Source organism: Solea solea, chromosome 12, assembly GCF_958295425.1.
Source record: "Solea solea chromosome 12, fSolSol10.1, whole genome shotgun sequence".
In the NCBI taxonomy this organism is placed as follows: domain Eukaryota; kingdom Metazoa; phylum Chordata; class Actinopteri; order Pleuronectiformes; family Soleidae; genus Solea; species Solea solea.
Window position 1 is genome coordinate 8,005,126 of NC_081145.1, and position 288,358 is coordinate 8,293,483.

The 288,358-nt window shown below is 39.4% G+C and overlaps 1 protein-coding gene across 4 annotated transcripts; it reads right to left on the reverse strand.

Moving 5' to 3' along the window:
• Nucleotides 1–10,853: 10,853 nt before the first annotated feature.
• LOC131470470 (leucine-rich repeat-containing protein 4C-like) lies at nt 10,854–159,882 on the reverse strand. 4 transcript variants are annotated; one of them, XM_058646313.1, is made up of 5 exons: nt 159,113–159,882; nt 101,974–102,045; nt 64,963–65,100; nt 27,827–27,901; nt 10,854–13,042 (listed from the first exon to the last, which is right to left on the reverse strand). In XM_058646313.1, exon 5 carries the CDS (start codon nt 12,989–12,991, stop codon nt 11,045–11,047), a length of 1,947 nt encoding a protein of 648 aa, XP_058502296.1. In that variant the 5' UTR covers nt 12,992–13,042; nt 27,827–27,901; nt 64,963–65,100; nt 101,974–102,045; nt 159,113–159,882; the 3' UTR covers nt 10,854–11,044. The 4 variants fall into 4 exon arrangements, with proteins under 4 accessions (XP_058502296.1, XP_058502295.1, XP_058502298.1 ...); XM_058646312.1 differs by lacking the exon at nt 159,113–159,882 and adding an exon at nt 153,811–154,014; XM_058646315.1 differs by lacking the exons at nt 64,963–65,100; nt 101,974–102,045; nt 159,113–159,882 and adding exons at nt 54,218–54,362; nt 58,090–59,671.
• Nucleotides 159,883–288,358: the final 128,476 nt, after the last annotated feature.

Consider the following 288,358-nt stretch of genomic DNA (forward strand, 5'->3'; position numbering starts at 1 on the left):
CTAATTAAACTGATTCCCACAGACAATGCTCTCACTATAGGTTTCCAGGATGTGTCATGAGAATGCTGTTTGTTAAATAAATGTTAAATACATACAAGGTGGTGTATGTATATCTGCATGGTTTTATTCCCTGGGTATGTCACAGTAAAAGATGCCAGTTTGACTTGCATCACATCATTCACAGTAAAGTAAAGTAAAATGACAACATTTATTCAGTACACAGGTAATATGGGAGAGTGTAAAGATCCAAATTCCAATTTCCTGATGACTGACACATAAGTAATTGCTTCCTCAGTGGGATCACATCGATTTTAAATGCTACACCCCTGACACGCAGCTGTGTATTTCCCTACCACCCAAAGATTTCAGCCATAAGTGGTTCACATCATTGATCATAGCCATTTGTAAATGCCACTGAAGACCTCTCAGGTATAAATCACAGTTGTTTTCCTTCATAAGGTATACAAATAAAGTCACTGTCCATCAACGTCTCATGCTTATTAGAGTATTGATTTTGCCCACAACCCACCAAAAACTTTACTTTCTCATTTCCTTCCCATTTTCACACCCAATGAGAAGTGTGGTAAAGATTTGTGATATATCACAGTGTTAGGGTTATACAAAACAAATACAAGCTGCTTAAAGCTCCATCATTTCTGAACATGTTGGACCTGCACAGCTGCTCCTTGGCTCAGATTCGCTCAGTGTTCCTCTCCAAATCCACTCTTCCACATCTTGAGAAAAGCCCAATGGGGACAAAAAAAACTGATACAACAATCTGTACAGGAACTTTGTTTTCGCTCATATAATTTTTTACTAGTACCCTTTAACTACATCTAATTAGCATTTACTTTTTTTTAACCTATATTTCACGTGACTTTGCTTGACATTGCAGCAATTTTATGTATAATGCAGCGAGAGCAGTAAAAGGTTGAGAAAGCCGTATCTTCTACAGAAAGCAGCTTTGTGCTTACATGGCAAGTTTTGGCACGCTAAAGAGGGTCAGTCAGTGCATCCTGTTCTCACCAGGTTCTACAGATACAAACACAAAACACTGTAACAGCAGACATCCCCTACAGTGATCGCCCACACAGAACTAACTATTATTGCTGTTTCTTTTGTGTGTGCATTTGTGCAAAAGTGTGCGTAAAACGAAAGAAACGGAGGAAGTTGGTGTCAGAGTTAATGTGGCTGCTTAGACACATTTACTGTATAAACAGCTGGATGTGTACTTTGCTGTATTATAGGTCAATTAATACACGTGAGCACGGCATGAAAAGTTTCTCTTCTATTCTAATAGAAAACTACAAAGTATAGTTTTCAATCCTACATGGTCACAGCCTCAGTCTCATGTTATACTACAAACGCCTTAAATATTCTTTGTTTCAAACATCTCAGAAGTTCTTCACCAATGCAAACCACTAGCACACATGAGGGTTTCAACTAACTATTGAACCTTTAATTTTAAGACTTTAATCATGCTTTTTACTTCTGTTCTTGCTTTGTTATTTGTAACAAACCTGCGACATGTTCTATTTCCAAGAGTCTTCGTTTATATAAGCAATGCAGAATTCTGCAATCAATCTTCCTTTAGCCTTTCGCATGAGGATGACATTAAACTTCCAACTGGTATGTCAATGATTTCACCTTAACAGCGTCAGCACAGAGCAAGCTGTGCCCCAGTCATTAGGGCACAAGCTGTGTCTTAATCATTAGGGTAAGAAGCTGCGCCCCAATCCTCAGGGAATGAGCTCTGCCCTAATCAAGGACACACGTGCAAGCTATGCCCAGCACACAGCACCAACACCAACACCATTTCATTTGTCATGGTCAGTATTATTTTCCCCCTGAAACAGTTCCTGAAGATGAGGAGACAAGCTTTGGGAAACCAACAAATCTACTGTCATAGCACAAGAAAAGTCAGAGCCAGAAAATGGGCTTTTGGGGTTTCCTAAAGGAGGCAGTTAGAATTAAACCTCCCGACAGCCACCCAGCGATCCTAACAAAATGATTGACAACCTAAAGAACTGGACCCAAAGTCAAAGGTTAAACAGAAGTCACTAGATGGGGAGGGAGGTGGGGGGTGGGGCTTAGAAGCTCTTGATTAGCAAGGAAACCTAGATTCAGGATCGTTTTCCATAAAAGTCAGTACATCAATTTTAAACTAATGAGTTGTGTGACAATTAGGCCTAGCCCACACATAGGTGAGTATATTTTTAATTAATGTGCATTTTGGCCTTTCCAACACACAAACTGTGAGTTAGGCCTCTGAAAATGCACGTTTTGGGAAAACAATGTCGAAACATATTTGAACAAAATTTGACATGTGTATGCAGGACTTAAATTTAACAAAGGAAGTCCCGTTTAACAAGTTAAGATCTCAGCAACATCTTAGCTGATCAGGATGATTTTTATTACGTTTATGCAAAATGGAAATATCTTTAAGCAGTTAGAGTTCTATACAGATATATCTATACAGAAAGTGGAGAGTGTGGTGAATTAACTGTGTGTTTTCTTTTAAATAAGCAATGTCGATTGGCCAACAATGGCTTCACAGTTACACCTTGCTTGCCATGCTTTTGAAACCACTTAACTGTGGGTGTTTGTTTCCATGTGGACCATGTGTGGACAAAAGTGTTTTTAAACAAGACATATCCTGCTTTCTTAAGTATTATCTACTGTTATAAAGATGTTCTGTATGTGTAAAAGTTCTGTTAGGTGGGAAAAAAAAAGTACAAAGTTTTCAAAGTTCTTCCAGAAATGGGTTGGTCAGCTTTCAGACTGTAACTCCAGTGACATTGTGACATCACAATGTCACTGAGTGATGAAAACACAGATAAGAACATTGTCCCCTCGACTAGGCACGACTCCAGACACTCCCCAGACTGAGTGGATTCTGGCTCAGAAGAGTTTGGATAGTGTGGTAATGTGTAATGTCGAGGACATGCTGTGTTAGGGTCTCTTTTTAATCACTGCCAAATTACAATGACAATGACGTGACGACACAGTGGTTAAAATATATGTTTAACAGTATTCCATACAATACAACTCCAAACTGTTTATGTGTTCATGGCACTTCCAGAACAGCTTCATAAACACCTTAAAGTTGAATTAATTTTAACCTGATATTTTAGGAATTATGACAAATATGAATCTCAAAACACTAAGAAGTTGTTGGCGATGGAGGTGGGTTACTGATTCACACTGTATCATATGTTTCTGCCACTTTTGGGGCCTGGTGCTACTTGCTTAAGCCTGGGCCTGACTATCTGCTGCCACTGGCAGTAGGGTGTTTTATAATCGATTTGTCTGCTCTACCAAAGCAAGCTTAAAGTATCCTGCTGTTAATCTCCTTTAGTCACGATCGAAAATGAATGGAGTCCATTGTTGATGTAGTTTACAAGTCTCCACTACAAACATGAGCCAGTTATTAACATACCGTCTGGATGCGCTCAGCTGTAGGAGAGAGGTGGTGTGCGTCCAGCTACATCAGTGCTTCTGCCATAAGAAAATAAAGACGGTCCATGTCTCAGCGTGGTCGTTATCACCATTGTATTAGCTCCTGGCTAGGCTGCCCGACATGTTTACCTCAAGGAATTGAGGCAGTGTTCGTCGGACTCAGCACCGCTTCTGCCTTCTTCCGTTCCTCCACGCTGTATAAAATGAGCACACTCATTGTTACTATTGCAATTGTGTCCAACCAGCCCTGTCGGATTCCTGTTAAGGTGAGTACAGTCCGTGTCTCGCCATTGTTGTTGTCAAAAAAAGAGCCGGGCGAATATCTGAATCCATTTACCATCATTTATGATGTTCCTGCTACACGTTACAAGTGGTTGACCAATCACAGCAGACTAGGTTTTCATGTGGGAGGTCACCGAAATTGCGAAAAAACAGAATGTTTTCTGGTAATTCAAACCTGTAAACCTTTGTTTACAGGTTGCTATTTTAAAAATAAAAATGTACAATATGCGTATAATATGTCCTCTTTAAAACCTCAGTTTAATAACCATAACTGAGAAGCCTTTGTTAGCCAATCAGAAGAGAGATGGACAAAATGTTGCTGCTTGTGTTTTGTAGGCAAATGACAACAATAAAAAAACATGATGCCATTGCACAAATCGCTTCATATAAACAATGCAGTGTACAATGCAATCCTTTTTTTTAATAATAATACTCAATTTATGCCTTGATTCTCCATTCACTATTCACAAAGAGTCCACCAACCTTTGCCATATTACTCGTACTATCATAACCTACATCACAGTCAGATACATTAAAGAGCATCATGACAAACGAGATGATTTACCTGCTTTTCAATGATAGCCTTGTGTGTAGTTGTTTGATATGATGCCACACCTCCTGTCTCAGTCTCACTGCAGTGCTGGATCCCTCTGTGCCAGGAAATATAGCTTGCTGCAGGCATCCAGCTTCCAGCCTCCACTGCAGTTTTCATCCCTCTCTGCCCATATCTTATGATGTCAACCTGGAAATAGAGAGTAAGGGGCCGTCTTTCCATTTAAACAATGAGTATTAACACAACATGTGGAGTTTTCCTCCCATATCCTAACTCAGTGGCATAGATTTAATTCACAGTGCCCTTTGATTATCTCTAAAGTATCTATAAACCTCTTCTCTTTCTTGATGTACTAGCATATCAAGTACAAGGACATCCACTGACCTCAAGTGTCACATTCCTCTGACATCTGGCAGGTTGTGAAGATAAAATAAATTAAAATTAAATTAAATTAAATACAAGAGCTCTGCCAAGGCTTAAACACTTTGTCACCTTCTGGCACCTTCAATTTTTTCATTTTGATCAACTGGATCCAGAAGACTTTTTGGTATAGAGCTGCTTATAGCTATTCCCATTTTACATCAACATAACAAAATCCATCCTGATCAGTTAAGAAGTTTCAATGAGTTTTGACGGAGATATGCAAATATTTTTATTTTGGCCAATATAATAATCTCCTTAAGGACAATTCAAAAACCAAATTCCCAGAGATACTGTGTGGATAAGTACACATGGTGGGAATATGAGCAGTAAAACAGTTTATTAAACAGCTGCTATTTGCAGGAGTCCTCATTTCAAGGAGGAAGGAGGGCAACTTAGTAGTCACCAAGGTGCAGATAGTGTTGTACTAAAAATAAAATTAGGGAAATGAAAGATCTAGAGCTGGAATGTTATGGTTATGTTTTCATCGACATGGGTTTATCTGTTACTTTGTCCATCTTTCAGCAACTTTCTGTCTACAGTTTCCAACGGATCAATGAGAATTGTTTGTCACAGATATGATGATCACCCAAGTATTTTTGGTCAGGATTCTACCCACTGATCACGTCACGTAAAATAATCTTACAGTCAGAGACTAAACTACTCCTACACACAGATTTATATCTGATACTTCTGTATAATATACACACAAGCACACTACTAGCATACCAAACAGTGCACTGGCATTAAGCACCCATTAATTTACTTGAGCCTCAGGAGTGGAATAAATAAGAAAATGAGGAGTTTAATGGTGCATTAGTGAGGAGCCAGTGGAACAAGCCGCGGGCTGTGTTTTCACTAGGCAACTATTAAAAATATAAAATATAATGCCAACCTGTCATACGCTTAAAAGAGGAGACCAGTTTGTGTTATACATTGTGATGTAATGTTTCTGCAAGGAGTAAAACTGCATTGTGTAGCTTCTTTATTGACTGACTGGGAGACACAACAAAGGCGTGGAGGTTAGATGAGCTAATCTTTCAATGGAAATAAGAATTGTAAAAAAAGCAGAGTGTAAACAACTCTCCTATCATGCAAGGTCAACATGTTGTTACTTATGGAGTCATGCTGCTCACAAATAAACTGACACACAAACAAATAGACTTGGTGAAGACCATACACTAACGTTTCCCTTTGCTGTGGGGAACTCAGCGGCTCTAGCAGAGGTTTGCACTCGCTGAGCATTTTCTCCGATTTCAACTTTTTTCAAGCTGAAAATTCTTCACACAGTGGTGAAAACGTTATTCGTCTACATCACAAAAAGCTTTACTTTTATAATGAATACACGGCTTGCCAGTGCAGCAGCTTTACTCTGTGATTGATTATCATCTAACTATCTAATCAAAGCCTCTCCATGGAGGAAAAACTTTGCTCCAGTCTGCCTATTTTTTTTTCTTTTTCACATATTAATTATCTAATGAAATAAAATGGGAAAAAATGCTATTATATGGAAGGTGCTTTGTCTGTGATTGGATGATTACATTTTAAGGTACCAGAAATCCATATATGGTATGTAACATTGTGTATATCAGTAAAAATCAGCTTTACCATCGAGTGTATTTGGTGTGACTACATGACAGCTATATTTATTAGCATGGATGACTGTATTTAGGAGGAATAAGTACAAGGTAAACCAGTGTTTAGTCACTTTAGGGGATAGAACAATTAGACAATGATTTATAGTGTTCAGCAAATACAAAAATCCCCTTGGTAAACTTTCTATGATGTTATAAATGTGTTTTTGTGGCATACAGAGACAAAGTGAAGTGGATTTCTAAACTCAAGTGCGGTGACATGCTGTTCCTTAGTATTGCCCTATGGAAGATATGGCCTAATTAATGTGGGTGCACATGTTTACTGTTGTCTTGTCCTTTGTGAAATGACTTGATCACATGATGATCACAATGTCTTTGTTATTTGGCTAATTACCGAGTGGGGAACAGTAGGTCATGAATGCTGATGATTTAATGACTGGATTGTAGTTGATAATACAGACCATAAAAGAGTACGAATAAAGGTCCATGGCTGCCTTTTATTGTCTGCTGAATTTGTCAGGGGAGGAAGTTGGCCCCATGGCATTATCCGAGCTATTTGTGTCACTTCATTACTTATTCTTAATTTATTTCTTCATGCCTACTTAATTTTAAAAATTAATGAAGACTCGTCCTCTCACAGTAATAGTTTTGGTGTTAAATAAAGCACACGTGTGCTCACTGTGTCTATTATTTCAATTGAAATGGCATAAAGTACAGGTTAAGTGTTTTATGTAAAAGAAATAATTTGCCACAGAGTATAACACTGTAACACATTTGCAGAAAACCTCACATTGAATATATATGTGTGAGTATGTCGTGTCTTTTCTATAATATTATACATTCATGGCCTTGTGTATGTTCCTGCAAAAATTGTAAAAAGGTAATTCCCTGTAGTTTTGTGGCCTCCAGTTTTCTAATACTATAGCCATATATTCATAAAATGAACAGGATCTACATGAGGATGAAATTTAACCTTCACTAATATTTATATTTCCCTAAACGTGATGATCCATGCCACAATATTCTGTATGAAACAATGAGGTTTAAAACTTGGCTCTGCGGATAATTAATGTGTAAATGTTTGTTAATGTTAATAAACTAGGTCTGAGATTCAAATACTACATTAATAGGAGTCCTCATGTGGATGAGAGATGAAAACAAGAATCAGACGATACAGAAAAAACAACAATATTTTTATTTTAACCATATTTTGTGTATGAACTACAAACTCTGGTCTCTATAATCGATCCCCACATCTTTTTAAAGGTCATGAAAGAACGCTTGCATGAAAATTAATATCTTACTCTTTTACAGCATGTTTCTCCTTTTCACTTTTAGAACAGTTTGGCACATGTAAAATCAAAATTTAAAAACTTCTGTTTTTTGTTTTGTTTTATTGTTAAAATGTTTTTTGCTTTTTTTTTAATATATATATATAAATCTACCACTAGAACAGCATTCCCTCTCAGAAAAAGAATAAATAAATAAAAGGGAAACAAAAAAGATTTTGACCAAAAATATTTAGATATCTTACATACATGAGACAGCTCGACTAAAATGGAACTAATTTACCATTTAAATTTTCAGACAATTTACCTCCAACTAAAAAAAAAGAGAGAAAAAAAAAGGAAGATGGTTACACTCTCTTATGTTGACTGAGTTAAATTGTGATCCACGTCCCATCACTGTAGGAACTCAAACACAGACTAAATGACACACATCCAGGTTTTATGGTTTACAAAAGTGTCAGACTCCACTGAAGTGCATTTGGATAAATAGTGTCCTGGTGGCAAAAATGATGATCTCATCGGTCCAGACTACAATCACCCGGGGACCTTGTATTACTCATATCCTCCACATCTGTGCACATTCAATGTTAATAAATTAAATTAAATAAAATGTTTTATATTTAAAATCACTGGGCAAATCCAGCTCCAGAATGAATTATATTGAAGCGTACAGTGGCTTTCCATACAGCGTAAATAGAATAGCTCTCCACATTGTTCCCCAAAGGTTAATATATGTCCCACTGATAATTTCCACTATGTAATTATTAAACTGGAAGATGGAGGGAAATGTACTGGAATAAAATAAATGATAAAAGAATGCAGTTTCCTAATATGCACTGGGCAAGAATACTGTAGGTAATTTGCTTAACATATTGCAGACATGGATTATTAACATAGGTAACCTAGGCAATTATTGTATCACAGGAAGATATTACTAGTCCTGTGGGAGTACAGCTTTAGATCATTATCTCCTTTATTTTTTATATTTGAAACCCTTAACATGCAGGGGTTCTTATTCTCACTGATATTCTCATGTTTTTTTTTTCCCCTTTATGTTTTATATTTTGAGCAGATGGCACTCACCTCATGTCAGCTTGAAAGGTGGTTATAAATGGTACATTTGCAGGTATTTTGTATTGATTTGTGAACATGTGTATCAACTAAAGCTGTACTTGAGGAAGTTTTGAGGTGTAGACCTCATGGGATATTTTCCACCTATGATCTTGTGGCATGGAAACAGTGTTCCTAAGCCATATTTTGGTGAAAATATGAATGTGAAACAAAAGCTGAGTTTCCTCCAGGTGGTACGGTGCAGTTCAGCTCGCTACAGTTTCAGTTTGGAAAGGTAAAATAAGATCTGGATTGCATTAATATTGTGGGAAAGAATGGGACATGTGCTGCGATATTAATCACTAAAAAAGAAGCACAAATGACAGACAATGGTTTTGTCTTTTTTCCCTATTTCATTCCCACTGTCACCAGCATCTGACAATTTTCAGTTGACTAATCAATGGACTACAGTGTGTCTAGCTCCACTCGTTAGGTGCTGGATGGTACACATCTGTTATTGTGATACCCTTCACAACTTTTGACAATCACAATGCAAATAATTGCATTACCTACTGAACTGAACAGAGCTTTACCTTCTGTAGGAAATGGGACTGAACTGAACATACAAATAACAGTGGAGAACAGTGGAGATGATCACCCAGGCTCATTTTTAGGTGAAAGAACAAGCCACAGTCTGTACCTGCAGTTCATATGAGGTGAATCCCCTCAATGTTATTCCTTCCATGAACACAATATATTGTAAAAGAAAAGAATCTGACCTTTTGTATATCTTACTCTCAGGGGAGTGAAAGCTGCTCTAATTGGCTCAAAGAAAACCTGTGGAACCTGACAAATGTCTGCTTATAACCTCTGCCTTTCTGGCACCTATGGGTCCATTAACGGTGAGGACTTTGAAATGGTTTCCAGGGTATCGGCACCTTCAAAGCTGCATCCATCCAAAGCCCATGTGCACATCAATTAAAATGGAAATTGGAGGGGGAGAGACAGATGCAACCCAAACATCTGGTTGATGCCCGATCCCACACATTCACCCCAAAGCCTCTTGCAGCACAAGGCCAACAGCTCAGGGCCAAGTCCTAATGTTGGCAGGGGCATGGTGTGAATCTGGGACTGCCATGTGGAAATATGGCACACAGATGACAGGCGGTGTGCTCAGACAGCTGTATAAAGGGTTTACGCTCTTCCTTCAGCTCATCAGTCTGCTTCTGACAGCATTTTATCCTGTAGTACTGCAGATGAGGGGAGTAGGTGGCTTCAAAGCAATCATCTTCACATGCAGCAGTACAAAGTGCTGCAAGTTAAAGGTGAGGTCATTATACACTGCAAAACCTTTAACAGCTGTAGACCATCACCAGAAGTTGAGATCGTCTACATCTTTCCCCAACTCTGATCTTTTCATCTGTATTGGTATTTTCAAAAACAATTATGTTGATTCTAAAGTTAATGCTGCTTCTCTATAACAATCTTCAGTGAAGAAAATGTATTTTTGAGACAATTAACCTTTCCTGTCTCTCGTGGGATTTGAGTCCAATTATAGTTTGCATATAAATTAGGCACAAAAAGACAAACATGTGTTTCTTTCATCATTAATCTATAGAATTTAATTGAATAAAAATGCACTTCTAATGGTGAGCCTTAACTTGTACAACAGCACGCAGTACATATTTCACTCATTAAAGAGTCTACTGATGACAGATCAGAGTGCCTCATGTGTAAGAGATGTAATTAAACAGTGAAGTCTGATCAAATTCCATCTTTGACAATTCTACCAATCATTGTAAAATAATGAACACGTGTTTAATTCATTCCACTTACAGATGGTCACAAAGATTTCATCGTTCAATCCACAGCTGGAGAAAATCACTAATGTGCTCTAGATTCCTTTCATACATGGGGAAAACGAGGCTACTATCTCATCTGATCCAAAGTCTGCAGTCTACCAAATAAAAGCAACAAGAGATTTCCATTGACAGATGACTTCAAACAGATTTATGAAAACATATTAGTAAACCAATCCTGTGGAATTAGAGGGAGGAAACAAACAAAAACAAAATAAAATGTGAATTTAGTGCTGAAAAAATAATTGCAGAATACAATTTTCTTGATTTAACCACAATATTTTTTTTTCTTAAATAAATAACTTCTGTTTTTGTAAAGACACTTTTTGAAACAGTAGACATACCCTAATTTCCAAAGTCATTTAATTAACATCACCAGTCACTTGATTTGCCAAACATGAGTCTTTTTCTCCATATTTGGGTCATAATCATCACAACCACTTATGAGTTACTGTCCTGTCAGTAGTGTTTTATGCAATTCCATCAGTTTCATAATGACTGCATTTGAAAAGAAAGAAAAAAAAGAAAGAAAACATATTAGATTTGGGTCTCTTGTACATTGTCTTTTGAGCTGGCCCGGATTAACAAAGGTTCGTGCGCTGAGCTGTGTATGGAGTTGATAGTAGAGGCATGGTTGTATGCAGTCTTGTAGGTGTTATAGTGGTTGAGGTGCTCGTGCTCAAGAGGAGGCAGAGTCAGGTGGCCCTCCATGCCTGGGCCTCCTGTAACACAGTCCTCATCCACATTGATGATCTCAATAGTGCGCGTGGGGGCGTGGTGATTCTGCTGGTGGTGCTGTTTGCGCATCTTGTAGAAGATAATCAGCATGACAGCTGCCATTAGTGTGATTGCAACAAAGCAGCCAATGATGATCTTGGTTGTCTTCATCACCTCATCCAAGCCGTTAAGTGAACCCTCCCCACCCAGCTCCGTGACAGGGATTGTGTAAGTCTTCTCCGTGGCACGGGTGGAGAGTGGGGTCCGAAATGTGGTGGTTGTTGTAGAGGTGGCTGAAACAGACTCCCACATACCAGCAGAGGGGGTGGGGCCCACCTTCTGCTGCACGATAGTGGTGAAGCCTTCATTGTGTGGCGTTTCTATGGTCTCCACTGTTACTGTGGTGAAGTAGCTGAAGCTGCTGTTCTCCGTGGAGGACACGTTGAGCGTGGCAGATGCTGTCGTGTTACCCGCCGAATTACTGACCATACATGTGTATGTGCCCGTGTCCTGCATGGTAACGTTAGTGAAGTTCAGCGTTCCATCATTCAGCACTGAGAGTCTGACCTTGTACGCACCATGCGTCATGATGGAACCATTGGGTGTAATCCAGCTCACAGAGGTCAAAGAACTGGCTTTGCATTTCAACTCTGCAGAGCTTCCCTCTGTCACATTTAGGTCTGCAGGAGGCTCCACAATAACCGGAGCATAACAGTGAAAGTAGTTCTGGTCCAACTCGCCAATGTATCGCCCTTTGTGGTGGGTAGGTGAGCTACAGCGTGCGCAGCAGCTAGTGTTTGCAGGTACCATCTCCTTAAGCCACCAGCTTAGCCAGAGAATGTCACAGTTACAATTCCACGGGTTGTGGTGCAAGTGCACCCTCTCCAGGTGATGTAAAGGAGTGAAGAGATCGTGGGGCAAGAGGGTGAGGTTGTTGTGGGCCAGATTGAGCTCCACCAGTGACTGCAGGTCATCGAAAGAGTTTCTTTCGATGGTCTGGATCTGTGCATGCATCATCCATAGCTTTTGTAAGTGGATGAGCCCTTTAAAAGAGCCGGGCCGGATGACAGATAGCTGGTTCCCTGACATCTCCAGTTCATCCAGCTTCACCAGGGGAATAAGGTTGGGAATTTCCTTCAGATTGCACATCCCGAGATTTAAGTAGCGCAGATTGCTCAGCCCTTCAAAGGCGCCCTCAGAAATATAGGAGAGCCTTTTAAGCTCCCCAAGGTCCAACCGGCGTAATGATGGCACTCTGTTGAAAGCATAGGAGGGAATACTCTCTATGGGGTTATTCCTCAGCCAAAGCTCCTTTAGTTTGGACAGGTACTCAAATGCCCCGTTTGGGATGGTGGTGAGGCGGTTATCAAAAAGCTCCAAGGTATTGAGACTGGCCAGTCCATTGAAGGCCCCCAGTTCAATTTTCCGTATGTGGTTTTTGCTCAGCTGCAGGATCTCCAGATGTCTTAGATGCTTGAAGCTGTCCACCTTTATGACCTGAATGAGATTTTCCTGCAGATTCAGGTAGCGTGTATTAGTAGAGATGCCATCAGGGACGTCCCGCAGGCCTCGGCGAGTGCAGATGACTTTGCTGAACTGGTTACTACAGGAGCAGGCGGAGGGGCACGTCTGAGCACGTACCAGCCCTGCCACCACGAGCAGCTGGAGGGCCAGAAGCAGCACAAGCAAAGGGTCGGACAAGGCCCGGTTCCACCTAGGACCTCGCATCATCTGCTGCTGCTGAGAGGAGGTCATATTGTTTAACATTCATAATTCGTTGACGGGTCTCCCACTCTTTGGAAAGAGGATTTGGGCCAACTGAAATGAAATGGGAGAAAGAAGAGAAAGAAAATACATGAGACGGTCCAATGTATGATCAAATACTCAGGGATACACAGTGCAACACAATTCATTTGCAAAATAGTATACCAATGTACACCAAATTGCATTCTTTAGATTTAATACACACACTCTAATACACAAACACCTATACACACAAATGTGCATCTTGATTGGGTGCCTTATATCCCATTCCGTTTCTGGGTGCACTGTCCTTGCACTCGCAATCCCACTCACATAAAACAAAATCACAATGAAGCTGCCAACTTCTGTGGTGTACTTCTGCAGGAGGAGGAAGGGAGGGAGGGAAGAAACGCGGCAGTGACTGCTGTGTCTTGTGATTTATATTTGAAACTGGGGGGGGCATTAATAATAATATGGAAGCTCACCGTGATGCTACCACCAGTCTTAAGATGGAGTCAAGATATCTGGAAATGTCTGATAACAACTCACTGTTCCTCAAAGGCATGTGTGTGCAGCTGGAATGTCAGAAAAGGAAGGGAAAATACGACAGGGGAATTTGTTTGTGCAACTCGTGTTAATTTAGAAATAAAGAATCACAAGGATGTAACATGTTGCTGCTCTTTCCACTGCAATCCATTTCACATACTTCTTATTGAGGTATTTTAAGGGAAGGGAATTACTATTTGAATGTACTGTATCATTGTGTACATATTTTCTTTTTCTTTTTTTATCACTGGCACAGAAAACTGGCTGATTTTATTTTATTGTTTTTGTTTTGTTGTTTTTCAAGGTGAAATACAGGACAGGAGTCAATAAACCTCTTGATCTGAGCTGTTTTGAATGTGTTGGGAAACTGGAACACACTCATACCAATGTGAACATGGAGAAAGTAGATAACTTCAGGCAGAGAGAGCCGGATTTACAACTTTATTGGAGATGAACACTGATCTACTGAGCCACATGTGTTGTTTACCTACAAAAAGATACAGTAAATCCCCAACATGTCATGAAGGTAAATGGCTGTCGCAGAAGTTTTAATCTATAAAGAGATTACTTCTAAAGTCTCTGCTAAACATGGCTGTGAAGGGGGGGTAAACAGCTTAGTCACTTTTCACTCACTGACACTTTGAGATTAGAACACAGATTCACAAACTTTTGCTAAATCGGATTTAAAAGGAAAAAGTCAAAGTTGAATTACTGCAAATGAAATACCCATATACATTAGAATCACTGGTACTGGAGCATGTAACCACTGCTCCTGTGGTTTTTACATGACTCAACTCTAACTGACCACACTAACAACTGACTTTAAGATACTGTGGATATAATGTATTAGTGTGGACTAATGATACTTAATGTACAAGCTTAGTGTACTTCAAGTACACTAGTGTATTTGAGCTTTTAAGGTTTATATCATGAGCTGGATCAGCACTACAGAGGCTGTCATATTGGACCACTATGTTTTACATGCAACTTCACTAATACATGTTGCTTAATTTTACACACTGCACCTTTAAGTTCCAGCTTAAAGTGCTGCTTTTAAGTTTATAATGATTCCCTCCTGATGCTTCCTTTTTTTGTTAAGTAAATTCTTTGCATGCAGTGAGTGTGTAGAAGGATTTTGTTTACTTTTTGTGCTGAACAAACAAAAGAAGATATTAAATATTAATTCTGAGGAAAAGTAGCAGTGTCGGGAGAAACAAACTCATACAAGTTTGCCGATGTGCTGTAGATAAGCTTCTTCTTTTTTTTGTCTTTTATGCTTGATTTGATTTCTTTTGTTGCCTTTTCATCTCTCATAATTTACTCAATCTTAAAAACAAACATAATTCACTGTGCTGGTCAAAGGTTATCAGCATCAGCAGCCATCGACGACATTTGCGGTAAACTGATGAATTACATTTCACTGAAGCATAATCATTATGTACCTAAAACTAGATCTTAAAGTGCTTGAGAAATACAGATCACATGAACTACCAAACAAAACAACAATGGAACCGCAGTTGAACGTCACAAGCTGCAGTCTCACTTAGTCACATGTGCCATGTGACAGCACTAACATGGCAGCTGATTTCCGAGCATAATCAAGGCTTCGTGAATGAGGCTGTGGGATTATGGCATTTTCTGCTTCCATGCAATATGTTAATCTGAAAGGGAAAGCTCTTCACTTATGAATGTCAGGCTATTATCGTAACTACTGATTAATTGCTTGATTAATGACTCCATTAATTCTTCAATTATGAAATTCAAAATCCAAGCAGCCAAAGCCTGAGGGAGGAGAAATAAATTGTTTTCAAGCAGGGGACCAGACGCATGTGACAGGGATCGAACACGCGGCTGAAAATCACATTTGAAATACATGCTGTTATTTGTTAGGTATTAAAACTGTTGTATGGTTTTAATCTAAGGATACAAGTTTTATCTCTCCATATTCCACAAACCCTGTCAGACATAAGTTCTAATAACAACACTCACAATTTTCAGAAATATTTATGTTGCACATTTATTTTTCCGACAAAGCTGTTTCAGTTTGACGCTCCAACAACAACACGATCAACAGAAATATGCGTCAGACTTTAAATTTGTGAATAACACTGTCTTGAATGAGGAATCCTTCTGTCTTATTGTGCTATTTACTCTTTCTTCTTCTCAACAAACCAAAACCTTGGAAAGACGTAAACAATGAATCAGAAGAGCTGATTCCAAACTGTGGAGGCAGAAAAGATTAAGTTGATTTACAAAGCAAAACAATACATCCTGACACTGACAATGAAAGCAAGGATATTGGATTTATGTGGTGCAGTGAAGGAATTAGATCAAAAGAGATAAGGAAAAATGAGATTATGGAAAGAATGCAATTTTAAAAATAAAGAAAGAAATTTTGTACTGTCATAGTTTGTCCTCAGCTGTGAGCTGCCTCTTTGTCTGGCAGAGAAAACTAAAACATGAGTCAGATTAGTGGGACTATGAGACAAACGAGCAGCAAGAGCTGCAACATTTCTGAATTAATGTTGACTTTATGAATGGCCATACGAGGGAATACTGAATAACATCCAACACCTTAGATATTAGCAAACTCTATGTATAAATACATAAAGATAAGTAAGTAATTAAATAGGATTTATGTGAAGGCAATTCTTTTGTACTGATTCAAGTGTTATCAAAGCCCCTCCATAAACAAACAAACAAAAAAATTATGTAATATGATAAATTCATATTCCTTGACCCTTGGCAACTTTTACAAACATTTGGTTATTGCTGTAACATATAAATGGGAGCTTAATAAAGTAAAATAAATATCATTTTATGAGCTAGTTTAAGTGAGACTAATGCCAGTAGGTGGGTCATTTCATTATATTTATTTAAAAGCACAGGCACATAATAGAAATCCTATTTTTTTATTGTAATATAGTTTGTTATCTTTAAAAGTGTAACAGTGATAGGGTTACAATATGAATTTAGTGAAGGGGGCTGTGAAGAACATGTAGCACCATAATCCTTACAACAGGGTGCAGTTGCATCGACTTCTTTTCTTTTCTCTTTTTTTCTCTCCACTCCTTTTCCCACAAACCGTCCCCAAGGATCCGCCATCAGATCACTTAAAGGAAACCAATGGAAATTAATATTGGCAGCCACAGAAACAAAAGACCAATCTATTTGCATGACACAGCAAATCAATACTCATGCGACATAAATACAGCAGCTGTCTTGCTGATGCTGTTCACATCTCCACACAGTCGCACACACACACACACACACACACAGTATAGTGACCAGACTTATCTGCATGTGACAACTCACACCGAAGCTTTTTTGACTGTCATTGTCAAAAACTCTCTTGCAGCGACACAATGTTGGATTTCAAAGTTCAAATAATCTCTCTGCGATTATTCTGATGGTACATGGAATTACAACAGGGTGAATGGCACCTCTGTCAAAGCCTGAGCAGGTCCGCATCGCATGCAGAGCCACGATGTGACGTGGTTTTGGGTCTGTGCCACAAAAAGCACATTGTGCTTATATGGCATACGACCACCCCCATCCCCCTCCCTCGAATGAGGAAGCAAACAAAGTACCAACGTTATCCAGGTGGAACTATTCCTGTACCTGGTCTGAATGACAGAAAGAGGTCTCTCATTTGCCAATCAGGTAAAACGTAAATGTTTCAGATTCTAGTATTACAGTGTATAAGCAACACATTTACATTTACTCATGATAGACAGGACATGAAGCTTGTTTATAGTATGTCTCTAGTTGAAAGTTTCCACACTCATGAGCACTGTAATCCTTGTACGGTTGTATCATATTTTTTTGCATTCTAAATTAGCCAAAAAAAGCAGAGTGAATTATTCAGCGGGACTACAGAAAATTCTAGTGGGGCTAAAGTCCCCTAAAATAGGTCTGGTGTAGCTGCTTCGGATTTCCTTCTGCTCCCTTTCCTCAGTCAGCAAACATGTCCTGTCTCAAGCGTTCACAAACACATTCAGAGCCTCACTTGAAATGTGAGGAGAGTTAAGAAGGGGACTCGCCCGGAGCTGTCTTCGCTCGGTTCATGCTTGAGTGCTCGCTGATTATTAACTTTTTAGTGAAGAGTGACCGACAGAGGTTTTGGCTTTCTGCACGCCATGTAGGGAGGATGACGAGAGATTGGACAGTTGTAGCCACAGAGGAAGGTTGGCATGTATATAGGCTATTCTTGAGAGGGAGACAAAAGGAAGACAGACAGAGAGACAGAGACAGGGAGAGGAGGGGGTGAGAGAAAGATTAATGAGATATGAATCAAATCAGGTCACTTCTACGTAATGCCAGCAATCTTGCAACAGCTCCAAATATAAACCAGAATCCTTTATGGATTGCAGTGTGGGAGGGAAACCCACCGCATGCATCTCAAGCCTTCTCCTCACTCCCTTTTCTGTAACCTCACAGCACAATGCACCATGATTAATGCAATGCATAGATTACATGAAGGTAAGTCTGTTATATGTATATATATGTATTCAGGAATAATTTTTTGCCACATAATCATAATTTGCACTGAGTTTTCCAAAGCAGAATTTCACTGAGGTAAAGATGGGGCACTTCAGCCAGTGGAGCTGCTGTTTGTCTGACAGTTGTTTTAATATTTTAACACTGGAAACACTGTGTCACTAACTATAACTCAGCAACAGTCTGTTATATCTATAAACACTTTTACATAATATACCTAATATATATAAAAATCACTGGACTTGCATTTTTGCAGATATTCATAATATTCTATATTTCTTTTTCATTAATTCATTTTTGTGCACATAATTCCAAGTCTGACACCCACAGTATTGAGTATTTAAAGCATGTATTTGAATTGACCTCATGTGTCTCCAGGCAACAGCAGAATATTTAATTAGTGGGATTTCAGTAATGCACAGTGGGATTTGGGGGCTTTCTTATTGAAAAGGCATACATTAAGCTCTTTCCATACACAGCCTGTTCATGGATTTGTTTTATCTGTAGATCGACTTCTAACAAACAAGCACATGTGCTTTTAGCAAGCTGAAATAAGACAGCAACCTTCAGATGATCACCGGATGCACCAATCCGACAACTGTGTCTGTTAACCATAAACACGGTGTTTCATTTGACACATCAAATGTGATCATGTGAGAGCTTTAGCGGATGTTTATGCCGTTTACAGGGGAAAAACAAGTAAACATTTCTGGCACCGTGCACTATATGTTACTGCTTTTCAAATCGATAAGGGCAATGTGTGAACCTGCTGGGACCATCCTTAATCACTATTTTCTGCAGGTGTAAGCTGTATGACCACTGCAAAATGTAAATGAGTTTATGTATTAACTTGCAGTCAGATGTCATCTTTCCCCCTCTTATTTTGCACTTGTTGGTGTGCATCTGATTATTCCCTGACTGGCTTTTTTGATCCCCTGTAAATTATTCCATGACATTTCGAGCATGTTTTTAAAACACTTAATATTCAGTTCATGAGGAACAGTACTCTGAAATCGCATCGTGCGTGTGAATTCTGATTAGCAGCCAATGTATAATACAGAGGGAGAACACAATCATACTGTATCTGTTTTTTTTGTTGTTTTTTTCAGTGTTTCTAGATCTAACCAGCCAAGTGAAACAGACAAGCTTGGAACTGGAGCTAACTAGCTAAGTGTGACAAACTGACAGCTGCTTCCCTGCCCACGGTCTGATTTCCTTACACTCACAGCTTGTCTATCTCATCCATAACAAGCTGGTGGAAATAAATTAATTCATCAAACAAACAGGGATTTAATAAGCAACTAGAGAGAGAGTGCAGTTAGAAAGGACAAACCTCTGCTGAGTTAGCACACTTTCTCTTCTTGTAAGGTTAATGATAGTTTTAAAAAGGGCCCCTACAACAGTAACTTTCATCAACGGCCATGTGTACTTACTAAAATGAGAACCCTAACTGAGAGGGAGTTTGTAGCCTAGTTACTACATAATTAAGAAAAACAAAATGTCACAGGTACAATAAAAGTAGATAATTAGCAAATACCAATTAAACCCTGGACTGGGTAAGGTGCTATTTTCTTTACACTCACAGCTTTATACTTTAATGTGTAAATAATTGAATTTAATGAATGCAATTATTTATCAAGGACATTAAGTGGACAAAAAAAGGGTTCTAAAAGTCACAGAGAAACATTAAACGTTAAATGTAAATAAGTATTCTTTGACAATGTAAATATTTCAATGTTTGAATGGCGAGCAACTGTCTTTTAATTTCAGTTGTACGAGTTTCCTTCCGGCAAACCATTATCTTTAAACTCAGCACAAACCGAATCACTTCTGAACAACGGAGGCCAAACATTAAAGAGCCCAAAGAACATTAACGCAACACTAAGCAAAGCTTGTAAGTGGAGGTGGACTTTTCAGAAAGTGTTTACAGAAGCCTTGTTGATAGTGTCTTAACTTTTAATATGTGCACATGGTATGGCCATCTGGTAGCTAGGAATACAAACAGAATGTCCAGAATGATAAACATGGACAGAAAAAAAAATACTGGGAGAGGGAAGAAGCAGCTGGGGCGTCTAGAGTTTATAAAACACACAAAAAACATATAAAACAAAACAAAAAGCCAAGCAAATTGTGTGTCGTCCTCTTTTGTAACAATTTCTATAGCACATTTCTTACACAAGGGCAACTCAACGTGCTTTACATAAAAACTAAATATCATTTATAATTACAGATCTGCTCCAGCAGCCAAAGAAACATGCACTATAGGAGTCTTTCAGACCAAATGTAATAGCCATGTTAAATGATTGAAAACCACACTCTGAACCCGCCGCCATTATCTGTATTTTTACGATTTTAACGATGTGTTTTTTTTAATTAGCTTCTGAAACCACCGACAAATTTCCACATGTGTGGACAATAGAAGATTATTCACCGCACGAGTCTCTAACTGAAGCTTTATTATCTGTCGTTTTGTCAGCATGTGGGTTAAGTTTAGATCGTGAACAATAACAACAAAAGGACGACCTGGAAATTAGCAAAGTCACTGCCTCTGCATGCTTTTATACAAACAGCGAGTGATGAATGGATTCGTTTTTGGCGACAATGCCTTGTGAGTCAACATTCTGGTATCTGTTAAAAAAAAAACCCCACAAAGAGTGATGAGTCATCAGAGTGTGACGTGGATAATTGAATCATTAATGCTGGACATCACTCATTATTCAGACACACAGTCTTCTCAGTCGTCACATGAGGGACCCCACACGAGCACACAAGTGTATAGTGTTTGGCAGTAATAGTCATATATTACATATTATAACAGTAAGAATAAATGTAAGGTATTATAATTTACAAAATGCAAATAAATAAAATGACTACTACTAAGTGACTGCATTACTAGATCACAATCTATTGACCTTAAGAGACCCATGTCTCCAAAGTCTAATATATGGCCCACACCATGTATTCGGAGGACATTTTTGCTGCAGTTCCAGGGTTTCACCACTTCACCGCAGTGATGCTGCAGCCACTAAAAAAAACAGCAAATTTGCATTGCTCCACTGAATGAAAGAACACACACACACACACACACACAAGTTCACTGACAGTGTTAGGGAATATTGATGGTGTCAGTTTGGAAGATTCTAGTTTGGCAGTAAGAAACAATGTTTTTAAGAGTAATTTATGCAGGATTTGTCTGTTGGTTCTTGTTAGATATCTGCTGAGCATATAGAGCGAGCCGAGTGGCGAGTCAAACGCACAACTTGTTTTTTTTTCTTCTTCTCTCGGCGGTTAGGATCTCAAGCTCAAATCAAGGAAAGATATGCCTCCTCACGGACTCATATTCATGCTGCAGCAGTCTCGACTCCAGCTGTCAACAGGAGTCACGGCCATGAGATGTGTAATGGTGATTATTAATATTACAGAGAGAAACATAATTAAAACTAGTCACAAGGGTGATTAATAACATGTTTTTTTTTTTATAGTCATCATTCAAATGGTAAAGCTAAGGTAAATTACACATATGAATCATGACTGGTCATATGTAACGGGAAATATTTGAAGTATGGTCCTGATGAAGTTCCAAATATCTGTAAATACATACAAATAAAAAGTCTTTGAAAGTGGGTTTTGTCACTTTCATCAATATTGTTAAAAATGTTTGAATTGTTCAAAATCAATCCCTTCAAAGGTATCAGCTGCATCCTTGTTCGTTTAATAGAACCTTGCAAAAAAATAAAATAATACTAAGATTTGCAAATCAACAGGTTTTTATGCTAGATGTACTTTTCAGTGTTTCAGCACCACACATTTTGGCCCGTAGTTTGACATGCTTGACATAATCTGGCCCTTGGGGACTGCCGCTTTGCAGGCTTATCAGTTTATGATGACATGTACGTGCGGCGAGTCACGGCAGCTCACATAGGAAGGAATATGCAGAAGTTGGGAGAGACAGATTTGTCTCCTTTGAGAGGCTGCCATGTTTGCAGCTCTTAAAACTGAGCATTTCAGTTTTTATTAAGATATATTTACAAAAGTAATAGGGTAATACAACGAGCAATGCAACTTTTCTTACAAAGTAATACAATAATATTAGTAAAGCTGTATTATGTGACGCACAATCGTATTCCACTTTGGTGAATATGTGAGTTTGAGCACTTTCAGCGTGGCCATTTTCACATACTGTGTCTGTGACGGTGTTTGTGTTCCACAGTGAGTGTGAGTGTGTTGGCGGTGAAAAGCTTGTGGGTGACAAGAGGTATTGATAAAATCATTCCTCACCCTGAGAACATTTTGAAGTGGATGTGGGCCGAAAATGGCTGCTAACGTGCTCTTCAAGGATGCAGAATGAAAGGGTGTCTTTATATTGTACGGCCGCTGTCAGTCTATGGCGTGTGAGTGAGGTCAAGGTTAACGTGCGTCACTATGATCCACACAGAGGTTGTTCAGAGGCCGTGAACCCAGATGTCCAGGCAGCACAGTCTCCCATGTAATTCAGTTTCAGCTCAACAGAGCGTGTGAGATAAGATGAAAACAAGGAGCTCACTGGTTATATCTTACAAACCAGGGGGGGGGGGGGAGGCCTCAGTGAAATTATACCAAAATTAAGTGTCAATAAGATTGAACGTGTGAATTAACTTTTAATCCTTTTGAATGGACACAATCAAGAAGGAAACTAATGACCGATTTACAAAATCAATAGCTGTGGTTTTGTGCTAAGAGCTGCGTTGCATCACCACGATGTGCCACTGACTTTAAAGAGCAAAGCTAGTTGTCATAGCTACCCTGACTCATCTGTTCTCCATCTGTGAACATGTATGACAAATTTTAAGATTTGTTCATTGTGGTTCAGGGACACGTGCTTGTATCGTCACGGTGATTGATGTGTTTGGAATGCCAGCGTCAACATCAGCGGAACTGAAGGTCGACTCTACGGGACATTGACAAAGAGAACGTGACAGGAAGAAAAGCAACGCGTTGAGAAGTGAAATTACAGTTATTCCCCAAGAGGTTTTGAAACTTATCACACAAAAAAACATCTTTATTCACCTCAACATCAGTCTATTTTAATGATTTAAGAAATACGATAAGATTAAAATGTATTTTAATCTTCGGTATTTTGGGTTTAGAGCTCTGTGGTTTTTTGTATTTGTTGTATGATACTTGTAAGATCAAAGTCTATTGATCATTATTATTATCACATCACTATCACAGATTTAGTTTTGCTTGTAAAGGAAAGTTGAACAAACAAAGTTACAGTAATTGTAAAACAAAAATTGAAAACAATTCCTGGCAATTTTATGTTGTGTCCCACAGTGTGTTTGCACAGTACCTAGACATAATAGTATTTATATATATGTATATATATATATATATATATATATATATATATATATATATATATATATATATATATATATATATACATATATATATATATATATATATGTATATATATATATATATATATTGGTATAGAAGATTATATTGTGAATTATGTCATTTTTGAATTATTGCCCACAGCTGTAGAAGAATAAGGACTTTTTATAAAACTGCTCCTGTAAGTGTAAGAGTTAAAGCCTGAGTTTCATTCACAACAACTTTGTTGTTTTTTTTTACATGATTCAGCCAAGGATAAACATACATCTCGTCTGTTTATCCTTGGGTTTTTTTCGACACACGCACCCACTGTTTTATGACCTGGTTATGTGGCCTAATTAGGGTTAGGGTTATAGGCAGTACCAGGTTATGATGAAGCTAACCATCAGGCAGGACGGTATACAAAGCAGCACTGTGAGCAGAGTGAACACACAGCAGCACACAGGTGCTTCAATGGAGCTGTTTTGCACGATTGCATTGATTCGTCGTCGCGTTATATCTCAAGATGGGATGTGACAGTCATCGCAGTGTCAGGAGTTTCAAGGATAAAGCGGCGCAGGGAAAAACAGCAACGTTTTGAAAGAGGCAGATTGACCTCAAAGAGCCGCAGTGGCATGTGCAGCTTAATTAACATGTGTGTCATGCTGCCTGTGGCTGCATGGATTTAATGACCTGAAGGAACTATGTCCTATGAAAGGAAAGGATCTTTATTGTCGTTATACAACAGTAATTACAAGGTTAGGTGCATGTGTGAGTATAATTTATGATACAATAATACCAGGTTGAGAAGAAATGAAAGCTGTTGTATTGTTTTTTGTTATCTTTCATAACAAGTCAGATTGGGATAGGTATTAAAATAGTATAACACTGTGATCACTAGATCACGAGAGAGTGTGAGTTTTGCTGCTGGAGCATAATATTTCAATGATCCTTCTGGTGGAGCTTGCCCTGAGCAGCACCTTGTGGTTATATTTGGTTCAATTTTTAATTTTCTGCACCTGACATACAACTGTGGTAATTAACATGAATTAACAGTGGACTAATTAAAGGGGTTTTTGCCTTTAAAAAGAACCTAGAGTGACAATTATCTTAAATAACATCACTTTCTGCAGCTAAGGAATACATACATTGTTTTTTGGTTTCCCTTCCTATATAATCCATCTTATTATTTCCTAATTAAATGATACTAAAATTAAAGTGGGATTATTATCTGCAAAGAGATGTGATTATTCTGCTGCCTTTCTTTCAACAACACATGTCAATAACACACATAGTTGTAAGAGGAAATTTGTTTTCAAAGGAAAAAGCTTAGAAAAACATGCAAATGTATTCAACCGCACAATTTCAGCATTATTTCTAAGAAGAAACCCAATCTCCAATCCCACTGGGGCAGATATGAAGGGTAGAAAAAAAATAAGAGAAACACCACATTAAAAGGAGCTTTGAAGTAAGTGAATCACAAAAGCAACTGTTCGTGCGAGTCATATCGAATAAGTTGAATGGCATTAGGCCTTTAAAGAGCTCTGACAATCATCATTTTTATATGTGGATTTTCAAAGCAGCAGAACAGAACAAACAAAGAGAGTCACCGCAGTATTTGCTGCTGCTGCATTAAAAAAAATATATATAACTATTATTATTGTAGTGGGGATAAAAAAATGCCACATTTATGACAACACATCTCTTTGGGCTGAACGATTTAGGTAAAGTATCTAACTGCGATTACTGCAAACAAATATTGCCCCTGTGAGTTGAGTTGCTATATATAAGCAATAAAAAGTCAAACTTTAGTTCAGAAACTGTTGTGTAGATTTAAACCAAGGTGGTGTTTTACTCTACATGAGATAATAACCATGTGGTAAAAGTTTTAAAAACAATAAAACTCAGGCCTTGGTTCCTTTGCTCCTTATGGTTACTAATAATGAACTCTGATTTTAAATGTGACAAGCAAATTGGCTCTGCTACAAAAACAGCTTTGTTTTCCCAATTAAAACAGAATAGCCAAGGTCAAAACCATTCCGTCGAGGCACAACTTTTTTATTACAACATGAGCTGGATTATTGTAAGGCTCTGTGTGTTGGGGTTCGCCAAGTTTCCATTGCTCAGCTTCAGCTTGTCCAAAATGCTGCTGCTCACCTCAGACATGAGCATACAGTATATCCCCCAGTCTTTGCTTTGCTCCACTGGCTACAATTTGTGTGTCTCACAAGCCATTTTAAGATAATATAATTTGCATATAACTGTATTCAGGATCTTACACTTCCTTGTGAACTCTAAAGTACGCTGATCATCTGCTCTTGGTCGTCCAGAAAACAAGGCTGAAGCTCAGGGGGATAGGGTCTTCAACTTGTTCCAGACTGTGGAACAAGTTGCTTCCTGTATTTGTGTATTTAATGCCGTACAACAACTGTGTTGTTTTAAATGTGCTTTAAAATAAGTTGGTTTGAAAAATATTAACAGTGACAATTGCTCTAAGGGAAGCTAAGCTTTCTCAAATATCTATTGCGTTTCAAAACTAAACGTGCACTAGAACGCGACTAGAACGTGTCACCAGTTTGTTCAGAACCAGCTGTTTATCACAGATGACAGACCGCCTTATTTCAGATTCCCATAAAAACCACTTGAAGCTCAGCTTCAACTATTCTCTATGGGATGGCACAGAATAGGTTGTTTTCACTGTGATGGGCTTGATGGCGATTGGACAAATGTGGTAAAAAAATCGCTTCCAGGGAAGCTCCGCTTCCACGACAGTGGATGGAGGGTGAGCGAGTGTGGATGCTGGGCATCTGCGTGATGATTGGAGGAATTGTCTGAAAGGCAAAACCAGTTTAGATTGACAATATTCCAGAAACATACACGACAGCGGATCCTTTTCTGCATCAGACCTGTGTGGATACCTGGTCGTTGTGGGTTACTTGCGCAGCGATATAGACCATTTTCTTTTGTACATATAAAATAAAAACAATAATATAGCATTTCAGTTTTACATATTTGTCACGTTTCCTTGTTCTAGTTGTTCATTTGAGGAATGTATGTAAGGATTTATTTATAAATAACTGCGTCTGAAATGAGCTTAAAGAACAGCAACCACCACTGAATATTAACCACTATAGACAGCATTTTTTAATTGGTATAGAACATCGAACTGCGGCCTTTGTGTTTCATCAGTGCATCTGTAATTGCAATTTTGATTTGAAAACAATTCATTGTTTAGCCCTGTCATACACATATAGAGGAAAAGTGCTTACAAGTAAAGCTCCCTGACACTGCAGCGGTCGGTCACACCAAAAAAGTTAATCAGACTTGCGGTGGAGGGTTACACGCATGAGTAGCAACGGGCCTGTTCACACCAGCGGCATAATTATGTGACCAGTGACCCACTTTGAAAAAAATAAAAAATAAAAAATGAAAGAAAGAAAGAAGTAGCCTGACAGCCTGACACAAAGGGGAAATGTCATGGGGAAGGAGACATTTTACAATGTGAGCGAAGTTAGCCACGGAGAAACACTGCTGAGATTCATGAAAGTTATTACTTATTTTTCCACTTCACTGACTTTATAATTGTTCCTTCTTCTATTTTTTAACCCATTTTCTCCATAAACTTTTTCAAGTGTCAAAAGTAGATGCATGGCATGTCTCATTCTGGGCTGTGCTGTGATTGGGTTAAGGAGATTAAGACTGAATTTCTCCCTGTCCATTTCTATCAATCACACATAAATTCACCTATTTTCACAAATTCACCTAAATCCTCTGTGGCACAGCTGATATTAATTCATTGATATGCTATTTTTATATATACTGTATATCTATATATATATATATATATATATCTATATGTATATATATATATATATATATATACATATATATATACATATATATGTATATATATATATATATATACATATATATGTATATATATATATATATATACATATATATGTATATATATATATATATATACACATATATATATAAACACCCCATAAAACATCTGACATGAAATATTTGGGAAGCAACTTGTGGCACAGTTGATATTCATTCATTGATAGTTTATTTTTTTGTGAAACATATGTCTTATTTTCAAAGTCCAGTGCACTCTGCATTGCTAATAATACATATGAATGTTATATGGGGTGTGCATATACATGTATATATACACACACATATATATATATGTGTGTGTATATGTATATGTATATATGTATATCTATATATATGTATATATGTATATATATATATATATATATATATATATATATATATATATATATATATATATATATATATATATATATATATATATATATGTACATAGTACATACCCCATAAAACGTCTGACGTGAAATATTTGGGAAGCAACTCTGCATGTGTCCTAATCAGGAAGGAAGGTGATTAGATGCAGGGTTACATTTGTGTCTTATTTTCAGTTCTTACCTGCCAATTCAATTACAGTTCCACGGGGTTCTGGTCATCCGCATGTTAACTTGCAAATCTGCCACAGCCCTGGCCCTGAAAAGACATGTGAAAAACCTTGTGTATAATAATTATAATAATAATAAAACATTTATAGTGGCACAGTTTGTAGGCCACTTCCTGGCTCTCTAAAAAGTAAAGTCCATGAATAATGCATTGTTTTGGAAAGATTATGATGCATCTACTCATCTTCTAAAATGCAGTTTCAAACCTCCAGGACAGAGAACATCTTATTCAAGATTCTCTTTACTGTTTCTAAATAATCATTGAGTCATCCTGTTAGTTTTCAGCCTCTTCCTTGGCACTCTGCTGATGCCGATATTTCAGGGCTTTTGAGAACCTCTATCGAACGAGAGGGGCTTTACTGTTTCCCACTCCTAGTCGGAGGGGCTCGTTCCTCAGGGACAAGGGGGGCAATCAGAGCTACAAAGCCTCACAGACACGCGCACATGCATAGCCTGTACACACAGACACATGTGCATACAACACAGGGTGGTGGACCCTGCTGAATAAATTATGGGGGACAAAAGCAAACAGAAATAAGCTCTCCATTTGGCCTGCCACCCATTAGTGCAGTGCAGGAACTGGGAGTGCAAATAAGTGTGTATTTGTTCCACTGGAGCATCATAGTGTGGACCCATCCTGAGCCCAGACTTTGTTTTAGGATAACACTTTTGCTGTCTCTGTCTCCATATTAAGGTCACATTACACCCACATGACCAGAGGCTAATGGCTGTAAACAGTGCAATCATATCTCTGCTTGCCTAATTTGCATGCGATAACAAAAAGAGCAGAGGGGGGAAATAGAAAGAACAGGTTTAAATGACAGTTCCGTTTGAGGCAGCCAGTTGGGGTCAAAGGAGAAGTCAATTCTCTCATCGGTCGAGACAAGTACATGTAAAGTGGCGGGATAGAAATATTTTCCAGTCGTGTCTGAAATCCATGCCTCTCACTCCACTGACCTAATGCATACGACTGGTGAAGGTGAACAGAAGGTGCAATGCATAACTAAGATTTGCAAAAGTTGCCAAATGCCCTGAGACACCAAAGAAGAGAAGAAGAGGGTGCAATGTATTACTCTGCATCACATTTCGCAGAATATTCATAATGCTAATGCATTACTGAAGAGAGAGAAATAGGTAACTAATACAATACAAAGTAAGTTCACTATGTTTTTTTTCTTTACATATTGGATACTTAAAATACTAATAATACAAGTTTCACCCAAAACAAACTCCCATGGCCACGTTTATATAATTACAGTGAGAGAACATATCGCCCAGTGCAACAGTGTGCCTCACTGAGGATTTTCTTTTACTGTTTTCTTTTTAGTGTTTGTCAGAGGAATACGCTATTGTTATATCAGTCTTTGTGGAAACATTTGTTTTAAGGATTAAGTTGTTTTATGTCTTGCTCTCCTCAATGGAATTAGATGAAGTAAGACAAATGTAGACTGACTGATCCTCTAAGTCTAAAGTCTACATCTGTAAGTGTCTCTCCCATAGTACACTTGAGTATATCATGTAATCACCATTTTACAGTAAATTATCAGCAGTTTTTTTTTTATTATTATTATTCAATTGTGCAGCCAAAGCTAAACATTTTGATCTGGCAACACAACCATAACATACTGTTAGAGATGAACCGCAAATTTGGCCATGTGAGTACACGGGGGAACAGCACCTATTAAATGCTGGAAAGTCTTTTTGCACAAAAGCGAAACTTGGCTGCATACAGCGCAGATTAGGAACTCCCCGCGACATTCACTTCACACCAAGCGTCTTCTACACAAAGAGGTTGAGACGGACCACCGAGTGAAAACAATGGAAAGTGCGCTCTTAAGAGTCCGTCTACATGTTTTACTAAGATCGACTCGGATTCCCAAGCGCTTCATCGCGACTGTACTCGATCCTCATCATAAAGATCATTACATGGACGTGAGGATAAAGCTGCGTGGACAGAAATGATCCAGGCTGCATTGGATATGGAGAGCCCACTAGGAGACGGAGAAGCGCAGGGGCAATGTGCAGAAAAAAAGGCTTGTCTGTCTGCACCAGATGAGAGGCATGCACCCTCATTGTCTGATATGTTCAATGAGATCCTCCTAAATATTCTTTAGGATTCTTAATTGATTTATTCTTTGAAGCATGGATATTAATCTATACATCCATATATCTATTGCCTTGACTTTAGTGAGGTAAGTACACAAAGTCCCAGCCAGTACAACACAATTAGATAAAAAAAAAAAAAACAGAATTGGCATAATAATTTCTTTCTGTGTTTTGGTTCGGTTTTCGGCCACATACTTCCTGATTTTTGGTTTCCGGTTTTAGCCAACAAGGCAGTTATCTACTCCCTTTTGGAAACTCAACATAACAAATCACACCCACAAAGTCTACATGATAGTGATGATGGATCTGATATCTTTGCAGGTACAATCATAATCATTGTTTTTAGTATAAATAACATCAATATCACCACCCTGCGAACACACACACACGCACGCACGCACGCACGCACGCACGCACGCACGCACACACCACCAAACCACCTGGCTCTTCCTTTTTATTTATACTAAAAATGTGCTATAAAAGCTAGTGATAAAAACATTTTGCTCATGTGCAACCAGAATATTTATACCTAACCAAGCAAAACAAAAAAGACACTCTGATACTGTTTGCATTGCTTCAACAAGCGTGTGACCTAGAGCAGTCATGGCCACTGTCATTCATTTTTGAAAAGTCACACTCAATCCAGACACTATCATCACTGTGGGCCAAACTAGTGTGGAATTATTGAAACACACACTTAAACCGCCAACCTCTAGCTTCTGCAGGTGAAATAAATGGGGGAAAAAAACAACAACCTGAAAATGATATACATGTAGTTTCACACCACAACAAGTGCATTCTTGTATTGTGTACAGACCTCAGGGCAACATCTATTATTTCATCACATAATCAACACCACGCAGTCAGTTCAATGGACTAAGTCGTACCTCCGGATCAAAGATCTACGAAACCATTTTGTTTCAGTTCCATCTTTATCCCCTTGAACTCACAGAGAAAAAAAGTCCCTTTCTGAGAGAGTAGTGGTCCAACAAATCAAGAGTATATGTCAATGCGTTCTGCTCCAGATCGCGGCATATTTTGACCTGCGGGTCACACTACATCACCACCTGGAAATGACCAGAGATGCACGTCAGGCTGAATCAATTGGATGCACAGCCAGTCCTTCAATCTTGGCGGGGGTGGTCAGTGTGGTTTGCAGTGAGGTGAGTACAGGCTCCCAAAGGAGCAGTAAGTGCTGAAATCAGCTCAGCTGCGCCTGCCATTTGTCATTATCTAATAGTAAATCCATCTGTGTAGAAGGCCTTCGCCAGGCCAAATCACTGAGTGACCAGACAGTCAGCAACGAGGGGAAGAGGCATGTAGACAGACAGATGGATAGAAAGATAGACAGAGAGCGATAGGTAGACAGGCAGACAGGGAGAGAGACAGACAGATCGAGAGGTAGATGGATAGATAGAAGGACGGACAGACAGATACAGAGAGACCGTATGAGTAAAGAAAAGACGTAAATATCACATAAATACCTCACTAAGAACAGAGGGTAAATAAGTAAACAAAAAGCTGCAACAGCATTTTAACTGTGTCATGTTGTGGCCTGTTTATTTCTTCTTTATGGGAACGGAATATTTGTTACACAGTGGGAGCATTATGTTTTTCAAATGGCTGGTTATGGCTCTTGGTGGGGTAAATGCATCAGCACAAAATGTGCTGTTAAGAGCATAGTATTTTAAAAGATGCAATATGTATGACTGCATCGGAGCGGATGATCCGCTGTAGTGACCCCTAAAGGGAGAAGCCAAAATAAGGTAGTGATATCGGACACAAAAAAAGATAAAAGCAGAGAGATCATGTTGAGAAATAAATAAATACAATTAAATACATGTTTTAAATCCACATTTCCCATTAAGAAAAATCTCAGGAAGACAAGATAAAACACAATGGCATACTTTCAGTAGGCATTAAGAGGGAATACAATTAACGGGAACAAAGGATGCAATTTTGTAATTCTCTCAATTACATGATCTGTGAATTAATTAAATTTGGATGTCGCTACTTAAATATGATTTTAATTAACACACATCTCAGCTATATGTGCACCATTTGTCAGCTGACAATATCAGAGCTTACAGGCTTTTCTGGCATATTCTGAGTATGTTTCACAAGAACGCTTGTGTCTGCATAATAAATCGACTGTCAATAATCACAGCCCCACCGACAACCAGACTGTTGAAATATAGACTGAAATGAAGGCATATGTGTCGCTTTGCAAAAAATAATTGACAGATTTCCTTTCCTTTTGTTTTTTTTTTGCATTTGGACATTTGGCATAGGATGAGATCTGTTTATTTGAAGAGAATGGCTTCTTCGGATTGTTCTTTTTTTAGACTGACACCAAACATGACTGTCTACAGGTTCCACTGAAATGAAATGGCCGTAGGTCTGAAGGATAACAGCGAAACATAATGGAACCACATACCACAGCATGTAGCACCATGGCCAACATGTTTTCATTGCCATGTACAATATTAGTTGTCAACATATGACATTATTTGCTCCAAAGAAATGTGCTTACAGACCCTGGTGTACTCTGCTGTACCAGAGGGATGATGCAGACAAACTCGCTGCAGAGTGGAACTCGAGATAAAGCACTCAGTGAGCAGACACCTCTGCCAAGTCTGCTCATCCCCATTGCAACCAAATTATACAGTAGCATAGACCAATAGATTAAATGTTTTTTTTGTTTTTTTTCAAAGCAGCACTGACATTTTTAGCAGAATTATTAACCAAAATGTCAGAAATTCCCCTATCTCACTTTTTTGTTTTTTTTCATTTTGTATCTCCAGAATATTTAAACAAAATCCTTCCAAAAAAACATAGCAATAAACACAACCTCATTGGCTGAGGCAATTGGTGCAATCCAGAGATTTTAAAGAGGGTGGGAAAGAAAAAAAGAAAGAAAAAAAGAAAGAAGAAGAGAAAAGGTATATGACCGTAATATAAAGGTTTCACTGGGATTTTTAGATTAGCTTTGATTAATTATACGCTTGACAAGGAATCTTCCTTCGAATCATCTGTTTGTGAAAGGGATTCACAGTCACCATTTTGCCAGCATACACACCAGCTGTCAGTTCTTCATGATGTGTGAGGTAATTGGTTTGGCCCCATCAAAAAATGTTACAGACTTTGAAGGCCTTATGATCTGTTTACGTGAAGACCCTGCTGCTGGGGGAAAGAGAACAACACACGGACTTGGAGAGGAAGTAAGATTGGCACAAAGAAGGAAATATTCAACTGAATCGCTGGAAATTGTTAATATTGCCCGTATGAAATCTCTCTGAAGTATCTGGCTCTCAAACGACAGGCTTGTTATGAGAATGGATGACATGCTAACAAGGTGAAACAAGAGGAACAGCATACTTAGCCAATTAGCATAATAATGCAAACCAATTGACATAGAAGCAAACTATGTTGCTTTTACAATACTTCATAATTAACAAGTGGAAACACAACAGGATGAAAAAAGAGTAATTATGTGAGGAAAGAGCAACACATGAAATATAAATATAAGATATATTAACGAGATATAAAACCAAACCTTGAAGTGAGGGAGAGGGGTTAAATCGGTGAACAAAGGATCAAGCGGTGCCATAGAAATCATGAGGAGATTGAGTGTTAAATCTGGGGAAAAAAAAGGTATTTCATAGACAAACTATGTCAGGAAAAAGGAGACTTCTCTTCAATTATAATTCATACCATTTCTCAGTATGACGGACATCACGGTGAGTCACTGTGTGTGTCAGTCTCCAGAGTCTTTGAGCTGAAGTCACCAGGGTGCAGCACCGTCAAAGGAAGAACCGCTGACTGACTCACCCTAATATTCTCCCATCACATTTCATGACTTACAGCTCAGAGGCAGCGAGGTGGGTCTCCTTCCATCCAAAGCTCAAAAGAACAGGCTGGCAAACTGACAGGGAGATGTCTGATTTCCCTTCTTCTTTTAACTTACTCATTGTGGGCTTTTATCGGGAATTAAGGGCTTCAGGACATGTCTGACACAGGAACTGACGTCTTAGTACAACACAAAGCTGTGTTACGAAGAACATGCATCTACCTATGTGATTGAAATAATAAAAAATCTGCGTCATCTAGTCAGTAGATAGTTGTTTCAGCCCAAGCATTGATAATTATGTTGATTAAACATCTTTATTGGTATCTTTTGTTGACATTTAATACCAGAAAGAAGAAAGAATGAAAGAGAGCCCTGCTCTCCCTTGTATTAAATTACAGAGGCCTTGACACACCAGAAAGGATATAAACATCCTTTCACAAATCTCTTCACTTTCCTATTCTCTGCTATTTCCTCCGTCTTCTTGTTAATGCTTTGGGTTCATGTAGGCGAAGCTGATCATTTGAGTATAAACAATATGACAATTGTTGCACTATTTTTGTATTTGTAATTTCCCCATTTCTTACTTTTTATTACATTATAAAACAACTAGAGGCAAATAAGTCCTTGTATGTGTATATGTACTTGGCAAATAAGGCAGATTCTGATTCTGATTTAAAATGTCAAATCCAAGTCTGTCTGCAAAACCACTTGCCTTAAGTACATAAGAAAACCAGAAGGAAATATATATCTATATTTTGAAGCGATTATACCCTTATGAATACTACATACTTACGGATAGTATATTCAATGTCTGGCCTTCCAAATGTTACACACTGGACCTTTAGCCATTCATAGTCTGTAGTGGATAAGTTAGGGTTGATGTTGTTGACCCCCCTCAACCGTATGTGTAGCGCCAATGTTAGATTTAAGCTGTGGGGATTTATGTTGCACATCAATCCTGTAATCCTACAAACTTTTCCTCCAGTGTCAACATCCACTTTAAATGTGTCTCATACGTATTCATAATGCATTTTTTTTATTTAGTCTTACAACTTACTCAAGTGGTCATGTTTTGGATTCAGTATGCAGAGGCAAAATAAACAAGTAAGTCTTCTTTTTACATGATTTTTTTGTATAATAATCCTGCTGAATAAATATGGCCAGTGTGTCCACTTGTACACAGGCCATATTAAATCCTAATGGACATTCTGCAATGTGAATTATTTAAACATTTGTGCTCGCTAAAGAAGCAACCCCATTGAATTCAGTGATGCCATGCCCTTTTACTCTTCTGCCAAAATAAAAATCTCATAATCAGGTAAGATCCTGAATAGTATGTGTATTCACAAGGGACAGACTTTATTTGTTCCCATGACCTTCGTCTCTGTCCTGTTATCCTGGGACAAACCTAACATCACATTTTCCCTTTGTCAAGTTATTTGCAATAGCATCGCATGACATCCTCTAGAGACAGCTGCAGGGCATTAGACTGTAGTGTTTGTCTTTAATGTGTTCATCTGAGTCTACACCACTCTCTACTGGCAGTATACCAGCGTATAAACCAGCAGTTAGAGAAATCGAGGCTTAGTTGCTTGCATGTCAGTTCCCACATACACTGACACAATTCTTCAACCGGTTCTCTGAAAATCTTTGAGGACACATTTCACTGTGATGTGCAAAATCACACAAAAGACGTCTGCAGCTGCAGCTATCAACCATGCAAGTGAGTGAGCATATATGACTTGTAGCTACTTTATTCCCTGTTGGACTCAACACTGGGGGATCTTAAGCGGATTTACAGTGAGATATCAGCGCTAAGCAGAGCTTTCATTGCAGGTATCTGGAGTTGGGAGTTGATAAGTGGAGTTAACAAAAGGACTGCTGACATGTAACCACAGAGGAGGGAGGTAATGTGACGGCCAGATTATAACACTGAACGGTATCATGCTAATCATAGGCTCTAATGGATATACCAAAATGATGTGAGCATCTTCATTTTTCATGTGTTAATATCCGTCTGTCTACAGCAAAGTAACAAATCTGTTGTAAAACTGTTTGGATGTCTATGACATTTGGAGATGGACAATGTTAATATCACATGTCTGCACAGATTGTAATGCTAATTAGACAAAATGATAAGTCTGAATTTATAATGAAGTATTTGTGTTGACAAGTGCCAAGTGGACAGTCAAACACCGAAATATACACAAGAGACATCCTTTCTTCCGTGCTGCTTTTTGCATGAACGCACAGGGAGAAGAATCACATAGCAGGAAGTGCTCGTCATGCACAATCAGGCATGATTCTCACTCCTGACGAGGCCATCGCTCTCACAGTGAACAATCTCGCACCAGACTAGCCTTTAGCTTCAGCGCCTGGCAGCTGCTATGCCCCGCCAATCACGCTTTTTTTTTTATCCCATGTCCAAATACAGAGTTGTGACAGGACTTGCAGGTGGTGGTGGTGAAAAGTCATTTAACAGTTCAGTCACAATTCAATATTTTTTATATTGGAACTGAATTATGGAGGGTGGTGGTTCAAATCTAGCCCAACAAAATGAGACAACCAATCAAGAAAGTGACGCGTTTATGCCACGTGACACTTTGATTAAAGTTGTTCTCAGCTATTGCTATATTAATATCATGTTGTATGTTGCATGTTATGTAAAAAAGTAAAGTCAGACAAGATACATGTCAGAAAATGTCTTCAGCACTGAAAAGCATGTCTTCAATGCCAAGAAATTCTGTTGGACCAGGTATGTGCAAGAGACTGGAAAGTTTAGTTGTAGTTAGCATAGCTACAAAACATCCTAACCACGTGCTAATGTTATTACTAGGGGTGTCACAATTCTCAATTCTTCAATGTACCACACTAAGGCTTTATTGTGAAATTTTAATTATTTATTAACAATATGGATTAGGCAAATTGGACACTCTAGATTGACCATAGGTATGAGAGTGAGAGTGGATGGTTGTTTGTCTCTGTATGTGACCCTGTGATGGACTGGTGATCTGTCCAGGGTTTACCCCAGCTGAGATTGGCACAGCACTCCCCCACCACGACCCTCATGTGGACAATAAAGTGGTAGAAAATGGATGGATTAATAATATTAATATAACAATAACCAGTAAATGCTTAAATCCAGGGTTTTCCGCCACAAAATCACGTTGCATGTCTGATGCTACCTAGCCTGTGTTGCCTGTGTTCACAGAGTTGTTTTCGTAGTTACATCTATGTCCTTATGATGCACGTGGAGATGTCCTGTGCTGTGCTACACACGCATAACATAGATTACATGGTCAATCATGCAGTTGCCATGGTTACTATGAGTTGGCAACAGCTAATTTGGTTAATCTCCATTTGAAAGGCTAGTTAGCCCTTTCACCTCACCCAACTCCTCTACCGCAATAAAGATTGGGGATATGCAAATGGAGGGTTAGGGCTAAAGGTGAAAAGGTGAAAAAAGATGGAATATTTTTTGATTAAACTAATGTCTTGATAATAAATTGTATGGGCAAAATACCAAACTGGTTTGATCTGTAACTGGAAACGATGCTGTTTGTTCACTGCACTGTACTTAACTGTGAATACACAGTTATAAATGAATCTTGTAAATATTGTTTCACATTCCTGCATGCAACATGAACATGCTGTGGTCATCTCTGTCAATAGCACATGTGGAAAGCGTGCATGTGGCAGTGAAAAAAGATTGCGTTAAAGAGGGGAGACAGACAGATAACTACATGGAAAGTGAACAGTGCTCTTGGGAGAGCGCTCTTTTTCTCTCAGAGGGGAGAGAGGGGCTGTCTGAAGAGGTTATTTATTTTTCATCTGGAGATGGAAACTTAAGAGCAGTGCAGAGAGCCCCAGTGGAATTACTGACTGGAGATGTACCCTCCTGGGGCAGCTGTCTCTCTCTTCTCCCTCTTTCTCCCCTTTCTGTTCTCTTTCCATCTCCCATCTTTCTGATCTTCGCCAGAGAGCTGCCACCATCTCTTGGGGAGAAGGGGGAAGAGGAAAAGAAAAAGATGAGCTGCTCATTCCCGATGCCATCTTTGCCTATACCTCACAGTCAAACTCTATCCATCCCATACTCTTGTGGTCTGCAGTGCTCTGCTTGGCTTCGCTCATCCATTTCTGCACCACATAAGCTGAGCCAAGTCGATCTTCAGACTCCTCCCAGGCTCGTCTGTCTCTATGTGGGAAGCATATAGCTTCTTATCCCAGCCCTCCTTATTAACAGCATTCCCATCACACTCCAGTCATTAAAAGAGCCACTTGTCCTCCCCCATCCCCTCCGGTGTTTTCCTTTCATCATTCAATTTCTCTGTTCCAATGAACCAGTCGTATTGGCTGACACCTTTACTCCACCAGGACCAGAGTGAATTATTGTGAGGCAGAGAAGTGGGGCTACATAAGCTTTGTAAAGCTGCCTCTCTGTGGTATGTTCCAGGCATTCTGCTGTTGTCATGGGAGCCTATGAAAGGCTGCTTTTCTACTTCCTATTTCTCTTAATGAACACAGGTGTCAAAAGCATCCTTACATTCAGGTCAGTTGGGAGGTTCCCCATCGTTGCAAAAAGTCAAGATACTAAAAATAAGAGTGCTGCAAAAGTATGCAAGGGAGCTTATACTTTCCGCCCAATGTGAGGCAATCTCTTCCCCTCTCTAGCATCTGGGGAGGGACCCAGGCCTTGTATCAGTGCAGGTTTTCACATAATTAAGATGACATTGTTGCTACGGTAAAGTGTTCCTCAGCAGCAGAGGTCCTGTTTCGAAATTCTCAGCTGACGATAGCATGGTACCCTAAAGATTTGCCATTTCCACATGAAATCTCATCCACACGCTGGCTGCCATGGCACAGCACAAACCCTCTGTGCAACTATCTCATTTTATAGGTTGAATAAAAACAGGCTGAGGGAGGATGAAATGTCACGTTTTTACCTGTGACTTTGGGGGAAGAGAGAAAGGATGTAAAAAAAAGAGCATGTCTCTATACAAACCCCACTCTACTCTTGCAAGACCATTATACGTTTCCTTATAATGGTCTTCTTGCAAGAGTAGAGAGGGGTTTGTATAGAGACATGCTCGTCATTATTCCTCAACTAGAAACAGGTCTATAGCCTCTGCTAATCTCCCTCACAACGGTAACAAGAAAATGGACTTTGCTTTCACTGCCTCTCAAAGCCACAAGCTAACAATGGGTATAGGAGAAATCAAATTTGCACCCCCATGCGATAACCTCCTTATTTTCGTCCTCTTCCCTTTGCCTGCCCCTCTCTTCATCTCTCTCCCTCCCGCCCTTCTATCTTCACTCCATCCCCCTCATAGTTAACTACATTGGTTCAAGAGGGAGAAAATGCTGAGGATGCAGAACGAAGAAGAAACGAGCATCAATTAGACTCTAAAGTGCACTTTATTTTTTTTTTGTCACCACCACCCTAAAATAAATTACACTATATATAAATAAAAAAGGAGGAATGGAAACAGCAAACGCAATGAACTTTAATTACCAAAGCAGGACCTCATCACTCGATCACTTTTGATCTGCATATGCAAATGTCACAAAATAACGTTTTTTAAGATGGCCACATTTTAAAATGTGAAGATTCCTGGGGGCCAAAAGTCCCTTGAGACCTTTTTAAAAGTTACATATGCACTGTTTTATAATAATTGTATTTTCATTGTCACAATTATGTAACCAAATCTTAGCCATGCAGGAGTGAACACATTTAAAAAAAAAATCTGCCTTTACCGTCTGTCTGCTATGACTGGGTTGCAAACCCTGGACTCTTGTTTCAACCCCTTACCAGCTGAGCTAATGGGGACGACTCGTGACCAGAGCATATTTTCTGTCCCAGTTCGTCCCTGGCCATAAATAATACATTATAAAACTAAAGATGTACAAAATCTTTGGACTTTGGACATGCCTGGTTTACTCAGTTACATATCATAATATTGTTCCCATACTACTCGTGTCCATATATGGACATGGACTGGGATTGGTCTACAGTCTAATCCTTCTTTTATAATCCTAGCCCTACCCTTTACACCCCAAGAAAATGAGATGTCCCTACAAGTGGTTGTCACTGTCTTTTAGATAAAATGTATCATTCTAAAGAATGATTTTTGTGTGTTTTGTACACTTTATTTCCACACTTTAAGGGTTATGGGTGGGTGATAATCATTAGTAGCCCTTTGACATTAATGATAGAGTAAAGTTTTAGCAGTGGTGCTCAAAAATGTACTAGCAGCTGTGCACATTTTTTTTCTTTTTTTAATTATTAATATATCTGGATTCTTTTATTTTTTTCATCAACCTCATTTTCATGCACTATATTAGGCCAGTGGGGCATATTTTACTGCTGAATATTTTATCTTATACAAAATACTCAATATAAATATCTTCTGTGTGGTCAGATGCCTTTATACAATAATGCAACACAACATGAAAACATGCAGTATAAACTTTAGAACACAAACTTGCCAGTGAAATGCATTCTGGGAACTGATTTTTATCTAAATTTCTGAAGCGGGGTCCTGAAAAATATGGAAAATCTCGGTAGCAAAAAGGTCCCTCAAAGACAACGAGTGCATTGCAATCCCTATTCACATGAACAAGTGGTCGGTTGAAAAAAGAAATGGGATTAGGCCTTAATGAATCTACACTGCCTTTAAATATCCACATCAAACATGGAAGTAATCACACCTATTTAAAGTGCTATACAAACATTTATACAACATTAAATGAGATAATAAAAAAAAGAAAAACATGGTCACATCTGTTGAAAGTCCTTATTGCTGCGTTTTTTTTGTTTTTTTTCCCCTCATTCTCTTATGTTCTTTCATCCAGCTTAGATAGGGTACACTGTGTATGGAGCAGAACAGATCAAACTGCTTTGATAATTCAGCTGAGGACACTGCAGACACAGTGGGAACCAAATTAAACATGATAACTAAGACTTTGTTTCCCCCCATGTGGATTGGATAGATGGGGTAACACGTCTGTCTGAGTGCGAGCAAGACACCGAGAGTGGAGAGAAAGAGCGACACAGCAGCTGTGATTCCCCTCCATTTGTTTTTTGGGAGAGCTGCCAGGTCAGATGGTATGGCACGATGCGACCTGTGTAAAATGTTACTACCATTTGCCAGTGTTTTATCTATCTATTTTACGCGCACATTGTAAATTCTGGCCTGCAGTGAAAAGTGTGTGGGGGATCTGGATAGAATGCCAATAGCAACCTTTCATTAAAGCGACGCATCTTCCTTGCTGCAGCAAATTGTCAATATAAAGTTGAGGAATGAAAATGGCTGGAGGCATTTTATGACAATAAAAGACAGCGTGTGACTGGACAAATTGTATGAAAAAAAAACCTTAAAAACACTTATTGTTACATCTTTATGCTGCCTTTCTCAAGACCTATTGTCTGGTATCAACACACTTCCTCGGAATATCATCACACAAATCTATCATTTTGTTTCTTTTATTTTATTGCGTGGCTGATCCGAAAAACGCATGCATACACGGATTATGTATGCATGCAGCGATCCAGGATTCCAGATAGCACTGATAAAAGATATTTGGCCACATCAGCGTGGGGCACTTGGGGATATCAAGGACATCAAGCAAAATAAGAGCCAGACAGTGAGATGAGGAGATAAAACAGGCCATTACTCCCATGCTACAGGGAAGAGATAAGCCTGGAATGTTCTTGTTTACATATACTGTATACTTACCTCATGTGTGGATAATATAGATTTTTATGTTCTAATCAAAATTAACACCAGGCTCTACATTGCATATATTTCAATGCAATTGGGTAATCAACACCTTTGCATAGAGATTAAACCATAACTGCTCCATGACATTTATTTTTATGCTACATGGTCACTCAGGTGGACGAGACAGTTATTTCTTCCTCTAAAGATGGTTTCTACAAGAGTGATGTTTACGACGACTGAATGGTGAAACTTAATTAGGTCAGATTTGAAGGGAATGTGAGTCATCCATAAAAATAGCCATGGATGTTTTTTTTATAACCATGTAGAGGAAAGCTTGTCATTCTATTTGATGAATGTTACTTCCCCCAAATTCTGAAAAGCAAGTTTCAACTGTATGAGGGCAAAAAATGAACTCCCACACTTCTTCCCTTGATACCTGAATGATGCACTGATCTTTTATTCACGCAGCTTGAAATACAGTACAATAAAACATTCAGTGGTGAAGGAGGAGGCCGTGTTTGATAGCTGGGGGTGGAAGGTAGAAGTGGGTGAACAGCGAACTCAATAGCGGTCCCATCTCGTACCAAAAGTCATCATTAGTCATGAAGAGGATTTTATTCCTCTAAGCTTAGCATTGTTTTAGTGACAACCAGGTTGTCTTTTAGTACGTGCACTTGCGCTTCAAATGTATTGTTTTATTCACCTTTACTTCCAATTCAGTTTTTCTTCTCGTTGTATTTCTTTGTTATCGTAGAACTGTAGTCAGTAGGAAATCCCATCCATATATAATATACATCAGCTACTGAAATAGAAAGAGCCAGATGGGATAAATGGCTCAGCACCATGGAAACCCAAACAGTTACTTACATTTATCAATGTATGTGGCGCTAACTAGAGTTAGTGTTTCTCCTGCATTCGTTCAGTAGCAGTGCTAGATTATTGTAGCACCACTGCTATATTATCCCATGATGCTCCATATCAATGTGCCAGTAACCAAAATCACTCATATCATGCACAAGTGTGCACCAAAAGCTGCAAATTAAAATACAAGACACATAATTTAATAATCTACAATAATTATTTTGGTTATTTAATTGAAAACTATTTTGACTTGAAGGAACATGGACCATGTCATTGTGGCACAACATCACATGGTGTTGAGTATATTCCTATCATCATCCAGTTACTTGGTATTAGCTATGTTTTCATGGACAGAAGTAATCGGACTAAAGCTGACTGAGAGGGCCCTATAAGCCGATCGTCATTCGGATCAGTGTCACGTGTCTGGTCCACATAAACGTGACACATTTTGATATGGTTATTACAAGAGGAGGAGGAAAATGGGACGGAGAGTGCAACGTTTGTTTCCTATGGAAACAGAAGTGGAGCTTTCCAACGCTTGATGCATGTGTACACACACCACAATGACATCATTTAATTTCACGTACATGTAAACAAAGGAATTGTAAATTCCAACAAACCTTTTCACAATGAAGACATTTTGCACATTGAATGAGGTAGCTCCTGGTAAAATAATGTGTAATATGTGGTTCAATTAAAATTTTGATTGGTTGTTAAAAGAAATGATTTAGTTTGCACAAGAAGCCGAGCAATACGGAGCCAGTTATATCACCTTAAAATTTGCATTTTTACCGCCAAATCCCAAAGCCACTGAAGACAATTTCAATGAGCAGGAAATGAATCAACCAATGCAGGCCTCCTCTTGCACATTCTTACACACACACACCCTACCTCTGATTTCCTTGTCGAAATAGGCCTGTTACACAATTGAATTGAATTGAATTACGGTGAATCATTATTCGCTGGTGTAGTCTCTTGGTGGTTTACATAATCGGGATTTAATAATAGAATGAATGCGCAAATGCTCTCCCACCATACTACTGGTTCTCCCTGTCCATGAGAGGGTGCTCAGGTTTGCAGCTCTATTTTGAGATTGAGTCAGGCAGAGAGCCACAGACACACACAGAGACAGAGAGTGTGTGTGAGGGAGAAATTAAATGAACCGAAGAAGTACATCTCCCTTGCCACATGCCTGCCGTTTACCCTGCAGAGGCACAAGTGTCCTGGCCTCTGCGGGTTTATAGATGCAGGAATGTCTCCAGTGCTTGTGCATTTAATGTGACATGGATCAAAACAGCAGCGTGCACACAGCTTTGTTTCAGATTTGTTCACAGGACGGGCTGCTGCTTGAGTTTGAACTTGAACACATATCCCATTACAAATGACTCGGTCTTACAAGCTGTACATGGCACTTAAATCTAAGTCTGCGCCAGATCATCATCATACCGTGACTTAAATCCATTTTCAACCTCACCCAAGAGACACAACCTCACATGCAGTAACGATGACATGTTGAGAAATGGACAGGAAGACGCTGCAGATTCCAGTGATCTGGAATAATTTATATTGTGTGTTTCAAATGTAGCACTCTTTAGCGCTGACAAATTGCTGGCCAACAAACTACAGAGCTTCAGCTGGTAGACGAACAAAAGCCTGACTGAGCGACACAGCTGGAGATCCTGTCCGTGTGTGTGTGTGTGTGTGTTGTGTGTAAGTGAAGGAGAGAGAGGGAGACGGAGAGACAGTCCATGTTAGCAGTCAGATCACATCACAGTTTGCAACCACATTGATTAAGAGAGTCTCCATGCAGACTAATTTGGACATGGAGCAGACTAAACGATTACTGGCAACCACTGATTCCATGCAAGAACACTATGAGACTTAAAATGTACCATGGTACTCATGGTATTTTTCTTTCCCACCATTTTTTTTATTTGTTCAACTTTAACATCATTTATTCTGCATGTTCACGCACTGGTGAATAATATATGCACCACGCATGTGCAATTATTTATACATGGACATGTGTAATCTGTTCTTTTATGGGTGTGTGTGTCATTATGTTGTATGTGGTGCATTGTGAGTGGGGGTGCTTTATTTATCCCTCTTTTCGAGGATGCAGTCCTTTGAGAGACTGCAAAGCAAATTCTATTGTAAACCCAGAGCTAGTGAGGGACTCCGAGAGCCAAAGCCATCCATCAGAGCAGGACATATCCCCCCCATATGCAAACAAATGAATTAGAGCACTCGCCTCCCACTAGGCTCAAAACACAGCAGCGGCAAAACTGCAAGGGTGCAGGGACGTCAGGGGAGGTGAGGGAACGCCACATAATAAGATGAAGATTAGAAAACCCTTTTGTGGCACCAAAGAGAAAGGACAGGCAAGTACATGGAGAAATGGGGAATAAGGTCAATTGAATTGGTTCTGTGAAAACGCGTGGAGGCCAAGACACAGAGTTGAAACTCTTCACCTCTCCTGAAGTGTTCAATGCTGAAGTAAGACAGTGCGGCTGTAAGATCTGCCATTATCCTTTAAAGGGTCAGTAATCACTGGAAGTGTGTGGACGGAAGAAGCCAACTGCCCACAGCGGTGGCATTTCTTTGTGGCACTCTGATGCCATCATGCTCAATGATTAACACAGAAGAGTTTAATGTAGGAAGAGGGGGACAGATACATGGGAGAGAAGGATGAGTAAAAGAGAGGAGAACATGGAGGACATTGAGTCCACTCTTTACCTCTGCACGTCAAAGCATGTTCACCACCGTTTAGCAGTCTGCTAATTAATCACTCACTGTAAAACCATGTGTGTGTGTGTGTGTGTGTGTGTGTGATTGGTGGTTGTGGAAGCTTCGTCTGTCTTGGAAAACTGGTAAACAGTGGGAATATAATAGGCAGACTGTTGCTGCAGTGTTCCTGTCCGTGGCTACATTTTTGAGCAATCACGCTTTGACATTTAAGGTTTGCAGGTAGTTTTAAGATACTGTTGCTTCCCCCGAGCTCGGAGAAATACAGCGCGGATGTCACTTTCAGTTAAATTGTGTTTCTGCCTCACTCCTGCACACTCCTGCTGCCCAACTGTGACTTTCGTCAGCCTCAAAAATCAGAGCAACGGACAATGGATGGTGTATAAATCTATAATCTTGTAGGTGAAAAGGGTACAGTATTCATTACGCTGATAATGAGTGGTTAAATCTCCGTGATTGGAGATGGATTGACTGCATTGCCACCGGGGCGAGCATCATGTCTGCCGCCATTCTGGCTAATTATGACATGGCGGCACTGGCAGCAGGGCTGGGCTGGGTTAGCATTTGACACAGAACACCAGCCAAGCCTGCTAGCTCAAATACAGCCATCAGTGCTAATCTCCCGCTATCTGCTAACAATAGCGCTGATGTGTTCACTTTCTGGAGGAGCGTTTGCTCAGCCAAAGCCTGCCTTGTTTGTGTGACCTCCAACAGCCTGCCATCTTTAGCTTCGCCACTACTGTCAGAACAGCATAGAGCCGAAATCAGCCAAGATATTACTGGCCCCCTAGATGGGCGGTGTGATTGAAGGCGCATGGGGGCAGGTTACCAGATGCAGCCTCACGCAGGAAGGGACATTTGTGGACCCCTTACTTTGCAAACCGAACACCGAACGTAGGGAAAGAGAACATTGCAGTAAAGAGGAGATACAAGAGGGAGATAAAGGCTGGAGAGGATAAGAGAGAAGAAAAGACTGAGTGAGTGAAGGTCAAGCGAGTGTCAAATTATTCACAAATACCATCAAAAAAAGAGATTCATGTAAACTGCTCATATCGTGACAACCGTCTGGAAACTGTATGACGTCGTTTCGGCATTGCTTACATAGAATTCAGCAGTTTCTTCATTGCTGATGTATTATACTTTGCATTGGGAAAATTTAGTCTTTTTCGTTTCTTTATTGTAAATCTCTTGATTTTAAGTGCAAATTTGGCAATAGAAAACCTGTATTTCTTGTTTGTGTAAAATACATTGAGCATTACATAAAAACCGTATCCAAATCTAACAGTCAAAAGGCTTTGAAGACGGTTGATATCTTCTCTTATTTTAATATTTTAATGTAACCCCCCTGCATTTCTGTTCTTTTTATTTTCATTTCTTAGCATAGGTATGTGTTCTACGCTACCTCTGGTTTGTTGTTCATGACTACATTTAAAAAAAAATTAAAAAAAAGAGTGAGTGAGTGAGTGAGTGAGTGAGTGAAGAGACCTTGGTGATGAGACAAAAATAATGTGAAAAGTATAAAAAAAAATTATGTGAATAAGCAAAAATGTGTATGTGCACTTGATAAGCAAAAATGGGTATGTGCACTTGAAGGCTAATGTGACATGTATTGCTTCGTAAAATTAATAAATTGGTTTGACTGTCTGCAGTTTAAAGCTTTTCCGATACTCGTCCTTATTGACATTCCCTAATAGTATGATAAATGTACACGTGTTTATAACAGCCCACTTTTTGTTAAAGATGATCTCAGTCGTACACTCCAATATCGTGTAATGGCATCATACATATGTGGCGTGGCACATTTTCTAAGGTTTTTAAATCATGTAAGAGCCCCTGGGCGTCGAGCTTAAAACATTGAAAATTACCCTGGACCTCAGCTGCACTAAGAAAAGGGAGGGCCCTTCCCCAAGCTATGTCAAAACATAATCCTCCATTTTACCACACTCCCCTAAGCTTTCCTCATTTTTCCCGCCTGTATTTTCCTCTTCCTTGCACCATGAGGTTATTTAAATAAATAAATGCATCTAGCCTTCTAGAAACAGCAACAAACTGTCAGAAGGATATTTTACTGCTAAGTCCAGGAAGAGGAACATTATTATGCCAAACACTTTCTTGATTAGGTTGTGGGGCGGGGGAGAAGGTTTCCAAATCGCGCTAAACTGAATGACAGCCAAAGACACAGTTAAAGTACGAGTGACTGCAATGTCACACACGGCAGCAGGTTAGTAGGCGTGTGGCAATCTGAGTTCACGAGCAGGTCTAACACACCAAAAGCCACAGTGACCTGCAGTCAACATGCCGGACATTTGGAGCGCACAGCAGTTTTATTGGCCTGTTACCCATTTTCAAGGTTACGGAGGTTTTTAACTAAATGGGTAATACATTTCAGAATCAAATAAAAATAAATAGCAATGTGGAAGCTATATCCATGCACCGATTTAGTGCCAAAATGAAACATGTTGACCTCGATCTGCAAAAATGAATTTGGGTGCATTGCTCCCTTAAATTAATTTCAAGAAACCTTCCTTCAGAAAAAAAAAATAGAAGGAACAAATCTATTTTCCTTTATGCCTGAACATCGACTCAGTGGTCAGATGTTCTGGTTGATTTATTTAGTGATTAGAATCATGATGTGATGTTGACATAATATTTATATCCCACATCCTGATCCCTGAATGATTGCTGTTATACAACAAGCCTGTAGTGCGGTGCAACTTTTAAAGTAATCTTTCACTTTTATCCCTCTCTTACTTCATGTTCCTCATCATATTGTTATTACAGTGACAATGAAGGCCTGGTACGCCTGCCACCAGCTAGAATACCTCCTCGTTAACTTTTTCTCAATAAAGTATAACCTGAAAAAACTAAATCTGAATCCTGACTACACACACATATATATATCCAGTTCTTGTTAGCATGTTCCTTTATTGCGCCATCCTTTGATGTTAGAACAAATGCGAACATAAGTGACAGAACAGACAGACAGAAGATTTGTTCTCCTATTTCACCACCATGAAAACTAGATCCCCCCCTTAGTCACTGAATCTCGTTTCCCCTTATGACGATGATGAAATCCACTATTGTCAAGTTAAATTAAAGGATGAAGGATCCTGAGGAAAAAGAAAAATCCTCTATGTGCCCCCTGTTAACTCAGTTTTCTATTTGCATTTTTGACATTTATCGGCGTGCCTCCTGCACTTGCCGTATAATTTATATGACTTTTACAGCTCATTTACGGATAGATAGCTGCCATTCTTAACTGGCCTTAATGAATGCCTCATCATTGGACAAAAGTTACTGTGCTGGATCTGACGTTCTGCCAGAAACTCCGCAGAGGCACTTTCATTCTTCATTAACATCGAATATGTGTTTGGGAGACAGAGGCAGAGTGTAACGCCCCCCCATTAGTGCATGCACTGTAAAACTCGACGGAAACACATGCTTACACTAATGTTCATCTTTTAAAATTGAACACCAAATTGAAACGAAAAGATCAATTCCAATAAGAGTCACGTCAAAAGTGCAAAACAAGGTGAAGTTTGTGTTTCATTGTCCTCGGTCACCACTGCGATAAGGAAATGGTGAGGCAGCGGTTCAGGACTTATACATCCCCCAATCAGAATGTACCTTTTCATTTGTCCTTTAAAAAGCCCTTGTCCTGTCTTATCAGTCATCCAGGCATGTTCATTGTGATCTTGTCCTGACTACAATGGGAAGAACTTGTTCTTTCCCTGCCTCCTCACTGAAGTGTTTTTCTTTTTTTTTTCCCCCTTCTTAGCCGTAAGGGACACCTCACATTCATTTGACCTCTTTTAACTACAAAATGCCACATTACGATTCAAGTATCGCAAAAAAGAAATAACACAGCAGAATTGTGCCTCAGAGCAAAAAAAAAAATAAAGAAAAAAAAAGTGCAATGGTGATGGTCAGGACATGGAAGGGTAATCGTAGAATGAAGAAACACCTTAAGCTAAAGATTTTGACTCTTTCTTTATGCTCTGATTAGTGTTACGTAACTGCCAAGTACACTGGTGGACGAATGAAGAGGAAGGATTGTGTGCCAGTGACTGCAGGGGATCCACCTGTTCCATCACTGTTCAATCTGCACTAAAATACACACAGGCACACCAATGATTGATCACATTTGATACCAATATCCAGGAAATGCCATTTTTGACACCCAGGGGTATATTTTTTGTGAAGATTAGAGCAAAACAAACAGTAAAATCAATGACAAGGCTATTTTTAAGTTGTCTGACATACAGAATAATGCATTACTGTTTATTTTCTGTAATTATCTTGACCATATTTCCTTTTGCTGGTCAAAGAGTTCGTTTCTCAGCTTCTCGCTAACGCTGTCTTTACATAACATCAGACAGCACTGTTGTTTCCAGTGCAAATTAGTGTCTGATCCGCTACTAAGTTTGAGGATTAATAAGTCAATCTGGATCAATGTGATAATCTACTTTTTGACAACCCTAATGCACACATCTCCCAAAAGGCTTTGTGATCCTCGGGAGAAACGGCTAATTCTGAAATTGCTTGTGAAACAAATTATTCAACGTTGACCACCTGGTTTCAGGTCTGTTTCTCTGTTTCCTTTTCAGCACATGTGCGACACAAAAGGAGGCCGCCTACCCTTCAACACAGCGCAGCACTTGTGTGCCGATCACATGCAGATTTAAATCAACACACCTTTTCATATCAGTGGCATTAATTATAGAAAACTATAATATAGAATCGAGGTCTGTCAGTGCTGCACCCACTTTTCAGGAACTCAGGAGAGTGAATAGCAGAGAAGCTGTACGCACAGCGATCAACCTTTGTTCTCTGCACCCACGCGCGCGCCCTCATCACCATGCAAACTGTATTGATCACGCACACACTCATAAACCTCTGCACCGTGCAGTCCCAGGGAGAGAGAGAGAGAGAAGCCGATCCTCAAACCTCATGAATATTACAATGAGCTGGATCTGGGTCATTAATATGACACAGTCATTACACGGGAGCCCAATTAGCAGTCAACATAGAGCCCGGAATGTTCCTCTGTTACTATACATAATCACTATACTGTATCACTGCAACTAACTCCAGAGCAAGGGGGGATCAAACAACACGATCACACGGAGAAATCAAGGACTCTTCCAGAGATAGGAGGTCACAGCTGCTGGAGAACACAGTTTTAGAAATACTACAAGAACACCTGATTTTCCATATGTACAATAATTGGCTGTATACAAACAAAGTATTTTGGAAAAGGCTGGAAAAAGTTAAGAAAAGTTCAAATGTATTTCTTCTCCCTACTCAATTAAAATTTCGAGAGATCCAGATAGCCAAGGTCCAGACCATCATAATGTCTATCAAGTGTTCTCCAATATACTGGCTATTTAATGATGTGCATCAGTGTCTGTGTGTAGCCACTCACTGATTTTCAAATCAAATTTAGTATGTTTCTTAACACTTTCCTTTTTGAACTCGTTATTTCAATTTCCTCTCAACTCTAATGAACGTCTCTGATTGCGTTGTAGTTTTTTTAATCACTGTTTTCCATTAACATTTAATGTTTTCTCTTACATTGTAACCTTAATGTTGATCACTTGTAAGTCACTGCGGCATATATACTTCGGCAAATGACTCAATTAAAAATTGTTAAATGTACATTGAAACAATATTTTGAAGCTTTGTCAGTTTTAATTAAAGAAAAAAATGATTGTGTAATGACAGGTGAAAATTAAAATACATAAATATATGTATATATATACTGCACATTATGCCCATCTATTAGCCATTATTACAGCCTCAAGGGAAAACCACATGCATACACAAATAGATTATTTTCAGGTTGCTTCATGTATCCATTGTGGCCCTTTTTGTGGGTGTATCCACATGACACCGGGATAAAAATATCATCTAAATTTGGGGGTGTACTTTCAGTGACACTCGGGCCAAATAGGTCAAACTGGTCTTTGTACACTCTGAAATAAGCTTTGAACCGCCATGATCCAGACAGAGCTCCTGAATCAGTTAGTGAAGTGTAGGTTGCACCCAGACAGCGCAAAGAGTTTTCTTTTCTTTTTTTGTATCAAACAGCAAAGCAGCACTGGTAATATACATTTTTGGTTTTGACTTTTTAGTTTCAGTTTAATGCATTTATTAATTTGGTTCGGCAACATCAGCAGCTCCATTGTTCGGTTACTTAACGACGGGCATGACTGAAGCACAAGTCATGTGTTTTGCATGTGAACAGCCTCTTACTATGAGCTGAGTAACCTTTTAAACACTGGCATTAAAACGTCACAAGATAATCACCATTAACTTCAAAATAAAGGTATTTTCCACATTGTCCCCAGCAAGTTTGGGAACTAGAGGGAAAATTGGACTACACACTGTGACATCTGCTCAGGATTAATTCTTGTTTGGTATACAGGGGAGATTGCCCATTAACAAGGCATGCATGAGCTCCGCGCAATCCATCCAGACCTTTTTCTGCAGCTCTAAGCAAAGTGTGCTTTTCAAAGCGCCGAGCATTTCTTTCCTCTCTCATGCATGCAGTATAGAGGAGGGACTGACAGCCCCTGTCAGGAGGCCCTGACCTGAGCAGTGAAACAGACGGGTACCTCCGCAGACTCCATAGAGAAAACTTGGATTAAATCAAGTGTAAATCTATCCTTGTCAGATCAAAACTATCATAGTAGGGCAGCCTTGCCTACATGCAGGTGCCGGGATGATAGACACATTAAGGTCAGAGACTAACAGGAGTGAGTAGTGACAGGAATACACAAGGATAGCAATACTCAAATCCATGAATGCCTATAATCAGTGTATTCTTTATTTTTAAGATTTTATTATAAGAGGAACATATTTTCGGTGTAGGTGGGTATCCGCGTGTGTCTTTAGAGGTGTGAAAATCTGCGGTCCTGGACACAAGGGGCTTTTCTTTTTTATCCCCATAATCATCAAAGATGAAATGTCTGTAGGGCTCAGCAGCATGTGTGACTGCTGTAGCTGGGGTGTGACCACACTGTGCTGTATTGTGGGGCTTTGACTTATGACCAGACCCCTGCTGCAAAGCTGAGCGGAGCTACCATCCGATTGCCAGTCTGATTGGGTTTTCAAGTTTAAAAAAACAGATCTGGGAGACAGACTTCAATGCTTGCCCAAGATGTTCAGATCCACAAGTGCGCACACACACACACACACACACACAAAGAGACACACAGCATAATAACAGTAGTTTACCCTTGTGGATGTTAGTGCACTGAATGCATTACTTTTTATATTAGAGCTTTGAGATGCATTCTCGGAGGGCAGCTGAATTTTTCATTTCCTTTTTTTTTTTCTTTTTTGCCTGATTTGATTCATGCACTTTGCAATGCCACAGATTTTTCTGTATTTGTCTGCCCTTTACTCAAACCCACTTCCAGGTTTCACTCTGATAATTTCACCCGAGGAAACAAACCGCGCTGACAATTAAGTGGGTCCCAGTGAAATGCTATTTTTCCATTTTGTAGAAGAGCGAGGTACAGCATCCTCTCCACAGGGAGAATCCAACAGGTCAAATCTAGTACAGCTACAAGGCATGTTATGTATTTATTTGCAAAACAGCAAATATAGCATAGGCTTTTTAGACCTTATTGAATTTTCTTTTTTTCTTTTACATGATCCAGCGATTTTTGCACAACAATGCTTGATTTAACTAAAAAAAAAATTAACAATCCTGTTTGTCTCAGGAGCTGCAGCGACATTGACTCATTTATAGTTGACGTGACACAGGCTGCAATACGTACATATTAATGAACCTATAGATAGGAAAAAGCCTTTCAGACTAATGATGCACAGGCTGCTTTAAAAATAGACCAGAGCATTCAATTCGGATTCTTACTGGTTGTGTCACTGAAGGCTGGTGTCCATTGACAACCTATATTTTAGCAGCTCATAAGGTGCCAGACAATGTGCTCGTCATAGCTCTGTTGCTATGCGACTAGTAAAAACCATTATGAGGGGCATCTTTCCAGTTCAAATGTTTTTTTATTTTTTATTCTTTAGTGTGTGGAGCACAGAACTCCCAGCATGCCTAGCTCAATTTAAATTCCACTGTCAACAACAGATTGAGAAGACACCACTTGGGAGGGAAGTCTCCTTTTCTGCCCTAACTTAAGCTTTCTCCGCTTTAAGCTGGAGGAAGAAAAATGCAGGGGGCAAGAAGAGATAGCCCTCTACCCGTTCCTTGCCTATTTAACTTTTTAATTTAGCAGCAGGAATTAATGTGGTGGCCAGGGCCAGTATCACTTTAAACAGACATTTGCCAGGTTCCCCAAAGGCAGAGCAAATGACTCTTCTGTGGTGGATATATCTCATTTCTGTTTTGTGTGCATGTGTGTGTGTCTCTCTGTGTACGCGGTAGAATGTGTGTCTGTGCGTATTTGAGCCGTACTCGCGCCAGCTGTTATAATTGGAAGCGTCACATCAGTCCTGTACCTCAGGTGCTGTCACAGTCATTTTAGCAACATGTGACACCCTGGTGAGGTCAAGGAATGAGAGAGTGGCAGCGGAGAGGAAGGTGAGGATTGCTATGTCAAAGAGACACCATCATCGCGACTGGCAAGGTGGGAGATGTAAGGCAAGCGGCGAGTAATGTGGTGCAGTTGGAATTCAGGTCAGCACGCAGAGCTGAAATCTTATGAAGCAAGCAAGGCAACAGAGTGATGAAGTTGGAAGAATTTTTTTTTGTTAGTGTACAGTATGTATGTCCTCTATCTGCTGGTCCCATCTTAATAAAGAGGCCAAAAAAATACATGGATTGTCATTTAAACTTTACTAAAACAACATGGAGGCCATTATCACAGCAATATACAGGGGGTAAAGAGTTGGGAGGCAGTAGATGGCAGTCGTGTCCCATTTTGTGAGACTTAGCAGCAAAGAAAGTATTTCAAGCTGTCGTGTTTCAAAATAGCAAAAACACAAGCGGACACTCTTCTTTATTCCATTTAATCCACTCCTGCTCTCATGATATGAGTGGCAGTGGCGAAAGAGAGAGAGATAGGAAAGAACGAGCAATACTCACTGGCCTCTAGAATGACAGAATGGCACTTTTATGATGTCTCCAAGATTATTCCCTGAGACGGATGGGCCGAGCTGTAATACCGATTGATTAATCCATCGACTGATGGAATGTGCTGCAGTCGTCCCCCTGCTCAGCTGTTCCTTCCCTGGACAGAACATTCAGACAGGCATGTTCTAAGAGAGGATGACTAACGAGGGCTGCTACTGCAAAAACATGTCTGTGTGTGTGTGTGTGTGTGTGGGGTGCCCCAACTGCTTGCTTGTGTCTGCTTGATTGAGATTATACTGCAGGCTCAGACGAACATCCACACCGGAATAGGCAACTGAAAACTACTTCACAAAGGCTAAATAAGGATGCTATTGTCATAATGCAGAGTGCAATGAGAAATTGTTTGTTTTTTCCTTTTTTACAGCCAACCAATCTGACCACAGCACACTTCAAAGCATCACATGCATCATTCACCAGCAAGGGCACAATTTAAAAGAATGGGAGGCGGATTTTGATCACGTTCAGTGATGCAGGCTGATGGCACAGTGTCAGGGGCCACGCAGTGACTCTGTTACACTGTGACTTACCAACATGTTTTCTTAAAAAGCATCTTCAAAACATCAAAGCCTCTATGATTACACTTATTACCATCACATCACCACGCCAAAGATTGTTTCAGTTAATGCTACTCAGATTAGATTTACTCAGATACTGTTATTTAAAAACAGACTTGTGACACTTTTTTATATAGATTATATATTATGTGGCCATGTGACATGTTTAAGAAGATGCATATCAGTATCCATGAAGCTTTTTGCCTATGACATCATCTACAATAGAGCAGAGTGCTATTCCCAAGAACTAAATATCACCCACAAATTCACTGATAGCTTCCATTCTTTTAAATTACCCTATGGGGAGTCAGAAAAGGACATTTTATCTTGTCTGACTTATTCTCTGCTTTAATACTAAGTGGTCTCTCAAATATGACATTTTCTGCTCTTGATGATGATGCATGAAAAAAGATATTAGTGCACATGAATGCCAGTTCAGAGGGCAACCGTGTTCAGATGCAAGACCTCTCTGGGTAAAAACGTGAACTGACAAATCTGATCTGCAATCAATCAGATTTCGTCAGATTTGAACAATGTGACTGGTAATCTGATCGGAGCCTCTGCAAACATGCATGATTTATCCCGACATCCCTCATGGATTAACATAGACATCATCAGCCATGGAGTACTGTGCACAAACCTCTACCTGTCTTGACCTCAAAATCCAAACACTTCCAAACTCAGTTTCTCCACTGAGACAAACATTTGCATTTTCACTAACTGGGTCAAACTATTAAAAAAAAAGTCGGATTTTGCATAAACAAGAAATGAACGTTGCCAAACAAGTGGGTGGAGAACAATATTGACAGTGCTTAAACCTTGACTGACCCACAAATATTCATTCATGTGGATGAAATAGCCTCGTACTAAGGACACAGTCATGTAAGCAACCATTAACCTTTGCTAATTACACTAGATGTATGTGCCACAGGCTGCTCCTTGGAGTGAAATGGTACACGTCAAGTGTTTAAATTTGGATTTGTGAACAAATTTACAGTACTTAGCACAGTTAATGCAAACATAGTGCACACTGGATTTTGTCACTGTAATCCATTATGGGGGTGCAGCCAATCCGACTTTTACCTCCAGCATTATGCCTCCTAGTTTCTATTATGGCGACCATTTCAGACTCCCCCATTGCACAGCTGGTCTCCAATACAAAAGGCTAGGGAGTAGATAACAGATCACTGTAATTGTTCCCTTTCTTATTGAATGAAACCTCCTGAGAGATTTTAAACCCTGAGAAGATGGAAAAATGTAGGGGTAGCTCCATTATTGATACAAGTCCCCAGCAGTGAAAGGAATGAATGCTAATGGTGTCCTAAGCCGGGCTTTACAGAGATTAATCCGATTTGAGAAATGAACATTTTATTATGTGGCACGTAGTGCTGGCCCTGATCTGAACTGAGTCACAGGCTGAGGAGGAAGAAATGACAAAGGGAGTTTTGGGAAGGGGACACAGGTTTACAGCCGCTTCTCAAGACCCTGGCACCTCATTGCAGCGGTGCCCTTTTCCAACTGACAAGTTCATTAATGTTCTGACATGGCTGCTTGGAATGATTTTGAAAAGATAAGTCAAACAATAATGGCTGCAGAAAATGGACACACAACAGACGTCTACAGTGGCAAGATTATCAGATGAACGTCTACATCGGTTCCTCTGCTGCACCTGCTCCATTGCTATTTCCCACTGCTTTGAAGGACTAATAGGGAGACACTGGGGATACAGCTGTTGCCACTCTAGCATATAGTGAAAAATAAACAAACACTGATTCACTGGACTCCCCTGCTGAATCTGTCGATTTTGAAGTCATTTACACCTTTATGGTAGGATCTTTATAGCCAACAACACCACAAAACTACAGCCCAACACCCGTCTCCAAAACCTCTGCAGGGAAGTGAGGGTTTGAGAAGTGATAAACTGGTGGGAGGCATTGTCTCCATACTTATTACTATGAATCACACTGTGCCTGTTGCCAACAAACAACTGCAATCTTGGAAATATGTAGGAAGGATTTATCATGTTAGAGGCACTGACGGGGCCAAAAACATAAAATCTGCAGTCAAATTTGTCTCCCCAAGGTGATGTCACTCCATCATTTGGATGGCTTTTCTTTCATTGGGTGAATAATGTTGGCCATGTTTCTCACTTTCACAGGTGAGGGGTGCAATGCATTCTTTTTTTTTTTTTTTAGCGTGACAGCCACCTCTATTTACGCTTTTACTAATAACACTAGTTTATCAGCAACATGACACATGATAGACATCTATATTTTAAGCTCAGCCACAAACAAGTCCAAAGAATGGTCAGGATAGATAGATAGATAGATAGATAGATAGATAGATAGATAGATAGATAGAACTGTAATCTGTCTTGTAATTTCCAATACTACAGATAAACTCAAATATATCATCTGTTGCTTCAGACTCAGAGATTATTAAATGCAGCAGTTGAAAGATCAGGTTATGCACCATTACCTTCTACAATACACGCCTTTTACAGCTGAGCATGCAGAGGCAGAGGAAGGATTTGAAATTTCAGCACCATGTAAGAAGGACAGCTCCCTCTTAGGCAACCACAGAAGCAGTGAACAAGCGCCTTCTGTGTTCGGAGGTGAAGAAAGGAAACAGAGCTATGTCTGATACTCGGGCAACAGCAATTCAGTAACCTTTGGGTTTTAAATGAATAATGAGTGTTAAATAGATTCTGTCAAATGTTCTCAAATGTTACAATAGCACAAAGACGCACGTGGGGAATTCACATGTCAGATTTGCAGATAGAGAATGGTAGGGCGCATGCATGCAGATGAAGGGGATGGACTGCAGTTGCCCTGAAGCATTTTTCAGTTTGAAGCCGTTGACTTGTCTTGCTCTGGAAATACAAGCTTTAGTGGTTTGTTTTTTGCTTTTTCTTTTTTCCTCCACTCTTCGTGACATGCTCGCGCATTCAACTTCAAGGGCGCGCGGATAAATGCAAGCAGAGTAGAGCGACGCGAGCGCGCATCCTTACACCTATCTTCCAAAATCAGCGCATGATTAGACATCGTTTTAGTTCGAGGGCGCAGTATCAGCGACGATAAAGCAGTGGGGATGCACTGCGCTCTGATTTAGCTTCTATCGAGTGCAGTCCTCGCAAGAGACGGGAGGGGAAATTGGCACATTTTGGGATTCAACAGGGAGCGGTGGCTGAATGGTGGATTTAGGTTGTTATAGAGATGAGTGAGGCCATCACTAACATGTATATATTGAAGCCACAGACACTCAACTCACCTGCTCACACATTGAGACGCTGAGATCTGCAGAACTGGTCCCTCGATCTCCCACTCCCTCCCCAAAAAAAACTGCATCGACAAAACATCCGCAATACTCAGGCGATTTTGCAGAATCCGTGGTGATACTTTCTTGTCAGAAACATGGTTTCCCCACTTTCAGAAACGACGTGCTACATGTAATCCACACATCAGTCCGGGTGCCATTAACTCTCGCAGTGGTGATGATAAAGCATCCGGTTATTCCTCTTTTTTTGTTCGTTAGGACGCACAGAGCACAGAGGCACCCACAAGTGCGAGTGTTGAAATGATACCCTCTATGCAAACGGATGCCCCGCTGTGGTCCAAGGTTTTCTCCTAATGGTCAGTGGGAGAGCAAGGTGCAGTTATTCTGATTCCCCTTTCTCTCTGATCTAAATCAAACGATTAAAAAGCATGCAAATACAGCATCGTGCAGTCATTTTTTTCCCAGGCGCATAGATCCGGGAAAGCTCGTCATTACACTGAATAAAGAATATGAAGTTAATTTGATGTCTCGTTTTCAAATGAAACTTTTTCGTGAAGACTTGTTAGTCATCAGCTCTGCTGAATCTGATTAGATTTCACCTCACAACCCAGTGCGGATTCCAAGATGCTTATTTGTCTTTTCCCTCCTGGTTCTGTTGATGACAGAAGTCCCGCAGCTCAGAGGCTGAAAAAGCATTCTGTGGGAAATGGATAAAGTTGCGAAGATTGTATATTATCTCTCTGTTCAGGTTGCTCCGTTCTCCATTTTCGGGAGGATTTTTCTTTTCCTCTGAGATGGAACATCTAACGGGAATTTTCTTCTTTTTAAAAAAAAAAATCCAGCAGATATCCACGGAAAGGCGACACAATCAGATCACAGCTTCAAATCGTGAAGTCCTCACTAAAAATATCTATGCTTGCATGTTTTCCGCGCCGAACCTTGATCTCACCCCGTCTGAGCCGGTGTTACTCTTCACCAAAGGCAGTCATCACTTCTGCGCCCTGGGTCCATGTCTGCGTCCATTTCAGCATCTCGTCTGTCCATTAAAGTGGTGCATATACGAGGGTAAGACATTTGCTTATGGGATGTTATCCACACACTGCTCTGTCGTCCAAAAGCCCTGTATTCTTTTCTTCTATGTGGTTTAAGCCGTTTCAAATGTGATCCTCACAAATGACTCCGCTCCAATACGCGCACGCATGCAGGACGCATCCATCGGTTGCGCTTTACAGCACCTCAGTGCGCTACGTAAACTCGCGGCGCTGCAGGGACGGACACTATAGATTGATAAATCCACGAGGAGGGGGGGCATCATGTAGGTCCACTCCCACTGACAAGCTGTGCTCTCCAGTGAGACTAACCCGCCAGTCACTGTTGCTGCTGCTGCTGGTGGGACTGGTGGTGCGTGCCGTCAGCCGCATGCAGGACTGAAGTAGTGAGGACAGGATATATTATTATTAAACATTTTTTTAACCTTATTATCGTTCTCTTTGAACTTCAGCTGTGGCTTTAGAAAAAAAAAATATCTTCACTCCCCCACTTCAGGGAGCCCACCCTGAAGACTGGCTTTAATTAATTGATTCTTTATCTCCGTCCTTCCATTTGTGCGTATGTGTGTGCGCGCAACGGGAAAAAGAGGGAGAAATGAGTGAGAGGAGTGCAGATGGACAGGAGAGATACAGAGAGAGAGAGAATGATTCTTCCCATGTGCCTCTTGCAAATGGGACACGACTGCCACCTACTGACTCCCCACTCTTTACCCCCTGTATATTGCTGTGATAGTGGCCTATTGCTACTGTGATGTTGTTTTAGTAAAGTTTTTATGCCAATCCACATATTTGTTTGGCCTCTTTATTAAGATGGGACCAGCAGGTAGAGGACATACATACAGTACACTAAAACAAACAGAGACAAATGTCTATATTTTTTGTGACCTCTCAATGTAGCAACATTTTTTGAAGAAATACATGGTGTATTATACCAGGCTCATTTCAGCCCTTGGACTTGTATTTCATTATATGTCATATGATCCCATACTATCAGGACTGGACTGTGTGTGACAGTCCATGACTTTCTCCCCAAATATGATGTTCTCTGAGATTGTTGTCATGCTGAAAAATGAACAAATCAGGTGCTTTCCAGAAGGCATGGCAGTGATTCCTTTATAACAGCTTGAATGCCACATCATGTGTATCCAGTAGGTGTGCTGGTTTCCCTAGAATAGTGGCCTTAAATGATGATTTTATGATGTCAGATTCTGTGATCTTTGGTATTTTAAATGCAGCGACGTGATGCAAAGTTGCTCATGCATGTCTTGGACAAATCTGGTGTAAGAGACATTTTTACAGCAGCTAGGTTTAAGTCTTGCTTTTTCAAGTGTAACAGAAGGACACAAAAAATACTTTCACCTGTAGACACATTTCTTAATTGGAAAAAAAAAAGTCTGTTATTGTAATGCTGGATACATAGTTCCTCTATTGTCTGGTAGTATTCTATTAAAGAGATGGATACATAATCATTACATTGCTGAAACAAGAGTTTTGCACAGAAACTGACAGAACACTTTAGACCCATTTGCCTCTGTTATGAATATTACAGCTGACACAAGAAGCGTTGTGTCATTCTCAGAAAGGCTGTCACTTGTAAAGTGTTTGTGCACGGCATATTATCTAATCTAGTCATATACATGCTTAAAAAAAAAAGAAGAAAAAAAAAAGGATGGATTTGCAGATGAGAGTGTGCCTCAGCTGGGATGAGAGTGTGCATTCACAGACCATGTGTTATAGGAGATTTGTGAAAACATTTGAATGCCAGACCAGGGATCTGTCCATCTATAGCTGTCAACACCTGATCTCATTTCCCTCAGTGCTGAAGGCGTTGCATCATTCATCTGTCTTCATAACTGTCCACCTGCCTGTCTGTGGGTCTGGCATATGGAAGTGAAGCGCACCACCCTCTTGCTTTTCAGCTGAAGGAGATATCATTAAATAACTCCCTGCTTTTTGACTCCATTCTTCTCACATTTCCCTGTGCTCCCACCAAGTGAATGAATGAAAGGTAATAATGTGCAAGCCAGCTCTGTACCCTGAGATATGTCAGGTTGTGTGCGTTAAATCTTTACTTCCATGTCACCCATGTGATGTCATTATTGAGTGCTGTCTTCCATAATTTGTGACAAGCTATTGTATGACAACCATGTGTTATGGTATTGATTTAAAATATCCATAGTTTCATCAGTTGGGAGTCAGGTGACCACTCCTGACTATACTTAAGATCTTATTTGCTGTGATAAAAACCCTTCACTCCAGCCCATAGCTTTTATCTTGATTTACATCACTTTTGGGACCACACAGTCTTTAAAGTGAAGTTTTAGGATGGTACAATGTTATCACTGGAACCCATTACCTAAAGCACTACATGGTAACATGACTGTGTTAATTGTAAAATATGTTATTCAACGTCTTTTTGGCTGATGTAACCCGTGAACGTTACGTCTCACAAGAGAACGAGACTGAAACATCACATTATATATGACTGTGTCCTTAGAGAATGTCCAGGGAGTGTTGTGCTGCCATTGTAAACAATGTGACCTTGTTCACTGAAAGGGCAACACACATACAAGATTCAAGGGGGCAGTTATTCCTGAAGGGGCAATGGCAAGTAAAAAAAAAAAAAAAAAAAACCTTATGGAATGCTCGAGTATAGATTATTGGTTATGCTTTCAGTGGCCTCATAAAAAATAGAAATAAAGGTTCCTTGACATCAACAAAGTGAATCACAGACGCTGTGGGACAGGCTATAAACTTGCAGTCATACATACATGTATATATATATATATATATATATATGCAATTCATAGTGGGCTCAAAGCACAGACTGTATCGCTTTCTTTCTCTGAGAGTAGTTTGATGTTCGCTTGAATAAAACATGCGTCAGACTGCAATTAGAACATGTCATAATCATAAAGGGTATAAGCTTTACAAAAGTGTTGTCTCATAATCTTGACTTGTTATATCTCAATGCTAAGTCTACATGTTGAATATCAAATAGTCTAAGCATTTAAAGACTGTATTTTTACACTTTTGCCATGAATCTGTTTTTCCGTTTTATTTATCTCCACAAATCACCAATAATATAAATTATGATAGTAATGCAAGGTGACGTGAAATATAAAATGGAATATAACCTATCTATTTTGAGACTTCCATTGTTATTTTTAAATACATAACTACAAAATACAAAAATATAACAAACAAGCAAAACAGTTATTAGACTCTTACGCCTGATGTTCGGCCTTATTGAACTGTTCAGAGAACAGGTCGTGTGGCAACTTCAGCAGCTTCTTTTAACAGAGGCTCTGAACACATTAATAATGTGTGTTATTTATTTTGGGATGTGGCATTCATTATTCATGATGTTGTTTCGGAGGGTATGAGACGCCACTACTGATACTCCTGCAGGGCTCAGAGACAATGAAATAATGTAGTTAAGGTTCTCGAGAGGTAGGAAGCAAATCTGTGGGGCCTGCACATGTTTTAACCAACGCTTGTTTGCACTCAACTCCATCAGTCTTTGTACCACCTCAGGTTGTGAATCTTATGGTTTGTGTTTCTCTGAAATAATTCCAAGCATGATTGGGATTATAACACTCGCTTAGCTGCTTCAAATGCATAATATACAGTATTAGACACACTTAGTCAATCCAAACACATTGATGAGCATTATATATTCTTTCACAGCCATTCTTTCATCGTCTTTCAATAATGTCCTTCGACAATTGTTGCTTTTATGATGCTTTTCAATTTAGTTGTTTTTTAAATCAATGTACACTTATATGTGTGCTTTGAGGATTTTAACAAGTGTTTAAGTGTGTATTTTAAGTGGCCGTGCCATTGTACTTCAAAGATTTTTCAGAAAATGTCCCAATCATTTTTCTCTCGTCTATCCGTCTCTCTTTTGATGTCCTTTACAGCTGCTCATCCCATTGACCTTTAAATTTGGCATCGCAATTTCTGACGACCTTGTAAAGTGAAGTGCCAAGTGTTTTGGATGAGGAACGCTCGAGAAAATCGACAGAGATTCTGCCATTCTACTTACAAATGCAGAAATTGTGCATGAGCAGTTTGTCAAGTAAATCAAAGGACATCCACACAGTGATTCCTGGTTTTAATGATGGGGGGGAGCGGCGGAGGGCTGTGGAGGGCTGTGGAGGTTTGGGCCAGTGTCTCAACAACCATGCATCCACCATAAATAAATAGAGAAAAACAGCACTTTCTTGGGTGCTTAGAAATACACCTGCCATGTAATAAACAATACACATTACTTAATGTCACAGTTTGATCAGTAGGTTTTGATTAATGGGTTATTAGGCTTTAAGTGATCTAATAGATGGAAGATGTACAGTCTCTGATGTACAAATCATTTTAGAAGAAGACTGAGATCAATCAAAAAAAAGAAGTTAAATCATTTGGCCACAAACCCAAAGATGTGCCAGAAGCTCCACATCACTTAAATTCCTTCGGAATAGAAACATCATCTCTTGCTATTTACTAAAATATTGAGTACTTGACGGATTATCATGCAGAGGCTGGAACTATATCCCCACCATTTTTTACTCCGGGAAACAAGCTTGAATTTATTAGTCATTAGAAGTTTCGTTAATCATTCAGTAGACTTTTTATATCCTCCGTAGAAAAGTTTTAATGTGTGCTTCCTGAAAATTCATATACTTTTTTTTATCTGCTGTTCATCCATCTATTGCAGTGTAAAATACCAGATGTAAAGTATTTTATAAATGTTTTTTTTTTTTTTTTTTAACGGATAGCTCTCTTTCATCACAGCGACACAACCATTTTTTTTTTTTTTTTTTTTAGAAATTCTAACCTCAATAGTGCGTTCTCTGCAGAAATGCATTGCCACAGTGAAGTCAGATGTTTCAAGTCAAGCATGAGCGGCTGTTTTCTCTGCAGGTGAACAGAAGCCCACAGAGTTTATGCCATGCATGACAAACCACCATGGGTATGTACGCCTTCCACACGGAATTGTGATGTGCGGAGCTTGAAATGGGTGAGTACCTGTTTAGTGTTGAGCATGCATTGTTAAATGTGTAATCATTATGACTCAAGCATATCATTTTAAATCTGTCAGTGGAGAGGAGAATGCAAGTTTCATTTTTAAAAGCACAGTGTGTCATTTTCTGCAGCTGGGATTCAGCCTCTGAATCAAAACAGTTACGAAAGACTTCGTTTTGTGACGTCAGGAAGCTGCTGTCTCGTGTCATTCCCCTCTGCGTTTGCGCTTCATGGCTTTAGTGGCAAAACACGCAGCACGAGGAAATGAGTAGTCATGACCCATTAGTAACAAAGAAACACAATAACACCCCAGGTAACGATTAGAGCCACATATTTCCTTCCTCACGCTGACAATTTATGAGGGTTTTGCACCAAACGTTTTAGTAGAGACAGCAAATGGCCACTAAAACAGTCCGTTACAATGTTTTAATGCAGGAATGTTACATATTACATCTTTATAATAGTAAGAGTACAATATGCTTTGCAGGTGTGCAATTCCACCCAAAAAAGGCCACTCTGAGCCACAGTCATGCAACTGAATGTGATCTCAGTGTGTCTGTCCCTGATGCTTTCAACAAACATGAAAGGCTTATTAGGTCTACTACTGAGAAAATATTGACTCAGAATTAGAAGACAAATCTTTAATCGTGATATTAACCATGTAATCCTCTAGCATTGCAGATTTAGACATGGGGCAACCTCACTTTTAGCCCGTTTATTTCTTGAAATAAAAAAAAGGAAAAGGAAAAGGAAAGAAAAGAAAAGAAAAAGGAAAGAAAAGCAAACAATGGTCTACCTATTCACGTGTGAGGCTCGGAGCAGATTTGCAGCATCTGGATGTGACTGCTGATCCTCTCTCTGTCTAATCCTCAGTGTGGTTGTCTCTCTGCTCAGATACACGGAGGATCAAGTGGGCCATCCATTCACATCCTGCCTGCCATGGGGTAGATAAACAGAGGTAAACATAACATGGTCACAAAATCAATAAGAACCATCACAAGGGACTGCACAATTCATTGGCTGTGTCTCTTATTAGTTAGTTGACAAAAAATACACAGTTCACATTAAGCGGGATGGACGTTGATGAGCTCTTAAAGTCAATGCATTTTCAGGCTGCTTTGACAAAAAATGATGAAATGTCAGATAGTATGAGACTCATAATGGCACTTTTCCACTATACAATCATAGCATGACTCGGCTTGGTTTGACTCTACTTGTTCCGGTATCATTTTCCATTACTATAGTACCTCCTCAATATGGGCGGAGCCATCATAGCATGGCTGCATGAAACTGCCGTGACTTTGTTTTATACGCGATACAAACACACAAACTAGTGACTTGTAAAGCAGTTTTTCAGTGTACTGAATCATTAGACTCAGTTAATTAAAAAGATTCGTTCACAGAATCGTTCAGTCCGTCCTGCATGACCGGAACACAGACTCCGTCTGACACAGTCACTGAGCTAATATAGGGCAGAAGGGGTTGTGATGTGGCTCGCTGCTCGCGATTGCTGGCTTTCGTCAGTGCGGTCGCTAAATTCACCAGACTCCAGGTACTATCCTTAATGAAAAAGCAAAAAAAATCAACTAGTAGATTCAAGCCGCACCGAGCCAAGACGTGCTGGGACCGTGTAGCGGAAAAGCGCCTTAAGTTATGTACAAAAACAAGCTTTTTCGCTGTGGCTTTGCTTTGGTGGTGTGATGCAAACATGAATGCACTCCTTCAGGTACCAGCACATGGCGGATTGTGGGGCAAGTTCTTAAATGGCATCTGCTTTGAAAGAGATGGCTGTCAATGGTTATCAGGACGACCAGCTGAAATCATAAATGTCACTTCCTCTAATCTTCCTAGAGAAGAAAACGCAACATTAAAGCGGGATAAAAAGTCCAGTCAGACCTCCGTTTGGCCACTACGAGGGTATCACCTTGAAAGGTTGGGAATAATTGAACACCATGAAGTTCACTCCTGATTACCTTAATCATCTCTCTCCTGGAAAGGTCATTTTACAGTCTGGTTAACTACAGACAATAAGAATCAATGACTGGTAAATGATGACATTCTGCTTGAGCTGCTTGTGGTAATGTCTAATGGGCAAGCTAACACTATTTTAAAGAGATTAGCAAGATGAGGGATATAATACGGAGCCAGATGTGACATTGCATGAAAAACTGTAACAATTAAACACAGCGAATAACTAGAGAGTAATTCACCACCTCTCCTCTCACCATGGTTACTAAGCGGTCACCTCATGATTACTTTTTAACCTTTTTAACCGTTTTAATAAATCTGCCAAATCATGTGGTACCTACTGAGTAATTCCAGCCAACCTTCACCTGTAATATATTTGGTTTGGAGTTAGACGACTGCTGTCATATAAAACCCTTCTAGCTTTGAGATTTTATGCTGGAATAGCTAAAGTAAAAAAAAAAAAAAAGTATTTCAATGTGTGAAAACAACTAACAATAGGGTCATAAAAAAGACAACTTCCCACTTTCATACAAACATGATTTAATACTGTGAATATCCCAACACTGACTATAATATATTACATGTTTTTTTTAGTGATGGGAAGTCCAGCTCTTTTCAAAGATTATGTTCTTCGGCTCCCAAATGGCTTTTTACTTCTCACTCAATACAGAACCTGAACCTAACCTAACAACCAACCTCACCTTCCACTGAGCTTTGCAGTCTCAAATGTCTTTGAAATGCAGCCAGATGCTATTTCTTTTTCTCGGTTTTCGCTCATTTCTTCAATTTCTCCCCAACAAGCTTATATTTAAATCTAGATCCCCTCTTTCTGTGTTGCTCTGTGTGTAACCTGGCCTGTACCACTACACTGGCTGTCTTCAGGGCGTCTGCCACCTTTCCTTATGGGCTATTGGAGCCGGCTCGTTTGTGAACGACAAATCACTTATGTTTTTGTCTTATTTCATCATATAAGATACACTTAAACCCAGTATGGTAAACACTTTGTTGCATTTGTTGGTCCTTGTTTTTCACACATACACATGCATGCAGACACACAAAACAATTGTGTCTAAACATTACAATAAAAATTAAATTTCAATGATCCGTTATTGCTCTGTCATCTAAACAGACATAAGCCTTTTCCTCTGAGTAATCATTATTTCTGTAAGTAAATATTCCTGATGATGAACTGGAGCAAGTAGTCAACAGGCGTGTCATTTGGTGGGTATTTTGTATGGAGTTATTCACTCGTGGAATGTGAGGACAGACCAAAGCAAAACTTTAAGCTTGTTTGAATCACCTGGAACTTTGTGGGGGATGAATTGCAGTCGACTCTTTTGCAATGTTCACTTCAAATTAAACTTGCATTCAGAAACAAAGCAACACATGCTTTCAAAATACAAAAGGCTTCATTGTTACTGAGCACTGGAATACTCCGTCAGTGCCATATACCGTATAAACACCTCGCTGATGCAGTTATACACACAAAAACTGTGTGAAATACACTATTATGGCGCTGGGTACATAATTAGTGAATTATGGTAATTTGCCTATACAAAAAAGCACACAGGAAAGAAAGAGAACACAACAATAAAAGGGGAAGACAGACACAGAAATCAGCCGACAAACATTTGAATTTCCTCTGTGGCTTCATTTTTGCTTAATTATCAGACTCAGGACTCTAAACAACAAAACCACAGACTGGAGGGAAGTTCCTGTTCTCTATTTAATCGGAGTGGAGGAGCTCTGACTGACTCTGTGTGGATAGCTATTGTGTCAAAGCCCATGGACACCAGTGATAAGCTTTTTCCTCCAATCTCTGCCAGCAACTTAAGCCTTGCCCCTTTGCAATAAACCTTTCCAGGGTCATGAACGGTTGGCATGCACAGGAGTATCTGCCCTAACCAAGTTTTAAAATGGTGCCTGCTGATAATGTTGTGGGAGCCAATTTCTACCTGAGCTACCAGCAAATCAAGTGTTACTCCTACAGTATAGTAATTATCAATAATAGGGGTAATTATCTTAACGGACATACAGAACATTAGCAAAACGCTGCCAAAGTCCGTAACTCGAGAAATGTTCTCCTATCTATACTATGTAGCACCTAATATGTAATATTGTATTATAATAAGAAGTAACCTCTTTAATTATGGTCAGACATTTTAAATGCAAGGCTTTTACACTGTTGTATATGAAGCATAGTATTGTTATATTCATTGCAGTCACATGTATTATGCGTTTTATTGACTTTCACATACTACAAATGTGGCCTTTATTGCTCAAATCAGCCCAGATTAAAATTTCATTTAGAGGATCTTACATAATCGTAGGTAACAATAAATTATGGACAGAGCCAAAAAGATACTTAAAACGGAAGAAATTTACAATTTAATATTCTCATTCAGAAAATGTTCCCTGGGATAAAGAACACACTACATCCAGTGCCATATACACACACGCAGACATGCACGCAGCAACGCAATATAAAGAATGACACACATCAGTGAGCTACAATACTATGGTAGCCTGTGAGGTGAGCTACAGCAAACACAAACTAAATCTAGACAAAACAAATGGTCTGTTGCACAATAACCACTCACAGTTTATCACATGGAGGGGGAGGTCAGCGCAAAGCAGGGTCTGGAGTGTGTAACATTTATGGCTCGTTTCCACTAGCCTGACTCTTCTCGCCTCGGCACGGCACGGCTATTTTGCTTTTCCAAATGGACAAATCAGTCAGAGAATGCATTTTGCATTTGAAGAGGAAGCTTCCTATGCAAATGAAGAAGAAATGGCTCCGTCCACATGCACAAAACATGTATACACCACCAGAGAAGAAGGAGGAAAAGGCAGAAAGGGTGAAGTGAGCTTTTGAGGAGTGTTTAAATCATTACTGGTATTCTCTTAAAAGGAAGGGGTAAGCAGAGGAGCCCCTTTGTGTGTTGCAACCAGTAGTCTCACCATTAGCTAATTCTTACACACTGGACCTTTGAACACAATGCAAAATCAATGCACAGTGTAAAACCAGGAAGTGGGTGTGTACCTGCCACCTGCTACATTTCAGTAATAAGTTACAGTCAACAGCAAAAACACCAAACTGCAGCCATAACAACCCTATAGGGAAGATAGAGGGAATTACTTGTTTGGGTTTTTTTGGATTTCAACACGAGTGATTTTATATTTCTGCCACTTCCAATAAAGACACAGCTGGCATCTTACTACCACTGCCTATAGAAAGTCCTCAACGTCATCCCCATATTGAAGTGTGGAGATAGTGGCGGCACTCACACAAACTAAAAACAAAACAGGAATCAATGTTTAAGATCAAGGTTTATACATCCCCGAGAATACGTTGACAGAGTGGTGAACAATTCATCTCTTTTCTCTGAGGGTTATTGTTTTTTCTCATTTCAAGCTTGTAGCACTTTGGCCAGGATTCCCAACAAACAGTCTGGGTATTTTGACATTAAGTGTTATGGGTATTTTGCTCTCCATAACTGAGTGTAGTCATGGCCTCGGCTCTCTTGATCATTAAATATTAGTGTGAGCAAACTGTGCTTTTCAAACAGAAACCCTGCAAACCACAAAGCAAAAGGTATTTGTTTACCATTCAAAAGAGAAGGAGACAACGTTGTCTTTTTTTTTGCTCTGCTTGTGAGAAACAGTTGAGCACCTCATGAATTATTCACAAATGAACATTTTAAGCAGCATTAACTTATAGTTTGAAGTATATAGGATATAACTTGGTTCGTATACAAGCATGACTCTGCCGGAGAGCAAGCAGCTGAGATGAAAACATATCTTAACACTTGTGCAATTTCATCTTCTAACTGTTGACACTTGCAACATCGGCATTTTTGCCTCAACATTAATACATCATCAGTTTGAACAAACTGAATGTGTTTGTGTATCATGCACACAACAAGCACATTTACATATGTTAATGCTCTGGAACACAGGCTGCAAAAATGTGCACACCAGTGAAAGAGTCACTATCAAAGAAAGTCTTTGTAAAGTGCATTTTCAGCAATCGCCGTGCACCACTTGATATTCAGAGGTCCTAAAAAAAGCTCAACAGTCATTTGGACTATGTGTCACAACACTGATTGCTTACATTTCCCTCAGCTGACTGATGGGCAGAACGCTCCCACTAAAGTATCAGATAAATCATGTAAAAGCCACAAGAACTGTAAACATGTATGCCATCCATGCTGTCAACACTTTTACTATTCTTCTTTGCCCCGCCATATTAAACAGGTGCAGTCTTATGTTGACTTAAGCTGCAGAAAAAAATAAATGTGCAAAGAAGGTAGGTGCATCTCGCATTGTATAGAGCCAACATATGTGGTCCATGAGACAAGAAACACCTTCAATGTGTATGCCAAAAGCTATAGTGCATTTCAATTACTCCATTTAGCGCTAAGGACACATTGACATGCACATGTGATTACATTTGACACAGAACACCCACACACACCTAAAAATATTCCACTAAAGTGAAGGTGGGTATACTGTATACGTACGTGTATAATAAAACGGTGGCTGGAGATGAACAAAAAAAAGACAATATCAATATTGTGAGATACGGAGGCCAAGAGGGGACATCTGCATGAGGTGACTTCCTCCCCACAGATGTCACCTCCCGTGCGACATAGTAAGGAGACACAAACATCACAACTAATAGACTCTAATAATGTGTCTTGCATATGAGGGTGTGTACATTAGCACTAAATATCCACTAGAGATTAAAAACTCGGAATGCTGTCATAATTGAATGTGTGGCCAGTATTTTTATTATTATTATTTTTTTTTTTTATCAGTGTTACTATGACCCTTGATAAAAAAAAAAAATGCCCCTGATTTTTGCCTATATTACTATTTACAATTGTACAAAATGCACATAGTGCAAGGTCATATGTTGTTTTTCCTCACAATTCAGTGGGATCAAAATAATTAAATGCCGTGACAAATGCATGAGAGGGCATATTAATAAACACAGACATGGCTGACAGTAGGTGAGTCAAACAAAGCTCTCCCCCTGACTCTCTGTGATTCTTTCTCACTACCAAACACACATATACACACTCTCACACACACACATGCTTCAGTAAGCATTGTATACTTAAGACAGCAGATTTGTTTTAATACGAGCTGCTGTCCCGTAGCCACAGCTGCAGCCATGCAGGGCTTTTATATAAAGTGAAGCCTGAACTCAGATTTGACAAGTCACAAGCTGAATCACTTTGCTACAGAATCCCCGTGGCTCTCTCCTCGCCAAATTCCAGCAGCCTTCATAACAATATACAGCCTCAGTAATCACCCCTGTGCAAGGGCAATGCGTTGGCTGTGGTTCAGTGAATGCGTGCAAGTCAGAGTTGTGCATTAAGGTACAGAAGCACATATGCCTGTGTTTTCATATTTCCAAATATTTCAGTATATCATTGTATTTTTATTTTTATTGTATGGATCTTACAATTCTTCTGGTTGAACATGTCATGTGACCCAAGCTGGGTACTCACAGACTACAATCAGAAACAGACTGATGTGACACGTGATGGAGGGGGTTAACCACTTTCTTACAGGGAGGCGGGTATAGTATTACATTCAAATCTAAATTATATGATAATAAACAAACATGTTCATCTCATCAGTTTGAGTAAAACATTTAATCTAAATCCATATGTTCATGTGCCCCCAGGTGAACGCCAACATATGGCTGAATTACGTGCTACATTACTCCTTAATTTCTCCCTTTCTACCCTTTGTGGCTCTGTCTCTACACCCAACGCGGAAAGCCTTTGAAAATATCAAGATGTGGGACTGATGCACCTCAGTGCTCCTTCCCTTCTCTTTCCTCCTCTCTGCGGAGCCTTTGCTCACACACAAAACCCCCAAGAGAGACACGCCACCGATGATAATGGCAAACCAGCAGTTTAGACACTTATTCATATCCCCAACAACAGAGTTGGTGAGCCGATAATTACTACATGGTGTGTGTGCAAACACTCCCTAGACATCGTCCTGAGGGGCCAGAGCCGTGTTTGTAACAGTTAGCACAAATCGATACCAACAAATGGCAGCTTGCAGATCTCACATAATTAAGGGAAGACACCGGGAGGAGGCGAAAGCTCAACACGCCCAGACAGACAGATCAACATTCTACCCCTCTGTCTTCCTCTTACCATTATTCACCACAACTTGTTCATTCTTGTTTACTTGCCAACTACTCTCATCCACAGTGTGGACGGCCTGAGAATTGGAGGGGATTCAAAGGTATGGAGTCTGGGCATCATGTGACTAATTTTGTTCACACTGCCATGTTTGTTGGAAAGGCTTCTGCAAAAATGAACGGCGCCAATATCAGTTTCAAGCCATTTTAGTTTACGGCACACTAAATCTCGGGCTATATATATCTATGTATTGCAAAACTTGACAAACTGAATATAACTGACCCTTATAGGTAAAATATGGAAACAACCGGAGCTGACAACATTCAAAACCTGCAGTATCCTGAAATCAGCTTCCTGAGAACTTATCCCAGAGTCCCTAAAGCTTACAAGGGCTTGGAAGAACCTAAATAGACACAATCTGGATTCAAATGACAAATATTCAACTTAAAAATCATTGCTGTGCTTACTTGTATGTTAACTGCAAAGTTTGTTTGAAATTCACAATAAAGCACGTAAAATAAACCACATATATAACAAAGTAGGTAAGCTGGATTCTGTGCCTGATATGAAGGTGCTAAGGAATTTTAATGACTCTGGCGTTACGACCCCGGGGTTTTTACCTTCGCTCTCCTTGCTCGTGTGTGAGTGTGTGTTGGGCTGAATGCTTGATTAAATGCTGTGTGTGTCTAAGTGGATCCTGTGAGCGGATTGGCCCTTCACAGGGGCTCCAGTATAAGAGGCTGGATGAGCCACTCACAACCAGACCTCCATCAGACGACTCATTGTTTTCACCAAACCTTTTAAATAGCATCATTATGGTTGCCCGTGGTTTATCAGGAGTTGGGAAAAGGGTCACTTTGTTCATGTTATTTGCAGGTTGTAAGTGATTGTCGGTATACAGACTCAAATAAATCCATGTCACCACATTTGTATTTTTTCCACTTTGTCTCCCGGACTAATTTATACTGTCACATAAGATAAAGTAGACTCACAAGAGCAGACGTGTTGGAGGCAAAGAAAACAAATCCCAAATTACACTTTTTTTCCTTTGTTTGGTTTGATTTTAAGTATAATTGCGATGCAAGTAAATTCATTTCTGGGGCTGGAAATGTGCCTGTATATTAAGAGGAACAAGACAATGCTGATGTGATTTCATGTTCTCAGATAACTTTGATTATATCCACACATCACTGCCTTTGTATCTCTAGACTCTGAAGACGTGACCACTATACATGTATCGTTTAGTGATGTTTTATACAAGATATAGTCAAGACAATACACTCTTACAAGATCACAGCCAGAGTTAAATCAAGATAACACTTTTTAGGGACTGAGACCAAGTTGGATCTGTGTTTAAAATCTGATAGAGATGATTGTTTTTTTTACTGTATATTAATGTTGTTTCATGTCCTGAGAGGAAACGTGATACAGACTGACGCACGTACATAAATACATACAAATGGATGTGGGTGATGATACAATGCAGGGAAATGGTGGTTGTTGTTTGGAGGTCCAGTAACCTGTTCCCTAAAGCAACCGTGTTTGTCATCTAGTGGCCTTTTGAAAATCCCCCCTATTCCAAACACTTGGTAGCAGAATGATATTTCTGTCTTGGGTATTTAATTTTAATCAGGATCGAGCACTTGTTCTCCTTATCTTCTGCTGCTGCTTATTTTACTTGCTTTACTCCTTTAACTGGATGTGATTATCTGTTTGTTCTTAGTGCTTCGAGCCATTAGCAAATAAATTCATTTTTGTAGTTCCACGTGTGCGTCTGCGCCTTTAAATTCAAATTTTATGCTGACTGGACAGAACCATAACTTCACGGAAAATAATTAGCTCCCGCTCAAACTCTAAATATGTTGTGACTAATTAAATGCTCTTATGTCTGGTAAATTAAGCTTTGGGGAAATTAATTTAAAAAAATATATATATATATGTAACTAGTTATAAATTAGATTGATAAATGCAATATACTGACATACATATACTGAAATGGGAAAATATGCACATCTCTGTTAATCTTCTTCTCAGGATAAAATAATGAGTTTTCATAGAATTTGGTAACTTTTAACATTAATATTTGAGAGTGACAAATCGCTTCTTTGTTAACTACAGGAAAAGCAATTTGTTTTGATGTGCATTTGTAGACAAAACTGTACAGCAAATGCAAATTTGTTCCGTTTCATGTCTAATCTGGGGCTTTTGATGAGCACAGTGCTTTACATACACTGTAGCTGTCCTTGCGCAGAGAGCAGAGACTGTGGAAAAGGCTCTGATATGCAAATTCAGATTCATATATGATGTCATCTGGTGACTTGATGTCACTTTCTACAATTGTGACTTTAAACATGAAACACCAGTAACTAAACAGCTTTAATCAATGTGGAGGAAAGCAGGATAAAAACGGGCAATTTCTCCGAATATAGGTGAACAAATGTCTTGGCGTAATGTATGTTATGATTTAGCAAATGAACATTCCAATGAAACTAGAATGAATTGCATGTCAAAGCAATCCATCTGAAAACAAAGCAGTTCCACACCATTTAAGCTCTAACTATTGACACATATTAAATGGGCCTTTTAAAATTCCTATCGTAAAGACTTGCTGTATATATGCTGTGATTCAAGTTTTATTTCAAGGTTTATATTGTATAACTGCACAATTGTTTGAACCCACAAAGAAGCAGCTGCTGCCCATCTGCCTTTGCCTTGTTTCTTTTTTTTTTTTTTCCATTTGTTACTTCGTTTTTGAAAGAAAAGACGTGATACAAAAGGGAAACTTGGGTAAATCAACTTCTGAAGTGTGTGCGATACTTAAATTCACGTTTTATGTTTTGTTGTATATTGTCTTCAACTGATGTTTGCACATAGAAAAGAGTTTAATAGGCAACTGTGGTCTTGGTTAATGTTTGGTCATACAGTCAGGATGATTACATGGTAGGTTTACTTCACCACTGTATTACCTAACGTTGTTGGCGGTTTTTGCTGTGTGAGATTCCCTTGCTGCGGAGATATATTTAACAATCCGTTATCAACAACATGTGTTAATTGAGATGACACAGCACTGATTTATATGATGCAGTTTGACTTGGAGAATCGAAGCTAACATAGGTCAATGCATTATGAAAATGATAGCATTTGTGTTTGTGTTTAAAGCAAACAAACAAAGAAAATAACTCTCTCGGACGCCGTGGAGAAGGGACATAAATCTCTCTTCACAAAAGAATGCAAGAGAGGCAAGCTTGGCTTGCATTCACAACACTTTCATCTCCCATTATTATATTGCCCTTTTGGGTAAACGACCTTCATGTTTCAAATGTGACAACCGGGTTTTCAGCTAATGCATGGACTGCTCTCTTTCATTATTACCTCAATTCTCATTCAGAGGATGCTCCCTGATATTCTCACAGTAAAAAAAAAAAGCAGACCAGTTGAGAATAGTTTGGTCTTCGTGGTTCACAATTAACTCTGTTGTCTTTCATCATATACAAATGGCAAATTGTTTGTTTTTATATAGTGCTTTTTCTAGCCTTGATGACCCATTTAAAGCTGCAGTTTTGCCATTCAGCCAGTCGCACTGGGAGTCAAACCCACAACCTTCCAGTTGAAAGATGACTCACGCTACCACTGATCCACCCCTAACAATTGTCGTCTCTCATCATAGGAAATAAGAGGAAAATAAATTAATACAATTTTTATATACAGGTAAATGCAATTAGAAGGAAACAAAAGTTTCACAGAGCCTGCAAACATAAAGTTATCATTTAAACAGTTCTCTAGCAAACAGAAATAGAGAAACTGCTGTTAGACATCACCTTTCTGATGCAGATGTGTCCTTGACATGGAAACTTCTTATTTAAAGTAACCCAGAATGGGGTGGGACTGTGAAATTTCCCATGCAAATGATTGGTATATTCCTTCTCGCTGCATCCAGTGCCATCTGTTTCAATGATTACTTTTAAATACAAGTTGAGTGAGTGCCTGAGATGAACTTGTGCTTTAATGTGGGCAGAATATGAGGAATATGAGGCAGTTTGTGTGTAAATCACGAAGCTGCCGTGGTTGACGAGGGAAGCCGACACAGAACCGGCAGAGATCTAGGAGATGATATTTCATCAGATTTAATATGGAAATGGGAATTTAATTAATATGCCAACGAGGACTGAATTTGCTACATGTTCGTGAAAGCAGTAGTTTTTTTTTTAATTTAAAGCATATCAAAAACATATTGATCAGGTCACCTTGTGAGGAAGCAAAGAGTAAAGAGAGCTTTAAGAGAGCTTCAACAGCTGGAAGAAAAATGTGATGAAATTATTTGTTTTTAAATTCAAATCACACTTTAAGGGCATCACACAATTTGCTTTGAGTGTATTATGAAGGCTCCAGTTTGGGACAGTAATGTTTATGTTTTACGTCAACAAATTACACACATTGTGTCATTAGAACATCCATGTAATACTATAAAATTACAGCTATTATCATATCAACATTCACTCATTTCTGTATTTATGCACAGCTCTCTAATTAACATTTTGTTCAGTGTGCACTGTATTTAATTACTTTGATCTCTGTTTTCATCCATTAAATGACCTTTTGTGAAACCATAATTACTGAAGACAATTCAGTACATTCCATACATTGTATAGTGCTTCAATGATACACATTGCAATCCTTGTATTCAAAATCTAAAGTCTCTCAGTGACATAAACATTGAAACACTTTGCTCCATACTTTTGGGAAGCAACTTGGCAGCAATTACAGCCTCAAATCTTCTTGTACGATACAAAAAGCTTTTCACACCTGGATCTGGGGATTATCCACGATTCGTCTCTGCAGATCCGGTCATGCTTTGTGAGGTAGGGTGAGGACAGCTGGTGCACAGCCACTTTCAGCTCTCCCCAGAGATGTTTGACTGAGCTCAGTCAGGACTTTGCCTGGGCCAATCAAGGACATCCAATGTTGTCTCTTAGCCACTTGGCTGTTAGCTTAAGGTCACTGCATTGTGGGAATGTGAAAACTCAGTCCAGCCTGAGGTCCTGGGTTCTCTGACAGAGCTTTGATTTGATCCATATATTTCTCTCATTAGTACCCCACATGACTGTGTTGTTGGAATGGTATATGGTTACGTCCACGCATGACTCTTACGTTACATACATGGGATTTTTGGTAGAGTGCGTGGGCTAACTAGCTCTTCAAACTGAGAATTTTCACACTTAAAAATGACAATTCTGAGATATTTCTCAGTGTAAGAAATACAAATAAACTAATTGTACCGTCATCAAACTAACATTGGTTAGCATGATGTGTAGCTATGCTAACCACAAAAAAACTATGGAGTCAAATCTCCGGCTAAAACATGCTACTGATACTGAGACTACTGATAATGTATCACACTCTTGAGAGGGTATCCTATTTCATAGGTATAGATTTTAACCACTACACCTTACATCTCACTTCCAAGGGCCAAGGGGTCAGGGAAGAGGTAATGGTAAAATAAGAAATGGTATTGAGCCTCAGAACTGAGGCCAATCAATCACTAAGGGTCCAACCATGGTTTCATCAGACCAACGAATCTTGTTTCTCACAGTCAGAGAGTCTTGTAGGTGCAACCATTTGTCTTAAAGTGAGGTTTCCATGCAGGCATTCTGCCATGTAGTCCAGATCGGCTGAGTGCTGCAGTGATGGATGTCCATCTGGAAGCTTCTACTGTCCCCACACAGGATCTCTGGGTCCCAGCCAAAGTGACTGTTTTTGGTCACCTCTCCCAATCAAGCACCTTCTACCTCGGCTTCTCAGTTTAGCCAGGCAGCCAGCTGTAAGAAGAGACCAAGTGGCTCCATCTGTCTTAATTTAAGAATTATAGACGCCATTGTGTTCTTGGGAATGTTCACTACAGCAGCCACTGCTGTAACCTTCTTCAGACCTGTGCTTTCATGCAATCCTGTGCATGAGCTTTGCAGGCAGTTTATTAACCTTGTAATATGTTTTTTTTTGGTATTCATTATTGTTTTTAAGAACTTATGTAGACAACTATGCCGTTATGAAAGTTTTACACCCTTCACCCTTCCTCAATATTATTTAAAAAAAACAAAAACCAAATGTCACTCAGATCTTTAGCTATTTATTTCAATAGTGTATATATTCTTAAATATTGTTTTTCACAAAGGAATCTATTCAAAAATTAGATTTAACTAGGATTTTTTCAGTAAAGTCTTTAAAACGTGTGAAATGTATAAGCTTAGTATACATGTCCATGGCTCAGAATCAACCGTTTAGAATTGGAACTCATTGCAGTTAGGGTTCAGTTTAGTATTGACCTTACTTATAAATTGTCATTGGCTTTGACTACTGCAGAGTCTTGACAGTGGAAATAAACAATGCATTTGAAATTAAATTGAACATAATAAAATAATAATTGTATAAAAATAATTGCTTCAATACAAAGTCTCTTTCCATACCGGAAATATTCTTCAGTGCCTTAATCTTTGAGGATGTCTGAGGATGGTTTGTATTCAGCTAACTTTGAGAAAAAAAGTAAAGCTGAAAGTATTTCAGCACTGGGAGAAATTTAGGAATTCAGAAACAAATTAGAAAGTATCACTGTCCATGAATGTTGATCAATGAACATGTTTGCAAGTGCCTATTTCCCCATTCTCTCCATTACATTGCCTGCAGGTTTGGACCTTAGGATATTCACTTCACTGTGGGATGAAGTCCAAATCGAAATGGCAATTCAAATGGGACAGTCCAAATGAATGGCACAAGTTTCAGTGGCTGCAGCCGTTTAAAGCACTTGCTGTTGGCATTTTGCATTACATTCAATTTTCTTTAACCCTTTTAAACTTATCTGAGAAGTACTTCCAGTAACTTTAGCCTGTGCTATAAGAGCTATAACAGGACAGCAATGTCCTATTATTGCTCGGTGAACAGCATTTCTTTTGTCTTTGTTGTATTATGGGTTAGAAAGTTAACCCTGACCTTATAAACAGTGAGAGACAGCTGTGATTGATACAGTATTTGCATGTGATTTGTTGTTTTTTTTTTCTCATGTTACAACTATGTAGTTATTCTGCAATAGATTAATGGGGGTATTTTGTATCTTAATAATGGGCTAATCAGTCATACAGACCCAGTTGCCTGGTGGAAAACTCAGACCACCCGATCTGGCATTATCAAACATGCCCTATATCATAAATCTCTTTCCTTCCCCACTCTAATGCTTGGTTTAAACTTAAGCTTTGTCATCTTGACATTGGATTTTTCCACATGATTGGCTGGATAGATATTTTATGTAAAATATGTACAACTTCAACCTTTAACATTTGAAGTGGTTATTGCAATCTTAATGCAAAACAATGTGGAGCTTGGTTGCCAAAGTTTCCAGTGTAACACTGTGTTCATGCAAACACGTATACACACATACATAACTGAATACCAAAAAAAACCCAAAAACAACTATTTACAAAATGTACACAAGCAAACTACACATCACAGTTCTTCATAAACTCATAAGAACACAATCAATCCACCTTCCTTCAAAGTAACCAAAACCTGGGGCTCACAGCAGCCCCTTCAAACAAATAACCACTCCCACTAGGCTTAAACTAAATGAAAAACACAATTTGGCATGTTTTAAGCAATCTACACTATCAACAGGTGACACATAACTTCTAAAACAGATGACATATGACTTCTAAAGCCTGCAAAACTTTGACAGGACGACACTTTGACAGCAGGTGAGTGAAATGGCTCGTGTGATTTAGTTGTGGTACATGTTCAGTGACAAACAAGGAGAGAAAGAGAGGGAGAAGGGAAAACTGTGGGGTGTCTGTGTGTCCGCATTTTATCCCCAGCTGTGTGTGTGTATGTGTACTGCCCGCAGACATAAACTTTGAATTTTCGCAAAAAAAAACATGTGGAGATTAAAAGGAGTCACAGCAGCAGAGAATTACCACATGATGAGAGGAGACAGCAAGACAACAATGACAGACTGTAAAAAGGACAACTTATGTGAGAGAAAGGGAGAAAGCATTCGCCCTCCATGCTTCCCTGTCCAGGAGAAAAATGATCCACACCTGCAAATCTTTTTCAACTTCTTCTCCAACTCTTTATTTCAACATCTCCACTGCAGACTACTTTCATTTCACCTCTGGTCGAGGCATTTTTGCTTTTGATGTTCGGTAATGTCCAGCATTTCCCACCCGTATCTGTTTGAGTAACTCTGCTGGCAACCTGTGTGTCGAAGTGCGATGAGCTGCATTATTAATTGGATGGTGGTGGTTGGTGCAAGAGGCCAAAACACTGAATCAAAGCATGAACCGTCAGTGGCCCACAAATCAAAATCAAATGGCTGCACCATACCGGTGAAGCCAGTATTTAAATGTCACATGTGTATGACTGGACATAACACATTTATTTCATATAGTCCCTTCAACACAACAATTCAGTACAATCACCACAAATAGACATACTGGACAGTAAGTTCCCCTCCAACTGTCAAACTTTGTTTTTCCAGAGAAAGCATATATTTACATTTTATTTGCATGTATGCCAAGATCCCAAAATATGGAACACATTTATGGAAATTAATATATATATATATATTATTTTTTTAACAAACATATTTGTTAAAAAAAAAAAAAAAAAAGTAAGTTAATACTATATTGGCGGTGTTTTTCGGTCAACAGCCATGGGTATCGCAACAGTTAGTGTAATTCAGTTTTTATTTTCCCATTGTGTCTACTGTGCTCAAGGAGGTTTGTCTGCTGGCTGCAACTGTGTTATTAAGTTACCTGTTCTCTTTCTGATGCTCTTGGCTTGTTCCTGGTCCGGCATAGGTAGTCCTGGTAATCACTGTAAAAACATCCTAGAGCTGTTCTTTAGGATAATCATGCCCACAGACAAGACTAGATTTGATTAGAGTAACACCGGTGTGCACCGAGCATACAGACATGTCCATCTTGACATTGACTGCATGTTTTTTAGTTGTTTTTTTTTTGGATGCAGCTTAAATGAGAAGGACATTCATGGGGATACATGGTTTTATTTCAAATATTTAAAGACTGTGTATGGGGGAATACAAATGTGGAGACTAAATACTGAAACACAAACTGAAATATTTAAAGGTTTTTACTGGCAATAATGACCATCATTTGGCACACCGCTGGAATCGACTGTAAGTACTTCCTATCATTATTCTGTGTGACTATATGATCAGTGGAAGGGAGCAAGAGCAACTGTGGCATATCAGCAGCATCAGGCCAGCAGTGGAACCCTATAGTCTGATTGCTTGATGTATTTCATTATTCATATAAAGGTTTATTCTTGTATTTCAAGATCGATTTTACCTAATCTCTTTTATTCCTCCGAATATTGTGTCTCGATTGCATCTATGGTGTGTTTAAAGACAGGTTCTAAGAGTTTGGACAACCCACACAAGACCCGACAATGTTGTTAATCACAAATTAACCTAAGACATTGTTTATTTCGTGGTCCGCATCCACCACACTTGCCAATTTAACACAGGACTTATATTGTGGACAGACTGTGACACACTTCTCCAAAGGGCAACTACTCTATGACTTTGATTTATCAGTTTCACTGGAGTGATGTCACATGTTCTTGTTTTTTTCTCATACAGAGTGCAAGCCGAACAGATGGTATCTGGGAGTAACATATTCTCATTAGGAGGTCCAGAATCTGCATATCTGAAAGGGGAAATGAGAGAAAGGGGGTTTAAATCCTCTGAGTTTTGGCACAGATCATCTCTCTGACCTTCTGTCCAGTCTGCTGGCCGACGGGCAGCAGCAAAAGGATGGAGCAGGGAGGGGAAACTGACATCTTCTCCATGGCAAAGAACCCCAGCCAGTAATCACTGATATGTTGCCTTCACCTTTTATAGGACTTTTGTGAGGCGAGACAAATCAATAAATGCCAGTACGCTCCAAAAACATAAATGAAGGTTGACTCTTTATTCTCACGGCATCCAGAATGATCACAATGACATTCTTGTCTGTGTTGCTATGTGTTTATGCTCTGAAGGGTGGATAAAGGAGGGCACTGCTCTGCATAATTGTCTTCACTAAATCATGCTAAGTAAAGGAAAACATCCTTTGTGAGTTCATTAGCATTACACAATACATTAGATTTCAAAACACATTTTAATACAGCTACCAGTATGAATTTATCTATCTATTTATCTACGACTAACACAATCCAGTATCTCAGTTAGATTAAACAGTGTTTCAAGATTCCTACTTCTTTTATACTTACAGTATTTCCCCTTAACTCAGCATTGTTTGCATCTGGAATTCTGCCTTTTTTTTATTGGGTGTGCTGTGTTCCTTGTCCTTGAAGTGTCAAATATGAAAGACAGTGGTTTGCTCTGATCACTAACTCATGCCTTACATCAAGTTACATTGGTTTAGCGATGACAAGTCGCAACGATAACCGAGTGTTTGCTCTTACTGCATCATGAACATCAAGGTCATGACTTTACATAGGAGTTTGCATCCCACATCAAGTGCTCTGTCACCTGCTTTGGCTGACCTTTTCAGTGGACTCACTAATACATGACGCGTTAATGCATGTTGCTATCAGAGGTTAGCAGAGCAGCGTCTGCCATGGCTGACTGCAAGAGTCGCTTGCTTGTGATGTCCTCTGTGTCTGCCATTGTTGGCTGCACACACAAAAAAAAACCTTGTCCAAGAGCTTTGTTTGGGCAGTGTTTTGTTTGAGTTAAGTGTGTAAAAGTTAGGCTGACACAAAGTGAAGCAACAGACCCACAATGCAGTTTGGCCACACTTGAAACTGCTCCATTCAAAATTATCCCGTTGACACCTCTGCCAGGTGCATATGTGCAGGCTATGTCATGAACAGAAATTCAAGCATGAAATGGTTTTGCTGACTTCATCAGTTGAGAGGCAGCACCTCTTGTTCAAGTGTAAGGTCGCTGGCCATGAAATTCTGCATTGTTTCCCCTCGTGATATTTAGAAAACTGGAGAGAGACAGAGATTAAGCTCAATGCAGCAGATGAGGACAGAGTTGAAAGGCTAAGAAAAGTCATTCACACTTCTGAAGTGGAAGTTTCCTCCAAAGGCTGTTTAAGGTCATGTTTAAGGATTTCTGTGAAGAGCATAAACATCCTGAAATAGCACAGAGAGGAGATTCTCCTCATTTGCTCCGGAAAGAGTCAGCTGGGGTGAATCAGGCATTGATTAGGATGCCTTCCAGGCACTTCTCAATGGAGGCATTCCAGCAGAGCCCAACTGGCTTGGAAATGCCTCTGGCTTGCCTTTGAGTCGGTGGTGGATGTGACCGCAGGGTAGAGGATTTTTAGTTCACCGTCACCTACACACACCGTGTTTCGTAAATGGATATATGAAGGAACACGTTTGATCCATGGACTTTGAAACATAATAGATCTATTAGCTAACATATCTGATAACTGCTACTCCTATAGTTCTCAATGCCTCGAGTCCGAAGAAGTCAGCCAAGAGTTTTAGCTCATTGGATTAGTTGCAGAAAACTGCAGATGATACATTATGGCCAATGTGTCTGCAGAAAAGGTTGTTGATTTGTTGTCTTTGCATGAAACGTCTACCTTTCAATCATGGATTGTATAATCCACTCAGTTATTAGTTACATGAATCAAAGCTTTGATAGATTTTTTTAAATTATCTTTATACTGATACTTTTAATAAGAAAAGATCTGTGCGTTTCAAATGGCGTAACCTTCCATGCATTATTTATAATGGTATAGGTGTTAAGCAATCCATCCAGAGAGGGCAGCACAGGGTTGAAAGTATCAGACAACAACAAACAGCAGCAGCTATGGAGGAGGTTGAGATGTGTCTTTTAAGAAAGAGGCAGATGGCAGATGTGTTCATTGTTGCTGAGTTTCTTACCAACCTTGCAGTCTCTTTTCAAAAAGTTTTGCCTTTGCTGGTATATCTTTCTTGTGTCCTATGCCAGTTTCACTTGAACTACTGGCTATTGTTGGCTACTATTGAACTATTGTCCCCATGATTACCAGTGGTACTGCTCTGTTTCAAAGAGAATGGGCTATAGAGGGAAGTTTCCATTTGTTTCCACACCAATATTGAACAATAAGCAATTACAGGACTCGGGAAAGGCTGTCTGCCTTCTGCTATCACTGCACCCATCAGACTATGACAATAGAATCAATGGACTTGTGTCATTATGTTGTATTTTTTGTGTTAACTTTATGCATTTGTGTGACCAGTTCTTGTGATGGCGATGCAAAAAAAGAATTTGAAAACAAATATCCTTTAGGAAAGAAAATAAGATCTCTCTCTCTCTCTCCATCATAAATATTTCTGAGAGTAACCGTCTATGAAATGAATATTATATGATAAAGCAGCATCATTCACATAGTGCATCCACTCATATCACAGCCTTACTCACCCAAACATCCTTGATACAAATAAAAAAAGGAAACAAATAAAAAATCTGTTCCCTGGGCTCTTTTCTTCTGTGGTTCCACAGCATCTGGAAAGAGGTGCTAAAGTGACTTAATGCACCAGGATCTGCCACTGGGAAAGTGGTCTTGCAAAGGCCATGTAGTTGAGTCGGACTCATTCTGTGTCTCGCACAACAGCCACAACAGCAGCTTCACACCTCAGGCTTGCTCAGACAGAAGTCGGTGCCAACAACCATGCACAGTACAAACAACCATGCTGACTATAAAACATAGAATCTATGAATGTGAAATTGAAGGGAGTCATTTCTAACCTTTTTAAGTAATGGACATACACAAAGTATTGTCTTTAATCTCTGAAGGTAAATACAAATAGAAATGTATATTTGCGATTCAACATGCTATGTAATCAAAGGTATGTGTGCATTTTCTTTTAAATATGATGTGCTCAAACAACGTAGTAATGTTGTCATATGTTTCTTGCTTTTTTGGACAATTTTATTAGTTATTTCACTTGAATTTCAAGTAATAGAACTATCATTCTTAATCCACTTTCCTACCAGTCTTAGAATAAAATTAAAACACCTCCTACTTATTTAAAAACAACAAATAAAAGAAAATGTGCCTCAGGTTGTCTTTCAGGCGATGAGTGACCATGTCTCCCTTTTAGATAAGCTGTCACCAACAATTTAATCATTTCAAAACCCTGTGGCAATCGATAAAATACAATAAACTTTTTGTCTCAAGACACAAAAGGAAGATGACATAACAACAGCGTTCTTCAATAGTTTTTGTCCAAATTCACAAGCACACCTTTGTGAGCAGCACAGAGAAGGTCTTCATCAACACCTCATCCCTGGCGTTACACCGCATAGGTCTACTGACGGTAATGATAGTTGTTTCATTGATTGTATAATCCTAATTTAAAATAAAACTTAATCTAAATCCAATATGTGTTTACTTGGTTCTCTTTCAGTTGTGTTTTTTTTCTTCTATTCTCTGCTGCAAAAAGGTGTTTACCAAAACCTTAAAATAGGCTTTTACATAACCCCTGTTTTTTTCAGCCTTGCCGGTTTACAGGTTTTAAATTCAAAGAGTTCTAAATTCATTTATCTATGACTAACACGTTCTTAAAACCTGTAGGAATAAGAGTTTTGTCTGACAACAAAAAACAAGAAGGCTAAAAAAATGGGGGGGGGAGGAGATAAGGAATAGGGCACAAATCTCTATCCATTATCTATTATGTTTTTAATAATCATGAGGCCACGCAATGTGGTACACACAATGTTTTTTGGTTTTTGTATTAGAGATGTGTACATGTCGTGCATGCAGTCTCTGTAGCTCAACTCCTAAATGAATGCCTTTTCGAGAATGTCTGAAAATCCCCAGCATTTTAGATGAAAGGGAAATACGTCAAGAGAGGCTGAGAGATGTCGCATCTGCCCTAATTGCATATTTTTTATGGCTCTGATCTACACTTCAGTGGTTTGTGTACTTGTGTTTATGACATTTTTTTTTTCTCTCTCCCTTCCCTCCATGGATGGCATATGATAAAACATTCTGAGAAAGGGTTGTTTTAATGGAAAAGTTTCATCCTTGGTTTATGAAATGACTCTTGCTTTTTCCAATCCAAAGCTGAGTCAATCAGTGCATCCTCTGTTGGATGACAGGAGGACGACCATGAATTATAAAGTTGCCTTAAATCTCTGCATCTTGCGGCGCTGCCAGAGAGCAGTAGTGTGCTAGCCAGAGTGAAAGTCAAATTCATTTTCTGTAGAAACATTTAAAGTGTTGCATTGAAATTTCAAAGTGTCGTAATTAAGATATTTTACTTTATTAATCCCTCACAGGCCATACTATAAATATGAAAAATGGATGAAATGGCTAATAGATTTTAATGTAATGGCTGCAGGGAGTCCGGGGCAAATCTGCTTTTTTGTCCTTAGTGCTTTCTTTTTCCCTTGCTCCCCATATTTCAGGCCTAATTCTCTGCCAATTCTGATGCCAATCTTTGTTGTTGAGAGGAAATTATAAGTACCATAACTGTGCAGCTGTCCAGAGCCAGAGGTTGTTAACCAGTAGCTAATTTTAATCATACTCTCTTTACTGTCTAAGGCCATATGTGGACTCCATGGGTTACTCTACTTCCATGGCTGGGGGCGAGGTTCCGACAACCTAATCCTAAAACTTAATTCTTGCATAGACTCAGCAGTAGCAGGCTTAACTATTTATTATTTATTTCAATTTCTTCGGCGGATAGAAGATGGCTGGTGCTTTTGCTGAACACGACCTGTTAAGTTATCATTTATTTATTTCCTTGTCAGTTCATTGCTGGTTCACTCAGATATTTTGACAGCCACCTAATTTTGGAGTGTGACAACTTTAATTTAGACACGTATGGCACAAAAAGTGGAGCAATTTCACTATTTCAACATATGTAATTGGGATGTGTCAGCGTCATAAACAAATTTGAGTTCTCAGGCAGTAATATACACAGCATGCAGTTTTGGAAATGAGAAAGTGTGACGACGTTGAGATTTCTTAAACTGTTTGTGCAAAATATTGCTATGGTAAGAGCAGCTTTTGTCCCAGCCTTCCATTTCTCCTCTGTTATTCCACACTTGCATGTTTTAATGACATGGTTTTTATAGCTAGACACAGCATGAAACTACACAACACAGCAGGAGTCTCTTTCAAACCCAGCATGGCCAAAAGCTGCATCTGACCTGTGTGAAGTGCTCTTTTCTTCCCCAATATGAGGTGGGGTCTGTTTATACCATGCAATGTTCTTTATAGCATGTTTTTCTCGGACAATTTTACATCAGGTCGAGAAAAATGTGTCTTTTTCATGAGCATGTGCGTCATTTAGGAGAAGAAAAAAAAATCTCCCTCTTTGGCTGGTGTGCAAGATACAAAGTGGAGTACTTGTCATGGACACCTTGAAGATGTATGATGAGACTATGGACGGCGTCCAATGAAGTAACGCATAATGCATAATGACTCCCTGTGTGAGCAGGGACATGGCCTGCGTGCTGTATTCCTCATTTTTCCTACTCATCACTGAGTCATACATGCAATAACTTAATTCTCTTTCAATTTGTTGGAGTTGAACAACCTTATGTTCAACTTTGAAAAACACACCCAGAAGAGGCCAGAATGGTAATGCATTAGGTTTTTTTTGTTGTTTTTTTGGACAGTAAATGGGTTGAGATCTTGATAAAAAGAAAATCTAAAGTTTGAAGTTTCATGTGAACCTATTACAGGCCTCCTGGAAGATAATGCTAAGCAGTTTGTCTTATATCCATAGTGGCTCTACGTTGCTACTGTATGTTGTTTACCTTCTATACTAATAGGAAGAAATATGACTGCTCAAAAAATAATGTAGACGCTGTGCTTTTCTGTCCTTCTTTTGCTTAACAACAATGATTTTCAGCTAAAATATCAGTATCTTCCAAGAAACTTTGATTAATGCATCTTGGATGTATTCTTTTTTTTCTTTTTCTTTTTCTTTTTAAATTTAATGTGCCTTAATGTCTCATTGGCATCTCTACTTTACTTTAAAGTGATATTTTTTGGCAATGTTGGAGTGGAATGTTTTCCACAATTTCCAAGTACATCTTTTTCTTCCCCCTCATCTTTAGTGGATCCAGTCTTGAATAATGCATATCACTACATAAAAGTATCTTCATTAGAGTGTATCTTAAATGAGGTATGGTGCGGCATCCTGAAAGTTTCTGGAAGCTCCCCCATCTTTTCATTCCATATTAAATACACAGGGTCGCCAAACTGTTATGGATCAAGTTCAGAAATAAGCAGAGCAGAGGAGAGACATTTTTATTTTTAATGCAGTCTCAACCCAAGACCCATATTTAAAATCCAAACCATTTCTCCTCCTGTTTTCTTTTGTCTTTGCCTCGTTGATCTTTCATGGATGTAGGATGTCACCACGGGGAACAGGAGGCATTTTGGTTTAATTGTGTGTGATTGGCAGTGTTTATTTTCTCCTGTCAGTCTAGATTTGGATTTGAGGCCCATAGAAAGTAACTTTAAATAACCTAAGAATTGCATAAATACTGCATGGCTTACATCTATTTATGTATACTTATAAGTACTGTGTATATGTGTAGGGGAATATTCACAACAACATCACAAGGGGACAAAGAGTCTGTTCAAAACTGTGTTCAAGTAACCTCTAAGGATGCATTGTAAATAACCATATTGTGTATGCTAAGCTGCATAAATGATCAAAATGAACATTAACCACACAAACATTCACTCTTAATTACCATCTAATGAATGGTTTACAAAATCATTAGCTGTCTGTCCCTGGAGGCATTTTCCCTTGGTCAAATGAGAAACGGTTTCATGCAAAACTTGATAGTATTTTTCCAAGAGCATAATGTAAGCCGGACATTTCCAATTTACTGTAAATGTAAAAGGAACAAAAAAAACAAAACACATACAAGTGGAAGTGTGCTGTTGTGCAGTGTGGTCATCTGCATTTAGACTGCATAAGGAGACAAGGGTGAGTAATCATTTGTTCAAGGATGAGCACACAGGAGTCTTGTAAGTGAAGGGGAAAGAAAAGGAAATGTTACATGAAACCACCTCTTCTAAGAACAACTAAAATCCATCTCATCCCCTGATAGGCTACACTCAGATCTATTAACACAATCAGTGCGAACGAGCTGAAACATAATTTAGGAAAAATGATGGAGATCTGGATAAATTCAATTAGACTCCAAACTGATAATCGCAATGCTGAGACCAGAGCACATTTTATGTCCTCTTAAGCTGTTAAATAAAGTGGACACCTCTGAAAAGAGCACCATAAGGCTTCAATTCTGCACAGTATTCTCCATGGCTTTTGTGTCTCACTCCTGGACATGTGCCTGTATCATTTTACATTACAGCATTGTAACAATTTGGTAACAGTATAATGTAATATAATGACAATACCGTCTCAAGTAAAAGCTTGCGTATCAGTGGTGGAACTTGGAGGAAAATCTGGTGTCACTTCGAGAGCTCAATATTTTCTCAGGTGGTTCTTGGTGTAACATTTTGAGAACCACTGCTTTAGGACATAATGAAGGACGAATATCAATTTCATTACATCGTATTTGTCACTGTCGATCATGAACATCATGCAATGGAAATCATTCTCATATTACCTGGTGTTACTGTAATATATCTCCTTATTGGGTGATGACACTCTCCATAAAGCAAGGCCCTTGCCTAAAGTCCAAAGGACTATAGTAAGGCTACAGAAACCAGTGATTTGCACTGATACAACCACACATATTGGGTAATATAACCATTTTTTTGCCGGTAAATCCTACACACTGGGCCTTTAAAGGGAATGGGAGATGGATCTGCTTCTTTAATTGCTACTCCCAAAAGATAGCTATGATTAATTAAGAAAGTAACTTATTCAACGTATGGGTCTGGTGCAGCAATATTTTTTCTGCTTTTAAACTAGCAGTTTATTGGATTTGGATGTGTGCTAAATGTGCTATGAGTGTTGGACCATAAAAACTAAACTCAGTGGTCAGCACTTATTGAGATTCCAGACAGTAGTCATCATCATTTTCATTTCATCCATAAAAGCAGATTTTTGCATCATATGATTGGAAGCAGAAAGCAGTGCACTTGCCATATTCTCTGCACTAACGACAAGACAATTAAACAAAGGAGTTGACAATGAATATAGTCAGCAGGTCTTTCACCAATTCAGTTATAAATTGACATTAAGATTATAAAAATAATGTGTGAAAAGTCTATTTTATGTCCTTTTATGTTGTGATTCCCACACAGAAATGACAAAAAAAGGTAAATGCTTGACTGTCTGAATCACAATTGATTTGTACTACTCACACAATGTAAGGGTGTATAGACTCTGCCCATGGCTTTTACCAGCTGAGTTTGTCATAATCTACAGCGAGCCAAGGCGACAACATGCCGATACATGTATCACAACTCACTATACACGGTATACATGCTGTCCAGATAGTTAGTTCTAGACAAATAACAACATAACAAAGGCCAGAGTGTCCGGCACTCAACACCATGGAAATGTGCTCTTTTGCATGTTTAAGGTCTCCAGCATCAACAGGAAACAAACACTCAAATGAAACCTGTGCTCGCCTCAAATGTCAGAGCATGTCAATCCGACAGAGTCCCTTTGAAATGTCTAGTGACATTTACGGACAACAGAAAAAAGCAAAATAAAGTGCATTAGACTTCTGTCATGCTAACAAATAAGGAAGACGTCGTGCCGATGGTTTCTCTAGAGTAAAATATTAAAATAGCTAATCTACAACAAGAGGCAAAATGAGTCGCATCATAAACAAACTCATGATGTGCTGCCCATTGCTTTTTCACATTTTACAGCGGATCTTCCAACTGTGATTGAAACCTGTAATCATTTACAGATATGCAGTTCCAATAGAGATAAGTGCCACTGTGAGAAGGACCGTCACCATAGTAATTTGAGCAAACAAGCAATTTGAGCAAAGATGGTGGTAACTTAATAGAGGGACTGCTCAGATTGTGGATGATAACAACCTCGGCTGTTTTCTTTCTGTCATTTTATCATTTCAAAAAACAAATATGCAAAGATCAACATTTGTGACACGCAAATGCAAGCTTTCTCCGGGTATAAAAGGATTCTCACCCACTTTTCAAATAGCACCTGTTTTGTTTTAGTTTTTTTCTTTTTCTTAAGAAATAAACTAAAAATGTGTACGACGCACATACTAGGTGGATTTAAAACACTTTAAATAAACTAAGGCACTGAAAGGAAGTGTGGATTTTAATTATTTTCCTCTAAGAAGAAACAGTCTCAGACGGTGACTGATAACATTAGAGATTAATACATTTTGCACACCGAGGTGTCAACTGTAGCGCAGGTGAGAGCCGTGGAGATCAGTGGATTTCATTTTGGAAGAAAAAAAAATTCCGAAACACAGTTAACCTTGGTAACAGGAAATATACAGCTTAAAAGTGTGTCGTACACAGATCCACCCCGACGCGTACCTCTGAAGCATTATAATTCCAAATCTAGGATTTATAGATCATATTCAGATGAGTCTCTGACTTCATTTAAATAGTTGGGGTTGGGGATATGGTGGCCCAATAAATCTTCAATTCCATTACTGCTGTGTGAATAAAGAAAGAATAGTGTTTCCTACACTTGAGGTGTTAAAAATGGTTACAGACATGAAGCAGAAATGAAGAACACTGTACATCATGTTCCCGCATGTGTTCCTGTATGTGAAAAGGATTAAGGTGCACACCTGGATGCTGAGTACAACTCTGAAATCACTCTTTTGCCATTTTTTTTTTTTATTTATTTATTTTTTAATGCAAACATTTCTGCTGAGGCCAAGTGAGCCCAGCAAACATAACACAGCTCCTAGTCATGTAGAATAAAGCCAATAAACTGTCTTTCATGTTCAACATCGGCACTCCATGTTCATTGTCGTGCTTAACCAGTACACAGGTCACTGTTTCATCCTACAACAAACCAGGAAGGAGCTTTTTATAAATGTTCTGTATGCTGCCTTGGCAGTGTTTTCGTCTGAACACCTGGGTCCTTCTGATCACAGCCGGGCCTTTGATCTGGGCTCCCGAGAGTGTTTCTTTTCCAGTAGATTCATGGATTAGCATCAAAATAAGAAAGATGTTTAGACAGCCAAGTAAGAAGACAGAAAGAGGGAGAAGCAGGAATCAAAACAGCTCTTAAAATGCTTCTCTAAATCCATCAATATGTACTGGATGGACAGATCTCAGGGTAGAATGCTATCGAGACATCATTCACAAGTGCAACCTTCTGCTAAAAGCAGGGTGACAACTTTTGTAAGTTACATATTATGATGGGTCACAGTTTGAAGACAGTATGTGCAACAATTTACTGACAAAAATGAGGAAAAAGTTGTAACTTTGAATCAATTGATGACCCTTTTTTTGACATGATGATGATATAGTCTGGTTTAATTCAGCTGCTATGCCGTTACTTCCTCACACTCTCGTAAAAGACTCTTGTAACACTCTCTTTACGCACATGCAACTTGTGCGAGACTAAGCTCGCAAGACTTTAATCTCTGAGTCCGTATGATTTAGCTGAAGCACTTGGGAAAATATTATTTTTATTGCTTCATACATTGGGTTTTAAATGTTGTGTCCAACCTTGGCTAAATATACACAGGTTAGCCGTTTTGAAATGATTCATGGGTCATAAAATGACAATTAAAAAAAAGTACACTGTACTCTGTGGTCTATATATGAAGGCACGTTTTGATTATTCTAATTTGTAACAGAAAATGAATCAATGATTAAGTATTACATCAAATCACAACAATTCCCCACTCTTTGACTCACACTTTTAAGGACACTACTGTTTAAACCCCCTGAGTGGACACAAGCATGAGCCCACAGTGTCATCATCCCCAACGGACTACTCAATCTACAGCATAAGAAGAATTTTCAAATTCATACAAAGCTTTGAAGTGGCGAAAACGCACTTTTCAGTCCTTACTACAGCAACAACTATAACCAGTGCATTCAAATACTAAAAAAGCCCTGCTGTGTTGATAACATGACCCACATGAGACAACCGTATAGGGCCATCAGCACGTTTGGCATCCAGTGAATAAAATACATTAAGTAACATGACAAAACAGAAAGATTTCCCCCAGATTCCAGACGGTCGGGGGACAATCCTCTCAAAACTGACACCATATAAGCCCTGAGCAGGGCCCTTGAAGTACAGCAGGGGTTCCAGAAAAGCAATTTCCCCCTTGACATCACTGTGTGTACACACTGCTCTGTTGTGAACAGTGCACTGTGGCTGCTGAAATAACCTTATAAATAGCAACTTTTAGCATGCTTGCAGACTTTGAGGATGACATATATGGCAAACATATGAACATACGGAATAAATAAATCTTCCGTCACACACACAATCCTCCAATCATTCATACTTTACATTCCAATGTGCAATTTATTGGACATGGTCATGGTTGAAGTTAAGGCTTCATGCTCAGATAAGAACCAATCAGACCTCAATCAGACTCCCCCAAGGCCTGGATGATCTAATGCTGACATGGGGGAGTAAATCACACCTAAGACAGAGCAGCAGCACAAAAATCCTCAGTGCTGCAGTCTTTAAGCAGTGTGATAAAAAGCTAAATTGAGCAATGGCATTACATTAAGACTTGGGCTGGATTTAATTTGTGTTTAACTCAATGTCTCTATCATCCGTGACCATCTAAACCACGTGTCCAACAGAATTTCTCAAGCACGCTCACACCGCTCAACAACGACTAATCACTCAAATGAGTTACACATTAGCTGAGACATTATTACAGGGATTTTAAGATAACGTAGAATGCTATCGAGACATAATTTATTCAAGTTTTGGTTTATTATTTAATTATTTCTTCTCCACGTTTCTGCTGTAGTCAATTTTGATATCACCATGGTTGGTGTGCTTTTGTAAAAACATTATTCTTGTGTTATCCATCTGCTGTCAGTGTGGCAATGCAAGGGGAACCAGAACTCTAATTACATTCAAAGCCAGCTTATACCTTTTTTTGTCTTAAAAAAAAAAAACGTATGATGCAGAGAAGAGAAGTACTTAATTGTGGCCACGTCACTATTGTTGTTTGTTTTGTGTCCCTCTGACTTCAGCTGTAAGCCTGATCCTGCAGCTTGAGAAGCTCTCATTTCTGTCTGCCTATTGTAACACACACACACACACACACACACACACACACACACACACACACACACACACACACACAGCAGTGAAATGTATGGTGAGAAATCCAGAAAGACCAAATCTGCAGCTCGGCTTTAGTGAGATAAAAGATATTGTACAAATTTTCCAACAAAGCAAGTAATCAAAGCCCCCGTCACTCACTTCTTGTTAAACCAATGCTACCTCACACTGCTGCCCCTGGCAAAGCTTTGTCGCCTTCACCCCAGCCTCATCCTTTCAAAATCAAAACTTGAAAAGTTGATAATGTTATTGAATGTCTTCTCTCTTGTATGAGGGGGTTCCTGCATTTTAGTCTAGCATGCATCTAAAGAGCAAAAGCAATCAGCCCCAAGTCTGACTGGATTTCCATTTGTTGCGATAAACTGTTTAATTACGACGGGATAGTCCCTAACTGAACATGACATCCTTATAGAATATAATAATAAATAATAAATATAGAATGCATTGCAAAAGAGGGGATTCAAGGCCATGTTTCTTTATTAATGAATAATCTCAGTGTGCAGCACTGGCTTCACTGTGTTGAATACATACCCTTTTTGAATTAATTGGCAGACTAGGCTGTTTTTCCCTGGTATGATGACACTATTTACAAAGCTGACACAACCATCGGCCTACACAAGCCAGATCGGGGGGTTTATGGTTCCAAACTCTATAGTTGAGTCCAAAAATCTAGTCTGAATTGGGACCTTTGTCGGTGAAGTTTTCCCTGTGTACTTTGGCTTCACACCACAGTCCAAAAACATGCTAATTGGGGGTTAGGTTAATTGGAAAGTCCAAATTATTTGTGTGATTGGGATTGTAAATGTGTTTTGTCTTTGTATTTTGGCCCTGTGATAGGCTGGCCATGTTGTTCTGAGTCAACCCTGCGTCTCGCCCAATGTCAGCTGGGAACTACTCCAACTACCTTCTCTCAAGTGGTGCATAGATAATAGATGGATTTAAAAGAGTTTAATCCAGCATAATAAATAACATGGGACACAGTGTCCCCTTCATTTCAATGTTGTATGGGTTTCAAATAAAATCCTTGCACAATCTGAAGAAATAAACACATTCAGAGAAAACAAATCAATGGGAGCAATAGAGGAAGATTGAGACAAATAGCAGGTTAATGCTCTCTGTGTTTGTTGCTGTTTCACTGCACATTGTCCTCATTCTATGTTATATACGCATTAATGAGGGTATTTGTTGGAGAAAGCATTCTACATTGATTGATACTGCATTGGGACTTAGTGGCGCTAGAAAAAGGATTGCTTATCCTGCCAGTAATAATAACTTTCCTGATCAGAGGGGGAGACAAACGTATTATCAAATGTATGGATGGACCAGGGAGGATTGTGTACACATGGATTCACAACTGCAGATTAGAACAGAACAGTGCAGGACAGATTAGGAGCTCTTCAGTCAACAACATACAAGTTCAACTCTCACTTGTGAACAAGTGGAAGGAAGCTTACTGGTACTTGCAATGTGTTCATGTAAACGACTTCACTGGTATTGTTTAGCCAAAATATAAAATTCTAATATAATAATATAATTCATCTGGTGTTAAGTAGTATTCTGCACATTTATATTATGAGACGGATTCCCTGCCCCCCTGTCATGGCGGCACCAGATACTGAGTCGGAATCCACAGATAGGTCGTAAGAATATTCCCCAGCCTTTTTACATAAGGTTTATTAAATAGAATATGCATGAAATGAAGTTCAAAATAATTTGATGGATTACAGAAATTGCAGCAAAAAATATACAACCATACACACAAATGTGCTATTATATGTATTTATATACTTAATTTGGGTTTCTATAGTCATCTTTAAAAAGTGGGTTCCATTTAAAAATGTTTTGGAAACACTGGGTTACACTGAGTGACATGTGACAACGGCTTCAAAACCCACACTTCCAATAGCAAAAGTGACTTTTTCTTTTTTGCTCTTTCCTTCATTGCCAAAAAAACATAACTTTTACAAGCAAACGTGAATATGCAAAACAATATCTTAAATGAGGACGAAAGGGGAAGAAAAAGATGAAATAAATACATACATAAATAAAATATGAATAATGTGCACATGGGTAAAAATTTGAATTAAATGAGTACAACAAACGTGGCACATATTGTTTACCATTGGCTAACAAAGGATGACAGGACAAGTGTTTGATAATTAGCTATTTAATATTGTGTTCACATAGGGGCCTCATGTTAGCTGTTCAGAATCCTACGCCTGGTGGTCAGAGCCAGTCTACACAACAAAGTTGTCTTACTATGTCCAATACACATAGTACTGAGCTCAGTAATAGGTCTGTCCTCAATATTTTTATGAAAGAAAATATGTGGAAATATGGGAAATATAATAACATTCCTTAACATTTGACACTCATAGAGCATATGGATAAGTAATAGCAATGATCCTATATGTAATTAATTACATATATTTTTCCTTGAGGTCTTGCACCAGAACCCAACTATTTCTTTCCGAGTCCAGCAAACTGATATGTTGATGATTCTATGATGATTTCAATATTTCAAACAGCACATTGAAGGTAATAATTCATTCAGTAAAGTAACAGTTTGTCAGGTTCTAACATTGTCAGCCGAGTCATAACAAACATATTGGACCCAAGGAGGTATGATGAACTTATGACCCTGTTCTCTAATAATGTCTTGTGTCAGTTTGCAAACCTAGTCCTCCATAGAAATCCTAGTCCAGGTGGCCAGTCCTTTTCCTTGGCCTCAATCAGTCTGGTGAATTTTATTTTCCCCCAGCAGGAAACCGTCAGTGACTCCAGCACAGGTGAAGCAGCAATTAGCGCCAGTCTCTTCATATTGCTTCAGCTGCTAAGAGCAATTGACTGAAAAGAAGTAAGTACACATACTCACTTATTCATTTATTTTGACAGAAAGCCAAGAAACACGTGTATTGGGAATATCTTCTACCACGTTATCCTCAACATGAGGGTTGCGGGGGGTCACTGGTGCCAATCCGAGCTGACATAGGGTGAATGGTGAGGTACACCCTGGACAGGTCACCAGTCCATCACAGGGCCACATATAGAGACAAACAACCATCCATTCTCACACTCAAACCTAGTGTCCAATTTTCCTAATCTATTGGGAATATTACTATTACTATAACAAAATGATCAAATTTAATGGAGGTTGGCCCATAGAATGCCAATCCCCGCATATAGAAGAAATGTGTCCATTAAATAAACATCAAGGAGCCAAGAAGAAGATAATTCATTAGATGTTTGTGCTCTTTTTTGTGGACAGTTTGTAAAAGACAAAGAGCACTGCAGGACAAAGACAAGAGCCATGGGTTTCATAATGTAAATGAGCTTCAATTAGTCTTTTTTTTTTACACTACGTTACCTTCGATTTACAGTGTTTTCTTCTTTTTTTTGAACCCTTGAAAAAGACTACTCCATTTGATAATTGATTCAGGAAGGAAACAAATGTGGCATCTGCAAATGCACAAATGAATATGTCGCGGAAATGTATTGAGGCTTGTTTTGTATATTTTCCCGTCATGAGGAAATTGAGTAAAGTTTTACTAAATTATGCAGAGAGTGATATCATCCATCCATTATCTACCACATTATCCTCCACCAGAGGGTCACGGGGGGTGCCGTGCCAATCTCAGCTGACATAGTGCGATAGGCGGGGTACACCCTGGACAGTTTGCCAGTCTCTCACATTCACACCTATGGTCAATTTAGAGTGACCAATTTAATCCCAGATCCTCTCTAATCCCAGAGAGTGATATCATTTTAGGAAATTTAAGATATTTTAGTATTTTGGGGTTAGTATGACTCAGACCTGTCCAGGGTGTACCTCACCTATCATCCTATGTCAGTTGAGATTGGTACAGTGTCCCCTGACCCTCATGTGGAGGATAAAGCAATAGAAGTTGTATGGATGGATGACTCATATAACAGACACTTGTGGCATTTGTGAGTGCAATGCTTGCCACATATGCCTTAAATTCAAGACTGTATAAAAAGTTCAGACAAATTTCAGCAGGGACATATAGTGGGGAGTACCAGCTCAACACCTTTTACTTAAACATTAGAACTGCAATGCAGACTGAACGGAACTAAGGCAGCAAAGCACCAATTGATCCATCTTCTAATTATTACCTTAAGATGTTCTGTGTGCAGCATCATACCAGCATCAAATCAAATCTAATTAACACTGCTGGCCCCCTCCAGAAAACTGCATTACAGAGGGATTACATAGCTATCTGTGCTGGTCTGATTAATGGCCGCTGTAATTAATGCTGAAGGGGTCTGTCCGAGTGCCTCACTGTGGAGGAGCGTGCAGCAGTGAGCCAGCTGTGATTGTGCACTCATACAAGCGCACACACACTCATCGAACACCTGGATCCATGCATATGTTGTACACAATCTGAGGCTAGATTTGGAACGTTTTGCGCATCTGATACATATGGGCAGGGAAATTGAATTACGATATGCAAAAGTCTGTTCAAAATCTGCAGATTGGAAATATGGTAAAAGGTGTGATCTGTTAAACAAAAGGTTGTGAACACAACAGCTGACCCCATTTGGGCGGGAACATACTTTTCACCTTCCCTCTCTCCAGAGAGCTGCGGCACATGTACTGTATGTATGTATGTGACGGGCGAGTTTCCATTCATAGTAAATGAGGGTCTGCATCAGCATGCATGTATATACAGTATATATATATATGATGAGTATGCACTCATTTGTTAGTTCTTGCATTCTTTGAGCAGTCGATTGTTCATGCAGCAGACCTCACATGAACTCAATTTATTTATTTTTTGAATTAAGTTTAAATTCAACATGTAGGCTATAGCTTGAAAACAAATGAAAGACCATTGCCACACGACTCAATTTCAGTTACTCTCATCATAATCAAAACGTCAATTGCAACAAATTGAAATTTCCTGCGCTGCAGTGAGTGCAGCGCAGGAAACAGGGAGCGTCCCAGCAAACACTTTTGAACCTTTCAAATGCTGATCTTGAAAGGTGGAGGCTGGGGTGGTGTCAGCAAAGCTTTTGCAGCATCAGCAGTGTGAGGCAGCATTGGCGTAGCAAGAAATGAGTGGGACTGTGGAAAAGTGGCTGTGTTTGGAGCATCACTTCACTTAAAAATGCTTGAATAGTTAAGTATTATCAGTGGGGTGAATCCTCCATGACCCTAACCATGTCCATGAATACAGACTATAACCATCCGGCCAGAGTTACATGGCTCGACAGGTTAGACCAAAAATTGCCTTTGCACACCAATCAATCTTGAAACTAAACATGGAACTTTAAGGAGCCTTAAAATCCATCTTCCGCTTATCTTATATTGTGTATTTATGTGTGGTTATTGGATGATTGCTATGTTTCATGTCTGTAGTTTTCTCTGTCCTGACATGTTCTGACAATAAAGTATTATCGTATCATATCTTTAGATCTCCACAGGGTATGCACTTCCAGGACACATGCAGGCAAAAAACGTTTTTGGCACTGCATTATTTTATTTTTTTGATTTTTTGATTCATTCTGGCCCACATTTCATTGAATGTAGGGAGCTGAGAGATCCTTGCATTATACACTCATACAACCTGCACACAATCATAGAGACAGAGTGGTGGAGGCCCACAGAGTGAAAACGTTTTTAAATGTTGAACAACAGGCACAGAACGGAGATAAAGAGGGTTAGAGGTCCATAACCCATTCAGGAGCATGCCGAGTGACATCCTGTTTCTTAAGATGGTTTGGGTTATACACTCTTACCCAGCCAATTACCCCAATACCTAGCTACTGCACGCAGACTAATTGGAATTTATATCTCTGAAGTGCTTTGAATAATTCTGTCAGACATAGTCACGTGTTGTACAGTACCAGATTTGACCTCATTTACCAAGATTGAATTTGGGAAAATAAAAAAATCAGGAATGTTTTTTTTAAAACTGTTACATTACCCTCCTAATGTGACAACTCTACCGACATAAATTATGTATACTCTGGAATCTAATTAAACATGTGGCTCATACTGTCACAGTTCAGGAAACAGGAAAATCCTCAACCGACACTGCTGGAGACCTCTCAAGCAGACATACTGTAATGTATAATTGAAGTATACCAATCCAAATAATTCATAGCGCAATCTACTTGAAGCATCTGATTTCGGAGATAACAATCCACATCATCGTCTGCACAAAATCATTACAGATGGTTGAAGGCCTTAAACTTAATCTCCAAGATACGACATGCAAATTTCAAGACTTTCCTTTGCCTCCGTCGGTGTGCATCAATCAGTCTATTTCAACATCAAATGTTCTCTATCGTGCCATGTTATCTCACATTTCAAAGGCTGTGGCTGATATGGCATGACTCCAGACTGATAAGAGCACAAACACCTGCTTGCTCTGCAGGCATGCTGCGTGGAGAGAGAGGGCCTTTTATATTGGCTTCGGATTGCTCTGCTGATACACAAGGTTTAATCTCTCTGTTTTGCACCTGTTTTTTTTCCCAAATCCTTTCCATGTTTTTTCCCCTCATGCTGATGAATAGTAATTTTCCATATCATTGTAGCAAGGACTATAAAAAAAACTTTGCAAAGACACAAACATTCAAATTGGTTTCAATTTATCTTGTTTTCATACACCCGTTTGTCCTTTCATTTTTTCTAATGCTCATGCATCTTTTTTTTTGGAATGATTCTGTGCCCACATGTGCGCACGTTTATAAATGCCTGACTTCTAAAGTTGAACAAACTACTTTTGCATTTTTGTTCTGTAGGTTAACCACCACAACAAAGAAATACACAATTCATGAGGTGCAAGTCTTTAGTTCTCAGTATTCTCTGAAGGCCATTTGTAGGGAAGGTGAAATGACTCATGAATGATGCATACAAAATGTTCCCAAAATAAATGTCAATCCAAGCTGTAGATGTCTATTTCAAGTGTGGGATTAAAATAGATGACAGCATTAGTTCCATCACTTGAAGAAAGAATGTATTCATTGGTTTTCATTCTGTGGCAAAGGAGAATTTTATGAATATATAATGTTTGGCAAACATGAAAATATCCAACCACGGGCTGAGTACAAGGCAAATTAAAATATGACTGATTAAAGAGTTAGTGTTAGAAGAGTTGGTGTTAGATGTGCACGTGCGACGTCTGATCAAGGGAATAATAGAATAAACTCCACTTGCTTGGCCACCTCCTGAAAAACTTCCACACTTTTGTAAAGTCAAAAGAAACCGCAGCCATGCTGGGAACTCATTCAAACAGTAGATATATCTTCACAATTCCCCACAAATGCATGTTTTTATTCAATGTACTGTCTGTACAAACTGGCCCCAAACTTACAATATTTGTGGTGCTGTGTTTTGGCAATAGAATGCACTGTCACAAAATAATGCCACTGCCCCCGGGCAAAATAAGCAAAAATAAACTTTAGCTGAATCAACTCACTCTTCAAGATGTCAGAGGTTGGTCGTTGTCATCGATCGCCCAGTCAATCATAGTGGAGTTCCATCTTCATCACTGAAAAAAAAACAAAAAAACTCACATTAAGATCTGTTTGTCATAGTACATTACATGCTATAGTTAAATCACATTCATAAACATGTCGAAATTAATGAAGACCCAGTATATGTGAGATATCTGTTGTGTGCAGTCAATAGTTGTTACAATAGGAAGCAAGAAAACTGAAAACTCAATGTGCCGTATTCCTGTCATGAGAGAGCAGTACACACATTAAAATAAATCAAAACAGACCCACTGCACACCCTTTGGTCTCTGCATTTCATTGTCCTCATCACTGACACTGCTTGATGAAATCATTCTGTGCCGTTGTGACACATTTTGATTTGTGCAGTCATGTGAGGTGAATGTTGTCTTGTATGTTGTTTTTTTTCTTATGATAATCATGATTACAGAAAAAAAAAAAAAAAAAGAATGAAAAATCTGAATTTACTGTTCATGGCTGGATGTTTACGTCTAATCATTCCATGTCAGAGATTCCATTTATACAAAGCTTTATTTTTTCCATCATCACACATTCATGTCTACCTCATTTACAGAGATACAACGAAAACTACTTGTGGCCTAATTGGTTTCGTACAATTGGAATGAGATGGACATTAGGCACACTGTGGCCACATTATGTCTAGATGCAGTCGCAGCGGTGATGGTTTTGTTGTTGGTGTGGCAGGAAATTGGCAGTAATAAGGATGTTTAAAGACATGCAGTGAAGACATCCCAAGCCTTTGATACCAGCCAATAGATTTTTCAGGTTTTTTTTCACTCAATTACCACCACCAGTTGCCAATGTGCCGCCATTATTAAGGCTGTCTAGTCTTTTTAGTGTTCGTCACTGCAGGAATACAAATGAACTGGACTCTGCAGTGATGTTATCACAAGGGAAACCAGCTCTGTGTGATGACTGAATAAACTGAACTTTATTAAATGCCCACCAACTACTCATGCATTGAAATCATCACACATGCCTGAGCACGCAGTAGCTCCAACATTCCTCCCACACAATCTCTATCTGTATGTGATATGCCCACAAAAAGGTGACACAATTAAACATACACAGACACAATTAATGTAAAAAGATTTCCTGCTAAAGCAAGCGAAGGCTTAATGATGAGACAGCGTCGGGCAGGCGGCGAATCTGTTCAGTTTGACACATGTTTTATTATTCCTGCATTATGCAACCGTTGCTAAATGTCATGTAAATGCTTCAATGAATTTCAATTTACCATCAAGCCACTAAGCCCCAATTTGTACTTCAAGCTGATAAAGTTAAACTGAGGGATGAGTAGAGGAGAAAAGCGTGTGCATGGGACACTTCCCCGTGAGTAGCATTATCCACCTTGAATACAAAACGTCACTAGTAGTCGGGGGAGAGACATTTGTCAGCTGCATAAAGACTCAGAGTAATTAATGTAGAATATTGGGTTAGCTTTGCTGAACAAGTACAAGTAATGAAGTGTCAAAGTCTGCGTTAATTAAACATTAAAATATTCAGTTCAGTAGGAAAAAAAAAAGATCTGCTTCTCCAAGTGTTGGCGCTGACAATCTTATACAGTATAGGCTGTCATTATTCCATTTGCTTTTAAGCATCTTTATATTATTGAATGATGGTAAGTGTGAGCAGGCTACACAATATAAACTAAACTAACTAAACTATCACAAAATAGACACACACACAGAAATCCTGAGATGTAGATTCAGTATACTTTTTTCTGCTTTTGCTAAATTGCTTTCCACACTAAATTCACAAACTGTGCCATATTTAATCCATCCTTACATCTTCTACTGCTTTATCCTCCACATGAGGGTGGTGTGGGGCGCTGGTCACAGGTCACCAGTCCATCACAGGGCCACATAGAGACAAACAACCATTCACTCACACACTCGATTTAGAGTGTGTAATTTGGCTAATCCCCAAATATGCATGTTTTTGCACTGTGGAAAAGAAAACCGGAGAACCCAGAAAAAACCCACACACACCACATTTAATATACAATTAAATAAAAAAGGTGCCATTCATCACTAAAACTTCCATCAATAATCAGGACATCAACTTGGCTGACACTCAGTATTTTTGGAGAGCTACACCCAAACTCAACCATAGTTATATGCCAAACCTTAAAATGTATTGATTTTTGTTGTGGGCACCTTTGCCTCGAGAATGGCAGTCGATGCCCCTCACAATTCTTTTTAACGGTTGTTAAATCATTACGCTTGGGTGCCAGCATTTTGACTTTGCTAGCCTTTTTATTATTTTAAGCTCTATGAAAAATAGGATATAGCAGTCATACACTTCATGTGGAATATGGATTAGTTTGTCCGGCTGTAAATAATCATTATTTACGTGATAACACCTTCATTGACACCTTGTGGGATTGAAATCCTAATTCAAAAAACACGCTTGTTAATTATACTTGTTAAAACAATGTCCGTCTTCCCTATGAGTCAAGTATAACAATTCCAGCTTAAGTTGTGTGTTACTATGTCGTCATCCATCCAATCTATCACATAAATACATGTATGACACTTGATTTTGACTGATATGGCAGACATCTGCAAATTCACTTCAATTATCACATAGGGAGCATGGTGTTTGAGCCAATTTTCTGACAATAGAATCCCCCCCCCACACCCCCCTTTTAACCACAACACCATTACCTCTGTTGGCCCTCGGGTCTAAATTAGACAATGACATTTGAAAGCGAGTCTTACAATGTTGCAGCGCCCTTTAAATGAACGGAGGCAAGGTCCATTTTTCCTTGAACTCAAATCATTTGAATGCAGGAACCATGTTGTTATTTCAAACCTTTTCACTTGACACCGGCAGAGGGTTTTGTAAAGCCAAGAGGAAATAATTGTCTGCAGCAAGGCAGTAATCAAACCATGTATGAAAGGTCCCCATGAAGGCTGTTATTGTATGATGATGACTTCCACTGAGAGCTTTATCTATAGATGCATGTTGCTTTCCAGGAGATTACCAGCATAGTCAGCTGTGAAAAGCCACTGTGGGATTAGGCACTCCAAATGCTGTATACATAATTGTCATAAAATATTAGCAACTGTTGACTATGTTATCCTCTTCAGTTATACCTCTGGTGCTGGAAAAAACACTTAGGTAGCTGTTGATTCACTTGATTCAATAAGTCCCATTTCAAAGAAACTGATTTAAAGTAAATCATTGTCTATTAAAATCTGTAATAAATTATGCATGGTTGGGGGGGAAGCACTTGTCTACACCTCCCAAGTGCAGTAATGATTTTATTTGTGCTAATGGGTTATCAAGCATGTTTTATAAGGGTCACTGCAACACAACTCTCCTCTGGCTGAATTAGGTCAGCTCTGCCACACGAGAATTAATCGTAGACCTGATCTTTCAGACATGAGGACAAAAACAAAAATAGCTGTTGCTCATGTCTGTTACTGTAAAAAAAAAAGTGTTTAGAGGGGCTGTATGTATAAAATGTATTTGTTAAAAGACAATGATATGCCTAGTGAGATTTAAACATGTTAAAGGAATACTTCACCAATTTGCATTTAGCTTTGTATTACTAGTATTTTTGAAAAATTGTCATTTCCAACCTCAGTAACACATTCCACACATGGACAGACACTTCGTGACCTAATGAAAATCAAGTTACAAAATTTCAGTGTCCTTCAGTTATAATATTTACTGCATGGTTATCCATATTTACCTCACATTTTACATTTTTTTCTCTTCAGAATATAAACAGTGTCCGCTAACAGTAACGCTCACAGGACCTGGTGTCACTGGTGGGCATGTAACAAAGAAAATAATGAAGATATTTCTCAACTGAGGTTGGGACACAGCACAATTTTTTAAAAATACGACCCCCATTCTAGTAATAAAAAGCAAAATGCAAATCGGTGAAGTATTCCTTTAAGTGATAGTGTGGACTGTGTTATTTGTGCTAACCTGGGTCTTAGGTGTAGTGGCAAAGGCTCACCACTTGCCCAATAAGTACATGAAAGTGTCATTGTAATGCACTTTAGTCTTTAGACTTTAATCTCAAAGTTGGATTAACACACACTGATAAGGGCATTGGAGGTCCAATCACTACGGTCAGTGCAACTGTTTCAAAGTGTGTACCCCCATGCTTTGACTCGGAAAGAAAGACAAAGCTGGTAAACAGAAGTAGAAGAGAACAGCTAAGAAAAACATGGCCGGTACAATTTTTTTGGACAGACTAAGAGACTGTGTTGCCCACAGCATTGAATACTTAAAACAAGCTAAAACAGGAGCATACTGCCACAGTGTAGTGAAGAGCGACATAAGTAATTAACTCCGTTCACTGCTCATACTTGTATGTTAAGAAAAGGACAGTAGACCAATTAAACGGCGTGGTGAAGCTACAACCACATTGTACATGCAATATACTGTGTTTACCTCTCACAAAATAAAAGGTAGTCATTTCAATCAAATAGCACATCAAACGAAGTTTGACGAGTTGCAAAAGCACATCATGTCATTCATTGCGTATGTATGAAAAAGTGGAGGAATCCTAGCAGAAATAAAGAACAGAAAGAGCTAACGCCGGTGTCACTGAAGTATTTTTAGAGACATTGTGCACATGAACATCCATCACTGATTCTCACTCTCGGAGAGGTGGTGGTGCTATGTATGGCAAGAAACAGGCAAGTGGTGAGAACGGAGACAGTGACACAAAAAAGCAGGTTCTTTCTGTCAAAGGAAGCATGTGCTCTTCCCAAAAAGAGTTTCATCTCATATGCATGCGTAAATCTCATCACCCTCCTACCCCTCTCTTGGTGGGAAAAGCTGTTCAGTAAGACAGCTGAGATAAATCAGTTGTGTGGGGCCCTGATGTAGCCTGTGTGGGCTGGGACAGAGATGAAGCCACTGCGAGCGGCCTCTGGGTTTAATGATGTGCAGTGAGCTAGTGGAGGCGTGTAAATCTGCAGCTGGCATCTCATTCTCTGCAACCTCAATTTCTCTCCAACCTCCGAGATATCTCTGTCAAAGTCACCTACGTGGACCGGTGTCAGACTGAAGTGCACCGAGCGCCACAGTGGGTTAAGGAGACACAGTAACACATTCCAGTGTCCTTCAGTTATAATATTTACTGCATGGTTATCCATATTTACCTCACATTTCTTTCTCTTCAAAATGTAACTTGAAGTGATTTTTCTTTTTTCAAAATGTTGCAAATCTGTTTCTTCTTATTCTTATTTTTGCTTCAACAGTTAGGCAGATAAATTATGTCATAATCCAGGTGATGGAGGATGTGGAGTTTCCAATGTGATGTTGTGACATCGCTCCACAAGAAGAGGTTTCTTTGCAAACTTGAACAATGAAAACAGTCGTGCTACATGTTTAGAAAAGAGGCCTCAAAACATGTGAAAGAAAGTGTGAATTCTTTACTTCACAGTTGCCATTTCTTTCCACATACTCTCCACCACTTCTTAACATCTGAGAATCTTTGCATGTGCTTAACTCCGTCTTGAAGTCAGAACACCCCTGTAAAATGTTTCCCCGGCCGTAAAATGGCAAGATAACACACTCACGTCAATTAAAACAAATGATGAAAATGACGATGTAGACAATCGTGTAATGTAATCGGGACTGTCGTCCCCAAAGCCTCAAATCATATTGCAGTCATTAATCAAACTAAGAGGTCACATCTTTTCCAATAAACGCCATGTTTTTTTGTGATTGTTTATTGGAGCATCTGCAAAATGTTGCAACCCCGTGATCGCGCGGGGAAATGCCAATATTCCACTGCTGCAATCAACTAGGAGATTTGTTCATAGATTGAAAAAAGTAATTACAGGATTGATGCAATTAATCTGTCAATACGAGAACATAAAACAATACATGGGGTTACTGGGGTGAAAATAAGAAATGAAATAGGTTTATTTTCCTTAATTCAGCAGTTGAGGAGTCCAACACTGCAGCTAAAATAATAGTATGTAAAGACTCTGAGTGAGATCAGACCCATAAATGCAGTCATTTATTACTGCTTTATAACTCAGCTGTAACTGCTTAAGTCAGCGAGCCAAGCATGGACTGACTGAAAGGCCGAGAATCATTATGGACATATTGACAGTCTAGTGACAGTCTGACATACTGACTGATAGATTTACTCTCATTCCATATCTCTGCTCTGGGTTTCACTGGACTTGTGTCCTTGGACAGCCTCGCAAACACTGTGAGAGCTTTTCAAACTTCACACCATTTGAGAATTTCAAACTTTACTAAGACGGCATGCTCGTTTTTTTTTTTTTTTAGATATTTACACCATTTGTTGTAGTTGTCAACACAATCTGTCAGAGTTGGAACACAACCATTACATTTCGCGTCGTAAACAAGGCGGTTGTCATTAGATTAACAGACAGCCGCAGTCGTTTCTCCTTTCAAATTTGTGAAATTACACACCTGACATACAACATTTCTTGTGCAAATGATGATATTTCTGTCTCGGTTGCAAATGCCTCGTTGCAATAACAAATAGGAGGAGATCAGTATTCATCAAATTTAGGCAACACATACAGTTTTATTGTGTTTAGCTGTGATGTACAAGCCTATTTTAAAAATTGTTTTGGAATGAAAGATGGGAAACTTCCATTCTCCCATGTGAGTGCTCACTTAATGACAAAATAATAAGAAAAGTCAATACTTACAAACATGAGGACTAAATATCACACTGTGGACCAAAATATATTACCAGATAATGCTACTCTATGCTCGATGTCCCCACACAACATTGCAGAAGAAGAAAAAAAAAAAAAACATGGTTCCATAGATTTATTTAAGTCTGTGTGAACAAAATACAGTAAATTGAAATAGACATTAAGAATTATTTGTTCTACTTAGAGAACATGGCAGCACATATTTGTGTAATATCCGTGACCTTACGCTTTTGTACAGAGTCTGCCGAGGATCCAAGGACTGCGACTGTGATTTAGATGCCTAAGATTTTATGCTCTACCTCCAGGGAGCATGTGAGTGTGGTCTGCACTGCACCTGATGATTAGTGGAGCAGGGCTGTTTGGACTGATTTCCTTATGCTTATGTTTCCATAGCTCTTGCATGTGGTTATTCCGAGTTATCCTTTTCCGTTCTGTCTTTGTGTGTTCCAAATTTGTCAGATATACCTTTAACATATAATTGTGGTACAGCACACTCTGTGTTTCATATTTTTCATTTTTTTTTTATTTAATCCTTTTATTGGAGGCGATATCCTCTGGAAGAATTCAAAGCCCCAATAAACTACAGCGCTACTGGGAACAAAAGAGTTTATTTGCAAAAGTTTATGGGTTCTCTTTTTTAATAGACATTGTGGGCTTGGCTTTTCAGTACCTGTTCTCCTGAGGGCAGCTACCAGAATGAGCTCAACTCTCCACAGACTTCACCTCCAGACAAGAGGGTAAGAGCTTCATTCAACTCCAATGGATAAGCCTGTCTGTAATTGAATTGGTTTCCACGCCACACTGGAGGATGAGGCTGTTACGGGATTATTTATTATTTTTGAGCATAACCCAGACAATTTACCACCAAGTACAATGTTTGTTTTCCTGTAGGGTTTTTTGATTGCCAGGATGAACAAGGCAGCAGGATAATGGTCTTTCTTTTTTTCTTTTTTTTATTAGGGTATGTCACGTGACGTTTTTGTTAAAGCAATGTGCCACTTTTGGATGATTTTATTGATTATGAACAGAAACAATGTTAACATAATTTGGAAGGCACAGTTTGATGGGAAGTTTCTTCTCTCCACTGATTCCTCATGTTTGCTCATTGTGTGAACTGTTGGGTTTCTCTGTACAGTGCCTTGAGATACTGTATGTTGTGATTTGGCGCTTTACAGATACAATTAAATTGAATTGAAATTACATTATATTAATGACATCATCAATCTCTGTTTATTCTGGATATACAGTACATTCTAGACATGCATTTAAAATGTGTGATAAGGCCTGTAACAGCACAATCAGATTAATTTAAGCCATGTGAGGAAAAGTGTGAGGGAAAGAAGAAGACTAAATTGCATTTCAATTTTCTTAAAATTTGTGTCATTAAATAACATATTACAGAATGGTTTAGGAGAGAGAAGGGATAGTTAATATATTGGACAAAGGATGTTGAAGATGGAGCTGTGAGACGGGAGAAACCGCAGAGAAGATTTACGGGTGTGAAGGAGGACATGAGGACAGTTGGTGGACACAAGGAGGATAAGATGGAGGCAGATGATCCTCTGTGGTAACTCTGAACAAGCCAATTTCATCATTGTGCTGCAAGGTAATCTTTGACTTTTCCTCCAATCAAAAGATTTGTACTGTTAATCCGGTCAGGTTTGAGTTTAGTTGCAGGTCTGGGTGTTAAATGTGTTTGTCCACATATGAATCCAGTGAGACTCAATTACTTCCACGCAGTGCATGCTGGGGTGGACAGCGGCGCCTACCACAAACACAGAAGAAGAGAGTAAATGAAGAAAAATGATGGACGTTTGGAATCTCTGGGATTATTGTCTCTGAGAATAGAAAAGCATCTGCCATAAGCAACAAGGCTTTTTCTCCTTAACATTTAAAAGTCTGATCCATGCATCTCACACTGCGAAATAAATTGAGGGAATGAGAGAGAAATGATTCAATGAAAATGTAATGCATTGGCCTGTATATCTATTAAATTCAGTTTCCAAAGCTTCCTGTGTTGTATACGCTCCAACACTAAGCAGATTTGCAGAGAGCCACAAAGAAAGAGCAACATGAACATATTGTACTGACTGAACACTAATTCCATTAGATTTAATTTATTGAGTCACATGTAATTGTTGTTGGATGCAAACGGCAAGGCCAAATTAAAGCTCCGCTTTTGCCATCAATAGTTGTCTAACCACAGAAGGAACTCTAAACAAAACATAAGGAAACAAAAAAACAAAACAGTTCTCCTCAGCGTCCCTTTTTTCTTGGATCAACTGTTTGGACTCAAATTCAGCTATCAATCAGTACGCCTCTTGTTTACTTTGTAATGTTTACGTAAATAACAGACAGATTGTAATTAGAAAACATGACAGAAAAGCACTGACGAGACGGAGAAAGAGAAAAGGGAAGAACAAATGATTTGTGACACAAATGGGATTAATGCAAAGAGCTGGGAGAAAAAAAAAAGAAAGTGAAGTAATTGACTGAAAGACAAATGACAAGGGAGAATGAGGATTATTAACGGGGTGTTATGAATGCAAACATTTTCGCTGTCACATCTCTTTCCCCCCTAAGAATAAAGATGTTGATCTAGACTGTTGAAGGCAGGAAAATGCAATTACCCCCAAAAGCGTGATGTGAATATGCAGTTTAGAACCCCAGTACAAACGTATTGTTGCACATTGACCACATACTTTTTAAACTAATACTCACATTTATTTAGTAGTATTTCTCTTGCGGGCAAATAAGGCTGCAAAGACCGACATGGAAAAAAAGGGTCTATTGTCCATGTAGAGTGCGTATAATAAAACTTCATGAACAAATGCCACATGGTTGGTGAAGTGGTTAACACTCTTGCTGACCCGGGTTCACAACCTTGTCAGAACAAGGGCCTTTGTGCATAGATGTTCTCCGTGTGTGTGTGTGTGTGTGTGGGGGGTTTTTCCCACAGTCCAAAAACACACAGATTTGGGGATTAGGCAAATTGGACTATCTAAATTGACCGTAGATGTGAGAGTGAATTGTTTGTCTCTGTGCAGCCCTGTGATGGACTGGCGACCTGTCCAGGATGTATCCAGTCTTTCACACTATGTCAGTGCGCTTTGGCACCAGCGGCCCTCATGTGGAGGATAAAGTGGTATAGAAGATGGATGGATTCAAATACCATTTTTTACCTGACCATTTTTCAAAATCAGAGGTGAAGAACTGGTCATCACTTTTACAAGCTGCAGCAACATCTCAAAATATTGTAGTTACAAAATGTGTATGGTGTCAGCAATGATGTGGTGCATTGAACTTCCCTGGCTAAATCTTTTAAGCGGGTCACAACACTTGTATGTGACATTTATAGTTGATATAGTAACAAACTGAAAAGGGATTAAGGCCTCCTTTCATGCCAATGTAAATAAGTGATACATTGTAATATATCAAGGGGCTACACCAGGGGTTTGCAATCTCTAGTATCAGAAAAGCAATGTTTCCATAATTAATCTGGAGTTGAGAAACCTGTTTGACCCCTAAAATGAAGATAATGTCATGTATAAAGTTTTTTATATATAGATATAATCACTAAAGTTTGTTGCATTTGTGAAATTTAAGAACTACAAACAAAAAACACTGTTGACACCTATTTTGAAATAAAACACAGATTATGTACACCTATTTATATTATATTTTATAAAACAATGTATTTGGATTTGATGTAGCTCCTGTTTGACAAAACCTGCTGGTATAAGTATGCATGGTGTAATTGTTGGGAATGACTTTGCATATTTCAAACACAGGTCTGTTGAGTGTGGGGAGGTTTTTAAATATCACATTTCATGTAGACATAGGACGGGACACATATTTTTAGTTGACCAAATATTAAAACACTTATTTATCATCTTGATCTCAAAAATTGAAATAAAACAATGTTTGTTCTAAAGGGAGACATGCAGCTCAATGCATGAATTGAGGACTCTCTCTGAAATTATTATACTTAATTAATATACTATTGTTTACTTTTTGATAAGGTTAAATAAAAAGATCAGTACGCATAATGCAACTTTTTGTTTGTTCCCAGTTTCACAAATCAATACTGGAGGATGACCCTGAATCTATCACACCACCTATTTATCACTAATACCTTATAATTCACCTAACAGACACTTAAGGATGAACAATTTTTATCAGCAACATTTACAGTCTGGGGTGACAAACCTCTCAAGTTGTGGACTTACTTCAATACAATTTAGTTAATCTTGCTGAAACCTAACTGAGACTTAAATGACATATCAGGCTGTGCTTCTCAAGAACAAATAGCTTTGGAGAAATATTTCAAAGAGAAAATGGCTTCCTCCTGCTGCCTTCTGTTCACTGAAAAAGATGCATAAACATGGAAACAGGTGACAAGCCACGTATCCATGAGGAAAAGAGGTTATGCCTGCAGTTTTTACCTATGCAAGCTTATCACAATTCACACAGCAGCATTGGCAGACATCAGACACTCACTGCTGCTGCTGTGTCTGATCACTGAGGTACTGTGTGCAGCCTACCTCTAGTAAAGTCAAGTTCATTGCATGCGGCTGAACAGTCTTGAAAATGCAGTATGATCTGTAAAAGATGCAGTTGTCATGATGGGGAGTCATTATGTTTGCAAGGATAGAGCACCAGTGCATAATGGTTGTCACCTTTGGTATGCATTGCTTTCCAGATATTCATGGATTTGTTGGTGGAAGCATTTTGAAGCAGGCGCACATTTGTCTTTGATACATGGGTTCTATTTTTCTTCCAGTTCAAATCTTGAATGAATAAATTCAAATTTTGCAAAATAAAAACAAAACAAAACACAAGGTGTAATTCATTCTCACTGAATGTAGAGAGATTAAAGGAGTGTGGTGCATTTTGAGTAAATGTAGCTATTTTAGTTCACAATTTAAGTTTATGGTCCCAAATATGATTGCAAGCAGCAAAGTTTCAAGTGACATAAGTTAAATCTTTTCATACAAACTTTTTGCCTTTGATTTATTTTTTTTATATATATATATTGTGACAGGTGCACTGGTTCATAACATTGCCACTCTGAAACTAGTGACATGGAGCCTCAGTAGAAGTGTTGTTATAGAATTTAAAGCCTCTTTCACACAACAATTAGCAGGTATACCTAAGATTTAACCTGGGAGAACCCGTTCAAATAGGCTATAAACACAATTCCCATTGCCAGTAATTGGTCTGTTGATCTCTAGTGTTTTTTTTCACCTATGTGTAAATTGTGACGTTACAATTGTGCCAGAAACAGAACAATACAATTATCAATAAAACTCTGTGACAATGTGATGTTTTACTTCTGTCCGTAATTGAAACTTTACGATAAGTGAATGATATTTAAGCCGTTGTAAAATGAAGAAAAATAAAATCCCAGACTTTACATTCCCACTGATGCGGCTTGGCACAGAAGCTGATAAAAAACCTGTTTATTCCTGAATGAGGGAATGGACTATGAGGAGTTCTTACAAAATAGTTGGCTATTTCCTTCAACGTCTCTGGTTGGAGAAGTGGACGTCGATTTGTGGACACTGGCCACAGTTTGGCTGTGAAGCAATATTAAGCAAACACTTGGAAATGTTTGAGATAGAAGAGGGAAGTAAATGGAGCCACAGTAACTACAATTAGAAATCATCTGTGTTTTTCTTTTTGTAAAATAATGTTGTGAAACACTGCTGTGCACTTCGCACAGTTTCAAAACATTGCGGGCGCAGAGATTATGCCTAATTTTGCTAATCACAGGATGTGATCACAAGAGGTTTCACCGCACTGACAGCGATAAAGAGGGGTACAGAGCGAGGCGGTCTTTGATGACACATGCTTTGGCAATCACAGGCAGTGAGCAAAGGCTCATTGCCACTGCTGACATGGTATACACCTGCGTCACTCTCCGTAATTACACAAGAGCTAAGCTGAGGGAGCAAAGAAAAAAATGGTATCATAAAACTGACATTAATAACAATGTCAGCATTTCTGTCCGAGGCAAAGAAAAAACACAGATTGTATATACTGTACATACTCAGAGCAGGTGTTTGTAGCTTTGAGTGAGACACTGCTTTAACGCTCACCACTCAAGTGAAATGTGTGAGGCATGACACATCTTGTTTTCAATTTATTGTATTTCTTAAAAAGGAAACAAGTGCTTTAAAGTCTAATTGTCATTAATTAGAACCTGCATCAAGTCAGACAATGAGAAAATATGAAATATCCTATGATTATCAGTGGTTTCAGGCAAAAACACACAATGAGTAAAAATATGTGGCTAAAGTGTGTGTTCTGTGTAATTAATGAGGAAGGAGGAATAAATGATGTGTTAATATTGTAGGAGGGTGACCAGAACCTCCAAGGACAATCCTGAGAGTTGGTGATTTGTCTTGGGCTGAGAGGTTTTGCCCTTTCAGAAAAGGCACTAGTGCCAATCTGTATTTTCTATCTTTCATTAACCCACAATGCACATGTTTTGGGTTTCTTTATCAGTTAAATGTAGGTTCTTGTGTTTTCTTGGGTGGTTGTTTGAGTTGGATTCTTAAGAATTTACAAAAGATAAAAGCACAGCTGGGGTTAGCCCCAAGCTACCAACTTCTAAGCCTTAATCTATCTCCAATCTATCTATCTCTACTTTCTGAAATTATCAGCGGTTGCAGTTCTGATTGTGTAACATTCAGAGTTATCAAAATACCAAATGTATCCAATGAGATGGACCTCCTTTTTTTTGCAAGGAAAGAAAATGTGGAAAATACAGAAATAAGGAAATAAAGTGCATCTATGTGTCAGCGATGTCTTTGCCAAACAAACAGTAAAGATGTAGGGGCAATACAATGTTGGGAGCTAAAAAAACAAGAGTGAGGAAAGAATGAGCTGGCACCATGAGTCAGGACAAAAGAAGCACAAAACAAGTGCTGTAGGCTGGTGGTACAGACAGGAAGAACTTGAGCTGAAAAAGCCATTATTTTTGGTTGTGCATGATGAGTTGATCTTGCACAGCCATGGCCACCGAGGGGAGAGACAGACCGTATTGTAACGAATGTGACCAAAAGTTTTGGAATGGCACCAGGAATACATTAAACTTTAAGAGGCAACAGACAACTTTTTTGTCCCTAGTGGTTCCTTTTTGGTCACCGTCTGAAGAGGCTGCAGTATCAATGTAGCGGTGAGGACACAAGTACTTTTCGTCAGTGTCACTGTTGTGCTCAGAACCCCTGCTTGAAACACACACACACACGCGCACACACACACACACACACACACACACACACACACACACACACACACACACACACACACACACACACACACACACACACACACACACACACACACACACACACACACACACACACACACACACACACACACACACACACACACACACACACACACACACACACACACACACACACACACACACTCCTTTGTGTTTCAAATTGAGCCAAAATATTAAGATTATGAAATCAAAGATAGGGGACACATATAAACATACATACTTGTCTTTTAAGTCTCATAATAACTTGTGAAATATTAAGCCAAAAAGTTGCCAGTTTAAGCTTTAATTATAAGACTTAAACAGTAGAAAGAAGAGATACACTTGTATGAAAACAGATGACAAACACACATCATGCTCTACCTTCAACACAGCAAATAAAATGGAGAATGGGTGCATGTAGAAAATGAAATTAATCACTTTTTTATATATTTATTTTTCTGTATCTTGCCTCTAAATCCTCCTGTTGTTTGGAGCTGTGGAGCAGAAAAGTGTTGTGCGACAGTTGCTGGTGTAAGGAGTAGGTTACACTCATACATTTCTCTATGCATTTATATATATATTCCTCTATGACCCAGGCCAGGATCACTCATAACAACCTGAATTCCCCCTCGAGTGAAAAAAAAGAACGCTCCTACTATGTCTCTGCTCCGATCCTTATCTAATAGGAAGGGACATATTGGCGTTTGGGAGCTGTGGGGCGTAGCAAAGCTGCATCAGGGGAATGGACTGAAGCCCTGAAGTATGGGCTGTTTCACTGGGCTGCAAGTTTTTTTTCTGTAGTTGTGGATTTGCCCTTGCTGTCCAGCAGAGACAGTCATTGGTGGGAGCACCACCGAGGTAAAATCTGATCAAAATAAAGCAAAAATGATGTCAATTTGTTTATATTTAACTGCATGTATTAAATCTGTTTCCAAAACAAGAGCAAATTTGTGCATAACATCTCCAACACCTATTATTATTTAAGAAATATAGAATCACAACATTCATTTTATGCAAGTATGATTGAAAACATATACTCCAAGTCACAACTCTTAAAAAGGTATGGTATATAAAATGTATTTTTATTTGTGAAGTTGCATGTTACATATCCCTCACCTCGTCCTTCCCTTTCAAGTGTGTTGGAGAAACTATGTAGCCATCAGTTAGCATCAAAACTCAAAAGATGTTTGCTTTGTCTATTGTCAAAAATGGTTGTGACCATTCACTTGACCCTGCAACCAACTCATTCAGGTAAAAATGTTTTCACCAACATTTTTACAAAGTGAACCTTCAACTAAAAGGAAGGAAAAAAAAAACAAAATGGGGTCACCAAATTTGATTTGGATTTGAGTCCAGAGCCAGTCTCTGGGAATGACTGATATGCATTTGAATGTAGCAACCAGCAACCACCAGATATTATGAAACATGTAAATGTACACCTGCTTTCAAATCTTGAGATCCTTTGTCCAATGAAAGGAAGTGTGTGTGTGTGTGTGCTGCTCATATAATAACGTACCAATGACCCTCGAGTCAAAACATAAACATGTTGACAGACATTGCAGATGGCCTCTACTCAGTCTCTGACAATGGTTGCAGTGAATGAAGTGGGCAGTCTGGTGCTCACTTAAGCATTCAGCCATCACTGCTGGCTGGATTGACAGTCTGTGGCCAGTGATGAACAGCTCTCACTTAATGCCATTCTCTCCAAGCGCCCGAAGAGAAGATGGTCTGTCATTCACTGCCTCCATCAAAAGGAATTTGTCAGCTTCTATTTTCCTTTTATAAGTGCAGACCAATATACAAATCTGAGAGGGTCGAACCCACTGCCCCCTTCCAACTGTGCACGTACCACATCAGACAACAGACTCTTTTAATATTAATGTGTGGAAAACTATTTCTCCACCAAATGATGAGAATGTGTCTGTTGAATATATACTATGAGGTTACAAAAAAAACAAACAACATCAATATGAGAGAATCATTGGATGGGTTGAAAAAGAGACATACCAAACACCTCAAACCACTGAATTGTCACAAAAAGTCTGAAATTGTCTGTTGCGCACATGTGATTTGCTGGCATTCTACCCAAAACAATCTGACAACGAATCAGTCAAAACAAGTCTGGTAATACTTTTCAAAAAGTAAGTGATCATAGAAGGCAACACGATGTATGTTGACAGGATTCCATTAAACTCTACGCCGACTATAATAGATACAGTTCAGTTTTCTGGGCAGATATTTAACCATTGTCACTTCTGAATGGTTTTTGCAGCGCTACACCACACTGCCGACATCAGAGTGGTCTGAACACACTTCATGCTGGAGACAGGTGCTGCTTCAGCCCTACAGGGTGTCTGTAGAGATTAGGTGAGAATATCTTAAGCCTTCCTTATGCAGCATGTAATGTTGGTGAGCAATAATGGCAGCGAGCGATAAATATGCAAGACACTGATGCGGCAAAGAGCATAAAGACGGATTCTGCTGTGCTCTGGGATTTTCATGTGCGCGTATGAGTGCATCACGATGCAGGGTGCAAGAGAAGGGAAGGTGATATGCTGTGAACAAAAACAAACTCTGACCAGAATAAAATAGGTTTATGCATAAGGTTGGATGTGCTTTCCTTAGAAACTTTATTTTATTTTCCCAGTCTGTCTATGCACGTTCAGTGTATTTTTTTTTGTTTTTTTAATCAAAATAATTTCAAGCTTTTTTGTTTGCGAGACAAAGTGCACAAGCCTCAATAATTAAAATTTCCTCTAGTAGATTTTATGTTGCACCAATTGCCGCTTCAAGGCAGGAAAGGTAGTTCAATTTTGATGTGCAATCATCCTTAACAAAACTTGATTAACAGCAGCAGGTATACAAAGTCAGTGCTCTTATTTTCCTGTTGTTGGGCTAAAATGTGCTCCCACCGGCCTCCTCTTTAGGTATTCTGTGTGCCTAATAAAGTGTCGATTGAGGGCCTCTGCTGCCGGAGACCTTCTGCTTCAAGGTTTCATGTACATTATAAGCATACCTTGGTTTACGCGGTTGTTGTCTCCTCTGACCTCTGGCATCACTAAAACATTTTTGCTTGGACTTCCTCTCCGTTTTCACTCTTCTCTATAAACCCTAGAGAGGATCGTGGATGAAACCATCAGAAGTTTCTAAAATACTCCCTATACAACCCTTCTGGCAGCAACAACCGTGCCACATTCAAGTCATCCCCCCCCCCCCCAACTCTGTATCCATGCACTGTAACATGATACAAAAGGGGTCAAATCAAACACAAAACACAGAAAGTGTTGACACTGTAGACAAATAACCCACCGCCAACCTCTAACCTGCTTAAATAATCTCCAGGCCGCGCTGATTGGCCTCAGCTGTGGCAGAGCAACACAGGTGCACCCAATAGCTCCTGATTAGCCAAGAGACCTGTGACCTAGATTCTTGATCTCAGTTCACACAAGTAAGCTCAGGATGTGATTTGAAATGTGAAACAAAGAGTATTTTTTCAGCAGACTGATGTTACACAAAAAAAAGTCACAACATTCTGCATAAAGAATTAGGTCTTTGAAAACAATGAAATGCCAGAGCACTGCAGTGTTTTTCTAATGGAATCTGCGTGTTCTAATGTACAGCAGACACACCTTTATTTCTTCTTTTTTTTCTCTCAGTAAAACTGATGATACATCTCTCTAAAGACAGACCTTTTCCCCTATATACATTACAGAAAAGGGAAAAAAAAGAAGCAGCTTTATGCATCCATAATATGGGACCATTTTGTCTCCTGCTCCATTTCCTTCATGACAAATTAAATGCAATGTGTCTGGCAAAAAAGATGAATAAATTAGCAGATTTACAACACAAAATGCAAGTGACAGGCAACTACAGGACTGACAGCAACAATGATAGACATGAAGGAAGAGTACTTTCGCATACTGTTGCTTCCAGGCATTGGATAAGGGAGTGGAACTGAGAGACATGATGTATTCAGAGTGCAAACACCACCTGCTGAAAACTATTTGTGTGCTGCCATTTTCACTCAGGCCTTGCCAATCTCAACAAAAATCCCAATACAAACAACAACAAAAAAAAGTATAACTCATATGTGCAGGTGCACTCAAAGATGGTTCTTCCAACAATTCCAAAATACAATGAAGTGCAATGAAAAACTAATGCTCTATAAGTTACAGCTGAGCTCATCCAAATTATACAATGACATACTTTGGTATGTGCCAGTGTGCAGCAGATGGAGGAAAAAAGGCGAGAGAGAGAAGCTATATGCGCTAACTGCTGTAAATGAAATACACAGACATCCAAACGCTGCACGTATCACTTTATTCCCCCATTTTAAAAACCAGGTTACCAGAACAGCAGGGAATTAGAACAAATTCAAGAGGGTATATCAGTATAGATATACACAGCTGGACTTACTTATCATTGTAACCTGTCATTTTCAAACATAAACTAATGTTTTACACAAATGGACACAAATCACTGTCAAATGAGGTCACGCAATGCTGAGTATAACTCAACAACACTCCTGCACTGCACAGACGGAGGCAGCAGCAACATTATACCAGTCAAACATAATGGCTGCAAAAGAGGTCGGCGAATGACTGAAAATACAAAGAAGCTCTTAAGAAAAGTTTCAGAAGTGAATACGACAGCTCAAAAACATGGTTTGAAATGTGTCTTGCCCCCATCCGCCTGTGTGCTGCAGGTTTATGCACACAAACGTTCTGATACTGCCGCTTGACAGAGCCTGTTTTCACCCAGACGCAGCATACAAATGATGTTACATCATTACAAGAGAAGAAGAATGATAACATCACCATTTTAAGTCCCCAAAAGCTATGCAACACAGCTTTAACTTATGTTGAAAATGGAAAAAACAGAAGATGACGAGAACTGCCTTTGTGTTTTAATTTCTTATTTCCATTCAGATAATATATTACGACTTCAGTGACACCTGGAAAACACCCAACTTATATTGATAACTACAGTAAGATTAGTCCACATCACATGGCACACACAATATGTTTGTGCACTGCCTGAAAATGCTGCATAGAATGACTAAAAGGAACAGTGTATGCAAGAATGAGTGACATCTAATGGTGAGTGAGCAGAGGCGTATTCTCAAGCTACAAAGAAAAAACAAAACATACACTTGGCGATTGCTGTAAGAAATTATGTACTGTGTTGTATTTACATTTCAATACTAAACGTGCGCTAGGATGTGATAAAAACGTGTCGACAGATCACCTTACGTGATTTTTGTATTCCCATAGCAGCCTCCGCATTCAAGTCCGGCCTCAACTGCTCTCTATGGGACAGCAGAGAATACGTTTTTTCACTGCGGTGAGCTTGACGGTGATTGGACAAATGTGGCAAAAACATCACTTCCAGGGAAGCTCAGCTTCTACAACAGTAAATGGGGGGTGGGCGGACGCGGACGCGGACGTGGACGCTGGGCTTCTGCATGATGATTAGAGGAACTGTCTGAAAGGCAGAAGCAGTTTTTGATTGACAGTGTTGCAGAACCAAGCACAACAGCAGAGCCTTTTCTGCTGCAGTCCTGTAGATTTTGCGAGGGCCATCTGTATTCAAATAGTTTCCCATTGTGTGTATTTGCTCGGCGATATAGCCCATTTCTGTTTGTACATATACACTGTAAAAAAAAACACTATAATAGCATTTCGGTTTTGCATAATTATCACGTTTCCTTGTTGTAGTTGTTCATTTACAGAATGTATGTAAGAATGTATGTACAAATACCTGGGCCTGAAATGAGCTTCGCCTGTTTCAAAATCCAGCAACCACCGCTGACTTGTACAAACATACCTGTATAGTATAACACCGCAACACAGCCATAACAAAATATAAGAAAAAGTGAGTGATTATTACTTTGTACTATAAGAATATTTAACATAACATCATGATAACAATTACAGCTTCCAATTGTTTAAATAGGCTCTTGGCACAACAAAGATACATACAACCATCAATGGTGTCATGTTCTACAGAATTCCTACAGGATCTCATCCCTTTCAAAAAATAGACAAGTTATAAATTGTAAGTTGTAACTTGTCATTTATCAGCTCTTTCTGTTAAATTACGGTGAAAAGCCTGGATTTCACAGAAATGTGTGTGTCAATGCACATATGTATATGAAACATCTGCTGCCTAAAGTTATGTTTTGGTCTTGGACGTAGCTAGCTTGTAGTTAGCTGCCGGCTGGCTAGCGCGTTGACAAGTAAACATGGTGTGCTAAAAACATTCCTTGTAAGACTTGTATGCACATAGACCTTCTCGCGTGTACAGGCTAGGTTTAAGTAAGAGTGAATAGCTGGCAACTGGATATCTGGCCACTCGCTAATATCATCTACCCAATCTTTTATGGAAGCTGGGTCGGGCAGGCTATCGCCGTCAGCTAGTACTCATTTATTTAGGTATTGTTTGCAGTCCTTAATTGGCAACGAAAGACCATATTCAGAATTATTTGGTGGAGGACTGTGGACATGCATGCTATTCTCTTACCTGATGTTTTCTGACCCCAAACTGTGCGCACATTCTTGCTAGGCTTGGAATGTTGTATACAATGAAAGGGTCTATACTATATGTGAGAAAGAGGAGGATGATGAGAGAGCAAATTATTTTCCTGGGAATAAATCTGCCTCCCGTGAAAAGTCTGTACTTGACTTTGCTCATCCTAGTCATACCACTGTATTTTAATGTTGGTGATAATGATGCTACTTTGAGAGCTCAATATTTTCTTGGGTGGTACCTGTTATAAAACATTTGAGAACCACTCAATAACTTGCCAACCTCCTGGATGAACCCTACTTGTGCTTTTGTTGAAAATACAATCTTCATCTGGCTATTTTAGCAATGTATTGTAAAAAAAGTAAAAAAAAAAATTAATAATGCTAAATACTATAAGTGGGAAAAATTGCTTAACCATTATTTTAGCAGCAAACCAGGGAAAGTTCACATAAAATATAATGCCAACCAGGGAAATCTTAATTTTGATAGCCAGTTTATGTATTTGGCTGTAGATTAAAGGTCAACATTATTAATTCATATACACTGTGGTACAAACATTAAATATCTAGTTTACTACTTGAGCTACATGTACAGCATTGGGCCTCATTAACTAAAGGAATGTTGGCGGTACCTTGGTGAAATGCTTCAGGCTATACTCCATTTCTGTGCCGCACTGTCTGTGTGAGTTTAATTATTCAGTCTGAGACACTAACATGTTTTTTTTTTGAGACATGTTGATTTTAAAACGGCATTGACTGTCACTTGGAGAGTAGCAGAAAGTGGTGACATGCAAGTATTAACATTCTTCATACAGTACAAGTGTGTTCTACATATTTTTTTCCTCATTAAAGTAGGACTCCAGTTAACTTTATACAGGCTACCACACTTAGAGACTCTACTCACCATAAGGGATTAAGGTTTATTTCAACTCTTAAATACATTTGATATTTAGATTATAGAAGAACTGAGTGAGTCCATGAACATTACAAGAAAGAACACAATGATTGTTATTTCATTTTCTAAAGAAAATGAAGAAGTTTTGATTTGGCATTACTAATTGATTGTAAATATAATTTTTTTTTTTATTATTTTTGCATTTTATAGTTTGCACTGCTGTAATACTGGAAGGGGGATCTGGAATACTTGCCAGTGAGACAATCTTAGTTTGAACATTTTACCATTATACATGTAGTGTATGCTAAGAAAATATTTAAATATGATTTGAGCTGTAACACATTGTGCATTTTGTTTGAGATATTCTAGTATTCATTTTAGGGTGTGTTTACACCCAATAATTCATGCAAATCTTAAAAACTCTACACATTGTAAACTAAAGTTATGTGCCCAGAAGTGGCATCCACTAATTGGTCAGAAATGTTGGCGAGTAAAAATATAAACCCGTCACAATTTCTACATTGTGAAGCATTGGCAGGATAATGTACATCTGCCCTGCTGCTCTGGTGATAATGTCTGTGTGGTCCTGGAAGCAGCACCATATGCCAGCAGGTAGTCAGTGGGTGGGTATAGCTAAGGGGCTACAGCCAGGAGAACCAGTGAGTTATGCCATGAACAATGTCTGTCCTTCAGGCTTGGGAGATCCCCACTCTCCCTCTTCCACAGGTAAGCTAGCAGTTAACCCTAGTAGCATCATCACCGTGGAGCACCTTGATGCTGCTGAATCGCTTTGGTTTCTTGGCCTAGGGCAAGATGGTCCTGAGTGTGCAGATGTTGCTTTCACTTTCTTGGCTGTGTGTCTCTATAGTGCTCTACTGCCCGAGGCACTCTGTGGTGAATGCTGCCTGAGCCAAATGGGCTAGTTTACCTGCAGAGGAAATAGAGTTGGGACCTCCCAGACACAGAGAATGGATGTGCCATTCTCAGTTCAATGTGGATGTGATTACTAAGGGTTGGTAGCCGTAAATGTTCCACTTCCTGTAAAGGTGAGGATAGAGTTCACATCAGTGATGAACCACTCTAGACTTCCCTTGCAAGCAGTCCAAGACAACTTATTTTCAATTGGACCAGAGTTCCTTGGTTTGGTCTCAGACTGCATTCACACTGACCCAAAATAAACACTCCTGGTTTGGTTCAATCAGACTAAACAAGGCTGGTGTGAACACACCCTCAGGCTGCTGAGGATGACTACATGTAGGTGAGCATTTGACATTTTGAAAGAGAAGCTTGGTTTATTGATTGTAACACTGGGGTTGCATCCAAATTGGCGTACCTTTATTTGGTTTTATTGTTTTTTTGGCCTTCTCGAACACTCACATGCTATGTGACGGAGTCTCACCGTCCCAATGCTCATTTCCTTGCATATCATCTCTGTCCTCAGTCATAGTCCGCTGCCTCTCTGGTATCCAAGCAAAGCAAATCCACTGTAGTGACAGTAATCTCTAATCCCTGGATATCCATGTCTTCTATAAAAACCTTCTTATTGAGCACCTGGAGACAAGGATGAAGCCATGCATTCTTGGAGGGTTTATTTCTATTTCCTCTTAAATTAGCTTTTTAACATATGCAGCTGCACACACTCTTCATGTTTAAATTCTGTTCCATTCATCATGCAGTGAGTGCATGCATCATTAGCATCATTGCTCCCAATAGGGATTAAACTTCTAACCCTCACAATGTTAGTTCTTTGCTCCGTCGGCACACCACGTACACACACATCGATACAAAAAATGAACTGAGTGCACATGTATGACCTTGTGTGTCTTTTAAAAGATACTAGCCTTAGTCCATTACATTAATATAATTTGCCTCCATTATCTGCCCCCTTAACTAAAGACTTAAAATTTCAAATGTGCTGGCACGAGATTATCAGAGGAAGAGGATGCACACATGGAACTGTGAAGGTCGGATTATAACGTAACTCACGTTAAGTACTGTAACATTTCTAGCATTTCAATTCTAATCTAAGTTGATGTGTACCCGTTAAAATTCATGTTGTGTCACATTTCAAAATCATGTGACATGTTTTTCCACGTCAACTTATTTTGCCAAAGAGAATTTGGTTTGCGCTGTTTGTAAAATGCAGTTCCTCGGTAAAAAAACAAAAAAAAATGAAAAAGAAAACGGACAAGAGAAGACCAGTTACCTCTCAGAGAAGCAATTACAGGAAGCAATAAAGGCGTAGAAGTGCATTCAACAGAAGCAATTTTTGGTACCTCTCTCCCTTTGGCAGTCCACTTGTTTTCACTTGCACAAAGAAATACAGAGAGTGCCACAGAGAGGGAGAGAGAGGGAGAGTGTGTGCAGGGTTACACTCCCTGAGGTCTCATTTCTTGCCTTTTCTCCTTGGTTGCCATCCCTTATTACAATACCACGCTGTTTACTTTCCACACATGTGGGCAGAAAATTGTGAAACAAAAAGAAGCAATTTGGACTAACTAGATACTGCTGGGTGAGAGCACAGCAGGGTCACAGTCCCGCCTGATGAACAGAGACCCGCATTTACGCAGAGTTGAAAGGGAAAAGGAAGTGACTGTGGCACATACACAGCCCCTACTAGTTCAAGGGGGGAGGTGTGTACTCTATTAGCACACTGAAAAAAAAAATTAAAAGACAGCAATGAGGCTGACACGTTTACGTGTGGCTGTGAGCTACTTATGTAACATTGCCTTTTATCCAGTGCAGTGAAATACTCTGCTCGGTCAAACATGGTGCCATCCTTTGCAAAGAGATCAACCCCACAATACACCTCTGAATACCTTCATGAAAACAGTATACACTCGGTCCTCAGATGTGTTCAATCTAGACTCACATCACATCAACAATGCTGTTTTATTTGGAATTTATGCATATTCTGTGGAGTTCACTCATAAACAACCTCGCCCCCATCCATTGTGTGTATCCTTGAGGCATAACAAGTGATTTAAATGCACTTTCTGCTATCAACTCTAAAAAAAAAAATATGTCTATGACCATGTTTATGTCATGTTACAAAAAAAAAACATTTCCGTTCAACAACCATTGGCCAGTGCATTACTGTGGCTTGCATAAATGGAACATTATTATAAAACATGATTAAATATATTATTATTATTACCATCATTATAAAAAATGAGATGTGTTCATCAAAGTAACATTCTCTGCTACAGTAGTACATGTAGCCCTATTTAGCACCAATGGAAACACATTTTCAGTCTAAATGTTGTTGTTACAACAAACAACTGAGACATAATTTTGTACATGGTGGCTGACCCAAAAAGACCCAAAAAGATTTAAAGAGTGCATTATTTTTTGTCCAAATGTAAATTTTCACAGGAGAAAGGTAGGATGTTTTTTTTTTTATCTGATCTGTATCTGACAACAGCAAACATTTGGCATTGACATAATTACTTACTAATATACAACAATAACTGATTGAATAACTGGTTGAACTCTAACGAAGTACCATTGATTGTCAGCTGTGATTAAAAAAGAATGACATTTACTGTTTATGCTATGACGCTAAACACTTTCTGTGGCTGCCAACATGATGATGATGACCATTTATGGTCGGTGCAAGTGCAGTAAGAAAAAAAAAATCACATGAATGGAAACAGTCAAAGTTGAAAGAACGAAAAACTGTCCATGCTCTGTTTATCAATAAACAGATCAAATGCACCTGAGGCATTGCTAAGCAATTGTGTGTGTGTGTGTGCATGATTAGTTTGTTGAAACAGTGAATAAAAATAGAAAAATAGAAAATATGGTGAATACGACATTATCCCTTTCCTATCGCCTCAGGCTTGTTTTTCTGAGAGATGGATGTTTGTACCTCTACTTGCACTTTCCCTTTGGAAATATTCATCTGAAGTGCTGGCTGCTTTCACTTCATAACCTCTTCCTCTATCTAGCTCTCTGTATCTCTGCCTCTCTCTCAGTCTCCTCTAATGGTTTAAGTCTTCCCTGGGGGAAAGATAGCCGGGGATGATGCTTCTGTGGATGGCTCTAGAGTCGCTGAAGGTCTTTCTTGTCACGGAAACAATATAAAAATGATAAAGCTGTATTTTTCAGGGCTTTCCTGATGTATTTCATTTTGTCAAAGCCAGATGACTGCTTTCTGCTTGGATATGGCCCTGGTCCGGTTTTGAATCATATTCACAAGCTGTCTCTCCTAGTTATCTCGTTCTTTATTGCCTGCACTGTATTACTGCTCGCCTTTGCTGGATGCCCAGATGAGAATCACAAATAAAGTCTCTTGAAGCACATTTAACATATTTAAACTTTATACTCGAGTTGCTGCCATCGGTGTTCTCTGAAGTAACTCATCCTACGATGATGTTCCCTGGTCTTTGCAATCAATTTCTTAATGTGTTTTGTCATCAGTTGCATTGCTAATATTTAAAACACTTAGGATGACTCCACCACTCCATAGTTGTCCTGCCAAGTATGGATTGGCGACTTTGAATTAAAGTGTCAGCTTTTTAGCTGGCAGTTGGTGCTTAAAGAAAGCTTTGAATAGCACCAGAAAGTACATTGTGTCATATTTTACCCAAGATACTGTAAGTCCTAAACATTATATGGATTGGACTCTTCCTCCAGGAAAGGTAAACCAGTCCATGCAGAAATGTTGAACCGTTGTACGACGAAGGGCACTTTCACACCAGAGCTGTTTGGTCTGCTTTAAATGGACTAGAGTTAGTTTCCTGGGATGGTCCGCTTCGTTTGGGCATCTGGACTCCGGACTCTGGTGAACTCCTAAGCGTGCATGCGCGTGTAGTTTTGGCAGTGGGCCCTGAAGTTCAGGGCCCCAGAGCGCTTCTCATTGGCTGATTTGAAGCCAGGGCGGGCACTGCACAGGTCTAAGTTGCTAGCTAGGCTAACATGAACTCATCCATGGACTGTTGGATTTTAACAGCAAGGTCACAGAGAATTTTGCGCATGCTTATAGTGGAATTTCTGTAAATCAATACGTGTGTGAGGGACACAACCTCACGTGGGCTCCCAGTGGCAGCTGTCTATGGTGCTGAAATGGCTGTTTGGCTGTGGTATATCGTGTGTGGTGGCTTTGTGTATTGGGTGTTTGCCACACCATGAGTCGTGCATTGTGTTTTTATTGTTGTCACATTGTTGTTTCGATCATGATTGTGAGATTTTGAACACTGCCATTTGGTGGTGCTATTGATATGGTAATATATGTTAGATTGGCATTGTTTGTGTGATGGCATATTCAGCCACATTATTCTGTGGTCCCCTCTCTCACTTGCTACTGTGTTTATGTTGTGAGTGTATGAGAGTAATATGTGGTATTTCTGGATTGCATTATAAGATTTCCCTGCATGGCCCCACCAGAATTTCCAGACCAAAATCGCCACTGGCTGTAACTGTGTTACGTTGTCCAGGCGGTTTGGTCCACTTACAAAAGTGCAGTGTGAAAGCGAACCAAACTAAATGAAGGTGTGGAAATGTTCAGCATTCCCCGCTCAATCACACCGAGTCCTACAGACTATCCTGTGTGAAAGTGCCCTAAAACATACATTTCATGGTTTAGTGTCTGGCACAAAGCAACTAGGAGTTGTTTTTTTTCTACTCTGCAATGGACTAACTTCCCATTCAAATGCAGTAATGCAGAGTACCTAAGCAGAGAGTTTGTAGTTACCATTTTTTACTTTTTTGGCGTGACTTTTAAAGGTGAGAAGCAACTCATGCATGCGGTGCATTTAGGCATGTAGACATGGTCAAGACAACCCACTGCAGTTAAAAATGAGCATCACAATGGGGAGGGCAGTTGATTCAAGTGACTCATGTGACATGGTTGTAGGTGCTAGACGGAGTAGCTCAGAAAATGATGATTTACTGAGATGTTTACACATAACAATCTCTATGGTTTACAGAGAACTATCTGAAAAAGACAAAATATCCAGTGAGCAGGAGCTGCCTGGATGGAAAAGTATTGTTGATGCTAGAGGTCAGAGCAGAAGGGTCTAAAATGATTAAAAAAAGAAAGCCAGTAACAGTAACTCAATTTACCACTTGTTACAACTGAGGTAACCCTAACCCCTCTGTTCCCTCCTTTGGCTCCTATAGCTTGGTGGCAGCGCCTGCACAGTGGACGGCCATCGTCTATTGCTTTACCGTCAGTGCCTCGTTTAAAGCCAAAATAGTTCCAAATGTGACTTTTGGAGTTTTTTTTTGAGCAAAGTTAGTGGTGCCACTGATGACGCCGCCGCGGCAGACTCGCCGCTCGGGCCCGGTGCTTCTGCCATGGTGAGTGTGTTGTCTTGTGTTTGTGACTGTAAGCCGTGCGTGCGTCTGGGCGAAACAGAACTTTAGCTTGTTGTTTGTTTTGAAACTAATTTCTATCGAAGCGGAGCTGTCTTCACGGAGTTCGTTCTTGCCGGCAGAAACACACGAACAGCCAATCAGCTAACAGACGGGCGGACCCAGCGTGAGGAAACAGCCTATCATATCCCTGAACGTCACTAGTAACAAGCAAACAGCCAATCATTCAGCAGCTGTGTAGTTCGGTTGCAGTAGTTGCAATGTGGGTTTTTTTACAAGCGAGTAGCATGCAGTGAGAAGCCGGGAGGAGAGTAGAGGCGGCTGCTATGTAGCAGAAACTGGCACCGGTAGTATAGTAATCCACGGTAGTACCGTCATGTAGAATTTCTAGTATAGTAGGAACCGTATCGGTTTAGCACCGTGGGGTACCGTGGGTATCGTGCAACTCTAGAGTATATCATGGCCACATGATTCACTACAAAAACACCAAACATTCTGTCTCTCTTCCACATTAATGACAGTGTCACTAACACATTTGCTGCAATTCATTAGCGGTGGCATGCTTGAATTTTAATTTGTTTATTTCATGTTGAGAATAAGTTGTTTTACAAAATCTGGAGTCTGTGTCGGTGTTGTGCCTGTCTTGCTAACATGTTGCTAACATATTTGACAGCAGAAAATGATTAGGGCAACAGCATGGTCACGGCCATCTCTGCTGATTTGTAAGATGACTCATGATGTTAGATAGTGGCAGAGAAAATGAGATGTCACACTCTCAATATGAATAAGGTTGGCCCTTGCAGAATGCAATAATGTTTAATAAATGTATGTTATACAGGAAATTCACCATTTCTGAAAATATAGAGCCAGCCCACTCCTCATCTCAGCTGGACGCTTTACAAACGGAATCCTTTGGAATGCTTTTTCCAATGTGGTCGTGATCTCAGTTTGGTGAGCACTGGCCGTGATCCTCTGTATCAACAACGTTCCTTTAAGCTTCACACAGTTTCTACACTGAGGACAGAACTGAATAAACAGTAAAATAAGAACTGGAGATACTTGCTTTTCATTGAATAGATGAGGTGAACAGAATAAAACAAACAAAAAAAAAGTATATTTGTTTTGTTTTGGTGACTCTACCATCCAAAAAAAGGTGACTGTCAATATACAGACAGATTCTGAAAACCATTTTCACATCACTGGGACGTCATCCTACATGCCTTATATAACACGGAATAAAAATAGGTTAGCAGACTGAAGTGACATTAAAAGAAATAAATTATGGTGTACCACATTTGCAGTAATCCAAAATGCTGAAGGTATTTTCAACATGACTCACTGTGCCTGAAGAAAAAGCACAGACTTCTGCGCCGAGACAACTTGTGTAACACCTGAACACAGGATGTTGGGGACTTATTATTTTTTATTAGTATTTTTTTGTTTCAGTACTAAATAAAACATCAAGTTATACAACCTTTGAGCCTCTAAATGTAACTATTTCCTACTACTATTTCCACTAATGCTATGTAATTTTTTAGAACATGAATGATGAACATTGCTGCCAAATTGAACAACCGCTTACCTTACTCTGCAGTCAATGGACTATTATAATGATGAGCTCACAAGTCTAATCTCCAGTACAGAAAGTTGTGCCATTCGATGAATTCTAAACGCAATGAACGACATACTACAGATTTCACAACATCTTAAGTCATTCTGATACTTGACCAGCCACTTGTCATCATGGCAAAATGCCTTAATGGTTCTAACTAAATTATGACATGACTTGTCAGTACTCATGGGTCAGACCCTTTACTTTGTCAGCTGTACTCTTTTCCTGACACAAAGTTTCCTGACAGCATCTTGCACAGTTTGGTTGCTATCGTGGCACAATCTGTCCAGGGAAAGTCAGACAGGCAGACAGACAAATAAACACCTGCTGGAGTCCATAAACCCCCCTCTGTGGTCAGCCTGTGCTACACAGCAGACATTCATCATGACACACTCAGACTCCGGAGGTGAAAACAATACAGCTCCACTGTTGCAATCGGTAAGAACATTTTCTTCTACAGCTAAAAGGCCACTGTATTCTCTTATGTTTAATTATACCAACATTTTCCATACACCAGTCTCCCATTTCATTCCAGTTGTAATAAATGTAATGCATTACACAAAGCCACAATGCAAGCTTTATGACATTTTTTGTTTAAATGCTATATTTTTTACTTGCTAATTACTCCATACTTTCCATCTCATGCTGTAACATCAAAACATTGCTGAAACACAGCTAGGCCTATTTAAACCTAGGAGGTATCACTGCATGGTTGTGATCACTTACAAAGAGGAAAGTAACTCTGTGCACCAACAGCTTTGACACACTTTCTTTCTATAAGTATGTTTTTGTAGATGTGTGCAATTTTTTTTTTTTTTGCTCGTGTATGAATAATGACCGAATACAACTTTTAATTGTAACGCGATAAGGTCGCCATCTCTAATGTGCTTTGCAACTAGGATATAAATGAACATAAGCAAAACTGGGTGCAAAAGAACTATTTCTAGTCAGTTCACTGAAGTCATTATGCACTTCTGTAGCCTATTTAAAAACACAATGCTGTTTCGGGAAGTGGGATTGCAAGAAAACTACAGTAATTCTGGTAATCAGAAAACAACACACATAATCAAAACTGTTGAAATAGTAGACACACTTTCTTGGAGGTTATAAAGCTTAAGCAATGTGTCATGTGTTTAACAAAGCAACGTTAAAGGCCATGGTAGTAAATATTCAACAAATCTATGTTGATTGATCATGTTGTTCAATTCTTTTAATAGTTATATTAACCTTTTTCTTTGCATGACATACTCTATTTTTCCCCTGCATTCATTATTTATAGTCACACCAAAAAAGCTGTATTCCCAAGTGTTAATTTCAGTGCTTGGTATATCACAAAGGAAGTCTATTTGTCCCCGAAATGACTTCAGCAACCAGACGGACAGAATGTCATTGGGACAATGATAAATGTAGGACATCAGATTCAATATGAAACATGTCGGCGCCCTATGGGAGAACAACGTTGGGAGCAGTTATAGGGCGGAGCATTTCTTGCACAACCATAGCATGCCATCCCCTGTGTGGTGACTCTGCTACCACGCCTGTTTCCCCACAACCGAAAGGTAGCCTCCTAACCTTGCCCACAGAGCCTTAATCTTCCAAATGCTGTTTGAGCATTTGAATTTCTGAACATCAATCTCAGGGCCCCCGTACTGCCTTGATTAATGGTCCCCATCTATCACGGTACCATGTGGCGCACAGGCCTTGCCCCGGCAGACAGCTTTGCTTTAGAATAATGGGTGCACTCCATCCCAGTCCCTACCATGCAATGATTGTGCATCTTTGTGATCTATTTGTCAAGTCCTCTGTCAAAAGGGACAACAGGGGACAGTGTAGGGGGGAAGCAATCAGGTTAAGGGAGACATTGTAGCATGTCTTTTATGTACAGTATGTAGCAGGTTGGCTTTTATTGTGGCTAGCTGTGCTGACAAAAATATTTCTCTCACAGAAGATGCTTTCTCTCTCAGTCTGTCACACGTGGAAATATAAAGCCTCAGATATTTTGTCTGCCATCAAAAATGTTGGCAAGCAAAGCAAAGGCACTCGTGGTGACTGCAGTTTTTATTCACGTACGGATTTGGTCTTTCCTTTTTTAATGTACCAAGCAAAATTATACACATGAATATGCCCAGCTGCACATATGCCAGAACTCACTGCAACATGAACACACAGAGTGGCCAAAATAGTTCTCTCCAACCAGCAAGAAAGAAAAAGCAAGGACATCCTCAGCGGTTTAAAGATAGTTCCCTCTGTTTAGAAAAACAATTATGTATGTCTCTCACCAATGCAATTACATGCCACATGATCAAGCTGCTTATATGGGCACACCAGTGCTCTGTGGAGTCAAGAGCTATTCATGTTTTTTAACAAGCCATTCATCACTGTCATATGAATATGCCTCACTCTCGACAGTGCTTTTGTGCATCTTATTACAGGCAGACAGGAGAACAAAAAACTACAAAAATACACCAACCCAGCAGAAATGTGTCCATCTTTAATTGAAATCTTGTGCAGAACAGCAATAATTAAAGTTCCATTATATCTAAGCAGTTGTTGTTTTTTTTGGCAAAGGAACAAGTACGACTGCGGTTACATGTCAGATCTAACCGGTGCATCTTGCCTGGGCAATATTCTCTGGCATTGTTTTTTAAATGTCGCAGCTCTATTACATGGCCCACTGGGATCAACGCCGATATGTGGGAGTATAATGTTACTGCCAGTTGCTGACATTTCAACCCGATATTGCAGCTGCCTTCCTCAGACATCAGCCACTGGTCTACTGCTGGTGTCAGTTTATTCCAGGTGTCAAAATGATTTCTCTCGGTCCACACAGAAAATCTTTAAAGAAACAGAGAAGAAGAAGAAGAAGAAGAAGAAGAATTGGCCTTTAAAGAATTTAATTCTCCTAGCCTCAGTTTGTATGTATCAGAAACTACTGAGGGATATTAGTGTAGCAGTTTTCCAAAGTATGAGCAGAAAAAAAAAAAAAAGAAGAAATACAGCCATCCATTTTCTTTCTCTTATCCAGGGTCAGGTCATGATGTCAGTAGGCTAAACAGGACACTGACCCATCCAAGATTTGCCACCTTAACATGATGGATGGGTTTGTGTGTCCTACTGACTCTGGGGCGATGCTGTGTCCTAAAGCAAATCGGTCCCAGGGTAGGGACCAGACTAACAGTAATTTACAAAAAATACAACATAGGAGTAGCACCTGGCCCAGAAAAAGGTAAACTGGGGACAACCTTTGCAAAATGTGGTGGCCTAACCATGACTCTTATGGTACAATGTTGGGTTCAGGTTAAAGAGTGAAATGCAACCACCACCTTGTGGGTAAATGATGGAGAAACGCTCAGTTTCTGTTTCTCAAATTACAGGTTCCTTCCTTTAGAGCAAGGTAGGTTTCTCTGGTAGGTAAAACATGGTACACAAAGAACTGTGGGTACTTATACTGCACTGTGGATATGCATGAATCCTAAATTCTGCCGGGAGGTCATTTGTATCCTGTATCCTGTCTGATGATGCAACATCCTTGAAATCCAGTCATTTCCAGGATCCTACCTTGACTTTGAGAAATACCAACTCAGGCACAAATGGGAGAAATAGCATGTGTGATCTGAACCTGAGCAGTGTCTTGTTAGGGGACTCGTGCAGGTCATGGACTGGCTCCAACAAACAACATGATCAGGCAAGACATTTATCACAAATGTACCTTGTACCAGAACTGAATATGCCAATACTAATGCCAATGGTGAAAGTAAAGGTGCTTATTGGAAAAAATAGTACAATGTTATGTTTGCTCTCCACAGTCATCAATGAATGAAGTCAGGTCTTGTTAATCTGAAAACTTTCACACTTCTTCTTGAGGAGTCAAATGATTTTAAGTTACTCTTGTCAGGAATAATTGTCAAGGGTATTTTACGCCTTGACATCTTATTCTAACCCTTCTTTACTGAATGTGCAATTGTGTGCACACGGCATGTGTATGTGTACTTGTATTTGTGAACTTTTTAGGACCTTCTCGAGACCAGTTCTGAGGAACTGGTTAAGTTTAGGGCATTAACTGGTTGGTTAAAGTTAGGCTGTCTAAATAAATGGATGCACAAACTCTAAAATATGTGTTTTACTGTTCACCTGCCTGTGGACCAGATGGAAATGAGCCAGTAGTTAAAACTGGCAGAAAACATTTTCCTCTTACTGAGATTAATATATTTTGTACAATGTCCCCAATACAAATACATTTAACAAACTAAAATAAACTTGTGGTATAAAAATCTAAAAAACAAAACAAAACAATGATTTTGTGGAGTCAAGTATTGGATATGCAAGCGCCATAACACATTAAATATTGTGATGCACACCAACCCACCCTCATGCGGTTTTCTTTTTTACTTGATTATTATTTAGATTGTGTGCAGTCTCGTTGGAGCCAGGTAGTGACAGCAGCAAGAGGCATGTGGTCCACAACCTGCACCACAGTTTGGAGCGGGGCGTGATTTGGGGGGGTTACAAATCAGCAGATCGACAGATTTATAGACAGGAGGAATGTGCTTATACCACTTCTGGTGTATTGTCTCAACCATTAATTTAGATTAATCGATGTGAAACGGCCGTTTGTACATTTCCTGTGAGAGCGTTTTATGGTCTCTACAAAGGGTCAGATGAGGAGAGCCACTCCCTTCTTATCAAATGGTAAAGCAATGGCTGCGGAGAATCCAAAAGGTAGGGTCGGGTCGCCAGGATAACTTTATACATCACATTAAGAATGAATACCTATATTAATCTTTAACACTATCATATATACTGTACATCCAAATCTGCTTCTGCATCTTTGGTTTGTGTTGACTTTGACATAACTGTGACATTTGTGGTCATGTCATATGTAGTCACTGACCGAGAAAATTACTGTATTTTTTTTAGTTTGATTCATGAAGTGAAAAATATAGCATACATAAAAGCACCGTGCACATAAGCATGTTATCCCAGATATGCAGATGGCACGGCTCTGACACCTTGGGAAGTTGGGAAATAGCCAAAAACACACAGTCCCTCTTGACCTTGTCTGAAATACAGTCGATGTCACATACATCACAAAATCTGCAGAGCTTTGGTGAACAGAAAGCTACCGAAATACTGTTGAGTGTAGAGTAAAAAAAAATGTGAAGACATACACATTACAAGATGTAAGGCGTGTATAAAACTCGGGACAAGAGTCAGTGGAGGATGTGGTGACCTACATACAGTAGAGACTCACTTTTACAGTCACATTATTTTTATTCCTTTCTTTGCACAGATATAGTAGATTTTAATGCCTCAAAATGTGAAAATAGGAATGATCTCATTATCCCATTACAAGTCTGGTTGGCTTTTTTTTAATGGGATGGAAGGAGGGATGTTAAAAATCTCAGTTTGGTGAGTTAAACAGGAAATGCAGAGTTTGTTTGGTTGCAATTAGTTTAAACAAACAGAAAACGAATACACTTTGTAAGACAAATCAAGTGCAAAGTTTGTGCTTGTTCTGGGATTTATTTCATAGGCCTTGCGGTTTTGCTTCAACCTATTTTTTTTGGAAAAAGAAGCGTAATGATCTAGATGTTAGCTTGCCAAAGCTGAATACAAAATATCTGCTGTTCTTTTGCCAGTATGGGCCTGGAATTGTTTTCATTCAGAATTCAGTCGGCTCTGAGCCATGTGTGTATTTATTGTATGTGAGCAAGGCACATTTTCCATTTCATTCAATATCAAATGTCTCAATCACTTTCTAGGAACACATCCAGAAACTTGTATGCAGTTATAAATTATGGTAAAGAACATTTCAGAAAAAAACAGCTTCTACAGGTTAATGTGTCAACTATTTGGATTGGAATCCTAATATCCGATACCGGTTAAACCTGTGTCTATCCTACTATTTCATGTCCACAAATATCAACAGTGAAACAGGTCTAGTACGCCAGGTTTATTCAAGACATGCTTGAGCATTACATACACGTTTTGTATTGCGTTAAACTCGTCGACAGCTTGCTAAGACATAAAACCAACTTTCAGTCACATCATTCCGATCCAAATGCCAATGATCGCAGAATTTGACAGACATAAAAATAACAAACCCGGTGGTGCCCTGAGATTCTTTTGCACAGCCAGTCATACAGAGCTGACAGCGGAAAGATCAACTGAGAGAGGAAAACCCACAGAGAGTGGACTGGATGGCTCTGCAAGGTTTAAGATCCTGGTTCATGATGAGCATGTCAGTGGAGGAATTAAAATACAATTTACCAATATAAAGAGATGAGATTAAGCTTAACTGACGCAATGTCTCAATGAAGAGTCTGATTTACTATATACACTCTGCATTTAAAGTAATGCTGGGATTTTTTTTAAGCACTAAATTGAAATAAAAAATGTCTGAAAGGTCTAGTGTGTAACATTTATGAGGGAGGAAATTTAATCCATTTTAAGTATTTGTATAAGCCTCCTCTGTGTTTTTTTTTTTTTTTTTTTTTAATCCTTGCTTTAAAAAGGTCACCATCTTGCATTATCAGGTTTCTACAGCAGCCTGGAAGACAAACTACCTTAAGGGCCACCGTAGTTTACTGATGCTCTGGGAAAGGGTGATGTAAGCAGTCCTGTGTTTGTTGTAATGTGCAGTCGCACCACTAGATGGCACTAATTCGAACACACTTGACCTTTAAAATAGATCTTTTTTTTCATTGATTTTTCAAAAGACATCTCACATTTATCAAGAAAGAATTCTGTGACCTTGTTGCTTTTCACAGCTACGAACAAAATAACTACGAGGTCATGGCACCATATTAATTTTTATAGTATAGACTATTCACCTACTGTAAACCATTTACCACTGACAAGTCCTTGACTTAGGGAAAAAAAAAATATTGAAGTGGTGGTTTATGTAATTTTCCTTTCATCCATTTATTCATTTTAATTTAAACGATGATGTTTGATATCCCAGACAAGTTAAGTAAACACATGTCACAGTGGTGTTTTTGTTGTTCATTGAGCTTATATTAAAATGTTACAGACTGGTTTCAGGACATCCACTTCTATAGAAGAAGACATTTAAAGCAGCATTAGTTCAGTCTGTCGAGACTGACCCATCAGTTCATATGGGCTATTGTTGTGGTTGTTATTATTATTGTTAGAAGTAGTGGTAGTATAGGACTTAAATATCTGATTACACATTGTGAATTTAAGCTTTAGTTGTATGAATACAGAGGGAATCTTACCCACAAACATTCAAGGCTGCTGCAGATGCACTGAGCGTTTGGCTGTTGACGCAAAGACCTTTCTTTTCAAATTCAGATCTCAACTAAATTTGGTGGGAGAACTCGATGCGATCATTTCCGAAATCAAATAGAATGGCTGGGCACCAATCACAGTGCCCATCCTTCTCATTACTTCAGTATAAAATTAGGAATAATGCATTAAACGAAGTCTGCTACCCACTGCACACACACACACAGAAAGACACCACCCATGAGTCATCCTATTCACCAATACTGTGTCTACACTGTCACAATATTAAATGAATATAAAATAATATTGTTGTTCAAACACCATTGTGTTTTGATGGGCTCATTAGTGTTTGTAATGTGTGTTCGGCTGCACAGCTTTAAGCTTCTGTCAACTTCTGGGCCTGGAAATTGTAGCCGCTGACCACAGCACAAGGTGACTGCATAAATCATATGCCAAGTGTTCTGACTGTGGTCACATCAATATGGTTACAGGATGTAGCCATTATTCTAATTTATAAAGACTTTCCCTTGAACTTGTTCTATACTCACAGTTACGCTTCATAAACAATACACGGCTTCGGTAAAAGGCAGTTAAAGTGTGAGGGTCAACTACAGGACACAGGAAATAAAGGAGAGCACAACAGTATAGCACGACTACAGTATATAAAGTGCAGTCCTCTAGTGGACTACAGCACTCCAACAATTCAATGAAGAACATGTAGAATGACATACAAATGTTAATATTATACTGCATACTATATGTAGTAAATGGGATTTTTTTTCCCCCTTTATTACACAAATAACTCATGTTCACGACTACTTTTATAATAACATTGTAAAAATCATGTGTTATGTGTTTAATAATGACTTACAACAAGAGTAAGGCACAAGTAGTCATACTACCTTAATATTACTTTGTTGAATTTGGGCAATAAAATACGCTACACATGCTGTAAAACTAAAATAGTCAATTAAATCAATAATTATAACATCTCAACCAGGAAGAAAGAAAATATCAGTCCAGTTTTAGCTGCCCTGTAACATTTAGAGTTGACTTTATGCTCCTCCGCCTTGTATACAAAGCACTTCATGGACTAGGACCAAGCTACATTGCCCCACAACAGTCGAACGAAAATTGGAGATGCCGCCGTTACTTACGTCCCTAAACATTAGAGAACACCCTTACATATCAGGGAAGCCAGCTCATTAGATATTTTTAAAATAAGATTTATAACTTAGCTTTTTAATCTAGCTTTGAACTAGTTTCTTTTTATTCCAGCCTGTGTTGTGTTTTATTTGCATTTTTAGTTTATTTCAAAGTTAAAACAATGTTTTTACCACTTGACTCTAACCTTTTCCCATTTTATTCCACCCTGTGTTGTATTTTACTGTTCTATTTGCATCTTTTGTTTTATTTTAAAGTAAAAACAGGGTTTTTACTTCAGACTTTTTCTTTTTATTCCACCCTGTGCTGCGTTTTATTGTTGTATTTGCTTTTTAAATTTTAGTTACCTTTTGTTGTGAAGCACTCTGAGCTACAATCCTTGTATGAAAGGTGCTATACAAATAAAGTTTATCATCATTATTATTATTATTTTTTTATCTCTTGATCTAATTTAATACACAAATAACCAGTTGTGATGTCGTCCATAGAAATCTGAATTGTATCATGTATTTTCCTCTGAATGAGAACATGATTTAGAAAACTGACATTATGTTCAATCATCATGCGGTTTCATCATGTTGAAGAAGCCACAAACTGACGGCTCATTTTCCCAAAGACTTCCATTCAAAGGGACTTCTTTTTGAATTCAGCAGAGTCGCCACCTGGTGGTTGTTGAGTATTTTTTTTTACTTTGGCATTGACATCCACGTGCCACTTTTTTTTTTTATAAATAGTCTATGCTTTTGCCCCAGATAACATAAGAAATTTTAAACTGAATAAGAGTGTGTTGAGCATGAGAACAGGAGAACAGTCAGCCAGCAGCAGTATGGGAACTGTCCATGGTGCTGACACAAGCTCTTTTTAACCGAGCTGGATCCGTGAGTGGGCTTCTGTGAATGTTAGTAGTGATTGGTCATCCTGTTTCCCCAAAATACAGGCATGTGTTTTTGGGTAAAGTAAGTTTAGTCTTGAAAGTTGTAGTGTTTGCTGACTGAACTCAACCTCTGTCACAGACAAAGGGACATGGTGTTCCATCTCCACATTACTCTATTTGGGATGTCAGAGCCCAGGATTAGGTGAAAAATAGGTGCAGGGCGAGTCATGCAGCTCTATTTCACCTGGAACAAAAATAAGCTTCGTATCGTAGATGGAGTGAAAGCTTGCCAGACAAACTTTAAGCAACCCTTGATCCCTTTGGCCTTGAGGTTATTTTCTGCAGGGAGAGGGATATACAGCGGTAATGTCACTATCACTCTTCCTTTGTCCAAGGTACTAAAGATAATATCGCAGGTACAGGGACAACAAGCAGTGAATGATCTCAACAACATCTACTTTGATTTACTTCACATATATCAAAGTGCAGTTCATTCATGACATATACTGTATATAAAGAACAAGACAGAGGAGGCTAACGAATGTGGATGATTCCACTTTTTAATAACCTTTGCAAGTCAATAGAGATGCTGTCAGTTCAGCACTTCATCTTTAATTAAGAGCTTGAACAAGGTTCTTTGCATTTTATAAGAAAATAGTTGACATTATTTCTGGGTTTGGAATGTAAAAAAAGATAATCATCTCTCGTTGCAGGGTAGTGTTTGAAGGTAGATTTCGCTATGATTCCGTTATTCTGATTGCTCTCGTAATGAACCTGATAATGAACAGAAATAATCCATTTTACATCAGAATAAACTGAAAAAACAAGTACATACTTTTACATAAAAATAAGTCCTCTATGGCTAAGCAGGTATAAACTTCTAACTAAACTTTAATATTTCAAAAAGGGTATCTTTATGGCTGAATTATATATTTACATGTAATTAATTAGATGGCCGTAGGGTGTTGATCCAAAGTCTGCACAGATTCATACATGTTTAATTACACATGAGTCATTTTATTCCTTGTTTTGATGTAAAATATGCTCATTAGTCCAGTGTTTGCAATTGATTAGAGTTGGCTAGAATAAATAATAATGAATAAATTCTGTGTGTATGTGTAATGTGAGAAGGCTGTCTTTTGGCTGAGCAGTGAACCCTTGGATTTCCTGGACTGGGTCTGGCTGTTAATTCAGTGTGGAAATGGGTGCAGATTTAAACATAATTGGTTACGGCTTTAGCAGCAGGGAACTTTTGCTCTTCCCTCCTCTGCATTTTTGTTTCTCTCCCTCACTGGCACGTGTATTCAAACACTCCACATTTCACAGACACCACATTTCCACACAACTAAACTGTATTCTCAAATTACATTTTTGTAAGGAACATTCTCACCCAGGGCCACACAGTGGTGTAGTGGTTAGCACTCTCGCCTTGCAGCGAGAAGACCCGGGTTCGAGCCCCGGTTGGAACAAGGGCCTTTCTGCATGGAGTTTGCATGTTCTCCCCATGTGTGCGTGGGTTCTCTCCGGGTACTCCGGCTTCCTCCCACAGTCCAAAAACATGCAATGTGGGGATAGGTAAATTGGACACTCCAAATTGACCATAGGAGTGAGTGTGAGAGTGAATGGTTGTTTGTCTCTATCTGTGTGTGGCCCTGCGATGGACTGGCGAACTGTCCAGGGTGTACCCCGCCTATCGCCCGATGTAGCTGAGATTGGCACAGCACCCCCCGCGACCCTCTGGTAGAGGATAAAGCGGTAGATGATGACTGACTGACATTCTCACCCAGAATAAATTCATATTTGATCGTACAATAGTGACACAGTTCACCAAACAAAGATCCTGCTGCTCTTTTTTCCAATACTTAATTCTGTAACACCCCATGTTTTAACTTGCACTTTTATGGAAAGGATGTGGATGCTGTGAAGATGAAAAACATTATTCTCCTCGACCTAATTAGGTACCTTTTTTGCCTAAAGCTTTAGGTTGCTAAATGCCACAACCTGACCAATTGCTATCATTTGCCTCATTTTTATATTTTTTAGTAGACTGTGTTGATTCAAAAAGCAGACAACAAGCACGAGAGTAAAAATAAAAATAGAAATAAGGGCAATACACATAAAAAAAAAACATGCATGATGTTCCTCACTGGGAAAAAATATACCTCCAAAGATTGAAAGGTTATACATTTGGTTTTTGAACTGTACGTGTGATTCAAACACTGCCTCAAGCATTGTGATTCATTTACATAAACATCTACTCCGTGACATGTGCTGTACCTACATACAGTTATCTTTTATCACAGGACTTTGCTGTACTGTTATTGACATTGCTTATTATCCCAAGTAAGGTTTCTCTTGTTAGCCAGTATTTTTATGACTAGACTCTCTTTTAAGTTCTCAATTTTTAATATTTTTCAACATTTAACTGACACATTGCTAAGCTTAATTCGGTTTTAATATAATATCTTATTAATACACATATCAATGCATCATTGGTAAATAAATGGTTCCATGTTTTCTCATTTAAGTAGCAACTGTGATTGGTAAAGTTTTAACAGCATGTCAAGCACTGTAACAAAAAGGGATATTTAAAAAATCTACATAAAATAAAATAAAACAAAACAGCAAAGCAGGCAAGAACAATTTAATTATTACAGCGGCATTAGCAAACACCTGTGATGGCAGATATTTTGGAATGTCTGCATATGTCCTTCATATTGTTTCGCTTTAACTACGGAGGTTTGAGTTTCCTGAGGCATTTTGCTGCACATCACATACTGCAGCACGGATGACAGAAAATACCCTGTGGCACAATTTTGCAGTTTTCCATGTATCTATTATTTTCCAAGCATAAGTCAGCGATATTTAACTTCCCATTCTTTGTGATACTCACTGCAAAGTGTCGTGTTTGATGGGGGGTCTTGCAGAGGAGGCAGAGGCCATTTTTAAATTTGATTCTGACTCCTACTGCCTGCTACCAACTCCTCTCTCCTTGGCAACAGCGAGTGCGCGCACACCCACATGCACACACCATCATATGCAGAGTGAGTCAGAAAACTACAGAGGACAGCAGAAAACAACCTGCTTGCTATGTTATTTTTTATATTTGAAATTATTTTCTTTTTTTTCTCTTTTTCCTAAAATAAATTAATCTGAAGACGTGTTTCGGAGATTTAATGAAGTGGAATACCTTGCGATGCATGAACACAGTTTCGTTTTTCAAGGGCTTTTGGAAGGAAACATTTGCTATTTCAGTGACAGAACCCCATGTTAGATTGTCAGTAGCTGAGGTTAAAACTAACATTTGCTTTTCTAACAATGTGCTTCTGCTCTATTTGCAGTTTGTTCATCACCGCTGCTCTTGTTCCTTGAACATAAAGCATTTAAAGGACCATTAATATGTGAGTTTGTATATCTATAGCACACCTACAGGATAATAGCACACGAGTGTCAGGAGAATGAAAACAGAGAGGGAGAACTTCAAAGGGAATCCAGACTTGTTTCGCTGAGCATCGAATCTTTAAACTCATGCATAATACAAAGTACAAAAGAAGAAAGTGTGAGTAAAAGATTGTCTGAGAATGATCAGGGTCAGGCCTAAAACTAAAAAGAATTAGAAGGCAAACCACCCTTTAGTGTTTTGTTTTGTTTTGTTTTTGTACTCTGTGCCTGTGTGTGTGTGATTCATAATTTATCAGGTGCAGAGGCTTAAATAGTACAGTTTTTATTTTATTCAGTTGTGTCAAGCAGTTGATCTAATAATGTTCAACTGCTTGACACAATAGTTTCTCCCATTTTTGATATTGATGATTTCAAAATAAGTTTAAAAAAAAAAATCTATCCTCATAACCCAGCAGCATCTGAAGTAAAAGCGAGTGAGTGCAAAAGTTATACAAGGTCAACAGGAAGGTTAAGGTGTGGCACATTACTCCTGACTTTGTTGGAGACTCAGAACATGATTTCGCAGAAAAAGAGAGGAAAAAAAATCCTTACGAATCAACTAATTGTGACATATAATAATTGCAACCACAGAAAACAAGTTTATAAACATGAACTGACAATGTCAGACTAGTTGAATGGTTGCTCAAACACATCTTCCCAGTAGCTTCAGGCTGTCTGTGAGGCAGCCAATTGGCCTAAATAGGTATCTGACAGGAATTCCAAATAACGTGATGTCCATTCTTGCAGTTGTGACACAGATAACATCTATAATGTATCAAGTGGGTGTCAAACGATTCATGTTTCCCACTACTGCATAGGCAGAGTTTAATTTTCCAACCGAGAGTAGAGTTCGGCTGAGAATTTTGAGATGTATGAGCGCGTCTCCAGTTAACTGACGGTCTCACTTTGACTATGACCTTGGATGTACCTGTGCATCAGCTGTCAGCTATATGCTTAGATTTAGAAAAGCAAAGTCTTTTTGTCAAGACAATCTGTGGTAATAAACTGCATTCAGTGTTGGGGTTTTGCAAGAAGCATTAGGAGAAGTTTCTATAATAGTCGCGGTGGCTGGGGTATAGCTTAATTATCCCACAGCAGCAGATAATTTTAGAATAGGAATAAACAAAGTGTGTGTAGACTAGTCTCCATTGTCTGGCCTTGATTAATTTCCTTACTTAATTAAAAAAAAAGACCTCAGTTATTGTGAGTTTTGTTATTTGGTTGATATGTTTATTTTGCCATTGCTAATTCTGAATTTGTCACGTATTTTCTCTTTCAACAACTGTCAGGTGTTGACACCGCACTCTCTATGCCTCACATTTAAATAAAAAAAGGTTAATTCAGACTTATCCAGAATTAAGAAGACAACAAAACTCTTTTCAACTCCGATTTCTACTGAATTTAGAATATACATCAGTTGTAAACTAAAGATTGTCACCATGATTAGTGAAGTGCTTCATCTAATGTGACAGCATTGGTGAATCAGTGAGGGATTTGGCCTCAGTACATGTGTAACTTGATAATACAGCTCATTCTACTTGCCTTACAAGCAGATGGATGTTAAATTCAGTTTATTCTCGTCACCCACTCAAGTTACAATATTTTTTTTTTTCTCTTTTCTGACACAACTTAATCTCAGAGCTGGCACTAGTATTATTTTGTCATAGAATATATTTAACCACTCTTGAATTGCTCTTACAAATGTGTACGCTACCACATTAAGCAACAGTGAATTAGCAAATATGTTAGAGCTCCAAAACGAATTCAGAGTCAGTGCCATGAACAGGTTTTGGGTTTTTTTTCCACCTTTTCTGATCTCACAATGGACATCCTCATAACTCCTTTTAATTGTATCTATGAACAAACAGAGACAACAAAACTACACTACACTCATGTCTGAAAAAACACAGCTTTTTTTGGCCAGAACCCAGCTGTCTACTTACATTTCAAGGACAGAGGACACTCTTTTGAGGATGAAAATGTTCACATTCTGGGCAGAGAAGACAGATGGTTTGAAATAGGAGTAAAGGAATCCATTTACAGTATGTTAACCTGGACAAACTATTGCAGGACTCGAGGCGAGTGATGGAGTCCTGTTTGGGATTTCCAACAAAGCCCTGAACAGCCTCCAATACATTGTGAACTCCGCTGCCAGAGTTCGTACCCACTCCAAGCCCTGGCAGCACATCACCCCCACCCTCACCCATCTCCACTGGCTTCCAGTCAAGTCAAGCATCACCTACAAAATCCTTCTCCTCACCTATAAATCACTTAACGCCCTGGCTCCTCAGTACATGTCAGACCTCCTTCATCCATACACCGAGTCTGCTGCAATCCGCAGGCACAGGTCTGCACTCCCTGACACCAATCACAGCTTTCAGTGTGGCAGCACCCACTCTCTGAAACTCTCTGCCATCAGATTTCTGCAATGCTCCAACTTTAGACAGCTTCAAAAAGAGCCATTTTTTTTCAAACAGGTCTGTGGCTGGTAGCCACTGTCGAGTTCCTTGCCACTGTTCCTTGTAAAGTGTTTTTTTTTTTTAATTATATTATTGTTATTACATAACTGAAGAGGTGGCTTAAGACACCAACTGTCAGCCACCTATAATGATGTCTTCAGCTCTCTTACCAGAGGGCTCAACACACGCAAACTCCAATACTCAGTGTGCCTCTCAGATGACCCAAGGCATCTAATGAGCAAATATGTCTGGGTCTGCACCATAGATGGCAAAGTAACAAACAATTGAGCAAACTCACCTAGTTAGCTAGTTCAAGGGTTAGATCCGCTAACAGAGTGTGGCAGTGGAGGAAGCATCACAGATAGGCAACCTAGTACAACTAACAGGATGAGAAATACCAAATAATGTCATACTTACGAGTGTGTGTGCAGGTGGGGGAACGTCCAATTAATCTTTGAGGTGGAGCCTGTCACGTTATTCATTTCAACTTTTTTAGAAAAAAGTGACAGTCCTAATTCACACGCTTACTCAAGTAAGACAAGCTGAAACTATTTATCTGGCAGTTATTTACAATTTGCTGCATGTTAAAATAGTGTATTAACAAACAGTGCGAGTAAAATTACTGTAATAACCACTTTGGATTTGACTTGCAACTTCTCAGCTTTCAGAAACAGTTGAAACTGTTCCGATAGCACAAATCGTCGCATATTTGCAGTAATGCAAAATGTGCTTTTGCGAACGTGTCGTCTGCAATACGCTCGGTGTTAAAGGGTTTTAACATAACTGCCTGGTTCACTTATTACGCATTTCATGTCTGCAGAACTCTGTCACACATTAACGTGCACATAACTACTGTTACATTTCCTATTAAAATGAAGGTCCATGTTAGTCTACTTTCTATGAATGTGAACTCACATTCCATTCCAGTTGCAGCAATTTTTTCAGCAGGTGTGATCCGACCTCATTTATTTGTCCTTATATTCTTTGAGCACAGAGAAACACCTCTTGGATAAAGTGAAATGTCTTCAACAAAAGTTAAGCATGTCCAGTTTTCTATATCTACACTCCGGACAATTATTTTCTCACTTGCTGTGAAACTGAAAGGTTTGTTAAAGTTATTCTTTCTGAAAAAGTGTTGACCTGGAAAAGATTGCCAGCCAAACTCACTGACCCCTAAACAGCAGGATGCACACTGCTGCTTCATATGCCATTTAACACAAAAGCAGGCAATCCTGATTCATTCTCAGTGAGTTCTCCAGTCAAAGAGTCATTGGGTGATATAGTAAAATGACGTTCCATCAGAGCAAAGAAAATAAGAGAGCTGAGAACGATGCAGGCCAATACAGGAAGATATATAACCTTGGCCCTGATTTGAATTGCTGATTAGAAAAACCTTCAATAGGCCTTGACTGCAATCTTAAAGCTGCTGTTTCCCTTCATAATAAAACCACCAAAGTTTGTTGATTACAAGCCCCACTCACCCAATACTTTAAAGAGCCACGATCATTTAGCACATTTGTCTTCACACTAAAGTTTAATTTTATAGTTTATTGTTAATGACATTTTTTGTAATTGCTAATGATGGCAATTACAGCTCTGCCTCCTCTGCCCTATTCACAACCCACAACAAATCGCTAATGGCACATTCACTGTATGTATGGCAAAAAAAATGGATGACAGTGGAGACACATCCCTCTATCCCCGACTATTTATAGCCCAAACAATTAAGCCGAGAGACCTTCATTAGCCTGCTGCTATTCAGCGGGACCCTGCGTCGCCTTGCCAGCCAGCCAAACAGGTGTTCCTTAATAATCAGCTCTGCATTGCCAGCAACACTGGTTTGCGATTTTCCCTCCATATGTTTCAAGCTGTTTGCACTCCTCTACTGAGAAATGAATGACTTTTGGAGCATCATTACAATATCTTACAGTACTTACAAGTGGCTGTTGGCTTGCAGTCTGACCCTAATGGGAAAGAAAAGAGGGAGGGAAATGTCTGTGACATTCAGCCACAGTGATATGTGATATATCATAATAGTTAACTGAAGATAATTGTATTACGTTGACAATGTTATGATAGAAATGTACGCTTAACTGTCATAAATGTGATAAACTGCAACTCTCTCGTTGTTTGCTTTCCTTAAAATAAATACTTTTTTTAACAGTGTTACCTTTGTGCTAATTAAGCTATGGAAAGGCATATACTGTAATGTGTCTTTGCCATCCCAGAAGACAAGAGTCGAGCTAAGCTCATTCAGAGCTAAGCACAGTTTTAGAAATTGCAAATAATGTTTCATAATATATGCAAAACCATAATTTGTGAACGATAGGGACTGAGACGCTTGTTTGTGTAAAAATAACAACAATAATAATAATAATAATAATAATAATAATCATAATTACATCTGTATCTGTTTTTAAATAAATACCTATATTTTGTATTATTTTAATATTTGCCATTCTGGCTATCAGTAATACCTACTTTCATTTTGATGGAAACCTGGTAAAAACAACAAATAGCAATGAATGCAGTTTGACCATATTTAAGCTTACCATAATGAACGGATGCATACTTTCCCTTTAAGACTGGGTTTGCAACGTCTTACTGATATGCTATAGTTACTTAAATTCTCTCTCACCATAAAAGTCGGGCTTTTTACAACAAACTGCATTACAGAGACAGGTAAAGTTATGTCACTTGTCATGTATGTTATTTGTTATACATCTTGACATTTCCAACGCTACTCTTACCTGTCGCAGTCGTTTTGCTTTACTATCACTATGTTGCTGTTGTGCCTCCCTCAGTCACTGTGGGGTCATGTGAAGCTTATCAGCATAGTTTGACGTCATTTGGCTAATGCATTATCAGTTACTCACTGCAGTTTTAGGGTCTTTGCAACTCTTAGACAGTACAGTACAGTGCAGTAGAACACATTCTCCTTGTCAAAGCCATTAAGCCAGTAGGGCATTGTTAGCTGCTTCCAAAAGCATGACATGAGCTAATGTGATTGGACATTTTGAAAGCCTGAATGAAGTCATCGCCTGATAAGATCGTCCCTCCCACTAACAATGCATCCACCTTGCTTCAGTCCCCTTCCCAGATAGTCCCAGGACTGTATTTAACACTGGATATCATAATTTGACTCAGTTTCTGCTTGCTTTTATCTCTTACCAATGTCCACTTTGGAAAGGAAATAATTAAGTTATATATAAGTCACATATTGCATAAACAGATTACACGAAATCAATCCGTTTGTATGCACATAAGCCAAATATGGTGCACCTCTTGTCAGGACAGTATTGCCATGGTAACCTATCATTGATAAAGAGGTTAGCTTGTGTATGTAATGAAAGTAGGAAAATAGAAAAAAAAAAAACATATTTAAGTCTTTGCGATTTGCATACCGATGACATATAAATTACACTGCCAAAATGAAATCTTCGCATTATGTTTCCCATTTGCAGCTCTAATGACAAATAACTTTTATTTTTCCGTTTTTTCCTTTTTTTTGGAAGGGGTTGTTTCCAGTATTAAGTGACATCTCCCACTTTGCTCGGATGAGGTTTCTATTCATTCGCTCACAATCTACCTGCAGCATTACACCACTTTAAATAGAGCTGTCAGTCTGCAGTCCTGGCATAATTATGATGAAATACTAATTAGGGCAGCTCTGACCTGTGCAGACATGCCCATACACTCAAATGTCTACTCCAGATGGCAGCAGGTACAAAAGATGCCAGGGGAAGACACCATTTTGAATGTTGTCAGCATTAACATAGGGAGAACCTGTCCATTTAGGCTGTTAAGACTCAAATTATGTGTCATTTGAATTTAGATTTCAAATTAGCAACTTACAGGTGAGCAACAACAACAAGCTGTGGGTGGAGTGGCTCAGTGGTTAAGACCGGTACCGTGTGTGTGAAAGACATCATGGTCGCAAGTTCAATTCCATTGTAAGTCACTTTGGATAAAAGTGTCTGCTAAATGACATGTAATGTAATGTAATGAGCTGTTGCTCACCTGTAATCAAAAACACTTGGACTCACCTATTTGCTTTGGGACCCAACACAAAATCTTGCACGTGTAGTGTAAATTTAATCCATTGAGGGTGGAAGCTGATATTACCGAGTTTAATCATGTGTTTAATATACAATTACCCCAAACCCGTATAACTGCACAAAACACTGAGCTCAGTTTTAGGATTTGTCTGCAGTTGTAACCAGACTTGCACTAACTTCTTCAGTGAGTTATATTATTGTAGTAAGGCAAGAGTATTAAAATATATTTACTTGGACACAAAACACCAGGGGTAAATCTATTTAAGTGGGATGTCTGCTTCATGAGCATTTCACCTGACTAGTAATCTGGCAATCTTTGCCTAAACTGCTGCCGAACCTGTTGCCTAAATCTAACCATATGCATGATAGACTTGTTGCAAATGCCAAATGTTGCCCCTGAGCATTACTCAGGCAAAAAATATGTTTGCCTTAAAATACATGAGACAAAACAGTGGTATATAAATGTGATCTTTAGACAACAGATTTTCAACATCTGGCGAAGATGCATCTCAGGCCAATTAATAGATATATTGAAGTTGGCATCCCTAGAGCGTTACCATTCAAGACAGATTTCTGTCTGTTGGCCCACAGCTTTAGTATCTTAGCCATCTGGGACCGAGTTGTTTTGAAAATTGTAGGATTAAATGACGGACTATCTCAAATATTAACCAAATCTTTTCTTTGAAGGATTTCAACAACTTTTCACTTTAAATTGTCATGATACTTAGCAAAAGTAGCAAACATTCATGTCATTCTGTGATCATTTTTGTTTTTTAACACTGATCACGAGCTCTTAAGCTAATTAATAATATGTAGCATACCCATGTTGAGTGGAATTATATGTTCCAGTCTATCCTATGAATAAATGAAAATGTCACAAATTTGAACACTTGTTTCATTGTCTCTTATTAGTTTGTTTCTTTCTGTTTTACAGACTAAAATGATTGAGTATCAAGACAATGTGATGCGTTCATGTTTCTTTGTTTGCTTACTATGCATTACTATTTAGTAGGCATCTATTACCTTTTTGATGACGATGCTCATATAATTTATATAATATAATATTTGTGGTACAGGACGAAGTTCCCCTTTCTAATCCACTCTAACTTTGGGAAGACACATCAAAAATACTGCAGACAGGCCAATGTTTCCATAATTTTTTTCAGTAATGCAGCTCAAAATAGAATCTAATGGTATTGAACCACATTGACTTTGAAAGCTTGCATGCAACTTTTTGGAAGGGCAGTATGCAATTAATAATTCTTTTAACTGAGATTTCCCCCATAAAAGGACAGCAACATCTAATAAATGTCTTATTTATGATGTCTGTTGATGGCGGTTTGAAGAAAGTCACTTGTTTTGTACGTATAACATTTTGCTCTAAATAAAAGTCCTACCACACTTGCTAAGAGATACAAATAAACTCAAGAGCCACAGAAGTTGAAGCCACAGTCAACTTCTTTTGAATGCAAATATCTAATCAGCAAATCACATGGCAACAACTCAACACTGTTGGTTCTTCGTGAACAGCATTTATCACAATACTAAACCATCAGTTTTTTTGAACAGCAGTACTTTTAAAATTTTAGTGGCCGCTCCTTTGTGTTTTCAGTCACATGTCAACCAGTTTGCAGACGTCTCACTTTACTAGCGAAATCTTGCCGTCTTAAATTAATAACTTCCTGTGTGCAGCTCTGGAATGTTGCTGGAGGACATGAGATCAGAACACAGCTTCAGTTAGAAACACAGAGAGAGTCCTCTGAAGCTGATAGGCTTTATCAGTGTTGCTTAAAATCACTTAACATAACAATTTGAATCAAACAGACATGTATATTTAAAAGTAACGCAGTGCAGCTTTAACTACATGCAGCCCAGCGAAGCATAACCAACGATTCATTCTGACATTTCATAGCTATCTCATCTGTCCACAATGCATGAAGTCTCATAGTGCTTAATGTAGCGGAGGTGATTCAACAATGTATGATTTGCTAGGGCTTCTTGAATAAGAAAATGGACACTCAGATATCCAGACTGCCATTATCAACCAATATGTGCAGTGTTTTAATTAAGAATCATTTGTGAGGAGTCTTCAGAACACTTGTGCTAATCATCACAGCGAACCAAGCAAAGAGCAAAGTGGAGCAACATACTTTGACATTGTAAATATGCTGAACTAGACTCACTCAGTGAGTCAACTATAACACTTTATAGCAGGACAGACACAATATGACATTAGAATGAGGACGTAATGACAGCTGTCCAAACACTTGTTCCCCAACTGCCGAGCTAGTAAGAGCAGCAGCATCAGCACAGCATAGAAAAGACAAGTGAATAGGTCACCACTCTCTCATTTTCAGACTCCAGATCCCATGACAACCTGTGACACCGTCGCCTTAAATGTTCACCAGGGAAGAGTGTAGTGCACAGATAAGCCCAGAGACACACACAGATACACCCACAAGTCTAAGGCTAGGAGGACAGTCACTGAATGAATTACATATCTCATGGCACTGGGTTATAGAGTCAACCAGTTCAAAATCCTGTTAGAAAGCAAAAGTAAAATCACCTAAGTTTAAATACACGATTTACAAATACTCCTGATGTTTCTGAGAAAAATCCAAAGAGGAAGTGGCTCCCAAATACATATTGTGTCTCATATACTGGCATCTCCACTGTATTTAGCACACAAACTATGAGATGGTCGTCCTAAATTTCCACCACAGTGGATCAGGGCAATGGCCATTCTCAGTGTACAATGTAGGCAGCACTTGTCAGGTTAACCCAAGTCAATCATACAGTGGTGAGATACATATACACACACATATATATATATATATATATATATATATATATATACATATATATATACACACACATATATACACATATATATATATATATATATATACATACATATATATATACACACACATATATACACATATATATATATATATATATATATATATATATATATATATATACACATATGTACAAAATCTTCAGGAGCAAATCATAGGTTGTGTAACATGGAGAACTTTGTCATTGAAAAATGAGCAGTAGTCGTCTCTAAAATACAAGATTACTGCTATTACTGATATATAATTATACTATATAACTTCAGAGCAAATCAGAGCAACAGGTTAGCGTTAGCTACATGATAACAACTCGCAGCATACATAAACAAACCAACTAAAGTACCGTATCCAGACACAATATTTTAAACTAACCATTCGGGGAGCTCCTGCTGTAGCCGCTGAGTTTCTCCTTCTTCAGGTGCTTCTCCATCCGAAACAGATTCTGGGTCAAACTGGAAAGCTTGAACGACTGCGGGTCTAGGAGCCATTGCGATATGTTAGCGCGTGGTACCGTGGCTGCGAGCTGGTCAAGGCCACACCCCCACCCTCCACCTTGACCTGCCACTCTCCTCCTCATTAGCATTTTTAAAGCTACAGGCAGAAATTAGTCGTTTTAGGAAGCTCATGGACTGGCTCGTAGTGGCTGTATTTCTGCACCAAGGCTGAATTTCAGGAAAGAGACTTCCAATTTTCCAGGGATCAAAGTGATGAAAACCCACTTTAATGGATTTGTCTTTGGTGTCTTGAATCTACAAACCGTACAAACTTTTTCTTGAACAAAGCTTTATTCACATAAGTTATTCACATAATCACAAAAACACACGGGTGACTTTTAAAGTTTTTTTAAACTCTCCCAAAACACTGTTTCCGTGTGGATAAAATGTCGATAAGATAAAAAAAAAAAAACTTAATGGATTCACCTAGACTTGTTTTTGCCCCTAAATCTCCTTTTATCCCCTTTTGTTTTGTGTTTTATTACCTTTATAACTTCTATTTACTTAATTTTTATTCCCGTAATCTGCTCTCAGTCGTTCTTGTGTGACATTTTCTTTCACTTTTATTTGTATTGACATTTGCTGCTCTGAATTTTGTGACTTTGCCTTTGTGTTTTCCTTTTTTTTACCGTTAGTTATAGTACTTTGTACACTTCTCTAGTACACAGCACTAGTGTATAATAGCTTATATAATAAGCATTTGGAGTGCTTGGTTCGTATACATCAGTGTTGTAACATGAGTAAACATCCGTGGTTCACTCTTGAGGTCCACCGGTGTGCTCCTGGGTTTCATTTGTTTTTGATGCTGTTCCTATTGTTTTCCTTGTTCAATAATATACGCCGCATATGCTTGCAACTGAGACTAATGTTTCTTGGTGTGGGATTTGCGCTGGATTAAGCTTCAAAAGAAATGGCTGACGCTCTATTGTTCAATGCTGGCACGCTCAGTTACCCCCATAAGACTGCTGCTTTTAGAGCAGTTTGGCAAAATAATATACATTTGCATAATACTGGCTCTGTGTTTTTATGAACGCAGAGTGTGTGGAGTATGCAGCTGGAAGCGTACTGGTTAATGGCAAAATAGTGTCAACAGAGGATAAGAACCCATGCATGATGATTACAGAATTGTACTCCAAAGCCGCAGTCCTTCAAGTACCCAGTTCAAACCGTGTTGTTTACCACAACGACATGTGACGCATTCCATCTTCATAATGAATGGCAAATGAATAAAGGGAATTCAAGTGATTGATGGAAGGAATTCATCAATTGAACTAATTGAAGTATGTTTGCACTGATTTTGATGACGCATATCATTTTGTTTTTTCATGCTTGAATCCTTTTTCTAATATCTTAATCAACTGCAGTTACCAGCCTTTCATCACCACCTCGGTGCAACAAGAATCACAAGTGGCATCAAGGGTTGTGCACACGGCTCATTACCATATGCTCTCTCATGGGTCCTCCGCACTTGTCCAGCATCTCAACCACCCTGGCTACATACAAACAAATGGTGGTATAATCTACGTGTGTGCAATCTTCCCTCTTATCAGGCCTGTGGGTGAGTGTGGCTGCAGTTAATAGAAACCACCCACGAGCTCCAGTGCTCTAGGACACAGGCCTCCATTGTTTGGTGCACTTGATTCTTGATGTGTTCAGTACATGACAGATACAATAATTTGTCTTCATAGCTGACACTCAGCCCACGATGAGAAGATCTTTGATTGACATCGATTTGCCATGGATCATACATACACAAAAGAGGCATATGTGTTTTTGACACTTATCCATCTCTCTGGCAACAGAGGCAAAGTCAAAGATTTGGATACATACAGTGTCACATATTCTTATAATGCTTTACTGCATTCATGCCCCATAAATGCACATCACTAATGTGACTCCTTTGCCAGAGTCCTTGTGCCTGGGAGTCTTTGTGTTCTCTTGCCCTGCAGGTTCCTCTGGATCCTGGCAGCAGTCAGTCCTGGACTGTGATCACACCTCTGCTACCATGGTCCTGTCTATACCCACTTTTTGCACCGTCACTATACAGTTATTTGTCCTGGAAGAACAATCCCTCCTCTGTAAATCTTCCTGAATTGTTCCTTACCTAAACTGAGGTCCTAAGGACAGCTATTCAAATTAAAATGACTTGATTTGATTTGAATCGCATCTATGAAGCTGCAGCTGACTGAAATTCTTCGAGCCAAAGATGACACATGCATCTGCTAACACTTTTTTGACGCACAGAAATGGCTGCAGAGCGAGTGCTCCGCATTATCCTGCTCATACATCCAGTTTGCATGGCAAAGATAATGGGTAGGCCAAATGTAGTCTGAGGGCGCGTTCACACCTAATAGCCTGCTTGATGGTGCACACCTCATATTTGCTATGTACAGTCTTTCATTTTTCACCTGGTTTGTTCACATCCAAAAAGGCAAACCTTAAACAGACTGTAAATTGTTCACAAAAGTCAGGTGCACATAAATGCTGTTTAGTTTTTCCAGACATTTAAGTGGGTAAAAAGGCAAATCCCTAACAATGTCTGTGTCATGGAATATATCAGCAGGTTTTATTCATGCAGGCCTTAATTTGGCATGCTTACCAGGAAACCATAGCAGACAGTGCATTTGAGTGGATGCTCAGACATCAAGCACAAACCAATTTAGTAGTATATGAGTTTCATAAAAGACATTCTGCAATATTGATATTATTTAACAGAGGTAATACAAAGGGGTAAGCATCCACAAGGCAATGCAAGTTCATTTGTATGGCATATTATCATATACAGGAGCCATTCAATGTGCTTTACTGAAATAAAGAAGCACAAATAAGTACACAAAATACGATGAGAGGAAGCACGGGGGGTAAAAAGGACACGCAAAACATTTAAAATTCATAGAATGGCATGTACATATATATACTTGGATTGCTGTGGACTCTGGGTATGCTACCTGCAGATTGAATCCCTCTATTTGGCTGATATGATTTGAGCATATCTGATATGAAGTTGGGAAACCATAGGGGATTTAAACCAATAAGTAACATTTTAAAATAAATCCTGCACGATATGCTCTCTTTTCTTAGTTCCTGTAAGAACTCCTGCAGCACCATTCTTAAAGCGCTGTAGCTGTCTAATTGCCATGTTAGGGAGACTGATGAGGAGAACATTGTGATAGTACAGTTTACAGGATATGAAGACATGGATGAGTTTCTATAAATCATGTTACCATACCAAAAATCATATTTTATACTGGTAATGCTTTTGATATGCCAAAATGAATATTTTGTAATTGGTCTGGTGTGGATTTTCAGTCCTTCAGCCTCTGGATTCCTGGTGGGCACTACCTGGTGGCCTTCCATTTGTATTTCAAAGAATAGAATTTTTTGGCTGAATGGGAGCATGCTAAAGTTGAAGAGGTGGGGGACAAGAACAGAACCTTGTGGGTGCAGTGAAATCCTCAGATTTATTTGCGCCAGTAGATACAAAACAGTATCAGCCTTCTAGGTAGGACCTGAACCACCTGAGGACTGTTCCAGACAGTCTGCCCAGATTCCTAATCTGTCCGTCAATATGTTATGATCAATAATGTAATGTGAACCAGGGTAGTTATTTCACCTGTATCTGCATTTAAGCAAATGCCATTCAGCATCTTTATTTGTGGAGTCTCAGCATTGTGGTGTTGGTAAAAAAAAAAGAAAAAAGAAGCTGATTGAAACTTGCCATAATAGCCATTTATGATCAAGTGGGTATTGGAGTATTGATTTGGATAAAGACTCATTTTTCGATAATAATAATTGCACACAAATGGCAGATTCCAGATAGGACTTTAATTGACTTTTTTTCAAGAGGGATTTGATTACTGCAGTCTTTAGTGACACTGGGAATATACCTGAAACAAAGGAGCAATTCACAATGATTAAATGATGTTTGCTCTATCTTTCTGGGAATCTGTTAACTTATCCACAGTAGCAAACAGCGTATGAGTGTTATTATTATTTTCTCTTTTTAAAAAAATATATTGCAGTCTAGTTTTTCTCCATTTACACTCAGCATGCCGGCATTAACCTTTTTAGTTTGCTACTGTGGTAGCATTTCTCCATTGTGCTTAACATTTGCCAGATATAATCTTAACCATGGAAGATTCAAGTCAAGTCAAGTCAAAAGTGTAGCAATAGATTTGCTGGAAAGGCCATCATTGCACTCATCAAAGTGGATATTGAAATCATCAACTATAATACAGTAGCTAAACTATGTATAGCTGAAAGCTTTTCAGAGACTTCATCACTGACATTTGGACTGTATTTTGGAGGTCTGTGAGTATTACAGCTTTGGAAGGACATTTCATTATAGTGCAAAGGTATTCAAATGTGTGAAAATCACCTTTGGTCATCTACTTACATTCAAATGCATCTTTTTAAAGGGCAGCCCCACCTTTCCTGCCAACTTGGGAAACCATAAGGAACTGACTCAAGGATATCTGTTGCATTACAGCTGTTCATGTTTTAGTTAATTCTTAGTCAGGTCAAGGCTTAATGAGGACAAATCAGTATTACATTTTTTAATTGTGCTAAATAATCTGAGATAAAACAGACACACCTTTGTCTTTTCTAAAATGAACTGTGCTTCTACAACAGCCCCACTATGCATAACCCTGACAGTGACAGCCATACAATTCAGCGCATTCTGTGCAGCCATGAAACAGTGGGGAGCATTAAAGGATCGGCGAGCCCGATCTGGGCATCACTGTTCAACACAAGCTCTCGGACTCGAGGTAAAGAGTTATGCTGATATCCAAACATAGTCAATCATGCCTTCGCTGACACCTAGTATGATTACTGTTGCGTAAGGGAACTGTAGCTTAGCAACAAAATCACAAGATGTTGATCTTGATGGAGAAGCATCAGTTAACCTGTCAATGTTATGTGCATGTAAATGGAAGACATCAATCCCACAGTATCCACTGCAAGATACGCATAAATATTACATTTATGTCAATAAAAAAAATATTTAGACTAACAAAAATAATTACCCACATGACAAAAAAAGATAACTACACCTTGACTGCAAATGATTTTAAACTAATAATCTGAGCTGTTGATGCCAGAAACAAGTAGCAGATGTCTGCCTGCTATCCAACAGGCATGAAATGTAAGTATGAGGGATGGAAACTTGTGTTACTCACCAGTGTGTGTCTGGGTGTCCCCCTGGAGGCATGCATAAGATTCACCAATGGTACAACTGTTGAAAAACAGTCTCCTTCCTCATTCAGTGTACTGCTGTTCTGTTATTTGTGTCCTTGTTTTCTCCCAATATTGACCAAAATACCCAATGGCCACATGAGAAAATGCGAAAAGGGAAAAGACTGAGAAATATTTAGATCACAACTTCTTTTATGTACTTCTCAACAGCGATAACTATCCTGAATTCTTCTCACTGGATGAGCTGCGAAAAAGTCCCAGGAGATGATAGAAGAGTACTCAGGAGAGTCACATAATGTGCAGAATGCCTCTTGAGTCTCCTGCTGGTACTAATGTCTGACCTATAGAGAGACCGGCACTGATTCTCATTCAAGCCACACTCCCCCATGGCATGAATAGCCCTTCAAATCAAAACAGAGAAAAGGATAAAACATGGTCTGAAGAGTATCAGGAGGAAAAGTGAAATTGTGCAAATTCAAAGCAAAGTGGGAGAAGATAGACAACATAGTATTCCAGAAATCAAGTTGGTGGTGGTACTGAAGAGTGTTGTGTTTCCAAAGTGTATTCCCTGTGCCTCTGCCTCTTCATGTCCACCTCATCCCCAGCTGTGGCGGAGACACTGAGTGACAGAGCAGTGATGCTGCTGCTGCTGCTGCTGCTGCTGTCGTAGCTGCTGTGTCCTTCCTGCTACAGCAGGAGTCTCTGTTCAAATAAAAGCCTGGTCTATCACAGTTTTCTGCTGCAGCGCATTAGATTCATCCTTCCTCTGTCTCATACACTCCCTCCCCCTTTCTGCCCTCCTCCCTCCTTGCTCACTCTCCTCCGTTCATTTGTGCTCAGTCACACGTGAGGAGACACAGTGCAGGAGCCCGGAATACAAATAGGCTGACTCTCTTAAAGACATGATTGTGCTCATCAATTTTTTTTTTCTTCCTTTTTTTTTGTAATAAGCAAAAGAAAACATGGGGGAGTAGATTTGATCTCCAGATTACTGGCTGATTTTGATTTACCTTTACTGCGCACTGTTCAGCAAGAGACAGAAAGTTGAATTAGAAAGTTAGTGTTTGAGCTCAAGGCTCTTAGGAATACTGCTTTGCTTGTGGGTGTGTGCATAACGCCATCACTTTTGGGGCGTAGAGGCATCTCTGTGTCTTCTGAGAAGAAGTGAATATTCTATCCACATGGAAAAGCTGCATTCAATACATTTTTAATCTGTGATATGGACCACAGGAATCCAGCAAAAAAAACCACAAAAAAACCTTTAAATAAATAAATAAATAATAATAAATAATTCCAGTCAATCAATTCTATCAGATCTGACTATTCACCAGTGGGTTCAAGAAGCATTTGTCTTATCAAACTGCTGAAAACAGTCATACTCATACTGTTTTCAGTCATATTCCAACTTGTTTGTTGCTATTACCTTTGTGCTAAACACAAATTAGCATCGTGTGAACTCATCAGTGGTTTTAAATGTCACAGACATTGCTTTATATTTAAGAGTTATCTAGTACATTTTAAATAGTGGCAATTGCTCTAAGACAGCAAGGGAAGCTCAGCTTCCTCTAAAATAGTCGTCAAATATGTGAAATTTGTTCAGAATCAGCTGTTTCTCACTGATTGCCCTGCGTGATTTTTATATTCCCTTAGCCGCCGCCACATTTAAACCAATTGAAGCTCAGCTTCAACTGTTCACTATGGGACGACACAGAATAGGTTTTTTTTCACTGCGGTGATCTCGACAGTGATTGGACGTAAAATTGTGATTTCCACGTAAGCTCTGCTTCCACGACAGTGCATGGGGGGGGGACCAGTTTTTTGCTCGGCGATATAGCCTACTTCCATTTGTACATGTACACTGTAAATAAAAACACTATTACAGCATTTCAGTCGTGTTTCCTTGTTCTAGTTGTTTGTTTTGCAGAATGTAAGAATGTATGTACAAATAACTGAAATGAACTTCCCCTATTATTATTTTACTTTTTATAAGTACACATCATACATTCACAAAATAACTTAAACCAACACATTCTACACATCATGGCAAATTTAAAATAAAAATGACCTGTGACAATGTGAGCACCGCCTATACACATACAGTCAATATAGGTGATGTGGGTTTCACTTGAATGTATGGTACCATTAAAACAAACAAACAACCAAAACGAAATCGAAATGAATAAAATAAACTACCACTGATTTTATAAATGTAATAAAATCAGGAAAAGATAAATAAGAAAATGTCACTATACATTCTAAAACTAAAAAAAATGATGAGATTGTTAGATTATTAATCTTTATAAGCTGGTACTGTGATTACGCCAGTGTTATGTGTGAGAAGAGGCAGCTGGAAGTGTAGCAACTGTAAGTGGACATGTCATCATGGTTTGGTCAGTGAACACAGAAAGCAAAGGTCATGCTTTTGTCCCTGTGAAGCTGATGCCATGCACATGTCATGTAAAATGGAAGATGGTGAAGGGCGAAATATCCCCATGGTTAAGACTCGTGCCGAAGGTGCTTCCATGAAGGCTGTCATCTTCACAGTGACATCAAATCTGGCTGCGGTGTCTGGTCTTTGATCAGCCTTATAAGGCACAGCTCATCTACCTCCACTGGCCCCCCCCCATGGCCGTCTGAATCAATTGCCCACAGAATGAGTTCTAGGTCTACACACCCTTAAACTCAGTCATACACACTATGACTCCTTCTTATCCACTGCAGTCCAACTCTGCACAGAAGGCAACCGCAGTCAATCAACGCTTTCAGGGCACAAGGGTCCAAAGCGACTTTCTAAAATATCTTGAAAATCCTCTGTACTTTTTACATCGTAATAAGATCTGCCGGCACTGAAAATGCACTTCTTCACCTGATCTTTTACACTCTGTATTATTGAACAGATTACTCCAAGGGCTTTTACTTTATAGTGGAGTCTCTCAGTTGATAGTTTCCTTCAAGTAAAGGCAACAATCTGACTGGGATTTAAAAAAACAAGGTCATGAAATGTAGGAGGATGAATCAGTCTCTCGAGTGTAGGTGTCAGGTTTTAGATAATATTCATTCATATGTGGCTGGACAATAGGGGCAAAAACATCATCATAATACAACGTGTCATATGAATTAATATCAATGATTGTTGTGATGAATTAAAGACTGAGTTTTGCTCCTGAGTGAAACCAGTGAATTAGAAAACAACCACCAATGCATGAACATATTGATACATACTGAACACATGTAAGAACAAAAGTATCGATTACCGGTTTGGACCTGTGATGGTACCGAATGACAGGTGTGCACCGTTTGCACTCTCTACAAAAATGGTGTTCGTGGTGACAGAGAAAGGAGCATGGATGTGGGAGTGAGAGAGAGAATATTTCGAAATTGTCTTTGCTCCGGTGGCTTTTAAATGTGACATGTGGAAGGATTTCAGTTTCCTCGTGTCAAGAACTGAGGAATGAGAAAAAGTGATGGACAGACAAAAACAATATGCAGACACTGCCAGACTGCAGTGACCGAAACGTTGGGGAATACAAGTAATATGAGGAGCCAGTTGGCAAATCGTCAAAGATTTTGAGATGTGAGGAAAAACATCCAGCCGGATGAAAAGACCCTGGAAAGAAGTAACATCTCTCGAGATTACAAGATGTATTTGTAAATATGTGGCAGCTTTTTCCTACAGTGGACAACAAGGCATTCTGGAGGCTAGTAAACAAACTGGAGCCAAAATATGAAATCCCTTCATGGACATAACTTAGTTATAAGGTTTCTATAAAGAAACAAAAGCTAGAGTTGCATGAAGCCCCAAGCAATGAGAGCATCTCACTCACCACGCACGTATGGTTGGACTTCACCAGCTACTCACAGCTATATTACTATCACAAGACCATGCACGTGTTGTTACAACCCTAAAGTTTTAAGTAATAAACATATGAATACTAAGTAAAATATAAAATATCTTTGTTCTCATTTCTTTTCTTTTTTTTCAATGACTTTTCTTGCAAAGGAGGGTCATCATGTAGCAGCTCTCTCTATCTTCCTCTCTACAAGGAAATTACAAATCAAATGTCAACTGCTAAAAAAAAAATACATATTGTAGTTACCAACAACTGCAAAAAACAACAACAATTTGAACAGTTTGTAAGTTTTTGTACACGCTCATGGCACAAGTCAAATATTTTTTAGAACAAGATAAGGAAATAGTACATTTCTACCCAAATCCCACCTTATCATAAACCAACCTGCTCACAGTACAATATCTACACACACACACACACCTTCATATGGTTAGCTGTGCATGGCCGAGGTACAGTATGTCCACATACCCTCTAAATCATTCATCTATTGAAGGAAAAATGAAACAAGCCCATCCTTTATAACCTACAAATGTAAAGATATTGGCTGCATGCACCCTTCAAACGCAGACGTTCATGTCTGGCATCGTGTACAAGGCAGCTTCCGTGTAATAGCTGTAACAAGCTTAAAGGACTGCTTTAGATCAAAGGTGAGAAAATGATGGAGACACAGCAAAAACTAAAGATCAGAGGACAAAACCTCCAAACTGAAAAAGGGAACAACCTCCAGGTTCTGGTTTTTGTGTACTATTTCATTTTCCATCAACAGGAGGCAGGGGTGATTCCATCATCTCTGGCCATTTTTCACCATGATTATCTTATCTTGTTTCCATGACAGCTAAAGCTGATGTGTTTTACTTGGACTGCAGTGACATTCTAGTCTGTGTTGTTGATTCACCACTCTCTTTTTGACTTTATGTATTTTATGTATACAGAATCTGGCCATTATTAAACGGTTGTCTAAATACTTACAACTTAGGGCTGATTATAAAATCAGACGTGTTGTGTTATGTGGTGAGCCATGTTACAGACTCATATTTGGGACATTAAGGTTGATTTATATTCATGTTATGTACAATTTCAACCTTCAAATAATGTCTCCAAGATTATTTGGATGGTACATCGACTTCCAACAGGGTGAATGGCACCTTTGTCTTAGCCTGATCAGGTCTGCATCACCTGGTGCACATATGAAACTTCTGTTTTCAGGTCCATGCCACCAGAAGAACTGCAACATTCTACTTTACACATACGTAAAGGCTGCATCAGAGTTCACCGCTATCGGTATTGTTGGCTTGTCAACAAATGCACACGTTATGACATGATAAATGTACAGATAATAATAGAACCAATGCTAATATTGATGATTTTATAGCCATTATTCTGGTTATGAAACCGGACCACTGAGTGAGCCTGCTTTGTCTTTCCTTTCTCCGAGTGGTGGTTAGTAATGCTCATGTTACATTTATAATATAACATTTCAAATGTGGATAGGTTTGGCCTAGAAGGCCCTAAATCACCTATGTGTATTACTGCTGAGACAGCGCTGCACAATAAACTCAAACACTGCTGATACCAGTTCTCATACTTACTTGCTGCTCTCCATTCTTACAGTGATGAATACTGGAAATATAAAAGGACTATTTGAAATGAGGATTTGCTCATGTACAAAAGAAAACTCTAAGCCTGTGGATAATATTACTGATTTTTGTTCACCACTGTCTTTCTGTAACATGCAAGTTACACAGCATTCAGTATCTCTTACTATTAGGATTGTTTTTGTTTTTGATGAATCATCTCTGGCTTTTTCACACAAGTTGGTAGAGGTTCTCACCTTAAAAGTACAAATTAAGACAATCACAAAAGATAAAGATAACATAAAAGACAGTGTCCTGGATCCATGTTACAGATCTGGGACAGAACAAGTGGGATCTCTGGGCCAGATCTGGGCCATATGATTGCTTCTAAGGAGAAATCATTAATTAAGGGAGTTGCAAGTGGAAAAAGTAGATGTTTGAGTATTTCAACTTTTGTAATCGAGAGCGAAATAATTTGATAGCTGTGTTGATGACACATCCGTGGTTCTATGCCACAGTCTACGTGTGCTTTATCATAAAAGTAGCAGCTTAAGTAGCAGAAGTGTTGGAGGCAGCAAGTCTGCACAAGAGCTAGTGTCAGCAGCAGCAGCACAATCTGGTACACAGAAGAAATCGAGTGTACGAGTGTGTGTCGCACTCAGAAGTCTCAGCAGCAAGGACATACAGCTATGGTAAGCTCCGAGGGGAAAACATGTTTGTCACGGTGAACTTCGCCAAACAGTTCTCAAGTGAGTTTGTAAAACTATTTAATGCTGTAATGCTTTCATTTATATGGATAGCAGTTGGTTTACTGATGTAGAAAAGCTGAGTAGCAATATTTCCTGGAGGCAGTGAGCATAGGTGTCTACTTAATGTGTATGTTTGGCACGTTCACACTACTGTATTTCAATTGTGTTCTTTTTTCCCTGATAACTAATATTTCCTTTCTTTATGTTCTAAAATCTGTGCATCTATACTTATTTCTAAAATGACAGAAATATATATATGTTGTTTTGAATGATTCAGTCCAAACCGCCTCGAATGTGTATTCCTGACTATTTATAGTCATTATATTGCTTTCACCCATTCACTGGCAACATATTTGTGTTGAGATGAATACAATATGAGTTGGGCTATTTAGTTTAGTATAGAATTAAACCTCTCTTGGTACTGCTGCTTTTATTGTGAGTCATCCTTGAAAAGCATGAGCTAAATGACCCTGATGATAAATGTTTTTTTATACAAGATAAAACTCAACTCAATTATGGATCTAGTTTATGGCTTCTTAAAATACTTAGTTAATATGAGTATTGATTGTACATGTACAAACTATTAAACGCACCTACTAAATTGTCCAGCGGGGAAACGCATGACAGTACACTCAGTTGTCCCAATGTGCATGTATTGACAAAACAGTAAAGTGACACGTGTTTTACAACAACAATGAAATTGGTATTAAAATTGAAGCGGTGAAAAAAGTTCATCACCGACACACTGCTGAGCAAATGTTCCAGATTGTTCTGTGAACAAATACACAGTGCATCAATAACACATGTCTACTGTATTCCTGAGAAGCAGAAATCCCTTAAAACTGTAAGATCAGACTGAAGAGATTTTCTAGAATACATTTTCATTATCAAATACGCTACAACACTGCAGTCCTCCTAAGAAGCCACACACTGGTATGTTCTGTATTTACAAAGGTTGTGCAATAAATCACATCACTGCATCTAAAAATAGGCACAGTTACATTACTGTAATTGAAAAAAACAAACAAACTGCTGTGCAATGTGCATAAAATAGGGGCCTTATGTAATATTGAATACTGTTCATTTTAATAACTAAATAAAGAATGTTACCCAATCCATCTTTTGTCTTTTGTCATGGATTTTCAGTTGAATATTAGGTTTTTTTCTTGACTTTTGAGCAGGGAGATGACATTTAATAAAGTTTATGTGCATGACCGCTTATGCTAATAAACGCTAGAGGCTAATATGAAAGTGACATGGTGCACAAGTTGAGGCGCAAATGGGACGCTTTCCTCAACCACTGTCTTGGACTTTTCCAGTAGTATTGCTTGCCATAGTCGTGTGTTTCAGCTTGAAGATAATATTTTATTATACAACTCACTGTGGCCTTGTATTTAATTAGATTTTACCTTAGAGACCTGGCCAATGTTTTCTGAATCCGTCTTTCACATCAAGGAAGCGACATCCAACTGTACATTGTTTCTGTTCACAGAGGCCAAATATTCAAATTTGTCAGGGTGCAGGTCGAATGGCGCATTAACATTCTCCTTCACCCTCAGTACCACGGAGAATACACACGAGAATGATGGTATCACATGGGCTGAGACAAAGAAGGAGGCAGAGAGTAAGCACAGATGCAAGCAGCAGTTCCAGGTGCAGTGGAGAAGGGAAATGTACAATATACACCTCCAAAATACCCGCCGTACCCTGGACGCTGTTTTCTAAAGAAAAAGGAACGCTAACAGCAAGCAGAAGCAAGAAGAGTGAGCTGTATAAACAACTTGTATAAACGTGTATAAACAATCATTTCCATGGTTGTCATTGCGACCTCTATTTTTAATTATCGTATGTACTGTTATCTTCAACAATGATCACTGTGTCCTGTGGCACAGTGAGTCATCAGAGGCCTCAATGAAGAAATGAGAACACATACGAGGGATTCCTAATTTGAAACCTTCCAATAATGATAACCACATACTGTAGAGACATCACTGAAGAGTCTAAAAGTCACTGGGCGTATGAGCAGCGCATCTGCATCATCTTGCTTTTCATTTACGTTTTTCTGTTTCTGTTTCAAAGTAAAAGCATAAATTCAGCATCTCAAGCCCATTCATTCTTTTACAACAAAGCTTTATTGTCATATTTCTGCAGGTCCAATAGATGCTTGGCTACATACTGAAGACATTTAGCCAAAGAAAGAGTATTTTAAAGTATTAAATGTAGCAAAATTTAGCAGCAGCTTCACAGCAGACACACAGTCTCACTGGATGCATATATAGTGTGTGTGAAAGCTGTCGTAGTAGTAGTTTGATAGTAGTTGATTTCAGGAATATATCCTCAGTACACACTTACCCTATGTAATAAATAATGAACCAACATAAGTTTCCCAGTTTATATTTCAGAGTCTCTCACTGAAATACAGCTGTTTGTCTGTATACAATGCAGAGACGGGACAAAACTGTTTTCAATAAATTTTGCAGTTTTAAACAAATTCAATGTTCAATGTTTGCGATGGGGGAATACAGAACTTTACGGCAACAAATATGGTCACATTCAAATGTTTTTAAATGTTTTTCATCCATGCTGTCAAACCATCACCCATCAACAACTTCTTTTTTTTTAGAGAATTCTATTTTGAAATCATACTTTTCAATCCTCTGCAGGATTCTCCAAATAGCACATGACACACTCTGCTGCAAATGCACTTCCTCATAATGCAAGCACCCGAAAAAAGAAACATCTTTAAAACCCCTTTGTTGGCAGAATACACATTTATTTCTTCTACTAACTTGTTAGTAGGGCACATGCATTTCCGCCTATATACTCGACTTTTCTGAATTAATTACATTTCTTTGAGAACCCCCAAAGAAATGGTCGTGATGCTAATGTGGCACACTAACTCCACCCTTAGGAGCAGAAGAATTCAGGTCAGAGAAGAGCAGCTCTTTAGGCAACGGATCCAGACTATGTCTGTAGAGGAGCACATACTGTACATGCTTACGCAAAGCCAGATGGTTTAGGATCATTAGCAGTGAAAAACAGCTGCTTTGACAAGATTGAGTGATCATGACATATTTAACCTCATTTATCTACAGTATTGTGTGGAATATAGGATTTTTTTTTTTTTTTGGTTTGTAAGGCTACAGTACAATTAAAGATAAACACTCTGGTGTGCCACCCATTCATCTCTTCACACTCTGCTTATCCAAGGTTATACTGAAAATGAACTTCCAAAAATACAGTGAATCTGCCCTGCAATGCTTTGAGCTCCTTTTAGGGTATCCTGAGGCATTGCAGGCCAAATGGGAAATACATTACTTCCAGCTATCCCATTACCTCGCTTTGAAGATGGAGCCAGGTTAAGTGAGTTTGGGAACCTGAAAATTGTATTCCTGCTCTTTGCAGACGATGTTGGCTTCATTAGAAAGTAGCCTTCAGCCCACAGTGGGTCAAGTTTGCAACTGAGTGTGCAGTGATTAGGATCAGAGTCAACACCCCTCGTGGTTCTGTTGAAAAATAGTGAATCACATCCTCTGCGTTAGGATGAGTTGCTGCCCAAAGTGAAAGAGCGGTCCAGGGACTTATTCATGAGTGATGGAAGGATGGAGTGGGAGATGAATGGGGAGATTGGTGTGGTGTCAACAGTAATGTGGATCTCGGGAGCTGACCTGGTCAGGTGAGCCATTTCACAATGTTCATGAGCTCTGAGTGGAGACTTAATGAATGAAATTGCGAATACAGCTGAAAGAAATGAGATTTCTCCATTGGATGGTTGGGCTCAGCCTTAGAGATAAAGGGGTTAGACAGTGAGGAGCCGCTGCTCCTTGAACTGATGTCGATTTGAGGAACTTTTCTTAACCGTTTAGCATGTATCGTCGAGGCTTACCAGACTCGATTTCCCATGCATTATTTCAATGGAGAATAAAAAAAAAGTAACAACCAAAGAAAGGTGGATTTACACTGGTGGAAACTGAGCGGCCTTGGTGGGCAGAGGTCTGTGCTCTCCGGCTTTTAATAGTTGACAGTTTAAAAAAAGATCCAGATCAAACTTGAATCATCACCAAAATTGAATCTATTCTTCCATGGGCCACAACTTACACCCGCAGAAAATTTCATCCAAAACCTGTTTGGCTGTGAAACCGCATAACTCAAAAGGGAACACAGACAAACACGGCTAAAAATATAACCTCCTTGGCAGAGGTAAAAATAAAAATAAGAGAGAAACTAAAAGAATGTTTCTGTTGCCTCAACAGTTTTCAAACAAAACAAAGCTACTTCCTTCCCGAGGTTGTTCAGACATGGCAGTAACCCTAAATACTGATGTACAACGATCAAGAGTGTTACACAGCTCCACCATGACAGTGTATTTATCACCCTGTGTGTCCTGCAAGTGACACGGAGCGAGTGCACTGAGTGAAACAAGGCCCTTGGTGGGGATTTGCCTGCGGGCATGTCCCTCTTAATGGCATGTGATGATAACCTCCTTGTCTTCTGTACAGAGATTAACAACCAGACAGACTTTATAGATGGATACTCTGGTGGTATGCTTAGACTTGAGAGGCACTGAGGTCAGAGTCTATCTAAACAGCAGATGGTTTGTTGGGCCTCTATGGGAAAGTGAGTATATAAACATTATTCTTAGCTCTGATGGAGGCTATTTATAAGACACTGTATTGGAATCCATGTATTAGCATGCATGAATATGAATTCACAGCATTTAAATATAAAAAACTCCTCTTTTTAGATCGTTTTTTTTTTACGGCAGCTAACATTTGAAATGTTGGTTGCCTTGTTCATTTGGTTCTTTCTCACCTGTCACACACAAACATTCTTGTTTGTTCAACTGACCTTTGCTTTAACTTTCTCCAAAATCTTGTAGTTATGGAGTTGGACAGCTGTGTTAAGTCTCCTCCATCACATCCCACATCACATAATTGGAATATGATCCAAAACCTGGGCATTACATAGTATATTTCGGTGGTAAGCTAACCTAATCTTTTTACAAAAAGCACAAAACATAGCCCTGTGTTAGGAACGGTGAATACACTACTTGGACCCAAATGCACGAGACAGGAGGCACGATGAATGATTTCAAGAGTCTTTATTTTCCTCTTGAAAAAAAGCATGCACAATCAAAATTGCTTCTTCACAGAAGGAAAAAACTAAACTTGACTTGACTTAAATCAAAAGGCAAAACAGGCATAAAAGCATTAACGACGCACTGGCAACAGATAAAAGAACTGGGAACACTATATAGAGGAGAGGGAATCAAGGGCAGGTGCAAGTGATTACTTAAGGGGCACCAGGTGAAGTGCATGAGTGAGTTAGGGGAGATGTGTCAAAGCAACTGAGGAAACTACGTGACAGGAAGACATGACATTTACCAAAATAAAAGGGGAAGGGAAAATCCAACCCACATCAAAAGTGACATGAACTTAACGAGACTTTAAACCTGAGCTAACACAATAACTGAACTAAACAAGACAAAAAACACTAACAGATTTGACGCTTAGTGACACCCTGTGCAGGCTTGAATGTTAGGCATTAAGCCAAATTTGACCTGCAATTACGTTGTACCTGTTATGACAATAAAGGCATTCTATTCTGCTCTATCCTATATTAAAGTACTTTTCTTTTGGCCAGACAGTGTATTTACTGTAACAGCAGTTAGTCTTCTTGATTCTTCTGCCTGTTTTTCCATGGGTTAGGGTTAGTTTATCCAAGCCTAAAACAACATCAGCACTATATTACTTGGATAATAAGGGGGAGTTTTTGTCATTGTAGTCAGCCAGTTGTAGTCATGGCAGCATTGCGAACGCCATAAACATAAATGGCACAAAGCAGCCTTACTTTAAAATGCACAGCTTCCAAGAGCAGCTGACATTAAACTACCAACAATTTGGCTCCTCTCGTCAACCAACCCACTGTATAACGGCCTTTTTATTATTATAATAAATTGATTATAAGCATGGCCTTGACTATCTAAATAAAACCAGAAATATGAGGTGGCACCTGTCGCCTCATTGGAATATGAGTCATGGCAGATGTTGTTTCCTAAAGCAGCTGAACCGTTCTATTATGAGAGGATCAAATCTACAGCTGAGCTTTAAAGTGAAATGCTCCTCTGAGCTCCATCTTTCCAACATCTGGAGTATAAACAATCATATCAGACAAGACAGTCATTACAAAAGTGGGACCATGCACGGGTTGGAAAAGTGAGGTCATACATCATTTACACAGAGCGGAAGAGCAAAACGAAGTGTCTGTGAATGCAAATGCTTGTATACGCGCATGATCCATCCACAGTAAACGGGTGCAGGATGTGGAGCACATTCTAAACACTTCAAATTAAGTACACTGACCCCCAGTGTAAAATGCATAATACATATTGTTTTCAATATACTGCCAAGTGCAGATGAATACATTAACAGAGTTACATTTGTTTTAATGGACTAATGCAATAATTGGGCAAGTCACTGTTAACAAACACAGCCTGACTATACATTCTGAAATGTCAATTTCTTTACCCCGTTTTTATTCTGCTTTTTTGTGTGTGTGTGTTTTTAGATCTGCAAAGCACCGCTGAGACATTTTTATCTTGCTATAAAACTGCCAAGGATATATTCAATCACAGAGTCAGAGGTTTTTATGTCAGCTTTGTGGAAAGGAATGACAACGCTCGTAATGGACTTTACACATTTGATATTGTGTTGTGTCATTTAAAAACTCCCAGTGAACGTCTGGATATCTTGCAAGCTTCACTGTTTGTCGTTTTCAGCAGTATGACATAGGAAAAAAAAAAAACTATTCTAATAATATTGTCATATACTTGTGAAATGTTTCACACTGTGTACAAAGAAATGTGATGGTAAATATTCTGGGTTTCTGTTTGAAGAAAGCATCACTGGGCTGTATAAAATGTTCAACGCAAGAGAATATTCTCTTGAAGTACAATAAACAATAATGCAATGAGAAATAATACCAAACAGAGACAATCAAAGTTATGTGCAAAAGCAAGACATCAGCAATGCAGGTCTCAGGCCCCTGGAGCCCAACAAAATGTTCAAATTCACTCATCATTAGACATAAGTAAAGGCAGAGGCACAGGATTGTTATCTTCTGAGTTACCTGAGGCTTACCTAATCAAAACAACTTCTTATCCTGGTGTAACACGCCGAAGATGTGGAGCATTATGGTGCAATTATAGGATGTAAGCTGACGTCTGACATACAATGCCATCAGTGACAAGAAAGACATCCGCTGCAAAGTTATAGGAAGCTGCAAACATCATGAAGGTGGAGTGTGAGTGTTCCCACGTGCCTTTGCTGTTGTTGTTGTTGTTCCTCTAAAACAAGGGCTGTGTTTCCCAAGGGGCGTCCAAAAAGACTGACAAATAAAGTTTCATCAGAACATTTTCTCACAACATACTTTCACATTTAAAAGCAGTTACTCGTTGCTTTATAATCACTGCGAAACCTGAGGCTCATGCTTCGGTTCGTGCATCTCTGGCACAGATTTGTTTGCCCTTTTTATTTAAAGGAAATTCCACAATCAAAATGCAATTAATGTGAATGAAGGACTGAACTCCTATTTTTGTGTCAATAAAATAAAACAAAAAGCAAATCATATACTCCCAGTGGTCTCCACAGTGTATAATGTTTATGTTTGCATAATCCAATTAAATTGCTAGCCCCATCTCCAGAAAAGTTGGAACACTTTCTTAAAAGATAATAAAAGCTAAAAATCTGTAATGTGTGGAATGGTTTGACAATTTAAAGGCGACATCGAATGCTTGTATCACACATATAAGTTAGTTATGGAGGTCTACTTACATATATAAACATGTTTTCATGATTAAAAACCGCCTAATCGCTGCAAACGAGCCGATCAAAATATCTCCTCACTGACGCTCTCTTCAGCCACGCTGTTTCAGACCAAAACCACACCCCCAGAACCAGGACTGTGTTGTGATTGGCCAGCCAACGAGAGCTTTCCTACTGTACTGTGATTGGCCAGGTACCTGGAAGTGACGTAATAGATAGGCCAGCTCTCAGATACACAGCTCCCCCTCTGGCCCGGTGGATGCTCTGCATCTCAGCAGCTACAACGAGAGTAGTTCTTCTTCTTCTGCGGTTGAATGTACGCAACCGGATGTGCCCGGACTAGTGCCCGCACCGGGAGGCTCTACGGTGGTGAGAGGAGTGGTAAGGATTTTTGATGACGACATCAAACTACGGAAGTGCCGATCCACTTCGCAGAGCCCAGGAAAACAATACAACACTATTTTCTCAGCAGTGGCTGAACTGTTTGTTCTGAAACTTTAGGGTTTCATAAACGAGGTAATGACGCAGATACACACACAAACGCAGCGTTAATTGGAGCTTCCGGTCTATGTGGGCTTTAATTAACCAATAAAAGTACAAAGAAAATTGTAATTAATTAAAGTAATTAATTGTATTTTGCAAATATATAAATAATACAATGTGACTCTTGCAAAACACTCAAACACCTTGCAAGACTGAAGATGGTTTTACAAGTAACGCTGGTTCCACCTGTTCCACCTTTATTGGATATAAAGGGAACGTCCACCAAAGCCAAATTGCCGCTTTTCCACTACATGTTTCCGACACGACTCGACTCGCCTCGAGTTAGCAAGCTGAGCCGATACTCTGCGTGACGTTGTCAGACAGCCAGCCACTGAGTGCCATCACGGGAAGAGTCACGGGGAAGACGTCTGACACTAGAATCCAACCGAACAATGCCGAACTGTAGATCTATATTAAAAAGACTTAAATATCATGAAAACTTGTGTTAATCTCCAACATGTAGCATGGAAATCTCCGTCTGGTGTATTTAGTGACAGCACTGCAGGCTGCGATCTCGAGCCGCATCACAAACCCCTGCCGCTGTATTTTAGTTCAGTAACTGTGTCAGATGGAGTACTTTGGAAAATCATTGCCAGTTAAGATGATTCGCTGCCGCATGAAGGAAAAACACATTTTATGCAAAATAGAAGCAAAAACATAGTCGAGTTCTGAGCCCTGAACTTATCCGAGATAAACCACAAGACAGTGGAAATATATTATGTTTGGAGAAAACCAGATGTAAGATTCTACATGTCAATGATGGAAAAAAACAGCATGTGTGATGGTATAGGGTAGCATCAGTGTAGTTCAGCGGGACAGTGCTAGACCTCATTCTGTATGAGTGGCTTCATGAGTGTGTGTGTGCTTGACTGGTCAGCCTGCAGTCCAGATCGGCCTCCTATTGAAAATGTATGGCTCATTATCATGAAGTAGAGAATCAGATAGACTGCTGAGAAGCTCAAATACAATACTTGTATACAGCAAGAGTAGGCAAACAACTCGCCTACAAAGCTGCAACAATTTGGATATTCAATTCACAAACAATTAAAAAGTATAAATAACTGAAAATGTGAAGTGACCCAGTGGTAAACTTTCCTCCGTCCCCAATTATCAATTTCTAAATGTGTTTATTTCTTAACAAATAGAATTAAGTTTGTCAGTAAGACACTGGAAATCTTTGCTTTGCTCTTTCAGGTTCAAATGAATTTAAACGATTCAGAGTTAGTTTCGTTTTTTATTGCATCTTTAGAAAGTTCCCCATGAACTTTTGTAATTGGATGAGTTCAGAGTTTTTCAAATCAATTTTAATTTATAAATACAACACCACCAACAAACAATACTTACTTTTATTTATCACCTGTATTTGCATTCTTCCATATTAAAGGATGGAGCCTAAATTTCCAAGTCTTTGTCATTCATACGGTCACACTGCAACGATCCTGGAGCCCTCGCTCTCGCCTAAAATGCTTTGTAATTATTTAAATGAATCAAATTTCTTGTGTTTCAGTTGTAGTACAGCAAATTAAGAGGATGCATTTGTTCTATCTGACAATAAAACACAAATGACAGTACAGTATTGTAAGACATTACTTCAATTGATTTCTATTTTATGTCACAAGAAATAATTCTATTGTTAGTTGTATGCATGCTTTCCTTTTGGTGCGTCATGCTGCTCTGCATCTTATGCCAATGTGTTTGTGTTCTACATAGAGCTCATATGCACATATCCTTCCACACACACACCTGATGTTTCAGGAAACCAAAATTGCTGTGGTAGTTTAATTAACGGCCTGATCAAGGAAGGTCATGCACCAATTTTGTTTAGTCTCTTTACTTCATCAGGGAGATTTAACTTATTAATTAAGGAACCTATGCTGTTTGACCCATGCACAATTATTTGGATTCTAGTAATCCTTGAAATTATGCCAAATTTCAAGGGGAAAAAAACTGCATAAATTGTACAAAATGTATTATATGTGAGGTTTATGTCGGGCCACTCATTAATATATGGCAACTTAGACGCAGCCTTAACATAATTGAAGAGAATAAAGTTGAATTAAACATGCAGTGGCATGAATAACTCAAAGCAAAGTTTGGCTTTTTTCAATTCAATTAACGTCGTATATGTAGGTGTGTAGTCTGTGTGAGTCTCTGTGTGAGTTTGTAGTTCTGAGGACTCACAACAGTCCCAGCTTGGAGAGCAGCTTGGTGCCAAAAAAGAAAAGCATGTGCAAGAGCAGAACATGGACTGAATAAAACTGGCATTACACTTGCATTTGCACCCCTGCTGGGTTTGCACCTGCACATACAGATGTATGTGTAATTGAATATAAAGCCTCAGTTGTATAGAAATAGGGTAGTGCAATCTTATAGCAAAACAACCAAGCTTAATAGTCTATTCTCTATAATAGTCTGTTGATAACACACAATGGCAGCCATTGTTACTGCAGCAATTTTCTGATTTGTTGTGTCTGTATAGCAACAAAGCAAGTGTTGTTGGAATGTGTCGTTGGTGCCACATGGCTTCTTTTCCGTCACACTTATGTCTTTTTTTTTTTTTCCATCACCTGCTGTGTCAGTGAATTATAACTGACTGCAGGTGACAAAACCGTAAAAAAAAAGAGAGAGAGAAAAAAAAGATGCTGCCATGAAAAAGGAAGACACATTGATTAAATGAGCTGAGTGTGATAAACCAAAGAGAGACAATGAATTAAAGGCAACAGGACACTTGGAGAGAGTGAGGATAGAATGTTAAAAGGTCTGTGGGCAGAGCTGTAGATGGGTTTGTCTAATGACCACTGTGCTTAACAACAGTCAGCTCATCTCACGAGCGCTCACACGTCAACTGGCAAATTCAGCTTTAGTCAAACAGTGCACATGGGCCTGGATGGATGACAAGAGAAAACATTTGTGATAGCAGGATAGCTATCTCATGAATTTTCAACATGGCACCTATCTTCCAGTGCCTCTGACCTCATGTATTTAAGGCTTTTTCATCACATATGTCAACTTTACCTACAGATGACTAACAAAGGACATGCACCCGTCCCTTCACATCAAATTGTCTTGTGTCGTTGAGCTGGGAATCCATTATAAATATTTTTGTTTCAGGGTAAAACAGAGTTTGAAAAGTGAGCTTTTATGAGCAATAAAAAAAATCAAATCACAAAAATGAAAAAAAAAATTTGGTCTGAAAGGAGAGCTGGATAATGAGCTGGAAAATAAAAATGCAGCTAAATTTGATTCACCTCTTACTTAAATGTATTCTGTGGGAATCATCAGACAACTGTTCTCAGTGACTCATGAGTGAGTTCAACATTGAGTCTGCAAAACATTCTAATTCACTGCACTTGCAACTGGACTTTAGAGATCATAGAAGTGGTGTGTCGTCTCCCAGCTGGAGTGATGCAACATCAGGATGCACTTGTGATAAACCCGCCCGCATGTGATTTGAGTTGGAAATCGTGGACTATTGAAAACAACAGGACCTGCACTGCTGTATATAAACCTCAAGACTGTTAGACTGACTGTTGATGCTATTAACGGTTGGGGACATGACTATGCAGTGTGAACAGAAGCATGGCACGGAAATAAAAAGGTGTGGAGAGGTGTAGTATTCCCATTGTGTTTGCAAAACGCAAACATAATATGAAAAATGCATAAAACACACAGTTGGAAAATTGGGTAAATGAATATTCATGCTCTGGATCCCTAACAAGCACAGTTGAGTCTTAAAACATCTTTTCACTGTCTACGGTCGTGCATTCAGTTCCCTTTATATGCTTACGGCATTTGCCTGATTGCTTTTTTCTGTTTGTGAATGGTTTGTTTGGAGAAAGGCCTTGGTATGGGGTATATGGCATCGCTTAATCCTCCGGCAATAACAAAGAAAAGAATAAGAAACAATGTGGAGGCATGGCAGAATAAGCATGCAATGATGCTTTTCAATGGTGATCATTCCGGCATTCTATGGCACAGCATGCTCAATGGATTTTTCCGTTTCTACTGTACGCCTCGGTAACTGACAAAAGCCACCCAACTGATTTGACAGAACATGTCATTTTGATGCAGCCTTTATTGAAGACGTATGCTATTCTGGGTGGATACGTGCTTTGGTTGTTTTCATGAAAATGGGTGCATTTAGGAGCAGAACAAGTTGTTTCAATTATAACTGCTGTATAATAATCGGGAGGGTTCATGCATTGGTTGACTTTAACCACCCAAGTCCGCACAGCAAGCAACCCAAGCAGGGAAGCACCATTTGGAAAGCAGCTGAATCATTGTATTATGCATCTGAAAGGCCCACTTTGAAACGATCGATCAGCTGTAACCAATCACATGGGCCTGTTTACAGTATATGTGCCAGACAACAGCTGCAAAGCACACCATCAATTTAACACTGACGTGACAGACTTTCACAAATGCAAGTTGCCGCCATTCGTCACTTCATGAAAAAAAAACAAAGTAAAATCACGATATCTTAAAGCTGTATTGTGTAACTTGAACATATAAATACATATCAAGCCATTGTCAAAGAAGCTCACATAGTGCTGATGAAGCCCATCAGCTCCACAAGACTGTTTTGTTTAGTGGTGTTTAGATTTGTCACCTGGCGACATTCCCACACAGGAAGTGATTGGTTTTAAGTCAGGACAGATGGAGGAAACGGCAACATTGTGCTAGTACTGTAAGACAACTGGAAACAGGTTAGGGTATGACTGAAAAGAATCATCCACAAAAACTTTTTACACTTGAATTAACTAAATAATTTATTCATTGCCTACTGCTTTATCCTCCGCATGAGAGTTGCAGGGAGCTGGAGACGATCCCAGCTGACACAGGGTAAAACACTGGACGGGTCGCCGGTCCATCGCAGGACTAACACTCCGTGACCAACAACCATTCACTCTCACATCCACACATAAGATCAATTAACCAATTACCCTCTGCATGTGTTTGGACTGTGGAAGGAAACCAGAGGAGCCAGAGAAAACTGAAAAATGAGAAATGTGCACATGGGAAGAACAAGGCTAGTCCACCCCTGCACTGCTGCTGTATACACACAAACGCTCCGTCAGTCAGGTCTGATAATATTGCTTGACAGATCCTGCAGCTTTAAATGCTTCATTCTAACCCCAAATCCAACAATTCAATTCAATACAGTAAGACTAAACAATGACATATGATCATATTGACAACTTGGAGCAAATTTATTGAAACAACTTTGACACAGTCTTTGACAAACAAACTTGTAGGTTGCAAATTTCGTTCATTAACATTTTAGAATTTATGTGAACCTAACACAACTATGGCTGACAGGGCCATTTGTGATGCACTGTGGTTAAGCCGAGCTGGAGAACACGCTCTGATTACAGATGTTCGTAGAATACACAAACATTACCTGGCCAACCTGCTGCATTTGCTTTCCGTCAGTTTACATCCAGAGGAGGTAGTTTGTCTTAGAAGAAGTTGTTATTATTATTATTATTGCTATTATTTTTTGTTTCCACACCATTTGATGCATTTGAAAAGCAGGGATCCCCAAGCAACAACATCATGGCTGTAGTTTCACTGCTCTCTGTCCAATGTGTGGGACAGAGAGTGTCCAAGCAAAGATGCAGCTCACTCAACTCACTTCACATTTGTTTTAGTGTGCCTTCTTTTTCTTCTTCTTCTTCTTCTTCTGCTAATTACATTAGTGCTTTGGTTGATGTGTGCCCTCTGCTGGTCTAAAGAAATGACACACACACACAAAACATGTCAGTTATATTCTCAATGCAATGAATCAACTAACAATGCATCCTTAACATTAACTTGGTACAGACAACACACAATTGTCCTACAACCTGATGTGCTGTGGGTCCAAATTTACAAGGGTTCACTATCATTTCATCTTTTGGTATAGTGCTGTTTATGTTCGGGCCACTTCTGAAGCCATACCCACATTCAGACAGGCAGATGCCTCTGGCTGCATCTGCCTCTTCTGTCCTTGATGTCCATATTCTGCATTTAATCCCGCACTCACCCCATCACTTTGCTTTTGCACAAAACTGTCAAGAGGCCCTGTGTGTGTGAATTTAACAGGTTCAAAAATCAAAGCAGAGAATCCCAGTAGAAAACAGAGAGAAAGTGAAAGAGCGTATAAAGTCCCCTCCAGTCTCCATATTTAGATAAGTTGGTTTTATGTATCTTATACCTGCCTTGTCGGGAACAATTCAACAACTACTGCTACCAAATATTCACGCACATCCCACCTCACAATTCGAAAAAACCTTTTTCTTTTACTAGTTTAAAAGCTGAAATAATTACTCAAAATCAGAATTAATGGCTTGAGACACAATCAGTAAATGACTTTGCCTGTCAAACTGACATGGAATATAATAGAGGATCCCGTTTTTATTAAAGTGAAGTGGTTTCCACCATGTCTTCCTTCAAGGTTATCAGCGCTCTGCAGAGTTTTGCATCACCACAGAGCCAATGTTTCACAAGAGTAAAGAATAAATGGACGGAATTAAGCTCACGTCACATGCATTCAAAATGCAACTCCCAGGTCACACAATGGTGACAGAAATGAATGTGGTTGTCTCATGTGACCTGATAAATGGCATTACTCGTTTAGTCTTAGAATAGGGACGTAATGGACTTTTATTCAGTAGACGTGATCAACTAGAAAACTTTAAGAACATCCCTTTTCAGAGGACCCTTAAAACATTAAAGCAAACCGTGGGCCACATGCAGCCCTCCAATCAATGTAGTCAAGTTATAATGGGGTTATTTCTGTATGTTGTTTTTGGAGTAATAGATATACTATAATATAATTTTGCATCATAAATACATTTTAATTGTAAACTATATATTGTTTCTTATCCAAACAGACACTTTTATTTAGAAATTCTGTGAAGTATACCTGTCACATCACTTATATTTTCATGGCAATATCATGAGGGAATATTGTGATATAATTCTAAGCTAAAATTGTCCACCCCATACTGAATAATTATATATTTTTTTTTTCCTTGACTGGCCCCCTACTGGCCAGACTATATGCTCAGTGGCCCCAAGGACATTTCAGTTTGAGACCCATGCATTAAAGGAAGATCTCATTTAATTCAGTTCATTCAGATATCTTTGGAGAAGATGTGGTCTTCTTACTTGAAGTAAATAATCAGAGGGGTTATGCACAAATTTGCTCTCCTCACTCTCAATGATATTGTGGTGTTTTTATCTTTTAAAAGCAGGTCTCCATTTGAAAACCCTCTATTTTCAGATTAGCTGTGCAGTTTGTGTACGATGATCCTGTTATACACTGTTGATTATCGATATTCTCACTGCCATATTTACTTCTGATTACAAATCCGTGGTTGTTTGACTGGCAGTGTACAGCAGATGGTGCTGAGGAATGGGCAGGTAACAGTTGGTTTTAATTAACCTTTCTATTCTGTAGAGTCACTGATGTCAATCGGCTGCCATCACCAGAGGCTGTGGAGAACGGTTCAGGGTGCGGATGGAGAGATGAGCAGTTTGAGGTAATTGCGAGGGTCAGAGAAGTAGACAAGTGAACAGTGATACACACAGAGGAGGGTTGAAGGTCAGAGCAGAGGAAGGGTAATATGTCGGGGAGGGGGGGGGGGGGGGTGTACCATACTTCCACCCAGCTGTGTGAATCACAGATGATGAGAGGGAGTGTGTGGTTTGTTTCAGAGCCCGTGCCCTGTGGTGACTATGAGCACCGCCAAACGCAACGTGAACTTTTGACCTTAAGTTTGATGAGCAAAAGTTGTTTTGTAACATGACAGGGGAAAGAGATTAACAAAAACACAGATGATTTGGAATTTTCCATGGTCTATATCTCCCTTATGTCTCTAAAGTAGGTCACCCAATGTTAATGGCTTTACTCAAACTGAGAAATGGAAGTGTTTGTCAGCTTTTCCACTTAGATCCTGGGGCCAAAACATAGATTGGAATGTGCATGTCATACTTTTTTTTACATCAAAGCAATCACAATAATTAAACATTCTGTTTGTGGCTGGTTGGTGTACGTCTACAATATTAGAGCGTGTTAAAGACTTGAAAGATTGAAATGGCAAAACTGTGTTTAAACAAGAAACACATATTTCGTTTAAAAAGAGGTAGGACAATATAAGAGACAACCCAGCTAATCAAACACATTTGAAATAAGTCGGTCCAGAAGTAAATCAGGCCCAAAGTGTCAAGTATCATGACAAATATTAATCTGACTGAATATTTAATGGATAAAAAAATAACCAATTATTGATTTGTAATAGCTTTCAGCCCATCACATGACAGAAGCTCAATCTATGAAGAAATATAGACATGGTCAAGATGACCGAGCGTCGCAATAGGGGAGAATTAAGATTATATAAGGGACTTAGAACATAGCATGGTTGTTGATGTCAGATGGGCTGGTCTGAGTGTTTCAGAGACTGCTGATCTACTGAGATGTAATAACATGCATGAGTAATTCATAACTGCTCTTTAAAACAATGTTATGCAGAAAGCCATCTTTGATGTCCTGTCCCATGTACCTAATAAAATGGCTGGTGAGTATATTTTACAGCAATGCCACCCAGGGCATATTTGTGTTAGATTTACTCCATAGCTGAGCGACGGGTTAAAAGCGCTCTGCCATTTTGCTGCTGGCAGATTTGAATAGACATGCTGTCTTCAATATTCTATCCCTTTGGTTATAGTGAAAAATTGATCAGAAAGACATGCTCGACAATTAATTCATGAATTGATTTTCTGACCTCAGTGTGGCCGCAGTCTTTTATAAAAGCTGTGGCATTGTGGGTCTGGAGATAATTCTGTTCTGATTATTTGAACCAAAAGGACACAGAGGTCGGGGAGTGTTTAGCAAAACTCAGTTGAATGAGGGCCAGACTGAGCATATGTTTAAGTGAGAGAAGCTTGTTCCCTGAATTTTATTTATTTCATTCAAAATATTAGATGTCAGACACAACAGAATGTTATTTTTCCCTGACTAGAAACTTTCATTGGCTGTTCACACAGATCTGACCTGTGCCACAAATTTGATTAACAGCTTTATCGCTCTTAATAAAAAAAAAAGAAAAAAAGTAAATGATCTCATATAGGAGTTGTAGCACAGTGGTAGTGGTGGTGCTAAATCAAGAGGGGCTTGTATGCAGAATCTTTATAGGCTTATCTGCATAAAAGTGGCAGGTGATAATGTTGTTTTTCCATAGCCAGGTAAGATACATTAAGTCTATTGCTGCAGTGATGACCATTGCAGATACTGTGACTGCTTACCAATATTTTAATAAGCTATACATAAAACACTCGACTACATCACTACATGTTTGATTTACTTTTATTGGTGTGTCATGCCTCACCGCTGTTGACTCGTGTTCAGTGATAAACACTTTTTTTGTGTTGATTACACATCTCTCTCCCTAACAAGGGACGCATAACACCAAGTATACTCTCAAATCTTGACATATACGACGATGGGTGGTAATGAACAGCCTTTACGTGACTGTAAAGTATGCAGCTGTATGGAGTGCCCTCTCCTTCTGGCACGCCATTAAGAAAGCATCTTTGGAGTCGTCTCTCACACCTGGAGAAGCAGGTGCCGGGCCTCGACCTCATAATGGAGTGCAAGGTGAGCTCAAATAGTAGACAACTCCCTGTTTGGGTTGACTGTAATGCAATTATAATAAGTGAGTTTACGTAGGTGTGTTTATATGTGTATGTGTGAAGTACTTTATTATTAACGACATAAACTGTGAGAGCAAGATGTATCACAGACCCTGGTGTACTCGTGGGTCAGGGTCCTGTAGAAGTCAGGATTGAGAAACCCTACAATACCAGGATTGAGAAACCCTACAATACCAGGATTGAGAAACCCTGCAATACAGTATCTATGTTAAACTTAACAAAAAAGAACCCTGCATCGAATAAAAAGGGGGAAACAAACCTAACACCGTCCAAAAACCCTATATGACATAAATACTACTGAGCACAGACTGTAAAAAAATGCAAACCAAAAACCACCCACAGCATTTTAAATGAGTCATGTGGCTATTTATTTCTTCTCTGTAGGCGTAAAATATTTAATAAACATGGCTAATATAAGTGAGGTGGTATACGCATCCAAAACATGAAATCACATCAACATCTTTGTTGGTTAAAACACGTAAACATTATATTGGACTGATATTGGTATTGGAAGACACTCAAGGTTGCGATATTATGTTAGTATCAGACTTAAAAGTGGCATTGTCCCATCCCTATATAGAACTATAATCAGCTGATAGTTTTCACCTCCCATACAACTATAAATAATATATTTCCACTTTAAATATACACTTCCTACTCGGTGAATATGATTCACTGTGCCAGTCTTGTGCGCGCCTGTTTCAACTAATGAGAAGCTATGATGTAATGGATACAGCGTATATGGTTCAACTCTTTCCTGAGATTTGTGCTTATGACACCGTTTCTGCGATACAAGAATAACAGCTTTATAGAACGGTGTGAAACACACATTAACATTTCACAATGTAATTATTATTATTACACAAATCCAGACCTTTCCTCTTACATAAGCAACGTACTTCAGAGTGCAAAGGAATAATGTGTGCGACGCTAAAGACATGCGATAAACCTAATGGTTGAATTATTAAACAATACATGTACAAGCGAATAAAGAAGTTGACCTTGTGAACACGCTAAAGGGGTTTTCCAGCTTAAAGAGTACAGTAGGAGCCAATGCAGATGAACAACGCATCAATGCAAATCGGAAACCTGTGGTGCAGTATGTGACAGCTACATGATCTAATCCGCTTTAGATTTAGCTAATCTAAGTAATAATTAGTGACAATTTGTCAAGGGATGCATATTATGTCTCATCTCAGCATAATGCTGCCCCAGTATGCCATCAGAGAAGGAAACCTGAATGCGACCTCAGATCTGAACACAAAAATAACACATTCAGGTGGTTTGAGGACCAGGTGGCCACAATCTGAAGCATGTGTTTGTCCTTATGATGGATTAGAGACATCCTCCTCAACTGATGTCTTCTAATTTATGGGAAATTTACTGTACGTCTTAGAATAAGGTAAAAGGCAGAGCCCGCTCACATACACACGTTTACATCAGACACATTAGCACAGTCAAGACTTGTCAAAAAATGATCGCAAACTGAGAAGCGAATGGGGCAGGAAGCCAGGTCTGATCTCATGTAGCCACAGGAGACGCATCCAGGACATATTTTAATGCCAAGTGTGAATAGCGTTACTCTGTGCTATCCTTACACAACCGGATGACTGGGGATGGATAACAAACATGCCAATGAGAAACCTGGCACTCTCATTCTGGTCGTCTGCAGGACGGTCATGATGATCACATACTCTATTTACAGACAACTTGACTGCACCACAACCAACCTGGTTTTAGTGTGTTTATTGTGCTTTTCTGCTTGTTTGCTTTACAACAGCAACTGTGCCAACAGCTTTCTGTCTTATTGTTTGTTCTCCATTACAGAATATAGTTATAGACATAAAGCTTTAATGGACCCAAAGACCTAAAACCACAACTTTACATGCACAGTGAATTTGATTGCGCGCATAATGTAATCTGCAATGCTATACCAGGTAACACTGTCTTCCTTGGTAACATAGCTACAAACTTGAATCCTCTGACCTTGTAGCTATTAGTTGGACATGCCAAGTCAGCAATTTTATGCATCCATTGTTGGTTTTATTCGTTTTTTTACGAGGATGCTCATATAGCATTCAGCCATTTCAGGACATTCTCAGTCATTTATAAACAACTCTTTTCACTCCAAAGTCCCTGGATCCTGTTTTGTGTGGAGGCCATTTAATGACGGTTCATAGTAGGACTGCACAGATGCCTGTAAGTATCGGCATTGGCTTGATACAAATACTGGCAGAACTATTCTGATACAAGCACATCTGATACTGCACTGTTTTCCTGAACCTCAGTGCTGCCACTGCTAAAAATGTCCAACAGTAATTAATAACGGGCTCAGTGTTTCCAGTACCATTAATTTGGGACAGCATGTTTATTTCGGTTTGGTGTGTCTTTCTCCCCAGACCCTCCATTCTCCCTCTGCTTCATGACATTCTTTTACCATTTCCATCTGCTCACCAATTTTCCACACTCAATCAAACTTGTGTATCGTTGCCCACTCACACCTGAACCACGATCCCTCATGGCACAAGCCAATACTCAACACCTACCTCTGTCACAGCTCCTTGTCAGTTTGGCTTTGTAGATACTGCCAGTGTAGCTGCTCCTGGCTACCTTGTGTTTCCTTGTGTACCAGCTACGTGTATCTTGCATCCTGTTATCTATTACTGTCAGCTTGCCTGTCTGACTATCCACCCATCTGCCTGTGAGCCTGTTTGCTCTTATTAAAAGCTACTTCACTGCATCAGTCTGTCTGGTGAGTCTGCGGCTGGGTCCTCCCTGTCTGTGCAGGTACCAGCAGCCATAATGGACATGGATTCCAGGAATCATTTGCATTTTCGAGCATGCAGGCCTTTCTGCTGTGAATTCAGTTCAGAGGGATAATGGCTTAGTCAGAGAAAAAAACAAAAAACGGGCCACAGCAGGCAAGACGGTGTCACATTTTATTATACTTCATAAAATTTGGATTTATTGTAAAATGAGTTGTTTCAGCAACGCTATAATGACCGTATGCATGTCAAAAACGTCTATTACACCATGTTTATTCAAGACATGCTTTAGCGGATCAAAAAAAACTGATCATAATATTCTGCAGAGAATATACTACTGGTTTGGGGGCCACTTCATTCTATACATGGAAAATAACAATTGGATTGTGAAACTCCAGGCTTCACGGAGAAAAAAAAAAAGAAGTTTCCAGTCCATCCCAGTTTGACCCAGGGCCTCTCTGGTGCATGTTCTCCTCAAGTATGTGTGGGTTTTCCCTGGAACCCTCTCTGGCTTCCTTCCACAGTCTTAAGACATTTGGGGTTTGGTAAATTGGAGACTCTAAATTGACTGTAGGTGTGAATGTGAGAGTAAATGATCATTCTTTTCGGCATGTTGGCCCTGTGGTAGGCTGGCGACCTGTCCTGTTCCTCCTGCGAGAATAAGCCGGAGAAGATGAAAGAAAAAAAAAAAATCACCTAATTTATTATCTTGTAGGGGGTTGGCTGAGAAAAACAAGAACCTTTGACATTGCTTGTAGAGAAAAAAACATCTACCACCTATTCATATTTAAGTAATTATTTTTCACAATGCCGATCTTCCTTAAGTGCTTTCTTGACAGATGTGGTCATTTATTACACGCATATGTGTGTGTGTGTCGGAGAGTGAGATAGACTATCGTTGTCACCTCATCTTATAATCATCATTACACCAGCCGAGGGATATGTTTCTCACATGGCAGTTGTATTGAACGAATACTCCTGATACTCCACTATCCTGACGTGAATACAAAACAGCAGACCCATGTCTGTGACCTCAAGCCAGCCATTTACCATGGCATCTGTGAGGGTAATGGGAGAGGACGGGGGTGGGTGGGGGTGGGGGTGAGGAGGCGGCGTTCACTACATGTACCTCTGGCTACGGCAGGCATGCCTGAAGAGCTATGTGAACGTGAACTGATTTAGGCTGCTGAGACGAGCGGCCGTCCGTCACACCAGCAGCAAAGTAAATTTAGGTGAAATGAGCCCTTATAGATAGTGTATTGGTCCTGAGTGCAGGCAGTCAGCATCCATTTATGGTAATGGTGTGACACACAAAACAAGATGCCTGCCTCGGGTTCTGCTTAAATCCTTGTTTTTTTTTTTCCACCCATCACGCCACTGGGTTAGTGTTAAAACTATATTAAATCAAAAACGTTTATCATTATTTTATGCTCAGAATTGACATGGTTTGCATGACAGTAATACATATGCAATGTTTTAATCCCTCTGTGAACGAAAATAAGGAAAATGATAAGTTTTGACTGCTTTAGAGTTCTGTACGGATGAGTTCTTATTTGACTTAATCTGCTCTAACACGCAATTGTTAAAACATGACCCTGACTTAACTCCATAAGTTAATATTTCATTCACCCTTGCTGTCACTTTGGTCGTTGAGACAGTGTTGATAGGCCATTATTAGTGAGTGATGAAGTGATCACTAATGAGGAGGATAGACTATGCAGCCAAGACCTACCTGATGAAGTGTGATAGAAAAGGGAAGAAATTGCCCTGGCAATGTGTGATTGAGTTTGAAAAGACATCATCATCTCGAGGTAAGAGATGATTATAGGTGTCCTCCTATTATTGTATTATTGCAGCCGCTTTTTAGATCGGTGAATGTTCATGTTTTCCATTTCACTTCTTAATAAGAATCTTCAGGGACCTGAAGCAGCTGTGCCTACTGATGTGGCAATTTCACATTGATTCACACAAGTGTTTTTTGTTTGTTGTTGTTGTTTTTCAAAAAACTATGATGTCAAGAGACCGAACATGACAGGTTGTTAATGCCGTATTGTTAATGAGCAGTAACAAAAAAGCAGTGAACACACAAACTGCACAGGAGCAGTGGGCAGAACTTATCTGTGCGTGGGGAACAATGGGGCATTGGGTGCCTTGCTCAGGGGTACCACGGTGCCTTAAACCGTTCAGGGATTTGAACTGGCAACCCTCCGATTCCTTTGCCCATTCTCAGATAGACACAAATAATGTTTCATTGTTTCTGTCCACAAAGAGGCAGAACAATAACAAACATCACTAAATGTTATCCACTGCAGCTTTAAAGCAACTGCAATTATGTTTTTATACACCAACACGTGTGGTGTAATTTCCGGATGTGTAAGTTAACAATTGATATTTTTCGGAGGAAATGAGGGCAATCATAATAGTTTTTCTATTATGAATCTCTTAAGTTGGAGTACCTTTGGTTAGGTTTACATGCATACAAAGAACCTGCTCAGTGTTAGGAAAAAAGATTGTTTTACCTTGTAGTATTTCAACAAAACATTCAGGATTAAAACACATAACATTTGTTGTCTACACCATTTTCTGAACATTGTTCACTATGTTACTCCACCGACTCGTCCACCTCCAACAACAATTAATGCCTCAAGTTTGAGAACGGCATCACTTTACAAATGTTGACAGTTATGAAACAATTTTGCACAATGCTGCATTCAAACTTGCCTGTATGGAATATACACATCCAAGGCTTCCTGTAAAATAGCAACAGTTTTTCTGACAATACAATGGTATATTTATTTAAAGAAATATCTCCCACACACAAAACACAACACAATGCTTGTATTGTGTTTGCTGTTAAATTACACAAGCAGTGACCTCACTGTTTTCTTTCTTCATAAAGAGCCACTTAGCTTGATTAGCCTCTGCTCACTCTCCCGCTCGCAGCCCCGTCCACAACAGCCCGCCTCTCCACTGTGACGCTGTCTGGAAGATTAAAAGTATGGATCACAGTTTCCTGACCACCTGAGTGGCAATGAGTTTGGATGGCATCAACTCCCTATCTGGGCCACGCCACAGTACCCGCACCAGTGGGAGTTGATCAGTCAGCAAGCAAGGCATTAATCTGCTGTGACACACTGACTCTCCCCTTGGAGGACGTCCGGCACTGGGAAGTGGTCCAACAGCAGTGTCCATTGCTGCTAGAGAGTAATGCAGAGTGTCAGAGGAGCTGGCATGGAGAGAGTGAGAGAGGGAAAGAGAGATGGGGGGGGAGAAGGGAAGGAAGGATGGATGGAAAGAGCAAGGAGGAGTTGAGACAGCAAGGAAAGCTGAGATCCTGGATCAGCTGAGTCGAGATTGATTTAGAGAATAATGGCGATGAAATGTGTCATAGCTTTCTTTCAAACTAAATCATAATCCTTATCAGTGCTGAGTTAAGCTGCGAGAGGGGTGGGCTCTTCATTGTATGCCACTTTTTCCATTTTTTTTTTCACATGTGAAATTAGTATCTCTACCATATCTCCATATTATTCTTACAGGCATTAGAATCTTAGCAGCAAAAGATTTTAGGGCTCACGTATCGCACACATCGATTTATATTAATGCATACTAGTGAATCTAAGAAAGGTTTCTTTAATTGATGTATTTTTTTCTGATTTGTTGCTTAGTTTTTGCATGAATTTAGACATTGATATTGCAGGTTTTTATATTATTTTTTAAAGATAATAATAATGATGTCAGAGATTAAGGAAACATCTTCAAATATACTGAATGAAGATTGCAGTGAAGTATAAACTATTTACTGTAAATAACTGTCAGATATTGAAAGTTATTCTGGAAAAATGGGCAAAAGTACTTACTCACAGGATAATCTATGGATAAAATATGCAGGTCCAGACTGACATTTTGAGGCTTAAGTGATAAAGGATTAAATTTGGACTAAAGTAACATTTCAAATGTTTAAGGCTGCTGTTTAGGTGATGTACATATTTTATATACATCACCTATATCAAAAATATATCATATTTACAAATATCACCTTAAAAAAATCACCTCATGTCTTAATTAAGCATTAAAGTGAGATTCATGTTCATTGTTCAGCCGTCTGGTCTACGACTTTACAGTTAAACTTCACCAACTGCACTCGAAGCATCTTATTTGGCTGCAGCACATGCAGCTGATTTCAGCAAAAAAAAGAAAAAAAAAAAGCTCTCAAAGCTTATTGTACCGACTCTGCACTAAACCTTAAACACAAACAGTTATGGCAACTAGCTGGTGATCAAAGTGGAGCATTTAGCTGCAAAAAAAGCCCACAATTTTTCTCAAGAGACCAAAGACTAAGCTTAAATGGAGTCAATATTGTTCTTATATCCACCAGGTGGCCAGAAACTGCTGGATGTGTAAATAAGAAAGTTAACTCACAAGTTGACCTCACAACTAACTTTTGCTGGATGTGTTATTGAAGTAGCGCCGTGATGAAAGTAGATTTTTGATGACTTCTCTTTCCGACTGACCATCAACTTTGGCGTAATACCAGCATTATAACAACATCACAGTCAATAAATTATATTAGCCCACATAAATCCCAACAATGAAAATACTGTACATAGAGGCATTTAGTTTTATGTGTTATTTTATGATAAAGAATGAGAGCTGAATTTACAAGACCACACCTTATGCAGTTTAAATATTGCCCACTTGATCGGTTTTATCATCACGGGATGTAACTGGCAACAACTTGTTAAAAGTTCTTACTACTTCAGCCAGGATTGTTAAACAGTGTAATGGTGGTTACAGCCACTGAAAGCTAATTTAAAAAGAGAAAAAGAAAAGTAAATGTAATTGTCAGTTGCAGTGTTTAAGCCATTAAGAGCCCCTTCTTTCGCCACTGCACAGTTTGTCTCCAAGGAATACTGGGCATATGCATCAAAGCAGAGATTACATTAATCTAACACCCCGATGTTGAACTTTCTTCCAGGAAGTTTTTTCTTTCTTTTTTTGCAATATCAAAACGCGGGGCTTCCTGCGCTTCTCTGCATGCTAATCGCCCCAGCCTCCAGTTTACATAATCAGTGTCCTGCACTGGTTAGGTGACATTAGGGGGAGGCTGAGAGAGTAATGGACCAATGCATATGCCATGCAGGGGATCAGGTGCGGTGAAGTCATGGTTGCTGCTCTCCCCCCAGGGCTTGGAAGACAAAGGCTGGAGGCCTGCCCCACAAATGTCAGAGAAAGCACCTGCTGCCATGAATAACTACAGAGATAACAGAGACGGGACACATGCCCACCTGCTGGGAGGGCACACGTAGGCCACGCTGCTTCACAGAGAGAGTGAAGGAGATTTGGGAAAATGGTTCACTGTACATGTTGGTTAATTACCACAACTGACTGTAAAGAAAAAAAAAACACAAGGTCGGATTTTATTGTTCTAAAGTAGCAGTTTAAAGTAGAACCATGTTGTTACAAGGAGCAATTCAAATGGTGGGTTCCTGGATTATTTGTGTACAACAACAAGTGTCTTTAACTTGTAGTTTGTGACAATAATTTATATTGCTTGCGCTATCAAGTAGCCAAAAATTACAATTAAATATAATCCAATAAATTAATTAATTGCAAACATAACATTTATTTGGTTTTACCAATGGGACAATTAATTCATGTTAATTTCTCAGAGGAGAGGATTCATATTTCTTGTTGAAAATGTGACTTTTTGTTGGGATTAATTCAATTCAATAATTGGGAAAACACAATAAACCACAAGCAGGGTGTCAAACAACTTGGCCTTCCTTCATTGTCACTAACTCCCCATTCAGACAAAAGTCAACAGACCAGCAACGAAATGACTTTCACAATAAAAAACACAAAAGCTGTTTTTCTGAACCCACAGCTTTACCACTGCTGTCGACTTATAGTTGCTGTTAAATTAAATTGATTGTTGTGGTTCAAATAATGACTTGGTGAAGTACATGCATTAAGTTGTTCTGGTTAATATTAGTGTTAAGAGTAGACTGTCAATGAATGGACGTCAGTGATGTGTCCTAATGAGAATAACTGTGCAAACCTGTGTTTGACTTCTATTCAACTAGAGATGCAGAGATGATCACGGGAGTTAACCTATAAACACAAATGACACTTTGGTTTAAGCATTGTAAAATTCCCTCAATACACTTAAGTATTAAAACGTCAAGGTATTGTACCATAAAACATCACCAAGGGTATTCATTTTATGGCTTTGATATTCCACCATGCATGGCTTGGGTGCCAAGCCTTTGCTCAGAGCGAAAGTGGATTGCACAGAGGAGGAGGAGGGCCGATGCTGACATGTTTGGCAGTGGAGGTGATATTTTACACTGGTGCCACTACAGTCCTCCCACTACTGCTAATCTAAAACCTTACAGAACTCACAGATTCACACCATTATTGCAGTAAAAATAGCAATAAACTGCTCTTCCCTGTAATCTCCCTTGACAGAATCACCATTGTGAAGGACGATTAGGTGTGACGTTTATTGCTTAAAGGGTGGGACCAGTCCTGACAGTCAGTCAGTGACTTGAATTGCAATTTGGTTGGAACATGCATCTGGTACATATGCTCTGGTAAACAACTGGGGGGAAATGCATCTCCTATCCAAAGCAAATATGTCCAAATACTGCTTTAGCTGCCATTACACAGCACTAATAATGTTGAATTTAATTTTAAATGACCGCTTGCAGGAGTAGCTAGGGTGAAAATAAATTACCCTGAGTAGCAATATAACAAAACATGGACCTACAGCTTGGCTGCTTATGGGTATTGCTCCGGAAACTACACCACACTGACTTCAACTGAACAGCACCATGTATTTGTCTTTGTACAGAACACCAAATAAGTCAATTAGTTTGTGAAATATGTGTAGATGACAAAAAAGCAGCTGCTCTGCTGGCCAACATTTAGTCTCAATATGTGTGGGGGGGAAAATAGACAAAATGTGTGGTTAAAAAAAATGTACAGGAAGTTCCAGAAAAATACATCTTTAGGTCCTATAGTCCAAGTTCTAGCTGAGCTCAGCATGTATAGTTGCTATAGTCAGCAAACCAAATTCTAATACAGAAATCTTTAAAGCATTTTCTGAATCTCCTCAGATTTCCCCCAAAAATATAGAGATAAAAATCTGGTGTTTGCCTTGACCCTGTGAATAGGAAACAAAGACAGTGGTTTTAATGGAGGCACACATCACTACATATCGGGGGCCTTGACAGAATTGCTGGAGGGTATGGTGTCAGGCATGCAGAGAGGCCCAGTGATGTGACCGACAGGGACGTTAAAACCTTTATGGATGGTTTGACGGTCCACTGATGCGATTGTCCATTTGAAGGCCTACCTGTCCACTAATGCAGCCGCGCACTGGGATTTGTCCTGGAAGTCACACTGGTCAGTCCAGATATGGAGGTGATGCTTTAGAGAGTTGAAGGGCATGAAGATGGATGTGGACATTGCTCTGTTTCTGCTTGACAAGTGGGTTGCATTTGCCATAATAGCAAGAGAGTTGAGAGCATCACTGTCAGTGGCCTGTGTGCTGGCTCTGGCAAACCGTCATCTCCTCTCTGCTTGTTAGCGTTGCAGCAGCAACTGGAGCAACGCTCTACTATTCATTTGCTCAGTATGGCTTGGAATGTGTCTGTGTGGTGTGCACAAAATTTTAATTTCATATTTTACAAACCAGTGGGATCATTTTATTGATAGACCATTTGGAGTGCTTTGCCAAGTATCTTGGCTACACTAATAACCACTGTGGGTTTGTAAAAACAGTCTTAAAGCTGCAGTGTACAACATTTGGTGATTGTGTGCCACATCCTTCATGTGAAAATGGGGATGACTTCCCTTGTGAAGCTTTTTGTGGGAACCCTGTTGTGTTTTCAGTCATACTTCGACCTGTTTGCAGCCATCTCACTTTACTAGCACATTGTTGCTGTTGTCCTCCGTCTGAAAACATATCACTTCCTGTGTGCAGCGCAGTGATGTCACCGGACAACATGAGAACACTGAGAACCACAGGAGAGCTGTGTGAACTCAAAAGGTTTAACTGTAACAGATGTTTGTTTTTATTTAAAGTTACATATTACAGTTTTTATGCTGCGTTTGTGGACATATTGGTAGTAGGATTATGTTTCTTTCTGCACTAGGTGTGACAAATTTCGGCATTTTTACAGATTTGGTCATCTCTTTAGGTCCTTTACCTAAATTCACCCTTCTGTTTAGTGCTCCTGCAATTTATGGACCCTCATATATCAGACAAGTCAGCTAGTGTTGTTGTTTAACAACAGTGGGCATCTGAAATGTTGCATTCTTCAGGATTTAATCATCACCAACACGTTTTTCTCCTGACTTCACTTCCTCTGGTGAGTTTTAAATGAGTCCCTCCTCATTTATTGTTATGTGTGTCTTTAATGTTTGTTGGACCGCTCCACATTATGTATGCAACATCACATACAGTTGAAACCACTTGGGACTGTAAACTTGAGTCTGGTTCTCATCTAATTAGCTAAGATTGCAAGAAAATATAAAGAAAAAGAAACACACAAAAGGTTTTGATAGACAGAGATTGTAAATTCAGGCAGCCTCTCATGTCTTTATGTGTGGCATGTTATGACCAGTCAATTATTTGCTGCCTTCAACACAGAATACAGTTTCCTTTATTTTTTTAATATCTATCTGGCACAAATAGGTGCTAGGCTCATGGCTATTCAATCCTAGTCTGAAGATACACTATTAACCCATCATTTAGCCTCACCTATCTGATGTCTATAACTGCTTCACATACTGTATGCTCTTGACTCAGTGAAAGAGACTGCATGGGTGGATGGCACTTCATATAGTACAAACTCAACGAACGCAACCTGATGGCGAAGACAGATAGAGGTACAAGGGGCACAAGGGGCACCATAAATCAACATCTGTGTGAGCTGCCACACTTCGTTTGGTGCGATGTCTCCTCGGCATCCCAAAGGCTCTGGATGCAGACCTCACTTCTCCTGCTCCATGACAGTGGGGGTGATTGCATATTTGAAAACATTGCTCGGAGAAAACATTTTTGTTACCCTCTGTGATGTTATTGTTTGTTTATATGGGACCAACAATGCACTTAACAGATTTACTGATTTTCTGGCCCTGGCGACAGTACAAATTCAAGCATTATAATGATCTTACTGAATTCCAAAAAAAATGTTTTTACATGGTAAATTTGAAAAAAACATTAACTGCTTCTTTTTTTTGGCATTGTTGCCGACACCAATTATTAACATACAAACAACTGCAGATGGTGACCTAAAAATACCAGGGTAACAAAGTCCCAAACACCAAATTTCATGCATGAAACACATGCCTACTCCAATTTCCCCCACTCTTCAGCTGTTGCTGATTGATTTGAACCAAATTCAGCATAAAGCCACAGGCATGTTTTCTCCCCTTTCTATAAATCTAAACTTTGCAGCAAATGACAAAGATAATTGTATTATTTTTGGTGTTTCCCTGAATGAGATGGCTAAAAAAGAGGCACTTTCTTGACAGGATTCCTCAGCATTTGGTCTGCACACTATTGAAAGTCTATAGCCCGCAGTATTTGACTCTATGTCCCATCAAAATATAAACCCAACAATAAATCAAATGCAAATTTGTATTAGTAAGTCAGTTGGTCACGTTGTTTAAACATAAACAAATGTATGTTACATGCAAACCACTGTTTTTTAAGACACATTTGATGTCTGTGGTGACACAGAGTGATGCATTTTACATCACAACTGATGGAGGGAAGGCAGAAGCATGGCAGCTGAGGTAGTTAATGCAATGAAAGTTTAGGTTAAGGAATTATCCCCAGTTCTCTGAAACACAAGTAAGGTAGTCAGTCAGTCATCATCTACCGCTTTATCCTCTGCCAGAGGGTCGCGGGGGGTGCTGTGCCAATCTCAGCTACATCGGGCGATAGGCGGGGTACACCCTGGACCGTTCGCCAGTCCATCGCAGGGCCACACACAGATAGAGACAAACAACCATTCACTCTCACGGTCAATTTAGAGTGTCCAATTTACCTAATCCCCACATTGCATGTTTTTGGACTGTGGGAGGAAGCCGGAGAACCCGGAGAGAACCCACGCACACACGGGGAGAACATGCAAACTCCATGCAGAAAGGCCCTTGTTCCAACCGGGGCTCAAACCTAGGTCTTCTCGCTGCAAGGCGAGAGTGCTAACCACTACAGCACCCTGTGGCCCACAAGTAAGGTAGTGAGATATGGAAATGTCTGTTGAAAGAAAACGGTCCAGAAAGCTCTGCAGGCTCACGTGAGATGTGGAGCAAGTCTGACCAGGTACCAGTGTTTTGGTGATAGATGACACGTGTTAAAAAAAAACAAAAAAACAAACAAAAACAAAACCATGACATGACAGAAAAGAACAGCAGTGTGCCAAGATCTCTGCACATACACAACACAGTGTCTTCACCCAACATCTAAATTAGGTCCAGGATCCAAGAGAAAGTGAGGAAGTGAGTGTGTGCCTCTTTATGAGTATGACAGTGAAATATGCTGATACTACAGTATAGTAGGTACCACTTAAATGTAAGATAGACAAGCTTTACTGCTGCTCATACAATACTGTAGACTACCATTCTATTTACAATTCAGTCAGTTGAAATATGCAACTTTTATTCTGAAAGTGAGGTTTTGGAACCATGTGGCAGGTTAAGAAAGACAATGTTGCATTTTACCGTCAGTTATGTAATTCCCTATCCACCCTTTTTAAAATTTAGTTGAGTGTAAAAGCTGACCTCCGTCAACGTTTGAATAAAACTTTATGAAGAGACCCGTTTTGAACAAAGTGGACCTGTTAAATACAAAGACATTGACATTTCCGACTGATATTCAAAAACTTTTTTAACGCCGTGATTCTCTTTAATACTTTTCCCTCAAATTAGAGTGTCAAGCTGATGACTGATTAAATTAAAGTAGATTTCTTTTGCGTATGAATTTTAATAGCCAGGGTAAAAAGGGTCTGTCACTTCTCCGTGCCAACCTCATTTGGGACTTGAGTAAGCATTTGGGGTTGGAAAGCAATTTGAATCATCAGAGTACAGTTAGTGAATGCACCCACGCTCTTTGTCAGTATGAATTAGAAGCAGCTTGTTTAATGTCTTTAGGATTATTACGCGAATCATAATTACAATCATGGTGATGATGATTAAAATGTGGATGCCTCCGAGGTATAACAAAATGAAAAAGAAGAAGCAGTTGTAAATGAATTGTGTGCTTTTTAGGGTTCGAGCAACAAGGTTGCAAGAACCCTATTGAAATGCAAAAGATTATTATTATTATTATTATTATTATTATTATTCCTAAAAGTAAATCGCATTTTTGAGGCCTTTCCCATACCCCAAAACTCACAGATTTTTGTGACCGCATCAATCGTGGTGTAAATTTACGTCTGAAAGTCGTTCGGGGAAAATGCGTGGAAAATTGGAAGTGGGAGGGGCTAAAAAGTCACGCAAAAAACTTCTATTAGGTCAACTCATGTCGGGTTTAACGTAAGTGAACGAAACTTGGTACACACGTTCATTAGGTGGGGACGGTCAAAAAAGTCGATGACGACTTTCCCGTGAAACCTACAGGAAATCCGCCATCTTGGGTTGATTGGCGATTTTTTGGCGATTTTGGCGAATTCGCAGCAATGGTATTTGAACTAACTCCTCCTAGAGTTTTCGTGCGATCACCTTCAAACTTGGTGAGGTCCCTGTGGACCAGTTGAGGAGCTCACGGTATCAAAAGTTTTTTCAAATGTCGCATGGCGCACGAGATAGGGGGCGGCAAAGTTCGTGATGATTCTGATGTTTCGCATCAGAAAAAAAAAACTCTTATAACTTTGCGATGGAAGGTCCGATCCGAACCAAACTTGCTATGATTGATGATGGGCCATGGCTGAAGACGTCTTTGAAAAAACGGTGAAGTTTGAAAACAGCGCCTCCTTGTGGTGAAAGAAAATACACAAAAAAAAAGTTTTTTTACGATTTCGGGAATAACTTTTACACAGATAATCGTACCGCACTCAAAATTGGTGACAACAGTCAAAACACATGGTAGATGATGCGTGATCAATATGACGACAAATCGTTTAACGGTGTTGCCATGGCAACGACGCAAAGTCGGATTTTAGGGACAAAAAATCAAACTGCTACAACTTCGTGAATCCTGGTCCGATCTGAACCAAACTTGCTAGGATTGATGATAGTCCGGCCCTAAAGACGTCTATATGAAAATATTAAATTTCGAAAACAGCGCCCCCTGGTGACAGTAGACAATATGACAGCTTGTATTTCAATTATCTCCTCCTAGAGCTTTTGTGTGATCACCTTCAAACTTGGTGAGATCAATGTGGACGAGTTGAGCATCAAAAGTTATCAAAAGCTTTTTAAAATATTGTATGGCGTACGAGATAGGGGGCGCCAAAATTGGAGATAATAATAATTTTTCACAACAGACAATGAAACTCTTATAACTTCGCGATGGAAGGTCTGATCCCAACCAAACTTGCTATAGTTGATGATGGTTAGTTGCTGAAGACGACTATGTTGCTGAAACGGTACATTTTGAAAACAGCGCCTCCTGGTGGTGGTAGAAAATTCTAAAAAAACAAACTGTTACAACTTTGCCAATCCTGGTCCGATCTGAACCAAACTTGCAAGGATTGATGACAGTCCGGCCCTGAACACGTCTATATGAAAATATTCATTTTCAAATACAGCGCCCCCTGGTGACAGCAGACAGAATTACATTTATGGTTTTTGATGCTGCTCCAACAGGGATTGTTGTATCCACTTGAAACTTAGTATGTGGGACCCCAGACCCTTCCTCAACATGTCCGTAAAAGGTCACCTCCCTACAGGAAGTGGAACGCCCAAAACAGGAAGTAAAGTCTTACATTGTCCGATTGACACGAAACTGGATATGTGAGTTACGGGACCTTCCCTGAACATGTTTCCGGAGACGAACAGGAAGTCGGCCATTTTAAACAGGAAGTGCCCTCTAACTTTGCCGTACATTGTCCGATTTGCACAAAACCTTATATGTGAGTTACGGGACCTTCCCTGAATATGTTTACGGCGACGCCGTTGACCGAACAGGAAGTCGGCCATTTTAAACAGGAAGTGCCCTCTAACTTTGCCGTACGTTGTCCGATCTGCACAAAACCTTATATGTGACACCAGGGACCTGTCCTGAGCATGTCCGTAAAAGGTCACCTCCCTACAGGAAGTGGAACGCCCGAAACAGGAAGTAAAGTCTTACATTGTCCGATCAGAACAAAACTTGATATGTAAGACAAGGGAACTTCCCTGAACACGTTTCCAGAGACGAACAGGAAGTTGGCCATTTTAAACAGGAAGTGCCCTCTAACTTTGTCGTACGTTGTCCGATTTGCACGAAACCTTTCATGTGACACCAGGGACCTGTCCTGAGCATGTCTGCAAGAGATGACCTCCCAACAGGAAGTGGAATGCCCGAAACAGGAAGTCAACTCTAAGATTGTCCGATCTAAACAAAACTTGATATGTAAGACAAGGGAACTTCCCTGAACACGTTTACGGACGCGCATTTGACCGAACAGGAAGTCTGCCATTTTAAACAGGAAGTGTCCTATAACTTTGCCATACGTTGCCCGATCCCCCCCGAAATTTGGATCGACATTCGCGGGGACGCCGCTGGAAATAACTAGTACTGAAAATAACTAGTACCGCGCGCGGTGAATGAACGGGTGAGAGCGCGAGGCACGCGGGGAGCCGTGGCACACGGCGACCCGCGTGGGTCGGCTCGAACCCGTTCAGAACCGCGCGCGGTACTAGTTATTTTCAGTACTAGTTATTTTTTTGTTTTGTTTTTTAATCAACTGCCAACTCTTGGAATTCTAACGGTTGCTAAGGACTGATTAACATCTATTTCATCAATGCGAGACTACACCTGTGAGTGTCATTCCATCAGCCTCTCAGTTATCAATGAAGGTGCCATCTTTGTCTTTTACAAAGTTGGTTCAGTGTTTTTAATAACTGTTTTTGCTTCCATTCTTAGTGTATAGCATTATGTTCTCATATTCAGCTGGTGAGCTACACAGCATGCTTCCAGTGATCGAGATCGACTTGTGGTGGGACGTCTGTGCACAGCAGTTGTTTTGTTATGTATGGGTCAACTCATGAATCATTCATTTGATTTATACTTTTAACACCATGAAAACCAAGAAAGAGTGAATGGCCACTTTGATTCTTTAGATTGAATTTCTATGAGTTTGAGTTTTCAAGCTGTGCAGATGTTTCACTTTTCAACTTTTACCGACGTGTTCTTTGTTAAACTATTCACAATCACAGCTGTTTAATAGATTTAGCATCTGGATAATACTTCTCACGAGTAAATTCAACTGAAATATGAAGTTGATCTATATCTTTCAGTCCATTCCATTACAAATGTTGTAAAAAGGAGTGAGGACCACCACTGTGGACACATCAACCCTACACCAAAAAAGCAATTCTATCTCATTTATTTCTTGTGCATCAACAATACTCCTACTGTTTATATGATGTCCAGTGTGGTACACTGATGCACTTGAAATCACAGCACGTGACATGAATGTAAAGGAAATTTACATTATTTTATTAAGTTATAAATTGACCATAATGTGTCTGAGATTACAAAACATGTTAAATTCACAGATAACCATTGTACAACCGATGTATTCAAATTGTAAATTTACAGCCCACAAATTGTCTTTGTTTTGGTCTGTTGTGCCAACCACCACCTCCACCATCCACCCAATAATGCAGCTCATACAACACTTGGGTTACCAAAGGAGTTAATCAGACAGCGTTACCCCGAGATTCCACTGAATCACTTCCGATGCCGCGGCAGAGACGTAACGCGACGTCTCCACCACATGTGTCAGCTTCCACCGGCTCCGTTTGTGTCTTGTACCGGCTCCGTTGTTGTTCCAGCTCCGTTGTTGTTCCGTCGGTCCTTGCGGCTCCGGCTGTCCAGCCGTGCTGCACGCTGACAAAGTTGTGAACATAACCAGTGGGTGTTGACGGATTGAGCTCATGCAGCAACAATGGAAAGGAGATGCAACAAGATGAAACATGCATTCAGTGGAATCCCGAGCTAAGCTGCAGCTATTGGTCAGAAATGCTCAATGTTCCCAAAACTAGAAGTCATTGCTTCCCCTCTCATAAATGTGGACTGATGAAAGTGCAGAGGAATTTGGAGACAGGTGCCAATAGGGCTAATTCTCTCTGAAACAGTTGGGAACATGTTGGTGTAACTACATTATTCCTATAATGTTACAGTTTGTTGTTGTGACACTCATTTTTCTTATTCTGTGATAATTCTCAGCTATTGCGACTTTCACTTTCAATCTTTGTGGAGGATGCGTGGGACCCTACTGTACCCCCATGAGGTGCACAGGGTTGCCATATGTTTCTTCCTGGTTATTGATACAAACCCTGTCGTACATACCCTACTCCAAGTTTTAGTAATGTGGCTGAGTTGGCCTGCAAATCTTATCTAGAAGTCCCCCCAAATTATAGTGAAGACATTTCTTGGCTGTCTCGGGAATGCATTAGTCAGTCTTGAACGCTGTCAGCAGAATATTAACCACACAACAGAAATACCGGCCCATGCAATGGGGCAGTAAAATCAGCCATTAAAGAGGCATTTCTAGTGTTTAAAGAGCACCAGTCAGCCAGAGTGAAGGAGGTGCAGGTGGCGCAGTGGAATACTCAATAATGTGGGATTTGCAGGAAAAGACCTGGGCAACAGAAACACAGCCAAAGAGTTAGTTGCAGCTGGTCAGGAGCACATCAACCCATCAATTCATCTCCTCATGTGTGAGTCAGGAACAATTCCAGCCAGAGTCAGACTGAACCACTATCCAGAAAAGTTTACCAGGGCCTTTCACAAACCCTGAGAGCTTTAAGCCTGATTTATATTCCGTCTCCTTTAACACTTTTAAATGTGTTGAGCAAAAGAAATGGACAGAAACAAAGTGTTGCTCAACATTTTTTTTCCATATCATCTTCAGCAGAGCTCAACTAATTTGCCTTGTTGCTCTCTTGATTGTTTCATCCTACGGAAGTGATCAACCCCAGTTATCTCAGGTAAAGAAAAGTAAATAAATATCTTCGTCTTCATTTATATCAACAACTGAGAGAGAGGCTGATGAATCTAAACCATCTATTATCAGAACAAAGAAAAAGTAGCAGAGGTCTCGATACAGAAAGCTGACAGAAGGACAAACTGTCCCGAGGCTGGAAGATAGTGTGGTTGGTTGCCACATATTGCGCACATTGAAAATATTGTGAGACTCATTATGTTTTGACAAGTCATGGAGTATATGCCAGATTTTAGTCGCAATTTCTCTGAATACCCACATAAAGCTCAATAGTTTAATATAATACAACTCTCACCAAGGACAGGATGTTTGTTTTTTGTTTATCTTCATGAGAGGGTAGGATTTCTTAATCAAAAACAAATACAAAGTGTGTAATTAAAGCAAACAGACTCTTTAATAAACAGCCTGATTCAGTCTTTAATTAAGACATGGCATAATTATGAAAATGCTTTTTATGTAATGAATATCTCTGTTGAAAATACAGTCATACTTGATTATGAGCCTGTTCAAATTAGTCTATGCATGTTCGTTAATTAACCACAAAGCAGTAAGGAAATAAACACGTACAAGAACCAACTTAGAAAACTGAGAAGTGAGAGTTAGGGGTGGTTGAACAAACTCTTATTCAAGCAAAATGCATATTAGAAATAACAACAACCTTTTGAGCCTCCTCGTGTCCTCCTAACATCATCATTTGAGAAAGGGGGTACTCTGTGATTGACCTTTATTAAGCCATAGCTGTTGAATCACAGTGAATAAAAATAATAATTTACAATGTAACATTTTTTTTTTTTTCAATTTCAATTTCAAAATCAATTTCATCCAAATAAACCAAATCACAGAAATAGTTGAGTCAGGAATATGCTCACCATAATTAAATCATTCAGTGCAACACATAGAAATGTGGTTAGACTTGGCCAAGCTCAAGGAAGACAGAGAAAAACATTTTTAAACTTTTGAGCATGTCAAACTCTGGTCTAAAAAGTTAAAGGCTGCGGTGGTGGCATCAGAGCTTTGCCAGCGCGATCAGTGTGAGGCAGCATTGGTGTAGCAAGAATTGAGTGCGGGACTACCATGTCCTGCATGTACTAGTGCAAGGCTTCCAGAATTATTTTTAAATTATCCATCCATCCATCTTCTAGCCAGCTCCAGCTTTGAATAATATCCACTGGACAGGTCTCCAGCCCATCACAAGGTCAGGGTTATGGTGACCAAGGTAGAATTTTTGAAAAGTTGATTTCGTATCATGCATCACATGTATCTTCATCGTGTTGTTCCTTTACTGTGTGCAATTTGAATTTGAGGGACTCCATTGACATAATGTCAACTGGCAAGAAATAGCATTGCTGTAGAAAAACTACAAGACTCTTAGATTTATTTACCCATATGCTTTTTGCATTGCTTTGCACACACACAACTAAACTGTATGAAAGTCATCCTGAAAGGATTCAATAACACTTAAAACACCCTTGTTATTTTGTGCAGTGATGGAAAATGTAATCAGATTATTAAAAAAAATATATATATATATATATAGAAGTAACAGATGTATCCTTTGCATAAATTAGCCTATTCTGAAAATCTGATATTATTGCCAGTGTCTTTTGCATGTGCCAGCTGATATGAAATGCCACAGTTCCTCTCCCCTGGTATTATGTTAAATTGGCAAAGCCAACATTGATGTTGTCTGGCCCAAGAGAAAGAACAAACAGATGTGAGGAAGTGGCGTGCCAGTAGGATCATGTGGCTGTGACAGTAAGGTGTGTTGAGAGGATGACAGCAGGCAATGGACCAAGCCATCTCTTGAGTAGAGCACTAGAAGGCAAACAAAGGCCTGAAAGTTTATCCTCTTTCAACGCATTTAATACTGAATGCAATGCTGCCAGATCTTTGGACACATTTGTCAGTTTTTAAAACTTGAACTAGTTTCCCTGATTAAAAACGCATCACGTCATGCACTCTGAAGTGATGTTGTATTTCTTTGGTTACATTTCTTGTTAACTAGTTTTGTATTCCTTTTGTGACCCAGTTTTTATTGGTTTCCCCTTTACATTCTTTGTGGAGTACAGCAGAAATACAATAATGATGATATACTGTATATATGGTTTATGCATAGATAAATGTGAAATAAAACCACATCATTACAAAAACATTAAAAAATCCACAAATCTGTGTGGTGTATCTCTCACGTTCCCAAACAAAAATAAACTGGTCCTTCCATGAAGCTACATTTTCTTCCAGTTCCCAAGTATTATCCTGCAGACGAGACAACAAGACCATAAGTTTAACACACTTTTCCATGGTAGCATAAACATTGGGATGTTTCAACTTGATGAGGCTTGGCAGATTGTGTCCTGTGTGACCACTTTGCTTCGATGAGGTCCTAATTATTTCCATATAACAAGTTACAAATCTCTATAAATGCTTATAATTGTGTGCCAAGCTTCTTGTACAATCCAACCAGCCATTATGAGGTGTTATCAGTGTCCTGAAAAATGTCTCACCTCATGAACCAGCTGTTCAAGGCTCATTCCCGGCTCGGAGCAGAAACCAAGCCCAGCTAATGTGAAATGGATAGACGGCTTTAATTGTGAGCCATGTTCCAGCTGGCATCTTGCCTTGGAAGACGACACATCCCCTGCCCCTTCAGAACTGCAACCAGATCTGTCCATTTCCCCCTTCTGCTCGAGCTAAACATTTAACCTCTTCAGTGACTTTGTGTTATTACAAATGACAGAAATTGGGGCATTGCTAGAACCGCAGTGGTGCTACTCCGGGCAGCATCAGTGGCTATCGCTCATGCTCACAGATAGCAATAACAAAAGGTCTGTGACTCTTTGATGGCACAGACGTTGTAAAGGACAAAAAGCACATTGACACAGGGGCAGACTTCTATTTTTTTTTTTTTTACTCTCCATCTCCCTCTCTGTCAGGCCACAGACCAGAAAAACGATTCTGAAGTTTCCTGCTCTCTGCATGTGTGCGAAGCCCCAGAGTGTGACACCTTTTCCCAATGTCACCTTCACAGTAAACACTCCAACATTTGATTTTTATGCTGCAACGACATCCTGGTGTCACACTGAAAATTATGTAAAACTTGTGCATGCATCCACACAAAATGTGTATGTATATTCATCTTGTTGTTTTTTTTCATTTATTCCCATTTTTGTTTGGCTATATCCTCAAACAATGAATCTTAAGGGGAAAAAGGGACAAACCAATAAAAACAATGTTTTAAAAAAATCATGTATATTCATTTAGTTCTTGCCTTTTTCGTTACCCCTGAAGATTGATGTATTTAAATGTTGTATTGTATGTTGTGTGGATGGTTTGATGAACATGACAGAGGTTACCCCTGTCCTGACTAATGTGCTGTATCTCAAGTCCTCTTTATTTTTGCTTATATTCTCCTAATATGAAGGAAATCTTCTTACTCAGTGGAGCTGGAATACTACCGTGTGATGGCAGTGGCTACAACTCAATTCAGGAACAACAGTGCCTCCTATGGAAACAAACTGTAGTGCATAATCTGTGATTTCCTCCTGCCACTGCAAATCCTACCACCTCCTCTGCTGTCTCGGCTGCTTTGTTTCTCTGATTTTGGGGCAGAGCCTTGGGGCTTTCTGGGAGAGACACAATGGAGGTCAGATTTTGCAAATATGTAGAGGGTTTTCAAACCGGTAAATGCTGTACACGAATGAAGAGAGAACAATTGCATCGTAAAAGCGAAAGAAATAAGGAAGCTCTCAGTAAGAATGGATTTGTAACGCACAGAGAAAGTCAGTCTTCAAAGGAAGAACAAGCTTATTTTCTTTATACTTGGCCACAAGTTTGTCTGGCAGCACAAACGCACAGAAACGAAGGCCAGCATGTAAATCTGTGTTGGACAGTGACAATTTGATAACACAAACTGTTGCAATAAATTAATTATTATATTTTTTTCTAACATATCCACCATATGCTGGATATGCTAGAAAAAAATAATGAACATAATTACATGACAAGAAACTTGAAAGCAGCTAATTTTTTTCCAAACAGCAGAAGTCACGCACACACACTTAAGACACATGCACACACAAATCACAAATACAGACCACTGCCTGGTCAGAAACACTCTAATATTTGGTTGGACTGCCTTTAGCTTCTAATTCGCTGCGGCATTGTTTCGATAAGCTTCTGCAATGTCACAAGATTTATTTCCGTTCAGTGTTGTCACCAAGATCTTGTATTGACGATGGGAGAGTCGGACCACTGCACAAAGCCTTCTCCAGCACATCCCAAAGATTCTCGATGGGGTTAAGGTCTGGACTCTGTGGTGGCCAATCCATGTGTGAAAATGATGTCTCATGCTCCCTGAACCACTCTTTCACAATTTGAGCTCGGTGAATCCTGGCATTGTCATCTTGGAATATGCCCGTGCCATCAGGGAAGAAAAAATCCATTGATGGAATAATGTGGTCATACAGTATATTCAGGTAGTCAGCTGACCACATTCTTTGGGCACAATTTTGCTGAACCTAGACCTGAGCAACTATAGGAGGCGCTTACCTATTTACTTAGTTAAATCCAGGTGGCAACTTTCGAAATTGACAGGAGAGTAGGTACAAAATAGTAATGAAAGTCGACATAATATTTATTTATATTATATATATCTTTATTATATTACAATACTGTCTTTAGACAATTCATACTAAAGAAACTTATAATTGCATAAATTCTATCTCATAACTGAACTGACTTGGAATGTTCTATGAAGGTTGTGACAAAGTAACAACCTTCATACAACCTTCATACAACCTTCATACAACAATACTGTTTTTCAAATGTTTCCCGAACGTTCTGGGTACCAACACTTGTTAGCTGGGATGTTCTGTCCCTCTGCCGGGAGAGCTCTGCTTTATCCAGGAATTGGTTTACCAGTAGTTTCTCAGATTCTGACCTGTTTCAATGTTCCATTGCAACAATTAAAATGTCGTAAACATGCCAATTCAAATCTATTTTAAGACAAAAAAAGCTGCTCTAATCTGATGTTGAATTTTCTCCTCTTTCACCCCTTCTGACACCCTATTTACTGTAACTATTGCTGTAGTACTTAATTATAATGAGGTCTTTAGAGCAGGATATATAAAGTGGATTCTTGATACGATTATTACACTGTGTGCTTTGCGTGGGTGGTTTTTGGATGTTTAAAGTCAAACTCTGAATACGGCTCTGCGTCTTGCCCGGAAACCTATTATACATCTATCGAGTTTAGCAGTTCCTCAAAAGTGTGGTTTCATTTTCTGAAATTATCCTCAGATGATGGAAGCTTTTGTCCAGTCTGACATCGATTGAACCTTGTCCTTTCACCCATTTGAAATGCATTAAGGTTTGCAGATTCTTAGCCTGAATCATCTTCCACTGCCTTTCCAAATTTCCCCCATCCCGATTTTTATATTCCAAACATAGATAGATAGATAGATAGATAGATACTTTATTCATCTCACAGAGAAATTCACAGAGAAGACATGCAGAGAAGACAACTTCCACTCACGCATCGTCAACAAGATGTTTCTTAGGTTGCTACCTTGGCAACCACCTATTCTGGCCTCAGCGGGCTGCAACTGTCCATATGTTCTACTCTGGTCAATGATCTTGTCATATGGTTCTTTTTCCTTGACCCTTGGAGATTTCAGATTTTTCGCACTTTCTACCAAGATTTTTTTTCTCTATGTGATTAAGACTGATGACTCTCAGCTCAAAATCAGCGATGCTGCCAATTCCATGGGTGTGTGAATCCCAGAGTTACCTGTGCATCAGCAAAAATATCCTGAAAGCACTTTTTAAACTTACTCTAAAGTGGCACTGCCAAACTGCCAATACAGTACATATAATATCCCGCAGCATCAAAACAGTTATGTGAACTTTGAAGATTTCAGTCGTTAAATCCTTGACCATGACAACCATGCATCCCTTCTTTTTAAATCAAGAAAATGTCACCATTGCGCAAAGCGCCATGCAACACTGCTTGTGCAAGAAAGGACTCTTAACCAAAGTACAAAATGTTCAAAGCCCTGAAATAACTGTCTAATCTTTAAAAAGGAGAGGCTCACTTAGTGTCATGTAGAGTAGACAGATGAAAAGCAAACTACTCAAGGAGAAAATTGATTTTTTTTTTTTCTTCTTCCCTTTAAGACAAGGGGCTGCGGCATTTCCAATATGTGAAGCATGGGAGTACAAGTAAAGTCAGCAAGGAGAATCTATGGTGACAGGTGCATTCCTTGATGTGTCCCACAGTTTTGCAGATGACAGAATGAGATGATGCCGGTGATCAGGTGCTAATAGCAGTCAAACGTCATCTGTCAGCAGAGCTTTGCATGAACGTCAAAGCCACTTCTAAAGGTTCAAAGAAAGGCGGGTCACTCTTCATGAAAGGACATGTCATATTTGACTTGTGTTTGTGGTTGAATGTGCCATGTGCTCCTTATGTAACCTGTGTTCATGTGTGTGTATCTGTACAATGTGATGTTGGGATGCAACACTGGGTCATCATCTCAAGCATCTCCTGGACATTAAAAACCATAAGCTCCTGGGGAATTATATCCCCTCACATGCAAACACCAGACATAATATTAAAGTTATAAACAGTATAAAACACACTTCAACCTGTGTGTGGCCTTGGTTCCCAAGCGAGGTTGTTTCTTTTCTCAGCCACATCATTTGTCATAGTCAAGATGGTGTGACCTAATATTTGTTCCATTCATGGCCACTCCTGCTTAATGTATTCAGAAGCCTGCCCTTACATGCATCTTCAGTAAAGTTTATGTATGGGAATAAAGGGGGCACCAAGTTATGAATTTTAATGTGCGAGGTTCTATGCACATTTTCAGATTTCATCATTCAAGTTATTTGAGCAGTAGTGCGTTTTATTCAAAGGCTGTGCATGCAGGGTTGTGTTAAACATTTAAAATAAGTTGTACTGTATGTAGAAATGTGCTTATATGTTTATGCGTTAGCGTCGTGTGCCACGACTTTGTCCCTCAGATGCCTGCACCTCCACCATCTCTTGTCCCCTACAAACACACCAGTGCATGTGAAGGAGGCATATGCTGCATTATTTATCAGTTCTCATCCATGTCAGTGCTTTATGCCCATTTCCCTGTGACATTTCAGAGGTGGAAGGAAAAAAAAACAACAAAACAATGTAATGGAGAGAAAGACCTTCAGAAGAGCACAATGGAGTTGAAAGAAGCGTGACGAATGAAGCAAATGCCTCGATTACCACTCACAATTCCTTCTCTTGCTCGCTATCTGTGCAGTCTGGTGTACAGATCGCATGAACAAGAGACCAAAAACACATCAAACCAAAGCCTTCTTTATGATGAGCTCCTTACAATTATATGAGAGATATTACATGGGATTCACTTTCTCCTTATTCCCATCTTTACAGGCCTCTTTCATCTGTCAAGTCTAATGAACAGATGTTGCTCAGCTGTTGCAGTCAAGATGATGGACCGATTTGCTGGAAGGCACATCTTTCTGCTGGGAGAGAGGGTCATCTGGGCAGTGAACAGCCTGCTGCGGTGCCTTGACTCTTCTGTATTTCTCATTTTCTAGCTTCCACATTGCTATCGTCATATTTGACATTCAGGAGCCTTCTCAGCCTGAGCTCTACCTTCAGCATCCTACCGCCCACCGTCTTGTCCATCTTAGCCCTTGTCAGCTATTCTGTTCAACTGATCACTTACCTGTAATATGCCCTTGTCCACAACTGGAGTTGCCAGCTGGCAGAAAGGTCAAAATCTTTATAATAAGGTCAACAAGGGCTCTGAGAGGCGAGGGAGAGAGGAACAGCAACAGGAGGGATGTGATTGAAAGAAGGTTACATGAAAAGTCAGTCAATATTTTTGAGATGGAGAAATTGAGTAGTATAAGCCTCTGGATGCAACGGAGTTCTCACGATTCTTCCCAATCTCCCATTCTTTCGACTAAAGCGAATCGGTGACATGCACGTTGGCAAAATAGACACATTCAGTACATTTCTAGACACATTTCTGCTACAGCCCTTCATCATGGTTGAAAGAGATTATGTTGAGATGCTCAAGCAAAACTATTTCCTTCAGTATCTGCAAATCACAAGTCATTTTAAAGCTGTAGTGCGTAACTACGGGTGATTTTTGTAATAATGCAACACTTGTATGCTGCATTCATTTACAGGAAAATTGACTATATCAAGCAATACTATAAAAACTGCAAAAATGACCAATAAATGAACTTCAGAAACTGTTCATGGGCAGTTATTTGTGTTTTCAGTCATACTCCAGCCCGTTTGCAGCTGTATGATTTATTAATGATAAATTAATTCATGTGTGAAACACAGTAATGGTGCGTGGTGCTGGTTAGTATGACAACAGTCACACGATCATTCTTGATAACTGCTGATTGTCTGTTTACATTTATCAGAAGAATAAGCCTTCTTGGACATTTTTAGCCATAATCCAGCCATGACTCTGGCAAAATGGCAGCATGGCACGTTGTCTGGTGACACAAGATCTAAATACCATGATACTGAAACACATGAAATGTGGAGGCTTAAAGGCTGAACTTTTTTTTGCTAATGCTTAACTGTAACAGACACAATACTGCTTTAATATGCCTTATTAAAGAGGAGGGCAGGTACTACAACTCCAGCCACAAATATTTATTTTCTTAAGTTTAGAAACATAATACCAGGATGTTTGTGATAGATTCATAAAACAAGCTGTGACATACATACATCATACATATACATTAAAGTGCTAAAGAGCTCACAGTAATGGTTGTGCCGTCTGACAGAATAATTGAGCGGCTGGATTTAAAAGTTAGAGAAAGTGAAGGCGACAGGTCGGTCACCCCCACTATAATCTTCCTGTATCAGGACTGCTCTCCACCTGCAGTGAAAATTGTTCCTGTCGTTACGAAGCAGCCAGAACCAGGGCAGCTCACAAGTCTGTACATTTTCCAGCACCTTTTGACATTAAGTGTTTGACATACTTTGTTTGATGTTCGTTGACGACATCTCAGTACATTCAAAATCAAGTCAACGTCCAACTTCCTCCTTCTTTCACCCTTTGGTGTGAAAACCATTTGACATACATGTCAAATAATACAAAAGCCAGGTTCCCCCCATTTTTTCTCTTGCCCATGTTCTTGCTCCAACTGAAGCTCCTTCAGTATGGAGCTACCCAACTCGGTAAGGAGGACCTGAGTAACTGACCCCAGTTATTAATTTAATAGTCAATCGTCAATAACAGAGTGATCGTCAATAACTGATACAAAAGCACATCATTTCATGGCCCCCCACTTGATCCAGGGTACTGTCACTGTCGGGATTTGTTGTTGAAACTTTGCATTTTATGCATTCTGAGTATACCTCATTTCAAAACCTGCATCCAATGTCCAAACTCTTTCAATACAGTGTAATATTTGTACAGTGGTGAATTAGAACAGTGTTAACACATTCATATATTTGGCACAGGAATTTCAGGAGCTTAGAAAAAAATGTGTTAAATTGTTACAAGGTATAACTTATGAACAATTAGTATTATATTGTATGACTATATGGTAAGACATTTTTAGGAATGCGTCTCTTTATTTGATGCAAGTTCATGTATTTGCCAAGTAATAGTGGAAGTTACTGCATGAGGGGGTATAAGCTACCCCTGGACTTTGTTCTGAATCAAAGGCACAGATGTACCTCATAGTTATTAACCAAACTCATAAAGGAAAAATTTTATTTTACTGGTATTTGCTGAAATTCAAAATAAATAAATAAAATAAAACCTCATGAGTGAGGCAAAAACAATTAAAGCATGAAGGTGCCCTCAAACACTGTGTCTGAAGGTGTCCCCCAGGGTTCGATGCCTGGTCCTCTCCTCTTCATCCTCTACATGCTCCCCCTTGGAAACATAAGTCGCCACAGTCTCTGCTACCACTGCTACGCTGACAACATCCAGATCTACATTTTCACCATATCAATCACCACTGAGATTGTCACAACCTACATCTCAACTGTGATAAATCAGAATTCCCCACCCATCCCATTCAACTTCTCCGTCACAACTGACAACTTCACACAATCTCTCTACCCACACATCCAAAACCTCTCATTTGATCACCACATCAGTCATATTAACCACCTTCCACCATCTGAAACCCTTATCCATGCTTTCCTCACACCCCAAATTGACTATTGAAAACAGCATCCTATACAACATTCACAGTAAAAACTCCATTGCTTGCCTCTTCACCTATACTTGCTCTTGTCACCATATCACACCCGTCCTTCAGAAACTATACTTGCTCCTTTTTCCAAAAGCATGTAAATCTTAATTTTACTGCTCCACAACCAGGCCTATTGATTCCTCACAGACATGCTCCACCAGCGCTCCCCCCGGTATAACTTCCACTCCAAAAAAGCCAGGCTGTGTCATCTGCACTTAGCACCTACCACCAGATATAACAGAACCTTTTCCATTGCTGCCGCCGTCCTCAAACAAATCTGTTTCTATCCCCCTTTTATTAAAAAAAAAAAAAAAAAAAAGATAATGAAAAAAAGATAAATAATGTGATAATTAATGTTTTGTATTTTATTGCTTTTATGGCTTGTATTCTTTTGATGTAGCATGCCTTTGGGTACTTGCTAAAAGCGCTATACAGCATTATTTTATTATATTATATTATATTATAGAAGATAAATACTTGGCATACATTCTCTAGTTCTTAACGAATGACCAGATCATTTCCCAGCAGACCATACAAACCCTGCAACAATACAACAGATGGACAGTGCATTTTCCACTACTTCCCCTTATTCAGTATACATACAATTTTCCATTGCCCAAATATACATTATGAACTTGTGCACACTGTGCTATTACACCACCAACACTAATCTTCAGTAGTTAGATGATGGCAACTGGACTTCTTCAGTTCTGAGGAATTGGTGGAAAAATCCAGGCATTTGCCTTCTGTAGGCTAGAAACCCATCTACAGGGTGGTTAAGTTAAATAATGCAGGTCATTTACCCGTCTGATCAAGTTTCATTATTTTCACCTGAGTTAAGGTGTGAAAGAGGGTCTTTAGGGTCACCTGAGAGAGACCGTCTGCTATAGTGTGTGTGTTCGAGTTCACCTTTGTTTTTCTGCGTGTGAGTGTTGAACCTTTTTGGAAGAGAGCTCAGGACAGCATTGTAGGCGGCTGATAGTGGGTCTCGTAGGCAACCTCCCCTGTTAAGTGATGGTTTATCCAGGTAAACATAGAGTGCTCCCTCCACTCGAGGAGGGGTCGTCTCTTCTGTGCTGTGCCATGTGTTTATGTAGTTTTGTTGTTTGGTTTCCCCAATGTAAAGGTCAGGCCACTCGTTACATTGCCCTGCATAAACCACATTGCAGCCTTTATGCCTTGGAGTATTGTCCTTTGGATGAACAAGTTTCTGCTGTAGAGTGTTGCAGGGATTGATGAGTACAGGTATGTGGTGATTGGTTAAAAAACATTCTCAGTTTCTCGGCGACTCCAGCAATATGGAATAATAATGTTGTCCATTTATTGCCATTGTCTTCCTTGTTTGATGTCTTCAGAAGGTTGTGATAAAGGTAGCCACAGGTTTTCAGTGTTTCCCTGATATGTTTATGTTCTGTCTCCTTTCCCTCTTTTGTTGTGGGTATGTTAGGCCCAGTGGTGCAAGGTTCTGATGGAACACTAAAGATCACACTGTAACTACATGCTGTATTGTGAGCTGTACACTAAGGCATTACCTCCGTTTTCTTACTAGACCACCTCACCCAGAAATGTGTCAGTGTTGACAGACTCACATTTTTCCAGTTTAGTCAACTGTGCTCAAGCACATCTGTCAAACATATTTTTCAGTGTAACATTTCCTGTTTTGCTGTCTTCAGCAGGATTCACTGATGCTCATAGTTCTCTGTGTGCTCAGCCAGTGTAACACTGACTGTGTTTCTATAGTCCATGTCTTGTTCGTCATCACTGGTTTCAGCACCCTTGCAATGTCCTCCACTAAATCTTATTCTGCTAGGCTGACATCCAACAATCACTTTTCTTTTCCCCTATTGCAGTTTCAGTCAAATGTCACAGAGTTGCTCCACCAAGGCATGTGATAAAATCTACCTTATAAACATTTTGGGCCATTTGGTTCAGGGATATTTTTATATTTTTGGTATATGGGGCTCTGTTTTGCAGAGTATCCTCTGACTTAAATTGTTGATTGCTGATTCCAATAAATGTTTGACTTACACATTTCTGCTTTAGATATAAAAGAGTGTTGGGCCTGTTTGAGGACTGTTGAGACCCTCATAGCCTGATAAGGGAAAAAAAGGAACCAGGTCAAAGGGAGTCCCAACCATGCCTTGCTAGCTTCATGCTTAAGTGGGAAATTCAGCAGAGCTAAACCTGCAGCTCTCATCGTACAAAAACCAACTCAAACCCAAATGATTGCTCCCATTGGCATCAGAGGTCGTCATATCAATCAACCATCTTATTCTCAAGTCAGAAATGTTCCCCTGAGAAGAACCAGCGGGGTCCCCATGACGATACCAAGGTCCGGCAAGACAGACCAAGTTACACATCTTACTCTCTCCATGGAGTGAATCAAGAGACTTTTACTGTTAAACTGAATTTGCTGCTACTCTAACCCGTGTTATCACTGCAGCTTTCATGAGTACATTTACCATCGCCTTTTGTTCAGTGCTGCCACCCACTCAAGTGTTTTGTATGATCCACCTGCTTCACTAGACTGCTAGTGTTAGTCGGCCATCGTGTGCGCACCCAGCAGATTGTCTTATATGCGTTGAGAAACCAGAGAATGGTCGGCGGGTCACCGTCTGCCCCAGTGTTTCAAGACAATCACCTTATCTCATCACCATTTTTAGATTTACCGTGTTGGTGCTTTCACTGCCCTTTCCCTCTTCCCTACATGCTCTCACATACAAACATCATCTACGCCTTGGAGTAAAACATGGAAGCTTGGCTTAGGTTGGCAAAACGTGTTAACCAGGTGGACACTTCAAAGTATGCAGTTCTCCTGCCAACTGAAAATTGTGTATGTCGTAATCCCACCTGTGGGTTGCTACCATCATCCACTTGTGCTCCCCAAACACAACTTATCAGTTTACATAGTTGACTGCGCCTTTGTTGTCGTTGAATAATCAAGTTTTAACAGTATTAAGAACCATTGATTGTACAGGTGATATTCAATAAATGTTGTCATGCATTTAAAGAGAAATTGTCCAGTGTCATGTGTGTATTGATATCATGACAAAAGCTGTGTGGTTAATTCAGTCATTAGCTCTACTTCACTGTTTATTTAATTGCAAATGCCTTTTGTGACTGTCGTTTATTACATTTAAATACTTTTGAGACTTGACACAAATGTGCTATTTGATTGTTCCCTGAATCCAGGGTGGTATTAATCTTGAATATTTTTAATCTTTTTTTTTATTACCAATATTTGATGATTTTCCAGATTTTTTTTAAATACAAGACAGGTCTAATTGTGTTTATTTGTAATTAGTGAAATAGCTTGTTTGAAAGCAGCAGATTGTTGTAATTACTTATTTTAACTTTATTCAAAATGCTTCAGACTAAAACGGTACCACGTTTGTTCTTGCGACCCTAGGGACCTTACAGTTCATAATTCAGACGACATAATTGCCAGTTTGACAACATGAGGGTTTATTTAGAGAATTCCGTCTGTTGTGTTCAAACTATTGTCAAATGATTTCACACAGTGCTGATTAAGCCCATCAGCTCCACACTCCAACTCTTTGTTCCTCAGTATAACAATGTTTTGTTTTTGTGTCTGTGGTGACAGATTGATGCATTTTACATCATGCCTGATTGAGGGAAGGTGGAAGCATAACAGCTGTGATAGTAAAGCAAGACACTGCCACAAGAGTGAGGTAGTTGGATAATTAAACTATCTAGCTCCTGAATCATGGTAAGTCTGGTTTGTGACACTAGCGCTGTTTTAGTGACGTAGTGAAGTAGTCCTTATTTGACCTAACTGGGGTAGAATAACCTTGCGTTATCTGATATATTTGAAACAAATATAAGCTTGCTTCCAATGAGATATTATGTGGTTAAAAATAGGGTGAACTGGGTGCTAAGTACCATAATTCAATCATGTTTGCTACAGGCCTCCCAGTGGGGTGACATGGTTTGCTCCCAGTCATCTGACACAGGTGTAAAATTGTTACCGTGACACTGATTTCAGCCCTGGCTCTCACAGCTTCTTTCTTTCCTGGGGGACCACTCAAAAATGAAGCAAATGCTCAAACTCTATCTCAGAGCGAGTGGGGAGAACTAGAAAGCCTACACCACGGGCCTGAGTCTTTACATTATTTGCTCCGCACGGTGAAGTGCATGTGAGGAATATTACCAATGTAACGGCAGCTCTTGCACCGAAAAGATCAGAGCTTTCGTTTTTTCCATCACTCTTTGACTCTCTCAAAACTACTGCCAGATGTGATCCAGAAAAAAAAAGAAGAGGCGCACGCACAGACGGTATGCTGCAGGAAATACAACTGGATTACATCAGATATCAGGAAGCAACAGAACAGGAGGAGATAAGTAGGAGGGCTAAATCACAAGCAATTAATGTTTAAATGGAAAGCTCACTACTGGTGATGTGTAGGCACTGTAACAGACGGGACATTAGCATGATGTAAGTTTTTAGACATACAAAACTGTCAATGTCCCTAAAAAGCTTCTCCCTGAAGGGATTTAATGTTAAAGCTCATCAATAGGTGTTATGCCAAGGTTAAACTACAAGAGCGTTTGTTTGTTATGATTGTCACTGTGTCAGATTTGGCAATCATAGTCACACATTTCTGCCGTGACTTGTCTGTTGTTGACGGTGAAAACCAGAAAGACTATATAATTAAAAAAAAAAAAGAAAACACAATGGCATCCAAAACAGTCTGTATTCTACTTGCTGTCCCTATGAGGAAGGATAAGAGAGAATAGATAGGTTAGTGGAGTTATCTGAGGACAGATGAGGAAGTGTGCCTAAATTAAAGCCTTGTTTATACTAATGCGAGGCACCATGACACAGATGGAGCATGTCCTACGAGAACACATAGAGGCCAATCTTTTCCCGCAGGCTGTACACTGAGAGGTGTAATCCTGCCCTCCACAGTTCTTAAGGTTCTTAATCACTGGAAGAGCCAACATCTGTCTTTGATGCATATAGTACAGATATAAATTCCATATCTCTATAGTCATGTACGATACACTAGTTGTCATTTTACTCACTGGTAGGTAAAAATGTGTTTTTAATGTCAGCCAAGGATGAACAAGAAAGGGATTTTATTTTATATTGCTTCAGAAAGATTAGTGAACCACTTCTTTTACCCAAGCATTAGATTTTCATTTATTTACACAGTTACGTGACTGACAGACCACCTATGTTTATGCATTTATGTAAAAAGTGAGGGGCAGGTAAAATAAGATTTGTGCAAAAATAAACCCCCAAAATTATAATTTCCTGGGTTGTTTTTTGGATGTGTGCATTATGTGGATGGAGTAAATATGAATGTGTAAGTATTTGCAATCTTCAAACGTCTAATAGACTGCTTGGAAGTAATAAGAGATTCTAGCTGTACCTCAAAGATGTTTCATACAGCAACATTTTACTACTTCCCTGTTTGATTTAATGAATTAATAACTCCATAAAAGCTCCCATCATTACTCTTGAACCATGCAATTGCATAGCGCCAAATGTGCCTGCCCACTCTTTCCTTGGATGTGTCCATTTTTTTATTAAAAATATAAAAAAAAACTTTATTGGTGCACGCCAACCTTTGGAGTCCTCACGCACCTCCTGCAGACAGAGATGGCCTCATTTCTGATGTGTGTACCCTCCTGCCAGACACACTTCAAGCTTAAGGCTCGCCTAGTGAGTACTGTGCTTCACCCTCTGCCACCGGGCAGAGGAAAGCTAAAGAACCAAGACGAGATGTGTAGACATCTGCCATGGCAGGCCTCCTAGTGTTTTGGAGCCCAGTTGTGGCATTTACTCCAGATCCATTGGCTGCAGCCCTCTGCTCTGCCTGATATTTATTTTATGGGGACAGGGCTATTCCATAGGTTTTTGTGCAACTTGATTGTTGAAGTCTAACCTAATTGTTCCATTTCAAATGCACGTTATAATTCGATTAAGGAGTAATCTCACATTGAGCACATTGAGACATTGGTCTCTTATTGAGATTTAAATTATGGTTTCATTGGTAACTACTGAAAAAATGAGAGACTTACTTTAAATACAACTACCATCATTACATGACCAAGTCTGGCCCATGGTCTGTAAATCTATACCATCTTTAGATTTACCAATTACAAAAACATATAGGCTTTGCCAAATCAGTTCAAGAATATGTTATCACATACAGCACATTTTTTTGGTGATACATCTTAACCATACGGGTTTCCCAGCAAAACAAATGTCAGAGTTGAGAGGCTGACTCCATAACTTGAGGGTTATCAGTCTGATAAGACCTTTCAGTTTTCTCTAGAAACTCATCGGCCTCTGTAGGAAGTCTAACCGATGAGAGGGGTGCAGGGGGAGTCCATGTTGTCCCTTATTCCCAATTCAATATGAAATGCAATTGCTTTGTCTCACATTTTACTCCCAATCTGCCACACTAGACCACCTCACTCATCTAATATCATTCCCAGGAAAGAGCTCCCCTGATATGGAGAAAGAGCGATTGAAGATAAGGACCGAAAAGATAGCACCGAGTTACGGACGTAAAAGGATAAATAAAATGGATGTGGCCATGAATGCAGTAAGGTCTCTGTAACTCACTGAGTGAACACCAGTCCCTCTTTCAGCGTTGGAATTAGACTTAAGTACACAAAATTCATGTTCACAGCGCTCTATACATAATCAAACACCATTAACGGACACAGAATGACACAGCATACTAATCTACACGTAAGAGTTCTGTATCTGATCTAATTTGTTTTTTAATGCAAGTCATTATTTACAAATACATCTCCTATCACTGCTGTGTTGACTGTGTGCATGTTTCTTTTAATCCTGAAAACAAGTGACGACATCTTTCTAATATCCGACTCTCATTACTTATGTGTAATGAGTGTTAGAGTAAATTACTGCCCCTTTTGCTGTATTCATTTCAGACACATTGCCAAAATGAAGACCACTGTGTGACACTGAAAACCTGATGATGATTGTTCAAGCCTTTAATTTATTTCAAATATTAAAATGAACTTCTCATGGCTGAAATCAAGGCTATTGTCTGGGATACAGCTGGACGTCTCACATCACACCATCTTTAAAATGGTATTAGGTTTCGGGAATAATTTTAAGCATCGCATTTTTACATATAGGACACTACATGATTGGGCACCTACATCAAATATCCACTGTTAATGTGAATGTACTTGTGTGAAAATGTTGTTAATTCAGCTTTAAGAGTAACAGGTCTGAACGTTATGACTGAATTGAGTGTGTGAATGAATTTCACACTCCTCGCTTGTCTGACTCAACTGCACCGCGCATCATCCTTTGTTGCGATGCCGTTTTATGTTTCACCATGTTTTAATCATATCGTTCCACATGGGTGATTACTGATCACTAACAACTGTAGCTCACGGGAGGTTTTCATAAGATGGCAACTCTCACAGGAATAGCTTTATGGAATGAGCAGTCTGAGCAAACCCACTTGTTCTCATAGAATATTCATGGGCCACCGTGTCAACAAAGAGATTGGCTGCTACATATTTTTTACTGGAGAAAACAGGACCAATAAAAGAGCCCTTTGAATAAGTTGTAAGCCTCAGTGTTGATAGATCTGACAAAAATGTTAGCGTTAAAAGCTTTAACACCGCTATGGTGTACTATTACAGTGTTCTTTGTACAGTGTAATACAGAATGCAGCAACACCACAATCATTAGCCTGAACAGATATTAAATATACCATAATGCAGATTCACATATGATTAGATGCAAATATCTATACAGAAAAAATACCACTCATTTTCCACATACTGTCCAACTTTGAGCAGCGCTCTAGAAGGTCAATTGCCTGATAAGGATTTTGTGCCTGCTAATTTGGGATGACAGCCCATGTCATTGAGAATGTTTTTTTCCAGGACCTGATTATCATCAGAGCTGCCCATGCAAATGACAGGGAGACCTTAAGGGATATCATTTTCCATTAAAATATGTAAGAGTAATTACACATAAATGTCACATTAGCTGTGTGAGATAGAGAGACCTGGAGTGAAAGGGACCAAATGCGCTCATGGAGTGATGCAAGAGAAAAAAAAAAAGGTGGCAGGGGTTGGGGGGGTGGGGATCTGTAGGTCTAATAACACTGTCCAACATCATTAACACACTTCAGCAGTTGTTCTGCAGGTAACATATGAAAATATGAATGCAGAATAAAAGCAGCAAGAGCATGAGAGGAATGATTAAATTATAAAATAAATACACTCGATAGCGAGTGCGTCTGTTCTGAAGCATATGTGAAAATATTGATTTCTTGGCTGTCTTAGGAGGATCAGTAAGATGATTGTATGCGCCACTCCATCACTTAGCCCCACATGTATTTGTTTAGCACTATTCATACAAATATAACAAAGTCTTTCACAACTCAAAGACCCCCTGCACACATCAATACAGAACATGAACATTCAATTCTCACAAAGGCCAGAACACACACGAAAAAAAAGGGAGGGCTGAGGAAAAGCCATCCCAGTGTGCAGATGAAAGACAGAGTTGCAAGTAAACAAATTAAAAATACTAATAAAATCCTAATATCAATGAGCATAATTAAAAAAAAAAAAAAAAAGATAATGGGAAGAATACATCAGAAAATTCAATACATTTACCAGGCGAACATATAGAAAAAATAGAAATTCAAATAAAAGCTAGACTTTTTAAACCACGTTCATCAACAGTGTTCTGGTTGAAAGCCAGAGCGATGCCCCCTTTTATGGATATTATTATCCATAAAGTACAATAAACTTGTGAACATCCATACTTCCATTTTCTGCCACTTATCCAGGGTGAGTTGGCAGTGGCAGTAGGTCAAACAAAATAGTCCAGATGCCACTCTTCATGCTGCCCCTGGGGGATCGCAAGGCATTTCCAGGCCAGAGAGATGTATAATCCCCTCAGTGTGATTTGGGTCTGTACAGCCTTCTCTAAGTTGGACCTGCCCGGAGGAACTATTTTGGAAGGTACTCAAGAGGCAGCTGCTCACAAGTTTGAAATTCCCCTGGATCCAAGGTTACGATCACCTGCAAAGAAATCTGAAAAGATGAGCACTGAAATGAGGATACTGATGAAAACTGTTATACAGCTATAATTGCAGATATTGACCCAATCTCCTGCAACATTCTATTTTTACTCCCACCTGAAAAAAAAATAGCATCTGGTGATAGTCCTTGAACCCTTAAATGGTCCTTACAGCACAACCATTTACAGCAGTACAGATGGTAAGAAAGCATGTACAATTACCCGCTGGGGAATAGTACACAAAGGAAAGTAAGAATATACATCATGTATACTGGTCTTTCAGTCCATCACTGCCCAGTGCTGTGATTATGTTCTAAGGATGGTGGAACAGGTTCGTTCTCCTGAGATGATAGTTGATCCATGAGTCCTGGTTGGGCACAGATCAAAAACATTAGATGCAGCCTCCATGTGGGCCCACCAGCAGCAGGGTTGAGATTAAATGTGTGACAGGAAGCAGGCCAGATAGGAGGGCTATACACTGGTGCTAATCCCTGTACTCTTGTTAGTGTTTGAAAGACAACTACAGACAAGGAAAGGTGAGAGTTGTCTTCATACGTTTCTTGCCAAGGAGCACACCACATACTGTGCTTCACTGCTCTCAAAGATGGACCTAAACTGCTTGTTAAAGTTGGTGAATATTGGATTTAATTTATCCAATGGACAGAGACTCAAACTCAATGGAATTCTCAAATGCAATTATCAATGGATAATTGAAAGCCAAGAGTGGGCAGGCCCCAGGTGCAGTTCAAGTGGTGTTATGAAGGGATGATTGTTAGGAAAGGAGGCAAATGAGATGGAGAGATTGAAAAAGAAACATTAAATTAGCCCTAGCCTTTATTTTTTTCATGTACCAAAATGTCTTTCCGTCTGCATAACTTGAGAGCATAAAAAGCAGACCAACATGCTCAGGGTCTCACTTTTATAGATTGGTTGACCAGAAAATGTGTTTCAAAGTACTTGCCGCAAAATTACCCTTGTAACTTTTACACATACTATTTATCCTGTTTTAATTTAATTGATTACGTTAAATATAGTGGAAAAATAATCCAGGACAACAAATAATCAATTTGTTTGTCCAGCAAACCGATCAAACTCTAAAAATTATAACTCAAATTAGGTAGAAAGGGAAAACAATCCTCAGGATTTGAAAAGCTGAAGCTATTAAATATTTGCACATTTAAATATTTGCATGAGGACAATATAATACCTCATACTGGACAGGAAAACAGGAGGATTATGTGTACCCAGACATAGGGTCCAGAAGGAGGGTAGTATTATTGTTATATTAATACAAAAAAAGACATGAAAGACATTTGAGAGGGGCAGACAGATGACAAATCTTTCAGAAGACAGTTGATACAAGTCGACGAGGGTAAGTGCTGATACTAGGATGGTTGGGTAGATAAAGACGGTCCACAGTAAAAACCAAAAACTGAAAAAAGTTCTCCCCACACATGCAGCGATGCTGTGGAATGCTGGGGTTTTTAAACTGTGGAGACCAGGTGAAGGTGATGAGATAATTTCATCCAGGTGTGCTGATCAGGAGGCGGGGCGGTTCCAGAGCTCCAGTAGGAGGGGGCAGACAATTGAGAGCCATGCCCTGGTTCACAGCTGCGAATAATAACATATAATAATAGCCTGTTTGTTTGTTTTTCTGTTGCTTGCTTTGCTGTTACACATAACACACAATTTTGCATTTGTTTTTAATGATAATAGGTTTGAAAAGGTGTCCTTCCAAGTCATTCAGGCCCGAGCTGCCATTAAAGTGTGTCCATATGTACTTTGACAATGCCCCTTGGGAATTTAACATGAAATATATGTTGTGAATGTGAACTGATATGGTGAGACCAGGCTAAAGGTTAAGGTAATATAATTAAATGTTACACCTTCAGCTTTTCCATTACATGATGTTCCTGCATTGCATTGCATGGAAACCTATCTACATTTTCCCAGGAAATTGTTAAACTTTTAATGAACAAACTCATTAAAAATGGGGTTATATTCAGAAATATCCCTATTGGCTTCCATGCATGAGATTGAAACCACTTTTCAATTACCATGTAGCCCCAAAGAGACAGACAGGTTTTAAAGCCCTCTCTGAAGCCACATCATTAAAACGTAATGAGAGGCTATCCAGAATGCCGTATTTTGTGCTACATTGTACACTTCATCCAGTTTCCTGGTAATGGTTAATGCTCTCTGCCTGCATACCTTTACACCAATTTGAAATCATATTTCCAATATGAGATAGGCCAAGAGAACAGGACGATGTAAGAAAATGCACAAATGGCCATTACTTTAATTGCTCAGATAATTATAGTCAACGTGATATATTGTAAGGTGTTTAGAGAAACTAAATATGGTGCTATGTCACACACTTTTTACATGTTGGCTTCATGAAATGCAAATTTGCCAACACGTCCTGTTAATTAAAAAAAAGCATCAAGGTGACAACAATAAAGGACTACATATATTGTTAATGACTTCCTTACTAGATAATTGTTATCTTTCATCTCCACCTAAATCAGAAAACACACACCAGTCATTATCACAGTGTAAAGTGATCATTTATTACTCTTTTTCACAGCAGACATTTTGACATTGGCAGACAAGCACAGGTGTAGTGATTGCTGATTTCGATGTGGCTTCCTTCCTTAGTTCCAAGGTGCATGTTGGCCCAAATTAACAGAGCCATCGTTTGTGTTATCGTTCTGTGCTTTTACCATCATTTTAATATCACAACGGCTGCAGTGGAAAGGCTGATTGGTTTTGCCAATGTAGCTAAATGTAGTGTTACTGGCACCAACATCCTTATCTATTAGTCTTTTTTTCACAGCAGACATTTTGACATTACATTGGTGGAAAAGCACAGGTGTAGTGATTGCTGACTTCCATGTGTCAAGGTACATGTTGGCTCAAATTAACAAAGCCATTGTTTGTCTTATCCTTAACACCTTTTCCCAGAGTTTTAATATAAAAATGGCTGATGCGGAAAAGGCTTGGTTTGCCAAAGGCTTGGTTTGCCAGTGCGGCTAATGTTAGCAAGGCACCATACCACCTTTTTTTTCTTTGCAAGTTAACACATGTATGTCTGTGCTAAATGATTAGGGTTTTTTTCTTCACAGCAGCCATTTTGGCATTACACTGGTGGAAAAGCACATGTGTGTTGACTGTTGACTTCCATTTAGCTTCATTGTGCATGTTGTGTTAAATTAAAAGAATAATGTTTTCAATGACACCATTCTAATATCAAAATGGCTGCTGAGAAAAGGCTAATGCTTTGCCAATGGGGTTAAGTTGGCTAAGCTAAGTTAAGCTAGCACCATCAACCTTTGTTTGTCTTTGTTTGTGAACACATGTTTGTGGTGAATGTGGGTAAAACTTTGATGTGAAACTGTTGTTTAGAATGTGATTCTTGCCTGCATCCAACTACTCTCACAAAAAGGAGAAAAATTGACATATTCTGTGTTTACAAAACTTACGCAACAAGAGGTGAGAACTGCACTTTTTAACTCGTCGTTGGTCCCATTTAACATGCAATATAGAATCACTAGAGGACGGGTCCATAGAGGTTTGGACAAGGCTTCCACACAATGTGGACAGAATATTAAGAAATAAATATAGCTACATCATGTAGAGATTACATAGTGATCAGGTTTGAGTCAAGTAAAATATTTTATAACATATTTTGTGATTACTTCCTCAAATACACAGATTAATTCTAACCCTTTAAGACTGAGCTTGTTTTGCATTCACACATCTCTCTGGAGGAAGGATTACATTTGTCTGCAATTAGTCTGTTTTTATTTAGTCTAATGTGATAAATCAAACAGCCACTAGAGTAGAGTACAGTCAGTCACCATCCACTTCCTCTATCTCCAGCACAGATGGATAGTTGGAGTAAAGACTTGGAAAGCGTCTCCCTCAAAGGATATGGGAATATGGCTCATGGACAACAACGCCAAAAAGGACAAAACAGAGAAAGAATAGTGCTATCATTTATTTAAAGGACGGGGTAGAAAATATAAAATGCTAATGTAAGGACGATTACAAAGGAGCAAAAATCTGTGTGCCAGAATATGTGGGCAAACACAACACAGTGTCTATCAGCCGAGACTGCTCGCTAACTTGGAAGGACAACAGGTTTCGGGATTTGGCCTGCAAGGGTACAAGCTGTCAGTGCCCCCCCCCACCCCCCATCCTGCCCCTTGGTTCCTTCCACTAAGTCTCTGAGTTAGACATCAAGGCCATTGTGATCTGATTTCATCCTGTTTATCTATTTCAGCATAGCCAAAAAAAGAGAGCAACTGTGTCATGACAGAAAATAGTATGTGTAAATGCTTCAGTCTGGATCTTTAGCCAGCATTTTTTCAATTATTATTATTTTTATTTTTTTTTGCAATGCTGGAATATATGTTTGATGATTCCATGTCACACCTGCCTCATACCGATGCAAAGGTGCATCGGAGAAAACAGCCCACCAGATGGGATGGAAGGTGTGAGTACTAAAAGACCATGGGAGGAAAAGCAATTTGAAATATAGTTCTTTTATTTTATTTTTTTTTACTATGTGCTGAGCTTCAGATGAGGGCCATTGGAGATATAAGTATTATCGTGTCAGACAGGACACCAGAAAGTCACAGCTTTAAACTAAATAAATAAAAAAAAAAGATTTATCTGCTGAACATTGGGTGACTGAAAGTATTGGACACCGAAATATGTACATCCAAGAAAAAACCTGATTGTTTTTTCTTTCTTTCAAGCTACATTTCATTAGAATGCAATATTCAACTTTTGACTGAACTATGTATGTCAGCCAGTAAAGCAGTAACATGATGCAAAGTTTGTGGAATAGTTGGCTCTGCCTGCGTCGTTCTGCTCATTTGATAGCTCACACCAACCACATATTCCATCATCAAACTTACATGAACTTCTTATATTTTAGATTGTTATGGATGATTGTTTCACTTTCCTTAGGTGACTGAAAGAAATGAAAGGTCAAACGTGTAAAAGGAAAAAAAAAAAAAAAAGTGCTCCTGAAAGCATTTGATCACCACACCAATAGAAAAAAAAGTTGTCATGGTTTTACTTATTTTGTCATCTGTAATTGACAGAGCTCCAGAATCTAGGTCACAGGTTTTCCTTGCTAATCAGGAGCTATTGGCTGCACCTGTGTTGTTCTGCCACAGCTGAGGCTAATCACCCTGGCTGGGAGGTTATATAGGCAGGTTGGTTCCCTCTGCTCATTTGGTTCTGTGTCTCAGGAGAGTCGACACCTTGACTTTCTGTGAGGTTTTGTTTTATCTTACGAGTTGAAGTTTGTGTTCATTTCTTTTGGGGGTTTATTTTGTTTTCCCTGTCTAGTGATTCCTGTTTCACTATTTGATTTTTCTGTCTCTGGGTGCATCTATCATTTTGATAGAATCAGTGGGTAGCTGTTGGGAGTTTTATTCCCACTGCCACCTTTATAAAAAACAAGTGGCTCATATTTGTCCTGACCTTTCTTTAACCATGACAGTCATTTTGGTTTCCAAACTGAGAACCCTGACCTTTTGGCTTTGTTTATGGAGAAATTGAACACTTTGAACAGATGATGGGCAATAACTTGGTTAACTTCACTGTTTGTAGGAACCTTGATTGTAGTTTGCAGGTACCTTCATACACATATTGGCACAATCAAACTGAGACAAGGTTTACAAGTTAAACACAACAATCATGCTACATAACCTTCTAAGCAGTCACTGAGCAAACACATTGTAATGGCTGGTGATTCATAAAGATTTAAGTGGATAAAATATAAGGTTCTGTATCAGAGAGAAAATAAAAAAAACAAAACAAGTGGATGTCACAGGCAGTGTATAGCACTCCCTGCATTCATTTATTTTTTAGTATCTATTATCTCTCCACTGGATGAAGTTCTCAGTTCAGCAGCAAATTGCATGAACATGAAAACAAAAAAGAAAGATTTTTTTTTTTTTTTTACACACCAGTGCCAACAACCACTATCATTCGTAGTAGGAAATACAAAGTTATATACGAGTAAGGCGCTGAAAAATATACAAAAAAAAAAACCTGATTGTAAAACTCTTGGACATGAGATGGCAATAAAACTGAAAAATATGAGAAAGTGGCCATTTATAATGTATGCAGTTGATTGTATTTAGACATTTGTCTGGAAGCAGATAATATATGCACACCCTAAAAAAAAAAAGACCAGTGCAGGGAAAAAGCAAACTTAAGGCCCTGGTATACGTCCGTGCACATGCCATTGTTACCAGTGGTGTACACAGACATTTGGAAGGGCAGGGGTGAAAATAACCACCTGTGCACACCACTGCTTGTCACTCAAGTCCTGAAAGTCTTAATATCTCACCATGGCAGGTAGGTCGATTGTGGCAGTGCTACAACTCAGAAAGGCGGATGACTGCATATAAGTATGCCATTCTCTTTGAATTGTTATGGTAACCTCTGCAAATTATGTGTATCAAAACCAACACAGATCTCTGATATATTATCTGCTGCAAAAAATCTACACTTCCAGTTTCTCTGGAGACACTGTACATTGCATTAGAGCTGTTCCTTCATGGTAATGTCTGGTATTTCATCAGCAATCACTTATAAAATGGGTTCTTGAGCTTTTAGCTCAATTTTCTCATTGAATATAATGGCTTGCTGCCTCAAGCTATACTCTTGGATCTTTCAGGCATTAAGTTGTCTCCTTTTTTAGCCTGGTAGTCAACTCAGACTCTTAACAGCTGCCATAAAACCTCATCCAGATTTGCAGATTTCTACTTTTATGTTGCTCTTGAATTGTTAACGCTGCTCAGAGTTTCTGATATCAACTTGCTCTGGACACCTCACATGTATTGAGTATATCCTCTGAGATAGGAAAGGTAGATTTTGTCCTACCAGGTTATTTTATTACGTCCTCTGTTGCTTTTGGCCTATAGGCAGAGATTTTGGAGGTGTAGGTGTCAACTTGTCAGCAGTTGTTCTGTCTCTAATAGGAAATTAGCTGGCTTGCTAACCAGGTCAATGTGCACAAATGTTGTGCAGCAAAAAATCAAACGCGTATTACATTAACGTCTGCAACCGTAGCATGTATCTTTCACCTGGCTATCATTTCTGACAATTGCATCACAACACTATGAAAGCAAGAATATCAAAAGGTGACAAAATGGCAAGTATAATTGTCTTCAAAGGAGACTTTTCAGACAGTGTAGTTTGGTGGAGGAGGTCAACAAACTCGACCTTGCCTCTGTGTCGGTGTTAATGTACATGGTTGCTTTGACTGTGTCAAGCGTGTGCATGGAAAGCAGAGCAGCATGACTCTTGTGTAAAGCCATCCGATTTCTGCTCAGCAAATCATCTTTACAGTCTTGATGAATGAATATTTACGTTATTATAATTTGTCCAACACTGGGGTTATTGTGTACAGTTTCTAACATACCAAGCACTTAACGAACATGCTCTAATCTTTGTTTTTTATCAAAGTGTGTTAATATATGGGAAGCAGTGGCTTGGCACTCTGTGTAACATGCTTGCAAGGATGGAGGGTGTGTGCTGTTCAGACTGAAAAGCCCTTTGAGGCAAATTGTGTTTGTGATGTTGGGCTAAGTAAATAAAATTGAATTAATTGCTAACATGCTGATCAGTAGGCTTACTATTGATGACTATAATCACCAGTTTAAAAGGAGGTTTGATTTAGTTTTGAAGGGATTCAGGTATAAACCACAGTCTAGGACTAAGTGTAGTAATTAAAATGGCACAAGATCACCAAACTAATATATGTTAGATATATTTGCACCATGAATCTAAGTTTATAAAGCAAACAAGAAGTCATGCTAGATTTGACCAAAACAAATAAAAATAATTTTAAATAAATCAGGAAAAAAAATCTGGGAATTACATATAAAACTATAGCGAAACAATAAGATTATTTCACTAATGTCCTGGAGAGTAACTACAAAAGACAGAATAATTTCATTCTAATAGTCAACAGGATCAAAAAAGTTAAATGGGTCAAGTCACAATTACTGATATTATAGCCGGTTATGCTCCTACAAGTTGGAATATGCTCATTAAATCTGTACGGAGGCTTGATGAAGATATCATATGAACTTCAAAGGCCATTTCAACAAGACACCACAACTTAAAAAACATATTTTAAACCATGATGAATCATACATTCCACATAAATTGCCAATAACGAAACAATTCACTGACTAATTAACACATTTGTGAGGAGTGGGGCTCCAAACATACATACAGGACATAAAAAGGCTACTTATGATGATTCACTTGTTTGTTTGGAACATTACATACATAGCAACTCAAAAACTTGCTGCTGATCATAACATGTGGGGTATTTCTTGATTCTTGGGTTAAGTTTAAAGCACATCCAACCAATTTAATCTAATGTTTACTCTTGATTGCATGTGTGCATTTGGCTTGTTGTCCCCTCACTCGATATCAAATGCTCATTACTTTCTTTATAAAGATAAATATGGAGTTTAGAAAATGTCTGTGGATATAAGGACCTATTTTATTCTAGTATATGTATTTTTGATTATCTCATCAGATTTCCTTCTCACATTAATGTGATTTGATGATAATTAAATTAAAATAACTCAAGCTCATTTGCAAAATGGCCAAATAGCTATAGGGTGGGAGTTAGATTTGTATTATTTTTAAGACAATGCCTGAAAATTCACACTGATAAGATGCATAATGATGCAATATTTCCTTATAGGTCATGATTTACAGTGGTTTGGGAATTGTTAAGCCATTATATAAATTGATGCATATGTGATTAAAGTGACTCGAATTTGTAGGTCAGTTTGAGGCTAGTTGCATAAAACATAGTAAAATGTGCTAAATTGTGGCAAAAGGTTAATAAAGCATTCTGGCATTGACAGATTTGAGCTGAAATGCAGGTGTAAACGGGAAGTTGATTTTCTCAGTTTCAGAAAAAGAAAATAGCAGAATTTTTAAACCAATTGTGATGTAGACTCTGAATGAGCCAGTGTTTGACGGGGGGGAAATGTGCCACTACTCAAATCCATTATCCACATGAGGTGTGTATGTCTGTATTACAAAATCATTAAACACTAAAGTATGAAAAAAAATCCATTTTAAAATAACTAAACTGGATTTGACAATGACTTAAACTAAAAGCACAAAGTCCAATTTATTTAGTGTCCTGTTATTATACTGTCCTCCATGACACAAATGTGACAAGATCATTCTTTATTTTTTCGGCTTCTCCCTTTTGGGGTCGCCACAGCAGACTATAAGCCAATGGCGTAAGTTTACAAGGCGTAAGTTTTTTTTTTGGTGGCATGATGTCTATAAAAGAAAACAAGCAGGCAGGGACTAAATCACATGTGTGTTAAGTAGTGCAGGCCAGAGAAAAAAAGCTCTAAGCACTGGACACGTGAACATCACGTATACTGCACCCTGAGAAATTATTACTCCGGGCCATGATATTGAATTACTGGCAGTACTGGCATCTCATGAGAAGTGTGGACACTCCAAATAGTAAAATCAAGAAGTGCCGGTACTGGCCCACTTAAAGCACTGGATTTAGCCTTATGCTGAGTCATCTTTGGGCTCATTGACTTTCTGTGGCCACAGTTGTGCTTTGGCTCTAAGCAACAGCCTGCTCTGTCCAACAGGAAAACACTTCTATCCACAGGATGAAGAGGAAACGTTTTTTTCCCCTTCCTGTCATGCTGCCTTAAGGGTGAAACAAGAGAAACACTGCAGCTTCTCCTCCCCACAGGTATAACATAGGCGAAGATGCAGCAACAAATGCTTGGCCTCCTGCTGTCGTAAAGAGACCATGAGATCTGGCTGAAACAGAAGAAAACTATTGACCTAAAGGAAGCACGTGGTGGCTCAACTGGGCCAATATGTTTGACAACGAAAAGGGCAATAGTCTTGACACTCTTGTTTGTTCCAGAGGGTATTTCACCACTGCATTGGCCTCCACGCAACATCAGTGTGAGGCAGAGAAGAAAGAGGTCAAGTTGCTCAGGCTTTCTCTCCCTTGCACAGTCCCAGATATTTCTCCACTTGAACTGAGGCAAACCTTTGCGCAGGCTCCTTCACAGGTGTCAGATCAAAATCCCAAAGGCGCCTCAGCACAACCAATCTCCCTCCCCCTGGCAGATTGGACCAGACTGGCTATCAAACTCACTCAGTAGATTTCCAAGCACACTGTCCAGACTGCCAAAAAATCAAGCGAGATACAATCTGGATGTTATTAAAAATCTGATATAGGCTGCAGTCTATAGCCTGTCTTTCTACCATCCATGAACTTTAAAATATACAATTATTTCAGCTGATGGAGAATAAATTCAGTCTCATCAGTCGAAATAATTTAACGGTCTGAATTAAAGCGGTATAGAAGATGGACGGATGGAATTTAGCCGTGTATTTTTCGCAGTTTTTCTTCTGAGAACCGGCTTCAAATATTTTCTGGATGTAAGTCGCGGGTGAGAAACGTGGCACAAGTGCAGAGCACCAGCTCTGGTCTGACTGAAGCAGTGGTGATTGCTCTAAGTCGTGCGCTAGAACACGATTAGAACATGTCACTAGTTCATTCAGAATCAGCTGTTTATCATGGATGACGGATCATCTTACGTGATTTTCGTATTGCCATAGGAGACTCCGCATTAAAACCACTTGAAGCTCAGCTTCAACTGCTCTCTATGGGACGGCACAGCTTCTCTTGGAGCTTATAGCTTCTCTCTGAGTAAATGGAGCAGTGGGTGGGCGTGGACGCTGGGCTTCTGCATGATTTGGAGGAATCGTCTGAAAGGCGGAACCAGTTTTTGACACCGATGCAGAAACGTAAACAGCGTGAACGTTTGCGAGGGACGTCTAGCTGGTCATTTGCTTGGCGATGTAGACCATTTTCATTTGTACATATACACTTTAATTAAACACTACTATAGCATCGTGTTTCCTTGTTTAGTTGGATTAACACTAGTTTCTCTTATCTCTACTGACTCATATGCTTTTTATTGAAGGGAGTGCAGAGGTTTCTCCCAGTCTTCAGATTGGAAGAGAAGAAGGGCTCCCCCTCTTTTTTTTTTAATGTATTGAGGAAGTGGACTTTGAATGTATATGCACTCAGTTGTTCCAGGGAATGTATGTATGTATGACATTGAAAAAAAAAGTCTTTGAACTCACTCGCATGTTTTAAATGTTTTGATTTTGTCTTTCACACTCTCATTTGGACACCTGAGGTCCTACACGCTGCTTGGCAGCACATGCACATGGGTGGATAAGATGAGGGATTTCAGACAGTGCAATTAGCTGTTCATCCCAGGCTTACCCCTTATTAGGGGAATTGCTAAGAGCAACCTTTCCCACTCGGTGGTCTAGGCAATTGTTTTGGCAAACATACAAGCCAAAGGAATTGCCAGCTGCAGTTCTGCATGTGCACTCTTTTTGTAGCTTGTTCACATCCCAGACCTTATTCAGTGGACAAGTGATGCAGAGAGTTGTTCTTAGCATCTAAATGTTAATTTTTACACCGTCCCAAGCCAAACAGGGTCTGAACACGACACTGTGGTACACACTTGATCTGGCAATGTAAAAGATTTGGAATTCTACATCCAGTAGTGGAGCCATTGAACATAATGTGAAAAAGAACCTAAGATCATGTACATTACCCTGGTATTTTGAGAATTCTCAATGGGAGCACTATGGCAGCGCTATAGAGGTCACAGAAATAAAAGCTAATTAAGAGCTAACATGTATGGTTGCCCCCCACTACTGGAGATACTATATGCTATATACCATTAGTAAATGGAACACTGCAATTAAAATCCAAATAGGCTTCAGCAGAATTTACACACAACCTGAACCTAAGCTCTCCTCTCAGGATGGTGCTATACAGACTCTGAATACCTTTTTCAAATATGATTTTTAAATCTAATTATTTTAAAGCAAATGCCTCAATGATGTGGCGTGATGCAGTAATGTCTAAACGTGCATCTGCACACACTGATATGGTTCAGTTTTTCTTCATTTTACAGGTTGCAGATGGATTGTATGCAGGTTTAATTTTCTTAAAATCTCCTATCAAGCTGTCTAAATAATGTCATTCATCCAGCCTAGTTGTCACCCTGCTGTGTTCACTTTCTTACTCAAGAGCTGCAATTTGATAGTGAAGTGTTCAGCTCACAATGGCATTAATATAGGGGTGAGCTTGTGTTCTTTTCTGCCATTACGTACAAAATCAACTCAGTTAAACTCAAACATTTCTCTAAACAGAGTGTCAAAATTATTATAACACTGCTTTTTACTGTAGTATTGCAAGTGCACAGACTAACTCTCCATGTGATTAAGTCAAACACAAACAAATTGCTACTTTACTAAATGCAAGACTGAAGAGCAGCAGGGCAAAGGATGCATTCTGACAGAGAGAGAGGGCGGGGGAAGCACGTGTGCATCACTAAAGACATTTGAATCACTCCTTTTTACCCGTGTGCAGGGATGAGATGCATGTTTGTTGGGAAACTGGTGAGTCCCCTTCTTCAACTCCTGTCCCTTCCATCACACAAGCAAATTCATACTCTTCTGGGAAAATCTAATACACACAGTCCAAATATACTGTATGCACTTGCAAAACAACACAGATGTGCACGCACATGCACATAAACACGGATGTTGTGTATTCACATATCCCTTGAGGGCACGATGGGCTGCTCATGGACCTCCTGTTTATGTGATTCCCCCAGTTTTTTTTTCCCAAGGCTACTCTCATAATCAGCTGCCTCTGCTTGGCCTGAAGCATGGGTGAATAGCCTTTGGTCTGCAGATATGAGATCCAAGGCTTCAAGGCCTAACTACTGCAAATACACTGCTCAAGTGAAAAGATGAGCAGATCCAAAGTGTCGAAGGAAAAACATATCCAGACGTTCCCCTGTTTACTCTTAAGTGAATGGCTTAGTTTAACTTAATAAAAAGCATTAAAGACGTAATAAAAGCACAAGAGTCCAAGTCTTGGAGATCAGAGGCTATCATGGTTATCATTTGTATTGATCTGACATCACATTGCTCCAGTGGCTAAACCGCTCCACCCCCATGAAAAATCAAAAGCAAGGATGGAAAATGTGTTCATAAAATAGGTAGCAGGGTAAAGAGAATTTAAAAGATAAGCTGCATCGAGTACAAAGCTTATCCTGTAAACTTCTATAATTAAGACAGCAAATGTGTTACAAAAACAGTGTAATCCTAGGTGTCAGAAAACAATTACCTTCAGCTTATTACTAAATAATGAATGTGGGCAGTTTGACCAGACAAACCAACCTGGGTTTTGGGCTTCTCTCTTTAGGGTTAAGCCATATGGCTTGGGGCTCTTGACACTGAAGATGATCCTTAATTACACTATTTCCTCATCTGTCAAAATTTGAATTTATGCAAATAAGCCTTATCAGCTTGCTTTACTAAACACTGTGGTCTGTGGTTTCCCACAGTGGGAACAAATCCTCCTGCTTTATCTTGTGTTTACTAGTCTCAGTATACTAATAACTGACAGTGTCATGAAGAGCTGACTGGTAGACAAGCTATGCCACCAGCTCTGTCACTTCTGCAACATCTTCTGAAAACGGTAACTTCTCTGTCACCAGCTGTTTTAACATTAAGGTATATTTTCCACTGTGAAGTGGTAATTACACGTCACACAGACGCAGGTAATTGACTTTTTTTGAAAAAAAAACCCAACCCAAAAACATTCTCTGCCTTACTGCCTTCACACTGCCTGCAACCATTATGCTCCTTTTCCTAATTTTTTTAACATTTCTTTACACTGTAAGGACACACATTAAACATTGCAAGGCGGCCATCAGGCATTTGCACACCATGTAATCGAATGCAAGCATATCTCATGACTAAGGATGAAATTATAACGGACATCTTAGTTTGGCACCTGTTACAATGAAATGATTTATCGAAATGTACTGTCAGTCTGAATTACTAAATGACGAATGCCTCACTGACATTGTAATTAACAATGATGTCGTGCGATATAGGACCTCACAAAGGTTAATTGTAAAGTTGAATAAATAAAGGTGGCATCACATATCAAGCACATAATGTATTCATGTTTATTAAAAAAAAAAAAAAAAAAATCCTTTTTGATTTAGTGTGTTATGTGTGGGGAAATATAAAGACTGGACTATAAATATCTGGAGACACTGAATCAGCTTTAAAATAGATATTTGCTGTAATGTTAGTGTTGCTATACATATTGAAAATCCGAAATTGTAATTTTCCTCCATTGCAAGACGATCGGCTTTCTCTGGGAAAAGCTTCCTCATGTTTTCTACTCCATTACTTGGCTGCCAGTACATTACTGTGGAATACCCTTGTTTTATGGGGGTGAAAGGAATTGATGTGAATGGCCATGAATGTTTCAACCCCTAACACACCCGCACGTAATGTATGATAATGGAGTCTCTTTCATTCCAAACCAATTGCCTCGACATTGTTGGCCGTGCTTTGTGGTCTGCGTTTTAGTTCATTAAAAGCGAGGCCTGAAAGTCAAGAGACGAGAATATAAGTCAAAAGCGCTGATCTTGGTTCAAGCAGGAACAATTAAAGGAAAAGGGAGAAAAAAAATGTCATACTATAAGAACAGAATAAAACTGGTGGTCACTGTTAAAACTCAGATGAATGCAGCTTAAGAACTGAGGCACTGTGACACAATATGGGTAATTTGTATGGTCCTGACAGCCTTTGTGGTAACCTGTCCTTCCCGTAGGAGGTTGCAGGTAGAACATACCCCTTGGAATGTAGTCCTTATACTATTTTATGTTAATATTATGAGAACAGTCATCCCTTTACCCCACAGTTCAAGGAAAATACTATATTTGATACTCAACATGTTTTTTTTTTTTTCTGCACATAATTGTATTTTTCGCTCAGTGTTAATTCTCTACTCCCCTGGAAGTTTTGCCATCTAGGTCAAGGGTATTAAAGGGTGACAGTGACTGCTCCGTGCAGCTTGCTTCACAGTAAAGATGCTTCCAAAGACACAATGACATTCGTGTATTCCTGTTTCACATACAATCAATCCCAGATAAACCAGAGGTAAGAAATATCTAATATTAATATACATAACAATGGCTCCAGGGATGAAAACTCCATTTGTTGCCTAAAAAGCCCACTGAAGTACTGTACTTTAAAGATGAGAAAATCTGTGAAGAACCAGTGACAAAACAATGTAAACAGCCAGCCTCCAGAGTCACTCATGCAGGCTCTGTGCTGTTGCTCTGGCCATATAAATGTGACACTAACGGCCTCTGATCAGGCTCTAATGGTATTCATAGTTGCCATGGGTCCTTTCACTGTGATAATATAAGATCATTTTTATTCATGATATCCCCCAAATTGTCCTTGGAAGAAACAGCAGATTATGTGAGGCTGCTGACCCGTGGGTTTTGAATAAACATGAAAAACAATCAGCGTTCCATTTAGAGGAAGAATGGCATTCAGTCCTGAGCCTCTGGGGTAAGATTGGAGAAAGGGTGGAAGAGCAACAAAAGTAATGTAATCATTAGAAATGAAATGAAGTGAGTGAGTGATACAGTAACACTCCATCAAGTTTGGAGGCTTTATATTATGTACTATAGACATTAAAGGAAGCAATTTGACTGTATAATTGAAAATGCAGTAACCTCATTGCATCTTAATAGTCATTATCAATAGGCTGAGATCTCAAGTCATGTGTGTGTGAGCCATGTCTTTGCAGCTTTGCCTTATTGAGTCCTTTGCTTCATGTGCACTTCACCTTATTAGCTAATTGGATCACGCTGTACAATATAAAAAACAGGTTTGAGTCCAGTTGCACATTCATTTTTTTCAGGAAACAGGGTTACTGTACTTTTGACCTATCAACATTTGTCTTACCCCGACATTACAACGTCAAGATTACCATGATGACAACGTATTATGTAGGAAAGCAACTGGTTCAGGTGTTTTAATGCGATCAAATTTTCTCATGTGTTCATGTTCACATACGGGAACGAGTTTGTCCAAAATGCATGTGATTGCTTGCCATTTATAATTCTGAGCTATAGCCAAAGCTTGGTATCTAATGCTAACTAAGGAAAAATGTTTTGATTTAAAGGAGAACAGTCAAACCGTGAAGTTTTTGGTTAGATTTTTATACCAACAGATAAGTATTTGCTTTGAACCATGTGTAAGTGGCAATCATATGAAAACCAACAGGTTCAAAATTAGCTTCTTTGATTTGATGGGGTTTAATAATAATATGGACATAGATTGCCTGTAGCAAAAGATGAAGGGGAAACAAAGTCAAGTGATTTATATTGTACAATGGAAAACTGCGCACGGTGGATTATCTCGAGAAACTGGGACAGTTTTTACAAAGAGCAGGGCAAGAGCGGGCTCAAAGGTGGCTGATAAAATCGCTCCAATGACTTCAGCTTCTGTTCCAGTCTTTACAGCATGTTTAAAACATTCTAGCGCATTCCCCTTTTCCTCCAGGATACTATATTCATCAGCATGTGTACCAGGATTAACTTCCCATTAGGGATCAGTGATTTTTTTCTTTTTTACCATTCAAAGTGAAACCATCGCAGAGATTCATGTTTTGGACTTGCCAAAGCTTCCAGCACCTCAGCAGAGGATTGAACAGAGACCTGGTTGGTTGCAGCAGTTGTCTCATTCCTTTAGCCTCTGGAATAAATTAGGTTTTTCTTATTCTGATGATCATAAAATGAATTCACGCGACTGCCAGTCTATGCAACTTCGACTTTGTTACCTATGTATTAATTTACAATGCATAGTAGTCGTGTAGTAAAGGAATCATGTATTAAGACGCTGCTTGGTTTGGGGGTAGATGGGCGCTCCGCAGCGCTGCTTAGCTATGTATATCAAATACATCTCTGAACTGCCACACTTCTGTACAGTCTTCTTCTTCCCAGAGGAACCGTATTGATCTTGTTGCTGAAGCCTTCTGCAGCTGAACTCAGCAAAGGTTTTCCAGTCTGACAAATAAGTGATTTTAAAGAACTGTCACTGTTAGACCAAAACATCAGTGCAGGTAATCTGGCGCTGCATCATCTTATACTCCCAAAGAAAAAATAACATTGGTGACCTTTTCGTCTTTTAACGAGATTTACAGTTTCTAAAATAATTGTATTTTCTGTTCAATGCTAAACCTGCAACCTTTGAATTTAGTCATTTTGCCGCCATTGGTTTTCATAGTTGTGCACCAAATTGTTTGGTTCATTATTTGAACCAAACACATTATTTGTATATTTGTCTGTCAAGCAATAATAACAGACCTGACTGAAGAAGCTTTACATTTTACAATCTGTTTGCAGCCCTGTTGCTTTACCAGCACAAAGTTGCTGTTGCCGTCTGTCTTAAAAAAAAGATACCTATTGTGTGCACCAAGAGAATGTCACCAGGCACCACATTATACTGACAAATCTAGTCATGTGCAACTTTTGTGCTTAATTACCATTTTGCGAACTCGCAGTGATACAAATCTATATTTTTTTATCTATTTTTGTAGTTTATTCAGCTCATTGCTATTATAGTATCTGGACTTTTTTGATACATCCTAACATGTATGTGTCTGCTTCCAGTGTAACATTCAGTAGTGATATTGCATTCACTCACTGTGTCAGTGACTACATTCAGATTGCTCTTCTTTAGGACTGTGTGGACACAGATGACATGGTCAGATCTGATTTTCTCAGATCTGATTTAGATCTGATATTTCCTGAAAGACCGCATTGTTTCAGGAAATATCTCCGTCCAACCTGAAGCGGCTCAAAACGCTGTAATACGTATGACAGCACTATGTGACGCTGTAACATTACACCCAAAAACAGAATACGTTGTACACTTCAGATATAGTAACAGAAACAGAGACATAATGAACCGAGCCAGGGGAAAGAAAGGAGATAATGTTTGTTTGTTTACGTTCCATGCGCATATTTATTTAGCCCGGCGACTTTTCTACTTTTTTCAACAAATCTACTGACTTTCTGTCATAAACCTAAATACTTTACAAGAATGCACAATTGTGCTGCATGAGTGAGAGTCGGACAAACAAACAGTCAGCACACCTAAACGGAGTCACAGACAAGAATAGGCTGTGGTTGTAAAGTCACAGTGCAGCTGACTGTGTGGAACAATCACTAATCTGTTTTGTTTTTGTAAAGTTTATTTTCTCCTGTCTTTATTTTACAGTTCAACACTCTTTTTCACCCTTGTGTGAAATCTCTAAAGACAGGACAGTGTCTTTTCAGGCTGACTTTAGTTGCTTTTCATTGACAGTAGTTGGTAACACTGTCAAGAAAATGAATGACGGCGCAAGAGAGAGCTGTCAATACACGGAAGCACAAAGCCGGCGTTTTGAGATTTTCCCACTCTGGGAGGTGTTTTAAAAAAATACCATTTCAGGTCCTAAAAACACTGTCTGTGCAATCCGTGTGAAATTGTGATCATTGGCGTTTGTTTTGGAATGACGTGACTGAAAGTTGTTCTTAAATTTAGAGTTAAACTCATATAACATTTGCATGTAATGCTCCAGCATGTCTTGAATAAATCTGGTGTAATAGAACTTTTTCACAGCAGATATGTTTTGCCAAGAAACAGAAGACATACAGATTTTACCAGTAACATGAATTAGGCTTCCAACCCAGTTTTAAGGGAACCAGGGTCAAACTATTGTCCTAGAGGGTGGGTCACACCAAATACTTTAACCTTGAAAAAATGCAGTATATTAAAACTGCATACATGTTAACCTGTATTTTCTCATGTTCCTTTATTTAACCAGGTAAACATCTCATTGAGATTTAAAACTTTTCTGGATGTATTCCAATGAAGTGATCTATTATACCATTGCTAAAACAAATCTGCTAGGGGCCTAAGACCTATGATCATTGTGTCTCACAAATGATGTTTGCTGTTATCAGTGACTCACAATAAATAAATGTATGTGCACTGCTTGAGAAAGTAGTTGAGTTCATATGAAAGTCAGATGCGAGACACTTGTACTGATGAATCTGAATTGTCAAATTTGTCAGACTGGAACAGTGTGGCTCAAAATATGAATGTGGCCAATTTTTCTTTTTAAATAATCCAAACAGTATTGTTTTGGCACAAATTGTGTCCCACCTGCCAATCACAGTGTGTATACTTTTGGTTTAAAATAAGACTGGCACAGAGTTTAGTGCTTGATAGGATCTGGAGGAGAGTGGACTTGGCTGTGCTGTCAGCAAGAATTTGAATGTGTCGTCCACATTCTGTTATTGAGAGAGAAGGGGATAAACAAGTGCAGTGGCAGCCTGCAGGCACAAACTGTTTGGGAATATCCATAGAGAGAAAAAGTCACAACTAACAGGAGGAGGGATCCTGAGTGACAATACAGAGACAAAGAGAGCAAAGGGATACAGTCAGGTGACTCTCACCCCTTGGAAGCCTGTCTCCTGAAGACAAATTGAGCTGTAGCCACGCACCTAGGTGGAGTAACAAGAGGCTTTTTGTCTTTTGGATCTTGACAGTTGAGTTGAGACCTAGGCTTAGGGCACAGAGGTGGCAGTTACTCTGTCGGGCTGTTATATATTTCCCATCAGCACTTTGCAATAACATGGGAAAGACAGGAAAGGGCCTGGTGTCAGAAGATATAAGGAAACACTGGCTGCTGAAAGTACCCACAATCAGTGATAATGGGGCTCTGCCTGCTTGTGCACAAACAATTCAGGCTCACTCAGGCAATTAACTATTTATTCCCCACATGCTTGAAGTGGAGTTTAAAGGCACGAGGTTAAACTCTGGTTGAGATTGTGCTTGACATCTTGTATAGTTGCACAATTGGGTCTGTTTCAATGGATTTCAGTTTCCATTATAACCATTTTTACACCAGAAAGCACCGGCTCTGTTCCTGTTCAGGCTGTAGTTCCATTTGAAATTGTGGTTCTCACCAAACCAGCTCACGTTCACACCAGTTGAGCGTAGACCAATGTTTCAACAACGAGCAGAAGTAAACGCAACATCATGGCCGATCACATTGAGCTTTTAAGCCCAACCACGATTCACTGCATCATTTACACCAGCATCATGTCCTCCTTCCTTATCTAAAGCTTGCACTGATACACCCACTGATCACATGAGTATTCTTTGTTCTTGCTGGGCGCCAGCCTTAGGTTCTGAACTGTTGTAAATAACCTTTATTTTACCAGGAAAGCCTTAATAAGATGAAAAATATTTTACAAGAGGGTTACAGACAAACAAAATGACAAATAACAGCAAAATTTACAAAGACAACATATATCCTAATATTCACCCAAAAGAAACATTCCGAATGATAAAATGTAAACCATAAAATGTACCCATTTGACAATAAATCAGGACCGAATGATGCAGCTAAATCATCTACAGCCACTTTCATACAACTCCCAAGTTATTCAAATTTAATTAGAAAACATTTTGAGACCAGCTCTTTAAGAGTCAACTGCTTTCTAAGTTGTTCCGAGATGATGAAGCACCAAAGTTGAAAGCCTGTTTTTTTTTTCCCCCTGAAGTCATCCTGGACCTTTGGGACAGTTAATAAAAAGTCCTCAGAGTGTAGGTCATAATTTCCACCACTTTTCTGAAAATAATAAAGGAGCCTAAATATGAAGGTAATATGCTAAGGATTGCCTTATATGTATGTATGTATGTATATATACATATATATATATATATATATATATATATATATATATATATATATATATATATATATATATATATGTGTGTGTATATATATGTATATATATATGTATGGCAGTGAATTGATCTATGGACGGATGAGGGAGGTCATCCAACCCTGGCATAGAATAGGCAACATTTATTGTTATATCAAGGCAGCTGGTTCAGAAAGAAGACCCAGGTTTGCGACCCGGTTGGAACAAGTGCCTTTCTGCGTGGAGTTTGCATGTTCTCCCTGTGTGTGCCTGGTTTTTCTCCGGGTTCTCCGGCTTCCTCCCACAGTCCAAAAACATGCAATATGGGGATTAGGTAAATTGGACACTCTAAATTGACCATAAAGTATGTGAATGTGAGAGTGAATGGTTGTTTGTCTCTATGATGGACTGGCGATCTGTCCAGGGTGTCCCCCGCCTATCGCCCTATATCAGCTGAGATTGGCCCAGCATCCCCCCTGTGACCCTCATGTGGAGGATAAAGCAGCAGTAGAAGATGGATGGATGGAAGTCAGCTGGTTCAAAATTTGCTTCGGGAACTAACCGTGCTGGAGCTGTCTGTGTTAAAGTGCTAACTGTATGTTGCTTATTGGCACTTAAAACATGAAACATGTTTAGATTATTGAAACATTAGTGAGAACATTAGAATAGAATAGAAACATATTGTCATTATATAAAATACGACAAAACCCGCAATTTTACCTCCACAACGTGCTTGATACAGTGACATGAGATTTTCAAAAGGGTTATACTTGGTCTCATAATTATGTTTTCATGTAAACATTCAATAAATCAGATTGCAATCTTCCATTATGTTGTGAACCTGCTATTTTGACGGTGTGTTTGTGCACCTGCATGTCCTGCTATCTTTAACGTGCCTTAGTAAAGGCAATGATATTTCGCTGTGCTGACCTCAGCTTTGAGGTTGCTCCAAAAGCACAATTGCTCTTTGCTGCCTCGCGAATGCAGTTCGCCAGCAGTGCTCTAAAGCTCTTCCATCATACACTGTTTTAAAACACTGGATGGAGAAACGAAAACTGCGTCCGTCTGTATCTTGCAAAGACACCTGTGTTGCTACATGCAGCTCTCATTAGTCTTCTGTGGGAATACTTGATAAAATTAGTTTGACACTCATTTTATCAAACATCTGCTACCTCCACTGCAATTTAAAAAAAAAAAGCTAAATAGCTATTATTGCATAATATGTGACTGAATGGGTTTGTGCTTTGTGTGTTTGTGTGTGTGTGTGTGTGTTAGTGGCAGAAGGACTGTTTTGTGTCTGCCCATGCACCGTCTCTATTTGCATCTGGTACTCAAGGTCTTAATATGATCCCGAGGTTTGCAAATGCATGCCCAATATGAGAATAACGACAGCTTGGAGGCCTGATGAAACTGACCTTGGTGTTAATGAGCTTTTCGCAGACAGACAGCGGTCCTCTATGTACCTTAATTGACATGGCACCCCTACTTGCGTTTTACCACTTACCTGTGTCAATCTTAACAAGACTCCTCAGCCCATATCTGTCAGAGCCATTTCTCGCTGCCTCCCGATCAAAGGATGCACAAGCATTCTCATCATCCTCTCTTAAGTGCCTTTCCATTTATTCCGTCATTGGATGCAGCCCTATTTTTAATTTGTTTTCTTTCACAGTGGTGTGCCTGGGGTAAATTAAGGCACTTTGAATCGTGTTCAGCAACAGGCACAGCATTTGCATGTAATCATTTGAAGCCTGCAAATTGGACAAAACTTATTTTAACATGTGATGAGCTCGGAAAGTAGAGATGTTTTCTTCTGATAAGCTCTCTGTTGTTCAGCCTCATGTAATTTCAGGCAAACTTTTTTTGACCCTTTATGGCTCCATTTATGCCCCAGTTTTTTGTAATATACTGTATTGTACACTAATTCCTTTGTAGACATGCACACAATTCCCATTATACTCCTTGCAACATCCTATTCCATCACAGATGAGCACACAATGTGAATGTGCATGAATATTATGGGGTCTGCTTGTTTGTGCAGTCATATGTAGATGCACAGGGAGGTCTGGTGAAGCCAGTGAGGATAATTCTTATTTTATGGACTGAACAAGTCAAGTGTGTAAAGTTCAACGGAAACATCAAAGAAAATGAACAGTGGCAATGACATTTTAATCGAAACGACCACCCATGTAAAAATAGCATTGTTGACAGAGGCATTTCATTTATCCATAACACATTTTTTCCACAACTGCGACCACCTACTGTAGCAGAAGACATTTCTTTTCATGAAGGTCAAATATAAAAAAGAACAGGGAGAACAAATGGCCAGGTGTGCATGAAATAAAAACACAAATTAGTATTGAGGCGACCATTAAATGTTAACATATTTACAGTATGTGTTCTTCACTGTTGGTATCCCTTATATCTTTGACTTGTTCAACATCATCGCAAGTTCCAAGATTTTTCTAAATGTCACAATATAAACGGGTTGGACTGTAATTGAAATTGAAATATAAATGGACCTTCAAATATAGGTGTTTTTAATATCTCTCTAAATATCACTTTCATGAAGGGGAAAGGTGGCTGCGAGGCAAGTTAGTCATGGGTTTTTGGACCATTCTTTGAACATCAATCACTACCTGACAGTGGGGGGGGGGGAGACGACGACATGGGGGCAATGCTGCTCCCCCACATCAGTCACCGACTCCCTCTTGCCCTTAACACTTCAGCACAGGACATGTTCATGCACTATCAAAGTCAGAGAGCTCCAGGCTGACAGTAATGGCTTACGATGAGGAAGCTAGCGGTGCTAGCAGTGCTCCTCACAACAGAAGTTTACGCACTGAAGCTTTAAGTAGGCTTGTTTCATATCAAGCATTACAATGTAAGATGTGCGAGAATGTATTAAGAGCTGCGTGATGAGAGAAGTGAAATGATATATGCCCAGATGGATTTGTATGGTGCATCTTGTTCAGGGTCATCACAAAGTCTACAAGGCTTGTAGATGGACAAAAACTAAACATTTGTATACATACAGTTTATATATATATATAGTTTTTTATACAGTTTTCAGCTTGCAAAACCTACACCCACTGTTATCAGTAATACACAGGGTTAATGTGCAGAGACTGGCTTAAGGCCCTTGCCATTTTGGTTGATATCGTAATTCAGTGGTGAACATGACTGAAGTAATCTGCATTTAAAACACACCACCACAAGACTATGGGACCTTGGGTCAGTGGCCTGCTTTGCTGGTCAGTAATAAAACTTTGCAGGCAACAGCACAAATATCACACTTAATGAGAATGGATAAACCAGAGGTGGAACTAAAAATCATGTCTGGAAAAATAAACCTCTTGTCTGACAAACAACCTAAGACACGTTGACCGGCCTTAATATATGTAGTTACTGTATATACAGCGATTAATTAAGAAGTCTGCCCAGAACAGTTTTTCAAAGGTAAGAGGAGCAATGCATTATAATAAGCTCCCCTCAGACTAGATTAGAGGTTATCCAGTCACTGTTGCATCATGTCTTTCATTAGCCCTGCAGTGCACGGGAAAAACACTGTCACATTTGAGCTATTTGGAACAGACGTGTCTGACTCATCCCCCCAGTTTGTTTGCGATACGATCAAAGGTGTCAAGGCACCATTTTGTGTGTGTGATAAAATGAACTTTTCAGTGGAAGACATGTTTGCCAACATGACACTTACTACAGAGGAGTCATTTGCACTTGTAGTGTCAGCATGTGCAGACACATGAAGCCTTTCAAGTGTGGGTAATAATTGCATTGTTCAGATCACCTTCAGCCTACCATGACAGGTGATATTTCAGGATGTTTGTTATGTCTGAATATTGTATGCGTGTAACCCGATGGAAAGTAGAACATGTAGCAACAATAGCCGCATACTTAAATGCACTCAGGCATGTGGTGATCATAATGGATGTCACATTATGGGCACATCAGTTTTCAAGCACCACCTGAAGGTGAAGCCAGTGCTTAAGGTCTAAAATTGCACTCATACTGATGTTTAGTATATCACATGAAAAGATGCAGTGATCCAAATGAGTGTCAAAAAATATCAACCTCAATATATAAAAAACTTTTTGTTTAACAGCTAAAAGATGCTTTACTTCAGCCAGTCCAACTGGAAATTAATTGAACAATAGTTTTCAGTTTTTCTAGTTAATAACATACTGTTATTTTGCACAAATTAAAAGTGCCTGAAGGGCATCTTTAATGATTGTGTTGCTCAGTTTTTGGCAGCAGTAGCGTTACTTTTATCTTAAAACCAAATCTAAGTGAATGCAATGGTATTAATCACCTCGGTAAAGAAACTTTATCAAGAAAAATGTGTACTCCACACTACTGTGATCAAGTAGATCAGTCAACTACAAGACTCTAAAATAGAACATGATGACAGGTCTTGACAGGTCTTTCGGTATCAACGAAATAGGCAAATCACCCACCTCTGGTTTAAAGCTTTGTACTGTAAGGTCAGCTGTTTGTGCATGACAATTTTGAACAATCATACTCCTTTGTGTAAAAGTCAGCCTGAACTTCCCTCTGTTATTCACCACTATTACAGGCCTAGCGGTCAAAGATATGAGTAATATTACCTGCTCGCTGAATAATAATTTCCCCTCTTCTAATTAATAGTGTAGTCCATGGCTCCTGGCTTCTTTTTGGCACACAGCATGCTGCACCGACTGCATGAACTTAAAAGGCAAGTGTGACCTTGCAAGTCTTTCCAATTGTGTCACTGAAACAGCCAGTGTCCTGTGGATGTCTTCCTGCCAAACACAGCTGCCCAAATGATGCAGATCTTATCGACGATAATGTAATTATTTTGAGAAATAAAATACATGTCATGTTGATGCGTACAGTATGTATAGCTAATTAACATTTTATTGTATGTAATTGTCTATATATTTGAATCCCAACTCTTGTGTGCATTAGGCATATATGGATGCCTGCAAGTCACTGAGTACGTCAGCATTTATATACAGTATGTCTATTATGTGAAATGTGTAAAAAGGTCCCAACGGCAAAACAGTCAAGTGCTGCACCACCAGAATGTTTCACTAATTGAATGTGTAACAGTTTTAATTCCAAAGCATCACCCCACTAATATCTGCACTGAAAGCATGGTAACCTGTGCAATATTATAGTCAGTGCACCATGTGTAGTAATCTATATTTTCTACAGGCATATGCTGCCACTGTGTTGAAATGCCTGCTGGTGTGATGCTAATACTTTATAAACTTTAATATGAACTTTGTTTTTCGCCAGTGCAGTGATTTCCATTGTATCAAGCTCCAGTAGTAGTGTACAAGACAACACATACATTGGTCAATATGTCAGACAACTCCTCACTTCGCCAGCTGTTTTCATCATAAAAGTGAAGACGGTGGATAGATGTGCCCTGTGATGCCAAAACAGTCGGAGGCAAGCTAATGGGTCAGCATTTTACAGGATCCCCACAGATCCACAGAGATGGAAGAGGTAAATCACTGCTAGGAAACATATTCACAGTCAGCAGAAGAAGTGATGGGAACCCACAAGCAATGGATTTTGTAGTTAGCTCTTGGTAAATCTAGTCCGAGTCCATGATTTACCGAGAGCTAGTCTGCACAGCAACATTAACACAGCAATTACTGACATTACATTGCCCATTGTTAATGTTATTCTGCAACACATACTCTACCAGTGACAAAAGCGTTATCTTTGGCTGGTTGACTCCAGAGTTGAATGTTTGTTGCAAAGCCACATTGCATCCATTTGTTTCCCTCCAGGCTTTTGGAAACTTTCAGTGACTCTCTGGAGTAAGATGAATGGAAGGTAATCAGAAAGTCGAAGATGTCTGAATATATCTGATCCTTATAATGCCCCCGTGCTTTTTACGAGTTTGGAAACAGCCCGAGAGGACATTATTCCACATCTGCAGTCTCCTGTCAAGTTTTGCGATATAGCGGTCGATCTCTGTGGATTTACAGTATAGAGTGAACTCTGACAGGTTGAATCCTGGACCCGTCACTTTAATTTTTGCTGCATCTTAGGCTGCCAACATGGCGGTTCATAGAATTCATAGTCACATGTTGCTGTTTTTTTTCACGTATTATGGGACAAAGAAAACAAAATCCAGGAGATAACAAAGACGCAGAAAGTTGAAGAAACAATGCATTCAACTTAAACAGAAAAAACAAAACAAAGCCAATACAATCCCGAAACCCTAAACACATCACATTTAAAAGAGACTTCAAAGTGTGTATTTTATCCACACAAAGCTAGAAATATCAGTTTAACAATGTAGCTGCTGTGGATTTATTTCAATTTCTACTAGTCCCGTACAGTGAAAACACAATGCCACCTTGCCATTTGATGCCATTAGACCATGGTGGTTTTAAACTACTTACTATTTCACATTTTGAAGGTGATTACTGTTCAGATGTCACTTTTGCAACTAAACATTTTGATGCGCCACAACAGATCGATACCCCCCTACTACCTGCAATGGACTGAACGCTCATTTGTAACCTTTAATAATGCCCCCCTAATGTCGGGCTTGGAAAATCACCCTATTGATCCAATAAAAAAAAAAAAAGTGGCTCAGTAATTCTGTTTTACCCACATGAGGGATCTGTAATTTTTGTCTAAATGCAAGAGGTTTAAGGAGGAACAGTATAGACCCACAGGGGGAGGGACAAAAAAAGAAACAAACTATTCCCCTCCGAGCAAATGGACACTTATGCAGGTCATCCATTGTGAAGCACAAACTGCTGCAAGCCATTACAGGTGCAAATGAGCCATTGTTCTCTCTTTGAGCTGGTTTGTGTTCCAAACAGTGCCTGCAGACACTTGATACGCTCAAACTCAATAGAAGTAGGTAGTGTAACTCTTAGGTTCTGGCATATTTCATCCTGTTTGCTCAGCAAGAGTGCTACTTCGTGTAATTCCACATCTGTCCTTTTCCTGTTTGTTTTCATCCCCCTCTATTATTTTCACTTTTTCCTCTCTTGATCTCTGGCTCTCTCCCTGTGGTTGTATTTATATAGGTGGAACAGCATTGGGGGAGTGATTGAAAAGCTGTCCTGTGGATCAGGGTGGTTTGTGGGGCCTGTCCATGCTCTAATCCATCCTGCCGCCCAGCCACACAAACAGAATATCAAACAGGCAATCCCAGAGGAAAGGAAGAGAACGATGTGGAGGAGAGAAAGGGGGGAGTCACAGAGTGAGAGGGAGGAGAACGTCAAAGAAAGGACAAACATCGGGACTCAAAATGGAGAACAAGAATACGAGGGGAGGCTTAGATGGAGAAAATGAAATTACAGAGGAAGCAAAAAGTAAAGGGGTTTGCAAAGTTTTATCGCGTGTCTTTCGGCAAAGCAGCACTGCAAGTGGGTGGGACGAGGCAATTCCTGCAGTCTCACTCCACTACTTTTCTTCATTTGACTCTGATTAGCTCTGATAATGTATCTGTGCCATTATGCTGCTAATAAAAAGGGGATGGGTAGCACAAAGGGAGTAGGGTAATGGGGTCCAGATCCACCACCTAAAATAAACCGGAGCCGGAACAGCTCACTGTCACTGATCAGAAACCATTTGTATCCACTGGTTGAATTGAATCGTTCCTAAACTAAGAGTAACGTAACGTAGGAAATGTGTTGTATTTAGTCATGAAACACTAGGCTGGGTATTTCCTACAACCACATGATCACATTTACATTATGAGACAAAGGCCACTGTACAGTTTTTGCTTTATTTAACCCTCAACATCAAGGGCAATGCACATTTGACATAATGTTCTGCAATTGCGTCAGCGGACCTCTACTGCCATCCACTGGATTTATTCTGCAATGCACCTGAGGTGATTGTGTATCAAGACTACCGTTACAACATTTGCTGCGACAGTATATAGCGCAAGTCACACAAGCAAGGTCACTTCCCTTGGCAAGATGCTGTTCACCTCTAAACACATATGCTACACATTGCAAATATCAGGCAATTATGTGACACAACTAGTCTATTTTGCTGGCTGTATTCATCATAAATGTGAAGGTTGTAGATAGCTGTTGTGCCGGATGTCAAAACAGTCAGAGACAGTTCTAACAGGACAGCATTTTACCGGATCCCCACAGATCCAGAGAGACAGTAGCGGTAAATCGCTGCTATGAAACATGTGCTTGCAGAAGATGGAGCAATAGGAACCCACGCGACACTTACCCCTCCAGTGGCAACAATGCTATCTTTAGCTAGTAGACTCCAGAGTTCAATATTTGTCACAAAGCCAGATTACGTCCATTTGTTTCCCTCCAGGCTCTTGTAAACTTTCAGTGACTGTCCGGAGTAGGATAAAGGGAAGATAATCAGGAAGTTGAAGATGTCAGGATACTGCAGGTCTGGATGGTTTTGCGATATATCCATCGATCTCAGTGGCTTTAAAGTGCACAGTGAACTTTAAATCCAGCGCCTGTCCTGTTCGCCTGCCAACATGGTGGCTCATAGGGACTGAGTCACGTGATGTCCGGAACTATGTGTAGCTTATTGTTTCCATTTTTGAGCAACCCATTAGCCTCAAGTGCAAAGGAAGATCTTTATCTGGGCTCAGGTCAGTGATTTTAATATATTATAGAAATATGGGGCTATGGGTGTCATCATTTACCTGCAAAAAAAAAACTACATGGCGGTCGTGTTAAAATCCGTATTAACATCTTGTCTCAGGTGCACTGATCACAAGTGGTGAACTCTAAGTACAGGTTTGGAATCAGCTCACTCAGATCAATTATTCAGAGGTGGTCTGGAACAGCTAATGCCATTTTTGTTGTGGGACTGTTGACTCAGCTCAGCTCCTCAGGCTCACTTATTTGCAGCTACTACCACAATATCAGACCTGACTGCTACATGTTGATTTCCTTTTTTTTAAATGGGTGCAATCTTATTTTATTGTAGAGCTGCACATTGATTCACTCAGTCTTTCTTGCATCTCCGCTCTTTTGCTTGTTTCCCTCTGATTTTCACATGCACACAGATAAAAACAATCACATCTTTATAATAGGGCAGGTTAAAAACAGTAATTTGGCTTTTGTCAAAATAAGTGCTTTTACCAAACAAAATGAAATCTACTCACAAATACTAAACATGGGTAGCATAAGTAGTACCAACATACCATAAAAAAAAAAAAAAACACTGGGAAAATGGTGCCAACAAAAAGTTTCAGAAGTGAATTCTACTGCAGAAAAATCCAGTTGCTCAGCAGTTAAAGAGGATATACTTGTTGTCCCCACCCGCCCCTGTGAGAAACAATCCCTCAGTCAGGTCTAATAATATTGCTTGACAGAACCATTTTCAGATGGATGCAGCATCCAAATGGTACATTGTTCCTGTTAATGAAGACTCAGAAGCAGAATGATGCATATTCTGTCAGATTAAGGCAAAAGTCCTGCAAAGGGTCGGCACAGACGACACATCTGTCTCCGAGCTTAAAAATCGAAACTACCAATCCTTTACTGTACCAGTTAAACACACACACACACACACACACACACACACGCTGCACTGCGGTGCAGCAAGGTTCCACTTCGCACTCTCTTACCCTAGGGTGCAGCAGGAAGTTTATAGAGGACACTGCAAACACAGACTGGGGATGCTGCCTCTGGAAGTTCATGCTTTTAATAGAAGGGGTGACGCTGAGCTTGTTTTGTGTAGATGGCGATGTACAACGAGAATCCCAAATAACAATGGCAACGAAAGTCAGGCTGAGGTTGGTCTGTGTGTTGACAGGTTTATAAATGGCTTTCCAATGTGATGTATGTTCACTGAACTTCAGGGCAGCTTACAGCTTTGTGCCTTGTAGCAAATTGTGATTGTGAGTTTTGATTCCTTTGTTGTCCTCATCTCAGTTCAGTTTACACTGAACACTTGAAGAAGTGGTCATTTTACACCAGATGTGGCCCACGATTATTAGCATAAAGCTGTAGCATTCAAACATAGGAGTTTCAGGTATTTGTTTATCTGCAGACTATGGGACAATGGTACCTGGTAGTTTTTGGTTCCTGTTCTGGCGAGGTTCCTAGCGAGCTGAGCGGATACTAAATGTGACATCAGACTGCCGGCCACTGATGGGCACAGGAATTAAATCGAACTGCCAAACTGTAGATCAGCTAAAAAGAAAACCTGCATTGATCTCCAACAGCAAGGACATTTCTAAAGGAGTCTGGTGTTTTTAGCGACAGCACTGCCGAAAGTCGGCGATCGTGAGCCAAATCACAACCCGTCCTGCTGTATTTCAGTTCAGTGACTGTGCCAGACGGAGTCTGTGCTCCGGTCATGCAGGAAGTACTGAACTAATCTTTTTAATTAACTGATTCTAATGATTCAGATCACCGAAAAGAACTGCTTTGCTCGTCACTACGTCTGTCTATTTGTTGAATGTGACAAAAAGAAACGCTGCATATTCTGTAGATGTGATATATGAATCGGCCACCTGACCACCTCCTCTGCTGACTTCTGAGGCCACATTAAACCACCTCTGAATGTGGGTTCTGTGATCAGCTCTAATGCAGCTGGCCTGTAATCTGATCACTCCGATTAAAGGATGTTGAAAACCTGGTCTGAATCATAAGTGCAGCATGAATCCAGACCATGAACCTACCCTGTTGATGGTAGTTTTCTGCCAGCATCATCAGGGTCTATGACCTCTGAGCTGACTCTTCCCCCTAAGCAAAGAAGGCTTGTGGAACAAATGCTATTTTAAACTAATTACTGTAGTACGTCTATAGAAAGCATGTTTTTTTTGGTGTTTCCAGTTGCTTAGTGATTCTGCTTGTCCGTTCTCATTTTCTTTGTGTCCAGTTTTATCCCGCAAGGCTTTTATCATAGATCTCCCCCTTGGTGTCCTTATTCTGTTTTCTTCAAACGTGTGACTGATGCTAGACCAGATAGCTGCACTGCAGTATATTAAGTAGCTAATTAATGCAACAAAAATGGGTGATAATGATGAGTTATGGCTTAGAAAGTGTGTTGAAAAAAAAGTAAGTAGTCCTCCCAAATGTTAAGTCATTATAAATCCAGTTAATTTTGCTGGGAGGAGTGACCTTTTGGAATCCCATAATCACTTTTGCACAGTTAAACACAGTCAAACTTGGGAGCTGCCCCGTGCGACAACACTGAGCATTATTTAGTTACAGGAGTTGGAGGTCAAATGCCTTGCTCAAGGGCACAGCCTTGGATACAAGCTACTTATAAACGCTCGTTTAATTTGTAAACTTCCCAATGACACCAGCGTGTGTGGCTATGTGATGATAAACAAATGCTTAACCGTGACTTTGTTTCTCAGTAAAAGTTTGGGATGTTTTCAGCTCTGTGGTGGCCACTCTCCAGGATGTTCCATAACCCAAGGCTCATGCCCTCTTGGCAAGACACTCTACATATCCATCCCATTCACTGTGGCTCTCGGCGTCCCCAGTGTATTTGCTCTGGCCTTTGGCACACGGTGTAAAGTGAGTCTCCCCTCACCTGCTCTTGGCTTGAATCCATCACAACTGCTGTAGGAATCAGACTATTTTAAGAGCTTCAGTGAAATAATTGCATGCACTGCTGCTCCGTGCTATATATATACCACCCTTTCCAACAGATGAATAGATCCAGGCCTGAAGTGTACAGATCCTGGCCTCTACCCTGATGTGTCACCTGGGACAAAAAAGGAAACGTCTACAAAAGCAGGCCCTCAGATTGTATTTTTTATTTAAAATTGAAGTGTGTTATTTTTTTAGATTTTTGTTATGTTTCATCTCCCCATAAGTTCCCATTTCGAGGTGTTGTTCAAATGGTGACACACGTCTTCTCCATTTCTGCATCAGTAAAGCTGTGATCATCCTCACGGGCTACTTCAAAGAGCCATGAACGCGCACTTTTCAGGATAAGTAACACCTGGTTTTGACCAACCCGCGCCTTCTCATCTTGGTTTGGCGTTCGTGCAGCGGACTAAGCCAGGATGAACTTTGTAGCATAGGTTGAGACTCGCTTTCTCAGATATCCTGGATATCTTACTTCTACTTTTGTGCAATATGTCCCTGACTGAGGGAGTGTTTGTGTGTATTCACCAGCTGCACAGGGGCGGGTGGGAGCAAAAAGCCTCAAACTCCTGAACTTTTTGCGCCGCAGAATTCACCTCTGTCTCACCTTACGATGCAATGCTGCTGTTGCCTCTGTCTGTAAATAAAAACGAATAACTCTGTGTACAGGAATGTTGCCAGCAACACAAGATCTAAACACGCGTATACTAAGAAACATGTGTCATGTGGACTTAATCGCCATTGTGTGAACTCATTACAATGGTCATTTTGGTTGTATTTAAAAGTTGCACACTACAGTGGTCTCTTGTGCTTCCACTCGCTTTTCTGCAGCCACCTGTGCAGACGATGAGTAATCAGTGTGGATATGCACAGCTGTTCCTCAGCATCTTATCTTCCACTGCAAGCCATGAATCGCTTAAATTCACAATGTTCAAGACTACTTCATGGGCGTGAATCAATACAGCATGTGCCTCAGAACCCCACTTTGAAATGATCAGGGGGTTTAGAAAAGCAAGTCAGTGAGGATGAACAGTTCCTTTAAGGGCCGGCAGCCACTTTGAAGCAATCTTTTAGAAAGAGACCAATTACGTCTGAAAGTTTAGCAAATGGAGTTTCTCTGACATGCACTGCTGTCTGCCACCATATATTTTTGATAACACCATTAGAAGTTGCCTGAGTCTGAATTTTGAAAATGTAACACATACATTACAAGCCTTACTTTAAGCTTGAATTTAGTTCAGTGCATTGACGGGTGATGTTCTCTGGAACTACTTATGAGGTGTACAGGGTATGACTTGAATAAGTTGCGATTCTGCTACTATGCTAAAATATATGCACTATAATTAGATTCTAAGTGAAATGTCAAAGCGTCACACTCGTAATAAGAGTTGTATTTGCTTAGCTTTTAAAAAATCTTAATTCATTATGTGGGCAATAAGAAATGCCCAGGAGAGTATCATTTTTTACAGTTTGATGTGATGCTGACCGGGAGGTTGTAAGCAAATTTTGAGGCACTGTCACTTACGGATGAGTGACTATAGTGACTGCATGTATGTGTGTGTGTGTGTGTGTGTGTGTGTGTGTGTGATATAGAATGAGATGCTGATGTGTAGCAGTGAAATTAATTCTGATCAATGTAGGGCGGCAATGCTGACATGGCAAAGCACTATTGCATTTTAAATCTAAAACATTTATTTACCTGCTTCGGTGATGGATGTGGCTGATTGTCTTTCCCATGCTCACCTCACACTGTTCAGTGCTCGGCCTAACTACAACAGAACTTTAAACTACTTTAGAAAATAACTGCATCTGTCAGACAGGGAAGTGGTGCCTCTGCCGCCTCACAGCCTCACCATAACCATCATAGTCATCTTTCAAAAAATATTATTGCCAGTGTTACTTCCCTGGCCTAGGGAAACCAGGGGTAATGTGTGTGTTTGTGTCTTCCACCTCCTCTTTCCAAAGAAAGCCAAATAAATATGTTCAGAGGAGGACCAATGCCAACAATTACAAACCAAATACTTCTCTTTTTAAACCTAATCTTACCTGCAAACCTGCAGACCTAACTGAAAACAGGAGAAAAGAAAGGTTAAACAAGATGGCTTTTTGTCCTCCTACTTTTTGCTACCTTTTAATTTAACTCGCAAATGAACAATTTTGCCCAAACATTACTACAATTATTAATTATCCTAAATAATCAAAGGAGGAGGAGTAACTGGAAATGAAAGTGCTAAACAAACCCAAAGCATGTGACCTAGGGTCATAACACCAATAACCCAAACTTTCTGAAATTGTTTACAGTTCCCACATATGGTTTTCTGCCCCTACAAAACCTGCTTACTAAAATCATTACTGAAAAAATTGAGTTATATTAATAATCCTCTTTATTTAATATTATTATTATTATTCTAAACAGGGACTTTCAACGGCTATTTGAAAGTCCTGTTGTTGTGTAGAGCTACGAGTTTGACTCAAAGAGAAAGTTATTTATTGTATTAGACAATTCTTGAGTTGAGAGCAGGTTATTGCAAAGAGAGTTCATGTCTTGCTGATCCTAATGAAATATTTCAAAGGTCATCTTGAGGACTGCAGAGTTGGCAGTATAGCATCAAGCTGTGTACATGCCTGTCTTCACCTCTGTTCTCCTTGTTCTCCAAGTATATTGAAATGAATTCATTTTAACTTGACTCTTCAAGCGTCTTCTTCACTGCTCTCTCAAAACCAAAAACCAAAATTCCCCAACAATAATGATAGATGATTTTGATGGTATGATGATGAGAAATAAACCACAGCTGAAGATTTTAATACAATATTGTCTTTCAACACTCCCCTGGAGTGGAAAACTCAGTGCAACTAAGTTGATTGTAATTGACACTTTTGTACCAGCTCAGGGTTTCTTTAAGCAACTTGCCAGTAATTTAACTCAGTGTCATGGTGTATTACCTTCACTTGACTAAATGCAGGTTTTCAGTGTTTGAGGAGTTGGAGCCTTTTGCAGAGACTTTTTTTGAAAGCAGGTCCAATATTAGTCTTCTTCAAATAATCATTGAGTTTCCAAAGGTCATACAGTGAAGCTTTTTTTCAACGTGAGACCTAAGTTTCTACCTAAGACTTTTAAAACTGCTCCAGGGCCGAAGTGAGGGAAGACTTTGGGGTTGCTCTTCAATACAGATGCAAGTAAAACTCGAAACTGTGATGTAGAGCTGCAACTAACGATTATTTTCATAATCGATTAATCGTTCGATTATTTTCTCGATTAATCGATTAATCATTTGGTCCATAAAATATCAGAAAACCTTAAAAAAATGTTGATTAGTGTTCGTCAAACCTGGAAATAATGATGTTCTCAAATGTCTTGTTTTGTCCACAAACCAAAATGATTGACTTTAAATAATTTCTTTGTTTTCTAAAATATTCACATTTAAGACGCTTAAACAATCAGAAATTGTGTTTTAATCATGAAAAAAGCTTAAAACCGATTAATCGATTATCAAAATAGTTGTCGATTAATTAAGTAATCGATTAATAATCGATTCATCGATTAATCGGTTCAGCTCTACTGTGATGCGTTAAAACAGCCTGAGACTTTTTCTGCAATGCTATTACGACAAGTCTCTGTCACTTCACCGTGTTTACACACACTCTTACTCTGCTCAGCCAGTGACGACACCACGCACACATGGTGTAGTTCTGGTGTAGTGTGACTGATTTTGTTGTCACATGGCAGTTTAAGCTGGTGCACCAGACTTAAGTTACTGCAGGTGCAGCTGGTAGACTGCTAGCAGAACATGTGAACTCAAAAATGTCTTGTGTTTGAGTGGGACCAGACACCAGTATCTTTGTTACATAACCATGATGAACCACACGGTTAAGAGTAAAATCAATCAAAAGTTGCATCCATATGCCATATCAACAAGCCCTCCTGTAACCTTCACACTGCAAAGTGTTTTCTCCCTCGGGAAATTCAAAGGTGGTCTGCATGAAAAGGTGCATCAGACTGTGAGCCACTCTTCAAGGCCAGAAAATCGGATGTTAAACAGAAGAAACAGGTGTAAAACCCACTATATTTCCACATCAGAATGGTGTCATCTTTGATTTTGGAGGCCAAGCATGAAAATAGGTCCCTATAAATGGGTCTATACAGTGGGGAGAAGAGGGGGAAAAAAGGCCATACATACACTACAAAAGTCATGCATAGCCCTTGAGGGTATACAAATAGCAACTGTTTGGATTTGCTTTTCACTTTTTTCAGTTTTTCAGTTGTCTGTAGTTGCATTTCAAAGATGACTAACAACATTTAGTGCAGAGTGTGTCTCTGCAGGACAGGACATCAATGGACTTTCAGTGTTCAGTGTTTTTCTGCTCTATGACAGTCGACGGAGCCACACTCGATCACTCGCATGATCATTCAAACTGACACTGTGATACGATAGAGAGGTGCACATTTACATCCTGTATATTCTTAGGTCAATACATTCCTGTTGATCAGTGATCTGTGTCTCTAATATGTCACCATGCCGTCCATTTCATGCATGCTATGATTTTATTACATTCGTCTGATTGTGTAACAGTCTGGTACCAGGCAACAGTCAGCACTAAAACTTGTGCTGTCATTATACAAACACAAAGACCGGATCGGAATCCAGTGAAATAACATAATTGCTAAATTCAACAAAAGTATGTTTTATTAAGCCTTAGCAGTCATAAATACTGTTTTATGAAATGTTTTCACTTCCCAAAAGCCGAAGCAGGGACAAGGACTGCAAATTAGCTATGACTATAAGTTCTATATCCACTGCTTTTCTTTGCACTTTAATGAGATGGAACAGTATCAACATGCATTGTCCTTGTCAAATAAACTAATATAGAGTATGAATAACATTTTGCACCAATTAGGCCAATTGTACATTTCATCATATAAGGCACTAGCTCAAAAGAGGTTAAATAAACTCTCTGTCTTTAACTAAAAATGTGTACACATGTTCAAAACACATGGATAAAATAAAGTCAGAAACATATGATACACACATTTGCTTTAGTCACGATTGTACCATGAATTGGTTCACGATGGTTTGTTTCTTAAAAAAAGTGGGTCCCCATATAAACATTTGGAAACGCTGCCCCCGATTCCTTGTCTGTATGCCAAAGTTTACTTGACACTGAAACCCAAATTGTGCGGTAGGTAATGTAGATGTGCTGGATGAATGAATGTCAAAACTACAAATTCAAACAATGGGTTCAGAGCCGTCTTATAAGGCCTAATTTCTTGTTTCTTGTATTTTAATTCCACTAGAGTATCAGTAAATTTGATTTGATTGTCAGTGAAGTGTGAGTGGTTTGTTGTGAGGATTCAGACGACGTATGCTTACCAGGTCATGCTAAGTGTCATAAAAACAGGTGACTGATCAATGTGGGGTTTGTGAGAGAAACATTTATCATTCAAATTACAAATGAGTTCTGCTTTTGCACACCAGCTGCATAAATACACAAATTGGGTCACAAATGATCAACATCACTGAATAACACTATTCCTGGTATGAACCCAATGTAATGATTTCAATCTTCTAGAGGATTTTTCTTGGTGTTCAGTATTGATAAGCTGATAAGTTGACTTCTTGTGTTAAATTGTCATGTTTGCTACAATTTTGAGCACGAACCTGCATGTAACTGACAGCAGTCTCTTCACCGACCCCATTTATAAAAAGTCAGTTATATTCACTTCTGTCAAGTTCTGTGATTATATTATATTTATATTATATACACAGTCAACTCTGACAGCTTGATATTGGCACTGGTGCCTTTAATTTCTGCAGACGCGTTTCCTGCCAGCAGGGTGATGTAAACAAACTGTGTAAGGTGACATCAAGAGCTCTATTGTTGGCTAATTAAAACTCGACTTCTAGGATTCCAATTTAGCAATGAGCAATGAACAATTCCCAAAATCAGTGGTTCTCAAACCTTTTATATCGGATACCACCTTGTGTGTATGGAAGCATCGGCAAGGGATTTCGTAGATGATGTTGCCGAGCATCCCATTGCACACAAACTCTCAGTTATCAGAACACTATATGACCGCACAGACAGAAGGAGGACCAACACATTCAACAGGCCCTAAAAAACTGCCAATAACCACTTTGGGCAATCCTAACGAGGTAAAAGAAAACTTACTGTTTAAAAAATGAACCTAATAACTCAGTTCAATCAGTAGACATAATGAACATACCTGGGATATAGTATTTCTGAGGTACCACCAGAGTAGGCTTGCGTACCCCTGGTGGTACATGTACCATAGTTTGAGAACCATGGGCCTAACACATAGAATTCAAATCAGTGGAACAACATAAATACGTCTGTTAGCATTTTCATTGTCCTCTGAGCTGCAGCAAGACCCACGAGTGCAAACTCAGTCTGCCCCTGCATGTGTTTTTATTTCCAGTTACAGTGATAGAGTACTGTGAGTCTGTATTTTTGTTTTCTTGGTGACCAAGCAACTACAGTTAATCCCATGGGTTTTCAACTTAATGAACTCCATTGATTTGTTCATTGATTTGTGTTGAGGGTTAGCAACAAGATTGAATGAGGTGTTTTGACACTGGAAAATTGTGCATAATTGCAGAAGAGTGGTCAGTCTGCTATTTCAGCGCGGTGTTGCACGGACAATATGTTTCCTCCTTTTGTATATTAAGTTATGGCTATGGCGAGGTAAAAAAAAAAGGCTTACAGTTGTACTGTGTAAGGCGATGCTCTCGTTTGAAATAGACTGCTATGCGATGCAGCCTTTACATGTGGAATTGCTGCAACACTGAATCAAAAGGAAAGCTCTCAGACTTTGAACTAGGCTTAGATTCACACAGTGAGCATGACTCACCAGTAAACACATGCACAAAAAATGTTCATGTATTCACACTTAATAATCTCTGATGATAATGTGTATATGTATATATGTATATATATATATATATATATATATATATCAATTCAGTTGTCTCACCTAAACTAGTCTAAACCTGAAAGGGCAGCATCTTTCACCTGCGTTTAATGGTGTGTGTCTGTGTGTGTGTGTGTGTGTGTGTGTGTGCGTGGGCTAATGGGGGAGTTTGAAAATGGCTTTAAAATGATATTTCAAATGGAAAAAAGAAAGTGGGGCTATGGGGTGAAATAAATATGAGTATAACTGCAGGAATTCATGAAAAATAAATGAAAGTGGAGTTTATCCTTCTCTACCATAAGCTTCAGAGTTGTTTTTTTAGAACGTTTTAAACTTTTACTTGATGATTCATTTGTTGCCCACTGATCCTGCTTTTAAATAGTTACTGCTGTTGTTGTTTTTAACTTCCGGTTTTATTCTTACCTTTTATAGTTTTTATCGTTTCATGACTGTTTTTATCATGCCCTGTTTGTTCTACACATGCATGGGATGACCGATATCAATCTGTTGATTTGTCCTGTACTATATGCAACAGCTTATTTTCCTCTGCAACCTCCTGTCCTTTTTATTTTGATATCATTTGTCTTTCTTTGAAAATGGTCATCTGGGATAGGAACAATATACTGCAGCATTTTCATTTGCGTGAATGAACATGACCCTAAAAGAAAATACAGTTTCTCTTTTGTGTATTAAAAGTTAAAAATAGTAGATGCTGCAAACTAAAAAAGGCTTACAGTTGCAGTGTGTGAGATTTCTGCCCTCTTTTGAAACAGACTGCTATATCATGCAGCCTTTACATATGAAATATCTGCAACACTAAATCAAAAGGAAACCTTCTCGGACTTGGAACTAGGCTAGAATTCACACAGCGAGTAATGACTTTACCAGTAATATGCGCAGGATTTTCATGTATACACATTTAATAATCTCTGCTGGAAAAAAAAAATATATATACAATCAGTTCAGTACAGGTGTTTCAACAAACCACTGGTAAAGCCTGCTGCTAAGGAACGGCAAGACATTTCACCTGTTTGATGTCGATTAAGTGTGTGAAAATGTGTGTGTGCATGTGTGCTAATGGGGAGTCGGAAAACTGCTTTAAAAAGGTATTTCAACTGGAAAAAAAGGCTCAAGGGGAAAGTTTTCTGAAGAGGCATTATAGAGGAATAAAGACCATGGCCAGCTGTCGTCATTGTTGATAAACCAGTAGCTATTAATGCTGATGCATGTATATTTTCTGCAGCTTAAACTTTTTCAGTTTGTACAATATTGATTGGGTGGCACTGGCTGGCAGACATTGTCTGCCGATGAATGAATAGATAATAAAGTCATAAAATACCCTGCATAAAAGAAACTAACAGCTGGAATAGATAAAAACCATAGTTTCAACAAATGGTGTCCCAACAAATCAAATCGATAACAACACAACAATAGTCCTCCTCTATCTGGCCCGCTCACTTTACAAATGTGTATATGATTAATTCCTCCATTCCCTCATTAATGTTTTCAGACTGTTTTGGGAAATACTTTTGAATTGAATCACCCTCCAGCAGTGGAACAACTTATTTCAATTACACATTGCACAAAATTATAACATCATTATCGGTAATGAGCACACAGTCATTCCAAGCAATTACATGTTCGCATTTCTGTACCTTTACTGTCGGTTAAAAAAAGGGGAGATGATTAGAGAGATGGAGAGAGCAGCTGCTACAGATTGTATTTACCTCACTGAAGAGGGACTTTGGGATAAAATAAACATGAGTATAAGTGCAAGAATTCATGAAAAATAAATGAAACTGTGGAGTTGATCTTCTCTCACGTAAGCTCCGACTCAGAGTCACTAAAGTGGTGGTTTTAGTTGAGTAAAAAAGCCTATGTTTTCTTGATATACAGTAGGTAATTGAGTTTTAGAACATTTTTTAGAGCAATCAACAGTTTTACTCTCTTTTTTTTTAATGAGCATCAGATTTGAACATGAACACAATGCATTGCTGTATAAGACCAAAGTTCTCCTGATTAAACAATTTATTTTATTTTTTTTATTTAGTGATAAACTAGTGACTTTTTATTATTTCACCAGTAGCAGATGAAGCCATCTTCTAGCCTGTGATTGTACGACTTTTATCTTCAACTTTCGGTTTTATTTATCGTTGATTTGTCTTCCTTGGGAAACGGTCATTTGGGGTATGAACAATATACTGCAGCTTCCCTGAGCATTTTGCATTTAAAGCGGCTTCACATGAATGAACACAACCATAAAAGATGCACACAATCATCCAAAACCTGCCCTGTCACCATTAGTAGTGGTAAATATCCTCCTTGAAATCCCTAGTGATTCTGTGTGGGAGTGGCTTTCGTGAGAAAGAAATCCGGCACACAAACACACACAGACACAGACACACAGAGAGAAATGCAGCAGCCGTGATCTTAAAGATGGAATCACTCAAAAGGAACACTGGGCATAAGCACAGAGCTTAGCGCGTTGCGGGCTGACTACAGCCGAAAATTGGCAAGTGACCCTTGAGACAGGTCAGTCCCAATTCACAGACAGCAAATTGTGTGGAAGGCATTGATTAATGGGGAAGACACAACTCGTTATGGCCTTGTGGTGTCATCACCGTCTCCTCCTCTCTATCCCCAACCTGCTCTTACAGCTGAAGCCAGACGAGCGGCTGAAATAACAATTTAACAATTGATCCGAGCCAGCCCATAATTAATGGCACCACTCGGGTCTAATTTGTGAGCTCAAAACAAAGTAGATGCAGGCGGCAAAGAGGATGAATGAAGAGGCCTGCCTTTCAAACTACTCTCCATATGAATCATGTCCGTGGTGCATAATTTGAAAAGGATAATATTTGCCTGCAATTAAAGTCTGACAGTAGAATGTGTTGTATGTATGGACTGTTCAGTGGTAAATAACTTTGCTCGCTTGGGAGTAAATGAAGTCTCTAGCTAGCTTATCTAGAACTGGGGAAAATTACAATGTTTTGCCATATCGCCATTGTGTTACCTTGCGTTCATGTCTGCCGTATCCAGGAAACCACAAAGGAATCACTCGCATAAGTGCTGGTAGATTAATAATAGTAGTTATCAATAGGGAGTTTTATTTAACTCCTATTGTAGCAATGTTGTTGGTAGTGAGCAGCAGGATTTGCATTTTGTGTACATTGGAGACTGATTGTGATCTGGTGCTACTTAAAACTGTAATGTCAAACTTTGAAATACTAACAAATTCCCGTTCTATTCAAACCACTGTCAAAGGAGTTTGCACAATGCTCGTTTCCACATGACTCGCTCTGCATTTCTCACAGTGGTGTTTAGATCTTGTGTTGTGTCCAACAACATTGCCGCACTGCACACAAGGAGCGATTAGTTTTATGTCCAGACAGACCGAGACAACAGCAACATTGCGCGAGTAAAGTGAGGCGTAGCATGACTGAAAAAACACAAGCGCCCACGGAAAGTTTCAGTAGCAAAGTGCATTTCACTGCAGTTTGCCACTGCCTTCAATGCACTGCCGCTATACACACAACCACTTCCTCATTGAGATCTGATAGTATTGCTTGACGGGGCCAATTGTCAGATGGAGGATGCAGCATATAAATGTCACATCATTTATGTTCATGCACACCAACCAGAGGCGGAATTATAACAACAACAACAAAAAAGTCACCAAAAGTTATGGACTGAATGCTTCAAACTGCTTTTCAGACATCGTGGTGAGAGGTGACAAATGGGATTAGTCACGTCACCTTTGACTATACCACTTTGTCACAAAAGAGGAACAGAGAAGGATGTTTTCGAAAAGGAAAAATGACAGTGGATGACAGATTGTAGGACTGTCTCATCTCCAGTCAGTCCATGAGAGTCTGGCTCACACAAAGGGCTCTTTTTTTATCCAAGAAACTGGGAGAAAAATCTAAATTAAAATAATACCATATAATAATACCTTTTTTTTAATTTCAGGAGTGAAACTAATTGCAGGCGTTGGATATGAATCAAATGAAGCCAGTATTCTGCTGGCTCGCCTGCACTCACTGATCTCTGGTCATCGTCTCTCAAAAGCTATTATTACAAGTCATAACCATTTACTATAAAGCCAAAGAAGGGAAAAGCCAACGAATTAGACTAATGTCAGTACTTCTTTAAATGGTGGAATTATATGCTTACTTTCTCTTATACATTCCGTTGTGATGATGGATTATGTCCTCTTGGTGTGAATGAAACAGATGACATTTTTATTTTTTCCTTGTGAGGTGACTTTCTTTTGTTTTTCCTCTCATCTTGGCAAACTCAAAGATTAATCATTCTTGGTCAGATCAAAGTTTTTCTTTTAAAACACTTTTCCTGCCAAGCTGCTCAAGACTGGGGGTATGCTTTTTTCCCCCCCTGCAGCTATCGAGGATACAGTTTTTAGCACACTTCGTCTTGTGATGTTTTGAAGTTGGCTCTTTACAGTCACTGTGGTAGTCCTGGCCAGCTCCATGAAGGATCCCATCTGATCAAATGTATTTCGGTTTCATCCGAAAATGGAAAGAATACAGAAGATACTGCCGTATTATTCAGGCTTCTTTGATGCTGTCTTTAGAGTCGGACTGTCTGAGCAGCCACTGAAAGAAGTTCCACTGATAATTCTTATGCCAAATCAGAAGCACTCGTCTGTATTTTGGGATCGCACAGAGAGACGGAGATGGGTAAATGTGGATTGATAGATCCCTACACGAGGAAACTCAAATGCCAACATCAACAACTCACACAAACATTCACAATATACAATAGAATATCTATCTCTAACAGATTCTAAAAGGTCTAATTGCTGCTGGAATAAAAGCCCTTTGTCAGTTTTAAATTGTGCCTGCACTCATTTTGCAAGTGCAGGCACTTGAAGGCCTCTATGCAATGATTCTCGTTTTCCCTTTGTGTTTGTAATAACTCCCTCTCTTCTTTGTCTTCTGACAATATTTGTCACTTTCCGGGTGATCGAGTTTGTGCAGTGGGCGTGGCACGACAACTCTCTCCTGTCATCCTTACGTCCAACCTCATCGAATCAGCTCATCAGCCTCACAGTTAAGTCCACTCTTCACCAGATCGTTGTGGTGTTCAAAGGTTATTCCAAAAGTGAATTGTAGTTTAGCTACTTTTTCTGTTTAATTGCAAGATATCAGATATCACACTTGAACTTAAAATGTATTCGTTTTCATGTTGTTTCATTGTCTTCCACTTATCCCGGTCCGGGTCGCGGGGGCAGCAGCCTTAGCAAGGACACCCATACAGCCCTGTCCCTGGCCACATCTACCTGCTCCTCTTGGGGGATTCCAAGGCGTTCCCAGGCCAGTTGGGAGATATAATCCCTCCAGCATGTCCCTGGGGTCTCCTCCCAGAAGGACATGCCTGAAACTGTGAGAGGCGTCCAGGAGGCATCCTAACCAGATGCCTGAACCACCTCAGCTGGCTCGTCTCAACGTGGAGGAGCAGCGGTTCTACTCTGAGCCCCTCGTGCATGTCCGAGCTCCTCACCCTATCTCTAATGCTGAGCCCAGCTACCCTGCGGAGGAAGCTCATTTCAGCCGCCTGTATTTGCGAACTCGATCTTTTGGTCATAGTTCATGCCCATAGATGAGGGTTGGCACGTAGATCGAACGGTAAACCGAGATTTCCGCCTTTCGGCTTAACTCCCTTTTCACCACAAAAGACTGATCTGCCTGTCGACCTCCCACTCCATCCTTCCGTCACTCGTGAGTGAGACCCCAAGATACTTTGATGTATATAATTGTATTTTTAAATAAAAATACAGTTTTAAGTGTGGCTTATTCTATTTTGCTGGATACAGAGTGTCCCCTTGCATCCATTGTCCTCCCTCAGTTAGTCAAAGATAGATAATAACAGCAAGTAGCACAGTACTTGCAAAGTGAACACAATTTTAATCCAATTTCCTTGATTATGATTGTTCTTTTGAGATTTTCTTTAAAAAAGTCATGGCTTAACGTGAACCATGCTGTGGCAAACACTATACTATATTTGCATTTTCCAGCAGAGGGAAAACAAAGAATCCACTTATCAAAGACATGAAAGGTATATGACACTTCAGGAAGACTTGTCTCTGTAGGATCCCCTGCCTCGGGTATGATCTTATGGCAGTTTGTAATTCTACTGACATGATGAAGTATCAAAAGCTCCTATGGTTTTCAGATTATTGGGAGAAAAATGTAATCATGGTTCAATCCTCAAATAATCTATGCAGACGTCCTTCTGCGCAAAAGCAATTCATTTTTGCATCTGAAATCTTAATAGTTATTTACTGAAACAGCCTTTCTTTTATAATTCATCACATCACTGTTTATTAAGGAGCACACTTTCCTGTGATGTGAAATCAATCTTGGAAAGGCTTCACTATTTTTTTCCATTGCCATTGGTTTGGAACACTGATATCAAAACAACCAATCTGTATTCTATCTATGATGGCATACTGATTCCAAATTGTTTTACACGCATAAGATGGATTTACCGCTGTGCTTTAAAAGTGTTCACCAGCTTTACTCATTTACAATCTCATGCTCTGATGCCGTCGTAAAGTGTTTCTGCCCTGCTGTCCACAATGGCTGCACTGAACTGAAGACAAGTGTCTCTTCTTTATTAGGTTATTTTATTGGCCCTCTCAACAGCTGCGACAGCCCCAGACGTGATCGAGTTTGGCTTGTTTTCACTACATCCTCTGCAAACTTTGACACCTGATTTCATTGAGGGAGATGGGATTTGAAAGGTGGGGGACACGGGTCGCCAAGTCCTCTTCTTCACATTGTCTAATATGGTGTGCCTGAGCAGCTGGTTGGGAAAAAATACTTCCAGGTCTGTGGTCCCCTACTCTGATCCGTCCTTTCTGTCTTTCAGGTCAACAGATATCGTCTCTTTTGTCTTTTTCACAAATTTTGTTTCCTTGATTTAACATCACATGTTCATCCTGAATGCTCCCTTTAGAGCCGCAAAAATCACAGTCGGAGGTGATTTGAGGATACAAGGCCACATTCATGGAGACCACCTCCTCAGCTGACATCCTCTCTCACACTGCACTTCCAACAGTGAACATAATTCCTCTTTTTTTTTTTCTTTTATGGTTGAATTCATGTCATATTACAGCGGCATGAGTAAGTTAGAGTCACTCAGCTCCTCCACACATTTCTTTCTCTCTGTCACTCATGCAGACATGGACACTAAGGACATATGTTAATAATACAAGATCCAAACAAAGGCCTTAAGGTGGGTTCATACTGGATCTGTGTGCATTTGGCATTGATCTGCTGCTTCTACTGCCGTTTTGTTGTTTACACAGGGAGCTAGTCTGCTGTGGAGCTTCTACTATGTTTTACATATAGGTTTTGCCTTTTAAACAGCATAAAAATATACTGATAAATACTCCTGACAGCATGCTTCAGTAAGAAGGCCCCACATTCGTTGCTTCTTCAAATATTTCACAATGAAGCTTTTTTGTAATAAAAAAAAATACATAAATGGATTTAGGTTACTCACACTAGAGTGCTTTTACTTTGAAACCAAATCTTTGAAATGTGTTTGTGACATACAGATATTTGTGGGATAGAGACGCTGAAACTGAGGCGACAGATCGTTTTGTCTATTTGTGTGAGATGCAACTGAGGAACAGTTGTCTCATGTGGGCACCGTGGCCATTCTAATCTGTGAACACGTGTGCCGAAATGAAAAGGATGTTCTACCGCACAGCGACGCGTCTACCGAGGACCTGGCTTTAGTGTGGCTGGCAGAAATCTAGAAACGTATAAAAGATCCACTTTATTGTTTCTTTTTGGCCTCACTGCATTTCTAATTGCCTCGTAAATTTGCAAATTGATTCATGAATAACTGAGATTAACATAAACAGCACCAGTCTCTTTGTATACACACAATGGTCAATTCTGCCAATGCTGATTCTGGACTGACCAACTGAATGCACAACAACCTTTTTTGGCTTCAACAGCCACTGGTTGGGAATAGTCTCACTGGTCAGTTGACGACAGCAGGGAGTAAATTGCATGTTTCTTCATATGAGCTTGCAACACTATTTTTTGTGACCAGTGGGCTCAAGCCTTGAGGTGTATCTGGCCTGCTATTAGTTTCTCTAAAAGGAGACAAGAGTGCCGTCAGTGCCCCGAAGATCAGCCTCAGTGGGAGCTTTCTGTGCTCAGCACTAAAACCACTTTGCCCAGTGGAATGTGGGCACAGACAGGGACAGGTCACCTGCTGCTCATCTCAGTGTGTTGGCTAAGAAGTCAAAAAAAAGTTATAAAAAATTATTCTTTAAAGAGTACTTGGGGTGGACAACCCTGCTGCTGCTGCTGCTGCTGCTGCTGCTGCTGCTGCGGCTGGGTTATAGCAGGTGGTGCACACTTTGTCTCCACCCAGCCCAATGCAGCACTTTACAATGTACTGTTTTATGATGCGACATGGTTGAGTATAGCCACAGTCTCAACAGACCACACCAGTGAACAGGAACATGAAATGACACTAAAAGGAAAGAGACAGTATTTTGTGAGGCTCTTTGTTTTTCCAGCACAGTCATCCACTGATAGGAAACTAAGACCATAAGAATAATGTCTGGTAACCTATTGATTATAATTCTCAACTGCACTCTTTACTAGGTTTGTGGCGATATATACTCACAGACCGCTTTATTAAGTACACAGCACACCTAATAAAGTAGCAGGAGTGACACCTGGTGTGGATCTTCTGCTGCTGTGGCCCATCTGCTCTAAGCACGTGCACGTGTTGTGCATTCAGAGATCGTCTTCTACAAACCATGGTTGTCACGCGTGATCATTTGAGTTAATGTTCTGAATTATTTTTGCTTCAGAGAACTGCTGCTCACTGGATAGTTTCTCTTTTGCAGACCATTCACTGTAAATCTTGGAAATGGTTTTGCAGGAAATTCTTTGTCGATCAGAGGTTTTCCGAAACAATCAGACCAGCCCGTCTGGCACCAACAACCATGTCACATTAAAATTCACTTAACTAACCCTTTTCCCCCATTTTAAAACTCAGTTTGAACGTCAGCAGGTCGTCAGCAGGCCGCCTTAGAATTAGAATTAGTTGTTTTTGCACGCACACCAATTAGTGATAGTGAATTTGACCTCTGCATTTAACACCAGTAGTGAACGCACACAAGCCGGGTGCAGGAGCAGTGGGCAACACTTATCTGCACCCGGGGATCAATGGGGATTGGATGCCTTGCTCAGAGGCACTCCAGAACTTGACCCGTCCCAGGATTTGTAACCAGCAACCCTCCAGTTATAAGCCCAACTCCTGCCCACGGCTGCAGACCATGACTACATGCCTAAATATATTGAGTTGATGCCATAGGTATTTACTTTAAAAAGCAGCTAAATGGATGTACCTTTATACGCCCTTATACGGGGACTGTATTAGAGTAAATGGTCAACTCTGCAGTTTTTGTATAGGTTATACCAGGCACATTTGTGAAAGTGTGACTCCAACACTGCAAGGGTCATTCAGAAAGAACAGGCCTGCAGTGGTACCAACTGAACGGTCTTTTGAGACAAGTAAAATCAATTGCATTGATCGGTCTGGGCCATGCCAGGCATTCTATAGTTAGCAAAGTTTAGACCTCATCATTCTTGGATAACTTGTCATCCAAAGTACTGCATAAAAGTGAGTGTGATGAAGAACTACGTATGCCTATAAGAAGCATCGTAATGGGGTAAAGCCCTACAGCAATTACTGAATATGTGCCAGAAAATCTGTGTAATATGGTAAGTGGTTAAGACAGTAAAACCCCATTAAACAGACCAAAGCCTATATGAAATTGGGCTTTTTTTCCACAAGCATTCAGACAAACAAAGAAGTCCTTCTAAATTGTATGAGAGCTGTGCATGCTTAATGTGCTTGCAATAGCAAAACTCATTTAAATTAAAGACAATGATGAATTCCTTGAAAGACATTTATAGTCTCAAAATGCAGTTTGAATATGTCAGGTTCATCATGTTTCCGTGTTTAATTTCTACCCCCTGTTTTTGTTTTAAAATTCACATTTACCAAAAGAGTGAAGCTGCAGAAGTTGTAGATGTTATTATGTTGTACATTATGTCCATTTGAGTAAATTGTACAGCTGTGGCAAATCTCCTTGCTGGGCAATTATGGTAAAATGTTATTTTGCTGGCAAACATTAGGGATGAGTGTGTAGGAATGAGACACTAAAAAAAACAATGTTTAATTACACTGTCATTTCACAGTTATCTTTGTATAGTTCAAGAAGAAATGTAAAACACAGGTCAGACAAAGTTTAACAGGAAAACAATTAAGTACACAATGTTATCAAAGTCATCTGTGAAGACTGGCTATCTTTTAGCCTGCTCCCTAACTCTAAAGTTAGAGTGCAGATGCATGCACTGTGCATATTCAAATCATAATCTTATAAACAAAGCCCTCCATGTTGTCCGTACTAAACAACCATATATAGTCAGTTTGGTAGTTCAATTACTGAATATGGAGTAAAGTGTTTATTGTCATATGCACAGCAAGAAACACGTTTCTCTGTACAATGACATAATTACTTTGCTGTCCACTCAAAAATACCAGCAAAAAGTAAACAAAGAAATAGTATTAAAAATAGTATATAGATATACATAAAGAAAAATAATAAATATAAAAAAAATATATATACATAAAAATATATGTAAATAGATGCATATACAGGAGAATTATATGCATTATATACAAGAGAACACAGACCAGGGAACCCTAATATGTGCAAGTAACAGATGTAAAGTGGCAGTGACAGATTTAAAGTGATAAGTAAGTGATAAGTATGATTTAAAGTATTCTATAGAGTATAGGGTATTCTGATGGCAGTGGGGTAACGTAGTTAAACTAACACTTTATTTGTGTCCATGTCTTGTCACTAATTCTCCTGTCATTTCAGATCCCGCCTTTCCTTCATGCCATGCAATCAACCCGCCCATCTCCTCACCTGCAGTCCATTTGCTCATTAGTCCCTCTGTGTATATATAGTAGTCCATTTTCGTTCGACCCCTGCCAGATTGTCTTGCGTGTCAGTTTTTCTGCCAAGTGTTCCAGCATTTTCTAGATTCCCTTTTGTTCTGACCCTGTTTGCCTGTCTTGGACTTCGGATTACTGCCTGCCCCTTTCCTGGTTTTGTGCCTTTTCCTCCACAAACTTGACTGCCTTGTTGTCGTGCTTATGGGTTCTCCCTTTGCCTGTTCCTCGGACTGTGAGTACTGTGCTGTGGTCAGTGCAATAATTCTGATCAACCCATTTGAATTCAAGCTGAAAGTTGACATCTTGATTGCTTCGTTTCAAACACACACTGTCGTCGCATAGAGACAAAAGTACACGTGTTGTGTCACTGTCCGCTGTCACTGTGGGTCTGCACTTACATGTCTCCTGTGAAGTACTGCCCCAGCAGTGACAGCCACAGACCTTGGTCATCAAAAATACATAATCATGCAGTTGGTGGTGACAAAAGCAACTGAACAGTCCACTATACATCATCTGTGCCAGTGCCGCCTCTCCTCTTTTCCTAGTGTATCAGCTCCAACTCCAATATGAGTTAACTTGCCATTCTTTGAAGTAGACACAAAGAAAACGCACCACCATGGTGTTTGGTGTCAGCACACAGCAGGACAGCACACAAGTATACTTGTGGGATTCTATAGGCTCTGAATTGATCTGAGAACTACGTATGACTGGTCACTTTGATTTATCCAGGAGAGTACTGTCTCTCTACATGGCAGAGCAGGAAGAAATGTTTTGAGTGATGGTAAATTTCTAAGAAAAATAAAAGAAAGAGACATGGTTGCTGTAGAGCATAACAGGGACCAGTTGTAGCAGAAGACAAAACAAGGAGACTGCGGACACCAAGCTCCCCGGGGGATGTGTTCAGTTAATCAAGACAAACAAAGATAAAAATCTTTTTCCATTCATCACAGAACTGATAATCTACTAGCTCAATAACTATTAATGCGCGGTTCCCCTTTTGTTTGACCCTGTTTTAGCATTGCTGGCAGATCGCAGTGCGATATTAGAAACCTTGTGTGATCCCATCCCATCCCTGCAGCAAGCTTCTTTTTTTTTTCACGTCACACTTTTTAAATTCAAATCACCATTTCTCTATGACCCTTAAGCAATCATCAAGGACAGAGTAGTTTATTACAGATTAAGAAGGCACTGACTGCGCATAGTAATTAAAGCTGCACTGCACAACTTTTGGTGATTTTTTTTTTTGTAGTTGTTTATAAAACTCATCTTAAAAGTAGCTCAGAGCTGACTGAGGGAGTGGTTGTGTGTATACAGAGGTAGTGCAGGGACAAGAAGCATTTTTTTGCATCAAACTGCTGAACTAACAGGTGTTTTTAACAATATAATTCACTAAAACCTGTCATGGGCACTGTTCTGCATTTTAACTCCAAGCTTTTTGCAGCCATCTTGTTTACTAGCGCAATGTTGCTGTTGCATCTGTCCATCAGTTAGAAACTTTAGTTAAAATGACACAAGAGATGACTAAGGGAAAATCAGTTGGACGTTTGCGATGCAAAAATAAAACTCATAAGCGATTATAGTAGTACACTAGTATTACAATTAGATCACAACAATATGGAAAGATATAAAATGAAAAAAAGATATGATGGCACATACCACAGAGAGATTTCACTACTCGGTCCAACAATAAACATAACAAAATGGTAAGTCTCCTTACTAGTTTGCATGCAAAAAAAGAGCAAAGTCTTTTGAACAGGCTATGGTCACAACTTGAAAACCATGATGTTGAGGTTGATAGCAGTGATGGCCTTTTTTATGTAGCATGGTTTAGTGAATGCATTACTTTTCAATGGCAGAAGGCTCTAGGCTTCTATTTCCCTGTGTGTTCAAGTACTTTCAACAGACATAGTTTGCTCTGTATTCACCAGTGTGCATACGTTTGTGTATGATTCTCAAACTTTGGTTATGTGCATGAGATTCTGCATCTTGATCATTATATTTGTTTTTTTCATTTCAATATGGAGGACAATATAACCTATAAGCATCTGGACAATGTATTTTCTCATGCTAACCATATTTTTTTCTACTTGTATTGAATATAATTAGATGTATACACTATTATAGATATTTCCTCGCATCCAGACTCCTAAGAAGAGACATATAATACAACAAAATCCACTTCATTTCACTCTGCTTCACTTAACCTTGGACTTTAAGGGCAACTTCACATGGAGTAAAACTGTAAAGTCAGCTCATTATCCAGTGCTCTCCTTGCATTGAATCAATTTCATTAGGATGTCTTAGCTGGACTTTTTTTTTTTTTTTTAATAAAAGTATATATATATATATATATTCATTGTTTTGTTGTTTATGTACATATACAATCTATAGGAACTGACATTACATAATGCATTGCAATTCAAATGCTTGCTGATGAATTTCAGTGTCAATGTTCCAGTGACTGCACTAAGTTTCCATTGGAATAGTGGAAAAGTTAGATTTTCTTTTCCTCACACACTGAGAGAATTTGGTGCCAATGTGCTGCTAACCAATTACTCTCTCACAACACAATTATAAATATTCACTGAAAACATTAAATATTGATTGCTGCCTGTTAACTCAGAGCTTGAATGAAATTAAAACAAATACTAATCACACCCTGGCACATCAGCAAACTTTATTAGACCTCTAATGAATTCAAACTGATGGCCCACCATTTCGTGGGACTCTCACCTCATTTATCTTTGTCAATTCAGATTTTAAACGGTGTGGAATAAATTACAAAATACAATCAATTCAGATTTTTGCATATGCACATCACTTATGTGCTCTCTTTAGAAAGGAGAGTTAGACCCACCACTAGCTGTGTAAGTGTTGACCTTCCACACTTAGCCCTTCGATGGAAATAGATGGCTCTTCATCTTATAGCATTTAAAACTCATCTCAGCTTCCCTCCTCTGTCGAGTGTTAATGGACCTCTTCATAGGCCATCTGTGAATCATGAGGGGGGGGGGGGGAATCCAAATATGAGGAAATGCCACCTCCTATGAAACAGCGGTGCATTTTATAGGAGTTGTGTTAAATTTAAATTCATTGAGCAAGTTGAAAATGCCCTTTAGTCTATAGGCTACTTCGCTTTGAAGTCAGTGGGATTTAGTGAACCATCAAAAGGGTTAGAATTATATTTATGTTACTCTCATGTCAGTCATTTTTAAGACACAAAAGCAGTTTTATGCCTAGCACCAAAGTTGTGTGAAACTTCCTAAAATACTAGATTTTACTTATGGATTCCTTTCAAGACATTCAAGGTCACCTTACAAATACAATAACAATGAAATATCAAGCATTGTAAGCTTGAAGGGATAGTTAACTATCAAAGATGACACTCGGACTATTGATGATGTTCAAGAAACCAAGCTATTTCATGCACTGGCTTTTTAAATCAACAAACAGATGGGGGTAGTCGAATTCACTTAATTCTATGGCTTTCAGTTCAAAACCTCGAGAATTCTGTTTCCTTCTGTGGAACTAATGGTGCTTTTCCTACACTTCTAGCACTACTCGACTCCACTCGGTTTGTTTTCCTTTACTACATCTTACTGACCGAGTAAGATACGGTGGAACGGGTTGTGATTTCAGCAGTGCTGTCCATAAATACACCTGACCTCTCTGCTAAATATGGAGATTTTAGAAATGTCCTTGCTAAATGTTGACAAGGAATTGAAACACGTTTTGGGATTTGTCATTTTAACTAATCTGCAGTTCAGCATTGTTCAATTTGATTCTTGTTGTGGACGTTGCGCTCATGACTCTTGCAGTGATGACACTCTCTGACCAATCAGTGGCCGGCAGTTTGTTGACCTCAGAAATAGATCCCAGGTACTATCCCTATAATGGAAAAGAAAACCGTATAATTGAAGAGTGCCATAAGTTTACAAGCTCTTCTGACTTCATCTTTCAGTAGACAAGCCCTGACACTGCAGAATGCTGAACAACTGTTGAGTCATTATTATTTATTTTTAAACACAGAGTTTTACATTTTGGGAAATGAGTTTTAAAGGTGCCATGAGTTTTAAAGGAGGTTTTTGTTACCTATTGGACAGAGCTGCCAGCTGTTCCCTCCTGTTGTAGTCTTCTAATGCAATTTAGCCATCTGCTGACTGAAGACAGAGTGATATCAATCTTCTTCTAATGCAGCAATTCCCAAACTTAAGAAGGCTGCAGCCCAAATTAAGCCCTGAAAACCTCCATCGTATCAAACCATCGATTACAACTTTGGTCAACACACAAGAATATAAGATCCAATGTACCCATAAATACATATACAGCTTATTTATAACATAAACAGACCAATTTTAAGACTTTAATAATAAGGAATACTCCATAAATGAGCTAGTTATACTCCACCCACATACACTTATTTCATTTACAGAGCAACTTGAAAAGAATATTCACGGTTATTTGAAGCTTAATTGCAAAACATTTTATTCATTTGTTTTTAATGATGTGCCACAACCCATCTTAAGTGCTTTTGCCGCCCATCAGGGGGCCATGGCGAAAACAATTGGAATCACTGTTCTAGCGAAATATTGCGGTCATACTAAATGCAACATGGATCATAATGTTTTTGCATTTACTTTTCTTTGTCATCTCAGTGCGATACGTACGCCTGTGCTATCACTGTATATAAACATCATCGGCCTACATAGGCTTTTGTTTTCTCCAGCACCTGAGGACCACACAGCAGTCACAGTTGTCTGAGCTCAGCCTGGAGGGCGACTGTTTGTTTGGACGGTTAATCATCATCAGGCTGTAAATGGCCACTCTGTTGTGTGAGGGGAATCTCAGAGAGTTATCTCACCATGCAGGACATAATCAGACACAAGGTTAATGAGAGTTTGATGGAAGCATATGCCTCACACACGGCAGTGCTGTTGCACCACAATAACTGGGACAATGAGTTAACGTTGCAGGTCCAAAGGCAGAAACAAACAAAACACAACCGTGAAAAATGTTGGGCCAATATGATTTCCTTTCACTCATTTGCCAGTAACATCACACTGAAATGCCTGCACAACTGTCTCTTCCAGTCGATCGGTCTCTGATTTGAGCAACACTTTAGGGCAAGCACACACTGCTGTGATGTCTCTCAGAAAGCCGTGATTACTATTTTCTGGCACTTGCTTACTCTGATCCATGCAAATTTGCTGGAATAAGTGGTGTTACCTACCTCAACAACAGGATGACGGATAGTAAATCAAGCTTGGCAGGGCCAGGCCCCCTAGCTGAATGTGATGTAAGTCACTTCACTGCCTCATAGTTTCCCATTATTAGGTGGGCTGTGGTCTACCTAAAGCCCAAGTGCAAGGACGCTCTGCTCATCAAAGCAGACATTTTAAAACGTAATCATAAAACACTGGACATTGTGCAACTGTGTGCAACACCCACATTTATGTTTTAAAATTGTTATTGAACAGAGTAACAGGGTTGTATTTATATTATTATTTTAATACCGGGACTTGCTAATCAGTGTGTATCAACAGCTACTTGACAACACCTGTGTCCTCAAGGGGGCAATATACTAAGAGATTCATCAAAACAGGTGTGACACAGAGCGGCTCAAGTGAAGCATAAATTAAAAGAAGGCAGTTTCATCTTCTTGGCTGATATACTGTGCTTGACGTTGACACATAGTAAGTAACACATACAGTAAAGGTGCAGCTCTTACCAATGCCTTGTTAAGAATTGCAGGTGGTGCACCAGTGAGTGCAACATAAAGTGTAAAATGACTTTTATTGTGCAAAACAAAAACACTCTACACACTATTTTGTTCTATTTTGTCTTTTTCTATGCATGTGATCTCTTTTGATGTGACCTTGTTCTTATAGACCATAAAAATGATCCCCATTTCCCTCTGCTGTATCATGAGGAAACCTCTCTTGATCATTGGTGATGGCACATGGGGTGTTTTGTGTCTTTCAGTTATCAAACACCCTCACCCAAGTGACTCGGTTGCTCAGACCCCCATGCAGCAGCCCACCGATCTGCCATCCAGACACTGTCTCTTCCAAGGGCAGTGTATGCTTTGCAAAGTGACTGAATTGCAAAGCCCCGATACCCAACCTCCAAGGCCCAACCACTTGTTTGCCAGCCTTTGCTCTGACAGTTGATAATGCTTGTATTTTTCCACTCATGAGCCCCCACCATTCGCTCCTCCCATGGAATAATAAAGTCAAGCATAATCACGTTAAGCTTGAGCATAAAGTGGGTTCTGTGATATGAGAAGGAAACTGTATTTTCTTCCATAGATTAGCTGTCAGCTCCCATTCATGGGCACTGAGGAGCTAGCGGGTTGTTTTTTGATTGTCTTTGTCCCTCTTTGACAAAGTTCATGGCATTACAGGTTGTTTCTTTTTTTTCCAGCCAATGTTAAGCTGTCATGTCCCGTTCTGCCCTTTTTTCTATTCATTCATTGGTTCCTGTTTTATTTTGGTACTCATGTCTTGGCTCATTTCAGATCCACTTCCTGTCAAGTTTCCCTCCTGTGTGATTACTGGCCCCGCCCTAATGTGTTGCACCTGTTTCTCATTTGACACAGAGTATATAGTCTCTGTCTTCCCCTCCCTCAGTGCCAGACTGTCTTTGCCCTTGTGTGAGATTTTCCAGCGTTATTTTCCGGATTCCCTAGTGACTGTGCTTAGACTGTAATTGTGTTTTGACTTCCCTTTTGCCTGCCGATTTGGATACTGTTGCCTGTTTTGGACCGATCTCTGTGTACCAACGCCTGACGCCTGAAATAAAGACCCTGAGCTGTTGCTCTGTTCCTCAGTTCACCATTGCTTGTGCCTGACATAAGCATGCTAAAGAGAAACAGATCATGCTGTCAGGAACAGTGGCTGTCAGCAAGAGCTCTTGGGCGGCATACTGTGTGGATGAGAAAAAAAATGTGATATGGATCCATTTCCTAGAGATCATTCCATGTGATATTTGACTATAACACATGATGACTCAATGACCTCTCCTGTTTCTTTGACCTCCCGTCCCTTGGACCCACTCTTCCCTTTGCGACAGTTCCCACAGCACCTCTTAAAGTGGTGCTTCTGCCTTCCACTTGCTCCTGCAACTTTTGCGTCTTTGGTTTCCCAATATTGCAGAACTTCCCGGGTGTTCCTCAGTAGACCCAGCCACGTTTGTTGGAGCTGACTGGCAATCCTCCCTGGTCCGGCAACTGTGGAAATTGGGAACTCAGAGAATTCTTGGCAGTATTCCAATAATACTTAAAAATAAAGAAAGAGCGAAACCCCACAGGAACTCTTTCATGGCTTACCTTTAAAGCAATGTCAATAGTAATTACTGAGAGGGATTATCTTTAACCACTGCATCACTGTCCTTTGCAGGAATCACTGTTAACTGCCCCTTTGCCAATTAACAGAAGCAAACACCGACATAAATTATTCAGCCCTTATATCATGAGCAACAGTTATGCTGTGATCATAATACACCATATGCTCTATAAATTTTAATTGAGCTGAAAATGTGAGTTGCATTCAAAGTAATTTAGATGGCCACATTGCAGAAACAAATGTTTTTTTTTTTTTTTTAAATATAATAGTTAGTTATACAAAAACAAACGTAGTTAGAAGCGACAACTAATAATAATAGTAATAACAATAGATTTTCGTATAGTGCTTTGAACAAATGCTCAGAGACAATAGGAAATCAGCAATACAAGCAGTAAATGTACAACATTTAGATACTAAGCATGATATCCAACATTAATCACACATACGCTAAACTGAATTGTCGTCTTTTTCCTGAAAGAGGCAGTCGATGTTTGTAATGCCAACAACTCAGTCCAGTCAGCAATGATCAAAGCATTCCTCAATCCTCGTGTGAGGATTTAAAGCCACATATATCTACAGCTGCACTCTCCCTTCACAGGAAGGATGAATGCACCTGCTCGGCACTGATTACAAACTCTCCTGGACAGATCCTCTGCATTCACTCTCGACAGACCCACCATTATAATATCTAACTTGTGACAACCCAACTCTTTGATGCTGGTGGACTGTGGCAATGGACAAGCAAGCGGCCATGTGCTTCAACCCTTTCAGGCAGGAGATGGAAACTGTTGGTGAAGTTATGTCCTGATTCCGCCTCAGTAACATTTTCTGTAAATTTTTAAGCGAGCCCATTAATGTATCAGCAACCACTTTGCCTATAAAATTTGATTCAGTGTTTCATTCCTCTTGGCTGCCAGTGTATATTATTTGGTTTTCACTGGAGAAATATCCTAAATCGTTCCATCTGTGAAGAATTGTCAGGTCAGTTCCATCTCACAAAGTATTATAATCAGTGAGGGCTGGAAAAAATGAAAAAAATCCCACCTGAGTGGCTGTGAAACATTAAAGTGCGAGTGTCAGCACCTTTCAAGATAGTAGCCCCATGTAAATGTATAATTACAGAAACACTATTTGACTGCCATCAACTCCTGTGGGGCCAGCATTAATCCCAGAGATCAATGGTTTCAACCTCAGATATGCAGAGCACAGCAATCCATCTGTCAGCCCGGCCACCTTATCAGTCTAGAGGGAGACGAGCCATCGATAATTACCACTACCACTAATATAATGCAGACATTTTCAGAGGAAATTTCACTCTGTTGTACTTATGGCTTTACAACAGTCACTGACTTGTCCAACAAAGAAGATTCTGTAGTAATGAATTTCTTAATATGTAAGACTTAATCTTCGGTCATTCTTATTACCACGTCATGTGATGAACGTTATATTTGCACTGCTCCTCGTCTCTGTCTATTGGGTTTTCCTTTATATTGCTGAAAGGCAAATATTATTAACATAAAAATGGAGAAAAAAATTGAATTCTTCAATATAAGACATTATTATTATTAAAATAATATAAGTAAGGAATATATTATATAGTAAGTCATAAAATGACAGTGACATGGCATCAGAGATTAAGGATTATCATTATGATGTTATGATTAAAATACTGGCTTTACTGATAAAAAATGGTGCAGTCAGTATATTCACAACTTAAATTGGCATTTATGGGTTGCAAACTCTGTTTAAATGTTTTAGTTTGGTGTTTTTGTCTGTTGCACCACCGACCACTGAGGCATTTCAAAACCCAGGTAATAAGGCAAAATTACTCAAACTAACTAAATGCAGAATGCTACCAAACCTAAAACGCGTCAGTGTTCCTCTCAAAAACACCTTGACCAGAGGAGAAGAAAAACAAGGGTCTGCAGTGGAGATACGTTAAAATATAGACGGAGGAAAGCAGAGCGTTAGACAGATGCTGGTGTGGATAATGGTATGTGGATAATGCTATATTTCCCATCATGGTATGGTTCGGTTTGAATGGTAAAGCCCTAGGTACTTTGGGCTGTGCCTGTTGGCCACGGATTGGGATAGAAGTAACCAAAAAGGTATTGTATTGAGCATTATTTCCTTTCTTTGTATTATGCATTTCAGAGCCAAAGAGTGATGGGGTCTTGTTAGATGAAGGAGACAATCATGATTAACTAATGGGCAAGGGTGAACCAAAGTGTGAAGAGGCTCCATTTGGCACTGATTGCCCTCTGACAAACTAAACTCACTCATGTCTATGGCCGTTGTGACACTGATGCGCCATGGCTGTAATCAGCTCCAGTGATTGGAGAAAACTTCACTATGGGGACGAGTGGCCTAGATTTGGTAAGGCAGCGACAGCTGGAAGGAACTTTCATTTCCACGGTCGCTGTGTGAGGAAAGGTAGTCAACTTGTGTTTTTATCTTGGCAGGAGTAGCACTTTGTGAACTGGGCTAAGATTAAAAAAAGTAGTGGCGGCTTACTGAACGGAAGGTTCCATTTTTCACCCAGGTTTTGAGTGGTGAGACTATCTCTCCGGCTAAGAGTCGCTACGAAAACTACCAGTTCCAATCAAGGTTAATCAGGTGGGTGTCATCAAGAGTATCCACATCAGCTGCTCGCAAGTGATCAGCCATGTACATATGGAATATGTAGGGTGGAGAGATAGTCTTGACATGATGGAGAACCTAATATTAAAACTATTAACCTAATAGTATTCTTTGTGTGTTGGTTTTATGTGACAAGGTGTAAATGGGTCACAGTCAGTGCGTTTACATGTATGTTAAAAGTCCGATTTTGGTCAGTTTTGTTAATGTTATGTAAACACGTTAGTCCAACTAAAATCAGGCTAGTCTTAGTCGGACTAACATACCTGGATAATGTGATTTATGTTTCTACAACAGCCTGAATAGACAAAACAGCCAGAGCCTGCATTTTGAAGAGGAAGTTTATATACAAACAACAAATATTAACATCTTTTCAAGTATGCAAAAGCCACCATAGTTCCCCAAAATTCAGAGGGTGAGCAGAGGAGTCTTCTGTTTGTCTTAAAATTGGATGTTGTGCATTTGTACACAATGGACATTATGGAGACTGGAGATTATCAATATTGTTGATTAAAATGCTTCAAAGAACTCTTAAGGAATGGAGGGACCAAATCATTGGGGATTATTGAATTAATGAAGTGTGTTGCTAAGCAAGAGCAGAGTGTGAGATATTATGTTCCTGAAATGAATTAAATGGCTCATCCAAAGCTAATATGTATCCCTCCTTACCTGTGCTTTATGACTATGACATTCTTGCTGGCTGTGAACGTTGCCAATATTTTCGTGTTAATCCTGTTTGTGAACCTCCTGAAAGCACATGTGTTCTGTTCAATCAGCATTTTGTCAAAGGTTCTGGGTTACCTGTTGTTTGGGGGCGGCTCTTATTCGCAACGCACACAATACAGTTGAGTGACATTTAGGTGCAGACTCCCAACAAAACTTGTGAAGCTGCTGTAGTGAGGACTGAGGAAGAACCTGTCATGGTGTGTTTTTCATCCCACTGCTGTACACTTTCTCAGTTCCGACAAAACATTTAGTGTTTTATATCAATTGTTTCTCTTGGGGGTTCAATCCTGGGACGGACCAAGGGCTAGGGTGCCCCTGAGCAAGGCACCCGATACCCCATTGCTCCTCGGCTTGTGTGTTCATGACTGGTGTGTAATAAGGATAGGTCATTCTAAATTCTTCTAATTCTAAATCACAGTGTAGATCAATGATGTTTACCATTTCTGTCAGTGAGAACAAAGTAATTGTAAGTGTATAATTGTGAACCTGTGACTCTTCCTGTACAGTTCAGCACAGACAGGTGAGGATATCTCCTCTGGCCTACGTTGTTTGGCATATAGCTCTCATTCCGCTCAACCATTGAGAAGAAACACACACAAGCTATTTGCACAGTCAAGAAAACATTACTCTCCCACCATGTTTCTCGCAAAATCTCTAAATCCACTTATGAATGGAGAGTAAATGTTTGGTCAGGGAATACAAGTGTTCTGCCACACAGATGCTCCACAGCCTAAACCATGTTCTTTATTATCCAAGAGATGCAACACCTGACCCCTGTTCAGATTTACTAATAACTCAAAGAGCATTGTTTTCCATTGCTGCCAACGGATTCTGTATTTTGGCAGTGGTGCCACAGTTCAGGCAGGGCATTTGGACCAAAGACAGATGGATGTTGTGGAGCCAGTGTGGACAGAAGAGGGATAGAGGATGTATTGTAGTGGTTGCTTAAATTTTATTGAAATTTCCCCAAACAAAACAGGATCAGAGGTATTACCAGTTAACACACTCTCTAATTAGATGAGGCACCAGAAACACCATCTTTGCCTCATTTTGATACTTTCCACTAAATTACAGCATTTAACAGGAATTGTGAAAGGGTGAGGTGTGTTAATGACTGTGCACACTGTAGGAAATTACACACACAAGCATTTGTGTTGTATTTATTACCATGCCAACATTTTTTGTATCTGTTAAGCAAGGGAAACTTTTTGCAATCTTCCTGTCTTTTGCGGCCGTGATCCAAGCGGCATCCGCTGAAGAAGCTGAGATGAATTTTGAGCCTATGACCTGACAGCCTATGCAGCTACCTACAGAAGATTCCACATTATGGACATGTGATGGAACTGTAGGGTTAGTTTAAATGATTAGCCCAGGATTACTTGTTGTTTACAGTGTAAATTGTGAACAGTTACAGTAGTTAACTGTTGGCCTTAAGCCTATGATTAAATATTCTTGCAAAGAAAGGAACGTGGCTTTGTGGACCCTTTGATGTTATTAAAAGGATACCGTGGACACTTTGATATCTTTGACGGCTATGATAGAGGAATAGGGAGATATTTACTGGAAAATATTTAGCATTTTGGGTGGCTGACATGTCCGTTAGAAGCTGTGCTAGGGTTGGTGTCAAAAGATTTTTTGACCGTTAGCTAATGGTCAACCATAACCGTAACGAGTCAAGCTCATAGGAACCTGCCTACAGCTAACGACTTTCAGTGGCTTTTGAATTAAGTGTACGTTGGCCATTACATGCATGCTGTCACACGAGTAGAGTTGTGTATGTCATAGGACAGTACAAACACCAACAGTACAAACCTTGATTTAATTCCAATGTGAATAGATGTGTTTGAGAGGTTGCCATGGTGTACAGTGCCAGAGGGTCTCTCCTGGTGACCCAGTCCCTCCAGAGTGCACTGGCCTGGCCTTGTCCCCCTGTCCTCCATAACAATAGGAAGGGTAATGGCCTCCCCAAGGCCTCCTCATTCAGCCTGATTGTGCTGCCAGCATCAGGCCAGCCATGCCATAAAACAATTAGCTCCATTTATCAACCTTACATCCAGTATCTATGGGACGGGGAAGTGAAGGAAAGAGAGGCGCATAACAAAAGAGAAGCAGCATGTATATAAAATTTCCAGAACTGGATGAGTTCTTATTTCATTTAATTTGGCGTTTTATCTACTTTGATTTGAATAAAAATCTTCTGCACCAGCAATTGTAAAACCTCACATGCAGAAGAAGAAGCTAAAATTGTAAGCCTGAACGCATCATAGCAGGATCAGATAGTGGGATACAATTCACAGAATTCCTATTCTGTCTTATGTTATTACTGCTAATATCGTGTAAGATTCAGATGTGTCAGGTATTTTGCGTTAAAATTGAAACATCGTCGAAGTCTCTCTGCAATGTCTTATACCCAAAATTGTATCCAGACGTAATTTTTATTCTTTCTTTGCAACAAGATATTAGTTGTATTCTTCAACAAAATTGGCATAGACGATTACAAGCTTTTGTGGTTTTTTGTTTTTTTTGCATGTATCTTTGAAAGAAAGAAAATAATAGCTCAATTCTGACAAGAAAATAATAGAACAATTTCACATTGAAAGAGGGTTTGTTAAGGTAGATAATTCACTCAGGAGCAGAATCTATTGCACATCTAATCAGTAGAACATAACAAAAAGAAATGCCAAACAGCACAAGCTTTACAAATTGCTCTTCCCTACATCTATAATAAATTACTGGCTACAAGTCGTATTGCATTGACACATTGTTTATAAATTCTGTATTTTACTTTAAATTAATGGGAATAATGTGATACAGATATACAATACAGTTTATGTTTAGTTGTGTTTAGACATGTGTCAACTCCTGGAGAGGATGCTCAGTGTTTCAAGGCAGTTCAGCTATCACAATCCATACCAGTGGGTCTTTGTTGCATTTGCCCCTGTACTACACTGTCTTTGAGCATTGATTAAAATCCAGTCACAAAAAAAACCCAATTTTATTGCAGGTGTAAATGAACATTTGTGGCTATAGGCAAAATGTAATGAAATCTCACATGCCCTCTCAGTACCAGTGTCCTTATATAAGGTCAAGGTCCAATTATTAAAATGTTGTCATAAACCAAATATAAAAAAAAACCCTAGGCTTCACCACATATACACGTGCGGTTGCTAATAAAATTGTTCTTGAATAGGCGAATGGAAAGCGTGACTAAAAATAAACATGTCACCTAAAGACGAATAGCAGCCTCTGCCACCTTTTCACAGCCCCTCAGAGAGATGTATGATGCAGCTGTTAAAAGCTGAGGCAGAGTAGTAGAGTGTTTTATTTACCTTTTTCTTTAATTCCTCTTGTGTAATAGATTGTGCAAACCTGTAGTTTCTCTGAGCGACTGTCTGCCTCACCCCTAACATCTGTCACACGAGTAGTGCATCTCTATTAAAGAGGGTACAGTACAGAAAGAGGAATGTTCTGGTACTTACACATAATTAAACAGCGGAACACTATTCAAAACAACAAATGTCTTTCTATTTAATTCCTTTTAGGATATCTTGTGTTTGCCCCGGTCCACGCAAGGTGAAATAACGTGTACATGTATTATCAGAAAAATGACTCTTCTTTCTGACATTTACACCATATTAGCACATGGAGGGTGGTAATTATCCCACAACAGAAATAGCAGCTCATTATGAGAGCCATAAGAGGGCACAAGGTCTGCAGAAACACCCAGTTACCATGCCCTATAATCCTTAGCTCATCGTTGATGTCAGCAGGAAAGTAGTATATCTCTGGCCTTAAATCATACCCTCTATGCCTCAAAGTCTTTAATTAAGTCCTGATCGCCCTGTCCTCCATTCCCAGTATTAGTGTGTTTAATTTCCTGCTGTCATATCGCCTCCCATATATTATTCATCAAGCCTCTCCACTTCCCTGTGTTTCCAGGGGCAGCACATCTGCTGCTACAGGATGACTGCTGATTTCGATCCATTGGCTGGACCATTAAGGGCAGCTTAAACCCATAATTCCTCAAGATACTACTCTGAAGTTCAAATGTCAACATTTAGATAAGATCCGGGTTGATTCGGCTCCCTTTGTGGACGAAGGATGAAGCGCTAAATGCCGCCTGCCGCGTGTTTGTGTTTTTCATTAGAAGTGATTTTATTGTATTTACAGAGCAAATAATAGCAGCAGAAAACCAGGGAGTGGGAGTTTTAAAATAGCAAAATATGGATTTCACAGATGACTCAGCCCGTGGAAGTACCGACTATTCATATTCAGTGTCTGTGCCCAATACTCAGTGGCCTACAATTCCACATTCATCACCTTTGTGCTTAGGTGATGAGTCAAAGTGGAACTGGAGCTATCTATCTGCTAAAGTCACTCTCTTACACAGATTGCTGTTGGTGAATCTCAACAATTTTTCTTTTTTCGATTTTCTTTTCAACAACACTGCCAAAGTATCTCTGTCCACTCAGAGAACCAATCAAGTGTAGCAACCGGCCACCCACTACAGTGACAGGCACAGAATGAAAAACACTCCAGACCATGACACATATAGAGTAAGGTGCCACACGTCAACAGGTTGTCTTATCGCTGCACTGCGGACTTGAGTGAAATGGACAGAGGAGCTCTCTCCACTGTGAGATGAGCGGAGGAGACGGTGTTGCTTCTGATCTGGTTGGGTGGCTGAATACTGAAGCCCAAGCTGAACCTCGCGGGTCAGCGTGCCTGCTCAATTTTACAGTCGAGGTGCATTCCTCCACGGTAGAAGCTGGTGGCCCATGAAATGCTCCAAGTAAAACGTCATTTGAGTGGCACTCGGAGCCACAGAATGTGGCAGAACGTGGCCACTGGAGTAAGGGCATTTCTTTTTTTCTCCCCTGTTTTGGTCCATATCCTATGTATTGTTATTGCCAAGGAATTTGTTCAGCCATCAGAGCAACATGACTTGACACAGGAATTGTAATTTCTCACTGTGCCGGTTTTCAGGTCTGTGGCTGGAAAATAGGATGAAGTAAATGGTGAATATCCAAAACCAAAAATACGATAGAAAATGGATTATTAACGGATATAATTTGGCAAAGTAAAATAATTCTGCTTTCCTGGTATGAAGTATAATATAGAACACGTTTAGAGCAAAAATGTGAAAAGGCAGGAATGTCGCCTTATAAAATAAAAAGAGAAAAGAAAACCTTGGCATGTGTCAGCAGCTTGAACGTCCGAGTCAGAATCCACTATTTCCAAATGTTCACTTTCAATATTGAATGTGGTATCTCTCTACCTCACTCGGTGTTTCAAATAACCGTGGATAATTCAAGAACCTAAGGTTCGCTGCCATCTCTCTTTTCTAGTGTTCCTCAATATTGTAGTGTTTTTTTGTGTGTCTGTGATGAGTGGTGTGGAGCTGATTCTGCATTTATGTTAACTGATTTGACTCTGGTTTATATATTTGTGTATTTAAAGTTGCACACTACAGCTTTAAAATATCGGTTAAATAGAATTACATTTAACCAAAGTTTTATTTACCAATGCAATGCATTTGTATTGTAGTGGAAGTGCTGAATACAGCAAACAATCCTCAGTGAGCTTACCTTGAGTAAGGACATTGGTAATGTTCCTGTGTTCCGTGTCAGTGGTGTGGACTATTCACCTCCAACCCTTGCTCAGTCAGCATTATTTCCCACACCAGACAACTCCCAGGATCTGTGGCCTGTAAGTCCTGGCACCTGCTGGAAAAGTGACCTGTGAATGACAGCAAATGCTTAGAGAGGCCAGATAGAAACCACAGTGAGTAGTGCCAGGCAT

What these genes read in the sequence shown, in the direction of transcription:
- LOC131470470 (XM_058646313.1), bottom strand. Translation starts at nt 12,991, where the DNA reads ATGTTAAACAATATGACCTCCTCTCAGCAGCAGCAGATGATGCGAGGT.